At 40.5% G+C, this 269,548-nt stretch overlaps 5 protein-coding genes, 3 long non-coding RNA genes and 1 pseudogene across 23 annotated transcripts; 4 read left to right on the top strand and 5 right to left on the bottom strand.

Moving 5' to 3' along the window:
- Positions 1-21,323: 21,323 nt before the first annotated feature.
- LOC129032857 (eukaryotic translation initiation factor 4B-like) lies at positions 21,324-23,223 on the bottom strand (annotated as a pseudogene).
- A 21,570-nt stretch (positions 23,224-44,793) lies between these two features.
- Positions 44,794-102,618, bottom strand: PARP15 (poly(ADP-ribose) polymerase family member 15). Its single transcript, XM_054483839.2, is given in 13 exon segments — positions 44,794-48,013; positions 48,634-48,808; positions 51,611-51,744; positions 56,792-56,998; positions 62,224-62,391; positions 63,989-64,051; positions 66,654-66,803; positions 67,963-68,041; positions 70,498-70,725; positions 73,043-73,279; positions 77,709-77,828; positions 102,138-102,260; positions 102,262-102,618. Coding segments are annotated over 13 exon segments (2,097 nt in total). The 5' UTR covers positions 102,385-102,618; the 3' UTR covers positions 44,794-47,723.
- Positions 102,619-104,818: 2,200 nt separating this feature from the next.
- DTX3L (deltex E3 ubiquitin ligase 3L) lies at positions 104,819-115,593 on the bottom strand. The gene is made up of 5 exons (XM_054483834.2): positions 115,305-115,593; positions 113,896-114,107; positions 109,969-111,504; positions 109,321-109,538; positions 104,819-108,310 (listed from the first exon to the last, which is right to left on the bottom strand). Exons 1-5 carry the CDS (start codon positions 115,489-115,491, stop codon positions 108,241-108,243), a joined length of 2,223 nt encoding a protein of 740 aa, XP_054339809.1. The 5' UTR covers positions 115,492-115,593; the 3' UTR covers positions 104,819-108,240.
- Positions 115,348-156,317, top strand: PARP9 (poly(ADP-ribose) polymerase family member 9). Of its 14 annotated transcripts, none has more exons than XM_054483827.2 (11): positions 115,348-115,673; positions 120,185-120,288; positions 121,427-121,460; positions 123,767-124,602; positions 127,247-127,468; positions 129,079-129,297; positions 134,340-134,397; positions 139,002-139,382; positions 142,724-142,863; positions 143,448-143,622; positions 151,065-151,884. In XM_054483827.2, exons 2-11 carry the CDS (start codon positions 120,274-120,276, stop codon positions 151,442-151,444), a joined length of 2,460 nt encoding a protein of 819 aa, XP_054339802.1. In that variant the 5' UTR covers positions 115,348-115,673; positions 120,185-120,273; the 3' UTR covers positions 151,445-151,884. The 14 variants fall into 14 exon arrangements, 13 of the variants coding, with proteins under 13 accessions (XP_054339802.1, XP_054339805.1, XP_063517735.1 ...); XM_054483830.2 differs by lacking the exon at positions 151,065-151,884 and adding an exon at positions 156,002-156,317 and having other exon boundaries at positions 115,545-115,673; positions 121,427-121,568; XM_063661665.1 differs by lacking the exon at positions 151,065-151,884 and adding an exon at positions 156,002-156,313 and having other exon boundaries at positions 115,545-115,673.
- LOC129034242 (uncharacterized) lies at positions 143,520-155,943 on the bottom strand. The gene is made up of 6 exons (XR_008501788.2): positions 153,835-155,943; positions 153,415-153,463; positions 153,208-153,295; positions 152,017-152,110; positions 148,592-148,687; positions 143,520-144,457 (listed from the first exon to the last, which is right to left on the bottom strand). It is a non-coding gene; the product is annotated as an uncharacterized LOC129034242 (long non-coding RNA).
- A 5,444-nt stretch (positions 156,318-161,761) lies between the features above and the next one.
- LOC129034241 (uncharacterized) lies at positions 161,762-164,999 on the bottom strand. The gene is made up of 2 exons (XR_008501787.2): positions 164,814-164,999; positions 161,762-162,906 (listed from the first exon to the last, which is right to left on the bottom strand). It is a non-coding gene; the product is annotated as an uncharacterized LOC129034241 (long non-coding RNA).
- Positions 162,039-163,689, top strand: LOC134739158 (uncharacterized). The gene is made up of 2 exons (XR_010125686.1): positions 162,039-162,986; positions 163,363-163,689. It is a non-coding gene; the product is annotated as an uncharacterized LOC134739158 (long non-coding RNA).
- Positions 165,000-165,023: 24 nt separating the features above from the next.
- On the top strand, positions 165,024-255,998 carry KPNA1 (karyopherin subunit alpha 1). Of its 3 annotated transcripts, none has more exons than XM_054483837.2 (14): positions 165,024-165,064; positions 183,364-183,497; positions 212,522-212,629; positions 215,962-216,061; positions 218,703-218,797; positions 226,030-226,161; positions 228,030-228,118; positions 228,457-228,556; positions 230,362-230,525; positions 238,348-238,426; positions 243,171-243,296; positions 246,712-246,839; positions 252,746-252,924; positions 253,290-255,998. In XM_054483837.2, the coding sequence occupies exons 2-14, from the start codon at positions 183,369-183,371 to the stop codon at positions 253,475-253,477; spliced, it is 1,617 nt and encodes a 538-aa protein (XP_054339812.1). In that variant the 5' UTR covers positions 165,024-165,064; positions 183,364-183,368; the 3' UTR covers positions 253,478-255,998. The 3 variants fall into 3 exon arrangements, with proteins under 3 accessions (XP_054339812.1, XP_054339813.1, XP_063517737.1); XM_054483838.2 differs by lacking the exon at positions 165,024-165,064 and adding an exon at positions 165,145-165,186; XM_063661667.1 differs by lacking the exon at positions 165,024-165,064 and adding an exon at positions 176,458-176,479.
- A 6,882-nt stretch (positions 255,999-262,880) lies between these two features.
- On the top strand, positions 262,881-267,373 carry WDR5B (WD repeat domain 5B). Its single transcript, XM_054481089.2, has one exon. It carries the CDS (start codon positions 264,279-264,281, stop codon positions 265,269-265,271), a length of 993 nt encoding a protein of 330 aa, XP_054337064.1. The 5' UTR covers positions 262,881-264,278; the 3' UTR covers positions 265,272-267,373.
- Positions 267,374-269,548: the final 2,175 nt, after the last annotated feature.

Here is a 269,548-nt window from a genome sequence, read left to right as displayed (position 1 = left end):
CCAAGGATATCAGGGGATAGCCTTGGAGGGTTAGGAAGTGGGGTTCCACGGTGTGATTCACATGTACAGGATCACTCCGGCTGCTGCGTGGTGGCTAGAGTGGAGGCAGAGAGGTCAGCCAAGTGGCTACCATAGTGTCCTAAGTGAGAGACAAGGGTGGCTGAGACTGGGGTGCTGGCAGAGAAGAACTGAGAAAACGAGGATTCTCAATAGTGAAAGCAGGACTCGCTGAAGGATGTGAGCCTTGAGGGAAGGGGAAGCTCAAGGATGGCTCCATGGTCAGCCATGGATGGCCCGTGCAAGTGGCGGGATAATAGTGGCATCTGCAAGACGGGAGGCCAAGTGATGGGAGAGAAGCTGGGGCTGTGTGTTTCCTTGACCCCAAATAAAGCAGTGTTGCAAGTTGAGGGGGGCGGGGGGATTATCATTCCAGTGCTACCGATACCTCAAGTCAGAGAAGTGTCTGCTGGACTGCTGGGGAGCGGCAAGCACCGTCTCCTGGTGAGGAGGGAGGAGAGGGAGATGGCAGCTACTGAAGACTCAAAGGGAGGGAAGGAAGTGGAAGCAGCGAGCGTAACACGCTTTTTGCAGAAATGTGACCGTGAAGAGGAAGAAGGAGCCAGGCAGTAGGTTGTGGGGTTACAGGATCGGGCTGAATTTCAGAATGAAGAGAACCAGGGATGGGCCAGATGGTTTACCTGGCTTTTATTTCGGCTCTGTAATAATCCTGAACAACACAGAGATATTTTCTCCTGCCTCCAGCTTGCTACCTGCAGATGGCGCTCATCATCTGATCCAAAACTGCTCTGGACCCCCGCATGCGGAAGACGGGAGGACAAGCGCCCTCAGCCAGACTTGGTGACTTTCTTCCCAGGGCCTTTACATCTCATCCCAAACCACAACTAAAATCAGCACTCCTCCTCTCCCACTCTCCCCTCAGTTTGGGGTTCCAGAACTCAGCAAAAAGTTTCCCTTTTTCGTCACATAATTATTGTATAAGAAATAAAGTCAGAGGCATTTCTGGATTACTTTCGAGGGTTTATTTCATTATCAACAACGTGTCTTACCACCCGAGGTCTGCTTATCATGCCTGGGTGGACTGGGAAGGAGCTATCAGAGGATCAGGATGGCAGGTCTTGAAAGCCAAGGAAGGAAAGTTCTAGAAGGGGCAAATTGTTGAACAGCATTAGCTCCTGTAGTACTTTGTTTTCTGTAAGTTATTTTCACCTTGTTCACTTGAAGAATGCTTATCCTCTCACAATTCTCTGTTTCCTGTGGGTATCTGCCTTCTGATCCTTTCTTCCTGGGAAGCACGTGTCTTCTCAGGGCCTGGGGTGGGGGTGGCCTTCTGCTGTAGAAGTGGCGGTGTTCATATCACTGTTCCTTGGTTCTCCTTCTACTTCACAGCTACAGCTCATCTTAATGTAACAGCCCATGTCTGCATTTCTGGGCTGAACTTCCCTTTCCCTACTTCATCTAAATTCCCCCTTTTGGTTTCTCTGTAAACTGCTGTAGCCTAGCATCGTGCTCCTTTGAACTTCTCTACCAAGTAGCATCAGCCTCCTCATTTCCACCATTGAGGTATAAAGGAGGGAAAGGGCTGCTTTCCCTTCTGTCCAGAATCAGTGAGTTGTAGGTACCTCATGCCCACCACTCCACCTCATTTTGCTTCTGAAACTCCTGGCCCAGTCACCCCAAAATAAGACATGGCCATAAATCAAGGGAAAAGTACTCCAACAAGTTCTGCCCTCAGAGGGAGCCCCCTGATGGACACATCACAGTCTTTGGCCTTACTCCCTATGCTCAGGTACCTTTCGAGAGCTTTTATCTTCAAACCTCCATAGGGACAGTCTCCATACCCCTCAACTGGCCAGGACAGTAATTACTAATGGTGCATTTTCCCAAATAGAAGTAATTTCGTTTCACCAATACTATGGTTGAGTGGGAGGTGGAGGTGGCTTCTCCAGAAGAGTCCAGAGTAGACTTGATCTTTCCATGTTTGTGTAAAGACCTTTCCTCATCATGCAATTAGGGAACCATTGAATTGAACACACATGTGTATGTCTCAAGACAGCATTCATTTTCAGTATAATCTAGATCATATTTTTTAATAGAAACACAATATTTTATTACCACACTATATCATGCATGATACCTACCAGTAATGGCTGTTAAATATTGAGCAACCAGATTTTTGAAACAAAGTTTCCATATGTGTTATGTTTATTATAAATTTTACTGATATAATGGTTGCATAACATGATTTACAAATAATAACAAAATATATAATACTCTATTGTAGTTTCTAAATAGCTGATTGATTCTCAAAGAATGTTTCAAAGATTTTTGCCACAATTATATCTATACTAATCATTCTGGATTTTGTTTCTTTGAATTATTGGGCAGGGAAGATACTTAAGTATGGAAGATTATTGCTCTAATTTGGGTGAAATAAAAGTTTATTAGTGCAAGACAAACATAACTCATTTAACGATAAAGTTTGTGTTGGAGATATATATATATATTTTAAGCCATAGCCAAACTATGGTTGCCATTGAGGAATGAGTGTAGTTTTGACATAAATGTAAGTTGACACTTTTGTTTACATTAACAAGTGAAATGAAAGTGAAGCAATGCAGACATGTCAGAACCCTTATTTGTCAATGACATAATTCCTTCTTTACTAAATTGGATAATAATTTTCAAATGCTGGAAGAATATTTCCTCAATTATTTGTGCTTTTTACAATGTAATGGCTATAGATGTGACCCACTTTTAAATAATCCGCCCTGTTAGCATATTCTCCATCACTTTAAGTCAACATAACCAACAAAGCAATGACTCAGGCCCTGATATGTAGTGTTTTTCAATTCCATGATGTAAATATTCTCACTACAGCTGATGAAGTTCCCAGTGTGATTTCAGTGAATGCCGAGTTGGAAAGAGATGAACAGTGGCACACCATTACAAATATCACAGATATTTATTATCTAAAAGCTCCAAGTCCTAGATCCATCAAAGCCTGAGGCAGGACGTTTTTATTGGATTACGGACTGCCTGGAAATGTAGCTACAGAGTCAATGTGGTAATCAAATTTAAAGAAAAACAACAAAAACTGTCAGAATTCAACTTGAAAATTGAAAGAACTCATTGAGTTCTGGGCTCACTTCCAGAACTGTCTGTGTCACAGTCTGTGTCACCCAGACACATCTCCATTAAATTCTTGAATAGTAAAGACAGAAAGATATTTCCAGAAGTTTTATTCAAACATCTAATCTCACCTTTCTTCTTGGTTGCTACAATGACCTCAGATCATGCAACTCAAGGAATACTTTGTTTATGTTACTATTACACTAGAAGACAAAAGTATTTCCTTTGAAGCCTAAAAAAATACTTTAGCAAAGGAAAAATATATAATGAAGACTGTGCAGAAATAAATAGCATAAGCCTAATTCTTCCGTTCAGCCTTGTGGACAGAGTTAGGAAATAGCTCTAATTTCAATCAGTCACCACAGGTTCTTTCTCTCCTACCATTTCATATTTGTATAATTCCTATGATCTTCTTCTCATATGATTCTTTTGTATGAACCTTATCTCAAAGTATGAACTTTGTTTCCCAAGAACATTAATATATTTACTTATTTTCTCAATCCTTCATTACACACAACATAGTTTGGAATTGGAACTCTGTTATAAGCTGAATGATTGTTTCCCCCCAAATTCATATGTTAAATCCTAACTCCTAATGTGATGGGTATTAGGAATTGAGGCCTTTGGGAAGTGATTAGGTCATAAGGGTGGTGCCCTCATAAGTCAGATTAGTGCCCTTATAAGAGAGAACCCAGAGGGCTCCCTCTCTGCCTTCTGCCATAGGAAGACATGGCAAGAATATGGCCATCTGTGAATCAGCAATTTGGGCCCTCTGTAGACATGAAATCTGCTGGCACCTTGATCTTAGACTTCCCAGACTCCAGAACTGTGAGATACATTTCTATTGTTTATTAGCTAGCCAGTCTATGGTACTTTGTTACAGCAAAACTGAATAGACTAAGACAAACACCAATACCCAATACCATTATCAACAACAAATCTACTAAATAAACTGCAAGATTTCCTTGTAGTTCTTTTTATCCACTGAATAGAAACTATTGAGGTTGTATAGTAAGAGTACTAGGCTCAAAAGTTACTTGGAATACTTTTTTCCTGAGTATGGTTTTGTTATAAGACACATAATCAGGGTCATCATTTATGTTTGGATTCAATTTTAGGGCTTTTCCTCATCCTTGTTGACTTTCTTTCTTTTTGGAAATGATAAAATTTTAACACTCAAAAATCAAAACCATATAAAGATATATATTCAGAGAAGTCCTGTAATCCTCTCACTCCATCTCCACTATCTCTGTAAGTAACCAGGTAAGCATATCATCAGTTTCTGGAATATTCTTCCACCGTTTTCTTTTTGCAAAAATATGTTTTTTGTGTATGACCTTTTCTTCTTTTCATACAATAGGTAACATGCTATAAATAAGTAATCTATATCTGTATCTATACACACAGTTATACTTTGACTTTTACATTTAATATATGCTGTAAGTTATTCCATATCAGATCACAGAGATCCTCCTCATTACTTTTTACAGCTGGCCAGTTCACTGAAGTATAGATATATAGAGTTTATTTAACTCATCTCCTAGGCATGGCATTTAGGGCATCTCTAATATTTTGCGATTACAAATAATGTCACATTGAGTAACCTTGCACATGTTTGTTTGGTTATTTGTTTGTTTTGTTGGGAGTATATTTTCAATGTAAATCCCTAGATGTGGGAATGACAGGTTAAAGAGTAAATGCACATACACTTTCCTTATATATTGCAAATTTCTTTCCATAGGTGTTTCAGTTATCTGTGGTTAGATAACAAAGCATCTCAAAATGTAATGGCTTAAAACACAACCATTTTATATTTATCACACTCTGTGAGTTGGCTGGGCAGGGATCAACCAAGATGGTTCCTCTCTGCTATCGGAGGTGCCAGTTAAGCTTGCTCATACAGCTGCTATTTGGTCTAGAAGATCTAAGATGGCCTCACTCATACCTGGCCCCTCAGCTAGGATGGTTAGAATACAGAGCCTTCCTTTGATGTGATCTCTCAGGCAGGATAGCCTAGACTTTATATGGCCCTGGCTTCACAGTGAGCAAAAATTTAAATTGCAAGGCTTCTTAAGGCATGGGCTTTGAGGTCACATAACATTGCCTCCCCCATTTGATTGGTAAAAGCAAGTCACAGGGCTAGTTCATATTCATTCACATGGAAGGAGACTGATATGGTTTGGATTTGTGTCCCTGCCCAAAATCTCATGTCGAATTGTGATCTCCAGTATTGGAGGAGGGGCCTAGTGGGAGGTGACTGGATCATGGGGGCTGATTTCCCCTTTGCTGTTTTTGTGACAGTGAGTGAGTTTTCATGAGATCTGATCGTTTAAAAGTGTGTAGCACCTCCCCCTTCTCTCTCTTCCTCCTGCTCTGGCCATGTGAAGACATGCCTGCTTGCTTCCCCTTTGCCTTCCACCATGATTATAAGTTTCCTGAGGCCTCTGCAGACATGCTTCCTGTACAGCTGGCAGAATTGTAAGCCAATTAAACCACTTTTCTTTGTAAATTACCCAGTCTCAGGTATTTCTTTATAGCAATGGGAGAATGGACTAACACAGGGACTACTCTGGGTATGAATACAGGAAATAGAAGTCATGGGGGCAGCATTTTATAACAGTCTACCACAATAGCAACTGTACCATTTTACACTGCCACCAGCAATGTATGAGAGTACCTGTTTCCCTATAGCTTGCCAATAGAACATCTTATCATAAAAGTATGATTATATTATATTTCATGGAAAAAAACAGACTGAAACTCACAAATTGATTTTACAACCCACTATTACAGTAGGATCTACGGTTCATAAAACAGTATAGTAACTCATTTAATTCTCACAACAAACTTATAAGACAATTAATATTATCTCCACTTTACTATGAGGAAACTGGTTAACAAGAGACGTGCCTAACCTAACTGGTTAACAAGAGACGTACCTAACTAAAGACACAGAAAATATCTTGGTTATCAAGAAAATATCAAGGTTAAATATCTTGCCCAAGGCCACACAGCTAGAGAATGGTCAAGCTAGGATACAAATCCAGGCTGTCTTGCCGTAGAGTTCAATATTATGCTATACTTTCATAGTGCATACTGCAATGCTCTGCTTGGATCCCTTCTTCAGAGTTACAAGCCCATTCCCCAGCTGCTGGAAATATTGGCTGCTGACAACTCATAGCAGCATCTCTCATTGACCTTGCCTTTGCCTCACCTCTCCCACCTATAGCAGAGATTACTGTTGACTCTTATGTTTGAATCCAGGTCTACCTCAAGGCCAAGTTAACCATATCATATTTATATGGCCTGAATAACAAAGCTCTGGTAGTGAGTGTATGGGAAAATAGAGACTTTCATACCTGGTAGATGATTTGTTAATTTTTCCTTGTAATATTGCCACTTTCTGCTTATCTTCAGATAAGCAAAATCACAGATTTTGCTTAATTTGAGGCTATACAGTTTCAAGATTTTTATCTTTTCTTTTAAGAGACAGGGTCTCTCTATGTTGCCCAGGCATGTCTTGAACTTCTGGGCTCAAGTGATCCTCCCACCTCAGCCTCCCAAAGTGCTGAGATTACAGGCATGAGCCACTGCACCCAGCCTCCAGTTTCAAAATTTTTATATCTTCCCCGTGAATTTTTCCTTTTTGTCATCAGTGAGTGTCATTCTTTCTGCTGTATTCTCATTGCCCTAATGTCCATTTTGTCTTATATTAACATTTCTATGACCACTTTACTAGTTCTTGCCAAGTGGGGCAGATACTTCGAGTAGATTGATTACTTACTCTAAGATACTCTTTTTTTCCTTGCTAGGAGAATTTCAATTGTTTTTAGATACTAAGTAGCAAAGTGTTTAGCTAAAATAGATGTCCTTTAGACCCACACCTGACTGATGCTTGGGCTAAGCCAGTTTTAGTAATCTAATTCCCTTCTAGTGGGATTGGTTTAGGGATGACCATGTGAGCCAGTTCTAGGCAGAAATATAAAGGGAAGTCCATTGTCTGCTCCTGGAAAACACTTTCTTCGTCCATAAATAGAGACATTTGAGAAGAAATCATTTTTCTCCTTCTTTTTAGGAAAAAAAAATGTTATCAGGTAGGATGTGACCAGCCATTTTGTAACCTTGAAGGCCAATCTCTCAGAAATCTACAAAGTGCCTGGATATTTGATGGCACCACTGAGCTATAGAACCAACCTTAGAACACCTACCTTAAGATTTCTTGTGAAGTGAGTCAATATACATCCTTGTTATTTAAGCCTGTTTTAGTTAGTTATTCCGTTGCCTATTGCCAAAAGCATTCTCTCTGATACACCTGAAAAACTTTTTCATCCCTTTTCTGTCAAATTTTCTATGTCTTTAGTTTAGGTAAGTCTCTTGCTAACAGGATATGGCTGGATTATTTTAAATCCAATCTGTCTTTTAATTGGCAAACATAAATTTCTAGAGATTATAAATGACTGATACAGTTAGACTTATTCCCACCATTTTATTTGTGGGTTTTTAAATAAACTACCTTCTTCCTTGTTTATTTTTCTTCATTTCTTGTCACATATTAGATCGATAGTTTTTCTTTATTCCCTTTTTCCTTCTCTATTTTGATTGAATTTCTGTATCTATTCTTTTGCAGAGTTTAGACTAAACAAAGTATAAAGCTAGTCAATACATCTCAAAAGACACAAAGACCTGAGAAAAACTTGCCCCTTATTTTGCTAACCTTTTGCTATTGTTAACTATTTTTTAACATGCCAAAATTAGTCTTTTCAGAATTAGTCAATATTTATTTAACAATATGTTTAACAATTAACAATTATTTTGTTCTAAAACGCTCTTTTTTCTTTCTCATTCAATCTTCTTTTTCCTAAAGTAGATACTTATTCTTTGCAGTTCTTTCTGTAAGAGCTCATGAATGATGAGCTTTCTCAATTTGTTGGTCTGAAAAAGTCTTTAATTTTAATAATTTTTATTTTGAAATAATTTTGACCTCACAGAAAAGTTGCAAGACTAGTATAGAGAATTTTTTATTTCCTGAGCAATTTGAAAGTAAATAGCTGACATAATACCCCGTCACCCTGAGTATGTTAGAATAGGGCATGGCAAAATATGGCATGCTGCCAGTCAGAATGGCTATTAAGAAGTAAAAAAATAACAGATACTGGAGAGGTTACGGAGAAAAGGGAACACTTACACACTATTGGTGGGAATGTAAATTAGTTCAACCATTATGGAAAGCAGTGAGGTGATTCCTCAAAGAGTTAACAGAACTACCATTTAACCCAGCAATCCCATTATTGGGGTATATCCCCAAAGGAATAGAAATCATTCTACCATAAAGACACATGCACATATATGTTCACTGCAGCACTATTCACAATAGCAAAGATATGGAATTAACCTAAATGTCCATCAATGACAGATTGGATAAGGAAAATGTGGTACATATACACCATGGAATACTATGCAGCCATAAAAGAGAACAAGATCATGTCCTTTGCAGGAACATGGATGGAACTGGAGGCCATTATCCTTAGCAAACTAATGCAGGAACGGAAAACCAAAAGCCGCATGTTCTCACTTAAAAGTGGAAGCTAAATGATGAGAACACATGGACACAAAGAGGGGAACAACAGACACTTGGAGCCTACTTGAGGGTGGAGGGTGGGAGGAGGGAGAGGATCAGAAAAAATATCTACTGGGTACTAGGCTTAGCACCTGGGTGACAAAAATAGTCTGTACAAAAAATGTCTGTGACACGAGTTTGCCTACATAACAAACCTGCACATGTACCCCTGAACCTAAAATAAAAGCAAATATATACATATATGTGTGTGTGTGTGTGTGTGTGTGTGTGTGTGTGTGTGTGTATCATGCTGGCCAAATCCAGCATACTACTTGTTTATGTAAATAAAGTTTCATTACTTCCCTGACTTGAGCCTGGAATCACTCATTATTCCAATGAGTGCTGTGTTAATCGATTTTAAAGTGTTACTGTCTCAGGCTTTCTCAGTGGACAGTGCTATCGAATACATGTGTACACACACAAGTGCATTTTTTATTTCTCTCTCTTTACATCTATATATCTATATACATATAAAATGATGAGTTTATACTGATACCTCCAGTTCCAAGCCAACACTACAAAGTTCATTCTGCTTTTTTTCCTTTGCATATTTGTAACTCCTTTCTCCAATAGTGAGAAATCTGCCTTCCATTATCCTCAATATATTTACTTATTGGGTCAATCTCTTCTATATAACTGTGTCGGATTCTATATAACTGTGCAATATCCTGTGTTGGTTACATACCAATCTCCTGTTGCTACCACCATATCCCCATGCAGCCACCCTCCTCACATTGCTCAGGCATTCCTGGAACTAACCCAACTTGAACATAATGTTATACATAAACAATATATTATTAATATATATTATTATATATTACATATATTAATATATACTATTATATATTAATATATTAATACATAATATATATTATTTATATATATTATATTATTTTATATATTATATAATTATATATTTTATTACATATATTATTTAATTATATATAATATGTTTATATATTATATATAATATTATATTATATATTATATATTATATATTATATATTATATATATTTTATATATTTATATAATATATAATATATTACATATAACATAATATATTATTATATAATATATTACACATATTAATATATAATATAATATAATATTATTATATATAATATAATAGTATAGTATATATTATTATGTTATATGTAATATATTAACATATACTATATAAAAATAATATATATAATAAACATTATGTTTATGAATAAACATAAACAGGGAATAAACATTCCCTGGGAAAGGCTGACATTTTAAAGCATCTTTTAATGCCACTGAACAGAAGGCTAGTCAGTGGCTGGGAATAAGTGCCATCTGCTCAATCCATGTGTTTTTCACAGCCTAACCATGAACACCTTGAAGAAAGCAGTAGCGTCCTTCCTCCTTGCAGCCTCAAATTCAGAGTATTTGGACGTTGCATCTATCATCCACCAAAAAGTGCAATCTTGTGAGCTAATCCACATACAATCAGGTAGTAGATATCTCAAAGCCCTTACATACAAAATAATTTGCTCTGAGGAAGAGATTTGGAAGATCTTTTCTGTTTCTAAAAATCAGTCATAAGCCCGAATTAAAATAAAGTCCTTATCCTACATATCAACTTCTTCCCTAAATACCATAATCTCTTAGTCATTTAAAGGCATGAACATGAAAGAAATTTCAGTATAAATGACTCCCTTTTTATAGTAGGCAATGTAGCTAACTTAAAACAATTTTTTTTATATACAGCAAGAGGTGAGAACATTATTCCAGTTATCTTTTCCTGCTTAACAATCCTCCCCCAAATTTAGTGGTATTATCCCTCAAGATTCTGGGGGTTGACTGGGCTAAACTAGACAATTCTTTCTCAAGAATTGAGAAAATTGTAATCAGACTGTGGCTGAGGCTGGAGGCATCTGGAAGCCTACTTACTCACACATCTCGTACCCAGCCTAGGATAACTCAAAAAACTGGGGGCTGGAACCTCTGGAGCTCCTCTGGTATCTATATCAATACGTGGGCTCACCACATGGTTTCTCCAGCATGATGGCTTCAGAGTAGGTGAACTTTCAACTTGGTGACTCAGCTCCTAAGGCATGTTGAGAGAGAGCAAGAGAGAGGCCAAAGCTCTATTACTTTTTATGACTTAGCCCTTAGAAGTTATCGTTCACTTCTCAAGCATTCTATTGATTAGAAGTGAGTCACAGCCTGAACAACATAGCTAGACCCTGCCTAACAAAAAACATTTTTTAAAAATTAACTGAGCATGGTGGTGTGCACCTGTAGTCCTAGCTACTTAAGAGGCTGAGGCAGGAGGATCATTTGAGGCCAGGAGTTCAAGGCTGCAGTGATCTATGATCGCGCCACTGCACTCAAGAGACAGACCCCATCTCAAAAAAAATGAAGTGAGTCACTAAGTCAAGTTCATAGTCAGGGAGAAGAGAAACAGATTCCACTTCCTCATTGGAGGGTTGTTTAAGAATTTGCAGACATTTGCCTCTCCGTTCCAAGATGGCTGAATAGGAAAAGCTCTGGTCTGCAGCTCCCAGCGTGATCAACGCAGAAGACGGTGATTTCTGCATTTCTAGCTGAAGTACCTAGTTCATCTCATTGGGACTGGTTGGACAGTGGGTGCAGCCCACGGAGGGCAAGCCAAAGCAGGGTGGGGCATCACCTCACCAGGGAAGCACAAGGGGTTGGGGGATTTCCCTTTCCTAGGCAAGGGAAGCCATGACAGACTGTACCTAGATAATCAGGACGCTCGCACCCAAATACTGTGCATTTCCAACGGTCTTAGCAAATGGAACACCAGGAGAGTATATCCCGAACCTGGCTCGACAGGTCCCACGCCCACGGAGCCTTGCTCACTGCTAGTGCAGCAGACTGAGATCAGCCTTCGAGGCAGCAGCCTGGCAGGGGGAGGGACATCCGTCATTGTTGAGGCTTGAGTAGGTAAACAAAATGGCCAGGAAGCTCAAACTGGGCAGGGCCCACCACAGCTCTGCAAGGCCTGCTGCCTCTGTAGACCCTACCTCTGGGGCAGGGCATAGCTGAACAAAAGGCAGCAGAAACTTTTGCAGACTTAGACGTCCCTATCTGACAGCTCTGAAGAGAGCGGTGCTTTTCCCAGCACGTTGTTTGAGCTCTGAGAACGGACAGACTGCCTCTTCAAGTGGGTCCCTGACCCTCGTGTAGCCTAACTGGGAGACATCTCCCAGTAGGGACTGACTGACACCACATACAGGCGGGTGCTGTACGTAGAAAGCTAAAACTGGATCCCTTCCTTACACCTTATACAAAAGTTAATTCAAGATGGATTAAAGACTTAAATGTTAGACCTAAAACCATAAAAACCCTAGAAGAAAAGCTAGGCAATATCATTCAGGACATAGGCATGGGCAAGGACTTCATGTCTAAAACACCAAAAGCAATGGCAACAAAAGCCAAAATGGACAAATGGGATCTAATTAAACTAAAGAGCTTCTGCACAGCAAAAGAAACTACCATCAGAGTGAATAGGCAACCTGCAGAATGGGAGAAAATTTTTGTAATCTACCCATCTGACAAAGGGCTAATAACCAGAATCTACAAAGAACTCAAACAAATTTACAAGAAAAAAAAAAGCCCCATCAAAAAGTGGGCAAAGCTATGAACAGACACCTCTCAAAAGAAGACATTTATGCAGCCAACAGACAAATGAAAAAATGCTCATCATCACTGGTCAACAGAGAAATGCAAATCAAAACCACAATGAGATACCATCTCACACCAGTTAGAATGGTGATCATTAAAAAGGCAAGAAACAACAGTCGCTGGAGAGGATGTGGAGAAATAGGAACGCTTTTACACTGTTGGTGGGAGTGTAAATTAGTTCAACCATTGTGGAAGACAGTGTGGCAATCCCTCAAGGATCTAGAACCAGAAATACCATTTAATGCAGCAATCCCATTACTGGGTATATACCCAAAGGATTATAAATCATGCTACTACAAAGACCCATGCACACGTATGTTTATTGTGGCACTATTCACAATAGCAAAAACTTGGAACCAACCCAAATGTCCATCAATGATAGACTGGATTAAGAAAATGTGGCCCTCTCCCTCTCCCTCTCCCTCTCCCTCTCCCTCTCCCTCTCCCTCTCCCTCTCCTTTCTTCGGCCTCCCCCTCCCTCTCCCCTTTCTTCGGTCTCCCTCTCCTTCTTTTTTCGGTCTCCCTCTGTTGCCGAAGCTGGACTGTACTGCCGTGATCTTGGCTCGCTGAAACCTCCCTGCCTCGGGCTCCTGTGACTCTCCTGCCTCGGCTTGCCGAGTGCCTGGGATTGCAGGCGCGCAACGCCACGCCTGAATGGTTTTTGTATTTTTGGTGGAGACGGGGTTTCGCCGTGTTGACCGGGCTGGTCTCCAGCTCCTGGCCTCGAGTGATCTGCCTGCCTCGGCCTCCCGAGGTGCTGGGATTGCAGACGGAGTCTCGCTAACTCAATGCTCAATGGTGCTCAGGCTGGAGTGCAGTGGTGTGATCTCGGCTCGCTGCAACCTCCACCTACCAGCCTCCTGCCTTGGCCTCTTAAAGTGCTAAGATTACAGCCTCTGCCCTGCCGCCACCCCGTCTAGGAAGTGAGGAGCGTCTCTGCCTGGCCGCCCATCGTCTGGGATGTGAGGAGCCCCTCTGCCCGGCCGCCCTATCTGGGAAGTGAGGAGCGCCTCTGCCCGGCCGCCCATCGTCTGGGATGTGAGGAGCGCCTCTGCCCGGCTGCCACCCTGTGTGGGAGGAAGTGAGGAGCACCTCTGCCCGGCTGCCCCGTCTGGGAGATGAGGAGCACCTCTGCCCGGCTGCCCTGTCTGGGAGGTGAGGAGCGCCTCTGCCTGGCCGCCACCCCGTCTGGGAGGAAGTGAGGAGCCCCTCTGCCCGGCTGCCCCATCTGGGAAGTGAGGAGCGCCTCTGCCCGGCCGCCACCCCGTATGGGAAGTGAGGAGCGCCTCTGCCCGGCCGCCACCCCATATAGGAAGTGAGGAGCGCCTCTGCCCAGCCACCCCTTCTGGGAGGTGAGGAGTGCCTCTGCCCGGCCGCCCCGTCTGGCAAGTGAGGAGTGCCTCTGCCCGGCTGCCCCGTCTGGGAGGTGAGGAGCGCCTCTGCCTGGCCGCCACCCCCTCTGGGAGGAAGTGAGGAGCGCCTCTGCCCGGCCGCCACCCCCTATGGGAAGTGAGGAGCGCCTCTGCCTGGCCACTCCGTCTGGGAAGGGAGGAGCGCCTCTGCCCGGCCGCCACCCCGTCTGGGAGGAAGTGAGGAGCGCCTCTGCCCGGCTGCCCCATCTGGGAAGTGAGGAGCGCCTCTGCCCGGCCGCCCCGTCTGGGAGGTGAGAAGTGCCTCTACCCGGCTGCCACCCCGTCTGGGAGGAAGTGAGGAGCACCTCTGCCCGGCTGCCCCGTCTGGGAGATGAGGAGCACCTCTGCCCGGCCACCCCGTCTGGGAGGTGAGGAGTGCCTCTGCCTGGCCGCCACCCCGTCTGGGAGGAAGTGAGGAGCGCCTCTGCCCAGCTGCCCCATCTGGGAAGTGAGGAGCGCCTCTGCCCGGCCGCCACCCCATGTGGGAAGTGAGGAGCGCCTCTGCCTGGCCACTCCGTCTGGGAAGGGAGGAGCGCCTCTGCCCGGCCGCCACCCCGTCTGGGAGGAAGTGAGGAGCACCTCTGTCCGGCCTCCCCGTCTGGGAAGTGAGGAGCGCCTCTGCCTGGCCGCCACCCCGTCTGGGAGGAAGTGAGGAGCGCCTCTGCCCGGCTGCCCCATCTGGGAAGTGAGGAGCGCCTCTGCCCGGCCGCCACCCCGTATGGGAAGTGAGGAGCGCCTCTGCCTGGCCACCCCGTCTGGGAAGTGAGGAGCACCTCTGCCTGGCCACCCCATCTGGGAAGGGAGGAGCGCCTCTGCCCGGCCGCCACCCCGTCTGGGAGGAAGTGAGGAGCGCCTCTGCCCGGCCGCCCCCCCGTATGGGAAGTGAGGAGCGCCTCTGCCCGGCCGCCCGGTCTGGGAGGTGAGGAGTGCCTCTGCCCGGCCGCCCCGTCTGGGAGGAAGTGAGGAGAACCTCTGCCCGGCTGCCCCGTCTGGGAGATGAGGAGCACCTCTGCCCGGCCACCCCGTCTGGGAGGTGAGGAGTGCCTCTGCCCGGCCGCCCCGTCTGGGAGGAAGTGAGGAGCACCTCTGCCTGGCCGCCCCGTCTGGGAAGTGAGGAGCACCTCTGCCCGGCCACCCCGTCTGGGAGGTGAGGAGCGCCTCTGCCTGGCCGCCACCCCGTCTGGGAGGAAGTGAGGAGCGCCTCTGCCCGGCTGCCCCATCTGGGAAGTGAGGAGCGCCTCTGCCCGGCCGCCACCCCATATGGGAAGTGAGGAGCGCCTCTGCCTGGCCACTCTGTCTGGGAGGTGAGGAGCGCCTCTGCCCGGCCGCCCCGTCTGGGAGGTGAGGAGTGCCTCTGCCCGGCCGTCACCCCGTCTGGGAGGAAGTGAGGAGCACCTCTGCCCGGCCGCCCCGTCTGGGAGGTGAGAAGCGCCTCTGCCTGGCCGCCACCCCGTCTGGGAGGAAGTGAGGAGCGCCTCCGCCCTGCTGCCCCATCTGGGAAGTGAGGAGCGCCTCTGCCCGGGCGGCCCCATCTGGGAAGCGAGGAGCGCCTCTGCCCGGCTGCCCTGTCTGGGAGGAAGTGAGGAGCGCCTCTGCCTGGCTGCCCCATCTGGGAAGTGAGGAGCGCCTCTGCCCGGCTGCCCTGTCTGGGAGGTGAGGAGCGCCTCTGCCTGGCCGCCACCCCGGCTGGGAGGAAGTGAGGAGTGCCTCTGCCCGTCTGCCCCGTATGGGAAGTGAGGAGCGCCTCTGCCCGGCCGCCCTGTCTGGGAGGTGTACCCAACAGCTCCGAAGAGACAGCGACCATCGGGAGCAGGCCATGAGGACGATGGCGGTTTTGTTGAAAAGAAGGGGGGGAAGTGTGGGGAAAGGAAGGAGAGATCAGATTGTTGCTGGGTCTGTGTAGAAAGAGGTGGGCATAGGAGACTCCATTTTGTTCTGACTAGGAGAAATTCTTCTGCCTTGGGATGCTGTTGATCTATGGCCTTTCCCCCAGCCCTGTGCTCTCTGAAACATGTGCTGTGTCAACTCAGGGTTAAATGGATTAAGGGCGGTGCAAGATGTGCTTTGTTAAACAGATGCTTGAAGGCAGCATGCTCTTTAAGAGTCATCACCACTCCCTAATCTCAAGTACCCAGCGACACAAACACTGCAGAAGGCCGCAGGGACCTCCGCCTAGGAAAACCAGAGACCTTTGTTCATGTGTTTATCTCCTGACCTTCTCTCCACTATTATCCTATGACCCTGCCATATCCCCCTCTCCGAGAAACACCCAAGAATCATCAATAAATACTTCATAAATTAAAAAACAAAATAATAAAAATAAATAAATAAATAAATTTTTTAAAAAAGAAAAAATTCAATGTCAGTGAAAAAATAAATGAATAAATTCTACAAAATAAATAAATAAATAAATAAATAAATTTAAAAAAAAAAGAAAATGTGGCACATATATACCATGGAGTACTATGCAGCCATAAAAAAGGATGAGTTTATGTCCTTTGCAGGGACATGGATGAAGCTGGAAACCACCATTCTGAGCAAACTATCATAAGGACAGAAAACCAAACACCGCATGTTCTCACTCATAGGTGGGAATTGAACAATGAGAACACTTGGACACAGGGTGGGGAACATCACACATGGGGGCCTGTCGTGGGGTGGGGGGCAGGGGGAGAGATAGCATTAGGAGGAATATCTAATGTAAATGAGGAGTTGATGGGTGCAGCAAACCAACATGACACATGCATACCTATGTAACAAACCTGCACGTTGTGCACATGTACCCTAGAACTTAAAGTATAATAATAATAATAATAATAATAATAATAATTTGCAGACATTTTTCTTTTCATTTTTTATTTTTTGAGACAAGGTCTCACTTTCTTGCCCAGGCTGTACTGCAGTGACCCAATCATGGCTCACTGCAGCCGCTACCTCCTGTGCTCAAGTAATCCTCCCATCTCAGCCCTGAGTAGCTGAGACTAAAGGCACATGCCAGCACACTTGGTTAATTTTTTAATTTTTTTTTGTAAAGATGGAGTCTTGCTGTGTTGCCCAGGCTGGTCTTGAACTCCTGGGCTCAAGTGACCCTCCTGCTTCTGTGCAGACATTTTTTAAACCACATATACTCCAAGTCTTTTCCTTTGGATTTGAAAAGTGATTGTGCTTCCTTTGTTTCTTGGCAGGTGTTGCATCCTGGCCAAGTGATCTGAGTTTCCATACATATTCTAGAAAACAGTAGTTAATTACAAGAGCTAACATTTATTGAGGGCTTGCTAAATGTCAATCATTATTCTAAGTCCCTAAGTTCTCTATCCTGTTTGAATTGTATTTCACTTGATATCTAAATAAAATGTCCGAAATCCGCATTCAGTGCACTGTGGAAAGGCCCAGAGCTCTCTGCAATATCTGTTTTCAGGGGCCTACATTTTTCCAGAGAAAGTGCGCAACTAAATCTGCTTCGTGGCTCCTGCCTCTGTGGTCCTGTTTTCACACTGCTTCTACTCTAGAAATACCACCCCCATTTCTTACCCCCAAATTATCACTAACATACTTACTGAAAATTAATTACATCTCAATGTAGAAATCAACTCCCAGGTCAAAGTTCATACATAACTATTTCTAGGAATTAATTTATCAGGCAATTCGTGCCCAAACCATGTAACAGTTAACATGGAAAGGTCCTCTCCGACTCCCTCGCTTGAGATCAGAAGTCACAAGTTGGTGGCCACAAAACTGAAGCCTGCCTGAGACCTGCTTTTGAAAAATTCAAATCAGATGCTAACATTTTAAAAGTGAGTCTTCATATAAAACCTCAGATTTACAGCTTATTTGGGGAAAAACAAATAAACAAAAAAAACAGATGGTTTGCCATCAGCTGCAACCAAGGGTACTGGCTCCAGTTCAGTAAAATTTCCATTTGGCTCACTTTGCTCATTGGCATCCCAGACCCTCTAGACATTTGGGTTTGCAACACCTTGCCCTAAGATCCACCTCTTCTGGTCACCCCCTTCCCCATGTTCCCAGGCCCCTACTGCTTCTCTTTAAGCCACCTATACAAAATCAAAATCCCTCACTTTATTATGCTAAATAATTTAACTTTCTTTAAGTATCTTGCATACACATCTAGTTACCTAGCCCAGGTTTGACCGCAAACTTTTCCCTTAAAGAGCGAGAGAGTAAATCGTTTAGGTTATGTAGGCCATATGGTCTCTGTTGCAACTACTCAATTCTGCCATCCTAGACCAGAAGCAGCTGTTAGGGAAATATAATTAAAAACCAAATCTCCTGCTGACCCGGAAAACCTCTACACAAGGCAGAAGAGAAAGAAAATAGTATATTATTGAATAAGCATTAAACCAGAATGTGATGCTTATCACAGGTAATCCACTAAAAAGATTTCAAAGATAGAAAGAAATCATCCTTTTTTATGTAGTCCAGTAGATACACCCCATTACACACAAGTTCTCAGTTGATAACTAGCCCTCAAGTAAGAGGATTTGACAATACCATTTGTCACACATAGGTCATCTTAAACCACCCAGTAATTAGGATGGCCATCTGTATTAGCTAATTGTCTTTATCCAAAGAAATAATAAAATTTCTCATAGTTCTATGAAAGTAGGTAGTTATGATTTGGAGCCAGATGCCAGCTGAAATCAGGCTCCTGCCCTCCCGTGGAAACCGGGAGATGGGGCACCATCTTCCTTGATGATTACATTTCAAAGAGATGGCTCCCAGGTCCTTAAGAAAACGCTCCTGGGTCGTAAAACTGGCAAGAGGCTTTAAAAAAAAAATGCCTTCAAAAGAGATTTTTATACATCTCAAAAGGGCAGAAAGAAAATTAACAATTACAAATTTTCAAAAATAAAAATGGGAGGAGAGTTTCCTTTCCTATTGTGCACCTGAGAGAATTAGATTTTTAATTTTTGATTCATATTCACTCATATGTAGCCATAGAATGTACATAAACAAGTGAGTATGGCTGTATTTCAGTACAACTCTGTTATGGACACAGAAATTAAATTTCCTTGTTTTCTTTTCTTTTTCTTTTTTCTTTCTTTCTTTTTTTTTTTTTTTTTTTTTTTGAGGCAGAGTCTCACTCTGTCACCCAGGCTGGAGTACAGTGGCACCATCTTGGCTCACTGCAACCTCCGCCTCCCGGGTTCAAGAAATTCTCCTGTCTCAGCCTCCCAAGTAGCTGGGACCACAGGCTCATGCTACCACATCCAGCTAATTTTTGTATTTTTAGTAGAGATGGGGTTTTTGCCATGTTGGCCAGGCTGGTCTCATACTCCTGAGCTCAGGTGATATGCCTGCCTCAGCCTCCCAAAGTGCTAGGATTACAGGTGTGAGCCACCACGCCTGGCCTGGCCTTTTATCTTTCTATCAAAATATAGATTGAACAAAGTCCCTATAACTAAATACAAACACAGTCATCTGTCCATCTGTGCAGTTTAGGAAGGCAGCAAAAAACTGTATTTTTGTAAGCCAATTCTATTTCCAGCAAAGACAATCTCATCATAGCAATATTAAAGTTTTTTAAAATCTATTTTTTTTAAGATCAGATTTTTTTGGAGGAAACAAAAAACTCACAACCCAAAGGATGGGATTTTACATCTCAGGACATCTCCCACATAATAAGTCTACAGCTTATAAATCATTTTCAAATTTTACATGTATTTAGGAGAGGGATATTAATCAATCCCCATTTCTATTTTAACAGGGGGGCAAGGTAGGGGAGAGGGAAAAACAGTTTGGTATCTATTTGGAGGGAGAGTAGACATGAAGAGGGCAAACCCTAGCTTCTCATTATCTACAATCAATGTTTTTTTTTTTCTTAAAAAAAAAAACCTTTCAATGTCTCTTTAAAAGCCTACTTCTTAGCTACTAGCCAGTCCACCCTAATTATTTAAATTCATTTGGTACACACTTTTGTTCACGGGCAAATTATATTCATTATGTCCACTGCTGCAGCACGCATAAACCAACACCCCTGCATGGCTGAGCAGGGCCTAATCTAGGACTGACGGGAGAAGTGCTTGCAAACCAAGATCAAGGTGTCATTTCTCTGCTAATACTGTCTATCAAGCTGATCGCTACAAAAACGCACATAAAAGCAGGCAAGTTTAGCTACTGTGTTGCAAGAGAAACCAGGACCTTGTTAAATAGTTCTCTCCATTACCATTTATTCTCTCAAGGGAGACTTAAAAAAGGAAAAGAAAAAGAAAAAACAACCCATTGGTCTGGCCACCTCATAAATCCAACAACCATTGGTGTGGCATTTCAGTGGAGAAGGAAACTTGGGGGGAAGAAAAACATCAAGGTTGTAAGAAAGTCTCCCAATTTAACTGTCCCTGTCCCTATTTATCTACCTTTATTCACCACCCAAGACCATCCATTACCCTAGAGCACCCTGATCTGTAAAACGGGTCAAACCATTAGGAGTAGGCAAGGAGTGAGAACCAAAAGACATCAAGAAACCGATTTGCTTGAGAAAAGCAGCGATTCTGCCTTTCACAGCTCTCCATGGCTGAGAGAAAATGCCCAAGAGATCATCTATGTGACTTAGAGACTGCTTTTTGGGAGGTTAAGAGTAGCATGAAGAGCTTAAGATGACGATGAGTCTAAATTTTTAAAGTTTCAAAGTTTCAACAGAATGTGGATATATTCGAACTTTCAAAAAGGACAGTGTTTAGAAAGGGTGAAACCAGGACACACAAACATTGGGAATTACCATGACCCCCAAGTGCTTCCGGCTCCAGGAAATAACCATTCTTGTGTTTGCTGGAGGCCGCACAATTTTCCCCTATTACCTGACACAAAATGACTCGTTACCTCCCAAAAGCTTCTTTTCAAACCACAATTTTCCCATTTATCTTGGTCCAATGCAGTCCTATACTTTATGGCCTAAAGACTCACTCCCAACTACCCCCTTGGAAGGTTAAAAAAAAAAAAAAAAAAAAAGAAAGAATTCCCCCTAGGCTGGCCCCCAAAACTCAGAATTAAATAACAGGAGGGGCTGGGAGTCTCCTGAAGACTAAAACAACTTGAGGCTAAATCTACCTTTCCAAGAGTGAAAAATTTATTTAGATGTTTGAGAATTCATATATGCCACAATAGGATAAAAACTAAAAGGTAGAAATCTCACACTTTTCTTTATACTTCCTTTCCCTACTGTCCAACCAGATTCCAGACCTTATATTACTGTCATTACCATTTCTGTTAAATGGAGGCTCCTAGGCATTAGTCACTCTGGCAACTGCATGGTGACATAACACAGCACAACTTTTCCACTAAAAAGCTGTAGTCTCTTTCTCTCTGGCTATATTGGCGATTCTCCAGTTACTTCAATATTTTAAAGGCTGCAGCAGCATGCAAAAGAATTTCACTTAAAAAAAAAAAAAAAAAAGAAAGGTAAGAAAAGTCTCCAGGAGATGGTGAGTTTTATTTTGTCTTGTCTGGATAGAGGTTTGATTTGCTCTCGAATGTTCCAGGGTGGAGAGAAACTAGGAGAAAGCACATGATGTCTAGGTCCACCCGGCGTAATCTTCTCCCTTGTTTTCATCTTCACCAGAAAGGGAGACAGCAGCATACTTGCTTGCAGAACTCAACTTGGAAGCTAGATTTTCCTCAGGTTTCTTTGGCTCAGGTGCAGATCTGGAGTCTTGATCCTTTTTGCCATCTTTCCTATCTGACTCCTTTCAGTGGTCTTTGTTCCCTCCATCTCCTGGACCACAGCTAGAGTTCCCAGTTTGACCTTTTGGGACTTTCATCCCATCCACTTTATTTTCATCTTTCTTTGCTGGTCCTTCCTCAGATGATTGAGCTGGAGTAACTTTTCCCCCACCACTTGTAGGGGATTGCTGCTCTGTGTCTGAGCTCTGAGATGGAGCAGGAGGGTTAGAACTTCGCTTCACCGAAGCATTCTCCTTTGGTGGAGGGGCTGGCATTATCTTTGGGTCTGGTAGGATCAGGTTTGGGACGTTTAGAAGTTGGAGAGTGACAATCTTCCTCCTTATTGAGTGTTTCATTTTCTAGAGACTTCTCACTCTCTCTCCTTCGTGCATTTCTGCCGGATGTGGCGGAGGTCTCAGTCTGCCATGACTCACTTCCTGTCCGCGACCACTCCATTCTTGAGTTTCTTCACTTTGCCAGCTTGGGTGTCTCTCCCGAGGCCGTCGTTCTAGTTATGGCTCATCCAGCTGACGCTGCAACTTCTCTTGTTCTGTAGCATTTCTTCTACTTCTCTTTCTCTAGCGGCTGTGTCAACGGGCTTTGCCCCTCCAAAGAAAGACAGAAGCAGCTCGACTGGACTGAGAGGTACTAGCAGAGGAATCATCTTCCTTAGGAGTACTCCAAAGCTTTAGATTCAGTTTGGGTCTTTGCGGGGGACCTCTATCATCACACCTATAATCATCCCAAGTGTAATCATCTCTGGAGCTCCACGACCGATCATCCCGTCTGTTGTATCGGTCTTCAGAGCGGTCCCTGCCTTCTCTGTAGTCATTATCCCTGCGGTACCCACTATCAAATGCTCTTCTGCCATTGCCTATCTGGGAATCATAGCCTCTATCATAGTGTCTGCTGCCTGGGTCATCATAGCGATCCTGGCCGCCATATCGATCCCAGCGTGGGCCATCCTGATACCCCTCCCGATCGATACCCATCGTGATACCGGTCTGAATCATACAGATCTCGATACTTGTCTCCAAAGCAATCATCACCTCTTCTAGGCGAGTAGTCATCCAAGCTGTCTGTGGCAGGATGACCCCTCCAGTCTGTATCTGTTTTGTCAAAATCCCGATTTCTCTCATGGCCAAAAGAACGATCGTCCTTGTCTTTATCCTGTACTTGATCAGTAACGTCCACTCGAATTCTCCTGTGACCTAGAGATTCTTTATTGAGACTCAGGGCACTGAATAGGGAATCCAGGTAGTCAAATTCAGCATAACCAAAACCTTTCAACCTCTCTGGATTGCTGGGTTCACGTGGTAAACGCGATGCACTGATATTTAATCCTCTAAAGAATTCCTTAATTGACTCTTCTGTCACATCATAGGGTAGGTTCCCTAGAAAAGCAGTGTAGGGTGGCGATTTGGGAAGACGGCTCCGGTCGATAATGGGTTCCCGAGCAGCACGTGGAGCAGTGGGAAGGATGGAACGGTCAATTGGGGGCGCCCTATGCACATCGTCATCATCACTGTGCCAAGTTGAAACATCTCCTTCCAGGTCATCCGTTTCATCAGCCCAGCTGACTGGTTTGGAAACATAGCTGCTTCCACCAGTCCCCCATCCTCAGCCAGAAAGTCTGTTAGGGAGATGGTCTTCTCCTTCTTATTCTTCTTTTTTGCTGAGGCAGCCATGTTGGGAGAAGGAAAGAGAACGCAAAGGGAAATCTAATGTTTTAACAACTTGACAGAATAATTCACTGCAAGTCTGTTGATCTTAATCCAGCTAGAAACATTTCCTAGGTGTGTCCTTTTCTCACTTTGCTTATGTATATTCATGGTTCTGTTATAGTCATAATGGGTGTATATGTTCAATTTGGTATTCTTCCTTTTCTGTAACGTGATTTATCCAAATATTTTCTATTTCCTATAGCATCTTTATATTCATCATTTTTAGTATATCACTAAAGTATATCATTTTGATATGCCATAGTTAGCTTCTTTCTATATATCTGTATTGTTGGGCTCTTAGCTTTATTCCAATGTTTTGCCATCATAAAATAAGCATTATATATACATATACTTTTTATTAAACATCATTTCCTCAGGATAAATTCTATTACTTGGTCAGGGGTTAGGCATATTTATGATTCTTTCAATAAAGTACCATTTTGCCCTTCAGGAAGACTGAATCAATTTACACTGCTATCATTAATGCATGAGCATATCTGCTTCCCGAAGCCTTGCAGGCTTTGGCTTTTACAACTTTTTAAAAGTTTTTCTAAATTTTTTTAAGGCACAAAATGAAATTTCACAGTAGGTTTAATTTGCAGTTATTTTACCAACAAGGTTGACTGAATAGTTTTAAAATTATGATTTACTGACAGTGTTTCTTGTTGTATGAACTGTTTTTTAATCATTTGTTTAATAGACAGTTGGTACTTTTACCTATTTATATGCACTCTTTATACTTTTTAGTTATTGAACTTTGTCTTCATGTGCAAACTTTTTCTCCAGCCTTCTGAATTTTAAAATTTCAGCTTTATTGGTATTCATTCCACCAAAGGTAAAGCTATCTAAGTAATGAAACTGTCCATCTTTTTTTCATTTATACAACAGTCAAAAAGTGATTTCTCCTAGTGCTAGTCTTTTGTATATGTGTATTTGTTTTTTTTTAAATGTATTTAACTCCCAATCTACCTGGATTTTTTTTTTTTTTTTTTTTTTTTGCAGAGTGTAGTGGAAAGTGTGGGTCTTTTAAATATTCTCATTATTGATATTCCTGTTTTCCAAGTGTTTCAAATTGGTTACCAGTACATTAAATGTCTGCTAGGACAAATTCTTCTCATCACTCTTTTTGAACATGAAATACTCTTTGATGTTCTTGCTCATTTATTTTCTCCACATACAATAAAAATTATACTAATTTTATAAAGCATCTTGCTTCTAATTGGTGACTTGTATCTAATTCTAATTTAAAATTAATTAAATCTAACCCTGAATCCTCTATGCACTGTGGTGAGTTGAGGCTGGGTTGCATCCTTGGTAAGGCTCAACCTGCATTGATTTTACTCCTGCTTCTTCAGGATTTTCAGCAGAAATCCTGGTGTATTCTCCATGCTCTTCCACCTGGTGGGCCCAGAATTCTAATCTTTGTCTTCACAAGACTGCTGAAGGCTCTGTTCTGCTTCAGAGGTTTTCCGCTTCTCTTTTTAAGACTCCAGCCTCATGCATCCCTGTAATTTAACAGATGTTCTGTGGAGACCTTCCAAATCTCCTCCCATATCCCTCCTGGCCTCTGCCTCCCAGCAGTGGTCTTCCATGGGTGCAAGGCCTGGGGTTATCAGTCTCCTGCCCAAGCACAGAATCAGCAAATGACCCCTGGGCACAGTGGCTGCAGAACTCAGCTCTCTCTAGTTGTGATTCTCCCTCTCTGGAGTTTTGGCTCCTTCAGTTCTTGCTAACTCAGAAGCCCTTTTCTGCCTTAAAATAGATGCCTCCTCTATTTTGTTCTAATTTTCTGCTTATTTTAGGTGGGAACACACTCTGTCACTAGCTAATTCATCCCACTTGGAAACATAGGTTTGTTTCACCTTAAACATTTTTCTTCTACCTTCTTATATTTTAAAACCAAAAAATCTTATTTCTGTTTGACATATTCCTCAGGAAAGCCTATCCTGACTTCTCAGACTCAGTTAAGCAGTACATTTTATATCACTCTCTACTTCTTTTTAAATATTTATTGCAATTTTAATTACTTAATTCTGTAATTTATTTTTTAATTATTTTATTTTATTTTATTTTATTTTATTTATTTGAGACGGAGTCTTACTTTGTCACCCAGGCTGGAGTGCAATGGTGTGATCTTGGCTCATTGCAACCTCCGCCTGCCAGGTTCAAGCGATTCTCCTACCTCAGCCTCCTGAGTAGCTGAGATTACAGGCACCACTACGCCCGGGAATTTTTTGTATTTTTCATAGAGATGGGGTTTCACCATGTTGACCAGGCTGGTCTCGAACTCCTGACCTCAAGTGATCCACCTGCCTTGCCTCCCAAAGTGCTGGGATTACAGGCATAAGCCACTGCACCTGACCTGTAATTTATTTATTTATTTTTAGAGACAGTGTCTCACTCTGTTGCCCAGGTTGGAGTGCAGTGGTGCAATCACAGCTCACTGCAGCCTTGCTCAACCTCCTGAGCTCAAGCAATCCTCCCACCTCAGCCTCCTAAGTAGCTGGGACTGCAGGCATGCACCACCACGCTCAGGTAATTTTTGTATTTTTTGTAGAGACACTGTTCCGCCATGTTGCCCAGGCTGGTCTCAAACTCCTGGGCTCAAGTGATCTACCTGCCCACTCCTCCCAAAATGCTGGGATTACAGGTGTGAACCACTATGCCCAGCCTGTAATTTATTTATATAATCTCAACACGTCCTGTTGGTTCTGTTTCTCTAGAGAACCCTGACCAATACAATTATTTAGTATCAGGCCAAGTTAAAGGTTTTTTTTTGTTTCGTTTTTATTTTTTATTATACTTTAAGTCCTAGGGTACATATGCACAGTGTGCAGGTTTGATACATAGGTATACATGTGCCATGTTGGTTTGCTGCACCCATCAACTCCTCATTTACATTAGATATTTCTCCTAATGCTATCTCTCCCCCAGCCTCCCACCACCTGACAGGCCCCAGTGTGTGATGTTCCCTACCCTCTGTCCAAGTGTTCTCATTGTTCAATTCCCACCTATGAGGGAGAACTTGCGGTGTTTGGTTTTCTGTCCTTGTGACAGTTTGCTCAGAATGATGGTTTCCAGCTTCATCCATGTCCCTGCAAAGGACATGAACTCATCATTTTTTATGGCTGCATAGTACTCCATGGTGTATATGTGCTACATTTTCTTAATCCAGTCTATCATTGATGGACATTTGGGTTGGTTCCAACTCTTTGCTATTGTGAATAGTGCCACAATAAACATACGTGTGCATGATTTACAATCCTTTGGGTATATACCCAGTAATGGGATCACTGGGTCAAATGGTATTTCTAGTTCTAGACCCTTGAGGAATCGCCACACTGTCTTCCACAATGGTTGAATTAGTTTACACTCCCACCAACAGTGTAAAAGCGTTCCTATTTCTCCACATCCTCTCCAGCATCTGTTGTTTCCTGCCCTCTTAATGATCGCCATTCTAACTGGTGTGAGATGGTATCTCATTGTGGTTTTGATTTGCGTTTCTCTGATGACCAGTGATGATGAGCATTTTTTCATTTGTCTGTTAGGTGTCTTCTTTTGAGAAGTGTCTGTTCATATCCTTTGCCCACTTTTTGATGGGGTTTTTTTTCTTGTAAATTTGTTTGAGTGCTTTGTAGATTCTGGATATTAGCCCTTTGTCAGATGGGTAGATTGCAAAATTTTTTTCCCATTCTGTAGGTTGCCTATTCACTCTAATGGTAGTTTCTTTTGCTGTGCAGAAGCCCTTTTGTTTAATTAGATCCCATTTATCTATTTTCGTTTTTGTTGCCATTGCTTTTGGTGTTTTAGTCATAAGTCCTTGCCCATGCCTATGTCCTGAATGGTATTGCCTAGGTTTTCTTCTAGGGTTTTTATGGTTTTAGGTCTAACATTTAAGTCCTTAAACCATTTTGAATTAATTTTTGTATAAGGTGTAAGGAAGGGATCCAGTTTCAGCTTTCTGCATATGGCTAGCCAGTTTTCTCAGCACCATTTATTAAATAGGGAATCCTTTCCCCATTTCTTGTTTTTGTCAGGTTTGTCAAAGATCAGGTGGTTGTAGATGTGTGGTGTTACTTCTGAGGCCTCTGTTCTGTTCCATTGGTCTATATCTCTGTTTTGGTAACAGTACCATGCTATTTTGGTTACTGTAGACTTGTAGTATAGTTTGAAGTCAGGTAGTGTGATGCCTCCAGCTTTGTTCTTTTTGCTTAGGATAGTCTTGGCAATGCGGGCTCTTTTTTGGGTCCATATGAACTTTAAAGTAGTTTTTTCCAATTCTGTGAAGAAAGTCATTTGTAGCTTAATGGGGATGGCATTGAATCTATAAATTACGATATTGATTCTTCCTATCCATGAGCATGGAATATTCGTCCATTTGTATGTGTCCTCTTTTATTTCATTGAGCAGTTGTTTGTAGTTCTCCTTGAAGAGGTCCTTTACATTCTTTGTAAGTTGGATTCCAAGGTATTTTATTCTCTTTGTAGCAATTGTGAATGGGAGTTCACTCATGATTTGGCTCTTTGTTTGTCGGTTATTGGTGTAAAGGAATGCTTATGATTTTTGCACATTGATTTTGTATCCTGAGACTTTGCTGAAGTTGCTTATCAGCTTAAGGAGATTTTGGGCTGAGACAATGGGGTTTTCTAAATATACAATCATGTCATCTGCAAACAGGGACAATTTGACTTCCTCTTTTCCTAACTGAATACCCTTTATTTCTTTATCTTGCCTGATTGCCCTGGCCAGAACTTCCAACACTATGTTGAATAGGAGTGGTGAGAGAGGGCATCCTTTTCTTGTGCCAGTTTTCAAAGGGAATGCTTCTAGTTTTTGCCCATTCAGTATTATATTGGCTGTGGGTTTGTCATAAATAGCTCTTATTATTTTGAGATACGTTCCATCAATACCTAGTTTATTGAGAGGTTTTAGCACGAAGGGCTGTTGAATTTTGTCAAAGGCCTTTTCTGCATCTATTGAGATAATCATGTGGTTTTGTCATTGGTTCTGTTTATGTGATAGATTATGTTTATTGATTTGTGTATGTTGAACCAGCTTCAAATCCCAGGGATGAAGCTGACTTGATCATGGTGGATAAGCTTTTTGATGTGCTGCTAGATTCAGTTTGCCAGTATTTTATTGAGGATTTCCACAGAGATGTTCATCACAAATATTGGCCTAAAATTCTCTTTTTTTGTTGCGTCTCTGCCAGGCTTTGGTATCAGGATGACGCTGGCCTCATAAAATGAATTAGGGAGTATTCCCTCTTTTTCTGTTGATGGGAATAGTTTCAGAAGAAATGGTACCAGCTCCTCTTTGTACCTCTGGTAGAATTCGGCTGTGAATCCATCTGGTCCTGGACTTTTTTTGGTTGGTAGGCCAACCAATTAATTATTGCCTTAATTTCAGAGCCTATTATTGGTCTATTCAGAGATTTAAATTCTTCCTGGTTTAGTCTTGGGAGGGTGTATGTGTCCAGGAATTTATCCATTTCTTCTAGATTTTCTAGTTTATTTGTGTAGAGGTGTTTCGTTTGTTGTTTGTTTTTGAGACAGAGTCTCACTCTGTCTCCCAGGCCGGAGTGCAGCGGCACGATCTTGGCTGACTGCAACCTTCACCTCCCAGGTTCAAGCAATTCTCCTGCCTCAACCTCCTGAGTAGCTGGGACTACAGGCACATGCCACCATGCCCCATCTAATTTTTTTGTATTTTTAATAGAGATGGGGTTTCACTGTGTTAACCAGGATGGTCTCAATCTCCTGACCTCATGATCCACCCACCTCAACCTCCCAAAGTGCTGGGATTACAGGTGTGAGCCACCGCGCCCGGCCTGTGTAGAGGTGTTTATAGTATTCTCTGATGGTAGTTTGTATTTCTGTGGGATCAGTTGTGGATAATCCCCTTTATCTTTTTTTTTTTTTTTTTTTTGGTGTCTATTTGATTCTTCTCTCTTTTCTTCTTTATTAGTCTTGCTAGCGGTCTATCAACTTTGTTGATCATTCCAAAAAACCAGCTCCTGGATTCATTGATTTTTTTGAAGGTTTTTTGGTCTGTCTATCTCTTTCAGTTCTGCTCTGATCTTAGCTATTTCTTGCCATCTGCTAGCTTTTGAATTTGTTTGCTCTTGCTTCTCTAGTTCTTTTAATTGTGATGTTAAGGTGTCAATTTTAGATCTTTCCTGCTTTCTCTTGTGGGCATTTAGTGCTATAAATTTCCCTCTACACATGCTTTAAATGTGTCCCAGAGATTCTGGTACGTTGTGTCTTTGTTCTCACTGGTTTCAAAGAACATCTTTATTTCTGCCTTTATTTCATTATTTACCCAGTAGTCATTCAGGAGCAGATTGTTCAGTTTCCATGTTGTTGTGTGGTTTTGAGTGAGTTTCTTAATCCTTACTTCTAATTTGATTGCACTGTGGTCTGAGAGACAGCTTGTTGTGATTTATTTTTATTTTTTCTTTTTCTTTTTTCTTTTTTGAAACGGAGTCTCGCTCTGTCACCCAGGCTGGAGTGCAGTGGCGTGATCTCGGCTCACTGCAAGCTGCACCTCCTGGGTTCACGCCATTCTCCTGCCTCAGCCTTCCGAGTAGCTGGGACTACAGGCACCTGCCACCACGCCCGACTAATTTTTTGTATTTTTACTAGAGACGGGGTTTCACTGTGTTAGCCAGAGTGGTCTCAATCTCCTGACCTCGTGATCCACCCGCCTTGGCCTCCCAAAGTGCTGGGATTACAGGTGTGAGCCACCGCACCTGGCCTGTGATTTCTATTATTTTACATTTGCTGAGGAGTGTTTTACTTCCAATTATGTGGTCAATTTTGGAATAAGTGCGATGTGGTGCTGAGAAGAATGTATATTCTGTTGATTTGGGTTGGATAGTTCTGTAGATGTCTATTAGGTCTCCTTGGTGCAGAGCTGAATTCAAGTCCTGGATATCCTTGGTAACCTTCTGTCTCGTTGATCTGTCTAATATTGACAATGGGGTGTTATTCTCCCATTATTATTGTGTGGGAGTCTTAAGTCTCTTTGTAGGTCTCCAAGGACTTGCTTTATGAATCTGGGTGCTCCTGTATTGGGTGCATATATATTTAGGATAGTTAGCTCTTCTTGTTGAATTGATCCCTTTACCATTATGTAATGGCCTTCTTTGTCTCTTTTGATCTTTGTTGGTTTAAAGTCTGCTTTCTCAAAAACTAGGATTGCAACCCCTGCCTTTTTTTGCTTTTCCTTTGCTTGGCAAATCTTCCTCCATCCCTTTATTTCGAGCCTATGTGTGTCTCTGCATGTGAAAGGGGTCTCCTGAATATAGCACACTGATGGGTCTTGACTCTTTATCCAATTTGCCAGTCTGTGTCTTTTAATTGGGGTATTTAGCCCATTTACACTTAAGGTTAATATTGTTATGTGTGAATTTGATCCCGTCATTACGATGTTAGTTGGTTATTTTGCCCGTTAATTGATGCAGTTTCTTCATAGCATCAATGGTCTTTACAATTTGGCATGTTCTTGCCATGGCTGGTACTGGTTGTTTCTTTCCATGTTTAGTGCTTCCTTCAGGAGCTCTTGTAAGGCAGGTCTGGTGGTGACAAAATCTCTGCATTTGCTTGTCTGTAAAGTATTTTATTTCTCCTTCACTTATGAAGCTTAGTTTGGCTGGATATGAAATTCTGGGTTAAAAATTCTCTTCTTTAAGAATGTTGAATATTGGCCCCCACTCTCTTCTGACTTGTAGAGTTTCTGCCAAGAGATCCACTGTTAGTCTGATGGGCTTCCCTTTGTGGGTAACCTGACCTTTCTCTCTGGCTGCCCTTAACATTTTTTCCTTCATTTCAACCTTGGCGAATCTGACAATTATGTGTCTTGGGTTACTCTTCTCGAGGAGTATCTTTGTGGTGTTCTCTGTATTTCCTGAACTTGAATGTTGGCCTGTCTTGCTAGGTTGGGGAAGTTCTCCTGGATAATACCCTGCAGAGTGTTTTCCAACTTGGTTCCATTCTCCCCATCACTTTCAGGTACACCAATCAAATGTAGATTTGGTCTTTTCACATAGTCCCGTATTTCTTGGAGGCTTTGTTCGTTTCGTTTTACTCTTTTTTCTCTAACCTTGTCTTCTCACTTTATTTCATTAATTTGATTTTCAATCACTGATACCCTTTCTTCCACTTGATCAAATCAGCTATCAAAGCTTGTGCATGGGTCACGAAGTTCTTGTGCCATAGTTTTCAGCTCCATCAGGTCATTTAAGGTCTTTTCTACACTGTTTATTCTAGTTAGCCATTTGTCTAACCTTTTTTCAAGGTTTTTAGCTTCCTTGCGATGGGTTAGGTACACGCTCCTTTAGTTCAGAGAAGTTTTTTATTACCGACCTTCTGAAGCCTGCTTCTGTCAACTCGTCAAAGTCATTTTCCATCCAGCTTCGTTCCATTGCTGGCAAAGAGCTGTGATCCTTTGGAGGAGAAGAGGCACTCTGGTTTTCAGAATTTTCAACTTTTCTGCTCTGGTTTCGCCCCATCTTTGTGGTTTTATCTACCTTTGGTCTTTGATGTTGGTGATCTACAGATGGGGTTTTGGTGTAGATGTCCTTCCTTTTTGTTGATGTTGATGCTATTCCTTTCTATTTGTTAGTTTTCCCTCTAACAGTCAGGTCCCTCAGCTACAGGTCTGTTGGAGTTTGCTGGAGGTCCACTCCAGACTCTGTTTGCCTGGGTATCACCAGCAGAGGCTACAGAACAGCAAATATTGCAGAACAGCAAATATTGCAGAACAGCAAATACTGCAGAACAGCAAATACTGCAGAACAGCAAATATTGCTGCCTGATCCTTCCTCTGGAAGTTTCATCCCAGAGGGGCATCCACCTATATGAGGTGTCAGTCAGCCCCTACTGGGAGGTGTCTCCCAGTTAGGCTACACAGGTGTCAGGGACCCACTTGAGGAGGCAGTCTGTCCATTCTCAGAGCTCAAACGCCATGCTGGGAGAACCACTGCTCTCTTCAGAGCTGTCAGACAGGGACATTTAAGTCTTCAGAAGTTGTCTGCTGCCTTTTGTTCAGCTATGCCCTGCCCACAGAGGTGGAGTCTATAGAAGCAATAGGCCTTGCTGAGCTGTGGTGGGCTCCACACAGTTTGAGCTTCCTGACCTCTTTGTTTATCTACTCAAGCCTCAGCAATGGCAGATGCCCCTTCCCCATCCAGGCTGCCCCCTCTCAGTTCAATCTCAGGCTGCTGCCCTAGCAGTGAGCAAGGCTCCGTGGGCATGGGACCCACTGAGCCAGGCACAAGAGAGAATCTCCTTGTCTGCCAGTTGCTAAGACCTTTGGAAAAGCATGGTATTTGGGCAGGAGTGTCCCATTTTTCCAGGTACAGTCTGTCATGGCTTCCCTTGGCTGGGAAATGGAAATCCCCCAACCCCTTGTGCTTCCCGGGTGAGGTGATGCCCTGCCCTGCTTTGGCTCGCCCTCTGTGGGCTGCATCCACTGTCCAACCAGTTCCAGTGAGATGAACCAGGTATCTCAGTTGGATATGCAGAAATCACCAGCATCGATCATGCTGGGAGCTGCAGACTGGAGCTGTTCCTATTCAGCCATCTTGGAACAGAGCTCAAGAGTGTAAAGGGTTTTAAAAACATTTTTTGAAAGATAGAAATGGCCCAGAAGGGTTTTTTAAAGCAAAATATGTATTTAAATTATGGTAGATATGAAACCATATATAATGAAAGATTAACATCTGGATTTTAAATTTTTATTGTTCTTTAAAAAATACATCAGAGAAATGAAGGAAGGAAGGGAGGGAGGGAGGGAGGGAGGGAGGAAGGGAGGGAGGGAAGGTATTACCTTCTATAGGACAAAAATACCTTCATGTTCTCTTCCTTTCCTCCATCTCCAAGCATTCAGCTTCCAGGTCTTTCCATCCAGTAGTGTGGAAGGGCTGGGAAGTTAAGGCTATGACTTTCAACTGACACTGTAGGTTACAAAGATTTTGTAGATACTAGAGGAAACATGTGCCTTGCCAAATACTGAGGAAATGGTTAATATGGTTTGGCTTGTGTCCCCACCCAAAATCTCATCTTGAATTGTAATTCCTATAATCCCCATAATCCCCACATGTCAAGGGAGAGACCACGTGGGGGTAATTGAATCATGGGGGCAGTTTCCCTCATATTGTTCTCATGAGATCTGATGGTTTTATAAATGTTTGGTAGTTCCTCCTGCATTCACTCTCCTTCCTGCCACCTGGTGGAGAAGGTGCCTGCTTCTCCTTTGCCTTCTGTCATGATTATAAGTTTCCTGAGGCTTCCCAGCCATGCTGAACTGTGAGTCAATTAAACCTCTTTCCATTATAAATTACCCAGTCTCGGGCAGTTCTTTATAGCAGTGTGAAAATGGACTAATACCAAGGTTGTAGTCTGGAAAAGGAGGGAAGGCTCAAAGTTGGGAGAAGTTAAAAGAACATGGGAGAAAGGAGAACACAGTAGCACAAGGAAGGGAGGAGTGTTCTGTATCCCACTTGCTTCACCTGGTTAAGGCCTGGACAAGGAGACTGCCCATAGGGATGAGTTCCGGTAAAGATATGAGGTCTCCTTTTTCCCCCTTACAGTATGGCTACTTACTTGGGATACTCAGAGTAAAGAGCACACGGGGTGTCTGTTGCAGTTGCATGGTTGTGTGCTCACACCACAGACAGAAGAGAATAAAACGAAGTCTCTCACCCCAGTCAGTGACAGACACCTGAGTCATCTTCAATGTGGATGAAAAACTGGACAGACCCTCTTGGAGATGACTGTCAGATAGAGAGTAAGGTTGAATTACCTAAACAGCTTCCATCTTTCTCCATGGGCTGAATCCCAGTTGAGACTTTCTCTTCTTCTATTTGGGAATTAGTTTGCTTACAGTTATAAAATGTACAATCCATACCATCTTTCCTTTTACTTTCTGTTTGGTGTGTTTTAAATGATGCCTTATCTATAATACACCTAAAGACCCTGACTTGCTTTCCAAAGCGATTATTCTAATTAGTACTTCCACCAGCTATATGAGAGCTCCTGTTCCACAGTCTCAACACTTGATATTGTCGGACGTTTAAATTTTCCTAAGCTGATACATATGAAATAATATCTTATAATTTTAATGAAGTTGAATATTTAAGAAATCTATTTATTGATCATTCAATGTTCCTCTTCTGTGAATTGCATCTTCATGGTCTTGCCATATGTTTGTGAGGAGTCTTGCTTTTTCTCTTGATTCATGGGAGTTCTTTAGTATTATCCAGATACTAGTCCTTTACTGGTTATATGCACTATAAATCTCTTGTTTCAACATGTGACTTGTCTCTTTCATCTTATTTATTGCTTTTTAAAATTTTTTAAAGAATTTGTAAAATTTTAAGGGATAGTATTTGTTTTTTTAAAAAAATAGGTAAGACATTGATATGATTTGGCTGTGTCCCCACCCAAATCTCATCTTGAATTACCACATGCTGTGGGAGGGACCCGGTGGGAGGTAATTGAATTATGGGGGCAAGTCTTTCTCATGCTGTTCTTGTGATAGTGAGTAAGTCTCATGAGATCTGATGACTTTATAAGGAGTAGTTTCCCTGAATATGCTCTTTCTTTGCCTGCTGCCATCCACGTAGATATGACTTGCTCCTCCTTGTCTTCAGCCATGATTGTGAGGCCTCCCCAGCCACGTGGAACTGTAAGTCCATTAAACCTTTTTTCCTGTATAAATTACTCAGTCTCAGGTATACCTGTATCAGCAATGTGAAAATGGACTAATACAGATATTCATGAGGTTCAAAATTCAAAGGCATGAAAGTACCGAGTGAAAAGCTCCCTCAGGCTGGTCATGATGGCTCATGCATGTAATCCCAGCACTTTGGGAGGCTGAGGTGGGTGGATCCCTTGAGGTCAGGAGTTCAAGACCAGCCTGGCCAACATGGTGAAATCCTGTCTCTACTAAAAATACAAAAATTAGCCAGGTGTGGTGGCAGGTGCTTGTAATCCCAGCTACTCAGAAGGCTGAGGCACAAGAATCATTTGAACCTGGGAGGAGGAGGTTGCAGTGAGCTGAGATTGCACCACTGCACTCCAGCCTGGGCAACAGAGTGAGACTCTGTCTCAAAAACAAACAAACAAAAACCTCCCTCCTCCTCCATCTAGCCTTCTAGTTTCCTTTCTTGCAAGGAAAACAATGCAAAAAAAAATGCTATGATGCTACAATAAATAACCTTTTACAAATAATCATTCCTCACTTTTATCTGTATGACAAATTCCTAGGAATGGAATTGCTGGGTCAAGGATATATGCACTTGTAATGTTGATAGTTATTGCCAAATTGCCCTTCATAGAAATTGAGCCAATTTACCCTCCCACCAACAAAGCCCCCACTTCCTGCACCTTCGCTGGCACAGTGTTTTACAGAACTGATCTTTGCAAGTGTAATAGGTTAAAAAGAGGGATATCTCAATATAGCTTTTAAAATAAAATGTATTTTATTTTATTTATTTTTCAAACAGGTGATATATGCACATAGTATAAAATTTAAAGGAAACAAAAAGGTAAAGAGTAACAATTAAGTCTGCCTTACACCTTTTTTCCACAGCACCCAGTTCTGTCTAGAGGGAACACAGTTACTAGCTTCTAGTATATCCTTCTAGAGATATTCTATGCACATCCAAACACATATTTAAATATGGGAGGATTTCTCTTCTTTGGAAAGACTTGTGTTTTCTTTTGCGTTGCAGTCTACAGTGATCAAAAGGCTCTTGCCATCACTGTAGTTAGAAATATCTTCCTGTTGGAATTTTTCTTATTTTTGAGACAGGTTCTTACTCTGTTGCCCAGGCTGAAGTGCCGTGGCACCATCAATGCAGCCTTGACCTCCCAGACTCAAGCGACCCCCAATCCTCCTGCCTCAGCCTTCCCAGTAGCTGGGACTACAGGCATGTACCACCACACCTGGCTAATTTAAAAATTTTTTGTAGACATAAGGTCTCACTCTCTTGCCCAGGCTGGTCTCAAACTCCTGGGCTGGGCTCAAGTGATACTCCTGCCTCAGCTTCCCAAAGTGCTGAGATTACAGCTGTGAGCCACAGTGCCTGGCCTCTGCTGGAGTTTTGAAAGCATTGTTCCATTGTCTTTAAGCTTCGTGTTGGTGCTAAGAAATCTGAAACCATTCTGATTATTGATTCTCTGTAGATAACCTGTTCTCTTTTCTTCCCTCTAGAAGTTTTTCCTTCGTGTTTCTGAAATTTCCCCATGGTATACTTTGGGGTTGGTCTGCATTTTTTTTTCCATTATGCTGAGCACTAGGCACAAACTTCTAATCTGAAAACTTGTGTTCTTTAGTTTGAGGATGTTTTCTTGAATTATTTCTTTGATTTTTGTTTTTCTCTCTGCTTTCTGATCTCTCTTCCTGATGTTGGACAACTTGGCCTGGTCCTCTAGTTTTATATTTGGTTTTCTATTTTCCACTTCATTGCCTTTTTACTCTACTTTCTGAGATTTCCTCAACTTTATCTTCCAATGCTTTTTTTTTTCATTTCTGTTATTATGTTTAAGACCTCTTGCTTGTTTCCTAAATGTTCCCTTTTTATGGCATTTTCTTTCTTATTACAGTTTTTTTAAAAAAGCTTTATATTCTGAGTTAGAGATTTTCCTGCAATGTTTGTTAAACCTTGGTTGTCTGTTTCACAAGAGTTTTAAAAACTAGTGAGAATTCTGAGCTAGTGAGTGGGGCTTATCAACTTTGAGTTTCACTCTACAGGATTTGGTGGCCTGTGTGTTGATGAATCTCTAATGTCAGTCTCTTTAGGTAAAATTTCCACTTGTATAGAAATTTTCAATCTCTTGCTTGGTGAGTAAACTTCTGGCTGCTGCTGTTCTGGGAGCCAAATGGTGGAACGCAGTTTGGGGAGGGCTGTCATTTCAGGATTAAGCATTTAGTGTGCTTTTTTGGCTTCTGATTTGCCTATTTTTGGTACAGTACCAAATGCCTTGTCTGTGCCTGATATCCTGCTCAGAGACCCTTCAATTTACTTTTTATAGGGAATAGCCTCCAGATTTCTCCTGGAGTAGGAGAAAGGCAGTTATTCTGGGGAAAGAAGGGGCAGAGAGATCTAGGAATGTAACTGTTTCTTAAACGGCTCTCATCCTATCTTTCTTATTTTAGCACCTGCCATGCTTTGCTGCTTTACTGTTAGCTCCAGAGACACTCTCATTCTCAGTTCCTGAGACTTTTGAAAGTAAATCAGGTGGTTTCTCAGCTTTCCCTCCACTTGCCAACTTAGGGTTGAGCTGTTGTAAGTCTGCAGTCATTATCACAGATCCATCTGCCTCTAGCTTCTAATATGGTGTAGCTACATCTCCTCTTCTAGCTCCCTGTTCTGGAGGGGATATGTGTCCTTTAAAATCCCATTAATGTGGTTTTCCTAGGTTAGAGAAAGCAAAGTTAGATGCATCTAATTCAATCAGACATCTTAACCCTGAACCTCAATTTTTAAAATGTTAACGTAATCAAATGTGTTTATGGTTGCCTTTATGGTTTGTGCTATTCATGATTTCCCTTCCAAATTTTTGGTTTAAAATAGTAATATGTTTTTTTCATTATCATTTTGGTATTATCTTTAACCCTGGAAGTTATTATTTCTATTCATTTATTTATTTATTTATTTTGAGATGGAGTCTTGCTCTGTTGCCCCGACTGGAATGCAGTGGCGTGATCTTGGCTCACTGCAATCTCTGTCTCCTGGGTTCAAGCAATTCTCCTGCCTTAGCCTCCCGAGTAGCTGGGACTACAGGCATGTGCCACCCCACCTGGCTAATTTTTGTATTTTTAGTAGAGATGGATTTTCACCATGTTGGCCAGGCTGGTCTTGAACTCTTGACCTCAAGTGATCCTCCTGCCTTGACCTCCCAAAGTGCTGGGATTACAGGCATGAGCCAGCTCTCCTGGACTATTATTTCAATTTAAATTTGAGGAATTGAGGCTGAGTGTAAATGACTTGCCCAAGTTTACCCAGTTAGCACATTATATTAGTTCTAAGTTTAGGACTGACCCCTCCAAGTTTGCTAATGCTAGGCCAGGACTACATAGTGCCAACTCTTGATATTCTGAAATGAATTTTCTTTCCTTCTCTTTTTTTAATTTCTAAATTTTTTTTGTACTTAACCTCTTGAATTTTTACTCTGTTAGGGACTGAATTGCGTTACCCCCAAATTCTTATATTTAAGCCCTAACCTTCAATGTAACTGTATGTGGAGATAGAACCTTTGAAAAGGTACTTAAGGTTAAATGTGGGCATAAAGGTGGGACCCTAATTTGGTAGAACATGTATCCTTAGAAGGAAACAAAGAGACACCAGGGATGTGAGCACCGAGGAAAGGCCACGTGAGGACACAGGAAGAAGGGCCATCTGCAAGCCAAGGAGAGAAGTCTCAGGAGAACCAAACCCTGGTGACATTTGGATCTTGCACTTCCAGCCTTCAGAACTATGAGAAAAATAGATTTCTCTTGTTTAAGCCATGCAGTCTGAGGTGTTTCTCTATGGCAGCCCTAGCAGATTAATGCACTGTCTCTCGATCTGCTTTGCACACCAACCTCTTTTGTTAGTGCATTGGATTAATATTTATTACCTATGGAAAGATAATGATGACCCCCAAATCCCTGGATTGTCTGGCAGCAAAGAACAATCTCAGCAAATGGGTTGTCCTCAGTTCTGTTTCTTGGTTGTGTGGCTTCCTGAATCATAGGCCGCTTGCCTGCCTAGTTCATTCTCTAGGTCTTCATACAAGTAGGAAGAGTCAACATGGTGGATAGATGAATCCAAAGAAGAGACGTTTTTTTCCCTGAAGCCAAGAGCCCAAATGGCCAAGTCTCACACCCCAAGCCTCCTTTCCCTTGGATCTCACCCTGACCCCATTAGCCTTTCTTCTTTTCTCTTTTCTTTTCTCTTCCTTCCTTCCTTTCTCTCTCTCTCTCTCTTTTCTTTTTCTTTCTTTCTTTCTTTCTCTCTCTCTCTCTTTCTTTCTTTCTTTTCTTCTTTCTTTCACAGAGTCTTGCTCTGTCATCCTCACTGGAGTGCAGTGGTACTGATCTTGGCTCACTGCAGGATCCACCTCCCAGGTTCAAGCGATTCTCCTGCCTCAGCCTCCCAAGTAGCTGAGAGGCAGGGTTTCACCATGTTGGCCAGGCTGGTCTCAAACTCCTGACCTCAAATGATCCACTGACCTCGGCCTCCCAAAGTGCTGGGATTACAGGTGTGAGCCACCACAGCCGGCCCCCATTAGCCTTTCAAAGTGAGATGGCTTCTCCGGGGAAGAGCCAGCTCCATGCTTTTCCCATTTCCAGTTCCTTCTTACTGCCCCACTTCCCTTGTATGAGAGAGGGAGAAAAAGGAACTGGGAAAAGAGTAAAAAGGGTCAATCCAACAGAAACACATCCCTGAGTATCTTGTCTCAATTATTAAGAGATATCCCTGAGAAAAGCATTCTCCCTTGACTCATCCTGGAGTACTTTTCCTTTGCAGGTAGACACACAAGGAAACCATTTAGTTTGTAGCTAAAGCATACATCACTCAACTTTAGTTAAAAGCTTACTGGCAGTGTGCGGTGGCTCATGCCTGTAATCCCAGCACTTTGGGAGGCTGAAGCAGGCGGATCACTTGAGGTCAGGAGTTCAAGACCAGCCTGGCCAACATGGTGAAACCCCATTTCTACTAAAAATAAAAATAAAAAATTTGCTGGGCGTGGTGGTGGGCCCATGTAATCCCAAGGGAAGGAGAATCCCTTGAACCCAGGAGGCAAGGTTGCAGTGAGCAGAGATTGCACCACTGCACTCCAGCCTGGGCGACAGAGTGAGACTCCGTCTCAAAAAACAAACAAACAAAGAAACAAACAAAACTTAATTTAGGCCAGGCACAGTGGCTCATGCCTGTAATACCAGTATTTTGGGAGGCCGAGGCAGGTGGATCACTTGAGGTCGGGAGTTTGAGACCAGCCTGGTCCCCGTCTCTACTAAAAATACAAAAACTAGCCAGTGCCTGTAATCCCAGCTACTCAGGAGGCTGAAGCAGGAGAATTGCTTGAACCCGAGTCGGAAGTTGCTGTGAGCCGAGATTGAGATCATACCACTGCACACCAGCCTGGACAACAGAGCGAGACTCTGTCTCAAAGAAAAAAGAAATATTTTTAAGTGTATTTTAAAACTTGGGGGCTCCTGGTGGACAATCTAAGGTAACAAAATAAAAGTTATTCTAATGCATGTGATTACTATGCAATCCCCCTTAATTGAATGAAGTGTCCTTTTTCCCCCAAAGCTATATTCTTTTTTCAATTCCAGGAAATTTTCTCTTTCATATTCTTGACTTGTGGTTTTTCAAGCTGCCTGTTGATTGTGTTTACTCAGAAACCCCTTTGGTTAGGACTTTGAATTTGCATACCCTCTTCTCTGAGTTAATTAAGCCTTCTTGACTTCTTGTGATAGGACTATTTAGTGCTCTTTAGTTTTTCAGTTTTTTGGTGTGTGTGTGTGTGTGTGTGTGTGTGTGTGTGTGTGTGTTTGAGACGGAGTCTTGCTCTGTCGCCCAGGCTGGAGTGCAGTGGCACAATCTCAGCTCACTGCAGCCTCTGCCTCCCAGGTTCAAGCAATTCTCCTGCCTCAGACTCCCGAGTAGCTGGGATTACAGGCATGCACCACCACTCTTGGCTAATTTTTGTACTTTTAGGAAATACAGGGTTTTACCATGTTGGCCAAGCTGGTCTCAAACTCCTGACGTCGTGATCCACCCACCTCAGCCTCCCAAAGTGCTGGCATTACAGACGTGAGCCACTGTGCCCAGCCATTTTTCATTTTATTTGTTGATTCACCATTCTGTAAGTCAGTATACTGTTTTCTGTTTCCATTCATGCAGTGTGGAGTCTATCAACAACTCTGGTCTTTCTCAGAGATTTAACACCCACTCCCAGAACTGCCACTTACTAGCTGAATGAGAGAGGCATGTCAGTTGATCCCTTTGAGGATCAGCGTCTTCCATCAAAGGGGCCCTTCCTCAGAGGACTGCTACAGAGAGAAGTGAGATACTGTATATATTAAAATGCTCTGTTGGCTGGGTGCGGTGGCTCATGTCTGTAATCCCAGCACTTTGGGAGGCCAAGTGGAAGGATCACTGGAGCCAAGGCGTTTGACACCACCCTGGGCAACATAGGGAGACATTTTCTCTACTGAAAAAAGAAAAATTATTCCAGTGTGGTGGCACGTGCCTGTGATCCCGGCTACTTGGGAGGCTGAGATGGGAGGATCGCTTGAGGCTAAGATGGGAGGATCACTTGAGCCTGTGAAGTCAAGGCTGCAGTGAGCCATGATTTCACCACTGCACTCTGGCGTGGGTGACAAAGTGAGACCCTGTCTCAAAAGTAAAAGACAAGGCCTGGCACAGTGGCTCAAGCCTGTAATCCCAGCACTTCGGGAGGCCAAGGTGGGCAGATCACCTGAGATCAGGAGTTCAAGACCAGCCTGGACAACATGGCAAAACCCCATCTCTACTAATAATATAAAAATTAGCCAGGCATAGTGGCACATGCCTGTAGTCCCAGCTACTCAGAAGGCTGAGGCACGAAAATCACTTGAACCTGGGAGACAGAGGTTGCAGCGAGCTGAGATCGCACCACTATACTCCAGCCTGGGCAACAGAGACTTCGTCTCAAAAAAAAATAAAAAAAATTAAAAAAAATAACAAACAAACCTCTGTTAACAATAGAAGATTTGGCTAGGTGTGGTGGCTCATACCTGTAATCCCAGCACTTTGGGAGGCTGAGGCGGGCAGATCACCTTAGGTCAGGAGTTCAAGATCAGCCTGGCCACCATGGTGAAAACTCTGACTCTGCTAAAAATACAAAAATTAGCTGGGCGTGGTGGTGAGCACCTGTAATCCCAGCTACTTGGGAGGCTGAGGCAGGAGAATCGCTAGAACTTAGGAGGTGGAGGTTGCAGTGAGCCAAGATGGCACCATTGCACTCCAGGCCTGGGCAACAGAGTGAGACTCCATCTCAAAACAAAAAAACAAAACAAAAAAAAATAGAACATTATAAAAGTGTTATTGCTCTATGATGTTTATCATTATATGTTCTAGATTCGAATACTCCTATTTTTACTTTCTGGGTTCTTGTTTTTATCCCCCCTGTATTTACACTGAAATTTTGTTTTTGTTGTTGACCCCAGATTTGTTAATTTTATGTTGTTCTCTTTGTATTGGTACTTCCCTTATCTCAGGCACTTTAATTGGAATTTTAGTGGAGTTAATATGAAAAAAAGAGTTCCATCTAACACCATAAACTACAAAGACCTAAAGAGAAGCATTTTCATTGTTTTTTTTTTTTTTTCTGTTTAGGTGGAGGGTTGATCTTGCATTGTAGTAATTGAGTAAATTGAATGTGAAAAAGGTGTTGAGAGTTGAGCTGTCTAGGTGTGAAGAGACAAGAACACATTAAGCACATGAAAATAAAAGCTCAGATTGAAGAGGTGGTTGGATTTTGTGGAAGCCAAAATCACTCCTCTGATAGATCTTAGTTATAGAGTGATAATTTTAGGAACAAGAGACTTAAGGGAATTAAACACTGTGTAGAAAATGCCCTTCTCAGTGAAATAAAGAAAAGAAGATTAGAGAATATTTATGTCCTAGTGACCACAAAAATAACATAAACAAAGAGAAATGGGCCAAAGGTCTTTTAAGTTATTCATACTTTGAATTTAGTTGCAAGATTCCCTTCCTATGTTTACTAATGTGGTGAGACCAAAGCTAGGATATGTAATAATTTAATCAATTAAGCTTGTAAAGCATATTTACTATAAAGCTTATTTACTAAAAGAAACTGTATTTGTTCTAGTAAAGTACTCAGAAGAAACTGAATTTGATCATACTAGCTATGAATGATCTCACCAGCCCTGTGATAACCTGCCACACTGTAAATGAATTTGTAAACCTTGTGTTCAATTAATACATTACCATATATACTATGTGGAATTTGAGTGGCTATCTACTATTGGTGCAGAAAAAAATCAAAATATTTCCTCTGATTCATCCAAGCAGAGTGTGTGTCCTTTTTTTCCACAAGTGAGAGAAAGAATTAAAAGAAAAAAAAGAACAAGAAGTAGAAGAATGGTAAGAAAAGCAATAAGAGAAGATATTTGAGATCGTAAAGGCTTCTGTGAAAGAAGGCTGCCAGTCCGGAATTAGAGCTCATGGTCTCTGGTCTTGGATTAATCAGGTACCATTTGCCTGAACTCAGAAGATACAGAGAAAAGAGATGGATTTCTTCAGTAATTAACAGTTTGACAAGACTTCTAATTTTGACACTAAGCTAGCTAACAGTTAGTTCTTGGATAGAAGTAGAGACCATTCTAGTCACATAGACAGAAAACATCAAGCCAAGTGGGAAGGAGATGGACTTAAAGGATGGAAAGATACAATTTAGCTTCAGACTGATGGAAGGTAGAATTTCTAAATAACTGTAATTATTGATTGGTTCATAGTTTGTTCCTCAAGAAAGCATAACAACTTTAATAACATGGGTATACTTTACTCAAAACTTCTTTTTTTTTTTTTTTTGAGACAGAGTCTCGCTCTGTCGCCCAGGCTGGAGCGCGGTGGCGCAATCTCGGCTCACTGTAAGCTCCGCCTCCCGGGTTCACGCCGTTCTCCTGCCTCAGCCTCCCGAGTAGCTGGGACTACAGGCGCCCGCCACCACGCCCGGCTAATTTTTTTTCTATTTTTAGTAGAGACGGGGTTTCACCGTGTTAGCCAGGATGGTCTCAAACTCCTGACCTTGTGATCCGCCCGCCTCGGCCTCCCAAAGTGCTGGGATTACAGGCGTGAGCCACCTCTCCCGGCCCACTGTACTCAAAACTTCTGTGTCTTACTCTTAAAGTAAGGGTACAGCAAAATAAACTGGGGAACAACATCCTTGAATAACAACATTGGAGGAGGCAACAAGTCAGCTGCAGACATTGTAACTAAGAGTCCACTTAACCTAAGTAAAAGGGTCTTTTCTTTTTGAGATAGGGTTTTGCTCTGTGATCCAGGCTGGAATGCAGTGGCAGGATCATAGCTCACTGCAGCCTTGACCCCCTGGTTCCAAGCAACCCTCCCACCTCAGCCTCCCAGGCAGCTGGAACCACAGGCATGCGCCACCATGCTGGGCTAATTTTTTTATTTTTCTAGAGATGGGGTCTGCCTATGTTGCCCAGGCTAGGAGTCCTTTCTTGTTCCAACATGACTCGCTAGAATTCTGCACTGGTATTGAGAACCAAGGCCCAGGCAGGGACTGCATTACTTAACCATACTTTGTTCTCTGGGACTATATTTCCTTCAGGCGTGCTACAAATTGCAGCAATAGAGCATTTTAACTGTTTTGTTGAAGGTAGATTAGGATCTTTGCATCTCATATTCTAACCTCATATTTATCAAAAATATAGGTAACTTATTTTGACATGACATGTAGGTAGAAACAGGCAATGAAATACTATGCAACCATTAAAAACGATATGTAAAATATTTAATGATGAGGAAAATGATACACTGCAAGACGAAACTGATTATTAAACTATAAATAACGATGATTACAGTTTTTAAAACTTTATAATTTTATATACATAAAAATAGGGAAAAGATATAAAGCAGAATAACTCTGCCATTAAAATTATGTTTACAGAAAAAATAAGAACACAAGAGGACAACTTGTAATGTTTAATGAAAAATGGTAGAAATATGGGATCTAATTAAACTAAAGAGCTTCTGCACAGCAAAAGAAACTATCATCAGAGTGAATAGGCAACCTACAGAATGGGAGAAAATTTTTGCAATCTACTCATCTGACAAAGGGCTAATATCCAGAATCTACAATGAACTCAAACAAATATACAAGAAAAAAACAACCCCATCAAAAAGTGGACGAAGGATATGAACAGACACTTCTCAAAAGAAGACATTTATGCAGCCAAAAGACACATGAAAAAATGCTCATCATCACTGACCATCAGAGAAATGCAAATCAAAACCACAATGAGATACCATCTCACACCAGTTAGAATGGCGGTCATTAAAAAGTCAGGAAACAACAGGTGCTGGAGAGGATGTGAAGAAATAGGAACACTTTTACACTGTTGGTGGGACTGTAAACTAGTTCAACCATTGTGGAAGTCAGTGTGGCGATTCCTCAGGGATCTAGAACTAGAAATACAATTTGACCCAGCCATCTCATTACTGGGTATATACTCAAAGGACTATAAATCATGCTGCTATAAAGACACATGCACACGTATGTTTATTGCAGCACTATTCACAATAGCAAAGACTTGGAACCAACCCAAATGTCCAACAACGATAGACTGGATTAAGAAAATGTGGCACATATACACCATGGAATACTATGCAGCACTAAAAAATGATGAGTTCATGTCCTTTGTTGGGACATGGATGAAGCTGGAAACCATCATTCTCAGCAAACTATTGCAAGGACAAAAAAACAAACACCACATGTTCTCACTCATAGGTGGGAACTGAACAATGAGAACACGTGGACACAGGAAGGGGAACATCACACACCGGGGCCTGTTGTGGGGTGGGGAGAGGGGAGAGGGATAGCATTTGGAGATATACCTAATGTTAAATGAGGAGTTACTGGGTGCAGCACACCAACATGGCACATGTTTACATATGTAACTAACCTGCACGTTGTGCACATGTACCCTAAAACTTAAAGTATAATAAAAAAAAGATTAAAAAAAGAAAAATGGTAGAAATAATATTATACGATTTGTGACTGAACAAAATGTGATTTTGACTTTGTTGAATTTGGTCAGAGAAGAAACTGGAAGGGAGACATGAGAAACTGGCAGTGGTTTTCCCTTAGTGCTAGAATTATGAGTGAGTTTGGTGAGTTATTTTTCTTTATATTCTTCTGTTCTCTTTAAATGCGCATGTAATTTATTTATGATAATGTAAATACTTCTTAAATGTCTGTAACTCTTCAAAAGTGATGCTTCAAGATAAATGAGCTGCTAAGCATTTTAAGAATTTACGTAACTCTAATATGCTGGAGGGAAGGGATGGATCTGAAAGGCTACCATCAGTAAGAGGAATAAAACTTGTTCTGTGTCCTCCAGAAGTCTGGACAGTGATCAGCAGGTAACAGACACAGAGCATTCAACTTTCGAAAAAGAGTTTTCCACTAATTAACACTGTCCCACAGCAGAATAGCTTCCCTGAAGATGTTGAGTGCTAAAAGGGATCAAGCAGAGGCTAGAGGGCTTCTTGCCTGGGAGCAGGGGAGGGTTGGGGGAGAAGGACAAGAGGACAGTGGGGTAGGTGACCTCTAGCATCACTTTCACTGCTAACATTCTATCTGTGCATTCATTTGCTCATTCACACAGCTTCCAAGATGGCCCCCAATGATCCTTGCCAGTGGAGTATTCATGCCCTTGTGTAATTCCCTCCCAGACTGAACAAGCTGATCAAAATAATCAACAGAATACTCGTGGAAAAGATGGTGTATGACTTCAATCATAAAGATTTGGTAGCTTCTGCCTTGCTCTCTCTTGAGTTGCTCACTCTGGAGTAAGCCAACTGTTGTGTCATGAGGACACTCAAGCAGCCTGTGGAGAGGCCTGAGAGGAGAGGAACTGCGGACTGCCAATACCTGACAGAAACGTGCCAGGTATGTGAGTGATTCACCTTGGAAATAGACCTCCAGCCCAGACAAGCCTTCAAACGACCACATCCTCTGACATCTTGTCTGTAACTTCAGAGCGACCCTAGCAGAATGATCCCGGTAAGCCATGCCTGAATTCCTGACCCATAAAGACTGTGTGGGATTAAGTCACTAAAATTGGGGGTAATTTTTTACATATTAGACAACAATGCAATACATTTTTACCTGACATGTAAACAGGTAAAATCTGTTATGATTTGTTCCATAACAGAGTTAATATTCTGTGATTCAGTCATTTCAGCTGAACTATTGACAAGTTTTCCTTAATAAGGCAAAATCCCCAACTGTGATAGATGCATAACAGTAGCCGCTCCACTTAAGTAGTACAGTTTAACCCGCCACCGTTCAATGTCTTAACATGTTCCAAGAAGAACAATGTCATCTTGGCTTTAAGGTGATGTATCTTGTTTTTTTCCGATAGAAAAAGAACAATGTGCTTTTTATTCTACTAGAGATTTGGTGTCTGTGAATAGTTGTAGCTCTGTGACATTTACCATACATTTCTCAGCTTCCACCCATCAATTTGCTGAGAAAAAAAGGTATGCTACAAATTGCAGCAATAGAGCATTTTAAAAAGGTAATTTTCAGCATTTTGGCACCTAAAAGGGAAACTTTCATCTTCTTACACAAGCCAAAAGCAAAGACAAAGATTGCATGTTGTTCTTACAGATGACTTAAATCATCTCTTTGATGATAAAAATATTTTTAACCCGTGAAAGTTATGAGATATTCTGGGTAGGCCTGATTATCAAAGAATACCACAAATAGCTTTGGAGACTGTGTATTGTCTGTCACTGAGTCAAAGAGATCTGTGGGATTGTGAGGATTCTTGGGTGGAGGGGTGACTAATCCTGCACATCCCTTTGTGAAGACTCCAGTAAGTACTTGCACAACGTACATGTGCTTTCTTCCATTGCTGTCTGGCTTGGAGTAGGTGTCCTTGGCAGAATAACTGGCATCCACAGCAAAATAGGTTCCTTTTCCATAGGATACAGCTGGAAAGAGAAAGACAAAAACCTTCCTAAGAATATAAAATTACACAATGTGTAGAACCATGCCCAATCTGACAAAATTGTTTTCTAAATGCAGTTTTAGCCAGGTGTGTTGGCTCATGCCTGTAATCCCAACACTTTGGGAGGCTGAGGCAAGAGGATTGCTTAAGGCCAGGAGTTCGAGACCAGCCTAGCTAACATTATGAGACCCCCTTCTCTACAAAAATAAAACAAAATTATTAGCCAGGCATAGTGGTGCATGTCTGTAATCCCAGCTACTCAGGAGACTGAGGTGGTGGCATCATTTGAGCTCAAGAGATCAAGGCTGCAGTGAGCCATGATCTTGCCACTGCACTCCAGTTTGGGTGACAGAATGAGACCGTCTAAAAAAAAAAAAAAGCCCATTAAAAAAAAACTGCACATTAAAGTTACTTTTCATCATTTCTAAAATTCGCTCCATCTTCCCTCAGAAGGTTGCCAGTCTCCTTTACAATGAAACATGGTGAGCTCTATTCTGACAGTGATAATACAGCTGCCAACCATGGTTCCACGCTGCTTGGGTATGAAAAGTCTGAAACTATTGTTTGCCTCATTCTGATCAGCCAAATTACTCGCTTCCTTACCATTCTTCCCAGCATGACTTCGATTAAAGCCATACTGATTGACATGTGGCACTGAGTCTGCATCTGTCCCATGGAAGAGGAGTCTCTCATTGTTCTTATAGACATTCTTGATATCCATTTGCCTTTTCTTTACCTGGTAGCTCTGCCAGAGAAATGCATTCTGTATCCTCTCAATCTGCAGGTGACAAAAGACAAAATATTACAGAAAGGACCTTGGGGCTCAGTATATTGTACTTGTTGTGGATTTAAAATAAGCAATATGAAAAAGAAGGAAGAGGAAGAGAACTTGGTGAAGGAAAAGGAGAAGAAAATACAAATAGCTAATTCAGAGAGTAGGCAGCTTTCTGCCTTTAGAGAAAGATGGGCTAAAAGTATCTATTAGTGTCTATGCTTTGTAATAGTGCTTGTTGGTATATATTTTAAATAACATAATTTGCAGTTTATATCTAAATGATTACCAACATATATTCCCTGGAATTCCTGGAGATTCACTGACATTCAAACACCTACTCAAAAATTTGTAGTCATTCAATAGCCATGTCCTTAACTCCTTCTCATCTTCCGACTCATTCCATGTGGCTTCTCCTCATAACAATTCTTTCTGTTATTGCTCCAATTATGGTCACAGATCACCTCATAATTGCCTAATCTTATGACTATTTTTTTCTAGACCTCTGAATAGCATTTCAAACCATGAGCCGTCCCCTCCTTAAAACTCTGTTCTTCTTTCACTTCTTTTCAAAATATCACTCTCTACTGGTTCTCCTTCCTCCTAGGAAATGGAGTTAACATCCATTCAGTCATCATCTACTGAACATCTCTATGAATCAAGTTTGTGTTGGGTCTCTGTCTTCATGAAACATTCAGTCTAATGGCATGGGGTGGCGGGCAAGACAAGAAAACTAATCACTACCGCGCAGAATTATAAGGGATGGTCAGGAGAACACACACAGAGCTATGAAAGTATAGGAAAGGGCTCCAGATAACCTGTGTCTGGGGAAGGAGGAGGAAATCTGAGAGGATGATGTTCTGGAAACAGAGGAAGAAGAGAGGTTCAAGAAGAATGGAGTGAGTACCTGGGCAGCTCTTGAGGAGAATCCAAGCCATAAAAGCAGGTGGGAAAGTTGTTCTGCTGAAAGTAGTGGAGGCCTATGGGAGAGTAACGAAGGTTTGCAATGGGGAATGTGTGAGGGGGTTGACTGGAGGAAGCAATGAAGGATTCCAGGCAGCCTGGAGGGTCCAGCTGAGGCTGGGGACCATGAATTAGTAAGGATTTCATCTAAGAGCAGCAGGAGAGAAGGTAGGTTACGGGACTAATCCAAAGTTGGGGGTTTTCAAAAGAAGTATGAGCCAAGAAAGTCGCAGATATTGTGTAAACACAAAATGAGGTTCTTGCACTTCTTGTACAGTCATCCGTCAATATCCATGGAGGATTGGTTCCAGGACCTCTGCAGATACCAAAATCTGAGGATGCTCAAGTCCCTGATATAAAATGACATAGTACTGTATTTGTATTAATATATAATCTACACAATCCTCTCATATACTTTCAATCATCTGTAGATTTCTTATATTACTTCATACAATGTATTAACAAATGCTATGTAAATAGTTGTTATATTGTTTAGGGAATAATGACAAGAAGAAAAAGTCTGAAAAAAAAAAAAAAGAAAAGGTCTGTACACATTCAGTACACTCAACCATCATAGGCCTCACCACACTTTCCATCCGAGGTTGGTTGAAATCATGGATGCAGAACCCATGGATTCAGAGGCCCAGGACTGTACTTCCAACAGCTTTTAACACCACAAGGCATCTCCTCCTTTAAATTATGTCCTTCCTGCAGGATGTCTCTATCTCCTGGCTCCCCTTTCTCAGGAATTAAGCTCATTCATTCAATCAAGTTTACTCAATACATATTATGTCATACTGTGTGCTAGACAGCTTCCTAGGTACTGAGAATGAAGAAATGAACAAGATGCGACTCCTACCTTAAGCAGCTCACTGTCTAGTCGGGGAGCCAGCCATGTGAAAAGTTATCAAAGTACCTTATAAGTGCCGTAATGTAAGTACATAGTTACAGAGTACCACTTTATAAGTGCTCCAAGAGGTAAGTACACAGTTCTATGGAAGCGGCAACAAGATTTTAAATTACTAGGATGCCACACCCTGTTCTGATATACATGGTATGATAATGACCTCCTGATAAACCCCTATAGTTTACTGACAAATATTTTTATGCAGCATAGTGGGCATTGTGGTAATCTTCTAAACATGCATTCTACCCCATCAGCAACCTCTGGTTTGAGTGGGATTGGCCCTACTTATAGTTCTAGGATGGAGTCTAATTGAGTTAAACCGATCAGGATTTCAATATGGATCACACATTGATGGGATCTGATAGCTCAGGCCCAAGCCAACCAGAACAAGTTATTCCCTAGACACGGAGATGGCTGCAGTGGTTGGGATTCTCATCCAGTAACTGCGGGACAGGACACAGTTGTCTTCTATGGGTTGTGAATGAGAAAACAGAGACCCCCTAATTGCTGCCAGCAGCCATCCAGCAACCACAAGGAAAGTCCAGCCTTAAAACAAAGCTGACACTGAGGACAGCAAAGCTGGAGCAACTGGATCCAGGACACCATCAAGCCGCCGGATCAGACTTCTCCAAAGCCCATCCTACTTTGGGGCTTTCCATTAATCTCCGACACAGTCCTCCTTGTTTAATCAGTTTGAGTGGGTTGGTTTGTGACTTGCAACTGAAAGTATCCTAACATACACATGTGACTTGGAATCTCCTTCATTACTGCTAATGAATAAACCATGAGATTTGAAGTCTATGGAGCTTGAGTAAGTCTAATTCCAGTTAAAATAAACATAGTAAGGTACAAAGGAAGGAAGGGTGTTATTTAAAAAGAGATAGCTTTTATGTTAATTCATCAACATTTTTAAACAGTAAATTTTAACACAGTATTACCTTCTCTATTGCATAGGAAGAACAAGTTTGGGTGAACTTGTCCTTTATGGTATTATATTCTGATTGTCCTGGGTCTAGCTGGACCATGCAAAACAGCTGATGATTCATGTCAGTCCAGTTTTCAGGAAGATTATCTGGAAAGTCAGCATTTGGTCAAAACACAACATTCATTTCCAAAGACCTCTGAAAATCAGGGCACCTCCTCTGCACTTGTCTCTCGTCATCCAAACCTGGTCTTTAAAGCAGAAGTTACACATTTCACAGTTGCTTCTTCTATTATCCTCAGTTGAGTAAATCCAGATGAAGTGAATGGTCTGACACCAATATGACACAATATATTCATTAATGCTCTAGATAAAATATTTAGATAAACTTAGATCCACTGTAGCTTGAAATTGTAATTTTCCCAGAGAGTTCTATGGAATTAATTTTGTAAGAAACTAATATGTAAACATGAATGCTAATTTATAGATGCTTTTGCTTTTATCAGTATTATTTAATGTAGTTGTCTTCTATTTTTTGAAAATGATTACCTTGCTAAAGATATTTAAAGCACATGGTTCTGTACCCCATCTTATATACCAAGTAGAGAAAGCACCATGTAAAGAAAATAGCAGATGTGCTAAGAGAATGCTTTCCCATAAGGTGATCATGCCTGGGTTTCCTTTGCTTTTCAGTGGCTTCCTGGAACTTCTAAAACAGCAAGGCTAGACATCAACTTGCTAAGATAGCAGGACTAGTGTGAATACGGACACCCTGCATTAGAGATACACCACCACAGGTAAAAACCAAAGGATTTCTTCCTTACAAACAAAGCCAATTTACTCACTTTTAGTGAAAGATATACCTGGCCTGAGAGAGGGATCCAGGGCACTGTCTTCCTGTTGAGCAAGTCCATCTCGTGACACAGGGAGGCATCTAACCCTAATCAGTAAGCTCTTTTCAAACTCCATTTTTAAAGTCATTCTGGCAGTTGCCCACCAATAATGTGCGTGGTTTCTGAAAGCTGCATTCCTTCCTTTCCCCACTGTTCATCTCCTTCAGGATCTTTCTGCCTAATCATTTCTAGTCCAAGGCCTTACAGTCCTTTTGGATCTGCTGCTTCCTTTCCCCTGAATACAGCAGGCAAGCCTGGGAAGTAAGGAGGTGAAGGTTTTTTGGAGGCCTTCTATTCCTTTCATGCCCTGAGGCTGGAGAGCAGGAAGCTATCAGGACTTGGAATCAGAAGACCATATCAGCCTCAACCTGTGACCAGCCATATGACATTGAACACATATAACACCACTTTTGGGTGAGTTTTTATTTTCTCATCTGTGCAATGGGAATTATAAGATAGATCCCATGAGCTCTATCTACCACCTCACGGGATTGTTGCAAAGTTAAAATATAATAAGGAGTCTGAAAGTGCTTTAGGAAATGCCAAGTCGTTTGTAAACATAGGGTTATTATTCTTAAAAACCAATTAAGCTTGATATTTTTTACATCCCAGAGGTATTTGTATATTATTATTAATTATTATTATTATTTTGAGACAGAGTCTCACTCTGTTACCCAGTCTTGAGTGCGGTGACACAATCATGGATCACTGCAGCCTTGAACTCCTGGGCTCAGGCAATCCTCCCACCTCAGCCTCTCCAGTAGCTGCAACTACAGGCACATGCCACTATGCCTCGCTATTTTTTCTGTAGAGATGAGTTTCTGCCATGTTGCCCAGGCTGGTCTCAAACTCCTGGGCTGAAGCAATCCTCCTGCCTTGGCCTTCTGAAGTGCTGGGATTACAGGCATGAGCCACAGCACCCAGCTGGTATTTGTATATTAATAGGGAATAAAGCATAAAGCCAAAGGTATTTTCTGGAGGGGAAAGACATTTAAATCACACCCTTAAGCCACACCAAACTGTGCTATCTACTCCGTCTTCTATGTACAAAAGGTGACTTTGGCTAGACAATTTAGAGGAGAGAAAACAGAGTCCCAGGAATACTCACCCAGCATCACATGGAAGGTCATTATCAAAGTAAGGAGCACTGTTGACTTGCAGCCCAGGGCTTCACAGAAAATAGCACGATAACAACCCTTTTAAAAGTGTTTCCATGTGCTAGGCATTTTCCTGAGCCCTCTTCCCATACAGCTCTTTGAAAAGATTAGTGTTTTTTAAAACAGGGGTCCCCGAATCCCAGGCCACAGACTAGCACTGGTCTATAACCTGTTAGGAAGCAGACTGCCCAGCAGGAGGTGAGCGGCAGGCAAGAGAGCAAAGCTTCATTTGTATTTACAGCTGCTCCCTATCATTCACATTACCACCTGAGCTCTGTCTTCTGTCAGATCAGTGGCAGCATTAGATTCTCACAGGAGCTCAAACCCTATTGTGAACTGTGCATGCGAGGGATCTAGGTTGTGCGCTCCTAATGAGAATCTAATGCCTGATGATCTGTCACTGTCTCCCATCACCCCCAGATGGGACTGTCTAGTTGCAGGAAAACAAGCTCAGGGCTCCCACTGATTCTACATTGTGGTAAGTTGTATAATTATTTCATAATATATTGCAATGTAATAATAATAATAACAAAGTGGACAATAAATGTAATGCACTCGGACCATCCTGAAACCACCCCCTTCATAACCCAGTCCGTGGAAAATTTGTCTTATATGAAACTGGTCCCTGGGGCCAAAAAGTTTGGGGACCACTGTTTTAAAAGATAAGCTCTACTTTCAAATTCCTGGTGGTTCAGGATAAATGCCCTCACCTGTGAGGGTGGGATTAAAAACCAAGATCCCGGCCGAGCACGTAGGCTCATGCCTATAATTCCAGCACTTTGGGAGGCTGGCGGGTGGATCACTTGAGGTCAGTAGTTCGAGACCAGTCTGGCCAACATGTTGAAACCCCATCTCTACTAAAATGCCTGTAATCCCAGCTACTCAGGAGGCTGAGGCAAGAGAACTGCTTGAACCTGGGAGGCAGCGGTTGCAGTGAGCCAAGATTGCACCACTGCACTCCAGCCTGGGCAACATAGCGAGATTCCGTCTCAAAAAAACAAAAACAAAAACAAAAAAACAAACAAGATCCCTGGCTCTGCCCCCAGTCTTCCTCTCCTCACTGTTTATTCTCACACTTAAGCCAATCACACTTAAGGACTTCAATCCCACCTACTCACATGACTTCCCAAATCTATATTTCTAATATCTGATATATACTTGGTGCTCAATAAATAATCTCTGGACTCAATAAATAGCTTTAACATACATTTGAAAAGTAATTGTGTATCATCTGCACAAATGAAACTCAAAGCTATCCTCTTTAAGTTCTTTTTGGAAAAGGGCTATATGATAAATCCTTACTAAAATTCCAGTTTATCTGAGCCAACAAACTTCCTTTTATCTGATATTTCATCTGTATTATTCCTTTTCTCTAACAACAAAGATGATGTAATGCAGTTGTATTGTGGTTTGTTTTTGCCTCGGGTGCCAGAAGTTCAGGTTGAAATCAGTCTTTCACGGCATTGACAACCCTGCTGTCTCAGAGGGTCAGTTGTCTGCTCATTTTAGTCAGTTTTGTGTTTGCTTCTCTCTTCAACTACACTGTTTTGTTTTTTAAATTTGTAAGTCAGTTTAAAATCTCAGTGAAAGCAAAGAGTGATGAACCAGTTAAGCTTTATTTTTTACTTTACTGATAATGACTTATTTACTGTTCTTAAATTTAAATAAAAATTTTCATCTACAAGGACCAAAGGGAAAAAATGTTTATATATCCCTAGATACTATAGCAGGTACATACTATTTTTAACTGCCCAGTATCCTTTTCTCCTCTTCTGGTAAAAGCTTTCTGAATTTCCTCTGGGGAACAGCTATTCCCCATTGCTTCGGATGGTGACCCCTCTAGCTGAAGTGTGGAGCATGTGACTCTGGCTTGGCCAGTGTAATTCCGGTTCCCTGCCTGCAATGATAACCTAAAATGGTCCAATCAGAAAGACTCTCAGTGCTTAAAAGAGCTCTGTTCCCTGGCATCATGTTCCTGATGATGAGTGTATATCTCCACTGGATATACTCTTTCCTCTTGAAACTGAGTATGGAAGGATGTGGGCCTAAAGCTGCTAGCAACCATCTTTCACCATATGAAGCTTAAAGAAAAAGACAATACAGCTGAGAAGAGAATGAGAGATGAAGAAATTCAGGGTCTAGATGATATTATTATATGAGCACCTGGACCAAACTGTACCTGAACCCAGGAATGTGTGGGCTTTATAATAACATGAGTTATTGAATTCTGTTTTTTGCTTAAGCCAGTGTAAGTTGGACTTTCTAGTATTTGCTACTGAAAGAACCTTAACAGATCCAACTATTATATTCATGTTTTTATTGTGCGTGTCCTACACGTATTGTGTGTTGTAGCACACCGAGGAGAATACTTGTCAGGAAATAAATGTAGAGAGAACTGACATTTCTTCTGACAGCAGCAGACAATAATTCTCAGTTTAGGGAGGCTGCCGATGGCATATGTGCCTTATCACTAGCAAAACTCACAGTGCTTTAAGGGTGAGTGCTCCAAATGGCTGAAAATAGTGATTGCAAGAGAAGGCTGCAATCCTAGTTATTTTAATAGCAGTACAAATGCCACAAAATAGGGGAAAACGAAGTCAGAGGAACAGGTTGGTACAAGTACTTAAAGTATAAACACACCTTACAGAGTAGCAGCTGGGGATCTGGGATCTGTGTGGCTGCTTGTGATGTAGTACAACCAGCTGATCCTAGCCACTCCCTTCTTACATCTGATTCTATTCCAGGCTAACATGTCTGTAGGGGGATGATTAGCAGACCAATATTAATCAGCTAGTTCACAGCTCCAAGAGGAAATGAGGGTCAATACCAACCAATCAATAAATATTGGCTAGACTATTGGCTAGAATTTGCAAAGCTTCCTCCCCTCTTTCTGCTTCCTCACTTCCATTCTCTTCCTGTTTATTTGTCATTCCTATTTCCCAGGCATGATTTTGCCTCTCAGGAAAATAATCAGTTGACAGGAGGTTGCGTTCTCTAATTTTTATACTTTTCCCATGGATCATAAGAAGTTGTCTGAAAGTCCTAAAATAAATAGAAAACTATAAACTCAGTGTACATTAACACTTAAACATTTTCTAAGTGATTATCCGAGCCAGCAGGGTGATTTTTAAAAAGTGAACATCTTACATGTAGTCATGGAGAATGTGGACTGAAAGTTCGGTGATGCAGAGAGGTCTCTTTTTTCCATGCTGTCGTAGAATACATTTAGCAGCTCAGGTTGAAAGATGACAACTTTAACTGTTTTTAATGATGGGGTGGAATGTTGCGATGAGAAGTCTACAATAGCATCGATTATGTTATCAGCAACTGTGATTGGGTTTTTTCTGGCATTTCCTGAAAAAAAAATTTAATGACAAAGAAGTTTCCCTGATGTTGCTAATATGATGAAATATGGCAAATCCAGTTCTCAGTGCTGAGAAACAGGAAAGCCCCTCACAGCCAGGAACTGATCTGACACTCACAGCTAGTTGGTGTTCTTTAGCTGAATACAAACAATTTCATAGTACATCATCCATGTAACCACTCTGACCATGATGAATTAACACAAAAACAAGACTACTCCATAATTATGTCTTATCGCAGACAAAAACATAAACCCTGTCCAAATCACAGAGATGGCCCAATATCCCCCTATCTTGACTAATAAGAGTGACAGCTGCTAGGCCAGGCACAGTGGCTCACGCCTGTAATCCCAGCACTTTGAGAGGCTGAGGCGGGTGGATCACGAGGTCAGGAGATTGAAACCATCCTGGCTAACATGGTGAAACCCCGTCTCTACTAAAAATACAAAAAATTAGCCAGGCGTGGTGGCAGGCACCTGTAGTCCCAGCTACTCGGGAGGCTGAGGCAGGAGAATGGCGTGAACCTGGGAGGCAGAGCTTGCAGTGAGCCAAGATCGCGCCACTGCACTCCAGCCTGGGCGACAGAGCAAGACTCCGTCTCAAAAAAAAAAAAAAAAAAAAAAAAAAAAAAGAGTGACAGCTGCTGCATTACCAATCATACATTTAGCCAGAGTGCATCCTCCTTCCTTCTAGATAAGATACCCAATCATAGAATTATGTCTGTTTCCTAAAAGTCTCTGATCCAGAGAAAAGCCCCACTTACTTGAGACTGCCACAAAATCACCTAAAACAAGCCCAAATCCATTAAGTCCTTTCTAACACTCTCCTACTGAGATGCTGCAGAGCTCCCCGTAGTGTGTGTTCCTGGTGATCTTTACCTGATGGGCATTGGCAGTGCAGAAATAAGAACATGTGATCTGGATGCAGAAGAGCTGAGTTTATGTCCTGGCTCCACTACTTACTAGCTGTCTGATCTTGGGTAAGTCATTTGATCCCTCTTGAAGTTAGCTAGGGCTGCAGTACAAAAAGCCATGGACAGGTGGCTTAAGTAAGAGAAACTGATGTTCTCAAAATCTTGGAGGCTAGAAGACTGAGGCCAAGGTATCAGCAAGGTTGATCTGTAGATGGCTGTCTTCTCTCTGTGTCTTCACATGTTCCTCCTTCCATACCTGGCAGTGTCCTAATGTCCTCTTCTTATAAGGACATTAGTCGTATTGGTTTGGGGCCCACCTTAATGGCCTCATTTTAACTTAATTAGCTCTTTAAAGACCCTATCTCCAGGCTAGGTGCTCATGCCTGTAATCCCAGCACTTTGGGAGGCCAAGGCATGCAGATCATTTCAGGTCAGGAGTTCGAGACTGGACTGGCCAATATGGTGAAATCCCGCTGCCACTAAAAATACAAAAATTAGCCAGGCATGGTGGTGGGCACCTGTAATCCCAGCTACTCGGGAAGCTAAGGTAGGAAAATCACTTGAACCAGGGAGGTGGAGGTTGCAGTGAGCCAAGATCGTGCCACTGAACTCCAGCCTGGGTGACAGAGTGAGACACTGTCTCAAAAGACAACAACAAAACAAACAAACAACAACAACAAAAAACAAAACCCTATCTCTAAATCTGAGGTACCAGGGTTAGGACTTCAACATATGAATTTTGGAGAGACACACTCAACCTATAACACCTCTACACTTCAGTTTGCTCAGCTAGAAATTGGGGGTAATAATAAAAGGTAATAGGTAATAGAGATAAGAATATGGTAGGTAAGAATAGAGTAATTAAGAATATAATGGTTAAAAAAACATGTAATAGTAAAAAAAAAAAAAAAAGTAATGGTAAAATTTGTGCAGGATTTGGGACCAGGCTGCATGGCTTTGAACCTAGCTCTGTTGCTAGGTTGAACCTACCTCAAGTTCCTCATCTACAAAATGGGGACACAGAGTATAGGATGGATCCAGGTTTTGAAATTTATATATCTCAGAAAAAGAATAAGTATACAATTATGTATAATGGTGAATATTTAGAATCAGAAAAGAAACCACAACAAAGTATATCTTTTAAAATGCTGAAAATTGTATTCCTAAGGCAACTTTCCTTAGCTGTATCGCATAAATGTTTACAGCCACCCCAACATCACCCAGTGCAAGGGGAAGTATGAGACGTCAAAGTCGGGAGAAACAGTGGTCTTAATTCATGATGGTTAAAATATCCTACTTTTGAAATTTTACTAAGTCATATAACCAGGTGAAGACATTATTAGGGCTCCTCTCAGGATCTTTTAAAAAACCTGTGCAAGTGAAGTCTGATCACTTAAGCTTCATTATCTTCACAATAAACCTGTCTTTGATAATAGTTTCCATGTCATAGGTATGAAGACCAACCCTCCCAGTTTCCCCAGAGCAGAGAGGCTGCCTGCAACATGGGACTTTCAGTGTTAAAACCAGGAAAGTCCTGGTCAAACTTGAAAGAACTGATCACCCTATATAAGGTTACTGTGAGGAATACATGAGCTTTGACATGTAAAACACCTAGAACATACAGTAAGGACTCAATAAATCTTAGCAATTATTAATATTACTACTACAACTAATGTAGCTATTCCAGCTACTTCATAGGAGTTTAGTGGTATTCAAAATAGACTGCGTCTGGTAAGCATTTATTTTTTTTTCTTTCTTTTTTTTTTCCGAGATAGAGTCTCACTTTGTTGCCCATGCTGGAGTGCAGTGGTGCAATCTCAGCTCACTGCAACCTCTGCCTCCCGAATTCAAGCGATTCTCCAGCCTCAGCCTCCTAAGTAGCTGGGACTACAGGTGCCTGCCACCATGCCTGGCTAATTTTTCTATTTTAGTAGAGACAGGGTTTCACCATGTTGGCCAGGCTGGTCTTGAACTCCTGACCTCAAGCAATCAAGCGATCCACCCGCCTCAGCCCCTCAAAGTGCTAGGATTACAGGCGTAAGCCCCCGCGCCAGGTCTGAGAAACATTTCAAAAATGTCCGTTGAAATCAATGGGGAAGAGAACATCCATGAGCATCTCTGGAGGCATCATCAAAATCACCTGTTATTCATTCCTCCATTCAACAAAATTTAATGGGCAATGATTCTTCACTCAACATGGGGCAGAGAAGACACAAAGATCTGGTCCTTCCCTTTTGAGGATCTCACAATGTATTCACAGTCGAAGAGGTGTGGCATAAGCATTTCATGGCCTCCCACTTCCTCCTCTGGGGCTTTGCACTTACTCTCCTCCAACACTTACGATTATTGGTTGGTTCTTTTGCTGACTTTTCTGCCCTTTCCCTGCCACAATCTACCTGTGGGCATTTCTCACTGTTCTGGTCTCAGCCCTCTTCTCTTTCTGTATGCAGTCCCTTGACAGGCTCATTCCACCTATCTGGTTGCAACCCTTCCCACTGTGTGGCTGAACACACCTACACCTGTGACTTCTGCATTGGGTATCATTCTTGGTTACTATGTCTTGCATCTGTTCCAAAATCATGAACTCCTGGAGGGGCCAGAGCTTACTCTACTCTGTTTGCCCAGTGCCAAGTAGCAGAGTGCTTGCCCTGGGTGATGGGAACAAAACAATTTGGGTTTGTGAGAGCTGTAATTTGCCAGATGGTGTGGGAGAGGCTCCAGATGGAGAAATGCATGAACAAAAGAAACAAAAAGTGGTAACAAAATGCCTGCAGCACGTTCCCCCTGGCTTCCCTATTGGCCTCATTACCACCGATAGCAAAAGGTTATAACAAAAGGTTATCAGTGTGTGGAAGCCAGGAAGAATGTACTGCAAACACTGGAGGGTGCCCTGGGGCTCATACGAGAGGGGCCTGGGATACCTGCAGGAGCATTCTGTTTTAATCTGGGAAGAGGAAGGAAGTCTACAGAGTCGAGCTAAAATGATGGTGGTGGCTCTAAAACCAGGAATTTAATTGCTGAAAAACTCTCTCAGATTAATGGTAATCTGTGGCTACATACTATTAATACTTCCCAAGTAAGAAGCCCTCACTTCCATGAGAGTGACAGGGGACATGAATGTGAATGAATCAGGAAGTGAGTGACCAGTAGCACTGTCAACTAAGAAGAGCAGATGACTGGATGATATGATAGAGATGAGGAAAGCGTTCCTAGAAACTGAGCAGGACAAACCTGAGCTTGTTGCTCATGGGGAGTGACTGCATCTTACTCATGATTTTCTCCCCAGTGCCTTGCACAGAGCCTAGGTAACGGCATTTCAATTCAATGAATGCACAAATGAGGAGCCGGCTGGGAGACACTGAAGTAAACCAGATGGGGGAGGTCTGAAGGGTTTGGAAACAAAAAGAAAGGCTGGAATTCAACAACTCTCTGGAAGAAGATTCAGCAGGACTTGCTGACTGTGGGGGTCTGGGGACACAACAAAGCAAGGATGGCAGGCCAGGGCAGCTGGGAGCGTCATGGCACCACCGACGAAGGAAACGAGAAAGCCCGGGAGCTCAGGAGGAGTGTCTGTTTTCAAGGGAGGATCATGAGTTTGGATTCTGATGTAATGAAGTTTCCGGTAATAGAAAACTCCCCCAGAGGAGATCCTGGAGAGAATGAGAAATGCTGATTTGGGAGTCAATGCAGAAATGTTACCAGACGTGAGAGCAAATGAATCCCCCAAGGGGAAAAAAATGAAGAGTGAGAAAACTATGAAGTTAAGGACCAAACTTGGAAAGATACTTAGGGAACATAAAATAAAGAAGAAAGGGGTGGGCACAGTGGCCCATGCCTGTAATCCCAGCACTTAGGGAAGCTGAGGCAGGCGGATTGCTTGAGCCTAGGAGTTTGAGACCAGCGTGGGCAACATGGGGAAACTCTGTCTCTATAAAAAATACAAATATTCGCCAGGCATGGTGGTACACACCTGTGGTCCTAGCTATTTGGGAGGCTGAAGTGGGAGGATTGCATGAGCCTAGGAGGAGGAGGTTGCAGTGAGCTGAGATTACACCACTGCACTCCAGCCTGGGCAACAGAGTGAGACTCTGTCTTGAAAAAATAAAGAAAGAAGAAAGATGGAGGAAAGAGGCTTTGGCCCAGTAGCTGGTGGTGCCCTCCGGATCTAAAAGATGGCCCCCTCTCTGATTTACATCATTGTTGCCACTTTCAGATGGATTCAGCATTGATCTGCTTAAGAGTGAGGCTAATTCTAAAGGAATTTGTATCACTCAAATTTTATTATAGAATGATAAGCTGCAAACCTGTTCCGATGGCTGGAAGGGAAACCGATGTGTACTTCCTCTGTTCACACTCTTCTAGAACACTGGTGACCGTTTTCCTGACATCATTTCTCCCAGGAACATGAATTATTATTTTGCACTTTAAGCATCCACCTTGTGTAATTATAAAATCTCTGTGAGGCTGTGCAGCTGAAAAAAAGGAAAGAAAAACAAACATGCAGCCCATTAGTTACTGGAGGCAACACTTTGATTTTTGAAAAATGAAAATAGCTGACAGTGAAGGCTGTGAAGCCCAGTCTCCCTCGAGCTTGTTGGTTTCATTCACTGGACTGTGACGGCCACATTTTCTTTACAATCAGAATTCTCGAACTCAACAAATACACTGTTGAGTATTTGGGGTGCTGTTCAAAAGTACTTTATCTGCATTAATCTGCTCAATCCTCAAAACAAGCCTATGAGGCAGGTACTGTTTTCCCCATTACACACATGAAACAGCCACAGAGAGAGGTAAGGTCAGTAGCCAAAGATTGCCTAGGACTTGAACCCAAGCAGCCAGTCTCCATAGCTCTTAACCCCCACTCTACTGTCCCAGAAGAGCAATTTCTATGCACATTCAGCCACGTTAATTTTGAAGGAGGTAAAAGCAATGTACTCTGTGGCACAGAGGTGTGAAAGGATGAAAACTTCTCCTTGGCTCAGGACCCTAGAGCTGAGCACATGGAAATTATGAGGGCCATCTTAAGGCACTGCTTCTTTGGTTCAGACTGCTCTGAGTAAGGCTGGGGCCAGCAAAAGGGAGGAGGAGGAGAGTGGATCCCTGCCCATCCCATCCTGCCCTCCTGAGGAGCACCCGTGCCCAGGCACTCCCTAGGGCCCCTCGGATGTCCCTCCCACCCTCCCCTCCCAGGCAGCCTCCTCAGGTTTTTCCAGCTTGTCCAGCTCACCTTCATCCTCTGCTCCTGCCTCCCAGGCACAGCGAGCTCTCCCAGTACTCAAACCCCTGCTAACGTCCTCATGTTAGTAATCAAATATTACCTTCCTCTGCTGTCACTCCAGAACTTTATTCACTCCAGAGAAATTTCTTAATCAGAGGAGAGCTACTAAGATAGGAGTTTCAGGCATTGTAGCAGGTCGGTTGCGGGAATACATTGTCAAACATGGTGCACTATGACTTCTTGAAAGCACACTTATAGCTGACTGTCTACCCTACTCTGCAAGGGATATTTTGAAGGACAAATAGCTTATAATCACTACCTTAGGTTCCCCACTCAAAGTCCACACTCATTCATAAAAGGATTAGAAGTTGGCTATATGCAGTTGTGCTGGAAGAAGTAGAACAAGTTTGGGGAAAGTTTGTACAGCACTTTACAGTTTACAGAACTTTTCACATTAATTGTTCCTTCTGATCCTCAAAACCACCTGTGGCACAGCTTTCCCACACTACTTATTAGTGGAACTTTCCTACTGATGAGAGAAGCAAAGCTCTTAGCAGTTAGATGATGTGCCTAGGATCGCTCAGTAAATGGCAGAGCCTGGATTATTAGGACCCAGGCCTGGGTTCTTTTTACTACTCAGGAAGTAAGAGACAGATGAGATGGTGGGATGAAGAACCTCTCCCCCATAGCCTCCAAGTTCCACCACCTCTGCCTGCTCTTCCAGTGAACCAACCTTCTTGCAAAGTTTTGCTCGCTACTTACTCCACCTCCAGTCCTCCTGTACATCCTCTCACTGTAATCTCAGCCCCCTGATTTTCAAGTTTGTAGTCAAAAGTAACATGTGCCCATACCTAGTACAGCACATTCATTTTCTACAGCTTTTCCAGCACCTTTTAAAATAGCTTTTGACATACCTAAATAAGACATGTTAATGGTAAAAGGCATCAGTTAGAATTCAATAAGTGGTTGTAGCTTTTGTACATTAGACTTCTGCTCGACTCACCCTTTTGTGCATAATCCATTGACCACCCTCACGCCCGACCAACTGCTCTTTCTATAGCAACCTCCACCCAGTGGCTGATGAACAGTCTGATCTCAGTGCCATGGAAGTGCCCAGGAGCTGAAAGGCTGGCGTCTGCAACTTTACCTTCTCTATTTATACAGGACTGTTTTTGCAGTTATTTGAAATTTTTTGCATTCTACTCTTATTATTTTGTAAAAATGAATGAAACTATAAAAATAAAAGTTCTGATACTAATGAGAAGCATGGATCTCAAAACTGTAATAAAATCGAGCACTTTACTAGATTCTTTGATTCCCTGCCCTGCTCAGTTAAACAGCTGGTTTCACTCCAGTGCATCTTCCAGTCAAGGTTGTAGCTTCACCACATTGGTCAAGTCTAATGACAGCTGGGTCGAGTGGTTAAAAACATGGACTTTGCATTTTGACAAATTGGGCTGAAGTTGACTCCAGTATTTACCAGCTAGTATGTGACTAGTAAGTTCCTCATCTGTTACACAGAGGCTAATATGGCACTTCCCTCACAGGGTTATTTGTACATTAAAAGAGATAATGGATGAAAAATGCTTAGCACAGAACCCGGCATGCAGAAAATATTGAATGAATGTTAGTTGTTTTATCATTATGAAGATATCTATATCTCTATATCCTTGATATATGTGTGTTATAAAATGTCTCTTTTTTAAAAAATCTTTTTTCAATTTGTTTGTTCTGGTCTCTGTCTTTGCTGTGAAGACTCTCCTCAAATGTCAAGTGATCTTCACCAGTCCATTCCTATTTAAGAGTGAGCTTAGAAGCTCTATGCAAGAAGGCTTGTTGACCAGCGGGCTTCAGTGTAAGGCGAGCAGGCAGCACCTCCTGTCTGCTGCTCTGGGATCCATGCAGGGAGAGGGGCTGGGCACTCAATGTTTGGTACACAGATGTTCTCTTAAACAGTTTTCAACCTAGCTCCTCATCTCACCTATGCCTGGTGCCCTAAGTCCAAAATCCCTCTGGTTCTGTTTCTCTAGAGAATAAACCTCCCATCTCTGGCCAGGGAAGAGCAAGGAAAGTTACTGCTGTATAGGATGGAGGATCCAATCAAGTAGTCTAACTGCTACTGATCTGGAATTTCATTCAACCTTGTTTTCATCTCTGCACTTGCCCCCTGCCTTCCCAGATACCAGCAGCCTCTAATTCCTGTGTCTCTGGGGCTACTCTTCTCTCCTGCAGGTACTAAATTTTCTCTACTCCATGGCAGTTACCACCCTTGGCTAGCAGCTCCCCATCGTCTAAAAATTTGTTATCTTTTGTTCATAGTTGTTTTCCTTACAACGTTCTTTTTTCTTGTGTGTTTATATCCTTTTCATTCCTTTACAGTTGTATTAATGGAATTCCAAAAGGGGACAGGGATAAATGCATAGATTCAACTTAGCATGTTTCAAATAACCAAATGTTCTTTATGTCTACATTTTAAATGACCGAAAAATGGAACGACCAATGAATTAAATGGATATTCTACAGATTCACTTCTGCATGGTAAGTTCCATAATATTTTTCAACTTAGAAAATATTTAAATTCTAGTTCTGTTTTATTTTACCCTTTTAATTTAAAGGTCAACATTTTATAATATACAAAAGTTTAAGAGGGCTGGGCACGGTGGCTCACACCTGTAATCCCAGCACTTTGGGAGGCCAAGACAGGCAGATCACCTGAGGTCAGGAGTTCCAGACCAGCCTGGCCAACATGGCGAAACCCCGTCTCTACTAAAAAATAAATAAATAAATACATTAGGTGGTGGCACATGCCTGTAGTCCCAGCTACTCAGGAGGCTAAGGCATGAGAATCACTTGAACCCGGGAGGCGGAGGTTGCAGTGAGCCAAGATTGCACCACTGCATTCCAGCCTGGGCGACAGAGTGAGAATCCGCCTCAAAAAACCCAAAAAGGTTAAGAGTGTATGTGTATAAGTTATAAATTAATAGACATATGAGGGGAGGGCATGCCCGAATGTGTTACTATAATGGGAGTCAAACATTTCAGGGAAAATAAAGAAAAAGGGTTGTGTTTCATTTCTCGGTCAGTATAATGTAGAGCAGAGAAGAGCTACAGAAGGTGAGTTGTAAATGCCAAGTAGGTTACCTAAAAAGGAAGATAAAAATAGAAGAACTTAGAGGTACTAAACTATACTTGTGGAATTCGACAGTCGACAGCTGACACTAAGTACAATGCGTCAGTTAAACTCCACCTTTATATCAGTTAACACCCCATCTAATCTTCTCCTGGGAAATAGGTGTTTGACAGGCAAAGAAACTGACACTCAGAGAGGTTAAGGGATTTGTCCACAGCTACACATTGGTAAGTGGCATAGCTGGGATTCAACCCACGTCTTCTTGAGTTCAGGGACCACATATTTTCTACAACACTCTCTGTCCACTCAGGGCAAACATTAGCCACAATTTCCCTTCCAGAAATTAGTCATACTAATAATTACAAGATATTGCTTAAATAAAGTACCTGATTTCGGATTAAATGTCCTTGTTGTTGAGTTTACAATAACATCTACCTGTTCAGTGGCTATATCTCCAGTAGCAACCTGAAAAGTAATTGCACCAATTTTCATTTCATATGCTGTGAAACAAGGCTTAGAGACAGTCCCGACCACACCTGAAAAGAAAGAAAATAGGTAAAGAATGGGCTGACTCAGTTTCTGGAGGAACAGCACTCATCTTGGGGCCCCATTCTCTTCCCAGCCCAGCCCTCTTTCTTTTCCCCCAACATAAACCAAAATATTACCACATCTCCTGGCCTCTTAAACAGCTTGGTTTTCTTTTTAAAGGAAATTAGAAAATAATGCTTTGTGACAGTAAGCATATCTACATTTTCCAAGTTACATAGGATGAGGCAGAAATATCTGATTGTGCCAGTCTGTCTACTGGCAAGAGCTGCTGGGGTGTCAAGAGAGAGGAGTGAGAAAAAAAAAGGGAGTGTGAAAAGCGCACTGTCCTTTCTTCCAGACAACACTGCTAGGAGGGTCTTTTATTACCACAGGTGCAGCAATATAAAGGCTGCTCCAAAATCCCAGCACTTTGGGAGGCTGAGGTGGGAGGATCACTTGAGGTAAGGAGTTCGAGATCAGCCCGGTCAACGTGGTGAAACCGTGTGTCTACTAAAAATACAGAAAAATTAGCTGGGTGTGGTGGTGGGCACCTGTCATCCCAGCTACTCGGGAGACTGAAGGAGGAGGATTGCTTGAACCCAGGAGGCAGGGTTTGTAGTGAGCCAAGATCGCGCCACTGCACTCCATCCTGGGTGAGAGAGCAAGACTCCATCTCAAAAAAAAAAAAAAAAAGAAAGACTGCTCAGAGGAAGCTACCTTTAACCCGTTGGCATATTACTCTCCACTCCACACTCTGAGGCTTACAACTTAGCTGTGCCACTTCAGCTCATCCCTTAAACCCTTTAGATCTACCTTTCAACGTTTATACAGTGGCAACGGAACCACCTGCCATGGGGCCGTTGTACACGTTAAATAATATACTATATATGAAAGCAATCAGTAAAGTATAGTGTGCCAGGCACAGTTTAGTTATTATTTTATTACCATTTCTTAGAAACTCTGGTTTCATTACCATTAATTTGGTTCATGTTAATATGCGATTGCTTCTTTGTGTGCCCAGACAATGGGACATGCTCTAACACCTCCTCCATCACAGATTTGTTCTTCATGTGAATTAGCTTTGCCTCCTTCTATTGGACTTCAACTACCACTGAAGAGTTGCTCAGCAAAAGGAAATATTTCCTTAGCAGAACGACTTTACCAGACCTTGGGTATCTCCTGCCATGGGAATCCTGGCCTTGTTGGGATTTATTCTTGACCAGTTAGTGAATTCATCTAAAAATGCCTGGAAATAGAAACAGTTACTGACTACAACAATGTTGGGTAAAAATATTAATCCAATTCTTTGGAGCTTTGATCATCAGATATCAAAGAGTTGATAACAATAGTTCTCAAAATATTTCCTCTTCCCTCAGAGACTTCTTAAAGGATTGCAGTTCAACCTAGGAATTTTCTCCACAAATAGCAGTGCTGATTTGCTTTACTTTGTGAGTAAACTAACACTGTCCAGGCAAGTATGTCAGCAGGGGTGCTGACTCTGGCTCTGCAGGAAGTCACATGCCTTTTTTGTGACCACTATCAGTTATCCCTCCTCTTTTGAAGCCCCATAATTCTAATCTCCTACATCCAATGTGCTGAGGGGAGTGTAGAGTATTTGTAGGTGAGCAGGGGGCAGGGCAACAACGTTCCTTGGCATCTTTGGCTGTTAGGCACATTCTGGGGTTGATTAACAACAAATACATACAGTATGCTTCATCTCTTACGTCCAGCCAAAGCCTCCTGAATGAAAACACGAAAATCCACATTAGAAAACCTCAGACGTTGAAGTTTTGTTTAGGAATGGAAAAAACAAAAAGGCATTTTGGTCGTGCGAGTGAGAAAATTGAGCAATGGGCGACAGAGTAGAGTTATAAAGTTTCACTTGGGTTGTCTTCATCCATTTTCTTTCTTTTCAGGTATCTTTGGGACTGTTTCTACTTTTTCTTTTTCTCTTTCTTTTTTTTTTTTTTTTTTGCAGACAGGGTCTCATTCTGTTGCCCAGGCTGGAGTGCAGTGGCATGATCTTGACTCACTGCAGCCTCAACCCCCTGGACTCAACTGATCCTCCCACCTCAGCCTCCCAAGTAGCTGGGACTACAGATGTGCACCATCATGCCCGGCTAATTTTTTGTATTTTTTGTAGAGATGAGGTTTTGCCATGTGGCCCAGGCTGGTTTTGAACTCCTGGGCTCAAGCAATCCCCCTGCCTCAGCCTCCCAAAGTGCTGGGATTACAGGCGTGAGCCACTGCACCAGTCCATGTTTCTAATTCTTGGTTAACAATGAAATTTGGGGCAGTTACTTTCCAGATTGCTACTAAAGACGTCACCCCAATAAAGGGCAGATGTTATTGTGAACTCAACAAGGACACAGATATCATGAACATTTTGCTAATAATAATTTCCCCCAGTTTATCTTTGAGCAAAAAAATATGTCTCTGGATATTTTATATTTACCGGGGGAAAAATCTAAGAACCTTTGGGGGTAAATGTTGTTTTTTAAAATATTATTATTATTTCCTATGGATAAATTTACTTACAAACTACATCATGCAATACTTTGGAGTGTTTCTGGGGAACTTTGGGAAACATCTCTGGAAAGACCACACTTCCATCCAGAATGGGTAAGTATAACTAAGAACTTAAAAAACAAAATTATCTTTGATCCAGTTTAAGTGGTGATGTTAGTAAGTTGTAGCAATTGCTTGTCAGTCCTTAAAGTCGGGTAATGACTACTACCAGTTTTGGGGGTTTTCTGTTTGCTAGATATCATGCAAAACACTTCAAATACACCCGTTTTAATAGTTAGAACAATTCCGAAAGGTGTTATTACCACACTTGTCTTACACTTGATAAAACTGAGATTCAGGCTGGGCGCGGTGGCTCACGCCTGTAATCCCAGCACTTTGGGAGGCCGAGGTGGGTGGATCACCTGAGGTCAGGACCAGCCTGACCAACATGGAGAAACCCCGTCTCTACTAATAATACAAAAATTAGCCGAGCGTGGTAGCATATGCCTGTAATCCCAGCTACTAGGGAGGCTAAGATGGGAGGATTGCTTGAGCCCAGGAGGCGGAGGCTGCAGTGAGCCGAGATCACGCCATTGCACTCCAGCCTGGGTGACAGTATGAGACTCTGTCTCAAAAAAAAAAAAAGCTGAGATTCAGAGAGGTATGTCATCCAACTTTTAAATGGCAAAACTGAGATTAAACCTAGGTTTAATACCATTCTTCTAATGTCAGTGGGAACTACTTAGTTAGTGTGCCTTGACTGCTTCTCCACTGGTGAATATGGTGCTGCTATTTCTAGTTTGTAGACACTCACAGACTTGGGTAGACTGGTCTATTCTATCCAAATAACTAAATCCTTGAGGCTTCTCTCATTCTGCCCTTTCCCCATAGATAAAGCCATGACTTAGCTTTCATGTAGTCAGTGTTAAAATGTCTAGGCCATTTTTATGCCAATAACTTTCCACTTCTTTCTAAGAATGTATTTATTATAGATTAGCTTGTCTCTTGATGAACTGTCTAGGAACATGAGTTATCAGTGTTGGCTCATAGTTAAGTCATATGACAACCTCCCATTAGCAACCATCACTTATAGGCACAGGATTAGAAAACACGGTTATTCCTAGATCTATAAAAACATCTGAATGCGCTTGGGTTCACTTGCCAGAATTAACCAGATGGGATATGTAACCATACCTGACGGCCTTCATCGTCATTTGTATATACCAGAAAGTGGACTTCTTGTAAAGGGTTAGTTATTGGCCTTGCGCTGCTACTGTATTCGAACACTTCTGAAAGGATTAGCTTAGCAAAAACAGCTTTGGGAAACTGCAAATTTCCTGTTCCCATCATGGGAAATGTGACTGATGAGAAAGATAGCACTTCTACAGTTGTCAAACATTTCTTGATTATATTTGCCATGATCTGAAATGTGCAAAGTACATTTACATAAGTTAGGGCTTAAGCTGGTGGAAAACAGAAAGAGCTGTGGTCCCAGCAACTCTGACAAGGACCTGTCTGCTATTGTTGGCTTAGTCAGGGCCTGAGAAGTCGGAAAGAGGAAACAAAAACAGGGCAGAGTACTTTCCAGAGAGAGTCACACTCATTCAGGAGAGGCGGGTCCAACAGTGTGGGAATGGCTGCATAAAAATGGTAGCTCAATGCAACTAAAAGTGGTGTTTATGAAGAGTCTTTAACAACATGCAGTATTTATATTAAGTTAAAAAAAAAAAACTGTATTGGTCAGGCGCGGTGGCTCCCAGCACTTTGGGAGGCTGAGGCAGGCAGATCATGAGGTCAGGAGATCGAGACCATCCGGGCTAACACGGTGAAACCCCATCTCTACTAAAAATACAAAAACAAAATTAGCCAGGCGTGGTGGCAGGCGCCTGTAGTCCCAGCTACTTGGGAGGCTGAGGCAGGAGAATGGCATGAACCTGGCAGGCAGAGCTTGCAGTGAGCCAGGATCGCACCACTGTACTCCAACTCCAGCCTGGGTGACAGAGCAAGACTCTGTCTCAAAAGCAAAAACAAAAACAAAAACAAAAACAAAAAAACTGTATTTAAAAATGTTTAAAGAGAATATTGGGCCAAAAAAAAAAAAAAGAGAGAGAGAATATTGGGCCTAACACAGTGGTTCACACCTGTAATCCCAGCACTTTGGGAGGCTGAGGTGGGCAGATCGCTTGAGCCCTTGAGTTCAAGACCAGCCTGGGCAACATGGTGAAACCCCATCTTTACAAAAACACAAAAATTAGCCAGGGATGGTGGTGTGTGCCTGTTGTCCCAGCTACTTGGGAGGCTGAGGTAGGAGGATCACCTGAGCCCAGGAGGTGGAGGTTGCAGTGAGGTAAGATCGTGCCACTGCACTCCAGCCTGGGCAATAGAGCGGGACCCTGTTTCAATTAAAAAAAAAAAGAGAGAGAGAGAGAATCTCAACTAAGACATAAATATGCTGTCCAGTTGTGGTGGCTCATGCCTGTAATCCCAGCACTTTGGGAGGATGAAGCAGGCAGATCACCTGAGGTCGGGAGTTCAAGACCAGCCTGACCAACATGTAGAAACCCCATCTCTACTAAAAATACAAAATTAGCCGGGTGTAGTGGCGCATGCCTATAATCCTAGCTACTCGGGAGGCTGAGGCAAGAGAATTGCTTAAACCCGGGAGGCGGAGGCTGCGGTGAGCCAAGATCGTGCCATTGCACTCCAGCCTGGGCAAGAAGGGCAAAACTCCATCTCAAAAAAATAAATAAATAAATAAATAAATATGCATAAAGTCATAAAGTTGACTTGAAGGAAATATAGTAAAATGTTAACTAAAGTTACCTCTTAAGGCCAGGCACAGTAGCTCATGCCTGTAATCCCGGCACTTTGGGAGGCTGAGGCGGGTGGATCACTTGAGGTCAGGAGTTTGAGACCAGCCTGGCTAACATGGTGAAACCCCATCTCTACTAAAAATACAAAATTAGCCAGGCCCTGTGGTGGGCACCTGTAATCCCAGCTACTCAGGAGGCTGAGGCAGGAGAATCACTTGAACCCGGGAGGCAGAGCGGAGGTTGCAATGAGCTGAGATGGCGCCCCACTGCACTCCAGCCTGGGCAACAGAGTGAAACTCGGTCTCAAAAAGAAGAAGAAGAAAACAGTTATCTCTTGGTGGTTGGATTATTATTTTTATTGTCTTTTTGTACTTTTCTATATTTTCCACAATGTATTTGTATTACTTTTTTATATTCTGAAAAAAAAGTTGGGAAATTAAACTGGGAGTGGAGGTGGGAATGATGTTATCAAAAGAAGGGCACTGACTCTTTTTTTATTCTTCACCACAGTGCTGGGCGCACCTCTTTGCTGTACTGAAAGATTATTACATTACAACTTAGACACCCCTCCTATAGAATCCCAATGAATGTTACTACTTCCAAGGGTCAATTACTCGGAAATAACTGCTAGTTGTGATGAATTCTCCATGGAATGTAATAAAGATTTCAATAGATAGACAGGGTTCAATCAATATGAGGGTTTCACAGCCTAGGGCAGACACTTCTTTGTTGTGGGGGCTGGTGTGTACATCATAGAATATTTAGCAGCATCCCTCGCTTCTACCCACTAGATACCAGTAGCAGTTGTAACAACCCAACTGTCCTCTGTGGGGCAAAATTGCTTCCCTTGAGCACAGATCTATACCACACCAGAAGGAGATTCCCAAAGCTACCAAATACGTTGGAGAACTAAGAGCATTCCCTACCTGCCGAGAAGTCTCTGCTCCATTATTCCAGTATGGAGCCACAGCATGGAGCACAGCTTTGCAGTCCAGATTGCAGCCGCTTGTCATGAATATGTTACCCACTTTTTCCTCTGTTTCCCGCCTTCTGTCATCTAACTCTTTCTGGAGCATGGGACCAGCTTTCTGCAAAAATGCCCGAGATAGTGGTCCTCCTCCAAGCTGAAGATTCATGGGAACGTTGTTGACAATGACATCGGCCTTAACAAAAATAGCAACAGTTAGAGATTGAATCAATAATACATAATGACTGAGAAACTGTAAATTTACTAAGTATTGTGGGGTAATCTATGGATATGTTTTGCCTGTCATACTAACACGTCAGCCCCACCCTCAAGGAGCTTACAGTCTATTGTTAGCACTGAAACACCATGATGAGGTCATTTCCAAAACTTAGACATTAAGGAAATGTATTAACCACTGCTATGAAATCAACACGTAATGAGTCAGTGTAGAGCTGTGAAAATGAATCAGAGACCAGAGGCAGAGAGTCAGAGACGAAGTCTGAGAGAGAAAAATGGAGAAAGAAGAAAAGTGAAAGTGAAAAACAGAGACAGAGACGGACAGAAACAAAAACACAGAAAGATTGAGACAGAGAGACAGGGGAAGGGAGAAAGAATTGCTCTCAGCCTGGCAGGAACTGAGAATACTTGTTTTGAATTTAACAATATACCAAAAGAAAGACTAGGTCGATGTGAAGGAGGGTATGGTCGGCCCTGAAGGCCTTGGCAAAGGAAAGTCACTAAGGTGAGGGTAGGCAGTATCCATTCTCGCCTGTCCAGGGATGTCGAGTTCTCCAATATCAATGCTAAGGCTGTTCCTTTGGTGAAGTGAGGGTCATAACCCAATGCCATGAGACGTTACATATTCAACTCATAACTCCTATTACTCAGATTTTGTGCTCACCAGAAACCTTCTGATTCCCTGGTAATTTGGGAGTAGGAGGAGACAAACTCTGTCATCATGTGGCCTTTTTTTATTTTTATTTTATTTTTTTAAACACGATTTCGATCTGTTCCCCGGGCTGGAGTGCAGTCGCATGATCTCGGCTCACTACAGCCTCTGCCTCCCAGGTTCAAGCAATTCTCATGCCTCAGCCTCCCGAGTAGCGGGGATTACAGGCATGTGCCACCATGCCTAGCTAATATTTGTATTATTAGTAGAGATGGGGTTTTGCCATGTTGGCCAGGCTGGTCTTGAACTCCTGATCTCAAGTGACCTACCCACCTTGGCCTCCCAAAGTGTTGGGATTACTGGCATGAGCCCAGCCTGATCATGTGGATTTTTCATGTCCTGGTTCTTTGGGGAACTCTTCTTCATTGTAAATTAAAAGATGTCTATGTCTCTGGGACATATAAGAGTTTATATTTCCCAACCTAATAATTGGCATTCTTGGGTCCACTTATATAATGTTAGTTAGCATATGAGGTATTATATGAAGTTAGCATAAACTAATCTCAAGATCTGAGAAGCCCCTTGCAGAGACAAGAGTGAGCAAGCCATCCAAGAAACAAAACAAAACAAAACAAAATTAGATCTAGCCCATGTTCTCCTCACTCTCACTTGCAGTTTCACTCTCCATTTACTGATTCTTACACAGTTTAGGGAAGCAATATATTAACATGTAAAAAAAATGGGCCAGGTGTAGTGGTTTACTCCTGTAATCCAGCATTTTGGGAGGATGAGACAGGAGGATCGCTTGAACCCAGGAGTTCAAGACTAGCCTGAGCAACACAGTGAGACCTTGTCTCTACAGTTAAAAAAAAATTAGCTAGTGGCCTGTATTCCCAGCTACTTGGAAAGCTGAGGTGGGAGGATTGCTTGAGCCTAGGAGGTTGAGACTGCAGTGAACCGTGACTGTGCCACTGCACTCCAGCCTAAGTGACAAGGCAAGACGCTATCTCAAAAAAAACAAAAAAAACAAAAAAAAAGTAACCTTGTTGTAATGTTTAAATCAATTCAAAGTAATCAAAAGACACGTTAAATATACAAATATTAGTTGGTATAGAATTTCAAAAAAGATAGGAAATCATTTAGATTGGAATAGTGAGTGAAGGCTTTTTAAAGGGGATAAGAATTTCAGATAGGCCTTGAAGAATGGCTGTAATTGGGTCAGGTAGAAAGAAGGCATCAAGGCATTCAAGGTGCATGGAATATTTAAGAAAGCATAGGATTGTGGCCGGGTGTGGTGGCTCATGCCTGTAATCCCAGCACTTTGGGAGGCCAAGGCAGGCAGATCACCTGAGGTCAGGAGTTCGGGACCAGCCTGGTCAACATGGCAAAACCCGGTCTCTACTAAAAATACAAAAATTAGCTGGGCGTGGTGGTGGGTGCCTGTAATCCCAGCTACTTGGCAGGCTGAGGCAGGAGAATCACTTGAACCCAGGAGGCGGAAGTTGTAGTGAGCCGAGATCACACCACTGTATATAGCCTGGGCGACAGAGCGAGACTCAGTATCAAAAAAGAAAAAGAAAAGAAAAGAGAAAGGAAAAAAGAAAGCATGGGATTGTGAAAGATCAGAAAGTAGTCCAAATTTAGCTAAAGCAGAGGTTCAATAGTGAGAAGAGCGGCTGGGAAGAGATTTAGGGCCAGACGATGGAGTATTTGGAAAGCCACACTTTTTTGGACTTTGCCCTATAGGTAGTAGGAAGACACCAAAGATGTGTGTGCAGAGAAGTACCTTCTAAAATAATGTTTTTGGAATATATATCAAACAGTGATGTAAAGGACAGATTAAAGAGTGACAAGGAGGTAAGGGTAGTACTGAGGCGTGATTGGAGGTTGGGAGTGGTGTGTACCGAAACACGGGTAGACAATGGCAATGAAAAGGAAAGACATGTACATGAGATATTTTGAAAGAGGGCTTATTAGGGCTTGGAAACTAACTGGATAGGAGAAATAATTCAGAGAAGAAAGATAAAGAGGATTCCAAAGTTTATACAGCACCATCCAATGGTAAGAATAGGTAAACCCCAATGAGTTGACACGAAACTTATAATCAACTCAGTGGACTGCATAGTGAAAAGACCTTGGTTTCTTTATCTATAAAATGTGGGTAAGTCATATATTTCTTCAATAGGCTGTAGTACTAATTGAGTAAGGTAAAATATAAAGTGGCCCATCATAAGGGGATAATGATAATAGCTATCATTTTTTGAGTCCTTATTATGTGTAAGGCAGGGGATAAGTGCTTTATATGAATTATTTCATTTAAGCCTCATAACAACCTTCATATCATCATCATCCATATTTATAGATAAGAACTCTGAGACATAAGATGGATATTGACCAAGATCAGTGGCTGTTGAGTGGTGGAGCAGTATTTGAACCCTGCCAGAACTGACTTTAGAGTTGGTCTGCTTACCCACCACACTATGCCTACACCTAGAGTGAAAAATAAATTTATTGTACTTTTATATCATCCAGTTCTTCTGGTCATATTACTCACCAATCACTCTCATAATACTCAGTTGCAGAGCTCACTATTACCAGTAGCCATGGCAATTATCTTTCTCATTGCAAATGAAATAATTACAATTCCAGTGTTATAAGTAAGTCTCTTGAGTTTGATTAGTGTGAGTCAGATCAATTCTGTGTAAAATGATAAGATGCAACTTCTCAACCTGCTGATTTGAGGCCAAGGTCCTGAACCCACGTGACAGAGGACTCTAAAAACTCTAGAGAACATGAAGAAAGCAGCCGGCTGCCTCCTCTCTGCCATCCCATTAACTACGGCAAATGCAAAGAATATTTCCAGTGGCTCATAATCCAGAAGAGTCTCCCAATTTCTCAGCAGAGTTCTCTTTCTGTTAGTCCTGAATGTCTGCCATCTGAAGGTAAACATCAGGTGTCCAAATGGTGGGGCTATAGAATTCTAAGAAGCATCTGAACCAGTGATTCTCAGCCCTAGCTGCATAAGATAATCACTTGGAATGCTTTCAAAAACTATTGTCGCCTACACCACATCCCTGACCAATTAAAGTCAGGATCTCTAGGGGGGAGCCTGGGAGTCCGTATTTTTAAAAGGTCCCCTAGATGATTATGATCTGCAGCCAGGATTGAGCATGATGGATGTCAACTATAGGAGGAATATAGGGCCTGTATCTTCTGTTAATTGGTGATTCCAAGGAAGAGGAAACAGTAGGAGAGGAGGTGTAGGCAGGAGCCAGGCTGAGGATTCAGTACCTCTTCTGGTAACCTTTATCCCTCCTCATTCTTCCTGTGTTTCTGCAAAGTGCTCAGGCAGGAGCAAAGGCGTGTTTGTGAAGAGTGATTCTATAGTGTGGTGTACACATAGCTTCCTCACTAATGCTGACTGGTGCAGGAGAGAAAAATAGAACTGGGTTGAGAGTAAGTCAAGATCAGTTACAGAGAAATAAAAGAGATGGATTTGCAAACTCTTGTTTGTGGTTAAACTTGAACCCCTCCACATGAGTACATGTGGAAGAATATAGGGGATGTTAAGTATATATCTGCATAAACTTTAAGTGGGTTTAACTTCTCAAATTTATCTTTGATATCTTTAATCTTTGATTAAGACAAAGAACAAATTAAATCATGGAACAAGTCACAGAACAAGTTAAATAGATCCCACTGTTCCTTGGTAGATTTATTAAATGGCATCACCTACCCAGATGTACAGAACATCTCCACTTATCAACTTGAGATTCAGACCTTCTTTGGTTTGGATTGAAGCTACAACATTCCTGATTGAAAGACAATCTTTCTTGCTGAACTTGTTGTCTCTGCACTGTGGAGAAAACAGTAAAGCGTTACCAGCAATGCCAATTTCAAGAGTTCCCTTAAGCCAGGTGTGGTGGCTCAGGTCTGTAATCCCAGCACTTTGGAAGACTAGGTGGGAGAATCACTTGAGCCCAGGAGTTCAAGAACAGCCTGGGCAACATATTGAGACCCTGTCTCTACAAAAAAATAAATAAATAAAAAATTAGCCAGGCTCAGTGGCATGTGCCTGTAGTGCCCACTACTTAGGAGGCTGAGATAGGAGGATTGCTTGAGCCCAGGAAATCAAGGTGGCGGTGAGCCATGATGGCACCCAGACACTCCAGCCTCGGTAACAAAGCGAGACCCTGTCTCAAAAAGATGAAAAATAAGTAAATAAGTAAACTTTCCTTATAGGTGTTCGTATAGAAAATAACTATTACATTTCACAGAATTCTCTAACTAAACTCATAACTCAGCTCTGAGATTTAAAAGCAGATAGTTTATTATTACAATGTTTGAATATCAATTGTATTTAATATTCCAAATGCCAGTGAGTTTTTTACTTATTCCCCCCAAGAATCCTAGCATAGCCAACCCTGTCTGTATTCCCCAGCCCTGACCACTTAAATGTACCCTGCATATATTTCCAACTGTATTTCTTGCCTGGAGACTTTCTTTAGTGCCAAATCTCATTTGGCTTGCTGGTGTAGCAGAGAGGAAGTACAGGTATATTGAACCCCCCTCCACAATCCCCCACCATCAGCCCTCATCCAGTGATTGACAGGAGCTGGTATAAAAATACAGCAGCAGCCTTGCCTCCCAGAGAGATTCACTATGAGTTTCCCTAGTGGGATTAAGTGGGAGCTGATTTGATGATGCACCCTACCAGTTTCCTTTACTTACTTTCTTTCTTTTTTTTTTTTTTCTGAGATGGAGTGTTGCTCTGTCACCCAGGCTGCAGTGAAGTGGCGTGATCTCGGCTTACTGCAACCTCTGCCTCCCGGGTTCAAGTGATTCTCCTGCCTCAGCCTCCCAAGTAACTGGGATTACAGGTGCACACCACCACACCCCACTAATTTCTGCATTTTTTTTTCTTTTCTTTTTGAACAGAGTCTTGTCCTGTCACCCAGGCTGGAGTGTAATGGCACGATTTTGGCTCACTGCAACCTCTGCCTCCCGGGTTCAAGCAATTCTCCTGCCTCAGCCTCCTGAGTAGCTGGGATTACAGGCACCCGCCACCACGCCTGTCTAATTTTTTGTATCTTTACAAAGATACAAAAATTATCTTTTTAATTGTTGGCCAGGCTGGTCTCGAATTCCTGACCTCGTGATCTGCCTGCCTCAGCCTCCCAAAGTGCTGGGATTACAGGTGCGAGCCACCACACCCGGCTCTACTTTCTGTATTTTTAGTAGAGACACAGTTTCACCATGTTGACCAGGCTGGTCTCAAACTCCTGACCTCAAGTGATCCACCTGCCTCGGCCTCCCAAAGTGCTGGGATTACAAGCATAAGCCACTGCACCCAGTCTGTTTCCTTTATTTTCTTAGTTAAATAAGTTGCACTTGAATCTTGTCTTAGGGTCCTCTTCAGGAGGCACTCAAACTAAGACATATCCCTGAGTACTCCATAATAATGCATTTGGAGTTTGACTATTAATCGATCATAGAATTTTAGAATTTAAAGGGTGATGACAGACCATCCAGGATAGAAACTTCATTGTCCTGAAAAGGAAACCAGTGTGCAGATGGATGAAATCATTTGATCAAAATCAAACTACTAGCTAATGAAGAATACAGTACTTGAATGTGGTCTCTTGACACCCAGTTCAGTTCTACTCTTCATGGAATCTGAGCTTATCTACCTCATGGTATTTCTCAAACAAATGGTAAAAATATAGTACATGTCACCCCTCTTGCACTTGTGACAGACATTACTAATCCATATCAGCATTCTTTTTCAATCAACCCAGATCCAGTCTCAGAACCTTCCTCAACACAGAGCTCCAGGCAACAATTATCATTTGGTCAGAAGTAATCCATGAAACAAAATCTATTTTCCATGCCTGATCTCACTCAAAAAGGATATCAATTTTTTTTTTTGTTTAAAATTGTCTTTGATCATTTTTCAGTCTGTGCTTTGGCAGTGGGTTTCTGGGCAATACTTTCATTTGCTCAAGAATTTCATGATTTGTTACTCTTCTGCATGCATGCTGGTATGTTTGATGAAAGTTTTATCCGTGATCTCCCACCCTGAGAATTCCTTGGGTGAGAGTCTTAAAGCATTGATGTGAAGACTAGAAAACCTCCCAAAAGAACCAGCTACATTCTCAGTCACATTTTGGTTTTCCTTTTTGTTTTGGTTGGTGCTTTCTCTTATTGTCTTTAATTGTGTTACAACTCTTCACATTCTCCAGACAACCAATTATTATGACCATCTCCTTGAACATATCAAACTCAATCAAAATCCTATCATCCTCTAAACTGTTTTCTATGTCCTCCCGTACTGCTGGCTTCACATTCAATCTGGTGACTTGATATTTAGACACAATGAGGAGAATTTTTTAGAAACATGTTCTCTACATGTCTTGATGACACTGACTTTTTTTCAGTCTTCCTTGAGTAAGCTGGGTGGTTGTAGACCTGCATGTTACCTCCAACCCCTTACGGCTGCCTTGGGGTCATGTTACTTCACAGTGACAACTTCTCATTCTGTGATTTGTCATTCTGATCAGGTGATGCATTTTAGGCAGGAACTTCCATATGTGAGGATCCAGGGCCACCAGGAGTGGTGCTGGCCTGGCAACTTTTTCAGGGACTTTTCCCCTTGATACAAGGCTGTGCCCAAAGACACATAACACTGGGACACAGAAATGGGCCTTTCGTTGAAGACCCAGACTTTTTGGTCAAGTAGGTGTTCACCACCAAAAATAAAAATAAAGGGTAGGCATCATTCAGACAAAACCAAATGGTAATATTTTAAAGAGTAAAAGGTACCTCTGGCACATAAATGCTGACACTCGTGAGACTGAAATAGAGTGTCTTCCTAAAATGGCACCACTGTCAACAGCTCAGTGAAAGACGTGACATCCGTAAATGCAATGGAGGTAATCCTCAACTAATGGAACAAGGCAATTCCATGCATGTTTACTTAGCCATAAAATTTTATCACATTGGTCTGATTTTCCCATTGACATTCATTGTAATATTGAAAAGGTAATTCTCTTCCTGAAAAAGTCTTGCCCTTAGAGATTCAATAAATACAAGCAACAATGCATGAGCAATTCAAAATAACCTCTTTAAAGTAAGGTCATTACTATTTTTGAAAGGAATGGTTATAATAGTCAAAAATATTACAAACAATTGTGTGCTATAATCGAAAGAAGTCATAAAATTAGGTCAGATTCCCTAGCAACAGAGCCTGAGTTTGGGATTCATATGCAAGTGATTTATTAAGGTTGTGCCCTCAGGAGAAACGTGTAGGAAGTGAGAGATGAAGATAGAGAAGGGGAAGAAGCTAAGCTGGAATATGTTTTTCAGTGTACCCTGGTATCTGCCTGATCTCCCAGGGAGCTCTAGAGTATAAGACTTCCATAACAGCATTTGTCCCTCCTAGGGGCAAGGGAGCTCAGTTCCTCTACCTCCATACCAGTCAGTTATTGTCTATGGAACATCTGATCAGGAGATGAATGTCAACTCCCAGGCACCTCCGGGAGAGGCACCCTTCAAGTCTCCCAAAGGCAGTCCCCTGGGGAAGAATCCAAGTGTGAGTCCTTAACAGTAATACAGTCAATAAGCAGTTGGCTTATGAATGCACCTGATAAGTAAAAGAGACCAAGCCCAGGGCATCTGGGAGAGGCACAAAAGAAAAGAAAGACCACTAAGGAAAGTCAAAGAATAACTGCACAAGTTTGAGAGAAAGAGAATGTGGCTCAGCAGCTAAGTCATATAAAAAGTCTAAGGGATCATGATTGGCAGTAAACTCAGTACAAATTAACAGTAATGTAGCTCTGTTTAAGAAAGAAAGAAAAAAAAAGGCCACCAAATGCAAAGATGTGGAGCAGCAGGAACACTCATTCATTGCTGGTGGGAATGCAAAATGCTACAGCCACTTTGGAAGACAGGTAGTTTTTTACAAAACTAAACACACTCTTCCCATATGATTCAGCAGTTGCATTACTTGGTATTTACCCAAATAAATAGAAAACTTTTGTTCACACAAAACCTGCACATGAATGTTTCTGGAAGCAATAAAGCTTTATTCATAACTGCCAAAACTTGGAAGCAGCCAAGATGTCCTTCTGTAAGTGAGTGGATAAATAAACTATTGTACTTCCATACGATAGAATATTATTTAGCACTAAAAAGAAAAAGAACTGAGTTATCAAGCCACAGAAAGACATGGAAGAAACTTAAATGCAGATTCCTAGGTGAAAGAAGTCAGTCTGAAAAGGCTACATACTGTATTATTTAACTATATGACATTCTGGAAAAGGCAAAACTCTAGAGACAGTAAACAGATGAGTGGTTGCCAGAGATTTCGGAGAAGGAGGGAGGGGTGAATAGGTGGAGCACAGGCAATTTTCAGGGCAGTGAAACTATTCTGTATGATATTGTAATGGTGGACACATGACATTATGCATTTGTCAAAAACAATGGAACAGGCCAGGGCAGTGGCTCATGCCTGTAATCCCAGCACTTTGGGAGGCCGAGGCAAGTGGATCACCTGAGGTCAGGCATTTGAGACCAGCCTGGCCAACATGGTGAAACCCCGTCTCTACTAAAAATACAAAAATTAGCTGGGCGTGGTGGCAAGCACCTGTAATCCCAGCTACTTGGGAGGCTTGACCCAGTAGGTGGAGGCTGTAGTGAGCTGAGATCGCACCACTGCACTCCAGCCTGGGTAACAGAGTGAGGCTCCGTCTCAAAAAAAAAAAAAAAAAAAAAAAAAAAACCACAAAAGACAAACAAAAACCAATGCAACTATACAACACAAAAAGTGAACTCTAAAACTATGGACATTAGTTAATAACAGTGCATTGGTTCATCAATTGCAACAAATGTATCACACTAATGCAAGATGTTAATAATAGGGGAAACTAGGGGACAGGGGGTATTTGAGAATTTTCTGCTTTCTGCTAAATTTTTCTGTGTACCTAAAACTACTCTAAAAACAAAGTCCTTTCCTTAAAAAAAAAAAGGTAATAATGAATTTGGGGGCAATACTAATAGAAACATACTAACGAGAACGGGCATGAATAATGGCTTTATTCTACTTTTCACTGTTAAAAACAGGCAACACCTGTGGTATGTGCTTACTTCAAAGTGCCAAATGTTGCAAAGGGATTATGAAAACTAGGTATGTGCAGAATAGAAAAACCGATGCCCTGAAAGGATGCAAAACCATGTCACATGAGGATATGCTGAAGGGAATGAGAATCTTTAACTTGCAGGAGTAGAGTTAATGAGTGGGGTGGAATGCAAGAGCAGTTGTCTTTAGACATTTGAAGGGCTGCCTTACGAAGGAATGATTTCTACTACTCTACGTTGGTATGTACAGCTATAGTAAAACATATTTGGGCTTAACATAAAGCTACGTTTTTAAATAATTAGAACTGCCCTAAGATGGAATGGGTGGGTCAACATGGGAAACAATAACTTCCCAGGCAAGCAGAAGATAGGCCATCACTTAGTGGTCTGGTTTTACATCTAAGTGAACTCTTTTTACCTTTTTTCTCCCAAATTTTTCTTAATTGAAATCCCTAGCCTACTTTAAATACATTTTACTAGTAAAAATAGTTTTATTTCAGTACTCTTATGTCAGAGGTGATAGCAACGAAGGACAGTGAAAATGAAAGAGTGAAATACTTAAATAACATTTAATAATGGCATTTTGTGCTTATATCTGCTAAGAATTATAGCTACCCAAAACACAATTCATACCTGTTATTTCTCACCAAATTAGTAACTTGTGTTTCTCATTTGTTCTTAATTTAATAATTGTAATAGCTTTATTTACTGGGTACCTGTTATGTGTCAGATATTTTATAAATATTATCTCACTTAATTTAATCTTAACAATGAGCCTGTGAGATAGATACTTTCTGAATGAGGAAACAGGCCTGGTGCAATGGTTCATGTCTGTAATCCCAGTACTTTGGGAGGCCAAGGCAGGAGGATCATTTGAGGCCAGGAGTTCAAGACAAGCCTGGCCAACATGGCAAAACCCCATCTCTATGAAAACATTGAAAAATTAGCTGGGCTTGGTGGTGCACACCTGTAATCCCAGCTACTCTGGAGGCTGAAGTGGAAAGACTGCTAGAGCTCAGGATTTTGAGGCTGCAATTAGCTATGATTATGCCACTGCATGCCTGGGCAACACAGTGAAACCCTGTCTCAAATAAGTAAATAAATAAATGAAGAAAATGAAAGAAAGAAAGAAAGGAAAGAAAGAAAGAAAGAAGGAAGGAAGGAAGGAAGGAAGGAAGGAAGGAAAGAAGGAAGGAAGGAAGGAAGGAAAGAAAGAAAGAAACGGAGAGAGGAAAGGAAAGGAAAGAAAAGAAAAAAAAAAGAAAAGAAAAGAAAAAAGAGAAAGGCAAAGAAGAAAGGCAAGGAAAAGGAAGACAGAGAGAAGAGAGAGAGAGAATCAGAAAGTAACTTTGCCATTGTTATCCAGCTAATAAAATCTGGAAGGATTTAGATCTATACATTTGGGATTCTTTTTTTTTTTTTTTTTTTTTGAGACAGTGTCTCGCTCTGTTGCCCAGGCTGGAGTGCAGTGGCACAATATCATGGCTCACTGCAGCCTCAGCCTCCTGGGCTCAAGTGATCATCCTCTCACCTCGGCTTCCCAAATAGATGGGAGCACAGCCATGTGCCACTACCCCTGGCTAATACATTTGGGATTCTAAAGGACAGGCTGGGCGCGGTGGCTCACGCCTGTAATCCCAGCACTTTGGAGGCTGAGGCGGGCGGATCACCTGAGGTCAGGAGTTCAAGACCAGCCTGCCCAACATAGTGAAACCCTGTCTCTACTAAAAATACAAAAAATTAGCTGAGCGTGGTGGCACACGCCTGAAGTCCCAGCTACTCAGGAGGCTGAGGTGGGATAATTGCTTGAACCCAGGAGGCAGAGCTTGCAGTGAGCCAAGATCACGCCACTGCACTCCTGCACTCCAGGGTGACAAGAGCAAAACTCCATCTCAAAAAAATAAAAAATAAAATAAATAAAATAAAAATAAAGGATAGTGTTGCTCTAGTATTTCTATATAGATGGCTTAGGTGTGACAATCTGGCTAGAAGTAGAGGGTGGTGAAGGGAGCCTGTCTTGAAGCTGTACCTTCTTGGATTGTGAAAGTAAGATCACTCTCGATCCCTACTTCCTGGTCATTGAGCCTTTGCGTAGTCTCCTTCCATATCATATCAGAGTTGGCTGTGTGACCAACAAAATATGGCAGAATTGATGCTATGTCACTTCTGAGGCGGGTGTATGAAAGGCTCTGCAGCTTTCTGCGCTCTCATGGCCTCTCTTTCTCTCTCTCTTTCCCCCTTCCTCCCACAGACAACTCAATCTGGGGGAAGTCAGCTGCCATATTATGAACAGCCCTATGGGGAGGCCCTCAAAGTCAAGGAACTGAAGTGTCTGACAGGAGCCACGAGAGTGGGCTCAGAAGCAGACTCTCCAGTCGCAGTCAAGCCTACGATGATGACTGCAGCCCCAACCAAAATCTGAATAACCACGGCATGATAGATACTGAGCCAGAATCACCCAGCTAAGCTGCTCTCAAATTCCTGACCACAGAAAGTGTGTGATAATAAATGTTTGTTACCTAAAACACCCAAGTTTTGTGGTAATTGGTTATGTAGCAATAGAAAAGTAAAAATATAAATTGTATGCTTATATAGGATGGCTTGAGGAGGCAGGCTGGTAGAGACAGTGGGGATAAGGCTGAAACTCCCATCCCCTAATCCTTTTTAGCAAAGTCATTGCTGAGAGCCAAGCTCTAACCACTATACCAGCAATATGAAATTTAAAGGTCTTAACAAAAAACGTGTAAATATATATCCATGGGTTCAACAAACCATTGATTGAAAATATTTTTTAAAAAATACAAAATAACAATACAACAGTGAAAAATACATAAAAATACAGTATAACAACTATTTACATAGCATTTACACTGCATTAGGTATTATAAAGTAATCTAGAGATGACTTAAAGTATATAGAAGGATGCATGTAGGTTACATGCAAATACTAGGCCATTTTATATAAGGAACTTGAGGATCCATGGATTTTGGCATTGCTTGGGGTCCAAGAATCAATCCCCTGTGGATACTGAGGGACAACTGTGTGTATATTATAATATGCATATATATAAAATCTATATCTATAGACTAGAAAAGAAAATGCATCCATTCTTTAGCAACGAATGCACATATTGCAACAAAATTTATTTTTCCAAATTGCAACAAATACTGTTCTTTTAATATAAGGTGTGGACTGGGATATAAAATATATTTTTTAGGATGTATTGTGGAAAAAGAAAAAAAAAAAAAAGCTGGGCGCGGTGGCTCACATCTGTAATCCCAGCACTTTGGGAGGCCGAGGCGGGCAGATCACCTGCAGTTGGGAGTTCAAGATCAGCCTGACCAACATGGAGAAACCCCTTCTCTACTAAAAATACAAAATTAGCCAGGCATGGTGGCGCATGCCTCTAATTCCAGCTACTCAGGAGGTTGAGGTAAGATAATCACTTGAACCCAGGAGGCGGAGGTTGCAGTGAGCCGAGATCGCACCATTGCACTCCAGCCTGGGCAACAAGAGCGAAACTCCATCTCAAACGTCTCAAAAAAAAAAAAAAAAATGTTGGCCAGACGAGGTGGCTCACACCTGTAATCCAAGCACTTTGAGAGGCTGAGGGGGTTGGATCACTTGAGCCCAGAAGTTTGAGACCAGCCAGGGCAACATGGTGAAACCCCCTTTCTACAAGAAAAACCACAAAAATTAGCCAGGCATGGTGTTGGGCGCCTGTAGTCCCAGCTAGTTGGGAGGCTGAGGCAGGAGAATTGCTTGAGCCCAGGAGGTCGAAGCTGCAGGGAGTTATGATCGCACCACTGCAATTCAGCCTGGGTGACAAGAATGAGATCCTGTCTCAAAAACAATAAAAGTTTATGAAATGAAATGCTACTGAACGGTACTCCACTCTGCCTCCCCTATTTATTTCTTTACTTCTCTAATGGCTGGAGTGCAGATTGAGTCTCCTAGACAACCAAGCTTGTACATGTCATCTACAGAAACACTGGATATGCTTAAACATTAACCATTTACCAGAGTATAACCACGATGGAAAAAAAAAAATTTTAAGGACTCTCCAGATGTCAAAAGCAGCATTATGGATTAGGTGATGAGTATGTAAGAAAGATGAGGCCTTCACAGTCTACCAGTTTGGAAAGTTGGTAGTAATCCTAAGATTGCTATAGCAGGAATCAGATATTTTGGCTGGGTGCAATGGCTCATGCCTGTAATCCCAGCACTTTGGGAGGCCAGGGCTGGTGGATCACTTGAGCCCAGGAATTCAAGGCCAGCCTGGGCAACATAGGGAGGCCCCACTTCTAAAAAAAATAAATAAATATAAAAAATTAGCCAGGTGTGGTGGCATGTGCCTGTTGTCCCAGCTATTCAGGAGGCTGTGGCAGGAGGATTGCTTGAATCCAGGAGGTTGAGGCTGCAGTGAGTTGTGATTGTACCACTGCACTCCAGCCTGGGTGACAGGGTGAGACCCTGTCTCAAAAAAAAAAAGAAAAAAAAGAAAAAAAAAGTTCAGATATTTTACTCATCAACTCCAGGATGGAGTTAAGTCTATTAGCTGTTTTTTGTTTGTTTGTTTGTTTTCGAGATAGGGTCTTCTTCTGTCACCTAGGCTGAAATGCAATGGTGCAATCATAACTCACTGTAACCTCAAACTCTTGGGCTCAAGTGATCCTCCCACCTTAGCCTCCCAAGTAGCTGGGACTACAGGTGTGTGCTACCATACCTGGCTAATTTTTTAATTTTTTGTAGAAATGGGGTCTCCCTGTGTTACCCAGGTTGGTCTCTAACTCCTGGACTCAAGTGATCCTCCCACCTCGACCTCTCAAAGTGCTGGGATTACAGGCGTGAGCCACCATGCCTGGCCTCTTTTAGCTTTTTAAACCACTTGCTATGGTCTGAATGTTTGTGTCCCTCCAAAACTGATGTTGAAACCTAATTTCCATTGTGGTATTATTAAGAGATGGGGCCTTTAAGAGGTGATTAGGTCATAAGTGTGGAGCCCTCATGAATGAGATTAGTGCCATTATTTTAAAAAGGCTTTTGGAAGCCTTCTACCTCTCTGCTATGTGAGGACACAGCAAGAATGTGCCATCTTTGGAAGAGAAAATAAGCCCGCATCAGACACCAAATCTGCTAGTGTTTTGATCTTGGACTTTCCAATCGCCAGAACTATGAGCAATACATTTATGTTGCTTATATATTACCCGGTCTAAGGTATTTTGTTGTAGTAGCCTGAACAGACTAAGACACCACTATTGAAAGTTAAGCTCCTTTTCTTCGTAGATAGCCTCTCAACTTTTGGCTCTCCTACCTGACTGGTTTTCATTGAAGCTATGTGAGGAAGATCCTAATATCTGCTTCTATACTCTGACTTTTCCCCCAGTGTTCTCTTTCCACCTATAGTTTCAGGGATACTTTTTGGCTTCACCACTTCTTCCTCATGATCACAGTTGGGAAGGGACATGTAGGTGAGGTACAGCCATTAAAAAATGATGTTTATTTAGTCATATTATCCAAAGTATAATTATAGCTATTTTGTACATGGTAAACCCTTCAAGAAAATGTTACTGTCTTTAAAATGGTTCATTCCATTTTCTAAATGCTTTATGTTTTATTTGACAAGTGATCAGATTCTGAATATATCTTGAAGGTGAACAGGATTTCCCAAAGGAAAATAGAGGATATGAGAGAAACAGAAGAGTCAAGATGACTCCTGGGCTTTGGTCTGAGCAACTAGGAGGATAGAGTTGCTATCCGCTGACATGGGAAAGGCCATGGGTAATGCAAGTTGATGAGGTGGGGTGGAGACGGTAAGGAGTTTTGTTTAGGACATGTTATGTTTATGCTTTTTTTTTTTTTTTTTTTTTGAGAGGCTGGAGTACAGTGGCGAGATCTCAGCTCACTGCAACCTCTGACTCCTTGGTTCAAGGGATTATCCTGCTTCAGCCTCCCTAGTAGCTGGGATTACAGGCACATGCCACTACGCCCAGCTAATTTTTGTATTTCTAGTAGAGACGGGGTTTCACCATGTTGGCTAGGATGGTCTTGATCTCCTGACCTTGTGATCCACCTGCCTCGGCCTCCCAAAGTGCTGGGATTACAGGAGTGAGCCACCGCACCCAGCCATGTTTATGCATATTCTTTTAGACAACCAGGTATGGAAGTCTTCTGGGCAGTGAGCATAGACATTGGAGTTTAGGAGAGAGTCTTGACTGGAGATAAAAACTGAGTCATAGGTACACAGTATTTAATGCCATTAGATCCTAGAGAGTGTAGAGAAAGAGGAAAAAAAGAACCAAGGACTAAGTCCCACATTAAGAACTGGAGGAAAGAAGAGGAATGAGAAAAGAAGAATAAAAATGAACAGCCAAGCCAGCGTGGTGGCTCATGCCTGTAATCCCAACACTTCGGGAGGCCAAGGCAGGCAGATTGCTTGAGCTCAGGAGTTTGGGACCATCCTGGGCACTGTGGCGAAACCCTGTCTCTACAAAAAAAATACAAAAATTAGCTGGGTGTGGTGGTGCATGCCTGTAGTCCCAACTACTAGGGAGGCTGAAAAGGGAGGGAGAAGTGGCAGTGGGCCAAGATTGTGCTACTGCCCTCTAGCCTGGGCAGCAGAGCAAGACTAAAGCCTCAAAACAAACCAACAAAAAGCAGCCACTGAGGTAGGACAAAACTGAAAAGTATGGTGTACTAGCAGCGAGTGACAAACCTGTATTTAGGAGGAAGGAGCCATCAATTGTATGAAATGCTACTAAGAGATTGAGTAAAAGGAGGACTGAAAAGTGGCTATTGAGTCCAGCAAAGTGGAGATCATTTGTGACTTTGGCAAGAACAGCTTTGGTGGAACACTGGAGGTAAAAGCCTGTCTGGAATGGATTTCAGAAAGAATGCGGGGAGAGGAAATGGGGATGAGGCAGACAAATTTCGATCAAGAAACTTTGCTGCAAAGGGAAGCAAAGAAATGAAGTAGTAGCTACATGGAAATTGGGGTCAAGGGAAGCTTTTGTTTTGTTACTGCGAAAAAAAAAAATTCCTTTAGCTAGATTCCCACAGAACCTGTTCAAAGCTTGAGTTAATTCACAGCATATTCCAGTAAGAATGTGGTGGCTTTGATGGGTTTCCTTATCACCTGTGTAGTCTCTAATCTGACTTCATCCGTGCATTAAAAGCTTAATAACCACTTTGAACATCAAGAAGGAAGAGAAATTAATCCTTTGTAGTCAGAAAACTCAACCAGGGCTGAACTCTCCTCTGGGAAATACTGAACATTGGTTACTCTTTCTCTTCCATTTTTGGGATTTTTGAAGAAAATTGTTATGTAATTACTTTCAACATCAAGTGGCATATTTTCAATCTTAATGGTGGTTGTCTGTTCCAAAGGTTCCGGGGAAATCTGAAGTTGCTGAACTCTATGGTGTCCATCACAAACATTAATAAATGTGTTGACATCTAGAAGTAAAAATCAGCTTATTGGTATTGTAATTTCACTTCATATTAGAAGAAAAAAGATTTTTAAAAGTAATTTGATTTAGAGGTGATTACCACAGATTAAAATTAGATGCTAATTTCTATGTAAAGTTAGATTTCACAACGTCAATTTCAACCTCCCCTACCCTACATCAATTTCAACTTACCCTACATTGCCTACCCTGAATACACAGCAATCTTCAACAATGACCTCCAATTTGAGATCATTTGGGGAACAGGATCAACAGTTACCTCTCCAAGTGTAATCAAGGATGTGGAGCTACTTTGTAATACGATAACAGTAATAATTGTTACACAATATTGTTTTCTAAATCTGATTTATCTTTGTCTCCCATACAAACTTACCCATACCTTGATATCTATTTGGACATGTCACGATGATACAGTCTTAAATATCTGATTCTTTGTTGTTGTTGTTGTTGTTTTTCTGTTGCCTAGCTGGAATGCAGTGTTCCATCATAGCTCATTGTAACCTTAAACTCCTTGGCTCAAGTGATCCCTGACAACAGCCATGTCTTATAGCTTCACTATTAAAACTCACTGGCAATTTGAGGAGATGTACATAGCGGTTAAGAAAATACACTCAGAAGTCAGGATGTCTAAACGGAATTCTGAAACAGGTACTAGCTGTGTGACTGTGAACATGTCATTCAATCCTCTCTAACCCCCAATTTCATTCTTAATAATAGTACCTATCTCATATTGCTATATGTTTTAAGATAGGGTAAGTAAAAATCTTAGCACAGTGCCTGGCATAGAGCAAGTGCTTAATAAATGTCAGCTCTTAGTAGTAGCAGAAGTAATTATGCATATTTCCCTCACAATTCTCTCTTACTGAGAGTTAGAAAGAGCACAACTTTTTTTTTTTTCTTACAGGATTCTACCTTTTCAAAACAAACCATAAAATTTCTATAAATGTAAATATATACTTATGACTTTATGGTAAAATTGATTTCCCAGTTTGGGGTAGGTGGGGCTGGGAAAGGCTGAGGGAGTGAACACAGAAGAAAAAGTAAAAGACTAGAGAAAACAAATGTGTTTATAATAAAAATGTATGTATGTATAATGTTCTATACATTAGTATAGTTTTATCTATATATTTGCATATATGTATCAAAAGATGTATAAATGCATGGTTACTGAAATATTAACAGTTATTTACTAGGGATAATAGGATTACTTTTGCATTTTTCCATACACATTTTTGTACTAATTTCTTTTTTTACAGTGAATCCATGTTATCTTAATAACATAGAAAAAAAATCTCTAAAAATGTAAGTTGGCCGGGCACGGTGGCTCACGCCTGTAATCCCAGCACTTCAGGAGGCTGAGGTGGGCGGATCACGAGGTCAGAAGATCGAGACCATCCTGGCTAACATGGTGAAACCCTGTCTCTACTGAAAATGCAAAAAAAATTAGCCAGGCATGGTGACGGGCACCTGTAGTCCCAGCTACTCGGGAGGCTGAGGCAGGAGAATGGCGTGAACCCGAGAGGCGGAGCTTTCAGTGAGCTGAGATCGCGCCACTGCACCCCAGCGACAGAGTGAGACTCTGTCTCAAAAAAAAAAAAAAAGTTATGCTTTACAAATAATACAATGTATTGTGAAAATAAAAAATAATAACATGAATGAGGAAGTGAAAAGACAACTCAAAGAATGGGAGAAAATATTTTCAAATCATATAGCCAATAAGACTTGTACCTAGAATATATAAAGATCTCTTACAAGTCAACAATTTCAAAAAATCCAATTTAAAAACCAACAAAGGATTTGAATAGACATTTCTTAAAGGAAGATATACAAATGGCCAATAAGGACACTAAAAAGATGCACAACATCGTTAGCCATTAAGAAAGTGGAAATCAAAACCACAATGAGATGCCACTTCACCCCACTAGGATGACTAAAATGAAAAAGACACATTGCTGGTGGGAATATAAAATAAGGCAACCATTTAGGAAAATAGTGTATCAGTTCCTTAAAAAGGTAGTTACCACATGACTCAGCAATTTCACTTCAAGGTATATACCCAAGAGGCATGAAAACATACGTCCACACAGTAACCTCTACAAAAATACTATGGACTGAATGTTTGTGTCCCTCTCTAAATTCTTAAGTTGAAGTCCTAATTCCCAATGTGATTGTATTTGGAGCTGGGGCTCTTGGGAGACACATAAATATTTATAGCAGCTTTACTCATAATTGCCAAAGCTTGGAAGCAACCAACATGTCCTGCAGTAGGTGAATGGATACATAATCTACAGTACATTCAGACAAGGGACTATTATTTAGTGCTAAAAAGAAATGAGTTATCAAGACACACACACACACAAAACCATAGAGGAAACTTAAGGCATATTACTAAGTGAAAAAAGTCAATCTGAAAAGGCAAAATACAGTATGATAGTATGATTTCAACTATATGACATTCTGGAAAAGGCAAAATTATGGAGACAGTAGAAAGATCAGCTGTTGCCAAGAGGGAGGATGAATAGCAGAGCACAGAGAGTTTTTAGGGCAGTGAAATTATTCTGTATGATACTATAATGGTATATACATATTATTAAACATTGTCAAAATCCATAGAATGTACAACACCAAGAGTGAACCCAAATATAAACTAGGGGCTTTGGGTGATAATGATGTGTCAATGTAGGTTTATAAGTTGTGACAAATGTACCACTCTGGCGCTGGATGTTGATAGTGGGGGGAATTATGTTGGGGTGGGGTGTGAGGGGTATATACGAACTCTGTACTTTCTGCTAAATTGTGCTGGGAACCTAAAACTACTCTAAAAATTAAAGACTATTTTTTTAAAATGCATCCTTAAATACCAATTATAAAACTAAATAGTTCTAAGTTAAGAATGGATAATATAAGAATCACAATAGCAATTCTAGAAATAAGCCTCAATCTCTCAAAAAGTTTAACATATGGGTTGGGCATGTTGGCTCATGCCTGTAATCCCAGTACTTTGGGAGGCTGAGGTGGGAGGATCACTTCAGGCCAGGAGTTTGAGACCAGCCTAGGCAACACAGCAAGTCTTAATCTATACAAAAACTTTTCAAAAAATTAGCTGGGCATGGTGATGTGTTCCTGTAGTTCTAGCTACTTAGGACGGTGAGGTGGGAGGATTTCTTGAGCACAGGAGTTCCAGGTTAGAGTGAGCCATGATTAGGCCACTGCACTCCAACAGAGGTGATAGGAAAAAAAAATACGTTTAACGCATGAAGTATTAAGAATAGGAGAGTGGAGAGATGAATCATCACTTAATAAATATTGTTGGGAAAGTTGGGTTTTATTATTAAGAAAATTAAATATCAATTCATACCTCACAATCAACACCTAATCACAGTAAAACTAACACTGATGGGTTACAATTTTTAACTTTTAACACCCCAAAAGTAGTAGAATAAAAGTTCTATATTTATTTAATTAACTGTACTAAGGTGAAAATGTGTCAACTACTAAAGCAAATAGAAGATCTACCAATGGAAATTGATATGGATTCGCATAAAATACTAAAACATTAATTTTAAAAAAAGTTATTTGCAAAACAGCAGTTACTCAAGAAATGTAGGTTGATAAATTGACACAATGGAACACAAGGCTGTATCCTCAACCAGGGTGTTAAACTGTCTAAAGTTCCAGAAATGGAATAGGGGATGGCAGTTTATGGAGTCCATGTGATAAATCAAAATAGTCTTCTATCAGATGATTGACGAGAGGGTGAGTTCAGTATGCAAAAATGTAAATGCATCAGACCAATCTGGTTCAGCTTTTATGTAACAAAGTTGTAAGTTGTTTTTCAGTTGCCATAGACCCCCAGGTTGAAGGTCATGTAGCTGAACACCCAAGTGTGCAACCACGGGCAGAACCTAAGTGCTCAGGAGCAAGGAATGGGGACTGTATTAAGTAGTGGACACTACATGGCAGGATCCAGGATCCAATCAGATAAAGCCCTGATGTCACTCCATAACATGATCCAGTCAGATCATGTCTCTTAGCACTACCTCTTTGCAAGATCCAATCAGATCATACCCCATTATTCCATGGCTATAAAATCTGACCCAGTCTCCAGATTGGAGAGACATATTTAAACAAGGTCTCCCTCTGTCACCCAGGCCAGAGTGCAGAAGTACAAACACTACTCTCTGCAGCTTTGACCTCCTGGGCTCAAGCGATCCTCCCACCTCAGCCTCCTGAGTAGCTGGGTAGATTTAAGCACTTCCTCCTGTCTTTGTGTCAGCTGACTCAAAATAAATCTTTCTCACTGCAAAAACCTGGTATTTTAGTATTTGGCTTTCCATTGCACAAGCAAATAGACCCAGTTTAGTTTGGTGACAACAGGGCACTTCAGAGATATCAATGTTTAAAGCACTAGAATATGAGTTACATAAAAGGCAAATCAAGAATGGGTCAATTTTCGAAAATCTATTACTATAATTCACTATATTAATAGGTTTAAGGAAAAAAACCAACATGATTATTTCCAAAAATACTGAAAAAGCTTAGACCAAATTTAACACCGATTCCTAACAAAATCTCTTGAAAAATGGTAATGGGCCTGGCGTGGTAGCTCATGCCTATAATCCCAGCACTTTGGGAGGCCAGGGCAGGTGGATCACCTGAGGTCAGACCAGCCTGACCAACATGGTGAAACGCCGTCTCCACTAAAAATGCAAAAATTAGCCAGGCATGGTCACACATGCCTGTAATCCCAGATACTCGGGAGGCTGAAGCAGGAGAATCGCCTGAACCCGGGATGTGGAGGTTGTAGTGAGCCAAGATCGTGCCATTGTACTTCAGCTTGGGCAACAAGAGTGAAACTCCATCTCGAAAAAAAAAAAAAAAAAAGAAATGGATGAATATTTCCTTAACATAATAAAAACAGATGAACTTCAATCCTAAAGGAGCATCTTACTTAGGAAAACTTTATAGGTATTTTTTCATTAACGTCAGGAACAAGGTAAGTATGGTAACTATGATTTAACATTGTTCTGTAAGAACTAACTAATGCAATTATATTCATCAAAAAATAAGATCATAGAATAGAAAAAGATGAAACAAAACTGTCTTCACTTGAAGGTGACATGATTTATACCTGGAAGACCCTAAATTAAATGGAAAAAAATAATAATAATTTAAAAAACTCAGCTGGCAGCAATATATAAAATGAGCATGCAAACATCAAAAGCTTTAGGACTTCTACTTAGGCAAATATGAGTAACAGACTTCCTATCCCACTTTAAACAATTAGAAATTTGGTTAAAAGATATCTCAAATATTTTTTTGAGATATTTGATAACAGGCAATATGGGACAGTGATTCCTTGGGAGAAGAAACAAATAAGGTGAACGCTACAATTGCTCCTTTTAGGCTTACCACATGGAGAGCGGTGCAAGCCTCAAAGCAGGAAAAAGAAACCCAGGAGAAGCCTGGAAGCCTCACTGAGTTGAGGAGACAGACAGACTTGGGACTTACCGGAGGCGAAAGTGACTAGAAATTACAAGTCAGAGTACTGGAGAGGAGAGAGTTGCGCAAAGAGCTCCAGAAGTCTACAGAGGATCCCCCTTGAGTCTCGAATGACAAAAGGGCTAGGAATAGTGCCTGTTCTCAATAGCCACAGTAGAAAAATCTCATAATTCTTATGGTATAGGGTAAAGCATTCAGACGGGTTTTGCCTCCATGGTGGGAAAACTAACTATAGATTAAAGATCACTCTGCTCCTGCCTAACAAAGCTTAAAAGCAAGCCTCAAAAGGGTGAAACAGTTCTCAAGTAACTTAACTGTAACACAGATACAATCTCAAGAATATTTGTTAAAGTGCAAAAATATTCAAGACTCAACAAGGTAAAATTCATATAATATCTGGCATCCAATCAAAAATTACTAGGCATGGAAAAAGTAGCAATATATAATGCATACTGAAGATAAAAATAAATCAATTGAAATTAATTTAAAAATGATACAGACTGTGCGTGGTGGCTCACACCTGTAACCCCAGCACTTTGGGAGGCCGAGGTGGGTGGATCACCTGAGGTCAGGAGTTTGAGACCAGCCTGACCAACATAGTGAAACCCTATCCCTACTAAAAATACACACACAAAAAAAACCTAGCCAGTCATGGTGGCAGGCACCTGTAATCCCAGCATTTAGGAGGCTGAAGAAGGAGAATTGCTTGAACCCGGGACACAGAGGTTGCAGCGAGCCAAGACCACACCATTGCACTCCAGCTTGGGCAACAAGAGCAATACTCCATCTCACAAAAAAAAAAAAAAAAAAAAAAAGATACAGATGATAGAATTAGTAAACAAAGATATTAAAACAATTATTATAATGATATTTCATACTTCCAAGAAGGTAGAGGAAAACACGGGCATACTTAGCAGACACTTACTATAAAGGAGAACCAAATCAAACTCCTAGAGAGAAAAAATACAATGCCTGAGGTAAAAAAAACAAAAAAACAAAAAAACACTGTAAACATTGTATGGGATTAACAGCATAATTATAACAGCAGAAAGAAAAGACAAGTGAAATTTAAGTCACAGCAATGGAAACTATGCAAAATGAAAGACACAGAAAATAATGAATAAAGTATTAGCAAGCTATGGCAAAACTTTAAGAGGACTAATATGAAAGAGAGAGAGGAAGATACAGAAGAAAATATTTGAAGAAATTATAGCCAAAAAAAATTCAAATTTGATGAAAACTATAAACCAAGAAGCACAATAAACATGAAGAAAAACTACACCTAGACACATCTACTTGATTAAAACCAGTGATAAGGAGAAAATCTGAAAAGCAATCAAAGAAAAAAGAATTACACACAGAAGGGTAAAGATAAGAATGACAGTAGACTTCCAGTTAGAAATAATGCAAGCCAGAAAACAGTAGAGCAATATCTTTAACTGTCAACTTAGAAAATGTCATTCATGCTGGGTGCAGTGGCTCTTACATTTAATCTCAACACTTTGGGAGGCTGAGGTGAGAGAATTGATCGAGTCTGGGGATTCAAGACCAGCCTGGGCAATATAGTGAGACCCCATTTCTACAAAAAATGTTTAAAAACCAGCTGAATGCCAAGATGGTGCATGCTTGTAGTCCCAGCTACTCAGGAGGCTGAGGTGAGAGGATCACTTGAGCCCAGGAAGTCAAGGCTGCAGTGAGCAGTGTTTGCACCACTGCATTCCAGCCTGGATGACAGAGGGAGACCTTGTTTCAAAAAAAAAGGAAATATCATTCACAATAAATGTGAAATAAAAACCTTTCAGACATGCAAAAGCTGAAAGAACTCATCACCAGTAGACCAGTGCTATAAGAAATGTTAAAAGAAGGTTTTCAGAGAGAACAAAAATAATGCTAGATGAAAATGGTAAAATGTGAGTAAATATAAAAGACTGGTTCTCTTATTTTTTAAATCACTTTTAATCTCCAAATAACCAAAACTATCTTAAGAAAGAACAACTAAGCTGGTGGTCTTTCACTTCCTGATTTCAAAACATATTACAAAGCTACAGTAATCAAAACAGTACAGTACTGGCATAAAGAAGACATATAGAACAATGGACCAAAAAAGAAAAGCTTCATGGCATTGAATTTGGCAATGATTTCTTGGATATGACACCAAAAACACAGGCAATAAAAGTAAGAATAAACAAGTGGACTACGTGAAGCAAAAAACTACAAGCAAAGGAAACAATCAACAGAATAAAAAGGTGACCTACAGAACAGGAGAAAATATTTGCAAATCATATATTTGTGAAGAGGTTAATATTCAGAACATAGAAAGAACCCCTACAACTCAACTTCAACAAAAACCTGATTTAAAAATGGGCGAAGGACTTGAATAGACATTTCTCCAAAGAAGATATACAAATGGATGACAAGAATATAAAAAGATGTTCAACAATGCTAATCATTAGGGAAATAAAAATCAAAAGCACGGTGGAATATCACCTCACACCCATTAGGATGGATGCTGTGAAAGAAAAGGAAAGGAAAGGAAGATGGGAAGGAAGGAAGAAAGAAAATAAAAGCAAGTATTGTCAAGGATGTGAAGAAATTGGAATCCTTGTGTACTGCTGGTGGGAATGCAAAAATGATTTGGTTGCTATGGAAAACAGCATGGCAGTCCTAAAAAAAAATTAAAAATAGGATTACCATATGATCCAGCAATCCCAGTTCTGGATATAAATACAAAAGAATTCAAAACAGGATCTTGAAGAGATACAGTAATCTGTCACTTAATGATGGGGATACAGTCTGATAAATGTGTTATTAGGGAATTCTGTCATTGTGTGAACATCATAGAGTGTACTTACACAAACCTAGATGGTATAGCCTACTATACACCTAGGCTATATGGTATATAGTCTATTGCTCCTAGGCTACAAATCTATACAGCATGTTACCATACTGAATACTACAGGCAATAGTAACACAATGGTATTTGTGTATTAAACATACCTAAATATAGAAAAGGTACAGTAAAAACACAGTACTATAATCTTCCAGGACCAGCATTGTTTACATGGTCGGTCACTGTCTGAACTTCATTATGCAGAGCATGGCTGTATTTGTACACCCAAGTTCATTATTATTAGTTACGATAGCCAAAATGTGGCAGCAACCCAAATCCATCAGTTGATGAATGTATAAACAAAATATGTTTATATATACATAATAAAATATTATTCAGCCTTATAAAGGAAGGAAATTCTGACACATGGTATCACATGGATGAACCCTGAAGACATTATGCTAAGTGAAATGTCAGTCCCAAAAAGACAAACACACACCGTTTCAGTTTTGCAAGATGAAAAAGTTCTGAAGATTGCCTATGCAACAATGTAAACACACTTAACACTACTGAACTGTATACTTAAAAATGATTAAGATGGTAAATCTGATGTTATATGTATTTTATCATTATTTTTAAAAATAAAAGAAAAAGAAACTTGGTAGATTTCAGTGCAAATATTATCAAGGGTAAAAATGTCATTTCATAATGACAAATGAATCAATTCATCAAGAAGAAATAATCCTAAATATTTTATTCCTAATAACAGAGCTTCAAAATATACGAAGCAAAATTGATAGACCTCCGAGGAGAAAATAAATAAACAAATCCACAATTATAGTTGGAGATTTCATCATCCTCTCTAAATAACTGATAGAACAAGTAGACATAAAATCAGTAAGGACATGAGGATTTGAACAACAACCAACTCCACCTAATTGACATTTATAGAACACTCTATCCAATGAGAGAATGTACTTTGTTTTCAAGTGTGCTTGGGAATTTACCAAGATAGATCATATTCTGTCCATAAGACAAATGTCTGTCTCTCTCTCTCTCTCTCTCTGTGTGTGTGTGTGTGTGTGTGTGTGTATAGTTGTTGTTGTTGAGACAGTCTTGCTCTGTCACTCAGACTGGTGTGCAGTGGTGCAATCTCAGCTCACTGCAACCTCTGCCTTGCAGGTTCAAGCAATTCTCCTGCCTCAGCCTCTTGAGTAGCTGGGACTACAGGCGTGTGCCACCACGCCTGGCTAATTTTTGTATTTTTAGTAGAGACGAGGTTTCACCATGTTCGCCAGGCTGATCTTGAACTCCTGACCTCAAGTGATCCACCTACCTTGGCATCCCAAAGTGCTGGGATTACAGGCGTGAGCCACCGCGACCGGCCCTCAATGCATAGATTTTAAAGAATTCAAATAATGAAAAATACGTTTTCTGACCACAATGGAATTTAACTATTAATAGAAAGCAGTAGCAAATTGGTGATACCTAAGGTTCCACAGGCTGTCTGCTGGATGATTTCATTTACATGACATTCTGGAACTACAGGGACCAAAATATGACCCTAGTGGTTGCCAGGAGCTCATCTTGAATGAAGAGGTTGAATACAAAGAAACTGGTAGAAAACTCTTTTATATCTTCATTATACTGGTAACCATTTGTCAAAACTCACAGAAGTATACACTAAAAAGTATGAATTTTCTAAATATAGAAAAGCTGTCTGTAAATTACACCTTAATTTTTAAAATGAAAGAAAACATCGAAGCATACACACACGTAAATAGACAATATAGTGAATGAGAAAACCTCATATATAATATTGAGAAAAAAGAAAAATTGAAGAAATGTTTTATGTGAAGACAACTATAAACCGTCTTTAAAGACACAAAAGTAGACTTAAACAATGAAAAGGCATCCTTTGTTTCGCTTCCTTTTCTATGTGCTTCAAAACATTCTTTCATAATGCAGATTTCATTGGTTTTGTCGAGGATCAGTACACAGATATTTCAATTTGTACACAATTCTTAACATACACACAAAAAAAAGTTTAAAAAGTCATGTATTGTAATTCTTTTTAAAAGTTATTCCAGTGACTTTCCAGCTTAAAATTTGGAGGCAAATTTTCCTTAAGAGGATATGAAATACCAGTATCTACAATTGTTGATAAGCTGTTACATATGTCCCACCAATTCACAATTTAATATCACATACATTACACACTCAAATTTTCAATCTTTCACAGCACATTAGGTTAGACCATGTCAACACCACCTAAAGATATCAGCTCTCTGTAATTTATTAATTTAATGCAATCTCAATAAAAATTCCAAAGAGCTTTTCTTCTCTTTTTTTTTAAACTGATCACACATCAGAAAAGTTCATGAGGAAAAATAAACAACAAGAATAGCTAGGAAAATAGTGACAAGGAAGCATTCTCTAGGAAGACTAGCCCTGACATTAAAACATACAGCAAAGCCTCTCTAAAGCAGATGAATAAACGGGTCAATGGACGAAAATAGAAGGTCCAGAAATACCCAAACTACATATGAAAGTCTAGTACATGATAAAGCTGGTATCTCAAGTTACTGGGATAGTGATAACCTTTATAATAAATGGTGTTGGGACACTTGATACCCATTTGAAAAAAAATAATTAGATTCACTCCTCAAACCACACACAATAACACACTCCAAATGTATTATAGATCTAAATGTAAAAAATGCATCAGTTCAAGTACTAGAAGCAAGCATGAGTGAATTCTTCTATAACTTGGGTGTAGGGAAGAGTATGACTAAAAGTCATATATTAAAATATGACTAAAAGTCCAGACGTCATAAAATAAAAGACTGGTAAGTCTTGCCACACAAAATTTAAAATATTTGCATGGCAAAGAAAAACAAAAGCCCCCATAAGCAAACTCAAAAAACAAAAAATAAATTGGGAAGACATATTCATAACACATATCACAAATAAAGGACTCATATCCTTTCAAACTTTATAAAGAACTTTTAAATTTTAAGGGGGGGAAAAAAAAAGACCAGAAATGCTAAGGAAAAAGAAGCAGCACGCTCCCCCCTCTTCCGGAACAGGGAAGTCAGTGTAGTCGGCGCCCCCTGGAAGAGAGGGTTCTGCGTGGCGTGGGGTCTCTGCGCCCGCTCGGGCTGCTGGGTCTTGAGGGCCCCGGGCTCAGCCCTGCTGTCCCCTTCCCGCACCCGTCCCCCGCGCTCCTCACCATACTCCCGGAGGAAGAGCGCCGGGAGGCCTTACGCGCCCTACGGTTCCCGGCCGGCCGCACGCTCCCCGCCTCCCGATCTCGTCGGGCTCTGGAAGTAACACCTGCAACTCCGTGCGTTAAGTTCTTTGGGGGTCGGAGCCCCTGGACTCACAGCAGCGGCGGGAGGAGGGCCTGGCGCAGCCATCCTCAGCTCGCCGGGATTGCAGGTGCGCCCCACCCAACAGGGTTGTGCCTCGAACTTCATTTCTCTGAAAACCGCTTTCTTTTCTCTGAAAACCGCTTCCGTCAAAGACTGAGGCCTCGAGTTTGCAAACAGCTGCCTCAGGATTGTGTCGCCCTTTGGGACAGACGTTGCTGCCAGACAAACCCTGGGTCAAAACCCTGAGGTCTGCAATTTTATTAGTTGTGTAGCCTCAGTCAATAGCATCTGTACAGTGGGCACAGCCATAACTATTTCATGTTATTATCATGAAGATTAAATGAGATAAAGTCTGTAGAATGCCTGGCACATTAAAACACAAGAATCAGTATTCCTCTCCTTTTCTGTTGGGCATCCCACTCCTTTCCCCCCAGTTCTCCCTACACACCCATATTTAGAAAAATACACTGGGTTATTTCCTGTGCTCCCTAAGTCAGGGCTGGAGTCAGGTTCCCCTCTGGCCCAACAAGGCATTATTTAATTCAGTCAACGCGTATTGAAGGCCTTTGATATGCCTGACACTGTGTTAAGATTATAAAGATGAATTAGACACAGATCCCTTCTCTTTGGAGTGAGGAGGGAAGTAGGAGGTGGAGAAATAAAACATAGATTAATACAGTTACCTGGTGTATCACGAAAAGTCCTGACAGTATACAGATGGTATACTCAAAATTAATAATTGAAGATAATTTAATAAAGAAATTATTTACACAGGTGTGGGCAAAGGGTTAAGGAAACCAGTGAGAGATGGTGAAGTAGCCTCCTCCCCTTACCATCTAGGCTGAAGGGGCAAGGGAGGGGGCATCTCCTGAACTTGGTAAGAGCTATACCCATAGGAAAGTGCCAGCAGGTAGAACCCATGACTGCTTTCGGGAGACAGCCAGGGCAGTATAAGCATCCCAAGTACTCTCTCCGTGTGCCTTCCAATCTCGTGCTGGTACCTCCCACTGCAGAACCCAATGAGTAATCAGAGAATGGAGCTGATGTGGTACTTAGAGGTCAGCCCTCAGTACCACCTCCAAGGCAGAGAGCAGGGTAATAGGTTTTGGTATCGTATTTGCAGAGATACATATAAAGTATTAGGATAACAGAAATCAGTGGTTCGTTGTAATTTAGAGACAAGATTGGAGAAAAGTTTCTATAGTAGTGGCATTTCAGTAAGACCTTGGATGATGAGTAGGGGACTTTCTAAGAGGAAAATGAGGTGAAGAATGAGAATGAGGTGTGTCCCTCTCTCCCTCTCTCTCTTCAGAGTTCCCTTTTTCATCATCTGTCATGCAGAGAGCAGGGATGGGGGTGGATTACACAGAACAAAGATCACGTGAATGATAGTATAGACTGTGCTTTGGAAAATCTTGTAGTCTGGTGTGACTGAACCCTAGGGACTTGGTGGTGAGGAAGGAACACAAAGTATGCAAAGTGGCATGAGCAATTGCTAACGGCCATGCTGCTGAGTTTAAACTCTATTTTCTAGGCCAGTGGATCTCTAAATGTAATTCCCAGACCAGCAACATCAGGTTCATTGTGAAGCAGTAACCAGGGTGATAACCCCTAGCACCGCGTTACATTACATCTTACTTTACCTCACTTCTCTTTTTGTTTGTCCTTGGGCTTGGACCTCCAAAATTATTAATATCTTAATCTTTGCATCAAGCTCTGTTTTAGATCTGATCAATAAAAATGACCCAATCGATAAAAAAGGAAATAGCACCTAACTTCTGTATGGAAATTAAACCAAAAACAGTACTAAACTTTTTTTTTTTTTTTTTTTTTTTGAGACAGAGTCTTGCTCTGTTGCCCAGGCTGTAGTGCAGTGGCCTGATCCCAGCCTACTGCAACCTCTGCCTCCTGGGTTCAAGCGATTCTCATGCCTCAGCCTCCAGAATAGCTGGGATTACAGATGTGTACCACCATGCCTGGCTAATTTTTGTAAACACTAAACTATTACAGTAAGTGTAAGGAAGTCCAATAAAGATCTTATTTTTCTCCTAATGATTACTTTGATGCTATTTTCAGGGAAGCATCAAATATGTATTATTCTTTTATTTTATCTTTTCTTTGGAGAGAAGGGTGCCCCTGATCTGATAGTGCTCAATGACCTGTCTGGGTAATTCAGCACCAATGTTGGAGAGGTGAAACAGAACCTCGAGAAGCAAGGAGGGGGCAAATATAGTTTGATAGGGTATTGTATATACTTTCTCCAGGACAGAAGAGATGAAATTTGCAGCCTACTTTTATCTTTATAACCTATGTGTTATAAGGAAAAAATACTGAGAAATGTGATTTTTACAGCCAAAAGTAACAGCAGTGAAGTCAAGAGTAGTTAAGTTGTACTGTGATAATATTTAGGAAGCAGCTACACACAAAATCAACCAAAGACCTCCATGCACATGTTATACAACTGTATGCTGTGTGTGTTGTAGGAAACACCGAGAATCTCAACCTAAAGGAAAAAAAAGAAGCAAGGGAAAGAACACAATTTGTTCCAAATCTTTAACTTTATTTAAAGCAGATACAGATGATAACAGCTTCCAAAGAGTAAAAGCAGTAACCCAAATGCTCTGCAATCTCCCACACCATGAAACTTGCACGTCACACACAGTGCAATCTCCCATCCAGAACTTAGTAGAAACCAAACTTTTGCTTCTTTGGAACAAATTTAGCTAAAAGATGAATAGCTAGAAAATAACTATAATGGTAAAGAATTTAATGAATCACCAAAAACTAAATTTATAATCTCATTTTTTTTAAAAACATGTATCATTTAGCTTAAGCTTCCTCAACTCTCTGGACAAAGAAGAAGATTCTGAGTTTTTAAGTTCTTCAAATAGGATTTCCTCTGGGGAAATTTGCTTTGAGTACTGTGTGGGAATCCATTTCTGAGAGAAGCCCAGAATAAAGGGATCGCCTCAGCCTGCTCCATGGAGAAGTACCCTGATGGGAGACAGTACAGCTCTGGAGGGCAGAGCTATGGGGGCAGACTACCTGGTTCATACCCCAGCATTTCCACTTATTAACTGTGTGACCTTTGGCAAGTTGCTTATCCTCTCTGTGCACCAGTTTTCTCAGTTATAAAATGGGAATATTAATTGTATCAATCACACAGATGTAAAGCTGTTGTAAAGGGGACAAACTAAGGAAAGTACTCATTAAATATTAGCTATTATTATCTGATAAAAAATTTGTACGTGTGTGTGTGTATCTTTGGGAAAAGAAGAAGACATCTTGTTTACTATTTTTTTGGAGAGAGGCTGGGACATGGATAATCACATAATTTGCTATTATTACTTTAATCTGACTTGAAAAACCGTTTAAAAATAAAATTTAGCATGTCATATATTCCTTATAGTAGGCTTATTTCACCTTTTTTCTGTCCAGAGAGAGTATCAGTGAGAAAGATTTTAAGGGTGAAAACATGAATTGGTGGGACTTAGTAAAGAGTTGAAAAACTACTACAATGTGGGCTACGGTTATTATAAAATGATAGAGATGGAAACTAGAGTAAGTTTATTTTGTCTGTTAAACCTGGAAGTGAGCTAGGCATGGTCGCTCACGCCTGTAATCCCAACACTTTGGGAGCCCAAGGCAGGAGGATCCCTTGAGCCCAGGAGTTCAAGACCAGTCTGGGCAACACAGGGACACCCCATCTCGACCAAAAAAAAAAAAAAAAAGCCAGGCATGGTGGTGCACGTCTGTGGCCCCAGCAACTTGAGAGGCTGAGGTGGGAGGATCACTTGGCCCCAGAAGGTTGAGGCTGCAGTGAGTCATGATTGTGCCACTGCACTCCAGCCTGGGGGACACAGTGAGACCCTGTCTCAAAACAACAACAACAAAAACAAAGCAAAACAAAACAAAAAAACACTTGGAAGTGGGGTATACTCAAAAGTACAAAATTATCTAGAGAAAAACAATGCTCAGAAATATGTAGCATTACTGTGGCAGGGCAAGTGCACCCAATATGGCAGTTTACAAGGAACAGAAAGCAAAGGCTCAAGTGAGGGGCCTGGTCAGAGTTCAGGCTCCAAGTGTTCTAGAATAAGAAACTCAAGTCAGGCACCATGGCACGTGCCTATAATCCCATCTACTCGAGAGGCCAAGGTTGGGGGATGGCTTGAGCCCAGGAGTTCAAGTCCAGTCTTGATGTCTTTCCTTAAGAGACAGGGCAATATAGTAAGGACTTGTCTCTTAAGGGAAAAAGCAATGAAAGAAGGAAGCTCAGTTTTCCAAATTAGTAGCGAGGACTCCAGAAATGGCTTCCTTACTCCTGCCTCTGCCAAAGATTTAGGAGGCAAATATCCCTCTGCTGGCTTACTAGCAACTTGAGTCAGGCAACACAATTTTATGAAACACTGCTATAGTTTAGTTTGTTTGACCTCCTCCAAATCTCATGTTGAAATTTGATCCTCAGTGTTGGAGGTGAAGCCTAACGGAGGGGTCTGGGTCATGGGGGCAGATCCCCCATGAATGGCTTGGTGCTATTCTCATGGGAGCAACTCTTAGTTCCTGAAGAACTGCTTGTTAAAAAGAGCCTGGCACCTCCCCCACACCTCTCTCTCACTTCCTGTCTGTCATTTGATTTCTGCACACACTGGCTGCCCTTCGCTATGAATGGAAGCAGCCTGAGGCTTTCACCTGATGCCCAACCTTCTAGCCAGCAAACTTGTGAGCCAAACAAATCTTTTTCTTTATAAATTAGCCAGTCTCAGGTGTTCTTTTATAGCAACACAAACAGACTAAGACAGGCACCAACTATATACTAGGCTCTTGGTCATTAAAAATGATAGTCTTGGGTGGGTGTGGTGGCTCAGGCCTGTAATCCCAGCACTTTGGGAGGCCAAGGCAGGAGGATCATTTGAGCTCAGGAGTTTGAAACCAGCCTGGCCAACATGGCAAAACCCTGTGTCTACTAAAAATACAAAAAATTAGCCAGGTGTGGGGGCACACACCTGTAATCCCAGCTACTCAGGAGGCTGAGGCAGGAGAATCACTTGAACCGGGGAAGTGGAGGTTGCAGTGAGCCAAGATCACACCACTGCACTCCAGCCTGGGTGACAGAGCGAGACTCCATCTCAAATAATAATAATAGTCTGATTCCATTTATTACCAATGCTTGCCCAAACTCTACTCATGGCCACTTTTCTTGCCATGAGTAAGAAAGCAGAATATGGGTCTTTAATTTTTCACAACCAACCCTTTTTCCTCCCATTCACAATAGAATTTCACTTTCACAGGTAGAGATGAAGGGGAAAACACACAAAAAACCAAAGAACCACCCCAGAGATGGCAATGAAAAAGGGATCAATTGGCAGCTGAGAGTCCAATGAAGGACATAGAAGATGATTTCAGACCCACCTCTAACCGCAGTGATGACACTAGAGGCATGACACCTTTGCAGCAGATTTTACACAGATTTGGCTTACACTCCAGGGCTGGGTGCGGTGGCTCACGCCTACAATCCCAACACTTTGGAAGGCCCAGGAGGGCAGATCACGAGGTCAGGAGCTCGAGACCATCCTGGCTAACACAGTGAAACCCTGTCTCTACTAAAAATACAAAAACAAAAATTAGCTGAGCGTGGTAGCAGGCGCCCGTAGTCCCAGCTACTCGGGAGGCTGAGGCGGGAGAATGGCGTGAACCCAGGAGGCGGAGCCTGCAGTGAGCCGAGATCGCTCCGTTGCACTCCAGCCTGGGTAACAGAGCGAGACTCCGTCTCAAAAAAAAAAAAAAAAAGGTATCACTACAGAAATGACAGACTAGCAGATTCTTATTCTTATACAAACCATTTCTTGAGAAGAAAAATTTCAAAGTCCTTCCTACATCAGGATTTAGACTGGCATTAAATCAGCCTCCTAAAATATATTTTTTTGAAAGCTTCATTTAAGACATCTTCCAGCAGTTTTCTTACTCAATTCCTTTGGCTTTCAGCTCCTCTTTGACACGCTTCAGGTAAGAAGGATCAGGGTAGCCATACCTGAAGAAAGAAAAATTCCTTTAGTGTCACCACAAATTGTTCAGATATGTGCAATAGATATCCAGCATTTAAGGATTTAATTAATATCCAGTGTTGCAAACATTCACAAGTAATCCTGAAGGTGGATGACATATCATGACTTTTAAATTCGCAGATGCGAGTCATTTAGCTAGCGAGTGAGCCTAGCTGTCTGGCCAACATCTGCCTTTCAACCTGGCTTCTGCCCTGCCAACTACAAAGTATTAATATGATGTAGTTATTACATTTCGCATCAAAGGGCAGGGGGTTTGAGAATCCAAGATGAATGGTAAATACGTTGATTTAATTTGAGGCTTCATGTCTATGTTAATTCTTAAAATTTTTCAGTTTATGGTAAGTAGTGACTCTCCTAAAAATATAATAATATACTGTGTTTTATGGGGGCATTGTAATCACATGCTAGTAGGATTTTCAAATTTAAGGTTTTGAAAAAGTCTCAGGGTATATATTTTTTCTTTAGTGCCAAGGGTCTGTGGAATCCTATTTGGGTTTCATAAAGAACAATTGGATTTCATATAATACAGTTTCTACCAATAGTCTCCTCGCAACTTAGACTTTTTCTGGAATATTATTGGCCAAGTGATTTCAGGTTCTCTGTGGACTGGTGAGGGAAGAGGGGGGAAAAAAAGGTGACCTTAAAAGAAAGCAAAGTAAGTAACATTCCTAGCATCTAGCTTTCAAATAGACACGAAGCCTCAAATTAAATCAGCTTAGATAGTATTCATCTTGGATTCAAAACACCCCTGCCCTTTGGTGCAAAATTTAAATAACTCCATAGTACTTTATAGCTGGCAGGGTAGAAGTTGATGGGGACCAATCTTTCTGTCTTTGAGATTATCATCCCCGATTAGCATCTCTCAAAATACCAATTCCACTGCTATAGAGTCTACTTATATCCACATCCAGAAATTGCCATATTTCATAATCCCTATACTCTGTTGAGCAGCCATTACATCCCAAAAGGCTCTTACTTTTCTGGTCCTCCAAACTTGGATGTTTTGTGGTGAATATCATTCCAAGTGATGACATCTGAGACTCCTGATACGCGAGAGTACCCCACTGTAAAAATCAGCTTTTGGTCAAAGGCCCTACAAAGCAGTTCCAAAACCTTCCTTCCTTCCTTATTATCAGGCAAGTATGCAGTTCGCTGTATTCCAAGGTATCTCTTTCCTGGGTTTGGGTGTTCTTCCTGTGTGAGAACAAGAAAATGTCATGTGAAAACAGTGCCCTGTCTAATTTTTACTATAGGTATAGATGTGTTCATTTGTAGATAAAGCAAATCAAAAGCAAGAAAGGTATTGAAGTTATGCTCATATTCCCAATAACTCATATTTCTCCTCTTTCCTTGAATTCATGCTGGAAACACTGTCCACCTTCCTGATACCCCCATCTCAAGATATAATCTCCACCCACCCTTTCTCTGTCTTAAGAAATAGACACAAAAGGTATTTGAATTACCAGCAAACATTGTGACCTTTACCACTATTTCAATCCCTTGCACATGACCCTGGAGATAATTCCTTGGGAAATCTATTGTCTAATAGGCAATAGGACAGTCTCTTTTGCCCTGGTAATCGTAGCATAGTGGCAAGAAACCCATGGACTTCAGAAATACTTACTGTTTGTATGCCTCCTTTTATAGAATAATTAATCACAATGGTGCCACAGGACTCATAACCTGGAAGTGAGTCTCTTGAAACAGTGACAACCATGCTTCCCTCTGGCTGATTTCCTTTCTGAACACCATAGGAAGTCTGGCATGTGGGACAGATTGGCTTATATGACATGGCTTTGTTGATACAAGGGGCGCAGAATTCATGCTTGCACTTTGGTAGCACTTTTTTGTTACTAATGGTGTCCATACAGATGACACAGATGCCCTTTTCCTTCTTGTCCAGTTCTGAGGCCTCAGAACTCACAGAGCCCTTGAGTGGCGGAGAAGCTGCTTTGGAATCATCGCTATCAATGTCCATCGGTGTTTCATGACCCTCTTTCAATTTCTTTCCAGCCAATGAAGACATTCCTCCTCCTTTGAGAACATACTGCTTCGCCTTTGCAAGGTGATTTGGCAAACCAGTCAAAGTCATTGACTCTTGATTTAGCACAAAGTGTACATTTGGATGTCTTTTACTAAAGTCATCAGCAAACTTGGTCTGATGTAAGTGCTTTCTCTCCTTGCCCAAAGATTTCAGTAAAAGAACTTCTCTCATCAACTGACATGAGGCATGTTGAAAGGCATCGATGAAACTTGCATAAGCATGCACAGATAGATCTACCTGCTTGTCCTTGGATTCAAACAGAATGCAGGTTTTCTGACCTTTCTCAGAAACCTTGCTGCAAATGTCATACCTTTTTTCGATCTCTGATATCTCCTGTAGTAATTCAGTTTCTAAAAGTTTATAGCGGGCACTATCAACCTCAATTCCATTCATCATGTAATTGGCAGCCAATAGTTTCACAGGTGTCTTGACAAAAGCTTCAGAGATTTTTTGTTTGGCAGCTGAAATGTCATCTTGGGTCCCAAGGAGAGTTAATTCTCCTCCTCTCTCCTTTATAAGGAGCTTTGTAAACTGGTGATTCAATTCCTGTTTGAATTTATTTGCCTGCTTACTGTCTGCTAAAGAGACACATTCTTGCTTCAGAGGTTCTATGTTCTTCTGAAATTCACTAGCAAAAGACTCACGAGCTGCTTCCAGGTCACCTGATTGACTTGAGGTGAAATCTAAACAGACTATATTTGGAGAACTCTCCTGGATTTCAATGTTTACACCAAATCTTTTCTCTATTGAGTTGATTTTATCAGGACAGATATATTTAAAGTATTCAAAGTAAGGCAAGGGAACTTCAAAATAGTTTCTTTTTTGTTCTGCCTTGGTTTCTGGTTCAGAAGGAGAAATGCAGCTGTCCCTCTCCTGCTGACTGAGTGGCTTCCTCTCTGTCATTGAAGGGGAAAATTCTTGTTTCTGCTCACTTTCCAGGAACTGCTCACTCAAAAATTGATGTATTTTTTCAATGTCTTGGAAGTCACCACACACCTTCTCAATTCCATCGTGACCTTCCATTTTTCTGACACTAGGGCACAGTGTGGTTATGTATGCCCTCTGCTCTTTGGAGAACAGGTTACAGTTCAGGTCAGCTGTTACAGTAAGAAAGACCTGAAATTTTAAAAGGAACAGGAACAAATAAAACCTCTCAGCATGCAGGCCTACCATCTTCTCTTCAGGAGAATGCATAGAGACTAGAGAAACAACCACTACATCTTTCCCAAGTGGGGGAAACTTCTTTCAAATCCTATTTATTTATTTATTTATTTCAAGATGGAGTTTCACTCTTGTTACCCAGGCTGGAGTCCAATGGCGCAATCTCAGCTCACTGCAACCTCCGCCTCGCGGGTTCAAGCAATTCTCCTGCCTCAGCCTCCCGAGTAGCTGGGATTACAGGCATGCGCCACCACGCCCGGCTAATTTTGTATTTTTAGTAGAGACCAGGTTTCTCCATGTTGGTCAGGCTAGCCTGGAACTCCCAACCTCAGGTGATCCACCCACCTCGGCCTCCCAAAGTGTTGGGATTACAAACATGTGCCAGCGTGCCCGGCCTCAAATCCTTTTTAGAGGATACAGCACGCTACATCCCAGAGGTTCTCAGCCCTGTCTGCATGTAAGACTCACCTGGTGAATTCAGGGAAAAACAAACCAGCCAAAGCCCAAGCACATCCCCACAGATTCTGATGTTAACTAATCTGCAGTGGAGCCTGGGCATGAGCATTTCTAAAAGCTCCATGGCCAAGAGATCCGTGTTCTACAACTGCCACTAGCTGTTTGATCTTGGGAACAGCAGTCAAGGGAAGGCACTTGTGCTCTCTGGGCAAGTTGTTGTGGCCCTCACAAAAGTTTGTGTACTTGGAAGGGAGCCATAAAACTGAGGGAAATGGCTTTTCCTATTACACTTTTTTCTTTTCTTCACTCTTCCTCCTTTATTCTTGTTTCAACTAAACACTCGACTGCATGCAAGTTGAACCCTTGTTGGACCCTTCTAAACCCTGGCCTTTAGAAGCTCAAATATAAGACACACCAGGTTAAGATAAAAAGGACAGAGGCCAATCGAATGTAATATAAAAGCAAAATTTCTAATGTTTTGTTCCTTCTCAAGGACTTTGCATGTACGATCCTTCCTCTAGATCTTCAAAATGTTTCCTGAATCCAGCCATTTCTCACACCTCCATCAAGGCCACCAAAGTGCATGCCATTATCATCTTTCACCTGGCGCATTGCAACCCCTCCTAACTAGGCTCTAACTCTCCATTCTAGCCCCTTCCTACGTTCAGTTTTCCAACAGCAGCCAGAGTGACCCTTTAGAAATATAAACCAGAGCGCTCTCTCCCCTGGCTCAAAACTATCTGATGAATCCCCTAACATTTTAAGTTAAAAATCCAAAATCCTTACCTTCAGCCCCAAAGGCCTATCTTTTGGGTACCTTCCCGAGTTCCTAGCACCTCTCTCCATTGCTCACTGCCCTCCCCACCACACTGGCTTCCTTAAAGCTTCTAGGCCTCAGAATGTCAGCTCTTGGGGACTTTGTACCTATGCTTCCCTCTAGGACATTTTCCGCCCAGAAATCCACTTGGCTAGAGATGTCACCTCACTTGAGGTTTTTCCAGACATCCTATTTTAAATGGTGGTTCTGTCACTGTCTGTCACTTATTCTTCTTCCTAGCAGGTATGACTGGCAGACATTTTATTATATATCTATTGTTTACTAATATTGTCTGTTTCTCTCACTAGAAGGTGCCGTCCCTGGAAGCAGAGTCTGCCATGTTCCTGGCTGCCTCCCCAGCTCCTATAACAGTGCCTGGAACACAGTAGGCAGTGGATATCTATTGTTGAATGAATCTTGTCATCATTCAAGTTTCAGGCCAAATGTCACCTCCTCAGTCAAGTTGTCTCTGATTTCTGGTTAGAAGTAGCACCAGGCCAGGCGCAGTAATTCATGGCTGTAATCCCAGCACTTTGGGAGGCCAAGGCGGGCAGATCGCTTGAGCCCAGGAATTTGAGAACAGCCTGGGCAACATAGTGAGACCCTGTTTCTACCAAAAAAAAAAAAAAAAAATTGGCTGGGTGTAGTGGCGCCTATAGTCCTAGCTACTCGGGAGACTGAGGTGAGAGGACTGCTTGAGCCCCGGAGGTCAACTCTGCAGTGAGCCATGATTGTGCCACTGTACTCCAGCCTGGGCGATAAAGTGAGACTCTGTCTTGGGGGGAAAAAAAGAAGTAACACCACCTCCATCTTCCCCTTGCTTGCCCTGGCCCTGTTTCTCTCCAAATAAATAAAATGGTTTATTGTGTTTACTTGCCTACTGTCTTTCTGTGCACGCCCTGGCTGCCTGAGAGCAGGGACCTTGTCTGTCTATTCATCTCCATGTCCAGTGCCTAAAACAGTACCTGGCTCCCATGTGCGTGCCCAGCACATGGGTGTTGGATCAATAATACATGAGGCTGGTGACTGGAGGAAAGGTGCAGGCACAGCCAGCTCCTTCTTTCAATACTCACCTTTTGGAGACAGGAATCCACAGCATTAGGAATATGTCCTTCATGTTGATGTGTATCACCAGACGGTGTTTCTGCTTGTGATTGTGTCAGCGAAGAAATTTGAGGTCTCGTGTTCTTCTTTATTGAATTTTCAGTGGGTACCAGGAAAATGGGCATAGGTTTGCCGTCAACAAGCATTTGGTGCTCTCCTTTTTTCAACACTCTCTCCTTAGCTTCAGCGGAGACATTAAACACACACATATACACACATAAAAATGGGAGAGATTTCAAGTAATCTTCTCATTCCTGTGTCTGTACTCTGCCCCAGCACCTCCCAGTAAGGCTGCTCCCTACATCCTGGAATGGTGGGTTGGCAATGGAGAAAGTCGGGGAGCTATTAAGAGCTCTAAAGTGTGCGGATTAAGTTTTACCATAGAAGTGAAAGCTTAATGACAATGGAACATTGTCCACCGATTAAACATCGTGTTTCTGAAACTGTCTCCAGTCTTTCCTCCCTCCCTCCCTTCCTTTTTTTTTTAGACGGAGTCTCACTCTGTCACCCAGGCTGGAGTGCAATGGTGCGACCTCGTCTCACTGCAACCTCTCTGCCTCCCGAGTTCAAGCAATTCTCCTGCCTCAGCTTGGATTACAGGTGCGCACCACCATGCCTGGGTAATTTTTGTATTAGTAGTAGGGACGGAATTTCCCCACGTTGGCCAGGCTGGTCTCGAACTCCTGGCCTCAGGTGATCCGCCAACCTCGGCCTCCAAAATGCTAGGATTACAGGCGTGAGCCACCGCACCCGGCCCAGTCTCCCATTTCAATACTCATTATACAGCTAAGTGACAACAGCAGGAATCAAAAGTGCAGACTCCGAATTTTGTAAATACACATGTGTTTGCTGGCATTCATAAAAAAGGCAGGAAGCAAATACACCAAATGGTCACATTGTTTATCTTCAGGTTGTTTTCTTTTTTACTCTTTTCTCTTATTTCTATAGTGAGCATATATCACTTTTGTAATCCTCAAAAATACAAAATGGAACATCCTTTTGTTCATGGATGGAACAATGGAACCATTATTTAAAACATAAAAGTGGAATCCCTGAATGACAAGGACAGCAGCTGGCAGGCATCTGGGGGAAGGAAGATGACAGCTGAGAAATTAAGTTAGAATGAGGATATGGAAAGCATCCACACCAAGGCGCCGTCAGCCAGACCCGCACCGGGCACATGTGAGGCCCCATCCTCCACTGAGTGTTCACTGTCTCAGTGAGTCTCTTGGCAGCAGGGCCCCGTCCCTGTCCGCCACCGCACAGTGACATACTTTCTCCCGCCCTCTCCCCTAGGTCAGCTGGAACTGTGTCCGTCTGAAAACCCGGGGCCGGGCCCCCAGAGACGGCTTTCGCAGCCCGGCCGCCCGAAGCTCACCTGCCCTTTCACTGAACTCCACCCGGAAGGTGCCAGGGGCTTCGTGTTCCTGGGTCCTGACCGTGCACTCCCCGCCGCCCGAGGACTTAAAGCTCTGGAAGTAGCTCTCCAGCTTCCTTCGTACTCGGGAGCCGGACTCGTACACCCGCACGAGGAGCGGGGACGGCGGGCGCAGGTCGGAGGCCATGGCTCTGCGCGTCGGGAGGGCGCGGGGGCTCTGGGACGCAGCTGGGCCGTAAAGGCGCGGCCCGCCCTGCCGACTGGGCGCAAAGTTTCAGTTTCGCTTCCCTGGAGGTCCCTCCCTGTTCCCGACAGAGCCGCTTCCCCCTCCTCCCTGTGCTGTCCGCACCGAGGCGAGGGGCCTGCCGGGTGAGTAGGTCCGGTGCCTCTGGGCCCTCGGGGTCCCCTCTCCTGCAGGCTCGGGGTGGGCGGGGAGAGCGGGGACGGGCGCGGACCCGGGTCCCAGGGCCAGGCCTCCCTTGTGGGTAGACTATGCAAAGAAAGTAAGTTTCTCCTGTGTTTCTTATTCTTTGTAACTCTTAACTGCTGTTATCACTATTATTTGATGCTAAAAAGTAATTCACATTCTGAATCCATGTTAAACTTACCCATTTTTGAAAATTTGAATGCGTTCATCTGGTAATTGTGACCTGTTACCCCTTACCTCCCTCCAGCTCTACCCTTTAGACGGGCTTCTGCGGGCTTTTCTCCTCCATTGCTTGATTTAACCAACAGCACTGAATTGTTTCTTGCTGCCCAAAGAGCAGAGCAAGGCCCTGATGTCAAGGGCTGGTGAGGGGAGGCGGACCTGTGAACCAAGGAGCAAAACTTCTTCAAGGCCTCCAAGGGGAAGTTTCAAGCAGAATCTTAATAAATTGAGTGTGGCGGCGAGATGGGGAGGACAGGATTGGGGGGAAAAGCACCTGAGGCTTAGGGACCACTGTGGTCTGAAGCACAGAGTGGGCCTGGGGCCTGGGAGGAGAGGAGATGGGTGAGGGGATGAGGGAGGGAGGGCCTACCTAGATAGGCACTGTCCGGCAGAAATACAATGGGAGCCAGTAGGTTCATTCTAAAATTTTTGCAGCCATATTTTTTAAAGGATAAAGAAACAGATGAAATTAATTTTAATGATTTTTAGGATATTTTTGAAGGATAAAGAAACAGATGAAATTAATTGTAATGATGTTATTTAACTTGACATATCCAAAACTTAATCATTTCAGCATCTAATGAGATTTTTACATTCTTTTTTATCATACTACGTCTTTGCAACCCAGTGTTTTTCTTATACTTACATCATATCTCGATTCAGACTGGCCACATGTATCCTCAGTAGCTATGTGAGGCTGATAGTCCACCCTGGACAGGACATATTTAGATGGTGAAAAGCCTTGAAGAGCAGTGAAGATGACCTGAAGGGTTGTAAGCAGGGAAAGCAAGAAAATGACTTGCCAGATTTGCATTTTAGAAATATGGTGCTGACAACGGTGTGGAGGACACATTTACAAGCAGGGATGAGTGGCGGCAGAGAGGCCCAAGATAAGGTTTTTGCACATGGCTGGTAAGACTGGAAATGGGTCAGTCTTTACTGTGAACAATTTGGCAATACTGTCAGAATTACAACTGCGTATACTTTTTGGTTCTGGAGTTCCATTTCTAGGAATTTGTTCCATTGATATATTAGCCCCTGTGTGAAGTGACCTGTGTACAAAGATGTTCTTTACAGCCTTGTTTACAATAGCAAAAGATAGGGAACTCTTTAATGTCCATAAATAGGGGGACTAGCAGTTTAATAATAAAAGTATATCTATACAATGGAATACAATGGGCAGTAGGAAAAATGAAAAAGCTCTCTATGTGCTAACATGAAAAGATCTCTAGGATACATTACGTGGGAAAGATAAGATGCAGAAGTGTGTGTATAAGCTACTACCTTTCGCGTAAAAAATGCCACTGGAAGAATACAGGAGAAGCGCTGATTGACTCTGGACAGGGAATTTAGTAGCGGAGATAGGAGGAAACCTTTTACATTTTCTAAATTTGAACCATGTAAATGTAATACCTATTCAAACAATAAAATGTCAAACTATTCAAACAATAAAATGTCAAACTAAATCTTTGAAAAGAGTATATTGCTGGCTGGGCACGGTGGCTCACGCCTGTAATCCCAGCACTTTGGGAGGCCAAGGCAGGCGGATCATGAGGTCAGGAGATTGAGACCATCCTGGCTAACACGGTGAAACCCCGTCTCTACTAAAAAAATACAAAAAAAAAAAAAAATTAGCCGGGTGTGGTGGTGGGCGCCTATAGTCCCAGCTACTTGGGAGGCTGAGGCAGTAGAATGGCGTGAACCCAGGAGGCAGAGCTTGCAGTGAGCCAAGATCGTGCCACAGCCTGGGTGACAGAGTGAGACTCCGTCTCAAAAAAAAAAAAAAAAAAGAAAAGAAAAGAGTATATTGCCACAGCTCAGGCAAAAGGTGCTGAGACCCTGAAGTGAGGCAGTGTCAGTGGGCGAGGAAGGAAGGGGCATATTTGAAAGTAATTTAGGTTGTCAGGTCCCAGATATGAGACAAAAAAGACTCAGGGAAAGTTCCTAGATTTCTGATTTGAGTGCATAAATGGTATTATCATTTACTGAGCTGTAGAATCCAGGAGATAAAGTATGGATTTGGTGGGGGTGGGATGGAGGATTGGGGACCAGGAGATAAGGGGTCTACTTTTGCAGAGACTTATTTGAGGGGACTGTGAGACCTCCAGGTGGAGTTGAAAAATGGGGCTCAGGAGAGCCATGGCCTAGAACTGCAGATAGAAGAGTCATATTTGCAGTTGGTGAGTTGAAGCCACGGAAGTGGATGAGATCACTCCTGGAGAGTATGTAGAATGAGATGAAAAACGCCTTAGACAGAATCCTGGAGCAAACAATTAAGAGGGGATGGTGGAAGTGAATGCAGGGAAAAAGCCTGTAAAGGCAAAGTGAAGGGTAATAAAAGAACCAAGGGAAGATGGCATAGGAGAAGCCAGGAAAGCAGAATTTCAGGAATGAAAGAGTGAAATGCTATAGAAAGTGGTCCAGTAAAGATGGATAGAAGATAATCCATTGGCATTAACCACATGAGGGATTCTGATGAGCAGTTTCTCTTCTTTTTTTTGAGACAGGGTCTCATTCCTCTTGCCCAGGCTGGAGTGCAGTGGCACGATCACAACTCATTGCAGCCTGAACTTCCCACCAAGTGATCCTCCCATCTCAGCCTCCCAAGTAGCTGGGACTATAGGCATGCGCCAACATGGCCAGCTAACTTTTTGTATTTTTAGTAGAGATGAGGTCTTGCCATGTTGCCCAGGTTGGTCTCGAACTCCTGAGCTCAAGCAATCTGCCTGCCTCTGCCTCCCAAAGTGCTGGGATTACAGGTGTGAGCCGCCATACCTAGCCACTGGCAGTTTCAAAAGGGTGCTGGGAATGAGGCAGGGAGCCAGGTTATAGTAGGCTGAGTGGGCAGGTGGACAGAAGGAGAGTCCACTACTCATTCCAGAAGTTTGACTGCTTATGAAGAGAAGGAAACACAGTAGGAACCAGTGATGGAAAGTTGGGAAGGCTTTTCTGTTTTTAAAATGGAAGAAATGGAATGCTTAGGGCACTACACTCCTTGTTTGGCTATCCATACGCCTGTAAAACCTGGCCTGAAGACAGAAACAGGTGCAACATTTAAAGCAAAAGCCCATGGCCAAAGCAGATGAAGTCATCCTTCTCTTCTGAAAACACCAGTGCCCTCTGGAGGCAAAAAATGCATCTTGTCTTTGCATTTTAGAATGCAAAGGATTGTACTAGACCTGCTGCTTTCCCTTGACGAGTAAGAATAGTGCTCTGATGCTGTAGATGGTTGTACAAAATGTTTCTATTGCAAAGACATTAGAAATCATTTCAACTGGGCGTGGTGGCTTACGCCTGTAATCCCAGCACTTTGGGAGGCCGAGACGAGTGGATCACGAGGTCAGGAGATTGAGACCATTCTGGCTAACACGGTGAAACCTCATCTCTACTAAAAATACAAAAAATTAGCCGGGCATGGTGGCGGGGGCCTGTAGTCCCAGCTACTCGGGAGGCTGAGGCAGGAGAATGGCGTGAACCCGGGAGGCGGAGCTTGCAGTGAGCCAAGATCGCGCCACTGCATTCATAGGGGACAGAGCGAGACTCAGTCTCAAAAAAAAAAAAACACGAAATCATTTCGAGGCCTAAATATAGCAACAAGTGTGGGCAACTGTATCTTTAAGCATTTTCATCATCACTCTTCTAAAAATTCATAATCTTTAATTCCTACCTATTAGATGGAAAATCATTACAAAGTATTTTTTCCCAGATTTTCTGACTTTTAACCAGATATGCCCCTATCATTAGGTCAAGGATATTTATCACAAATTCAATAATACACACCCCTCACAGGCTCTAGTGGCATTTCCTCTTTCTTCAAACACTCTCCAGGGGGCTTCACTCACTCATAAGCTCAGTCTTCCTTACTGTTCTTTGAATGCTGTTCTCAGTCTCACCACTTTGTTATCATCCTCTTCTTCTAAATATCTAAAAACCTCCTGCATCCTTCATGACCAGGCTCTAGTCTCAACTCCTCCATATAGCTTTTCCTGTTCCAGGTCGTAGAGCATTTTCCCTTCTCTGAACTGCCATTATGATTTCCACTGGAACCTCTCTTGGAAAGGGTAGAAGGCAAACAGTAACAACAACAGCAAAACAATGTGTACATCGTTATCAAGGAAATTAAGAACTCATCAAGCTCAGAAATCATGTTCAGTCCTCCTACAGTATATTCTTACCAAATTTCCTAAGATTCTGGCTAATCTTTATTGTATCTTTTCTAATTCATTCCTAGAAGTGGGCCACCATATCTGGAAACTACAGTCTATGCTTTGAAGCGCAAAAGGGAATAAACATTTAAAGACTCCCCCGGGGACCTGGAGGATGGACTTTTCCATGGTAAAAAGCATAAATATGTATACGTCATGAACCTTGATCAGCACATGAATACTTCTTTATATAACAGCAAGAAATCTGGGGTGTTCACTAACACCTGACATCCTCATCTGCTTTTAATAGCTCAATAAAGTTTTCTCCTTTCTCCCTTCTTGAGAAATGGGGAATCAAGAATATGCTAATCTAATAAATAGTGTCAACTTGAAGCTGGATGATTTTTCAGAATCATTTTAATTCTCTTAGCTCATTTAGTGATTCTGCTTTTTCGGGTTGGGGTAAGGAGAGTAATAGAGGATGAATGAAAAGAAGGGAATATAGAGAAAGATCAGATTAGAAGTCACTTTCTAAACTTGAAAATTCCACATTAAGGCTTGCGCCATGACAAAGGCAATTGAAAGTGGATCCTTGCTGGTGGATGAGAGACAGAGTTGATGAGGCTTATGTCCCCAGGTCTTCTGCCTAGAGAAACCCCATGAGCTTTTGGAGATTGGAGTCTATCTGAGAGTTTGGGGTCATTTTGGTCTGTGACTTTTGGGCCTTTTAAAATGTTAATCTCTAATCCTCATCTCATTCTGAATTAGAATGAGATGCACTGAGATGCATTGGTGGTGGCTGGTGCCTATAATCCCAGTTACTACAGAGGCTGAAGCCAGGAGGATCACTTGAAGTCAGTAGTTCAAGACCAGCCTGGTCAACATAGCAAGACTCCACTCATCTCTAAAAAAGTAAAAACAATTAGCTGGGCATGGTGGTGCATGCCTGTAGTCCCAGCTATTCAGGAGACTGAGATGGGAGGATTCCTTCAGCCCAGGAGTTCAAGGCTGCAGTGAACTGTGATTGCACCACTGCACTCCAGCCTGGGTGACAGAGTGAAACCTTGTCTCAAAAAACAATAAAATTAAATTTAAAAAAAGAAATGCATTGGCCCGTAGGGAAATGACATAGGGCCAATGTTTGCACATTTAGTATTTTAAGTGTTTCGGGCATGCAGATTTAAAAAGACACATACTTCCCGCCCTCCCAAACGCAGTGCTTTGAGCAGGATTTCCATTGCATTGTATTTACTAGGGTGTATTTGTTATCAGTAAGCTGTAGTCATTCCACTTCCATTTTTTAAGAAAGCCATTCTCATTTTTCACAGGTTGCCGGAGCAACAGCTTACAATGAAAAATCAGGTAGGATTACCTCGCTCTCACTCTTGTTTCAGAAAGTCTTTGCTCAGATCTTTCCTCAGTGGAGAAAGGGGAATACAAAAGGAGAATGTCTCCCCTACAAGTGCTCAGGTGCGTGACTGCAGACCCTTGTGGGGACCCCCGCACATGCTTCAGAGTTGGTGTGGCACTGACCAGCGGGCATGTTCTCTCAAGGCCTACACCATTCCTCTCCTTTGCCCATAAATGTGAGACTCTTTTAACGACAGCCTACAGCTGAAATTGACCAGATGGGGTGGCAAACTGATTGTCTCCTTGCTCAACGAGTGCTATACAAGCTAAGCAGTTCTTGCCTAATTCCAGGGGTGTCCCATTAAAGATTTTCAACCAAAGCTCAGGCCAATAGGGCCTGACTACCCAATTCTGGCTTCGTTTGGGTAATTGAGGCCACGAGAGGTCTTTCTAGGAGACTCAGATTAGAAATGGGAGTTGAAGCAAAATAAAAGTAATTATCACATTTTATCTATTTTAGGATGCATTTTTTTTTCACATTTTAACATTACTGAAATAAGGTAGTATACCTGTTATCAATTGATGGTATGCCCCAGTTTAGCTGGCATTTTTTTCCCTTTCTCAGAGGCATTGTAACAACAATATCTTAGACACCATGAAATACAGTGTCCCAAGCTGGGTCCTCCAGGAAGCAGAATTGGAGATGGAATTAGGAGTGCAAAAAATTCACTGTGAAAGGTAAAGAGAGGAAGCCGGACTGGGCAGACTAGCCATCAGACTGTAATAAAAACCTGACAGTCTCTGCAAGCCTGAGATTGACTGTTAGAGGTGTCCCACGTTGGGCATGAATGGCCTTGCTCAGCTACTGATGGAGGCTGCCCTGAGAATAGCATGACCTTGGCTGAAAGCTGAGATGAACCCTGAGGGGCTAACAGCTGGAGGCTGACAGCTAACTGTATTTCCCACTTCATAGCCAATTGCAGGGAGATCTGAGTAGCACATCTTCTTGTCTGCCACATACAGTAAATAATTTTTAGTCAATTAGTTTTAATTTCACCAAAATTGTGCCAGACTAGAATATCATAAAGAATTATTTACTGACATTATCAGTGCTCCACTCATTGGCTGTTCCAATGTCTCCCCTACTCCTCCTCACCAGGGAACTGCCTCAATCAATGACCAATAGAAGTTGGGTAGGCCAGGCATGGTGACCTTTTTGAAGCCACCCAGGTGGGCAGATTGCTTGAATCTTTTGGAGCACTCTGAGAAATGCCTCTGAGAAAGGAAAAAAATGCCAACTAAACTGGGGCATATCATCAGTTGATAACAGGTATACTACCTTATTTCAATCGGCCCAGGTGGGCAGATTGCTTGAAATCAGGAGTTTGAGACCAGCCTAGGCAGTATGGTGAAACCCCATCTCTACAGAAAAAAATACGGAAATTAGCTGGACACGATGGTGTGGGTGTAGTGCTGTGAGCCTGTAGTCCCAGCTATTCAGGAGGCTGAGGTGGGAGGATGGCTTGAGCATAGGAGGCAGAGGTTGCAGTGAGCCAAGACTGCATTACTACACTGCAGCCTGAGCAACACAGTGAGACCCTGTCTCAAAAGAAAAAGAAGTTGGATAAATATCCCAGCTCCTGTGGTTACCACCCCTCCAGTGGTATAACCCCGAGGCACAGGATCTACACTGCTTCCCAGTAGAGTTAACTTCCATCTGCCTAGTTACATGTGCTTTGTTCATTTGTCTTACTTTCCCACCCTGCTCTCCCCACCCCAAGGCCCTAGTATTTCCTAGGATCACCTCCCAAATAAACTACTTACATTCAAATCTTTGTCTCAGGGTCTGCTCTTAAGAAAACACAAACTTAGATGCTGACAAAAGCAAAAAAGTTATAAAAACTCCACCTATTTTGGCTCATAATTAAGTCCCTTCCAATACCTGTGCCCTAAGCATGGGTCTTTCTAAGCTCGCCACTTTTATATATATTTTTAAAAATTCACGAGCCCCCATATACATGGTTTTCCTACCATCATCACTGCATCATAGTAGCTACCACTTATGGAGTACTTAATATATGCCAGGCACAAGACTATGCACTTTATGGGTGACCTACTATTGAAAACTCTTAGATGTCCTTGGTCTGATTATATGTGTAGTTGAGAAGAAGAATCACGAAGAGCACCACATGAAGTTCATCTCTCTTTTGCACATAGGAAACACAGTCTCCTGGTATGAAGTGGGATTACAACCTTTCAAACCATGCTTTTTTTTTTTTTTTTTTTTTTTTCTTTTTTAATCTTCTCTTCTTTTCCAGAGACTGGCGCTCTTGGAGAAAACTATAGTTGGCAAATTCCCATTAACCACAGTGACTTCAACATTTTAAAAAATAATGAGCGTCAGCTGTGTGAAGTCCTCCAGAATAAGTTTGGCTGTATCTCTACCCTGGTCTCTCCAGTTCGGGAAGGCAACAGCAAATCTCTGCAAGTGTTCAGAAAAATGCTGACTCCTAGGATAGAGTTATCAGTCTGGAAAGATGACCTCACCACACATGCTGTTGATGCTGTGGTGAATGCAGCCAATGAAGATCTTCTACATGGAGGAGGCCTGGCCCTGGCCCTGGTGAAAGCTGGTGGATTTGAAATCCAAGAAGAGAGCAAACAGTTTGTTGCCAGATATGGTAAAGTATCAGCTGGTGAGATAGCTGTCACGGGAGCAGGGAGGCTTCCCTGCAAACATATCATCCATGCTGTTGGGCCTCGGTGGATGGAATGGGATACACAGGGATGTATTGGAAAGCTGCAGAGGGCCATTGTAAGTATTCTGAATTATGTCATCTATGAAAATACTCACATTAAGACAGTAGCAATTCCAGCCTTGAGCTCTGGGATTTTTCAGTTCCCTCTGAATTTGTGTACAACAACTATTGTAGAGACTATCCGGGTTAATTTGCAAGGGAGGCCAATGATGAGTAATTTGAAAGAAATTCACCTGGTGAGCAATGAGGACCCTACTGTTGCTGCCTTTAAAGCTGCTTCAGAATTCATCCTAGGGAAGAATGAGCTGGGACAAGAAACCACCCCTTCTTTCAATGCAATGGTCGTGAACAACCTGACCCTCCAGATTGTCCAGGGCCACATTGAACGGCAGACAGTAAGTCTTTGTTTCTATTCTCTTGCACTGGCACAGGTGATCCCTGAAAATTAAATAATTTTTGAGTGTACACTATGCAACACTATGTAGAAACCATCTTGTCTGGATTAAGAATATGAGCCAGGTGCAGTGGTACATGCTGTAACCCAGCTACTTTAGAGCCCGAGGTTGGAGGACCATTTGAGCCCAGGAGTTGGAAGCCAGCCTAGGCAACATAGCCAGACCTCATCTCTTTAAAAAAATTTAATTTAAGTTTTTTTAAAATAGGCTGGTCATGGTGGCTCATGCCTGTAATCCCAGCACTTTGGGAGGTCGAGACAGGAGGATCACTTGAGCCCAGGTGTTCAAGACCAGCCTGAGGAACATAGCAAGACCCTGTCTCAAAAAAAAAAAAAAATTATCAGGGTGTGGTGATGCACATCTGTAGTCCCAACTACTTTGGGAGGCTAAGGCAGGAGGCACACTTGAGCCCATGAGTTCAAGGCTGCAGTGATTCCTGCCAGGGCAACAGAGCAAGACTTTGACTTTGACTCTAAAAATAATAATAATAATAATATGTCATTCAGTGCCAGGCCATCTGGATTTGAATACCAGCTTTGCTATTTATTAACTGGGTAACCCAAAGCAAGTTACTTTATCTTTTGTTCTTCAGTTTCCTCATTTGTACAATGAGGATAATAATAGCATTTATATCTTAGAGCTGGGATCAATACACATAAAATGCTTAGAGTAGTGCTTGGCATGTAATAAATATTTATCATTATTATTGCTGTTGATATTATCTTAGGCACCCTGAGGAATTAGAACAATCTTTGATCCCAAGGAACCTAAAATCAATTATATTCTTTATTGTAAAAATATTCTTAATTTGAAAAATCTTTCTGGGGAGAAAAACCGTCTCAACATTTCTGAAGCAACCTATCAATAGTAAACAAAAATAATACTTAAGAGTATGTAAATTTATGACAAGAGTGGAGTATAGTGGACCAAGAAAGATTGCTTCAGAAGGTACGAGTTTTGAATCTGATCTCAAGTTTCGATGGGTATGATTGGCAGGAGGGGAAGCTTTCTGGGTGGTCAGAGTGACTTGATCAGAGAGATGCAGAGGAATTGACAGAAAATAATGGGCTTGACTACAGTCAGGAGACACAGGTGGAGCTCTAAGTCATGGTCTGTGTGTTTATACACAGAATATAACTCTGCCAGGGGCTGTGGAGAATGCAAGGTGCAACTAAGCATTTAGCGGGGGGTCACTGGGCACGAAGGTGAGGTGCTGGCAGGGAAGGGGAAAGAGTCAGGGTAGCGGTGAACCTAGGTATTTCTGAGTCAGTGCAGCTCCCCTGCTAGATGGAGAGCACCTTAAAGACGGAGATCTTGGCTTATTCATCCCTATAGCCTCAAGGCCTGGTCTGGGCATGCATCTAAGGGTTCAGCAAATTAAAGACAAATAAGTGGAAGGGGCAGGAGGGAGAAGGCACCACAACAGAGGGTAAGAATGAATATAAGGCTATATTCTTTTTTTTTCTTCTGGATCAGTGATGTCACACTTAAGACTCTCGTGACCACAATCAAAGTCTTAGACACTGGTAAAACAAACAAACAAACAAACAACACTTATTGCCTATAAGACAATTAGAGAGAAGACTGAGGGGAGTTCACGAAATGAAATATTTGAGAAGTCATTAACACACAAATTTAAAACTAAAATGGAAGCATCCTAGTTTGAGTAACTTATCTCTTTAACTGAATTTTTTAGTGTATATTTATTGCCAGCAACATTAGGAACATTACAATTTTTAAAGGGTGTCGGTGCCCCCAAATTGCAAATTCCAATTGTGCTTTCAAAGTGAATCATTCATTAACATCAGTGAAGAAATACCTGAGTTACCCTGAAAGGGAGCCAAAGTCAATAGAATGATTAGGGGAATCTGGGCATGGGGGAAGAAAGGACACTATCATTTTTAGCACAGCTCTGAGGGTTAACTAGGAGATGATGTTATCAAAAGTACAGCTCATGTATATGTACAGTCTATTTCTGAAGAGAGAGATGAAGAACTTGGTTGCACATAAGATGGGTGGGTGAGTAGGGGGTCTGGGAACGTGACCAGGAAGGGGGCCTACTTTTCATTGAAGACCTTTTTGTCCCATTTGGAGTTTCTTTAACCTTGTTAAGTTTCTTATACCTTAAACCATAAAAACATTAGGAGGTGGAAATTCCCCAAGAAATTTTATTTCCTATTTAAAACGAGACAAAACAAAAACCCACGATGAAATAGCAAAGAGTCATGGTGGTCGGGCAGAGATGAAACCATTTATCGACAGAGCTTAAAAGAAATCACAGGGAATACTCAGAATCTAGCCATCTGGTAAGGTAATCCAGCAAGGGGCAAGCAGATGTTTGCAATGAAAATTATATCATCCGTACATTTACATAATTTCTGAATTATGTAATTCAGCTTCATTCATGGCAATCAAATAATCACTCTTTGGAAATATGAGTTTCTATTCGTTATTAATGAAATTTTTTAGAATTTAGGATCTTCAAAGAGTATTTTTCAAAGCTCTTCAGGAAAGTAAAGATTTAAATTAGTCATTTAAGAAGAAGGAATTTAACAATGAATCCTACCCTTTCTTCCCTTTTCAGGCAGATGTAATTGTTAATTCTGTAAACCCACATGATATTACAGTTGGACCTGTGGCAAAATCAATTCTACAACAAGCAGGAGTTGAAATGAAATCGGAATTTCTTGCCACAAAGGCTAAACAGTTTCAACGGTCCCGGTTGGTACTCGTCACAAAAGGATTTAACTTGTCCTGTAGATATATATACCATGTACTGTGGCATTCAGAATTTCCTAAACCTCAGGTAAGTTTAAAATAAATGTGTCTTTATTTAGCTCCATAGTCTATACAGTCTTTTTTTTTTTTAACAAATTTCCATCATTTCATTACGTTCATGAAATATTTTGTCAAGTGGTATAGTTCTCATTTTTTAGCACACCTGCTAATACCAGAAATACTGAACAGGTACAGTTGCCATAAGTTATCTTAAGAAGTTTGATTTAGGTCTGTCACAGTGGCTCATGCCTGTGAGTCCAGCGCTTTGGGAGGCCAAGGTGGGAGGATCACTTGAGCCCAGGAGTCTGAGACCAGCCTAAGCAACATAGCAAGACCCCCATCTCTACCAAAAAAAAAAAAAAAATTAGCCAGGTGTAGTGGTGCACACCTATAGTCCCAGCTACTCGGGAGGCTGAGGTAGGAGGGTCACTTGAGCCCAGGAGATTGAGGCTGCAGTGAGCTGTGATCACCCTGCTTCACTCTAGCCTGGGTGACAGAGACTGTCTCAAAAAACAAACAAAACAACAAAGAAGTTTAAAATGTTACCTAACCCATGTTTAAATTTTAAGTAGGCATACTGCAGATAGACACTGAAACTAGTATTCCCTCAGTCTGAACACTGGTTCACCCCAACATACCCAGTGACCTCGTCGGCCTTTTCCTAAGTAGGCAAGGGATTCAGCCTCTCATGTCCCTCCATGTGTTATATTCTTGGAGCAGCTGGGGTTCCCCCTCCAGCATCATTCCAATCAAATCTATTACCTGAGGTCTCTTCCCACCCGTGCCTGCAGTGGAGCCTGGCTGTCTAGCCCACTCTCCACTGAGGTACATAAAATACAAGCATTAATGAACTCAGGAGGCAGAGGTTGCAGTGAGCCGAGATCGCGCCACTGCCCTCTAGCCTGGATAACAGAGTGAGACTCTGTCTCAAAAAATAAAAAATAAAATAAAAATAAAAGCATTAAATAATAGGAGGAACCACTCAGATGGTGAAAAGAGGGAAACTTAATCCCCTTCTCTGCCTTTGTCTATCTTTCTTCTTCACCATTTCTGGTCCCTTCTTGAGAGCTCTCTAATCCCAAACTGGTCCTCTAGTCTCCCTCTATCCCTCAGTTTTCCAAAGTCCTTCCATGGGCAACATTCCTGTATTACTTTGATGTTAACAGTTGGTAGAAGTTTAAATCTGCCAAAAATATTAGCATTTCTCCAAGAGAAATTACATGATAGATCTTAATAACGTTGAATAAGTGCTGCTTTCTTATTTTAATCTTGATCTCCTTTATGAAAATTCAAGAGCTCTTGACGTTGACCTGGAAGGGACAGGTGAATGGGGTAAACAGATGGTTGGCTGTCTGACCTGGGGGATGGGTAAGGTTATATAAACTGGGAGAAATTCTAGTGCCCACATGTCCTGAATAGCACAAGATGGCCACTCTATTGCTTCAGTTTCTCACTATCTAACCTTATACCATAACGGGTTCCCTCTGGAGTGGGACCTTTCCTGTCATCTGAGGAGGCAGGGACACGAACCCTGAGGGAGAGTGAAGGGGGACATTGTAAAATATGGGCAGGATCAAGGGGTAAGTGGAGTCTCATTCTTGACTCAAATGCTGATCTTAAATTTGTGTTTTCCTACAGGTATTAAAACATGCAATGAAGGAGTGTTTGGAAAAATGCATTGAGCAAAATATAACTTCCATTTCCTTTCCTGCCCTTGGGACTGGAAACATGGAAATAAAGAAGGAAACAGCAGCAGAGATTTTGTTTGATGAAGTTTTAACATTTGCCAAAGACCATGTAAAACACCAGTTAACTGTAAAGTTTGTGATCTTTCCAACAGATTTGGAGATATATAAGGTAAGTTAATATCTTAGAAATGTCCTACAGTTCATTCATTCATTCATTCAGCAGCATCTGTTTAGTGTCTACAATGTAAGATGCAGGGCTAGGTGCTGTACAGTGTGGTGGTGTTCTAACTTGGTGAAGTTTAATTTTTACAGATTGTCCACCTCTGACCTAGTAAAACATATCATTATAGAAGCCATGTTTGGCAAGACATGGTGGCTCACACCTGTAATCCCAGCACTCTGGGAGGCCGAGGCAGGCGGATCACCTGAGGTCGGGAGTTCTAGACCAACCTGACCAACATGGAGAAACTCTGTCTCTACTAAAAATACAAAATTGGCCGGGCGTGGTGGCACATGCCTGTAATCCCAGCTACTAGGGAGGCTGAGGCAAGAGAATAGCTTGAACCTGGGAGGCGGAGGTTGTGGTGAGCCAAGATCACGCCATTGTACTCCAGCCTGAGCAACAAGAGTGAAACTCCATCTCAAAAACAAAACAAAACAAAACAAAAAACAAAGAAGCCATGTTACCCACTACCTAGCTTCTGTCTTTTCTTTTAATGGCACTTATTCTTCCCTCTGCTCCTTAAAGGTAAGCAACCCTTTAGTTTCAGTGTGGGGTCCTTGCCCCTCTCTCATCTCTCTGCCTTCGAGAACACAACTCTTCTTACAACTTCTGTGAAGTCCTGTCTTCTTAGCCAATCCTCTCTCATTTCCACTTGGATCTCTGATCGTCATCTCAAATCCAGTGTATTTAAGGCAAATTATTTGTCTTCTCTCTCTCTCTCTCTCTTTTTTTTAAACAGATGAGGTCTTTCTCTGTTGCCCAGGCTGGAGTGCAGTGGCACAATCATAGCTCACTGCAGTCTTGAACTCCTGGGCTCAAATGATCCTCCCACTCCAGCCTCTTGAGTAGCAGGCACTACAGGCACATGCTACCATGCCTGGCTAATTTTTAAATTTTTTGTAGAAAGGCAGTTTTACTATGTTGCCCAATCTGGTCTTGAGCTCCTGGGCTCAAGTGATCTTCCCATCTCAGCCTCCCAAAGCTCTGGGATAATAGGTATGAGCCAATATGCCTGGCCTGTCTTCTCCTCCTCAGTCAGTTTTCCCCCTAAAATCCCCATCAGTCTCAGCTTTGCCTCTCACTGACTATATAACCTTGGCAAGTTAGTTAACTTATCTGTGCCTCAGTTCCCTCATCCTTAAAAGAGGGATACTAATTACCATCTTATGGAGCTGTTGTGAAGATGAAATGAGTTAATACAGCCAGGTGAGGTGGCTCACACCTGTAATCCCAGCACTTTGGGAGGCCGAGGCAGGTGGATCATCTGAGGTCAGGAGTTTGAGACCAGCCTAGCTAACATGATGAAACCCCGTTTCTACTAAAAATACAAAAAATTAGCCAGGCGTGGTGGCACACACCTGTAATCCCAGCTACTCTGGAGGCTGAGGCAGGAGAATCGCTTGAACCCAGGAGGCGGAGGTTGGAGTGAGCTGAGATCACACCATTGCACCCGGGCTTGGGCAACAAGAGCAAAACTCCATCTCAAAAAAAAAAAAAAAAAAATGAGTTAATACCTGTAAAACACTTAGAATAGTACCTAGCACAGAGTAGAAAGTTAGCTGTTATTATCAACTGTAATGAGCTGTAGTTCACTGAGTGCTGAATTGTTACTAAATTCAGTGAATTGTTTATCTTTTCTTTCCAATTTCTTTAACAGCCCCGGTATGCCTGGCTAGTTTTGCCATGTCTCCAGTACTGCCCTCAAATTCAACCCATTCTTTTTTAACTTATCTGTAGGTGAACTTAGAAGGAAATCAGCCGTGGTCTAACACATCTGGGGTCCATGTGTTGGAGGGGAGCTTGTCTTATGTGTCTGAGTGCACTTCATCTCAGCTTTTTGTTTGGGTGGACAGATCAAGCTGAGTTCCTAACGTGTGAATAAACTGTGATATATTCAGCATAATTAGTATATATTGCAGTGCTGTTCTACCTTTAAAGTACCGACCATCTCTGCTTTATTCTCACTTAGCTGGCATTTTCGAGAAAGACTTTAATGATGTTAGGGAAGAATAAAAAGGAAAGGAAATAAGATACAGCAACCTAAAATAAGTTTTCAAGATATAGGTTTCTAATTCTGCCAACAGCAACATCCGAGTTTTAGTGAGACTTCTTGGCATGTGTCTGGATTTTGGATATAGAGGGCCTTGCAAGGTTTGCCTTGCAGAGAGTGGCTGCAAACATTAGTTCTCTGACTGCTCATATTCCCTCCTCTTGGCCTGCTCTATGTGCATTGTTGCCATTTTATCTCTGCCTATACGGAAATGAATTTATACTTGTTCCAGCTTGCTCTTTCTTGGAACAAGTATAAAAGTTCTTATTCCTTCTGCTGCCCAATTAAACACGGGGAGATTTGTAGCATTTGCTGATTTCCATGGCTGCTTTCAAGCTGTTGATATGAAATCACTGAAAACAGATTTGGAAGAGATGGTCACAGCAAGCTCTCTTGAGTCATTGTATGCCAGCTCTAGTATCCCACTGCGCCTCACCCACAGCTAACTGGTGAGATGGTGGTGCATGACCCAAGGAAGTAGCTCGCCTTCTGAAAATGAATAATCCTGTCCTTCAGATGAAGTTCATCAGTTTCCCATGCAGAGGATTATCTCTAAGCCCAGATAGGTGCCCTGATCACCTCCCTGAACTATTTCTTTTTTTAATTTCCTTTTTTTTGAGACAGGATGTCGCTCTGTTGCCAGGGCTGGAGTGCAGTGGTGTGATCATAACTCCCTGAAGCCTCAACCTCCCAGGCTCAAGCAATCCTCCCATCTCAGCCTCCTGACTAGCTGGACTACAGGCATGCATCACCATGCCTGGCTAATACTTTTATTTTTTGTGGAAGTGGGGTCTCACTATGTTGCCCAGGCCAATCTCAAACTCCTGGACTCAAGTAATCCTCCCACCTCAGCCTCCCAAAGTTCTGGGATTACAGACGTGACCCACTATGCCCAGCCCCTGAACTGTTTATGAAGCACCATTTTCATACAAGAGGAATTAACCACATCTAGAAAAGAAGGTTCATTCTCTCCAACATACAAACAAAAATGTGCATGGCAGTTTAAGAAAAATGGAAAGATCAACCACGGTCTGAGCGCTCCCCCAGGGACCAATAATAAAAATAGTGCTGTAGAGGGCCGGGCTCGGTGGCTCATGCCTGTAATCCCAGCACTTTGGGAGGCTGAGCTGGGCGGATCACCTGAGGTCAGGAATTCGAGACCAGCCTGGCCAACATGGTGAAACCCCAGCTCTACTAAAAATACAAAACTTAGAAGGGCATGGTGGTATGTGCCTGTAATCCCAGCTCCTCGGGAGGCTGAGGCAGGAAAATCACTTGAACTGGGGAGACAGAGGTTGCAGAGACCCGAGATTGCACCACTGCACTCCAGCCAGGGCTGTCTCAAAAAAAAAAAATATATATATATATATATATGTGTGTGTGTGTGTGTGTGTGTGTGTATATATGTGCGTATATATATGTGTGTATGTATATGTGTGTGTGTATGTGTATATATATATGTAGTGCCATGTATTGTGTCTGTCAGGCACTGTGCTAAGAAGGTGTCTCATTTCCTTCTCCCCTTAATCTTTTGATGAAGCCACTGTTGTCGTCTCCATTTTACAAACCCAAAAACATAACCCAGAGGTTAATATGCACACAGCTAGTTACATGACACCAAGATCAACCTTGGTGTCTGTCTGCCCTCAAAGCCTTGTTCTGAACCATTAAACAGAAACACAGAGAATGATACATCTTTCAGTTTTGTAACTCAAACAAGAGGATTATTTTACACAGTAATTTACATTAAAAGTCAATGTTGACCATTCCTTCAGGCTCTTTTCAGCATTAACATTACATTATATCCACATGGAGGTATGTGTGCAGACATAATGTATACATCTTCTAATAAGCCTTCTAATAAGCATGTATTTTCTTCCTAAAGAAGTTGTAGTGAGATAAATGCATTTAATACACCTAACCTACCAAACATTATAGCTTAGCCTATCCTACCTTAAACATGTTCAGAACACTTACATTTGCCTATGGTTGGGAAAAATCATCTAACACAAGCCTATTTTATAAAGTGTTGCATATCTCATGTAACCTATTGAATACAGTGTTTACTCTTGTGATCACGTGGCTGACTGAGAGCTTGGCTTGCTGCCGCTGCCCAGCATCACGAAAGAGCATCTTACTACATGTCAACAGCCTGGGAAAAGCTCAAGATTAAAAATTCCAAGTACAGTTTCCACTGAATGTGTATCACTTCTGCACCATCAATAAAGCCAAAAAGTCCTAAATCAAACCATTGTAAGTCAGGACCATCTGTATTGCCAATTGTATCTACTTTGAACAAGGAAGACAGTGAATACCATGGCTCCAAAAGCTAAGTGAGATGTGTTATTTCTAATAGACATTATGTTAATGGATCTGTGTTGCAATATGCACAAATCTTTGTCTATAGACTTTCATATAATAACAATTACAATAACTACCATGTACTTAATGTTTACTACAAGCCAGGAACAATTTTAAGCACTCTATAGGAATTAACTTATATAAAACAGATTATTTTATTATTCAATTTACAGACCAAGTTTGGTGTGTATACCATTTTTTAAATGAATTTGTGTTTTATTAGTTACCTATAGTTTTCTTCTTCAGTGACATATCCACAGCTTTAGTTTAGCACAAGCAGGGCATTAAAATCTGTTGAATGAATGCACGGTTATATTTTGTCTTGGAATGTATAGTCTTCTTTATTTATACCAGATTTTGATTTCATCTCCATTTTTCCTATGCTTGTTCTTTCCGTGTTCTAATAGACTGTGGTCCTCTTCTCTGGGACTTTCCTAAAGGCTGCTTTAGATTTGTGGTAGTAGGAATGGGACTGACAGAGTGGATGAGGTCAAGTGCTGTGTGTGCAGAGAGGGAGACTTTGATGACAATGGCTGTCAGCCCTGCTTATGACTCTCTGCTGTTTTGCTTCTTGTAGGCTTTCAGTGCTGAAATGGCAAAGAGGTCCAAGATGCTGAGTTTGAACAATTACAGTGGTGAGTAAGAAATTCACAGGCCAATAAGTAGTGTCGCCCACCATTGGCTCATTCTATTCTTGATCATCTGAACTAACAGAGGGAAGAAGAAGAATAAATAAGCCAAACGTATTGCACTGTGGTCCTGCTTGGATACCTGCCTACTCTATACCCTGATCATGATTCTATTCTTGCTTGGTCCAGTTTCATGATATGAACAGAGGAAGGTTGAGTTGCAGTGGATAATCCAAGATGTGGGTGGTTGATTGATAAATAGATATCTACAATTTTTTCCCAAGGAAAAGTTCTGGCTTCCATAAACTGGCATTCAGTCACTCTTTCTGCTCTGAACATCTAAATAGGGTTACTTATTGTAATTACGGAAAACACATCTCAGTAATGCCAGATAAATGGGTTAACTCAATGTTACTCAAACCCAAGTAATCACTGGGATCATAATGGAAACTTTAAAAAACAAACACATGCAAAACCCCCAAAATATGTATTTGTCCCAACTCTACAGATGCTGATTCAGGGACTCTGGGTCTGGGCCAAGCATATCTATTTTGAATGCTCCCTAGTCAATTTTGATGCCGAGCATATTTTCTTTTCTTTTCTTTTCTTTTTGAGACAAGTTCTGGCTCTGTCACTCTGGCTGGAGTGCAGTGGCGTGATCTCAGCTCACTGCAACCTCTGCTTCACAGGCTCAAGCCATCCTCCCACCTGAGTCTCCCAAGTAGCTTGGACTACAGACACATGCCACCACGCCCAGCTAATTTATTTTATTATTTTATTTTATTTTATTTTTTTGGTAGAGACAGGGTTTCGCCATGTTGCCCAGACTGGTCTTAAACTCCTGGGCTCAAGTGATCTGCCTGCCTCCGCCTCCCAAAATGCTGGGATTACAGGCATATAATGTCATTATTTTAGTGGAGTTTGGGTAGACAGAGATGGAATTTTCAGTGGCCTGGCAGTGCTGTAAGTAAGGAAGGAGAGCATTAACAGTTCTGGCCTGGAACTGTGCCTTTTATGATCCTGTTTATTTATCTGTATAATGATGATAATAACAGACGTTGTGAGGATAATAGATTATGTATGTAAAATGTTCTATAAATTGAAAGCATTAAACAAATGCCAGGCAATAAATAATGACTGGGAAGATAGACAAACTCCCCAGTTAGCTAAGAGGAGAAAGGGATTCCTTTTGACTGGAAAAGATCAAGAATGGCTTCATGAATGAGATGGTTCTAAGCTGGGCTTTGAGCATGGCAAGATTTCCAATGTCCAGAGAGGGTAGGGTGGGGCATCCAAGGTAGAGAAAACCCACAGGAGCAAAGAAATCCAGTGCACGTTTGGGGAACCACAGGGAATCTATAGTGGGTACATAAGAGGAGTTTTAGGTGAGGATAACTTAGAAAAGGAACATAAAAAGGTCTGTATGTCATTAATCTGAATAATGGCAGCAAATGTCACCGTTTAATTCAGTAATTCTTGAGGACATCTGTAAAGGAATTATATAGCACAGGACCATAATTGACATAGAAATGATTAATGAAAGGACATGGCGACTCAAGCCTGTAATCCCAGCACTTTGGGAGGCCAGGGCAGGTGGATCACTTGAGGTCAGGAGTTCGAGACCAGCCTGGGCAACATGTTGAAACCCATCTCTACAAAAAATACAAAAATGAGCCAGGTGTGGCGGTGCATGCCTATGGTCCCAGCTACTTGGGAGGCTGAGGTGGGAGGATCACCTAAGCCCGGGGAGGTCAAGGCTGCAATGAGCCATGATTGTGCCACTGCACTCAAGCCTGGGTGACAAATAAACAAAATGATTAATTATGATGATCTCAGATTATCAAGGAAAGGTTAAACTATTTAGGAAGGGCCGGGCATGGTGGCTTATGCCTGTAATCCCAGCACTTTGGGAGGCTGAGGCGGGCGGATCACCTGAGGTCGGGAGTTCGAGACCAGCCTGACTAAACTTGGAGAAACCCCATCTCTGCTAAAAATACAAAATTAGCCAGGCATGGTGGCACATGTCTGTAATCCCAGCTACTCGGGAGGCTGAGGCAGGAGAATCGCTTAAACGTGGGAGGTGGAGATTGCGGTGAGCCAAGATCGCGCCGTTGCACTCCAGCCTAAGCAACAAGAGGGAAACTGTGTCTCAAAAAAAAAACAACAAAAAACAAAAAAACAAACAAACAAAAAACTATTTAGGAAGGCAGAGAGGTGGTACATTATCATTAGAAATATTTAATTCAGCCGGGCACGGTGGCTCATGCCTGTAATCCCAGCTCTTTGGGAGGCCAAGGCAAGTGGATCACCTGAGGTCAGGAGTTCAAGACCAGTTTGGCCAACATGGTGAAACCTTATCTCTAGTAAAAAATACAAAAAAGAATTAGCCAGGCATGGTGGCGTGTGCCTGTAATCCCAACTACTCAGGAGGCTGAGGCAGGAGAATCGCTTGAACCCAGGAGGTGGAGGTTTTAGTGAGCTGAGATTGTGCCACTGCACTCCAACTTGGGCAACAGAGGGAGACTTGGTCTCAAAAAAATAAATTATTTAAATAGATAACTCAGAGTTAAAATTCAGTGTATTTTGGTGCTAGAAGAATTATCCTTTAGTGATCCGAACAATTTACTTATCTAGAAGAATAGTGCTCACTTTGCCAACACATATACTAAAGTTAGAATAATAATTATTCGCCGGGTGCAGTGGCTCACGCCTGTAATCCCAGCACTTTGGGAGGCCGAGGCGAGCGGATCACGAGGTCAGGAGTTCAAGACCAGCCTGGCCAACATGGTGAAACCCCGTCTCTACTAAAAGTACAAAAATTAGCTGGGTGTGGTGGTAGGCGCCTGTAATCCCAGCTACTCGGGAGGCTGCAGCAGGAGAATCGTCTGAACCCAGGAGGTGGAGGTTGCAGTGAGCCAAGATTGCGCCACTACACTCCAGCCTGGGTGACAACCTGGTGTGAACCCAGGAGGCGGAGCTTGCAGTGAGCCGAGATTGCACCACTGCACTCCAGCCTGGGCAACAGAGCGAGACTCCGTCTCAAAAAAAAAAATTATTATTATGATGATTATGATTATTGTATTGGCCAGGCATGCTGACTCATGCCTGTAGTCCCAGTGCTTTGGGAGGCCAAGGTGGGTGTATTGCTTGAGGCCAGGAGGTCAAGACCAGCATAGTGACACCCCGTCTCTAAAAAAAAAAAAAAAGAAGAAGTAGAAGGAGGAGGAGGAGAAGAAAGGGGGAGGGGGAGGGAGAGGAGAAAGGAAGAAGAGGAAGAAGAAGAAGAAAAATAAATTTCTCTTGATAATAATGGATAAATGCAATATCACTATGCATTGTTTTTATTTTCTCCTAAAAAATAATATAATCTCCTAGACAGAACAAGGGTTTAAAACAAAGTATGCCTCCAATATAAAACCTCGGTTACTTCTTACTGTTGTCTAAAACCTTGGCTTTTGTCTTTTTTATCTTTACTCAGAGGAAGGCCATCCTCCCCATCTTACTTCTAGGTCTGTCCTTATACTTCTTTTGTAGCTCCTGTACCACACAACTGAGATCCCAGGAGAAAGATGCGAATTTCCACTGCTGTTCAGATATTACTCACTGGGAGGCATATGTGGGAGCACTGGAGTCAGATGCCCATACCTACTGGCTTCATGGCCACCACTAACTAGTCCTATAGCCATGGGCAAGTTACTTAATGACTCTGTGAATCGGTTTCCTTGTTGGTGAGTTGGGACAACTACTAGTATCTGTCTCATAAGGTTGTGAGGAATCCTGAGTAGTGGAATTACAGGTATTTCTTCCTTCCATTATATGTCGATAATTTCCCAATTTTTAAATAATAAACATGTATTATTCTTAAAATCAGAGATTCATGTTTGTTTTTTAAAAAATAATTTTGACTCTTCAAGCTCTGTGTCTTTCAGAGATGTTTGATTTTAAAACTAGTAGCAAGAGGTTAAGGAAAATCCTATTCAGCAGGAAATAATACTTAGTTAACATCCAGGGTGAGATCACAAGATGAACTCATCTGTGAACTGACAAATGCAACATAGCAGAGGCAAGAGATGATAAAGCTAATCCATTACAAGCTAAACTCTGTGTTCCCAAGGAGGCTGTAAACGATACAGGTAGATTTCCTTCATACCCAATGCAGCTTTCAGAGATAGGTACTTAATTGAAGCTGCTACTGCTGACGGTGGTGACAATATCATAGGGGTAAAACACTGGCCATGGTGTTTTGTTCTGCACTGTTTTAAAACCTACTAGTCGGCCGGGCATGTTGGCTCACGCCTGTAATCCCGGCACTGTGGGAGGCCAAGGCAGGCAGATCACGAGGTCAGGAGATCAAGACCATCCTGGCTAACATGGTGAAACCCCGTCTCCACTAAAAAGACAAAAAATTAGCCGGGCATGGTGGCGGACGCCTGTAGTTCCAGCTACTCAGGAGGCTGAGGCAGGAGAATGGCGTGAACCCGGGAGGCAGAGCTTGCAGTGAGCCGAGATCGCAGCACTGCACTCCAGCCTGTGAGACAGAGCGAGACTCCGTCTCAAAAAAAAAAAAAAAACTGCTAGTCTTCCATGGTTGCTTATTATAGTCATTTCAGTCCCCCAGTCAACCAGAGAGGAGAAAAGAGAAAATGGGCTTGAAGCTAGATCTCCTGCCATCAATCTGATGGGATTCAACATGGAAGAGGTGTATGAGGCCCACGCATGGATCCAAAGAATCCTGAGTCTCCAGAACCACCACATCATTGAGAATAATCATATTCTGTACCTTGGGAGAAAGGAACATGACATTTTGTCTCAGCTTCAGAAAACTTCAAGTGTCTCCATCACAGAAATTATCAGCCCAGGAAGGACAGAGTTAGAGATTGAAGGAGCCCAGGCTGACCTCATTGAGGTGGTTATGAACATTGAAGATATGCTTTGTAAAGTACAGGAGGAAGTGGCAAGGAAAAAGGAGCGAGGCCTTTGGCGCTTGTTAGGTGAGTAACTTTCTATTAAGTTAGAAAGTAAATTCTCCCCATTGTTTCTTCTTTTGGGTGTGAGCGTGTGTGTATAGATGTGGGTAAGAGACAGAAGGAGAGAAGAGGGATCAAACATTCTGGTTCTCTGTTAGATCATAAACCTTTGTGAGCTATTTTTTTGCTCTCTTTTGACAATCAGGGTTATTTGTGAACACATACACAAACACAATTTTATTTACTTGTAATAACCTTGATTGTCTAAGAGGCAAGTACATGGAATTTTGGCAGTGGTAAAACTCAAGCCCAAGCCATGGGGAAAAGTATACATTTCTAATTCTTCAGAGGCAGCACTCAAGTGTAGACACATTCCATCTGAATAACTTATTTCTTTTATCACGTTTTATTGTATTTATTTGTTACTGACAGCATTAGGAACCCTAAAATTACTTACCTTGAGCCCTCTCGCCAATGAAATTATACATTGGTAAAGTGAGGTACACTCAAGAATCTCCCATTCAGTGGGGCTAAACTCATCAGGATACATGTGGGAATTTGGATCTGGAGAGGTCCTTTTAACAGAGCCCTAGAGCTAACTAGGAAATTATACTATTGAAATGCCATCTTGGGGCTGGGCACGGTGGCTCATGCCTGTAATCCCAGCACTTTGGGAGGCTGAGGTGGGCGCATCACCTGAGGTCGGGAGTTCAAGACCAACCTGACCAACATGGAGAAACCCTGTCTCTACTAAAAATACAAAAAAATTAGCCGGGCATGGTGGCCCATGCTTGTAATCCTCAGGCTGAGGCAGGAGAATCACTTGAACCCAGGAGGTGGAGGTTGCAGTGAACAAAGATCGAGCCATTGCACTCCAGCCTGGGCAACAAAAGCGAAACTCTGTCTCACAAAAAAAAAAAAAAAAAAAAAAAGAAGACGAAGAAAGAAATGCCATCTTGGGAGATAGAGATAGAGATAGATATCATTCAATTAATGCATATTGCAACCATGACGTGCCAAGCATTGTGCTAGGTGCAAGGACTACAGCAATAAACAAGATGGACATTGTTCCTGCTCAAAGTCTAATGGGGGACCTTGACGACCACACAGATTAGTGATGATAGAGGAGAGCGAAAGTGCTCTGGGAGCACTGCGGAGAGGCACCTAACCCAGACTTGGGAAGTCAAGGAAGGGCTTATCACCGGTGTCATAAATGGAGAACTGGATAATAGGTAGAAGTTAGGCAAACAAAGAAAACATCAAGAAATAAGATTGTTGCAAGGCCTGGATTATGCAAGACCTTATAAATCACGTGAAAGAGTTCAGAGAGTTTCTTGAAACAAATAGGGAACCTTAAAGAATTTTAAGCAAAGTTAAGATCAGACTTGTGTTTTTAGAAAGATCATTGGTTACAATGTGGAGAATGGATTTAGTAAGAGGTGCAAAAATTCAGAGGCAAAATTTCAAAGGACACCTTATTTTCACCATGTGTTTGTAAAAATAACGCAAGAATAAATAGTTAGAGTGAGTGAGAGTTCGCCATAAATATTGTATTCACAACCCACAGAAAACACAGTGGCAAAAAAAGATGGATAAAAAGAATACACACGCATAAGAACCAAGATTATGATTTTCACCTAGTTTTTGAAACATAGTGAATGTAGGTATTGAAACTGACACCAGTGTCAGCTTAGAGGAACAGGATACAAAGAAACATGGATCTCCTATAAAATTTGTGGCATTATTTTGTTTGTTTGTGTGTGTGTGTGTGTGTGTGTGTGTGTGTGTGTGTGGCATTGCTTTAAATTAACTGAAATCATAAGGTGGGCCAATTCTTCCAGTTATTGACAATTTTGAGTCATGTAAGTCCCTTGTTCTGCCACAAGATGGCACTTTTGGTAGTTGATGACTAAGCATATTATTCCATAGAAGCCTTAGAGGTTCAAGCAAACGTGCCCTGTCTTAATCAGATTAAGATCTTAATTAACAAAATGGATAATTTTGAGATGAGTTATCATTATAAGGAATATCAAATATCCATCAGAACAATAATTTTATTTTTTAAATCAAAGTTAGGCATGGCCTCTCTTTTATGCCACTCTTTTAATCCTTCCTGGTAGGCATTTCCAACGGCAGAAGTTTGTGATCTTTGGGTCCCCAGTGCCCAGCCCAGTGCCTGACATGTTGGAGGAGCTTGGCAAATGTTTGTTGAACTCAAGTAAACTGAACTCTAATATTACACCTTATAAATATGAGCTATTGCTCCCCAAAGTTAATTTACAGTCTTCTGTTGAAGTTTCTGGGTTTTGCAGCTCCTCTGCTATGAAGTTTTGTCCCTCCTACTTTCTCAGATTTACAACTTGGCTCTCTAGTGAGTTCCCCTCAATTTGTCCCCTGCTTTTTGTGGTTAAATTGAGCCCATTCAATTAGATAATGAACCGGGGATTAGGTCATTTTAGTATACTTGGTCTTAAGTCAAACTGAAAATAAACCAAGAGAAAACAAGTCTTTTTTGGTTTTCATTTGTCCACCTGTATATTTAGTCCAGTAAGGAGCTCCCTTGGACAAAAACAGGTTGAAAAAAAGGATGGGAGGAAAAAAAGGAAGGAAGGAAAGAAGGAAGGAAGGAAGGAAACAAGGAGAGGGAGGGAGGGAAATGGGAGGAGGAGAAAAGGGGAAGGGAGGAAAAACAAGACATCATAGACTGTTAATCTACAAATTTTGCTCTTCTTCATTGGGTGGTATATGATTGATACATGTTCCAAGTATTTTGTCTTGTCACAAAAAACATTGGTGAAAGCCAGGTTTGTAATCTTAGTTCTTTACTTACTAGGTGTGTGATATGGGGCAAGTTACTTATTTGAACTTCAATTTCTTTATTTGTAAAATTGTGTTAATTATTTCGTGGTGGTGCTATAATGATCAAATAAGGAAGGAAACTGAACATTTTGAAGTGTTTTACGAATGTCATGTCATTTCCCATCATTCCTTACTTAATATTTTCAAATGCGTGTCTCTTTTTGCTGATAGGCATTGGGGCTAGAAATAAAAACATTTCCTATGAGCGACACAATTATTTCTCATCATTACAGCATTGATTGTGGAGAAGCAAGTATATATTATGCTCCTTTTACTCACATCCCCTTAGCCTCATGATTCAAATCATCCAAAGACAAATTTATTACCCCTTTATTTTATCCTGACCACTCATAGTATTATAGCTCTCCTCGCATGTCCTAAACACATGAGGCACACAATTTAAACTGGCTAATCCCTTCCTCTAAATTTCTAGAATTTGTTTCATTAAATTTCTTTTTTCCTCTCTCAGAGCATTGAAGTAAAGTTTTTGTGTTACTCATTTTTAGGACGGCGGACTAATCAGCAACAAAAAACCCAAGACGAAATGAAAGAAAATATCATATTTCTGAAATATCCTGCGCCTCCAACTCAAGAGCTTCTAGATCAAAAGAAACAGTTTGAAAAATGTGGTTTGCAGGTTATGAAGGTATATCTAACAAAGGGGAGGATTTGGCTCATTTTGTTATTAATTAACTTGTTTCTGTAGCCAAAGGAAAAGCTCACCTGCTGATGATTCTAAGCTGGCTGCTCATGGACTTGGAATCCTAGGTCAGTAAGACTGAAAAGAGAGCAGGGCAGGGCAGGCACGAGGGATATAGTTGGAATTGGGAGGTAGAAATGACATCAGGACACACAGAAGCAAAGATTCCAGATCGAGGAAGCCCGTCTTTGAGCAAAATAAAAGAAGTGGAATAGCATTTATCACACTATGTTATAATTGTTTACCTATTTTTCTATCTCACTAAACTATGAGCTTAAGAGGGCAGAGACTATGTCTACATCAGTGAATTTTTGTTAAAGGAATTTATTAGAGAAGGGGCAGGGAATTTTGAAGAAGGAATCAAAATAGGAGAGGATTAGAGGGAAGAGAGACTCTTTTGCAACTTTATATGAAAAGCGAATTGCATGCAAAGTAATATTATGCACATAAGCTCCTTTATTTTTGAAGCAGTATAATTTAAAGAGCGGTTCTCTAGCCTCTTTTTCAGTCTTTCTTTTCTATGGTTCTAGGTAGAGAAGATAGACAATGAGGTCCTTATGGCTGCCTTTCAAAGAAAGAAGAAAATGATGGAAGAAAAACTGCACAGGCAACCTGTGAGCCATAGGCTGTTTCAGCAAGTCCCATACCAGTTCTGCAATGTGGTATGCAGAGTTGGCTTTCAAAGAATGTACTCAGTACCTTGCGGTAGGTGTCAATGCCTCATCATTGGGGCTACTCTGTGGGATTTGGTGAGCTGACATCAGTAGATTCTTCCACTAATAGCATTTGTTGTTGTAGGGAAGGGATCATTTGTGACTGTGATTTAGAGGTCACAAATGATAAGCCAGGTCACAAAGTATTTTGGAAAGAGTGGTATTTTTTACTTTTCCTTCGTATCTTTTGTTGCTGATGCATTTTACATTGATGAAAAGTGTGAGCAGTAAGCACTACGGTTCACTGTTTTTCTCCTTTATGTGTTTCTGTGTCCTATCTGCAGAGAACATGTTGAGGCTTTTTTTTTTTTTTTTGCCTTACTTATCTCAACAAAATTATTGCCAACAGCACTGAACCATCCTCATCCCTTAATTAAAAGGGCATTTTCCTAAATTTAAGAAAGTTGGTCTTTTCTCTTTCATCCCTTTATTTCCTATAGCCTGCTAGTGAATGAATTAGGTATCATTTGGCAGGTGAAGTGCATAACATCTTAAGATCCTCTTCAGCCATAGGAGTTCTATGTGTAACTCCCATGTCTCTTTTCAGATGTACAAAAACATTGCATATATAATTCCTATATTGCCCCCTCTACTCCTCAGTCACTAATGAAGATTTCTGGCTTTAGGTGTCTCCAAAAGAGGAAAAGAAATTTAGTAAAAATTATGGAGAGGTACTTAGCGGGGTGGCTTGATTTTGCTTGGTCCATTAAATATGTGGCTCTTGATTTTATCTTTCAAAATATGTAGCATGATCCTTGCTGAGGAGTCAATTCCAATAGACTTGGTTTCTAGGATGCGAAGGCTCTAGAAATCATCTTTTCTTTGTTCTGGAGAGAACACAGGTAAAACTTGGGGTAAATATTGAACATAGGCAATTACTGGGAATAAAAATAGAGAAATGAATCCCCACTAAGAAGCCTTTTGGGGCAACCAGGAAAGTGATGATCAGTATAGTCCCTTCATTAGCAAAGTCTTTAAAAATCTACAGTTTCCATTTGCTCCTAAAGCTGGTTTCTCTGCAATCCCCACCCACTACTTCTACTTAAATTACTTTCATTAAGATCATCGCTGTGCTCTTATATTCCAAATCTAGTGCGTATTCTCTTTTCAGTCCTGTGGCAGAGCTCTGCTACTTGCCTACCCAACATCTATACAATCTTTCTTACTAAAACATCTAAGACACCCACTATCCTCCCAAGGAATATGGTCCCAAGGTCTTAGCCAGACTCATCATCAGCTCAAGTTCAGGCAGTTCTCTCTTTATTTATTTATTTATTTATTTTTCTGAGACGGAGTCTTGCTCTGTCACTCAGGCTGGAGTGCAGTGGCACAATCTCGGCTCACTGCAACCTCCGCCTCTGAGATTCAAACAGTTCTCCTGCCTCAGCCTCCCAGGTAGCTGGGATTACAGGCATGCACCACCACATGCAGTTAATTTTTGTATTTTTTTTAGTAGAGACGAGGTTTCATCATGTTGGCCAGGCTGATCTCTAGCTCCTCGTGATCCGCCCACCTCAGCCTCCCAAAGTGTTGGGCTTACAGGTATGAGCCACTGTGCCCAGCAGACAGTTCTCTCTTAAAGCTTAAAGGCACGATACTGCCCCCAACATACTCATTATATAGTGATATGAAAAGGAGCAGGAAAACTGCAATGAAAACTCTCATGTTGAAAGGGGAGAAGCAAAACACACAATAGCCACCGGCTCACACCACTTACCTACATGCTGCTGAACAGGTATAGGGAGGACTCCCTAATCCATGTTATAAAACCTTTATTTTGCACTCCGGGAAAATTTTCCTTATATATTGTGGCCCTTGGCTATTTCCAGGTTCATTGCCTATCAGGGAGCCATGGATTGTCTCACAGGCTAGAATGTGCTCAAGCTGTTGCAACCAGCCTTGTGGTTTCTTCAGCAATATAGTTCCTTTAAAAATTCAGTGGGCACGAGGCCTAATTTCTTCTGGTTAAGTTTATGTCTTTATAACCTAACCACAGATCTTGTCTCCATATAGTCTTTCAACTCAAGATTTTGGTCTCTTACCTGCTGTCTGTGTGCTCTGCCCTTCTCTCTATCCCTTAACTTAACAGCCACTGCCTTGAGGCAACTCAGACATGACCCATAATGTGACCTGCACCAATTGACTCATCTCTGTAGGCTAGTGAGAACCCTTAACAGAAGGTGCCAGACAAGCCCAGGAGATACCAATCTTGCTACCACTGAAGCTGTTGTTATTTGGAGTACAAAAGCTCTTAGCTTTTTCAGCCCTGCAATGTTCCAAATTATAGGATTCTCAGTCAATTTAGATGGCCACCCACAGGCAAAGGAGAGAGAACTTCTGTTAACAAACCTTTATTTTCTTTTTTATATTTATGTTTGCATTCCAGCCAGTTCTGAATAAATCTCTTGCTTGTAGGACTTGGTTGAGTGCAGCAAGAAGGCATCTACACATGCAGTTTCTTATTGGGTTGATTCATTTGTTCCACAGGTATTTATTAAGCACATTCTATGAATCAGGCCCTGTGCTAGGGGTACTAGAAATAGAGCGTAAATAAAAAACCATAGAGTTCTTGCCCTTACAATTTATAATCTCACGAGTTCATCTGTTGCCCATTCTTTATCTTCTCTCTTTTTTCCTCTACAATGTTCCCCTTGGTGATGGCACCTGTTCCCATGGCCTCAGCTTCTACCTCAATGATGATAACTTAGGAATTTCCAACTCTTAACTCCCTACCTCTCTCCTGACTTGCAGGTTCATATATCTGACTCTCCTTTTGACATCTTTACCCAGATGTCGCATAGGTACCTCAAATTGATCCCTTTTCTTGGCTATGATTTTCCCTAAGAAATATGCCCTTTGTTTGCTGATTATCCCTAACCTGGTTAATATCATCACCATCTACCTACTAGGTTTCCTAAGCCTGAAACATTATCATCCTCCATTCCTCCTTTTCCCTCACCCTTATATCCAGGCATTCACCCAGTCCTAGTGATTCGGTCTCATGAAGATCTCAGCCCAGTTTCACCTCTCTATTCCTACTGCCTTAGTTAATCTTCCTTCAGACCTAGACTATTACTAGGTCCTCTCCTTGCCACAAAACACACCCCTACCTAATCTATCCTTTACCACCAGAATTATCATGCTAAAAATTACATTCTTGCTCAATATCTGTATTCCCAGTTGCCTACGGAATAAAAGCCCAAACTCCTTAGCAGAGAATATAAGGCCATGGCTCCCACATTATTTCAGCAGTCATCACCCACTATGTTCCTCAAGACTGCAGCCATTAACTTTTTAGAGTTCCCTAAACATGCTGTTTACTTTCATGCCTCTATCCCGTTGTCTGTGGAATGACTTCCCTCCTTGCCCTTTTCGGTGCTACAAACCCCTATTCTTTAAGACATAGTACAAATGGCATCTCCTGGTTGGCATCTTTCCTGCAGGCCTGCAGGCCTAGTAAGTATCTTCCTCCTCTGTGCTCCTGCATACCTCCATTCCTTTGTTATGACATCTATAACTTTAACAAGTACTAAAATCTATAGTCCTACGAAACTCAGGCATAGAACTCATTTCCTTTATGGCTCTATAATGGAACTTTACCCAACTCTCATGTTCCCCATGTCCACAGATGTGGAAAATTTGAATCTTGACAGTTCAAGGTGAACTCAGTCATTTTCAGAGTTTTCATAGTCTCTTCAAGATTGAAACTCAGTTCCTCCAATGTTTGTCCCTTTTCTCCTCTTTTCTCTACGCTGGGAGAGGCATTGTGGGGAGGGTTGTCTGGCTTATGGCTCCCATTGTCCTCTGCTTGATAAACCACCCGAGCTTTGGTCATTAGCAGTCTCCTGTGCCTTTCACACTCAGGTAGTGTCTGCACAGGCCACTCTATGTCTTTTCCATGCTGAAGAAATTCCTTTCCAGGCCATGTCTGTGTTCCTCCTGCCACACAGGAAATTTTTGAGCATGTTCATCCTCCAAGCTGAATGCAGGGTCTTGGGTAGTGGTCCTAACCTGCTCCAGAGACTTCTCCAGCCATTGCCACTCTCCACTCAGGTGATGAAGTTGGATGAGGGACTGCACCCACCAGAGTCAGGCCAGGGTCCTGTCTGCTCTATGAGTCCCTCCAATTGTTCTTATTCTGAGATTTCCATTGTTCTGCCCCCTCTTAACTCGAAGGGCTCTCAAGGGAGTGGGGGTAGTAAAGGGAGCCCTTTCCCAAGCTCCCCCAAGAGCTCTAGTCACATCACTTCTGATACTTCTCTTCCCACCAGCTGGAAGTAAGAACTTTCATTTGTCTTGAAATGAGAAAAATGTTCTTAGAATATTTTGTATTACTCTCTGCTCTGTCATTTATGGTAAAAACAAACAAACAAACAAACAAAAAAAACCAACCCATGCTCTGAATCCTTCTGGTTTTTAGCTTTTGGTTCAAAAAGCCCTTTTCCTCTCAGAAAAGCTAACTCTGAAAGCCAGAATTTCAAGACCATACTCTCTTCTGTGAATTAAAAATAATTATATATATATATATATATATATATACATGCACTCATAAACAGAAACGTGTAGATACATACAATTATATACATACAGTTATACGGGGTTTCACCATGTTGGCCAGGCTGGTCTCGAACTCCTGACCTCGTGATCCACCCGCCTCGGCCTCCCGAAGTGCTGGGATTACAGATGTGAGCCACTGCACCCAGCAGGCAGTTCTCAAAAAACTATACGTATATTTATATATAGACTTTGTTCTCATCTTTATCCTTTTCGCCCTTAATAAGAAGTAGCAAGGACTCAATAGGTGGAAGAACAAAGAGCAAGAAGAAACTCCCGGGAAAGAAAATCTTTGATTTTTATCTCAAAATATTACCTTGCCACATAAATTGTACTATATTTTATCTGTTTACATGAAGAGACTTCCCTTTGTGAAATGTTGAGAATAGGGATCGTATCTTACTCACTTTTAAATTTCCAGAGCTGCACTGTTCAATATTGTAGCCGCTAGCTACATGCAGCTATTGAGCACTTGAAATGTGGCTGGTCTAAATTGAAAGATGCTGTAAGTATAAAATACACACCGGATTTCAAAGACCTACTACAAAAGAATGTAAAATATCTAATACTTTTTAAAATATAGATTACATGTTAAAATAACATCTCGAATGGCTTAAATAAAAATGTTAATTTCACCTTTTTTTTAAACGTTTTAAAATGTGGCTACTAGAGTAGCTGGGAATCCAGGTGAGTGTCACAATACCTGACTAATTTTTTTATTTTTGGTAGAGATTGGGTCTCACTGTGTTGCCCAGGCTAGTCTCAAACTCCTGACCTCCACCAATCCTCCTGCCTTGGCCTCCCAAAGTGCTGGGATTACAGACATGAGCCACTCAGCCTGGAAGTTTTAAACGACATGTGTGACTCGTAGTACGTTTCTATTGTTCAGTGCTGCTCTTGAGCCTAAAAGTGTTTGGTTATGTCCCACATAAAGAAAGAGAGGGAGGAAATGAAAGGAAAAAAGGAAAGGAAGGAAGGATAATATGGCATCAAAGAAGGTATAATTTTTTTCCCTCTAAGTGAGGTCAGAAAGGGCATTGAACAGGGATTACTTTGAGATCCAGAATTTGGCCCTCAGCCTCCTGAGTGTTTTTAATACCCCAAAGAAGATAATACAGATCACAAGCAATGTGTCAGAATGGAGAGTACTTATTTCTAGTGGTGGGAATAGGGCATATCTTCCTTAGTATCACAGTCCCCAGAGTGCCTGATGGGTGGAAAGTTGCCTGGTGAGCATGGACCTAGATAACATGCACGTGGAGATTCTTCATGAGGTATTGTGCTAACCCATGGAGAGTACACAATATCCTCCTGGTGACTAGAATGCGTCTGTCCTTCCAAATCCAGGAGTGCTTTTCCTAAACAATGAAGTATGCACGCTGACATTTTATATACTCCACATTCCCCTTGACATATTTTTCTTTTTCTTTCCTTTTTTTTTTTTTGAGACAGGGCCTTACTTTGTCACCCAGGTTGGAGTGCAGTGGCACCATCACAGCTCACTGCAACCTCAACCTCCTGAGTTCAATCAGTCCTCCCACCTCAGCCTCCTGAGTAGCTATGATTACAGGTGTGCACCACCACGCCCGGTTAATTTTTGTATTTTTTGTGGGGATAGGGTTTTGCCATGTTGCCCATACTGGGCTTAAGCGATCCACCCACTTTGGCCTCCCAAAGTGCTGGGATTACAGGTGTGTACCACCGGGCCCAGATGACATATTTTTCTTGTAATGCTGTTCATGAGGTTAGGAGGCACTCTGTCTTCTCTTATTAGATGCTATTTTCAAACCATCTTCTTGAGAGTTCTGGAAATATCCCTATTTGTAGCATGTAGAAGTCAGACAATGTTCTTTTTTTTTTTTTTTTTTTTGAGACGGAGTCTAGCTGTGTCGTCCAGGCTGGAGTGCAGTGGTGCAACCTCGGCTCACTGCAAGCTCCACCTCCTGGGTTCATGCTATTCTCCTGCCTCAGCCTCCGGAGTAGCTGGGACTACAGGCGCCCCTGACTGCGCCTAGCTAATTTTTTTTTATTTTTTTTAGTAGAGACGGGGTTTCACCGTGTTAGCCAGGCTGGTGTCCATCTCCTGACCTCGTGATCCGCCCGCCTCGGCCTCCCAAAGTGCTGGGATTACAGGCGTGAGCCACCGCGCCCGGCCAAAGTCAGACAATGTTCTAAGTGAAACAGAACCTTCCTTTTGTTATGCTCTGTCAGCTACTTAGTTGATAATACTGACTTGAATCTAAGTTCTTTGAATCTCAGATCTTTGTCTTTTACGTGGAGTTACTACCCAAATCACAGATAATGTAATCTAATCAATGTGCAATACTTTGAAAACCATTAACTTCTCTATGAACACTAATGGTTCTTTTTTTTTTTTTTTTTTTTTTTTAAGAGTTTCGCTCTTATTGCCCAGGTTGGAGTGCAGTGGTGTGATCTTGGCTCACTGCAACCTCCGACTCCTGGATTCAAGTGATTCTCCTGCCTCAGCCTCCTGAGTAGATGGGATTGCAGGTGCCTGCCACCACACCTGGCTAAATTTTTGTATTTTTAGTAGAGACGGGGTATCATCATGTTGGCCAGGCTTCTGACCTCAGGTGATCCACCCGCCTCAGCCTCCCAAAGTGCAGGGATTACAGGTGTGAGCCACTGTGCCCAGCCCTAATGGTATATTTGAATGTAAGTTATTATTATGTTGATGGTGTCAGTGGTAATTTGTTTCAAGGAACAATTTTGAGTGTCTTTGCTATAGACACAGGAACTCAGAATCAGGAGGAAGTGATTATTTGGAAGACTAAAGAAAGAATAGATATTAGTACCCAAATTGGCAATATCATTTACCACATTATAATAATCTTTTTATTTTTATTTTTCCTTTGTCAGATCCAAAATACGGAGCTGGCATATACTTCACTAAGAACCTCAAAAACCTGGCAGAGAAGGCCAAGAAAATCTCTGCTGCAGATAAGCTGATCTGTGTGTTTGAGGCTGAAGTACTCACAGGCTCCTTCTGCCAGGGACATCTGTTAAATATTGTTCCCCCACCACTGAGTCCTGGAGCTATAGATGGTCATGACAGTGTGGTTGACAATGTCTCCAGCCCTGAAACCTTTGTTATTTTTAGTGGCATGCAGGCTATACCTCAGTATTTGTGGACATGCACCCAGGAATATGTACAGTCACAAGATTACTCATCAGGACCAATGAGACCCTTTGCACAGCATCCTTGGTGGGGATTCACAAGTGGCAGCCCTGTTGATTAATCTCTACATCATTTTAACAGCTGGTATGGCCTTACCTTGAGTGAACTAACCAAATAATGACCATTGATGGCTCAAAGAGTGGCTTGAATATATCCCATGGGTTATCTGTATGGACTGACTGGGTTATTGAAAGGACTAGCCACATACTAGCATCTTAGTGCCTTTATCTGTCTTTATGTCTTGGGGTTGGGGTAGGTAGATACCAAATGAAACACTTTCAGGACCTTTCTTCCTCTTGCAGTTGTTCTTTAATCTCCTTTACTAGAGGAGATAAATATTTTGCATATAATGAAGAAATTTTTCTAGTATATAACCCAGGCCTTTTATTTTCTAAAATGATGATAGTATAAAAATATTAGGATAACAGAATGATTTTAGATTTTCCAGAGACTATTATAAAGTGCTTTATGTATGAAAATAAATCATCTTTGTCTGATTAACTGGCTCTGAAAAATTATGTGTAAAATGAAACAATTTGAAGTGGAAGGACATAAAAAAGCTGATATTCTGTTTGGATTCAGCTACGTCAAGCAATGCCACTCAAACATCATGAGGACATATTATCAACTCACCAAATATATATTGACCACCAGATGTATTTCAGTCACTTTGTGGGTCCCAGGATATGATGCCAGACAAGACATATATCTTCATAAACCTTTTAGCCTGAATAATCAAAAACGTATGGACAACTTAACAAGTGTGATTAGATATAACAAAAAGAGAACTACAGACTCCATGGAAAAATTGAAGAGGGAGAGGGATAGATTAATCAGGGGCTTGGAGCAAGGCCTCCTAAAGCAAGTGAAATTCAAGCTGAGAACATAAGGGATGTAGCAAATTAGCAGCAGTCAGAAGAGTTGTTTAGGTAGAAAGAATAGCCTTTATAAAGGCTGAATCTGCTGTAACTATGCCCAAAGTTGACTACATAGTTCTACTTGCAATGTAGAGGCCAGCTAATTTCACCATGCATCTCTCCCCTACTTTTAAATCCATATTTCTCTGTACTTCCAAACTTTCCTGACCTCACATCCTCAACCTCTTGCACAGAACACTTCCTCCTCTTCCTTGCCTTACCTTACTAGCATTCTCCCTCTTGAAAGAAGTGTGCTTGTTGTCTCATATGGCACTGCCCTTGGATCTGAGTAAGAGGGGATCTGCCTTGTACCCCTGGATTGAGAGGCCCCCTGCCTTAGGCTCCTTACTTAAGAGGGTCTCATTCTAGCCTTCCTCCAGTTGTGCCCATGCTCACAAGGTGAGGAGTCCACAGGGCCAAAAGATTGGATTCATCTGGACCCCAGACTCTTCATTCCTAAATCACCCACTAGGAATGCAGAGCCCCAAAATTTCCTGCCCTAACAGCTCTGAGTCTACTTCCAGGGCTTGATTGGGTTTCTTTCTTGCATCCCTCCTCCTGAGGGTGGACTGTGCCAAAGTCTGCATCAAGAATAGCCAATAGATGACCATCTGTAGGTATGAGGCTTGGACATGGGTGCTGAAGCATCCACACACGCTTGAGGCCTGTGGTGCAGAGCTGAGCTGAGAGTGAGAGGACAGATTTGAAAGATCTAGCTGGCAAGGCGTAGTGGCTCACTCCTATAATCCCAGCACTTTGGGAGGCCAAAGTGAGAGGATCACTTGAGGCCAGGAGTTTGAGACCAGCCTGGGCAACATAGTGAGACCTCCATCTACACACACACACACAGAGACAGACACACACACACACACACACACACACACACACACACACACACAAAAATTACCTGAAGAATTGCTTGAGTCCAAGCATTTGAGGCTGCAGTGAGTCATGATAGAGCAACTGCACTCCAGCCTGGGTGACAGAGCAAGACCCTGTTAAGAAAGAAAGAGAGAAAGAAAGAGTAAAGAAAGATCTAGTTTGTGCTTAGTAGGAATTTTAAAAGAGAATGGAGGAGAGTCAGTGTTCACAAGGATAAATAAGAAATACATACCAAGAAACAGCCAGATCTTAAAAGCAGCTAGAGAGAACAGCCAAATCATCTACAAAGGAAAGACAATTAGACTGACAGCCAATTTCTTTGTTTGGCAGAATAATGTCCTCCCCACACCCTGCAAAGATGTTTACACCTTAATCCCCTAAATTTATGAATATGTTACCTTACATGGCAAAAGGGACTCTGCAGAAGTAATTAAGGTTACCCTTCAGATGGGAAGATTAGCCAGGACTATCCAGGTGGGCCCAATCTAATCACTAAAGTATTTAAAAGTAGAGAATGCTTACTAGCTGGTGAAAGAGATGGCAGCATGGGAAGAATTTGATCCTGAGATGTAGGAGGCTATGTGCAAGGATCAGAGAGGAGCTCCAAAGAGTAAAGGGTAGCTCCCAGTTGACAACCAGTGAGGAAACATACCTCAGTCCTTTAACTGCATGGAACTGAATTCTTCCAACATCTGCATGAGCAAGGAAACAAACTCAAGAGCCCTCAGAAAGGAATAAAGCCAGCTGACCAACACCTTGATTTTAGCCCAGTGAGAGCCATTCCTGACTTTTGACCTACAGAACTTTGAAACAATAAATTTGTGCTCTTTTAATCCAGTAAAGTCATGATAATTTGTGACAGCCATAAAAAAATGAATACACTTTTCAATAGCAACAATGAAAGTCTGAAGACGTTAGTATATTTCCAAAGGGCTGAGAGAAGTTAACTGTTAGCCTAGAATTCTACAATTAGCTGAACTTATATTCAGTACCACCTACTTGGGAGGCTGAGACAGGAGGAACACTTGAGCCCAGGAGGTGGAGCCTGCAGTGAGCCAAAATCACACCACTGCACTTCAGCCTGGGCGACAAATTGAGGCCCTGTCTCCAAAAGATAAAATAAAATAAAATAAAATCAGACAAAATAGATGTTAAGTTGTAAAGGATTATTAGGGATAAAAATAGCTACCTGATAATAACAAAAGGTTTAATTCATCAGGAATAGAAATAAAGCTAAGCCCATATGCATTTAATAGCATAGACTCAAACTATGTAAAGCAAAACCTGACAGAATTATAGGCAAAGGGGACAAATCCACTATCATAATGATTTAACAGCTCTCTCAGTAACTTGTAGATGACCCAGTAAAAAAAAAAAAATTAGTGAGAATATAGAATTGAGTTATACAATTTTTATTTGATTTATATGTATAGAATTCCCCACCCAACAATGAGAGAATACATAGTCCTCTTAAATAGACACTGAACAGTTATGTATATTGACCATATTCCAAATTTAACAATTTTCTTTTTATTTATTTACTTTTTGCCAAAGACCCTAGATAAGAAATCACTAAATTCAACAGTTTTAAAGATATTCTCAGTTGGTCTATGTTCTCTGGCCATCATCCATTATGCAATTAACATATAATTCAATTTTTAAAATAGCTTAAAATAAATCTGTTTGGAAATTAGATATAATCTTCAAAATAATATCCCATGGGTCATGAAAACATAACAAAATAGAAAATATTTAGAACTGAATGATAATAAAAAGATTACTATCACAGCTTGTGACATAAAGCTAAAATAGTGCTTAAATTCTTTCTAAGCTTAAGGGTTATATTAAGAAAAATAAAGGAATAAATCAATGAGCTAGGCAGACATCTAACTTAAGAAAAGAAAATCAGAACAAACTTGAAGAAAGAAAATATAAACAGAAAATAATGAAATAGAAACAATATCCAATGCAGAGAACAATAAAATGAATAGCTGTTTTTTGGTAAAGATTAAAGAAACCGACAAACCTTTGGTAAGACTGATCAAGAAAATATAAGAAAAGGTACAAATAGAAATTGTTAATAAAAGAAGAATGTAACGAAGACACAATAGAGATCTAAAAGTAGTAACTAGAAACAGTTTTGGCTAATTCAAAATTTGGACAAAATGTAGACTTTCTTAGAAAAATATAATTTACCAAAATTGATTGAAGAACTAGAAATCCTGAATTTTCTAATATCTGTTAAATAAATTGAATTGGTATTTAAAAATTTACCTACCAAGCAAACAGGTAAATACAACAGGCTAAGATGATTTTGACTTTATTAGTGAATTCTACAACATATTCAAAGAACAGAGTATTCCAATCTTAAATAAAATCTTCTAGAGAACAGAAATAGAGGGAACACTCCCCGACAAATTTTTTAGGGCAAGTATAACCTTGATACCAAAAAATAGAAAACAGTATAAGATAAAAAAATTATAGATGAATTAAATTATGTAAGTAGATGTACAAATTCTAAAGAAAATATTAACAATTATAATTTGGCTCTGTGTAAATAAGTAAATCATAGTCAACTTGGGTTTACCTCAGAAATGCAAGGATAATTTAACTTTCAAAAATCAATTAGTGTAACTCACCATATAAATATATTAAAGGTTGTGCTCATCTCAATATTTAGAAAAAAAATCACCTGATAGACAATTCATTAATGGATAGCTACCAAAAACAAGTATTTCATGATTAAACATTAGAATGATTCCCTATGAAATAATGAATGAGACAATAAATGCTTCCTATTACTACTCACCAACAATCAGTTACAGGTCCTGTCCAACATAATAAGAAAGAAAAGACGGCCGGGCGCGGTGGCTCACACCTGTAATCCCAGCACTTCGGGAGGCCGAGGCCGGTGGATCACGAGGTCAGGAGATCGAGACCATCCTGGCTAACACGGTGAAACCTCTTCTCTACTAAAAATACAAAAAAATTAGCCTGATGTTGTGGCGGGCGGCTGTAGTCTGAGTCAGGAGAACGGTGCGAACCCGGGAGGCGGAGCTTGCAGTGAGCCGGATAGGGCCACTGCACTCAAGCCTGGACATCTCCGTCTCAAAAAAAAAAAGAAAGAAAAGAAAAAGAAAGAGAGAGTGAGGAAGGAAGGAGGGAGGGAGGGAGGGAAGGAAAGAAGGAAAAAAGGAAGGAAGGGAGAAAGGAAGGACAACTAAAAATGGAGAAATAAAAATGTCATTGATCATAGAGAAGATGATTGTTTACAGAAAATTCAAGCCAGGCATGGTGGCTCATGCCTTTGGGAGCCAGCACAATCCCAGCACTTTGGGAGGCCGAGGTGGGCGGATCACCGGAAGCCAAAGTTCGAGACCAGCCTTGGCCAACATGGTGAAACCCTATCTCTACTGAAAATACAAAAATTAGCTGGGCATGGTGGTGTGTGCCTGTTAAATCCCAGCTACTTGGGAGGCTGAGACACGAGATTCACTTGACCCCAGGAGGTGGAGGTTGCAGTGAGCCGAGATCACACCACTGCATTCCAGCCTGGGTGACAGAGACTCTTTCGCAAAAAAAAAGAAAGAAAGAAAGAAAATTCAAGAAAATCTAGATACAAATTATTAGAATTAATAAGAGCATGCATCAAGGTTCTAAATACAAGTTATACGTAAATCAATTGCATTCCTATACATGTGAAACAGTAAGTGTAATAACTTACACTTTAAGTTTGGCCTAAAGCTACCTCATACATAGCAAACTGCAGCCTAATTTAACAGTATATTCTTGGTTTTTTTTTTTTTTTTTTTTTTTTAAGACATAGTTTCACTCTTGTTGCCCAGGCTGGAGTGCAATGGTGTGATCTCGGCTCACTGCAACCTCCACCTCCCAGGTTCAAGCACTTCTCCTGCCTCAGCCTCCCGAGTAGCTGGGATTACAGGGATGCACCACCACACCCGGCTAATTTTGTATTTTTAGTACAGATGGGGTTTCACCATGTTGGTCAGGCTGGTCTTAAACTCCTGACCTCAGGTGATCTGCCCACCTCGGCCTCCCAAAGTGCTGGGATTACAGGCATGAGCTACTGCACCTGGCTAAGCATATATTCTTTTAACAAGTAGCTGAGTCTCAGCCAATCATAGGCTGCCAACTGATTAGAACATTCATGTAAGGCAAATGTCCCATCATATCATGCCCAGAAAAGGTAAATGCTGAGCTATAACCAATCAGGTTGTTTCTGTATGTCACTCTTTTTCTTTCTATAAATACTGCCTGCCCACATTGCTGGGTAGAGCTCTTGGAACCTCTCCTGGTTCTGAGTGCTGCCTGATTCATGAATCATTCTTTGCTCAAGCAAACTCTGTTAAATTTGTGTATATATAAGAACATACATATGTGTATATATATTATATATCATATATATCACATATACATATCATATATAGATACTATATATCATATGTGTATATATATCATATAGATGTGTATATATACATACATATATGATGTATATATCTATATTTATGTATATATTCACGATACATGTGTTCCTCAAGTTTACGTATAATGTATCAATTATATAAATATGTATAAATATTCTGCAATATTTATTAAATATATTTTCACACTGCAGGTTGTGTGGTGTCAATATTTTTAGGGTACATTAAAAAATTTCCAGCAAATATTTGCAATTAGAAGCTAAGTACCACTTAAAAGTTAGAATTTATATGACAAAGAATACAACTGAATCCTTATTCACTTTTTCTTTTTCTTTTTTTTTTTTTTTTTTGAGACGGAGTCTTGCTCTGTCACCAGGCTGGAGTGCAGTGGTACGATCTCAGCTCACTGCAACCTCTGACTCACGGGTTCAAGTGATTCTCCTGCCTCAGCCTCCCGAGTAGCTGGGACTACAGCCATGCACTACCACATCCAGCTAATTTCTGTATTTTTAGTAGAGACAAGATTTCACCATGTTGGCCAAGATGGTCTTGATCTCTTGACATTGTGATCTGTTCACCTCGGCCTTCTAAAGTGCTGGGATTACAGACGTGAGCCACCAAGCCCAGCCCACTTTTTCAAACTAAAGTTGAAACTGCTATTTGGTGTTTGTATTTAAAAAGTTGTTTTTTGTTGTTTTTTATTTTTTTATTTTTGTAGAAGATGGGGTCTCACCATGTTGTTGCCCAGGTTGATCTTGAACTCCTGGCCTCAAGTGATCCACCTGCCTCAGCCTCCCATAGTGCTGGGATTACAGGTGTGAATCACCAAGCCTGGCCTGGTACTTGTGTTTTTGCTTACTGGTTCTTTTTTTTTGAGATGGAGTCTTGCTTGCTCTGTTGCCCAGGCTGGAGTGTAGTGGTATGATCTCGGCTCACTGCAACCTCTGCCTCCCAGGTTCAAGGGATTCTCATGCCTCAGCTTCCTGAGTAGCTGGGATTACAGGCACCCACTACCATGCCCAGCTAAATTTTTAATTTTTAGTAGAGATGGGGTTTCACCATGCTGGCCAGGCTGGTCTCAAACTCCTGGCCTCAAGAGATCCATCTGCCTTGGCCTCCCAAAGTGCTGGGATTACAGACGTGAGCCACCGTGCCCGGTTTGCTCACTGGTTCTGTTTATTTTCTGAGTATCATGACTCTATGCATACATTTCTCAATATGGAGCTGTGTGTGTGTGTGTGTGTGTGTGTGTGTGTGTGTGTGTGTGTGTATGAATGACTGAGGTAAAATTGCAGATCACTTGGAATTCAGTGGACCAATCTCAATAAATGGTCTTGGACAACTGGTTAAGGAAATGGAAGAGAATAGGTTTGGATCTTGTCCTGGGTGATGTTTCCCTAGAAGCAGAGCCTGACATGGGAATTCATGTTTAATTATTTTTGGGGGGAGTACTCTCAGGAATATGGGAATAATGGAGACAGCACAGGGCAGGGGAAAAAGTTAGCAAGAATATATTAATAGTCTCAGCTGAAGACTAGCTTTAGTCTAATTCTAAGGGGAAATTCTAGAGCACAAATTCTCTCTTTTTTTTTTTTTTTGAGATAGAGTCTCACTCTGTTGCCCAGGCTGGAGTGCAGTGGCACGATTTCAGCTCACTGCAACCTCTCCCTCCTGGGTTCAAGTGATTCTCCTGCCTCAGCCTCCTGAGTAGATAGGACTACAGGTGTGCTTCACCACGCCTGGCTAATTTTTGTATTTTTAGTAGAGACAGGGTTTTACCACGTTAGCCAGGCTGGTCTCGAACTCCTGACCTCAATGATCTGCCTGTCTCGGCCTCCCAAAGTGCTGGCGTGAGCCACCGCGCGTGGTGGGCCTACAAATTATATAATTAGAAGTAGCCCTCTGCAGCAGGGGCTGGCCTTTTGAACCCTGCTACAGTTTTTGGCCTACGTCTGCCCTCTCTGGGGAGTGGAACCCTTCTAGCAAGGTGGCTCCTGTTACACCTAGGGCAATTCTTCAGAGAAGTGGGGCAGTAGAGTTACAAGCCCCACTCACAGCAGGTAGGGGAATGGGTCACTAGTCTGATGAAGGAGATGTGAGGAAGAGTGACCAGCTGTCCCCATTTGCTTGACTTCCCAGATTTTAGCACTAAAATTCCCATGTCGTGGGAAACCCTCCCAGGACACAAAAAATCCTGTTTTTCTGTGATGGGTGTGGAGGTTGGGATAAAAAGTACAAAACTCATATGACAGCCAAAAAAATAGGGGCTGAAAGCAATACTGCTTTTAGTGTTTAATGGATATAGCATAGATTATTCACCTTATGTAGTCACTGTTATTTTTTTCCTGCCCACTGATGTTGGCAACCACGATGTACAGTTCACAATAATTATAATCCATTGTTGCATCACTCTGTGAAACTGTGTAAAGTTACATTTCCTGATTCAGAAAGTGTTCCCTTTGCTGGGTGTGGTGGCTAATGCCTGTAATCCTAGGACTTTGGTAGTCCAAGGCAAACAAATGGATCACTTGAGGCCAGGAGTTTGAGACCAGCCTGGCCAACATAGCAAAACCCCATCCCTACTAAAAATACAAAAAAATTAGCCAGGTGTGGTGGTGCACACCTGTAGTTCCAGCTACTTGGGCGGCTGAGTCAGGAGAATCACTTGAATCTGGGAGGTGGAGGCTGCAGTAAGCCGAGATTATGCCACTGCACTCCAGCCTGGGTGACAGAGCAAGACTCCATATCAAAAAAAAAAAAAAAAAAAAAAAAGTGTTCCCTCTAGCTCTTAGGTAATTTGACTTGAAAACTGAAGTTTCAAATTGTCACCTTGATGTCTATTAAGATTTTCACAAAATCACAGAAACATAAAACAAAGGGTATCACATCTTGGCCAAATACAAACTAGGCTTGGCTCATTTATCTGGTTTTGATGTAAATGATAATTTTGACGAATTCTATTCAGTCTCTTAACTTCTCACCAAATGAAATGAAAGGATCTTATCTGCTAAACAATGCTAAAAGAGAGCTGTGATTTGCTTACCTGAGATATGGAGGCTTTGATAATGAAAGATTTTGGTCATTTCAATTTCCTCAAAATGTACAGAAGCACTTAATAAAATTTTTGACTTTATAGAAATGGAAGGAGATAGCTTCCTTAAACATGTGTCTATAAGGTGGCTATCACTGAAGCTGGCCACAGAAAAGATGTTAAAATGTTGGCTTGCCATAAAATATCCGAGTGTGGAACAAAACAGCATGGTCTGCTTCAATTTGTAAATACATTGAAGATGAGAATGGAGAGAAGGTTTATAATGAAACAGAAATAAACCTGCTGGTTCTCTGAAACTGTCTGATAATCCTCGAAGAGGCCACAGGGAGCCTACAAGGATAAACTCACTGACTTGAGTTGTTCAATGTTATGTGTAGGTTGTGATAAAAACTCCAACAAAGAAAAATAGGCCAACTTTCTGGAAATAAGATTGTTTCAGAACTTTTAAAAAAGGTCTCCAGAAAAAGGCAAATTAAACAGAACTTTCTGGATTTCTTTACTACAGCTGTAAACTTACTTGAAATCTAACTTCAATTTTATAAGCTCAATTTTTTTTTTGTTGTTTTGCCGAAGAGTTAGAAGTGCATAAACCATTTTCTCTGGGGAAATGAGGTTTAACTGAGGATGACATCCAATGTGCTTCAGAGTGTTTAAAAATGATAGTCATTTCACATATGGAAAGCCTACATGGTTAATTTATAGATGCAAAGGACATGATTGATAGACAAACAGCAGGTTTACCTGAATATACAAAGTGGATGGACCTTTCAGAGAGCTGGAAACAAATTCCTACAAGTTTAAAAATGTGCTGTGATAGTAAATAAAATCCTAAGTATTTTGTGCTCCAACAATTTTGTTTACAGAATATTTAGCTTTACGTCATTACTTTGACAACAGAAGCAGTGTAATGTAGGCAGAGGAGCAAAGCTGCAAGTCAAAATTAGTTTTATGTTTGACTGTGTTCAGTTTTACTATCACACAGAAGAAAAGAAAAATGTCCTAAAGATCCCAAGTAGTTCAGAAAAGTATTAATGGAAAAGGAAACAGAAAGAATAAAAATATCTCGAGCTATCATGGGACAGAAAGAAATATGTCATTATTTTTTATTTAATAGAGGTAATATCTATTTCATTAGTTCTATTGTATATATTCTTTAAAAAATTCTTACACTTATTTATCTCAAGAATATAGGATGATATAGCCTACAAAATTCAAATATGCAATAGAGCTAAATTGCTATACCAGAGGAAAGAAAGAAACCTTATGAAATTGTTGTATTTTTCTCATACATATTATTTGCTTAATTAGTCCCTCTATTTATTACTACTAGTTGCTTTTTTTTTTTTTTTTTTTTTTTTTTTTGAGACAACATCTTGTTCTGCCACCCATGCTGAAGTGCAGTGGTGTGCTCAAACTCCTGGTCTCAAGTGATCCTCCCACCTCAGCCTCCTGAATAGCTGGGACTACAGGTGCAACTCACCATGCCCGACTAATTCTTTTGTGTGTTGAGATGGGGGTCTTGCTATGTTGCCCAGGCTGGTCTGGAATTCCTGGGTTCAAGTGATCCTCCTGCCTCAGCCTCCCAAAGTGCTGGGATTACAGGCATGAGCCACTGTTCCCAGCCTGCTATTTTATTTAATTGCATTTATGCAACAGAAAAGAAATACAACAGAATACATACTTCTAAGTAAATATCTATTTTTCATGTTTTTATGTTCAAGTAATTTATATGTTAGGTTGGCAAAAATTTAAAAAGCCAGACATTTCTAACTGTTAGCAAGTGAAGAGTATCTTATATACTGTTTATAGAGTACAAATTGGTACAATCACTTTATGAAATAATCCAGCAATGTCTAGTGTATTAGTTTTCTATTGTATAATAAATTACCATAAACATAGTATCTTAAGACACATTTATTATCTCAAAGTTTCTGTAGACCAGGAGTCTAGGCACAGTTTATCTGTATTCTTTGCTCAGGGTCTCACAAAACTGCTATCAAGGTGTAAGTCAGGCTGTCTTCTCCTCTGGAGGTGACCTCTCAGCTTGTTGGCAGAATTCATTTCCTTGTGGTTGTATGACTGAGGGCCCTGGCTTCTTAGTGGTTGTCAGCTGGAGGCTGCACTCAAGTTCTAGAAGCCATCTGCAGTTCCCTGCCATTTAGTTTTCTCCATAGGCGGTTCACAACATGACAGCTTGCTTCTTCAAGACCAGCGAATCTCTAGCTCCAGTCTGGAAAGACAGTCTTATATAATGAAACGGAATCATGGGAGTGACATTCTATCAACTTTGCCATATTCTGTTGGCTAGAAGTAAGTCAAAGGTCCCACCTACACTCAAGGGGTGGAGATTATATAGGCAACACCAGGGACCAGAGATTATGGGGGCCATCTTAGATTTCTGCCTAATACATATAGTAAGCTTAAAGATGCAATGTCCTAGGATCTAGCAGTTTCCCTATACACAGTAGAGATGTACAAGAATGTTCACAGCAGCATTGTTTGTGATAGTAAAAAATACTGTTCTATACTTTCAAATTTCTCAAAATATAAAATGATATTGTCAGAGAGACAGTAGCTTATAAAACACCATGTACGGTATGATAACATTTTTGTAAAAGTAACACACATAGGAATTCAACTTCCAGCAATGGCCTACTGTTGTTTTCAATCAACCTTTCCACTACAGAGAACAACTGAACAAAATATAAAAACGTTAATGTACTGAAGAGCTACCAAGGAAGTGAGAATTTGTGAGTGCAAGATCTGGAAGAAAAAGGAAGCCACCAGAGGTGAGCCTGATATTTGCCATCATTTTTCCAAAGCTAAGGTGATTGCTGACTCTGAAAGCAGTGGCTGAAAAAGAGAGCAGAGCTTATGGCTGTCTCATGGGGCTTAGAAGGCCCACCAAAGAGAAGAGGCCCTAGTAAATACCCCAGACTTTTGGATGGGACCATCAAGGACTAGCTAGGAATAAGAAAGAACCGGAAATAAATTAGCTTTCTCAAAGACTGAAGAACGGCTCTGAATAATCAGTCTTAGTTCCTTATTGGAATAAGGTGATCTGTCTTCAGTCCAGCTGTGGTCAGGCAAACTTGCCCTTAAGTCTCTCCTGTTGAACACACCTTCCCTTTCCCCAGCCCCCTTGCTCAAACTCAACTCTGATCTTAGTAAACACAACATCAGCGGGAGAATGCTGATGCAGCAGAGAGAAGTCCAGGACAAATGAACATTGCATAACCTAGGATTCAGGTAGAGTGGTCCTCTCTCCTCTCCTCTTCACTGGGACATTTATAAATGTATTAATCTACCTCATCTCTTTCACCTTGCTTCTTGGCATGTGTTTTAAATCTATCTACTATTCCGTGACCCCTGCTAGGCTGGCTTCAGTTTTTCTTCTTTTGAAGCCACTACTCCATTTGCTCCCCCAAAGAATTCCATCCAATTTAACATTAACAATCATTTGCTCCAAGTTTTCGTTTGAGAGCACTTGAGAGTAAAACGAGTATGTGTTTCATGTAGTTTCATTATTATTATTTATTATTATTATTGTTATCATTATTTTTGAGGCAGGGTCTCACTCCGGTTGCCCAGGCTGGAGTGTAGTGGCGCGATCTCGGCTCACTGCAGTCTCATCGTCAACCCCGGGCTCAGGTGATTCTCCCACCTCAGCCTCCCGAGTAGCTGGGACTTCAGGCGCCCGTCACCACCCCCTGCTAATTTTTGTATTTTTAGTAGAGACGGGGTTTCGTCATGTTGCCCAGGCTAGTCTCAAACTCCTGGCCTCAAGTGATCTACCCGCCTCGGCCTCCCAAGGTGCTGGGAATACAGGTGTGAGCCACCGCGCCCGGCCCTTAATTATTTTTGATACTACTCATACATTATCAAGCAAAGGGGATGGGAGATAACTAAAAAAGGAATATCCAGAAGCTTCCTGCATTCATGCTGCATGTGAGCCCTTTAGACACGAGGCGCTGACCTACTAATTTTGTAGTACTCCCTCAGCCTTCAATCATTCCGTCATTCATTCCATCAACGCGTATTAGGTACCTACTATGTTAGAAGCTATACAGAGGTAAGCATCGATCCGCTCTGGAAGAGCTTAGCAAAGACAGGTTTGTACATATAACGTTCTCCAACCTTTGCCATGGTCTGCAAACCTCCTTAGCGAGACCCCCTCGTCGACCCCCGACTCTTCACAGGCTGGGCGCTAACCGTTAGGAATGTCCGGCGAGAGAGCGTTACAAGACTACGTCTCCCGGCAGCCTCTGCGGCAAGCGCCGGAGGGGCGCGCGTAGGCGCTCGGGCCGGCCCCCGCACGCAGCCGCACTGCGAACGCCGGCTAAGCTGAGTCTTGGTGCTCCGTGCGAGGCGGCGGAGAGCGAGGCCTGGTGAGCACCGCCGAGGCGCGGGCCAGCTCTTCGAGGTTGTGCGCAGGAGCGGCACGGCGGGCGGGCGGGCGAGCGAAAGGCTCACTTCAGCGGTGGCACCGGGATCGGTTGCCTTGAGCCTGGTGAGTGCTGGGGCCTTGGGGCCCCGGCCCCTCCCCCTCCCGCCGGTAGATCCGGGCAGTCCCGGAGGGACTCAGGAGAGGCCCTGGGGCGAGGGCGGGCGCCGGCAGGGCCTAGAGCCGGGGTTCCTGGGCCCGGACGCTCGCTCCGTGTTCGTGCGTCACGGGCCTGGCTGTCCTAACGGCCGCGCGCCGGCGGAGGAGAGGGTGGGGGTGGGGAGCCCTGGTGTGATCGCCATCGGGAACGCCGGTCGAGGCGAGGCGGGGCGAGGCGGCGTGGCGCGGCGGCGGGGCTGTAAGCGGCGCCGGGGACTGCGGGGCGCCGAGGCAGCGGGCGGAGAGGAGGCGAGCGCGGAGCCTGCGCCGCGGCCGGGCGGCTGGCGGGAGGCGGGGGTGGGCCGCGCAGAGCGCTATGACAGAGGCAGGAAGGAGCAGGGGTGGCGTGTAAAAATTCTAACCCTGGCAAGAAGGGACCGTCTTGGGAATTCACAAGTTACAGACTGGGTCGGAGCCGGCGGCCCGGAGGGAGGCGGAGGAAGCGGGGGCTGGAGACGGCCGGCTGCAGTTTACCGATGTCATAACAACATGGGCCTGGAGCGGCTGATCGGGGGTGTGGTAATTATAGGAATGACAGAACTTGGTCTGCACACCGCGTGTGCGATGCGAGGGAAACAGCGAGGTATCAGATTAAGCTCAAAACGGGAGGAGAAAACTGAAGGATGACTGGAGTCAAGGCAGTCGTCATGAAGTGATGTTTTAGGATTGGGTCGTGTTCCACTTTTAAATGAAAGCGTTCAAAATATTTGATTTTTAAGATTTCAACTCAGAACAAACGATTGCCGAGTTTTGGTTTGTATTTTAAAGAGATGGGGTCTCGCTATATTGCCCAGGCTGTATTCCAACTCCTGAGCTCAAACTGTTCTCCTGCCTCAGCCTTCCAAGTAGCTGGGACTAGTCTTGGGCAACCACACCCAGCTCTGCAGAGTATTTTTTTTTTTTTTCTGAAACATACTGTCAAGTAATATTAACTTGAATTTCACCCTTTTTTTCTTAAATAAACGGTTGCTTAAAAATCTCTATTAGTAGATGAAGTGATTTCCCCCCTCCTGTTTTGTTTTTTTTTTTCTTAAGAGATGGAGTCTTACTTTGTTTCCCGAGCTGATCTGGAACTCCTGGCCTCAAGGCATCCTCCCCACTAGCTGGAACTACAGGCGGATGCCACCAGCAAGGCTCATTCTCGACATTGTTTTTTTCTTAACTAGCTTTTGCATTTGTAATATTTTGAAAGCAGTACACAAGTTATTTTTCCCTCCTTTTTAAAGATCAAAGAGATGAAAATTTAATTTTTCAAAGTAAAGTAAGAGTTCTGTTGTATTTTTACTGAAATAATATATTCTTGGAAGACACTTTTATGGATAGATGAGACGTAAGAGAAAGTAAAGGAATTAACATTTATTGAGTTATTTTTCAGGTATTGTGTTAAATGCTTTACATATATTAAAAACATTTGAATCTGAAATATCTGTTAATTTTTCTATTTTACAGATGAAAGCATTGACAATCAAATGTTAAGTAACTTACCTAAGGTCTTCCAGTTCTTGTTGAGAACAACCTTAGAACCCAAAGTTACTGCCATTTAAATTATTTCTCTCCTTTCATACTTTTTTCGTTGTTTTCTTTATTTAATCCGTTCAATCAGTGAATACTTATAGAGTGATCTTCTAGACTTGGGGGGATGTAGTCGCGATCAAAACTCACTGTCCCTGTTCTCATGGAATTTATAGTGTAGCAGGGAAAGCTAATACTACAAATATTGACTGCATAACATTTTATCAGTTATTATAGTTGAGTAGCAACTGTAAAACACTTTACTAAATAGTAAAGGCAGTTCAAATGGAAGCAGACAACATAAGTCTTGAGGAGTTTACAGTCCTGTAGGGCAACAAAACATACATTTATGAAACCTAGAATAAACTAAATTAGAAAGGTATCACCTGAAATCACTATACTTGCATTATGGCATTTTTTATTTTATTTATTTGTTTATTTTTGGATACTTGCTCTGTTGCCCAGGCTGGAGTGCAGTGACGCGATCTCGACTTACTGCAAACTCCGCCTCCCTGGTTCAAGCAGTTCTCCTGCCTGAGACTGCCTGAGTAGCTGGGACTAACAGGGGCATGCGGCCACACTCGGCTAATTTTTTGTATTTTAGTAGAGACGGGGTTTCACCGTCTTGCCCAGGCTCGAACTCCTGAGCTCACGCAATCTGCCCTCCTCGGCCTCCCGAAGTTCTAGGATTACAGGCATGAGCCACCGCGCCCAGCCGCATTATGTTACTTTATAAGGTGGTTCTCTTAGAAGTTTCTTCACAGAACTATGATTTAATATACATCTTCTCTAGAGCTGATACTTACCAAAAGGGGCCATTAAAAACATCTTTTCTTCATTAATATCTAATGAAGAAATTTCTAATTTGTTTATTGGTTCCTATAAAATACAGACCTTAGAGATAAATTCTTCCTAAGACCCCAGTATTAAGCTTTTTTTTTTAAACTAATGACTGGTTTTATTAGATTATTTCTGTTTTGTAAGCCATCCTGTTTCTCTGTACTTTGACTGTCAAGAGGCTCAGAGTTGTGTTCAATTTTTATAATTTTCTTTAGTCTCAACTATGTGAAGAATTATTTTATACGTAACCTGGAATTGCTGTCAGTTGTTTCCTGCATTATTTTCTTTATTCTCTGTTGCTCTCGATGGTCCTTTTCCCTTTTCCCTTTACATTTGAGAATAGGATTATATCTTATTCTTTCCATCTTCAGTGTTTTAGCACAGTGTTTGTTGAATTAATGATAAAATAGAGTTTTAATGATTTATGATGTCTGTGCTTTTAAGTCTGCCAGATTGTTTTTAGATGTATGAATACTGTGTGTAAAATCAATTAAGACCTTTGATTGGTCTTGCAAGTAAAGATGACTGACCTAGTGATAAAGATAACTCCTTGTTTTGTTTTAAGGTGTCTTTGTACTTTGCGTGGTGTTATGAATTTAGCCATAATAGGGAAGAAAACATTGGAAATGGTAAACAGTTAAATTAGCTGATTTGGGCTGATTTCTCTCTTTTGCTGCAGTAAGCAGGAGATGGCCTGAGGCCAACTGAGGGCCAGATAGGGCCTGCATTAGAAAATTTTGAGGTTGTACATTGGAAGAGTAGGGATGAAGACTGTGGGAATGTACGTTTCTTTCTTTCTTTCTTTTTTTAAAGATGTTACAAACCTACGAAACAACATGAAACAATGGTTCTGTCCAAGTGCTGTAGACTAATTGGGACAGTTCTTGAAAGCAGGCAGTAATCCAGAATGTGGATAATGGGATAATCTCCTTCATATAACAAGAATAATGCTGCCCTTCATATACAAAGATAAGTCTGCTTACTCATCATGATTGTTTTTCCAGCGTGAGGAGGGATATGTGCTGAGTTGTCCATGAGTGCCTATATACTCCGTGAGCAACAAGGCAGCTTGGGGTCAGAATAGGCAGCTTGGGGTCAGCTAGGGAACAGAAGGATTCGCGGAAAGTACTAACATCTATTGATGGGTCAGGTTCTGCATCAGGTACTTTCACTTACTTGTTCTTGCAAAACCATTTTGAGGAGGTGATTACGTGTGCAAGGTGATTGGGTAACTTGCCTTACTTAAAGTAGTGGAGTTGGGATTCAAATAGGGCTGTTTGTACTGTGTTCACATTGATTGTTAAAGATTGGTTTTAGCCGTTGAGTCTCTTTGGCAGAACAAACTAGATGTAGTTTAACACCATGAAACAATACTGAAGATCTAATATAACCGTTGTGAGATTGTTCAAGTTCCTTGTTTTATCAACATTAAAAAAATAAAATTTTAAAATTAGAATACCTGAAAAGCAGCTGTTCTCTGTCCCAGCCTCTGCACTTGAAAAGCTACCATTTTCTTTCTTCTAGCTGTTTCCTCTTGTGTTTGCTTTCATATATATAAATACAGTGACTTGCTTTTATTGCTGTTTCATGATATAGCAATTATAGATATTATTGGCTTTCTTCTAAGCAAGATGTTCCTTAGTGTTTCACGTATATATTCACGTCACCTGCCATAGGCACACACTGTCTCTACCATCCTCCAAATATAGTTATCACAGGTGTCTACAATATTTAGTGTTTACAATATTGTAACTCTATAAATGTATGTAGAGTACTGTGATATCATTTCTTCTCTTAATACATTTTTGTTTTTCTACAAGTTAGTATTTTTTGTTGTTTGCTTCATTTCCTGAGACAGCTAACCTGGAACCTCTTAATGCAATAAGGACTGGTTACTTTCTAGGCCTATTTCATAGTTGTTATCCAGGGACTTCTCTTTTCATCATCCTTAAACTTCTTTGCCCTCTCTTGTACTGGTTCCCCTGTTTACTGTTTCCTGTATTTTCTTTCTTGGTTTACTTATTTCCTTGGAGTACATTTTTTAGTAGCTTTCTGAGAAAGGATACATGGAAAACAAAAACTTCCTGACATCTTACATGACTGAAAAAAATCTTTATTCTGCCTTTGCATTTGATCAATAATTTGTCTGGGTTTAAAATTCTGAGTTGAAAGTAACTTTTACTTCAAGTTTGCAACTCATAGTTCTATTGTTTTCTTTCTTCCAGGGTTACTGTTGAAATCCAAAGCCAATCTGATTTTTCATTTGTATGTGATCTTTCCTTACCCCCAATCTCTAGAAGCTTTTAGGATATTTTTAACCCTCGAAATTCCATGATGATGTGTCTAGGTATGGGAATTTTTTTGTTTAAGGCCATTCCATCTACCTTTATAAGCTGGGAGTTCATGTCCTTTAGTTCTCGAAAGTTTTTGTTATTATTTGGATGTTAGGTAAAAAGAATTTTAGAATGAATTATGCTTCGCAGTTCTTGTCACACATCAGATCATACAAGGTCCTTTAAATTTTTATCTTAAATATCTGAGCCCTACTTCTGTTACCTCTTCGTATAACATTGTTTTTGGTACATTCCTTGATTATATATGAAACATTGTAAAATATGTAGTGGAGCTGTGTATGTTTAGGTATTGTGTTATAGACCTTGCAAAGGTCTTCTTTTTTATTCAACATTGATTTGGGGATCTTTCTGTTTTGTTGTATGTACATATAGTTGTATCTAATGTAGAATTCTGTAGTGCAGATCTACCACATTTTACTTTTCATTCCCTAGGAATTGACCCGTGAGTTGCCTTACTGCTGTTTCAAATACCCTGTGTTTTATATACTTTTACTTGTACATCATTATGGACCTGTGTAGAAGTTCTCTAGGATATATACCCAATATTGTGATTCCTTGGGCATAGAATGGGAGAATTAGTTTATGTGCCTACCTGAGTGCTTGAGAGTTCTTTTTTGCCCACATCTTTGCCTTTACTTGGTTTTATGCAACTTTTCTTTTTTTTTTTTGGATAGAGAGTCTTGCTTAGTCGCCCAAGTGAGTGCAGTGGCGTGATCTTGGCTCACCGCAACCTCCGCCTCCTGGGCTCAAGTCATTGTCCTGACTCAGCCTCATGAGTAGCTGGGATTACAGGGGCCCGCCACCACGCCTGGCTAATTTTTGTATTTTTAGTAGAGATGGGGTTTCACCATGTTGGCCAGGCTGGTCTTGAACTCCTGACCTCAAGTGATCCGCCCTCCTAGGCTTCCCAAAGTCCTGGGATTACAGGCGTGAGCTACCGCGTCTGGCCTCTCATTCTTACTTTATAGTATATTTGTGGTGTTTCATAGATGCTGTACTCTTTCTGGGGATATTAATGGTAGTTTTAAAAATTTTATTACCATTGTTGTCTTTTCTTTGTTGAGGCTTTCCCCCGATGTCTGGCAGTCTTGTGGCTGTCCATTCATATTTAAGAATGAAGTGCCAAAAACTGAATTGGAAGCTCTATAAGTGTGGCTTGTTGAAGGGTGGAGAGAGTAGCTGGTGGCCATTTTTTTTTTGTGGTAGGTGGAGGGCATATACTCATAGGTTTGTTTCTCTTGGGCTAGTCAGTTTCCCTGAGAGTCTCCAGTCTCTTGCCAGGAGAATCTATATCTGGCTGCCATGTTTTGATAACTCATTTTAGAAAAGGAGCTGGAGTTTTTACTGTTGTGCTCATGTAATTCTGTTTTCAATAAGGCACCTCACCCCCACCCTCACCTGCATTGGAGCACCCATTTGAAGGGATTACTGAAGGATGGTTGTCTGGTTGTGAAGAGTGGAGGAGGAAATCTGGGCATGTGATGGCTGTTTTGTAGACTTTTAACAAACCTTCTGATTTTGAGCCTAACTCCTCACTACCTTAAGGAGGGATAGTACCTGGATGATCTGTCTGAAGCCTCCTGTTTGTGAGTAGGTAGTATGAATCAGCTTGTTTCTTATTGACTTCTTCGTTTGCAGGTTAGGCTTCAGAGTTTTCCACTTTGCTAGTGACATATAATTTGTCTATTTTATGGCTTCTTTTAGGTTTTGACACCATCTCTGATTCTCTTCCTTACCTATTTATACCGTGGTTCTGGTTCATTTATTTGAAAAAAATGTTTCTTTATAATTTTAGTGTTCTACCATGTCCACCATTTTATTTCTTTACATAAACTCTTTGCTTTCTGATCTGTTCATTTTTTCACAGCATTTGAATGACCACTGTGTGCCTATTGAAGATTAAAATTGAATTTCTGGCTTTGAGTTAATATGGTTTGGGAAGAAAAGTGCATTCTATATGTGCTAATTCCTAATTTGAAATTTGAAAACCCTCGTAAGTGTTCTTAAAACAGATATATTAAATGGTTATTAAATTCATTAATGGATATGACTTGAATGAAGGCAAGTTTTTGCAATTAAAACATTTTTTACTACTGAGGGAACAAACCCTTTATGTCATCTTCTGGAAAGATTTGTCTTTTTTTTTTTTAACCCCCCAAAAAAATCATTCAACTTTTAGATAAGAGATAATTTTTCTCCTTCATAAAGACCATAAAGATCAGAACTTCTGATGAAATAACAGCATACTCAGTTGAAAAAATACTAGTGAAAAGTATAGAAATTCAATGTTTTAGGTAGGTTGATAAGCTTTATCATAGTAAACATATGCTTTCAGCTCTACTTTTTTGAAAGTTTTTTCTTCTATAATTAGTATATTGCTTATCATAGAAAATTTGGAAGATAAAATAATATATTTCCTTATTCAAATTTTATATGCAGATATGTTTTCTTTTTTTTTTTTTTTTTTTTTTTTTTTTTTTTTGAGATGGAGTCTTGCTATGTTGCCCAGGCTGGAGTGCAATGGTGCAGTCTCAGCTCACTGCAACCTTTGCCTCCTGGGTTCAAGTGATTCTCCTGCCTCAACCTCCCGAGTAGCTGGGATTGCAAGCGCCCGCCACCACGCCCAGCTAATTTTTGTAGTTTTAATAGAAATGGGGTATCCCCATGTTGGCCAGGCTGGTCTCGAACTCCTGACCTCAGGTGATACGCCCGTCTTGGCCTCCCAAAGTGCTGGGATTACAGGTGTGAACCACTGCGCCCAGCTATATTCTGATTTCTTAAGTTACGAAATATTTTTCGAAAGTATAGAGAATAGTGTAGGTTGGGTTTTTGTTCCCAGCATTCAGATTTTTCATGTTAGTGTTCTGTTTTTTCAGTGTATTGTGAACATTTCTTTTAACCAAGCCCTCATATTGGAACTTTTAGGTTTTTTACAATTTTTCACTAGAATAATACACTGCAGTGAACAGTCTTACACATACTACTAGTTTTATTTCCTTTATGTACATTCCAAAAGTGGAATTGTTGAATTCAGGGTTTGAGTTCTCCAGATCCTTGACAGATATTTTCCTTTAAGTGTTTTGATATTGAGAATGTCTTTGGAGAACTTCCCAGCTTGGGAACCTATAGATACTGGGAGTTGGGGGTCAGAATTTGGGGCAAAGGTTATGATAAACCTCTCAAAGGAAAACATTTGAAACTGGGCTATGAAAGAAAATATGTATTGCCATTGGATTATTGGTTAGAGCTATAAGATGAGGCCAGAGATGAACACCTATGAATCATATGTCTGCCACATTGACTTCTCACAGGAAAGGCTTTATTGAAGGGTTTTTCAAACTTTGCTTTCATTGAACACTGAAATGCTGTTAATAAAAATAAAGCTACTCCTTAATTATCTTATAGGAAAAGAATGGGTAGGATATTTCAAATTTTAATTTTCTTCTCTAATTTCTATTAAAATACTTTAAATGGACCTACTATCGTTTGACTAGAAGCAGTTAATGTGAATAATTTATATTTTCAAATGAACTGAACACTTTATACTTATACTCCACTTGTATAAATTCGTAACTTTTTTGTAGTCATACTTCCTTGTAGTTTTAGTTTTTAATAGTAAATGCATATCATATACTTTCTAATAAAATTATGTCTGATTTATATGGTGGAATTAAGTATATTAGCATTTCAAGTTGTTCCACAAGAGTATTATGGATTTTAAATATTCAGAACATTTAGAATGTGTTTGAGATTTACTGATTAGGTGGGCTGACCCAGTGCACTGAATATATAACATCTTGAATATAATAAAAATATAAAAAGATCTACACTCATTGTTTTGGGTTTAGATTGGTGGAGAATGGTATTGAATGAATCCAGACAAAAGGATCTTGCAGGACCAAGAAGTTTAGACTTGATCTAAGAAGTCGTTAAAAACACTGTAGTTCCTTATCCATTGAAGTGATACAGTGAAAAGGGTATTGAGATTAATCTGAGGGCTGTGTAGGATGAATTGAGGAGCAAAGAGTCTGAGGTTAAGAATGCTGGTTTAGAGCTATTGTAGTTATCTAGGTGTCGGTTGACACAGACTTGAGCCAGGCTGGTGGCAGTGGGAATAGATAGGATCAGATAAAATCAAAGCCTTTGGATTGAATAAGCAAAATTTGATAATTGAGTAAGTGGACATGAAGGAGAAAGTGGGGGGATCTCTCTTTGAATGAGTGTGTTTCTATTTCACCACCAGTATTGCATCTTGTTTTTAAGTTTATTGCTTATTTGGCTTTATTTATCTAGAAAACAAGAGGAAGTTTAGGTATAATGGCTTTCATTTTGAAGGCTTCTGATTCCTGAGAGGGTACTTTGAAAAGTAACTTACAATTTTTAATTAGTAGCTTAAGTGATAACACCTAAAAATATTTGCTTAGGATAAACTAATTTTTTTGTACAATTACTTTGTTATTCCTCTTATTACAGACATAGAGATTTATTTCCTTTCTTTCCTATCAAAGCTATCTTCAGTCCAACTTCAGCCTTCATTTTCAACTGTATTTTACATTGTTTTAAAATAAAACTTTTGCTCTACTATAGTGATTTTCAACTGCAGATGCATATCAGAATTCGCTTGGTTTTTTTTTTTTTGAGGCATGCAGTGGTACAATCCTGGCTCACTGCAACTTCTGCCTCCCGGGTTCAAGCCATACTTGTGCCTCATCCTCCCAAGTAGCTGGAATCACAGGTGCATGCCACCACGCTGGCTAATTTTTGTATTTTTGGTAGAGGCGGGGTTTCACCGTGTTGGCCAGGCTGGTCTCGAACTCCTGACCTCAAGTGATCCACCCGCCCCTTGGCCTCCCAAAGTGATGGAATTACTGGTGTGAGCCACTGTGCCTGGCCCACTTGGGGATCTTAAAAGGAAGAAAAACCCAGAGGTGTCTGTCTGCTTCAGACACATTAATTAGACTCTTTAGAGGGACATTTGAGGCTTGTGTTTAAAAAAAAAAGATCTCTCCCAACAGAACAAATGTAATCCCCTCTCCATCCTAAGAGGGGACAACCAATCTCATTTATGGATACTGATGAGGAGATATTTATGTTTTAAAAATTCTCTCTCTCTCTCTCACCCAAAGTCTAAATAAATACATTCATTGAAGTAATAGAGTGAAAGGAGTGAAACTTAAAAATCTCCTCACCATTATCCATAAATGAGGTTGGTTGTCCCCTCTTGGGGTGGGGAGTCTAAATACACACATACATGTGTGCACGCAAACACACACACACACACATACACACAGAGACAGACTGTTTCTTAGAGCAGTTTTGGGTTCATAGCAAAATTGAATGGAAAGTACAGGGTTTCCGTCAACCCCTTGCCCCCACGTGAATATAGACTCCCCCACCATCAGCATTGCACAAGCTCCAGAATGGCTCGTTTGTTACAAGTAATGCTGTAGACTGAATGTTTATGTCCCCTTACAATTCATGTGTTGAACCCAATCTCCAGTATGATGGTGTTTGAAGATGAGGCCTTTGGGTGATGAAAATGGAGCCCTCATGAATGGAATTAGTGCCCTTACACGAGGTCACAGAGAGCTCCTTAGCCCCTTTCTGCTGTGTGAATACACAGTGAAAAAAATGGTCATCTGTGAACCAAGAGGTGGGTCCTCACCAGATGATGAATCAGCCAGGGTCTTGATTTGGACTTTCCAGCCTCCAGAACTGTGAGAAATAAATTTCCATTGTTTATAAGACACCCAGTTGATGGTGTTTTGTTACAGCAGCCTGAACAAGCTAAAACAATTGATGAACCAACATTGGCACATCATCCTCACCCTAAGTCCATGGTTTACATTATGGTTCATTCTTAGTGTTGTACATTCTTTGGGTTTTGACAAATGTGTAATAGTATGCATTAACTACTATTGTATCATACAGAATAGTTTTCCTGCCCTAGAATTCTTCTGTGTTCCACCTATTCATCCTGCCTTCCCCCAAAACACCCAGCAGTCACTGGGTTTTTTGTTTGTTTGTTTGTTTCTGGTTTTACCTCTTCCAGAATGTCATATAATTGGAATCATACCCGTGTTTTTTTCAAACAGCTCTCAGTGTGACAAATATAACAAATAGAATTGGAAAGGGGTAATATACACCATCACCAAGTGTGTTTCTCCAAAGAAACAGGATCATTTGTTATTAGGAAGTCTATTAATATAATTCACCATATTTAATAGTTCAAAAGAGAAAAAATAATGACCATTGCAGTAACTCCCAAGTATAAACTATACAAGGGCCAGACAGTGGGAAGTAGGCTTTTACATGTTGTTCTTCACCTTATGAGGTATCATTATCTCCATTGTACAGATGACGAAACAGGCTCACAGAAGTCTTCTGTCTTCTGTATGTCATTGGTCTGCAAAGCAAATTTGAACATGGGACTTGTGGAAGACTAGGCTTCCTTTATTCAACTTGCTGCCTGTGACACTTTAATAAAAAAGCAGGTGAATATTTACTTTTTGCGTAACATTTCTTTCCTTTTAGATTTTTTAAAAAGTTTGGAATCATTTCAAACTATAAAAACATTTTAAGAAGTGCACGAGACTTCCTGTACGTCTTCATTGAGATTTCTCAATTGTTTATCTTTTGCCTTATGTATCATTTATTCTTTATATACACATATATATATGCATGCTTCCAACACTGGCTTTAATTGCTTACCCTTACAACTCCACATTGAATACAGACCTCTGAGTTACTTCCTTAAGTCTAATTTTAGGTTTTAGATTTTTGGTTTTGTTGGAGTTTACTGTTGGCTTTTTCCTTTTTTTGACCTGAAACTGAAACTTAACTAATCTTTTTTTTTGTTTTGAGATGGGATTTTGCTTAGTGGTGCGATCTTGGCTCACTGCAGCCTTGACCTCCCAGGCTCAAGTGATGCTCCCACCTCAGCCTCCCAAGTAGCTGGGACCACAGGTGCCTGCCACCATGTCTGTCTAATTTTTTTGTATTTTTTTGTGGAGACAGGGTCGCTACAAAACTCCTCAGCTCAAGTGATCCTCCCACCTTGGCCTCCCAAAGTGCTGGGAATACAGGCATGAGCTACCGCATCCCACTCAGATTTTGAATTTGGGACATCATTGCAACACTGCTATTATTGTGCCATATTGTGATATTTCATAGCTAAAATGCTGCCTGCTTCAGGAAAACAGCACTCTTCTTTATATCATTTTTCAGCACCTTTAAATATGATTCCCTTGGAATTATTCACAAGTTCTCATCCATATTACACCCAACTTTTAGTCTGTTAAAGTTTCTGCCAGATTTCCACTGAGTAGATATATTAATCTGCTCAGACTACCATAACAAAATACTGCAGACTGGGTGGCTTAAGCAGAAATTTATTTTCTCACAGTTCTGAAGGCTGGAATTCAAGATCAAGGTGCCAGCAGAGTTGATTTCTGGGGACTCTTGCTTGCAGACAGCTGCATTCTTGTCTTCTTATGCAGCCTTTCTCTATGTCTCTCAGAGAAGTCTGTAGTGTCTCATTCTCTTATAACGACACCAGTCTTATCAGGTTGGGACCCTCATGACCTCATTTAACTCTGCCTCCTAAAAAGCACTATAATGAAATACAAGTCACACTGGTGGTTAGGGTGTCAACATAAGAGTTTTGAGGGGACGGCACAATTTAGTCTATATCAGTAAATCACTGGGTGTATAATGAGACCTGCATTCATATCCTAGCTCTCTCTTGTATTTAGTGTGTAACCCCGGCCAAGTCACTCTGTGAGTCTTCTGATTCCTTACCTGTAAAAGGTGAGAATTATAATTTTTGCCATAAAGGTTTGTTAAGAGATCCAAGTAAAATAGAAGATGTGGTAGCATGTTATAAATTAGTGATTCTCAACCCAGGTTTGCATCAAAATCATGTTCATATAAGTAATTATTTATGCAGCTTTTAGCATAGTAAGGAGTTCTGCTGACCCACTACCCAGTAAACTTAGGGTAAAGTATTTCAAAAACAACCATGGAAAGCCTCTGGAAATGGTCCTAGGGTATATGCAGTAAATGAATGAGAGAAGCAAAAACTGACAGAAACAGAATTCAATAATAAGAGTTGGAGACTTCAGTACCCCACTTTCAGTAGAGGACAGAACAACTTGGTGGAAGGTCAAGAAGGAATCAGTACAATAAATCCACTAGACCTAACAGACATGTATAGACCACACTACCATGCAGCAACAGTCAAAAATATGTATTTTCAAATAGAAATAGTATATCCTGGAAATATGTATTTTCCAGGATAACAAGTGTTATGTGTGCATTTTGCTGGGCTACAAAACAAGCTAGATACATTTAAAAGGATTAAATTAATACAAATCCTGTTCTTTGATCACAATGGAAAGAAATTAGATCAGTAACAGGAGGAAATTTGAGAAACTCACAAATATGTGTAAGTTAAAAAACATACTCCTAAATAACTGATGGGTCCATGAAGAAATCAAAAAGGAAGTCAGAAAACACTTTGGGATAAATGAAAATGAAGACATCATGTAGGAATACTTAGGGATACAGCTAAAGCAGTGCTTAAAGGGAAACTTAGTTGTGAATGCCTTTGTTAAAGAAGAAAGGATGCTGGGCGCGGTGGCTCACACCTGTAATCCCAGCACTTCGGGAGGCCGAGGCGGGAGGATCACTTGAGTCAGGAATTGGAGACCAGCCTGGCCAACATGGTGAAAGCTCGTCTCTATTAAAAATACAAAAATTAGCTGGGTGTGGTGGCAGGCGCCTGTAATCCTAGCTACTTGGAAGGCTGAGCAGGAGAATCGCTTGAACCTGGGAGGCAGAGATTGCAGTGAGCCGAGATCATGCCACTGCCCTTCAGCCTGGGCAATAGAGTGAGAGTCTGTCTCAAAAAAAAAAAAAAAAAAAAGAAAAGAAGAAAGATCTCAAATCAGTAACCTAACTTTCTACTTTAAGTGACTGAGGTAAGAAGAACAGAGTAAACCTGAAGCAAGCAGAAGGAAGCAAATAAAGAGTAGAGTGAAAATTAATGACATAGAGAATAGGAAAACAATAGAGAGCATTAAAGATGAATACAATTGACAAACTTTTAGCTAGATTGAGAAAAACTCAACATTTTTCAAATTTCCTGGGCACAGTGGCATATGCTTGTAATCCCAGCACTTTGGGAGGCCAAAACAGGAGGATCACTTGAGCCCAGGAGTTCGAGACCAGTTGCCCACATGGTGAGACCCTATCTCTATCCCCCTAGCCCCCCCACCCAATACATAATAATAATCTGGGCATGTACCTCTAGTCCCAGATACTTGGGAGGCTGAGGTGGGAGGATTGCTTGAGCCGGGAGGTTGACGCTACAGTGAGCCATGATTGTGCCACTGTGCTCTCCAGCCCGGGCAACAGAGTGAGAGAGTGTCTGGGGAAAAAAAAAATTAGAAATGAAAGAGGGGACATTACTAGTGACCTTATAAAAATTAGTAAGATTATAAAGAAATACTATTAACAGTTGTGGCTGGGCATGGTAGCTTATGCCTATAATCCCAGCACTTTGGGAGGCTGAGGCGGGTGGATCTTTTGAGGTCAGGAGTTTGAGTCCAGCCTGGCCAACATGGTGAAACCCTGTCTCTAATAAAAATACAAAAAGTAGCCAGGCGTGGTGGTGCATGCCTGTAATCCCAGCTACTCAGGAGGCTGAGGCAGGAGAATGGCTTGAACCTGAGAGGCAGAAGTTGCAGTGAGCTGAGATTACGCCACTGCACACCAGCCTGGGCAACAGAGTGAGACTCCATCTCAAAACAACAACAACAACAAAAAAACAGTTGTATCCCAGTAAATTGAATGGTTTAGATGAAGTGCACAAATTTTTGGAAAGACAAAAACTACCAAAACTGACTCAATAAGAGGAACAGACAATCTGAATAGACCTGTAACATGTGAAGACATTGAATTAGTAGTCACAGAACTGCCCGCAAAGAAACAGCCTAGGCCCATATGGCTTTACTGCTGAATTTTACCAAACATTTAAAGAAATAATATAATTCTTCACAAAATCTTCCTGGGGATTGCTTTCCAACTCATTTTATGAAGCCGGTATCACTCTGATACCAAAGCCAAAGACGTCAGAAGAAAATATAAACCCATCTCTTTTTTTTTTTTTTTTTTTTTTTTTAAAAGAGACAGGGTTTCACTGTCACCCAGGCTGGAGTACAGTGGTGTGATCATGGCTTACTGCAGCCTGGAACTGCTGGGCTCAAGCCATCCTGCTGCTTCAGCCTCTTGAGTACCTGGGACTACAGGTGCACACCACCAGCCTGTCTGATTTTTATTTTTTAAATTTTTTGTAGAGATGGAGTCTCACCATGTTGCCCAGTCTGATCTTGAACTCCTGGCTTCAAGTGATACTCCCGCCTTGACCTCCCAAAATGCTAGAATTACAGACATGAGCCACTCTACCCGTCCCTTGTCTGTTAAAAAAAAAAAAAAAAGAAAAATCACATTGTGATAACAATAGACACAGAAAAAGCATTTGACAAAATCCGACACTCTTTAATTATAACACAGTCAACTAGGAATAAGAGGGAACTTCTCAGTCCGATAAAAGTGCCTTTACAGAAAATCCAAAGGTAACATCATGCTTAATGTAAAAGACTGCTTTCATTCTAAGGTCTAGCATAAGACAGGGATGTCTGCTCTATTTCTATTCAACATTGTATTGGAGGCTCTAGCCAGGGAAGTTAGACAAGAAAAAGAAGTAAAAGACATCAAAATTGGAAAGGGAGAAGTAAAGCTATCTGTTTGTAGATTACATGATGTGTATCAAATAAAGCATTAGCATCAATTAAACAAGTTCAGCAGGATTGTAGAATACAAGATCAGTATACAAAAATCAATTATATTTTTCTAGATTTGTGAACAATCTGAGAATGAAAACAATTTCATTTCCAATGGCATGAAAATTAAATACTTAGGAATGAATTTAACAAAAGTATAAAACGTATTCTGAAAGCTACATTACATTATAGACAGAAATTAAGATCTAAATAGAGCTCCTATCTTAAATAAGTGGAAAATTTAACATTAAGGTGCCGGTATTTCCCAAACTGATCTACAGATTCAGTGCAGTCTCTTATCAGAATCATAGCTGACTTCTTCATAGAAATTGACAAACTGATTCTAAAGTTCATATGGAATTGCAAGGGATCAATTACAGCCAAAACAATCTTGAAAAAAGAACCAAAAAAGTAAGAAGACTCACATTTTCTGAGTTCAAAACTTATTTTGAAGCAATGGTAACCAAGACAGTGTGGGGCTGACACAGGGATACACATATAGATCAGTGGAATAGAACTGAATGTCAAGAAATTGTACCATATATATGTATATAGTCAGCTGGTTGTCAACAAGGTGCTGTCATGGTCTGTTTGGGTTGCTGTAATGAAATACCAGAGACTAGATGGCTAACAGACAATAGAAATTTATTTCTCACAGTTCTGGATGCTGGGAAGTCCAAGATCAAGGCACTGGCAGATTCAGTGTCTGGTGAGAGCCTGCTTCCTGGTTTACAGATGTCTTATCTTTTCCCTGTGTCCTCACATGGCTGAAGGAGCAAGCGAACTCTTTGAGGGTCTCTTTTTAAGGGCTTTAATCCTATTCATATGGACTCTACCACTAAGGGCTAATCATCTCCCAAAGGCCTCACCTTCAAACACTATCACATTGGGAGTTAGGATTTAACATATGAATTTTGGGTGAGACACACATTCAGTCAATAGCAGGTGCCAAGACCATTCTGTGGAGAAAGAGGAGTCTTTTCAACAAGTATTGTTGGGACAACTGGATAGACAACATGCAAAAAAATGAGGTTGGACTCTCATACCATGATACAAAGAAAAATTAACTCTAAATGGATCACAGACTTAAATGTAACAGGTAAAAGTCTTGGAAAGAAACACAAGGTTAAGGATTCTTGGATATGACACCAAAAGCATGAACAACAACAACAGCAGCAAAAAACAGATTAATTTGGACTTCATCAAAATTAAAACTTCTGTGTTTCAAAGGACACCAAGAAAGTGAAAAGACAATCTATAGAATATATTTGAAAAGCATATCTGATAAGGGACCTTTATCTAGAATGTAAAAAGAACTCTTACAACTCAATAATAAAAGGACAACCTAATTTAAAAATGGGTGAAGGCACTGAATAGACTTTAATGGGAGATACACAGTTACCAAATACATAAGTGAAAAGATGCTCTATCTCATTTGTCATCAGGGGATTGCAAACCAAAACCACAATGAGCTGCCACTCACACCCACTAGGATGGTTTCAATGAAAGTTGTAATAGCAAAGTGCTGGCAAGGATGTGGAGATACTGCAAGCCTCATATGCTGCTGATGGGAATATAAAATGGCACAGCCACTTTGGAAAAACAGTTGAGCAGTTTCTTAAGCAATTAAACATAGTTACCATATGACCTAGCAATTCTAGGTATATAACCCAGAGAAATTAAAACATATCTGTGTAAAACTTGACCACAAATGTTGTAGAAGTGTTATTCATAATAGCTGAAAGATGGAAACATTCCAAATGTCCATTAGCTGACGAATGGATAAATAGAATTGGGTATATACATAGAATGGAATATTATTCAGCCATAAAAAGAAATGAAGTACTGATATATGCTACAACATGGATGAACCTTGAAAACATGCTAAATAAAAGAAGCCAGTTACAAAATATTGCATATTATATGATTCTGTTCTGTTCATGTGAAATGTCCAGAATAGGGACGATAGCTTAAACAATACAGGATTTCTTTTTGAGGTGATTAAAATGTCCCAAAATTCACTGTGATGAAGGTTGTACAAGCTGTAAATACACTAAAAACTGTTGAATAGCACATTTTAATAAAACTGTTAAAGTAACCTGGCCAGGTGCAGTGGCTCACGCCTGAAATCCCAGCTCTTTGGGAGGCCAAGGTGGGGGGATCACTTGAAGCTAGAAGTTCAAGACCAGCCTGGGCAACATGATCAGACCCTGTCTCTACAAAAAATAAAAAAATTAGCTGGGCGTGGTGGCATGCACCTGTGGTCCCAGCTACTCAGGAAACTGAAGTGGGAGGATTGCTTGAACCCAGGAGTTTGAGGCTACAGTGAGCTATGATTGCACCACTGTACTCCAGTCTGGGTGGACAGAGCAAGACCTTGTCTCAAAAAAGGCAGGAGTGGGGGAGGGGAAGTAGCCATTTCTGATGTCCCTTTGGGATATGTCTGGGCATGTATATGTTTAAAAGACTGAGCTCTTAAAATAACAGAGCTCTTCACAGTAAACTCATTTGTTCTCTCCCCACTTTTATTGTAGAAATCATGACCACCCCAGGAAAAGAGAACTTTCGCCTGAAGAGTTACAAGAACAAATCTCTGAATCCCGATGAGATGCGCAGGAGGAGGGAGGAAGAAGGACTGCAGTTACGAAAGCAGAAAAGAGAAGAGCAGGTAAATCCTTTACCTTTATTCATTTCTTTTAAATAATTTAATGTTCCATTTTAAGCCTGAAACTACCTTCCTTTATTTTAGCAAAGTGTGTGTGTGTGTGTGTGTGTGTGTGTGTGTGTTCCCCTTCTCTCCTGTAAAATCAACACTTTTTTGGAGTGGGGATGAGGAGGTACTGAAAAGTGGTATACAAGAATGGGGAAATCTCTCAGGTTCTCATTTTCTCAGCATAACTACACTGTTCAATATTTTTGCCTATTTATTTTTAGTGTATTTTACTTTTCTAAGGGTGCAACTTTCTTCTTTAAGATTTTTTTGATGTATGTTTGTTAATGAATTCACAAGTGACCAATAAAGTGTTGCTGTTCATTGTAAACTTAAAATGGGAAATGTAAAAATATATACAAAAAGAAAGAATAAACCTCATAAACCAGTCCTTTGGATTCAGTAATTGTCGACAGTTTGCTATACTTGCTTCATGTTTGTCTTTACATTTCTTTGTTATCTAACATTTTAAAGTAAAATTTCATTCACAGAATATGTCTTTTTATTCCAGATTAATTCTGTATTATTCATAAAGACATTTAGAAGATTGATTTTTTTCTTTTTTTTTTAAGCCTGCCTTTGAAAATGCCGGTGACAAATGGTCTGTTACCTTCGCAAAGAAATGAAAAGACATAAGGCTTAAGTGCCTTTTTTTTTTTTTTTTTTTTTTTTTGCTAAGGAGAGACTTTGGAGCCTGAAGGACCATTTGACCCTCACTATAGAAATTCCATAAAGGCAGATGAATTAGAACCCTCATGCTTGAGAAATAAGATATTCTATTATAAATATTTTGCAGTTATAGTGAAATATTCTCAAAACACATTTTACGAAACTCTGCATTAGATAATCCAGTTAGGTGAAGTCCAACAGTACATTACAACCTCAGTATTTTATTTGTTAGAGTTGTAGATGTATGACTCAAGCACTTTATTATTGGCAAAGGTACTTTGTAATATTGTAATAGACTTTATATTGAGTGCAGCAAATTTAAGTTATGAGTTCTTGAGCTTCTGCTTTATCATCTTTGAATGTATCCACTTAATTTTCTCTTATTTATTTATTTATTTTTTGAACTGAAAATGGATCCTTTCTTTCACAGAGCTTTTAAATTAGTTCTATTTTTTGGGTGAATTTCGTTTTCTTTTTTTTTTTTTTGGTTTGTTTGAGACAGAGTCTCGCTCTGTGGCCAGGCTGGAGTATGGTGGTGTGATCTTGGCTTGCTGCAACCTCCACCTCCCAGGTTCAAGCGATTCTTCTGTCTCAGCCTCCTGAGTAGCTGGGACTACAGGCGTGTGCCACCACACCCAGCTAATTTTTGTATTTTTAGTAGAGACAGGGTTTCACCATCTTGGCCAGAATGGTCTCGATCTCTTGTCCTCGTGATCCGCCTGCCTCAGCCTCCCAAAGTGCTGGGATTACAGGAATTTCCTTTCCTTTTATTCTCAGAAATCTTAACAGCATGATTATATATTTATATTCATATATTTAAATGGAATACATGTATGATACATGTGAACCCAGGTATAGGTCTGAATATAACCACCAGTCTAGGGATCGTATTTAGCATAACGCCATTTGAAGGTGTAGCAGTAGCACTCTTTGATTAACACAATGTTCATTTTATTCTATTTCTTCTTGGTGACTACTAATTTCATGTAATTAAACTTCATTATAAAATTTATATACTACTGAAAGCAATCTACAGATTCAGTGCAATTTCTGTCCAGTTACCAGTGTCATTCTTCACAGAATAAGGAAAAACAATCCTAGGATTCATATGGAACCAAAAAAGAGCCCCAATTGCCAAAGCCATCTTAAGCAAAATATAAAGCTGGAGGTGTATCACATTACCTGATGTCAAATTATACTACAAGGCTATAGTAATTGAAAACAGCACAGTACTGGTATAAAAGTAGACATATAAGTCAATGGAATGGAATAGAGAGTCCAGAGGTAAAGCCCCATACTGTCAACCAACTGATCTTTGACAAAGTTGGCAAAAGTATATACTGGGGAAAGGATACCCTATTCAATGAATAGTGCTGGGAAAATTGGAGAGCTGTATGCAGAAGAATGAAACTGTACCCCTACCATATACAAAAATTAAAATGGATTCAATAATTAAATGTATAACCTGAAACTATAAAAATCCTAGAAGAAAACCTGGGAAAAACTCTTCTGGACATTGGTCTAAACAAAGAATTTATGATTAAGTCCTCAAAAGGAAACAAAACCAAAAATAGATAAATGGGACTTAAACTAAAAAGCTTCTGCATAGCAAGAGCAATAATGTATTTAACAGGCAATGTACAGAATGGGAGAAAATATTTGTTAACACTATCTGACAATGTTCTAATGTTCAGAATCTACAAGGAACTCAAACAAAAAAACAACTCCATTAAAACGTGGGCACAGGACATGAAAAGATACTTCTCAAAAGAAGACATACAAGTGGCCATGAAAAAAGGGTCAACATCACTAATTATCAAATAAATAAAAGTTAAAACTATAATGAGGCCGGGCGGGGTGGCTCACGCATGTAATCCCAGCACTTTGGGAGGCTGGGGTGGGCAGATCACCTGAGATCAGGAGTTCGAGACCAGCCTGGCCAAGATGGTGAAATCCCGTCTCTACTAAAAATATAAAATTTAGCCAGTGTGGTGATAGGGTAAAGGAAGGCACTTTCAGTATAAGACTATGTTCTTGGGAATTTTCCTGTGTGAATTCATTGAGAAGCTCCTTCCTTCCTCATATCCTGTAAGTCAAATGTTGGATTTACTAGGCTGGTTTTCTTAATTTTCTCTTTTTCAAACCGTGCCTTTGTTTCAGTCTGCTACCTCACCACAGCTTTCCGTTATACCTCAATTAAGAAAAATTCCTGAGGCTTTCTGAGGCTCTGTGTGGTTTGTGGGCTTGCTTCTCAACAGTATATCCCTGCATAGGCTCCTAGGTTTGATCTTCCTCCACTCTAACTCGTATGTCGTTTCTCAATCTGTTTTTCCATTGTCGTAGATATGGCTGGGAGCTACACATACTGTTTTTTTTTTCTTGTCCCTTTTATCATTGTGGGGTACTATTTCTGAGACTAAAAGGATGGGAAGGCCTGATTCTACTATTTTTAATCTGTATGTCTCATTGTATAAGGTAGATTATTATGTTGATTAGTTTACAACTGGCATGAAAATTTTATTGACCTTGGGAAGAAAAACTATAATATGTTTTAATCCTGTTGTGAATAGAGCTGGACAGTTCTAGAATAGTGTAGTGGATTAATGATGAAGTATTGATGATAACAGTTAGCTGTTGAGTGTTTGTTATGTCAGGTACTATTTTAAGCACTTAATGAATTAACCTCTCTCATCATCTCAACCAAACTCTGAGGTAGGTTATTATTTTCTGGTATGTTATAGTTACACAATAATTGTGAATGTCTGTTAGTATCTGATTATGGACAAGATAAAGCATATGTATATAAAAACACTGAAATGGATAGAAAATAAATTCATAGCATTACTGGTCCTTTATCTGAAGCTCAGCTAAGTGGTTACAGCAGTTCAGTGTAAATGACCATTGCCATAAAGAATAATAGCCTTTTTCACTGGAAAGATCCTTTGCAATAATCTAGACCAGCAATGTTAAAATTATGTTCTGTGGAGCTTTGAGGCTCTGAGTTGAGTCTCCTGCTGCTTCTGTTCCCCCATGAAACGTTTGAAAATGGTTGAGCTATGCTGTCCAATATGAGATAGTCACTAGCTACAGTTAGCTATTGAGCATTTAATATGTGGCTAATTCAAATTGAGACATATAAGTGTAAAATTTACATTGGATGTTGAAGATTCCATATGAAAAAATAATGAAGTTTCTCAATTTTTATACTGAAATATTCTAGACATGGGTTAAATAAAATATTAAAATTAATTTTATCTTTTCCTTTTTTAAATGGCTACTAGAAATTTTTAAAATTTCATTTGTGGCTTTCATTATATTTCTGTAGAACAGTGCAGATACAAACCATGTTTCTATTTTATACCAAAATTTTGAGTTTGAATGATTTGGCCAAGATTACATAGCAGATAAGTAGAACCAAGATCTTTTCACATCTGAATTAGTGTTCTTTCTACAGGATCGTGCAGCATTAGGTTCACCTGATAAAAGTTGTACTGGCACGCTGTGACACAGATCTTGTGTTTGTTTTGCAGAGCAGGATTGGAAAGAAAGCATGGTTAAAATGTGATGGTCAAAGCATTGCTTTGCATGCTTAGCCCACCTCTTGTAACTACTAACGATTAAATGATATTGATTATAGCTATTTGGATACCGTGGTCCATCTCTTATTCTGTATGACCTCTCTTACCTTTTTGGGATTATTTCATTTAATGTCATTTTAAAGATTTTCACAGTTGTCCATCATGCTGAGACGTTTTTGCTTGAGTAGTTGCATAACTTGCATGTTTTCCAACCTTTTACTGCATTATAAATTGTCTTTGACAAATTTAATATGTTAATCAATCTCATTCTTCCACTTTTATCAAACCAGTGTTTGTGCTTCTTTTGGCTAGTAGTATTAGTTGCATGTTCATCAGTTTCCCTTTGATTTCACCTGTTTAACCAACAGCCGCTACAGTTTTTATCACTGCATTAATAACATTTAACATATCTTGAAAGTGGTTGTATTTAAAATATTTTCTGTTGCTAATTTTTTTCTAGCAGTTTTGAATACTGTTGACATAGCTTTGCTGTTCTAAGTCAAATATTGAATGAGCAGTTGTGTTTTTCATGACCTATAGTACTTAAAGATCACTAACAGCATCCCGCTGTACCAAACTGCCTGTGCATATAAACTGCAATACCAATAGATGTAATGTTAGTGACTGGGTATGATTTTGGAATCATGTCAATGTTTTAAATAACTGTAAAACAAAATTAAAATGAGAGAAGAAATCCTCAAATTAAAAAGAAGGAAACAAGTGATCTGGTTTGTCATGCTTGTGGCTAAGCCACACAGAGAAGAATTATTTTAGTATACCTTTAAACTATGGTAATTTGACTAATTTCCTCTGCTAGTTTATATCTTAAGGACAAAAGAGAAGTATAAATGTATCTTCACTTGATTTGATAATCATATAAAATTGGTAGTTATGAAACTATATATACATTTGTATATGAATAAAGGAAATTCATATTTATCTTAATATTAGAAACCTGATACTTTTAGTTTAAGAAAATAAGTAAATAAGAAAATTAAAGAAGTTAAGTAAGTTTGAATTGGTAATATCACTGGGAATTTATGATATATTTTCTTTAACAAAGCAAAACACCAGCTCTGTCCTGAGAAGGCGTAGAAATAGCAAATTACCTTTTTGTAGTGAGCACTGGCATTCTGAGGTATTTAGAATTTTTTCTCAAAGGAACCAGGTTCCTTGCAAAAATAACTGGTTCTTGGTTAAAGATAGGGAATATTTTATAAAGCAAAGAAGTTATCTGAGACCACTGGAGTTTTGTTGAAAAGACTCAGAGCTAACTTGAACTAGCTCCTAGCTGCCATTGGGTAAAAATAGGGTATTTTGAGTATCAGAAAAGGTTATAAAGACTTCTGCTTCTGGCCAAAATGGAGTATGAGGACCAGGATTTACCTTCCTACCTGAAGGAACCAGGAATAAACAGATAAAATACATGAAAACAGCAGTTCAAGGCACTAGGCATTAGGCAGTGGAAGATAGTGATCTCTAAAGATGGAAAACAAATGAGATAAATCCTGTGATTATCTCAGCTTTCTAGTTGTAAACATAGAAAGAGGCGCTAAGGCAGAGCCCACAGCCTCGCTGCGTTGAGGCAGAGCTGAGAGTCTGTGAAGACCAGGCAAATAGAGTTCATAGGATGGAATATAAAAGAGGAGAGACCTGTATATTGAGTGAAGCCTGCAAATCTTCAAAGGCTTTCCTCAAATATTCAGCAGAATGCTGATTAGCACATGTGTTTGAGGAAACTACCCAAGGTTAGAGAAAATATCATTTTAAAGGATTAGATGGAACAGTGCCTGGTACTTACACAGGGCTGGAAACAGTGCCTATCCCACTAGCTGGACTGGAGAAACTCGTAATTCATGAGGGATTAGGTAGAGTATTCAGGAGAGCCTTGCCTCAGTAGTGGAGATTAATGAGCTGTATACTTAGTACTGCTCCAGACTTAACCTGACAAATGAAAGCAAGGTCCAGAAGGATCAAACAGTTTCCATTATAACTTAGCTGTATACCGAAATGGAGCTCAAGAATGTTTATAGGAATACAAAAATATCCAGTACACAAGGTAAAATTGACATTGTCTGGCATCCAAAGATTGTGACATATACAAAAAGGCAGGAAAACACAACTGTAAGGGGAGAATGATCAGTTGAAACTGACTCAACTGATAAAGATGTTAGAGTTATCAGGTAATAAAATAAAAATGGTTATTATAACCATACCATATTCCATATGTTAAAAAAGTTAGAGACATGGAAGATAAAAAAAGACTCTGCTTGCCATGGTGGTTCACACCTATAATCCCAGTGCTTTGGGAGGCTGAGGTGGGAGGATCGCTTGAGCCCAGGGGCAACATAACGAGTCTACCAAAAGATAAATAAATAAAAAACTTAGCCGGGCATAGTGGCGCACGCTATAGTCCTAAGTCCCAAGGTTGAGTGAGGTGGGAGGATGGCTTGAGCCCAGGAGTTTGAGGCTTCATTGAGCTATGACTGTGCCACTGTGCTCCAGCCTGAGTGACAGTGTGAGACCCTCTTAAAAAAAAAAAAACAAAAAACCTAATAAAGTAAAAAGGTATAAAAAGACTCAATTTGAACTCCTGGAGATAAAAACTGTGATGTCCAAGATGAGAAATTCACAAATGGGATTAATTGCAAATTAAAAATTGCAGAAGAAAAGATTAGTGAACTTCTTGGCATAGGAATAGAAACTATCAAGAATGAAAAAGAGGTAAAAGAACCCACCCCCGCCCCGCACCGACACACACACACACACACACAAGAGGGCAAAAAAACCCACAAGTGAGTTATGGGACAACTTCAAGAAAACTAAATACAGACAATTGGAGTCCCTAAAGGAAAAGAGAGTGTGGAAGAGAAAAAATAGTTAAAGAAGTGATGGCCGAAAACCTTTTATAATGAAGAACTGTAAATCCACTGATTGAAGGAACTAAGTGAATCCCCATCACAAGAAAGATGAAGAAAACTACACCATGGCACATCATAGCCAAACTGCTCAAACCCAAACTTAAAAGGAAACTCTTAAAAACACACCCAGAGTAAAGACATGTTACATGCAGAGGAACAGAGAGAAGGATGACATCAGAGTTCTCATTGTAAACAATACAAGCCAGAAGACAGTGGAGAAGCGTTGAAGGAAACTGTCAACCAAAGAATTCTTCACCACCAGATGTTGCACTGAGACAGAAGTAAAATAATGTCCTGGATTACTTGAGCAAATCCCAGCTATCAAATTATTTTATCTGTAAATACTTCAATATGTATCTCTACAGATTAAAGATTCTTATTTTCTTTTTTGGAGACAGGGTCTCATTCTGTTGCTCATGCAGGCTGGAGTGTAGTGGTGTGATTACAACTCACTATAGCCTCAACCTCCCAGGCTCAAAGTGATTCACCTCAGCCTCCCTAGTAGCTGGGGCTGCAGGCACGCACCACTACACCTGGCTGATTAAAAAATTTTCTTGTAGAGATGGGGTCTCACTATGTTGCCCAGGCTGGTCTCAAACTCCTGGCCTCAAGCAGTCCTCCCGCCTTGGCTTCCCAAAGTGCTGGCATTACAGGAGTGAGCCACTGTGCCCAGTCCCGGATAAAGATTTTTAAGAACACATGGACACAGGAAGGGGAACATCACACTTCGGGGACTGTTGTGGGGTGGGGGGAGGGGGGAGGGATAGCATTGGGAGATATACCTAATGCTAGATGACGAGTTAGTGGGTGCAGCGCACCAGCATGGCACATGTATACATATGTAACTTACCTGCCCATTGCGCACATGTACCATAAAACCAAAAGTATAATAATAATAAAATAAAAAATATAAAAATAAAATAAAATATCAGAAAAAAAAAATCATCAAAGAGCGCCATCAGCTTTTCACCTCAAATTTTAGCAGTCTTTGATGGTCCCTTCCTAGATCCATTACTTTTATAGGAGTTACAGTGATCATTTCTTCTGCTTTTATTAGCTGGGAAGGTCATTCAGAATAGTGTTATCATACTTTAAAAAGTTAGTTTTTTAATATTAAGCATCTAGTCAACATTCAGATTTTCTACATTGTCACAAAATCTTATGTTTGTTTCTTAGAGTCAGAAACTAAGTTATACATTGTATTTGGTGCTGTCTCTTAACTGTTTTAAAAAAATTTTATTAATAATTGGTGAAAACAAAATTTTTCCTCTTACCCATTTTTAAGTGTACAGTTCAGTAGTGTTAACAATATTCACATTGTTGTGTAACATATATCTAGAACTTTTTCATCTTGCAGAATTGAAATTCTGTGCCACATTAAACAAGTATTCCTCATTTCTCTTTTCCCAGCTTCTGATAACTGGCATTCTACTTTCTGTTTCCATGATTTTGATTTCTCTAGATATCTCGTATAAGTAGACTCATACAATATTTGTCCTCTTGTAACTGACTTATTTCACTCAGCATAATGACTTCAAGGTTCATCTGTGTTGTAGCTTGTGACAGGATCCCTTTTTCTTTAAGGCTGAATAATATTCCAATGTATGTATTACCACATTTTCCTTATTCATCTGTTGATGGACATTTGGGCTGCTTCCACCTCCTGGCCCATGTGAATAATGCTGCAATGAGCATGAGTGTGCAAATGTCTCTTTTGATATTCTGTTTTGAATTCTTTTGGACATATACACATAAGTGGGATGTCTAGATCATAATGATAATTTCATTTTTAATATTTTCAAGAGCCTCCCTACTATTTTTCATAGTGGGTACACGTTTTATTTTATGGTAGTTTTGATTTCCATTTGTCTAATGATAAGTGATGTTGAGCATCTTTTCATATGCTTGTTGGCATTTGTATGTCTTTGGAGAAATGTCTGGTTGTTTTGCCTATTTTTTAATTCGGTTACTTGACTAATCCTTACATTCTGGTTTTGTCAGCCTGATCTGTCATTATAAAGAGCCCCAAGAGCTTTTTACCTCAAGTTTTAGCAGTCTTTGATGGTCCCTGCCTAGATCCATTACTTTTATAGAGGTTACAGTGATGATCCTTCTGCTTTTATTAGCTGGAAGATCACTCAAAAGAAGACCTTTCCCTTAGCTACAGTTCACATAGGACAGAGAAATGCTTGATTCTCTTCCTGTATTTGTTTTCAGAATAGTGAGTTGGTTTCTTAGCATCCTCCAAAGGGATGAAATAGTGTGTGCTTTAATATCATTAAGAATGCACAGAATTGTAATCCCAGCACTTTGGGAGGCTGAGGCGGGCGGATCACGAGGTCAGGAGATCGAGACCATCCTGGCTAACACGGTGAAACCCCGACTCTACTAAAAATATAAAAAATTAGCCAGGCGAGGTGGTGGTGCCTGTAGTCCCAGCTACTTGGGAGGCTGAGGCAGGAGAATGGCGTGAACCCGGGAGGCGGAGCTTGCAGTGAGCTGAGATTGCGCCACTACATTCCAGCCTGGGCGACAGAGCGAGAGTCTGTCTCAAAAAAAAAAAAAAAAAATAGAATGCACAGAATTTAACATAGATACTTTCAAAAATAGGTTTATGACAGTCTGGTTGACAGTCTGTGAAAACCATCACCATAATTAAGTTGTGAACATATTCATCTCACCCAGAGGTTTCCTAGTACACTTTTTTAGTACATTTTTCTCTACCCGTTTCCTCTGATCTATTTTCTGTTACCACTGATTAGTTACCATAAATGGAATTATGCAACGTGTATTCTTTTTCTTTCTAGTTTCACACAGTTTAATCATTTTGGCATTCACTTATTGTTTTATGTGTGAATTGTTCATTCCTTTTATGATTGAGTAGTAGTATTCTTTTGTGTGGATAAACGACAACTGGTTTATCCATTCACTTGTTGATGGAAATTTGGATTATTTCCAGTTTTTGGTGATTACACATAAAATTGTTAGGAACACTCATGGACAGCTTTTTGTGTGGATATAACTTTTCTATTCCCTCAGGTAAGTATCTAGAAGTGATATGGCTGGGTTGTATAGCTGATGTATACTTAGGAGCTGTCAACTGTTTGCCAAAATGGGTTGTACTATTTTACCTTCCCATGAGCAGTGTATAAGAGTTTGAGTTGCTACACATCATTATTAACATTTGGTATGGTCAGTCTTTTCTATTTTAGCTATTCTGAGGGGTATGTAGAAGTACTCCATGATGGTTTCAGTTTTCATTCACCTAATAAAGTTGTAAGCATCTTTTCTTTTTTAAAAAAGTTTATTTTTAATTGGCAAATAATAATTGTGTATATTTATCATCTTATATACTTCTTTGTGGTGCGAACATTTAATATTCACTCTTTCAGCAATTTTGACTTATGTAATACATTATTATTAACTGTAGTCACTATGCTATACAATAGATCAGCAGTGAGCATCTTTTCATGGGCTTATTTGCTGTGTATCTACTTTAGTGAAGTCTGTTAAAAAAAAATTCCTTTCCAGTTAAAATTTTTAACTGAGTTGATTGTCTTCTAGGTATGTCTTTTGCTAGATACATGTTTTACACATATTTTCTCCCAGTCAGTGGCTTGCCTTTTCATTTACAAAAGTATAATTTAAAGAACAAGCATTTATATCTGATGTGAGGTACATGTTAAGGGTTTTTTTTTTTTTTTTTTTGCATATGGCTATCCAGTTATTCAGGTGCCATTTATTGTAAAGATTATTTCCCCCATTGAATTTCCTTGGAAACACTGTTGACCATATCTGTATAGATCTATTTCTGGACCTCTACTTTGTTCTATTGGTCTATTTATCTAGCTTAAATACCACGCTGGCTGGTAACTGTAGCCTTAAGATTAGTTTCAAATCAGGTAGTGTTAGAGCTCCAACTTTTTCTTTTTCAAAATTATCTGGGTACAGTGACTCATGCCTGTAATCTCAGCACTTTGGGAGGTCGAGGCGGGAAGATTGCTTAAGCACAGGAGTTTGAGACCAGCCTGGGTAAGATGGCGAGACACCATCTCTACAAAAAGAACAAAACAACAACAACAGCAACAACAACAAAACTAATTAGCATGCACCTATAGTCCCAGATACTCAAGAGGCCGAGGTGGGAGGATTGCTTGAGCCCAGAAATTCGAGGCAGCAATGAGGTATGATTGTGCCCCTGCACTCCAGCCTGGGCGTCAAAGCGAGATCTCATCCCTTAAAAAAAGTAAAACGTTGTTTTGGTTATTGTAGGTCCTTCACATTTATATGAACTTTAGAATCAGCTATTCAGTTTGTACATGAAAGCCTGCTGGGAATTTGATTGGGATTACGTTGAATCTATAAATCAGTTTGGAGAATTGATACTGTTAACAATCTTGAGTCCTCTGACCCATGAGCACAGTATCTTCATTTATTTATGTCATCTTTCTTTCTTCCTTTCCTTTCCTTTCCTTTTATTTTATTTTTTTATTATTTTTTTTGAGACGGAGTCTCACTCTGTCACCCAGGCTGGAGTGCAGTGATGCGATCTCAGCTCACTGTAACTTCTGCCTCCCTTGTTCAAACAATTCTCCTGCCTCAGCCTACCAAGCAGCTGGGATTATAGGTGCCCACCACCATGACAGCTAATTTTTGTATTTTTAGTAGAGATGAGGTTTCACTATATTGGCCAGGCTGGTCTTAGGTGATCTGCCTGCCTTGGCCTCCCAAAGTGCTGGAATTAGCCATGAGCCACTGTGCCCGGCCACGTTTATTTTTTATAATTGAGATTTTATTGGTTGTGTTGAGGATCAGTATACAGACATTTCAATTTGTACACAATTCTTAGCTTATGCACTAAAAATCTAAAAAGCTGTGTATTGTAATTCTTTTTTAAACAGTTATTCCAGTGAGTTTCCAGCTTAAAATCTGGAGGCAAATTTTTAAGAGGCTGTCAAGTACCAGTATCTTAAAATGTTAAGTTACTACATACATCCCACCAATTCACAGTTTAATAGCATATATACTACATATTCAAATTTTCAATCTTTTGCAATACATTAACAAAGTTATTAGGAAAACAGCACTACCATGACTGAAGATTTTACAGAGTATACACAATTCTGATAGGGAGAGCCATGATCAAGGAGTGGTTTTCTTTAGGAAACAATTCTGCTAAAAAACAACATAGGAATAGAAGTAATTTAAAATATTCAAGACATTAAATGCAGGACTGTGATTCCATATTGCCATTTTGTATGCTTTGTATTGTAGGATATAAAAACTAACCCCTCATCTATGGAATGTCAGAGCCTCCCATAATTCAGTATCCCACACTATTTTCTGGTTGTACCAAAAAATAAACAACCAGCAAATGATTTCACCTCTTAAAAAAAGCATTTACACTTAAAAAATGGGATGAGTTAGGATTCCCTCCTTCTAAAAATGTTTCTAGAGCTACTAGAAAACTTATATTTACAAAATAGTTTATGAAAATATTCCTCTGGGCTGGGCACGGTGACTCACACCTGTAATCCCAGCACTGTGGGAGGCTGAGGTGGGTGGATTAGCTGAGGTCAGGAGTTCAAGACCAGCCTGGCCAATATGTTGAAGCCCTGTTTCTACTAAAAATAGAAAAATTAGCCAGGTGTGGTGGTGGGCGCCTGTAATCCCAGCTACTTGGGAGGCTGAAGCAGAAGGATTGCTTGAACCTGGGAGGTGGAGGTTGTAGTGAGCCTAGACCATACCGTTGTACTCCAGCCTCGGCAACAAGAGTGAAACTCCAATTTAAAAAACAAAAAAAACCAAAAACAGAAAATTCTTGTGGGTAGTACAAGAAGGGAGACAGGACTGACTCATAAGACAAGGTATATGATATTAATCACACTTGGCTGTTTTTTTCCTCTGGCTTTCTCAGTTTAGTTTCTCTGTTTTCTGTAGGTAAATCTTTAGTTTCTTGGTTAGCCACTTCGGTGTATTTTCTCTTTGCTTTCCTTTTCACTTTTGTTTTGTCTGAAGATGTATCCTTTCCTGCTGCCTTTTTGGTTTCCTGTCCGCTTTTGTAGGAGCAGAGTTAGCTGAGAACTGTGCCGGGTCTCCGCCTGGGCTCTTCCTTCACTGTCCCTTCAGTTGAGCTGACCTTCCTTCCTGTTGGATATTTTGGTAGTGGGGAGGCGCGAGAGCCTTGGTGAAGCTAGGCTGCCTGGCTATTGCTGTCCTGTCCCGTCCCATCCCATCCCGTCCTCCCAGTCTCTACCAGCTACTGAGACCTGCTGCGAGGGTTAGGTCATCTTTACATTCTCTCAGCAATTTGTAGTTTTTGGTGTATAGGTCTTACAGATTTTTATCTTTTGTCAGATTTTTCCCTAAGTATTTCATTTTTATTGATGCTATTGTAATTGTTATTTTTTAGATTTCAGTTGTTCATTGTTCACATGTAGAAATGCAATTTAATTTTGTACATTGATCTCCTAAAGCTTGCTGAACTCACTTGTTAGTTCTAGTCCCTTTGTTATAGAGTCCATTGGGTTTTTTACATAGGCAATCATGTCATCTACAGATGAAAGTTTCCTTATTTTCCATTCTTATCTGGATGACTTTTATTTCTTTAACTTGTTTGATTGTACTGACTAGAACTTAACGGTGCAGTGTTGAATGAAAATAATAAAAACAGACCTATCTGCTTTATTCCTGACCTTAGATGAAAAGTAGTGGTTCTTTCATTACCTGTGATGTTAATGACAGGTTTTTCATATATACTCATGTACTATATGACTATGTTTGCATCAGCTATGGACCACATATATGATGTGGTCCTATAAGATTATAATTACCATATTTTTACTGTACCTTTTCTATGTTTCGATATGCAAATTTTTACCTTTGGGTTAAAATCGCCTCCAGTGTTCAGTACAGTAACATGCTGTACAAGTTTGTAGCCTAGGAGCAATAGGGCATTTCATATTGCCTAGGAGTGTAGTAGCTATTCCATCTAGGTTTGTGTAACTACAATCTGATGTTCACACAATGATGAAGTCGTCTGATGTATTTCTCAGACTCTTGTTAAGTGATGCATGTGTGTATTTTATGAGATTAGGGAAGTTCTCTCTCTTTTTAAGAAGTTTTTATTTCTATGTATGTACTTATACAGTATACTAAAGAAAAACTTTTTTAGAAGAGTTTCTTTAAAACCTTAAAAAAAAATTTCATTGAGCCCAAAATGTCACATGACGTTAAGGAAGTTCTCTTCTGTTCCTAGTTGAATAGATGTATAAATGTTTAGGGTTCTTACATCTTCTTGATGAATTGACTCCTTGATCATTATGAAATTACCTACTTTCTGATATATTATTTATCTTGAACCAACTTGTCTGACATTACAATACAGTCACTCCAGCTTTCTGTTAGCTAGCATTGGCTTTAAAACAGTTTCATTGAGATATAATTCATATACTGTACAATTCACCCACTTGAAGTGTGTAATTCAGTGGTTTTTAGTATACTCATAGAGTTCCAGTACTTCACCACAACCAATTTTAGAACATTTTAGTCACCTGCTAAAAAACCCCTTATGCCCATTGGCAGTCACTCTCCGTTCCCTCTGCTCCCTGCTTAGCACCCCTCCACCCTTATCTACTTTCTGTCTCTATAGATTTGCCTATTGTGGACATTTCATATAAGTGGAATCATACAGTATATGTGGTCTTTTGTGATTGGTTTCTTTAACTTAGTAGAGTGTGTTAAAGATTGATCCATGTTGTAACATGTATTGGTACTTCATTCCCTTTTCTCACTAAATATTCCATTGTGCAGATATACCACTTTTTGTTTATTGATTCAGTTGTTGGACATTTGGATTAACTTTTTTACTATTGTGAATAATGCTTCTGTGAACACATACAAGTTTTTGTGTGGATGTATTTTTTATTTCTATGTATGTACGTATACAGTATGCTAAGTACAGCGCTTAGTATAGTATACTGAGAGTGGAATTGCTGGCTTATGTGGTAAATCTACATTTAATATTTTGTGGAACTGCCAACCTGTTTTCTACAAAAGCTGTACCATTTTATATTTTTATTAGCAATGTTTGAAGGCTTCAGTTTCTCCACATTCTTGGAACACTTGTTATCTTTTTTGAGGCAGGGTCTCCCTCTATTGCCTAGGCTGGAGTGCAGTGGTGCCATCATGGTTCACTGCAGCTTTGAGCTCCCAGGGTCAAGTGATCCTTCCACCTCATCCTCCCAAGTAGCTAGGACTACAGGCACACACCACCATGCCTAGCTAATTTTTTATTATTTTTTGTAGACACAGAGTCTCACTGTATTGTCCAGGCTGGTCTCGAACTCCTGGCCTCAAGTGATCCTCCTGCTTCAGCCTCCCAAAGCACTAGGATTGCAGGTGTGAGGCACTGTGCCTGGCCTCAATGGTTTTTTTAAATACTTTTTTTTTAATGAGAAAAGTTTAAAAAAAATTGTACCACATTATTACTGTTTCTGATGGTCTTTATTCCTTTTTGTAGATCTGTATTTCATCTGGTGTTAGTTTCCTTCTATCTAAGGAACATCCTTTAACATTTTCTTACAGGACTGGTCTGTTGGTGATGAATTCATTCAGTTTGTATGTGTCTGAGAAAAGTTTATTTCACTATTTTTATAAAGACCTTATTTAATTTTTTTTTTTTTTTAGTACTTTTTGGTTCCCCTCAAAACTGAACAAATAGTTCAGAGATTTCTTATATACTCTCTGCCCCCACACATGCATAGCCTCCGGCATTGTCAGCATCCCCCATGGAGTGGTACATTTGCTGTAATTAATGAACCTACGTTGACACATCATTGTCACCCAAAGTCTATAGTTTATATTAAGATTCATTCCTGGTGTTGTACATTCTGTGGGTTTGATATCACACAGAGTAGATTCCCTGCGCTAAAATTCTGTGCTCCACCTATTTGTCCCTCTTTTCCCCAACCTCCTACAACAACTACTGATCTTTTTACTGTCTCCATAGTTTTGCCTTTTCCAGAATGTCATCTAGTTGGAATCATACAATGTGTATGCCTTTTCAGATTGGCCTCTTTCACTTAATAATATGTATTTAATGTTCTTCCATGTCTTTCCATGGCTTCATAGCTCATTTCTTTTTAATGCTGAATAATATTCCATTTTCTGGATGCACCATAGTTTATCCATTTATCTGCTGAAAGACAGCTGGATTGCTTCTGAGTTTTGACAGTTATGGATAAAACTCCTATATACATTTGTGGGCAGGATTTTGTATAGATAGAAGCTTTCAGTTTTTTTTTTTTTTTTTTTTTTGATGAATACAAAGGAGTGTTATTGCTGATCTTATGGAAGAGTTAATTTTTTTTGTTGTTGAGACGGAGTCTTGTTCTGTCGCCTAGGCTGGAGTGCAGTGGCATGATTTCGGTCACTGCAACCTCTGCCTCCTGGGTTCAAGTGATTCTCCTGCCTCAGCCTCCCGAGTAGCTGGAATTACAGGCGCCTACCACCACTCCTGGCTAATTTTTGTATTTTTAGTAGAGACAGCGTTTCACCATGTTGCTCAGGCTGGTCTCGAACTCCTGACCTCAGGTGATCCACCTGCCTCGGCCTCCCAAAGTGCTGGGATTACAGTCATGAGCCACCGTGCCTGTCCGAGTATGTTCAATTTGTTAACAGACTGCTAAACAGTCTTCCAAAGTGGCTGTACCATTTTGCCTTTTCTACCGGCAATGAATATGAGTTCCTGTTCCACAGCCTTGCCAGCATTTAGCAGTGTTAGCAGTGGTTTTGGATTTTGGCCATTCTGATAGGTAGGTAGTGCTATCTCATTTAGTTTGCATTTCCCTGATAACATATAATATGGATTACCTCTTTATATGCTTGTTTGCCATCTGTATATCTTCTTTAGTGAAGTGTCTATAAAGGTCTTTGGCCCATTTTTAAGTGGGTTGTTTGTTTTCTTGTTAAGTTTTTTATATATTTTGGATACCAGTCTTTCGTTAGATATTTTGCAGATATTTCTTCCCAGTCTGTGGCTTGTCTTTTCATTCTCTTGGTAGTGTCTTTCACGGAGCAGAATGTTTTAATTTTAACGAAGTTGTGCTTATCAATTATTTCATGGATCATGCTTTTGGTGTTGTGTCTAAAATATCATTACCAATGCTAGGAACTCTAGTGTTTCCCCTGTATTACATTTTAGGAGTTTTTTAGTTCTTTTTTTTTTTTTTTTTTTGAGACGAGGTTTTGCTCTTGTTGCCCAGGCTGGAGAGCAATGGCACAGTCTTGGCTCATTGCAATCTCCGCCTCCTGGATTCAAGTGATCCTCCTGCCTCAGCTCCAGAGTAGCTGGGATTACAAGTGCCTTCCATCACGCCTGGCTAATTTTTGTTTTTGTTTTTTGTTTTTTGTTTTTTGTTTTTTTTTTGAGACGAAGCCTTGCTCTGTAGCTGAGGCTGGAGTGTAGCGACGTGATCTTGGCTCACTGCAACCTCCACCTCCCGGGTCCCGGTTCAAGCAATTCTCCTGCCTCAGCCTCCTGAGTAGCTGGAATTACAGACATGCGCCAACATGTCCAGCTAATTTTTGTATTTTTAGTAGAGATAGGGTTTCCCCATGTTGGCCAGGCTGGTGATCTTGAACTCCTGACCTTGTGATCTGCCCGCCTCAGTCTCCCCAAGTGCTGGGATTAAATTTTTGTATTAATAGAGATGGGGTTTCACCATGTTGGTCAGGCTGGTCTTGAACTCCTGACCTCAGGTGATCCACCCACCTCAGCCTCCCCAAGTGCTGGGATTAAATGTTTGTATTAATAGAGATGGGGTTTCCCCATGTTGGCCAGGCTGGTCTTGAACTTCTGACCTCAGGTGATCCACCCACCTCAGCCTCCCAAAGTGCTGGGATTACAGGTGTGAGCCAATGAGTCTGGCCTAGTTTTTTATTACATTTAGGTCTGTGTTTCGTTTTAGGTTAATTTTTGTGAACGAAGGGTGTAAGACCTGTGGTTTAGATTTGTTTTTTTGCCTGTGTTTGCCCAGTTGTTCCAGCACGATTTCCCCTCTTTGGACCTTTTTTTCTTTTTCTTTTTCCTTTTTTTTTTTTTGAGACAAGAGTCTCGCTCTGTCGCCAGGCTGGAGTGCAGTGGTGCCATCTTGGCTTACTGCAACCTCTGACTCCCTGGTTCAAGTAATTCTCCTGCCTCAACCTCCCAAGTAGCTGGGATTACAGGCACGTGCCACCATGCCCAGCTAATTTTAGTATTTTTATTAGAGACAGGGTTTCACCATGTTGGCCAGGATGGTCTCAATCTCCTGACATCATGATCCCCCTGCCTTGACCAACCAAAGTGCTGGGATTTCAGGCGTGAGCCATCGCACCCAGCCTGGACTTTTTTTTTTTTTTTCTTTTTTTTTGATACAGATATTTCAAATGGCAAATAACATTTTATATGTTTATGGTGTACAACATGATGTTTTGAAATATGTATATATTGTGGAATGGCCAAATCAAGCAAATTAATATACAGATCATCTCATATACCTATCATTTTGTGTTAAGCACACTTAAAATCTACAGTCTCAGCAGGATTTGTTTTTTTGAGACAAGGTCTTACTCTGTCGCCCAGGCTGGAGTGCAGTGCTGTGATCGTGGCTCACTGTAGCCTGGAGCTCCCACCTTAGCCTTTTGAGTAGCTGCGACTACAGGCCAGTGCCACCCTGCCCAGCTAATTTTTTGCTTTTTTGTAGAGGTGGGGTCTTGCTATGTTGCCCAGGTGAGTCTTGAACTCCTGGTCTCAAATGATCCTCCGTCCTCAGCCTTCCAAATTACTGGGATTTCAGGTGTGAGCCATCATGCCTGGCTAATCTGTTGTCTTAACAGTTTTCAAATGTACAATATACTGTTATGAACTATAGTCACCATGTTGTACAATAGATCTCTTGAACTTACTCTTTCTAACTGAAATTTTGTATCCCTTCACCAACATCTCTCCAGCCTTTCCTGTCCCCAACCCTCCACACTTATTAACAACCATTATACTCTCTAGTTCTATGAGTTTGACTTTTTTAGATTCCACATAAAAGTGAGATGCTTATGTGGTCTTTCTGTGTCTGTCTTATTTCCTTAACATAATATCCTCCAGGTTCATCCATGTTGTTGCAAATGATAGGATTTCTTTCATTTTTAAGAACATTGGTCTGTTGTGTATATATACCACACTTTTTTGCTCCATTCATCTGAGATGGACACTTAGGTTGATTCCATATCTTGGCTATTGTGAATAATGTTACAGTGAACCTGGAAGTGCAGATATCTCTTTGACATACTGACTTCCTTTACTTTGGATATATGCCCAGTAGTGGGATTGCTGGATCATATGGTAATTCTTTTTTTAGTTTTTTTTTTTTTTTTTTGTGGAGCCTCCATACTATTTTTCATACTGGCTATAATAAATTACATTCCCACCAGCGATGTGCAAGGGTTTCCTTTCCTCAGCATCCTCACCAGTGTGTCATCTTTCTTCTTTTTGATGATTGTCATTCTAACAGATATGAGGTAATACCTCATTGTGGCTTCAATTTGTATTTCCCTGGTAATGAGTGATGGTGAGCATTTTTTTTCATATACCTATTGGCCATTTTATGTCTTCTTTTGAGAAATGACTAAGTTCTTTCCCTATTTTAAAATCAGGTTGTTTTCGTACTATTATTTTTGAGTTCCTTGTATATTTTGGATATCCCTTATCTGATGTACGGTTTGCAAATATTTTCTTCTATTGCGTAAATTATCTCTTCATTCTTTGGATTCCTCTGCTGTGCTTTTTAAAAAGTTTGTTGTAACCCCATTTGTCGCCCTGCTTTTGTTGCCTGTGCTTTTGGGGTCCCATCCGAAAAATCATTGCCTAGACCAGTGTCAAGAAGCTTTTTCTCTATGTTTTACAGTTTCAGGTCTTACATTTCAGTCTTTAATGCATATTGAATTAATTTTTGTTTATGGTGTGGGATAAAGGTTCAGTTTCTTTCTTGTGCACGTGGATATCTAATTTTTTGAGCCCCATTTATTGAAGAGACTGTTCTTCCCCTATTGTGTGTTCTTGGCACCTTTGTAGAAAAATCAATTAATCATAAATGCGTGTATTTATTTCTGGGCTGTTTATTCTGTTCCATTGCTCTGTGTGTTTGTTTTCATGCCAAGACCTTGCTGTTTTGATTACTATAGTGTGTAGCATACAGTTGACCCTTGAATAAGGTCTTGAACTGCTTGGGTCCACTTATATGCAGATTTTCCCCTGCCTTTGCCACTTCTGAGACAGCAAGACCAACCCTTCCTCTTCCCTCCTCCTCAGCTTACTCAACTTGAAGATGAGAAGATGAAGGCCCTTATGATGATCCACTTCCACTTTATGAATTGTAACTATATTTTCTCTTCCTTATGATTTTCTAAATAACATTTTCTTTTCTGTAGCTTACTTTATTGTAAAAAATACAGCATATAATACATATATCATGCAAAATGTGTTAATTTAGTGTTTAAGTCATTGATAAGGCTTCCAGTCAATGGTAGCCTATTTGTAGTTAGGCTGTGGGGGAGTTAAACGTTATATGTAGGTTTTTGACTGCATAGGGGATTGGCTTTCCTAACGCCTGTGTCATTTAAGGGTCAATTGTATTTTGAAATCAGTCAGTGTGAAGCCTCCTCCTCTGTTCATTTTTGCTCAAGATTGCTTTGGCTATTTGGGGTCTTTTGTGGGTCCATATGAATTTTAGGATTTTAAAAAATTTCTGTGAGAAATGTCATTGGAATTTTGATAGAGGTTACATTGAATCTGTAGATAGCTTTGGTTAGTATGAACATTTTAATACTGTTCTTCTAATTCATGAACATAAGAATATCTTTCCATTCATTTATTTCAATTTGTTTCATCTGTGTTTTATGTAGTTTTTAATGTACAGGTCTTTGACCTCTTTGGCTAAATTTATTCCTAAGTATTTTATTTTATTTTTGTAGCCATTGTAAATGGGATTGTTTTCTTAATTTCTTTTTCAGATAGTTTGTTGTTAGTGTATGGAAAAGCTACACATTTTTGTTTATTGATTTTATATCCTACAACTTTCCTGAATCCATGTATTATTTCTAACAGTTTATTGGCAGAGTCTTCAGAGTTCTTTCCATGTAAGATCATGTCTTCAGCAGTCAGGGACAATTTCATTTCTTCCTTTTTAATTTAGATGCCTTTTATTTCTTTCTCTTACCTAATTGCCCTGGCTAGGACTTCCAACACCGTGTTGAGTGAAGATGGCAAGAGTGGGTATCCCTGTTTTGTTTCTGATCTTAGAGGAAAAGCTTTCAACTTTTCACTGTTTAGTATGATGCTAACTGTTGGTTTGTCATATATGGCCTTTATTGTGTGGAGGTAAATTCTTTCTATACCTAATTTGTTGAGAGTTTTTATGAAAGGATGTTGAAATTTGTCTCATGCTTTTTCTGCATCTATTGAGACGATCATAGGTTTTTGTCCTTCATTCTGTTAATGTGATTCACATTCATAGATTTGTGTATGTTGAACCATCCTTGTATCCCTGAGGTAAATCCTACATGTTCATATTGAATGATCTGTTTAATGTGCTGTTGAATTTTGTTAGTGTTTCATTGAACTCCAGCACTGTTTATTGAAAAGACTACCTTTGCACCATTGTATTTTATCCGTTTCTTTGTCGAAGATCATTGTACTAGATTTATGAGGTCTATTTCTGGGCTCTCTATTCTGTTTCATTGATCTGTTTGTCTAGTCTTTTGCCAATACCACGCTGTCTTGCTTACAATAAACCTTGAAGTTGGGTAGAGTCATTCCTTTAACTTTGTCGTTTTCCTTCAATATTTTGTTGGCTGTTTTGGATCTTTTTCCTTTCCATATACATTTTAGAATCATCTTGGTGATAGAAAATAACTTTCTGGGATTGTAATTGCATTGAATCTATAGGTCTAGTTGGGAAGCACTGACATCTTGCCAATGTTGAGTCTTCCTATATAGATAGGAATAATACCTCTCCAGTTATTTAGGTCTTTGATTTGTTTCATCAGAGTTTTGTAGTTTTCCTTGTAGAAATCTTGTATATGTTTTGTTGGATTCATACCCAAGTATTCTGTTTTTTTGGGAGTGTAATGTAAATGACACTTTTTAATTTCAAATTCCCCTTATTCATTGCTGGTGTATAGGAAAGCCGTTGAATTTTGTATATTAACCTTCTATCATGCAACCTTGCTATAATTGCTTATTAGTTCCAGAGATTTTTTCATTGATTCTTTTGAATTCTCCATGTGGATGACTATGTCATCAGAGAAAAAAAGATGGTTTTATTTCTTGTGTTCCCATCAGCATGCCTTTTTCCCTTTTCTTTTCTTACTGCATTCATTAGGACTTGCAATACAGTGTTGAAAAGGAGTGGTGAGAGGAAATCTCCTTGACTTGCTCCTGATCTTAGCAGAGAAGCTTCTAATTTCATACCATTTAAGTATGATGTTAACTGTAGGTTTTTTCTGGATATTCCTTGTCAAGTTGAGGAATGAGAATTTTTAAAATCACGAATGGGTGTTGGATTTTTTTTCATATGGTTCTTCTGCATCTATTGATATGGTTGTGTGATTTTTCTTCCTTAGTCTGTTGCTGTGATGGATTTTATTAATGATTTTCAAGTGTTGGACCAGTAATTTACACCTGGGATAAATCCCACTTGCTCATGGTATTTGATTCGTTTTATACATTGTTGGGTTTTGCTAATGTTTTGTTGAGGATTTTGCACCTGTGTTCATAAAAAATGTTAGTCTGTAGTTTTCTTATAAGGCCTCTGTCAAGTTTTGGAATACTCTGATGTTCGCCTCTACCGAATGAGTTAGGAAGTATTCCTTCTGTTTCTATCTTGTGTAGGAGATGATACAGAATGGGTATAATTTCTTTCCTAAATGTTTTATAAAATTCACCAGCGAACCCATCTGGTCCTGGTGTTTTCTGTTTTGGAAGGTTGATTGGTTCAGTTTCTTTAATACAGGCCTATTCAGATTGTTTCTTGTGTGAGTTTTGGTAGTTTGTGGCTTTCAGGGAAGTGGTTCATTTTATCTAGGTGATCAAATTTGTGGCAATAGAATTGTTCATAGTATTCTTTTTTTATTTTTATTTTTTTGAGACAGTCTCGCTGTTACCCAGACTGAAGTGTAGCGGTGCATTCTTGGCTCACTGCAACCTCTTGTCTCCCAGGTCCAGGTGATTCTGGTGCCTCAGCCTCCTGAGTTGCTGGGATTACAGGCGCCTGCCACCACACCTGGCTAATTTTCATATTTTTAGTGGAAACAGTGTTTCGCCATGTTGGCCAGGCTGGTCTTGAACTCCTGACCTCAAGTGAGCTGCCTGCCTCAGCCTCCCAAAGTGCTGGGATTACAGGTGTGAGCCAGTATACTGTGCCTGGCCAGTATTATTTTATTGTCCTTTTAATGTTCATGAGATTTGTAGTGATTTTCTTTCTTTGATTTCTGATATTAGGAGTTTGTGTCCTCTGTCTTTTTGTTAGTCTACTTGGCTAGAGGTTTATGATTTAATTGGTCTTTTCAAAGAACAAGCTTTTGGTTTTTTCATTGATTTTTCTCTGTTGATTTCCTGTTTTCAGTTACATTGATATCTGCTCTTATTTTTTTCTTCTGCTAACTTTGGATTTAATTCGCAGCTTCTTTTTCTGTTTTTTTAAGGTGATTGATTAGGTGATTTCAGATCTTTTGTCTTTTCTGGTAAATGCATTCAATGCTATGAATTTCCCTCTAAGCACTGCTTGCACGTCATCCCGTAGATTTTGATAAGTTGTGTCTTTATTTTCATTTAGCTCAAAATATTTTAAAATTTCTCTTGAGATCTCTTTTTTGACCTATGTGTTATTAGAAGTGTGTTGTTTAATCTCCAAGTACTTGGGTTTTTTTTTAAATTATATTTCTGTTATTGATTTGTAATTTAATTTTGTTGTGGCCTGAGAGGAGACATTTTATAACTTGTTCTTTTGAATGTGTTAAGGTTTGTTTTATGGCCCAGAATGTGGTCTATCTTGATGAATATCCAATGAGTGTAAAAATGTGTATTCTGTTATTTCTTCTGTGACATAATCTGTAGATGTTCATTATATCCAGTTGATTAATGTTGAATTCAATTATGTCCTTACTGGTTTTCTCCCTGCTTGATCTGTCCATTTCTGATAGAGAGGTGTTGAAGTGTCCAACTATAATAGCGAATTCATTTATTTCTCCTTGCAATTCTGTCAGTTTTTGCCTACACAGACACTTTGTTGTTAGGCTTATAGACGCTAAGCATTGTTATGTCTTTTTATCCTTATTTTTATCGTTGATAACTTAACTTGCCTTATCTGCTGTGTCTGAAATTACTACAGATAACTCCGCTTTCTTTTTTTGAGACAGAGTCTTGCTCTGTGGCCCAGGCTGGAGTTCAGGGGCGCGATCTCGGCTCACTGCAATCTCTGTCTCCCAAGATCTGTCTCCCAAGACATGTACCACCACGCCTGGCTAATTTTTGTATTTTTAGTAGAGATGGGGTTTTGCTATGTTGGCCAGGCTCGTCTTGAACTCTTGGCCTCGTGTGATCTGCCTGCCTTGGCCTCCCAAAGTGCTGGGATTACAGGCATGAGCCACCATGCCTGGCCAACTCCGCTTTCTTTTCATTGGTGTTAATATGATATCTATTTCTCCATCTATTTACTTTTAATCTGTGTTTTTATTTAAAGTGGGTTTCTTGTAAACCGCATCCAGTTGGTTCTTGTTTTTGTGATCCACTTTGACAGTCTCTTTTAGTCTTTATTTTTTGCCAAAATGCTGATTTATTTAGAATATTGAACTGAATATTTCAGTCAATTAAATTAAAATCAGTGAAGGAAAACGTTGTATAAGCAAAACGGTGTGCATTTTGGGACATACTGCGTACTTTCAAGGAATTGCAGGACTAAATGTAAAGGTGTAGAGTGATTATGTTGACAGATATAAGGGTATTTTATAGCTGACCTCTTCCGTTTCCTGCCCTTACTCTCACCCCTGCATTGTATGCAGGCCCAGCTTCTACATCAGAACCTGCATTTCTTTACCTGAGGACTTTCTGTGGCCACTGAATTCCAATTTTGCATCTGTGTGACAGGTTGCAGGTACTAGGAAATTAACATTCCCCAACAACCTTGAACCAATGATGGAAGATGATTTATAAATAATACTCCAGTTCCCTCACCCCTGAATAGGATGACTCCAAGATGTATCTGACAATCTCTTTTAATTGGTGCACTTAGACTATTGACAGTCAAAGGGATTGCAAAGATAGTTGGATTGATATTTACCGTATTTGTTGCTGATTTCTATTTGTTAGCCTTGTTTTTTTGTTTCTAGTTTTGTCTTTCACTCTTTTTCTGCCTTTGTGGTTTTAATTGAGCATTTTATATGATTTCCATTTTCTGTTCTTTCTTAGCATATCAATTGTACTTTTTTACTTTGCTTAGTGGTTGTCCTAGAATGTCCTAGATTGTAAATGTATATTTACAACTACCTCAAATCTGCTTTAAAATAACACTATACCTTTTAACAGATAGTGTATCTTACTGTGAGATAATCCTGTTTCTCCCTTCCATTCCTTGTATCATTCATGTTACTTATTTAACTTTTTAAAAAAATTTTTATTTATTTATTTATTTATTTATTTATTTATTTTTGAGACAGAGTCTTGCTCTGTTTCCCATGCTGGAGTGCAGTGGTGTGATACTGGCTCACTGCAAGCTCCACCTCCCGGGTTCACGCCATTCTCCTGTCTCAGCCTCCGGGGTAGCTGGGAGTACAGGCACCCGCCACCATGCCCAGCTAATCTTTTGTATTTTTAGTAGAGATGGGGTTTCACCATGTTAGCCAAGATAGTCTCAATCTCCTGACCTCGTGATCCGCCCACCTCGGCCTCCCAAAGGGCTGGGATTACAGGTGTGAGCCACTGTGTCCGGCCTACTCATTTAACTTATACGGAAATGTATGTAATCTTATGTATATACACATTAGCATACATAATCAAGTGCATTGTTGTTATTTTAAACAAAATTTTACCTGCTAAATCAATTTTTAAGATGTTTTAATTTTACATTCACTTATTCATTCTTTGATGTTCTTCCTTTATGTAGATCCAAGTTTCTGACCTGTATCATTTTCCTTTTTGCTAAAGAATTTCGTTTAACATTTCTTGCAAAGCAGGTCTACTGACAATAAATTTCCTTAGTATTCTGAAAAAAATCTTTATTTTGTCTCTTCACTTTTGAAGGATGATTTTGCAAGGTTCAGAGTTTCTAGGTTGGTGGTTTTCTCTCTCAACACTTCAAATATTTCACTTTCTTCTGGCATGTGTGGTTATCATTCTTATCTTTATTCATGTGTAAGTACAGTGTTTTCCCCCTTGTCTTTTAGGATTGTTTTCCCTTTATTTCTGATTTTCTGTTGTTTGAAAATGATATCCATAGGTGTAGTGGGATTTTTTTGGCCTTTGTCCAGCTTGGTGTTCTCTGGGCTTCCTGTGGTTTTGTTCCCAGACCAAACTGAGGGTTGGGCTGCTATTTCTCGTGGCCCAATAACGAGATGCAGATGAACTGGGGAGGAAGAGAGTTTTTATTTTTGTAACCTGTTACAGGGAGAAGACCTAGAAATTATTGCCAGACCAACTCGAAATTACAAAGTTTTCCAGATGTTATATACCTTTTAAGCTATATGTCTACGTGTAAGTGTGTATTCATCTAAAGACATGAGTGATTAAATTTCTTTTAATCTGTAAGTAAGGTCTGAGTTTTGAAGACCTTCCTCTGGAATCTCAGTAAATTTACTTAATCCAGGTGCTGGGGTGATTACCCTTATCTTGTCTCCTGCTCCTGGAGGTTTGGGGAGTTCTTTCAGACATCCAATAAACTTGTTTGTGGAGGCCTGGGGAATTTCTTTGTTATGCTTTAAGGCCCAGGAAAGGCCTAGGCAAAACTCTTGGCGGGCTTTTGTTACATTCCAGCCTTTGTATAAGGGCACTGGCTTTTTTAGCTTTTAATATTTAACTTAACTAGTCAGTCAGTACTGAAACAGTTGTTATGGAGCCCTGCATTAATGAGACATGGCCTGCCACAGTTTGGTGTCTGATACTAATTTGGGGGAACTTCTCAGTCATTATTGTGTCAAATATTTCTTTTGTTCTTTCCTCTCCTCCTGATAATTCCATTCCATGTTTATTATACCATTTGTAGTTGTTTCAGTTCATAGATACTCTGTTCTATTTTTGTCAGTCCTTTTTGTTTTCTTTTCAGTTTTAAAGATTTCGAATGAGATTTCCTTAAGCTCAGAGATTATTTCCTTAGCTGTGTCTTGTTTACTAAAAAGTCGATCAAAGGCATTCTTCATTTCTGTTGTTGATCTCTTGCATTTCTTCTTAGTTCTTTTTTAGAATTTCCATCTTTCTCCTTACATTGCCTATCTGTTCTTGTATGCTGTCCACTTTATCCATTTAAAGCCCTTGGCATATTAATCGTAGTTTTAAATTCTTGGTCCGATAATCTCAACATCACTGCCGTGGCTGAATCTGGTTCTGATACTTGCTCTGTTGCTTCAAAATGTGTTTTTTATCTTTTAGTATGCCTAGTAATTTTTTCTTGATAGCTGGATATGTACTGGGTAAAAGAAACTACTGTTAAATAGGCCTTTGGTAGGTGGTTTTGGTATTAGAGTAATGCTGATCTCCTAGAATGAGTTGAGAAGCACTATCTCTGCCTCTGTCTTCTGGAAGAATATGATTATGTGCTGATTAGTATTAAGTTAAATCTCAGAGGGAACCTCCTGTAGATCTTGGGTGTTCTTTTTGTGTTGTACTCTGCGTTATGAAATTTAGGTCTCTTGGCCTTCTCAGCTCTGAACTGTGTTTTCTCAAATTCAAGGAGCATCTAAACTCTGGCTGAGTTTACCTTTCCTGCACTGCAGCCTGGAACTGTCTGCATAGTAATCTGAGGCAGTAATGGGGCTTATCTTCGGTTTTTCTTTCTGAGATATCACTACTCTGTGGTTTTTGTCGTCCAATGGCTGAAACATTATTTTATGTATTTTGTCTGTTTTTAGTTGTTTAGGGTGAGAGAGGATAAGTTACTGTTACTCCATCATGGCTTGATGAATAAATGTGCTGCCCAGGACTCGTAAGGATATAATGGTAATCACCCTAGTTGGCTGACTTTGGAGAGAACTAGTCTCCTTTGCCTATACAAATTAACGGAGCTGCTTTAAAGGTAGTGCTTAAGCAGTCATCATTTGTTGCCACTGGTTGCTGGATAGGTTGGGAAGGTCAGAAGCCACAGTCCACCATCTTTGGAGATTAGGAGGGAAGTTTTAAGTCATTTGAACATAGTTTTTATTTTCATTTTCCCTGGTACGTTGTTAGGACTGTCCTGATGTATACTTCACATAAAGGGATGAGGAAAATGGCCAAGCATGACCCAGCTCCTTTTTCCAACCTTTTTTTTTTTTAATGTCATGCAGTGTCAGACCTCTCTTAGTAAGTTTTACCTTATCAAGTGTTGTTTATAGCATGTTGTAATAGTTAATTATATTTGATTATAAGACTATGGAGAAATCTGAAATGGTTACTCATCAGTAAAAGCTGACAGCTTTAGAATTTTAAAAATGATTTTCAAAGACTCCACTTTGAATGGGGTGCCTAGTATTTGAATGTTGAACTCCTTTGTGTTAGAGTTTACATTTACATTGCTACCAATCTTTTATATTTCAGTTATTCAAGCGGAGAAATGTTGCTACAGCAGAAGAAGAAACAGAAGAAGAAGTTATGTCAGATGGAGGCTTTCATGAGGCTCAGATTAATAACATGGAGATGGCACCAGTAAGATAATGAACTCTTTTCAGTGTTTTTGTGATGAAGATATGAGATGTAGATTTCCTTTTGAGTTTTAAAAAAAGGTTAGATGGCTACAAAAAGTACTTGGCATTTCATTTTTAAAAAGAATATGCTTAATCTCATGGCTCATTAAATGTTTATTATATTTTGGATGAAGTGCAGTTAAATTATAAAGATTAATTCTGCTATAAAAACTTATAAAGCTAATTATAAGATAAAATTATTCTTTAAAAGTTGAATAATAATAGACACCTTATTTATTTATTTATTTATTTATGTTTTAGAGACAGGGTCTTGCTGTGTTGCCCAGGTTGGAGTGCAGTGGCGCAATCATAGGTCACTGCAACCTCGAACTCCTGGGCTTAAGTGATCCTCCTGCCTTAGCCTCCCAAATAGCTGGGACTACAGGCATGTGCCACCATCACTGGCAAATTTTTAAATTTTTTGTGGAGACGGGATCTCACTATGTTGCCCAGGTGAGCTCCCGGCCTCAAGTGATCCTTTTGCCTTGGCCTCCCAAAGTGCTAGAATTACAGGCTTGAGCCATCACACCCAGCCATAAGAGATACTTTAAAGAAAATAATTTTGTATTCATTTACAAAATTGACCTGTTTGTATGATTTAAAAACTTGATTCCACATCAGAACTGTTGGATTTTTCTGTTGTAAACCATTTTGTTACTTTTTTGAAGTTAACATGAAGAGATAAAAGTCATGCTTTATTTGTATGGATTAGACCTATCTAGATTTCTAGAGTATTGTAATTATGTAATTTTAAAAATAGGTTATATATGTGTACATGTATATATATATGTGTACATGTGTGTATATATGTGTACACGTGTGTGTATATATATACACATGTACACGTGCGCGCGCACGCGCGCACACACACACACAGTTTTTTTAAAAAGAAAATTATCTCCTAAAAGGTACTGTTGTTTGTAGTAACAAAAAAAGTACAATTTAAAAAAAATGAGGAAAAGTCTTTCTTCCGCTTAGCCACCTAGTATTTTTCTCCATTGGCAACTAGTATTACTAAATTCTTATTTATTCTTTCTGAGAACTTTTGTATATTAAAATGTTCTCCTCTCCCCCACCTTTTTTTTTTTTGGTAAATGGTGGCATACTATTCGTAGTATTTTGTAGTTTTTTTATTTCATTTCATAGATCTCCAGTTTACATGAACCAGCTTTCTTTGAGAGTTGGGAGGGTAGTATTATTTCCTTTGGAATTCATACAGATAAAGCCAATGCCATCATTTTGTGATGAAAGTTTCTAGGCCCTTCAGAAAGCCAGTCTTTCCAGTTTTTTAAAAAAGAGTGTTAAGTGAATATAAAGTGTTTTATGGATTGTATTAGGGTTCTCCAGAGAAGCAGAACCAATGAGAGAAAGAAATTTAGTTTAAGAAAGTGGCTCATGTCTTTGGGAGCTGGCAAGTGTGAAATCTGCAGGGCACACTGGCCCACTATAAATTCAGGTTAAGAGTTGATGTTGTTGAATCCCTTTTTCTTCAGAAAACCTAGTCTTTGCTCTTAAGGGTTTCAACTGATTGGATGAGGCCAACTTGGACTACAGGCGTGTGCCACTACCCCCAGCTAATTTTTTGTATTTTTAGTAGAGACGGGGTTTCACCATATTGGCCAGGTTGGTCTCGAACTCCTGACCTTGTGATCCACCCACCTTGGCTTCCCAAAGTGTTGGGATTACAGGCGTTAGCCACCGCACCCAGCCAGATTACAACTTTCCTTTGTGCAACTAAAAATGTGTGGATGGTTCTTGACTTAGGAGGGTTCAAGTCAGGATTTTTCAACTTTACAGTGGTGTGAAAGCAATGTGCAATCAGTAGGAACTGTATTTTGAATACCCATACAGTCACTCTGTTTCTCATTTTCAGTACAGTATTAAGTAAATTACATGAGATAGTCAACACTTTATTATAAAATAGGCTTTGCGTTAGATCATTTGTTCAGCTGTAGGCTAATGTATGTGTTCTGACCATATTTAAGGTAGGCTAGGCTAGGCAATGAAGTTTGGTAGGTTAGGTGTATTAAGTGTATTTTTTACTTATGATATTTTCAACTTATGATGGGTTTAGTGGGGCATAACCCCATTCATTGTAAGTTGAGGCACATCTGTACTAACTCCTTCTGCAGAAGAGGATGCAAAATCTTTGGGTGATGTTCACTCCTGTCCTTGATAGCCTGTGACGTAAATATTATAATGTAAAGTTAACAGTACTTAAATAGTGTGATGTAAAGTCAGTACAGCTTGCTATAAGACAATAAGAGAGGGAAGAAAAAGATATCTGTTTAATGTGTATACATATATATATATATATATGAATGTGTTTGTGCAAACATATTCATAACAAATCATATAGAAACCTTTATTTAGGAATCAGTCTTGCAATTTTGAAAATAGTTACTTTTCTGATTCTTGAGTAGAATGCGTCATATATTCCCCTATGAGGATTCTTAGGTATTGCTTACCAGCCATCCAGCGTTTACAGCTTAGTGCAGCTTTCTTCACAATTCATCTTGTTGACTGCTGCCCTTCATGAAATAAGAACTTTGTTTCTTTGTGACAAATGACCCTGAGAAGAAAATTAACTGCTAATACTGGCGATGAGTTAGGGTGGGAAATGGAAACATTCTAATAGAGCAAGAAGGTAGTGGGAAACTGGAAAGTTTTAATAAAACAAGAAAGAAATTTTAAATAAGTTTAAAAGTCAGCTGTTGAATTTGGCAGTGGCTAGATTTATACAGGACCACTCTATATACTCACTCAATAAATATTGCAGAGCATTTACAGTACACCAGCCCTTAGTGATAGAGTAAGACAGGGTCTTGGGCTTACAAGGAAGTTACAGTATACTGGAGGAACACAGAAAAATATCTGGGAGTGTAATAAGGGCTGGGCATACAATTGAAATACGGTGCTGTGATAGAGATAGAGTGGCTACTTTAGGCCTGGAGGTCTTGAAAAGCCATCTTTTAAAACTTAACATTTAATTTTGATAACAAAGAATAGCCAGCTATGTGATGAGCAAGAAGGGGAAGAGCAATAAGCTCCTTGTCTTATTATTTACTAGTAAGATTACTTTCTACTGTGAGCTTTTTAATGATAGACAAAGAATTTGGCTTCATTATATTATTAATCATCTTACACATTTCTATATGTAAAGATTGTCCTACCTTTATGTAACTTCTGGGGAAGTATGATTAACTTAATAACTTGGCCATGATATCTGTTATCTTTGTTTCCTTTGAATTAAGGTTGATAATTTATTATATGTTCTTTTGTTTGTGATCGCAGGGTGGTGTCATCACTTCTGACATGATTGAAATGATATTTTCCAAAAGCCCAGAGCAACAGCTTTCAGCAACACAGAAATTCAGGAAACTGCTTTCAAAAGGTGAGCTATGAATATGTTCAGTATATTTTTTCATGTCTCTACAAAATTACTTTCCCATAGTCTGTTTTTCATACCACAGATAATTTGTTTTGGAGTATATTTATCAATAAAAGAATAAAAATACAGACATATATGTAATTGTGAACCATGCCTAAATTTTAAGTTTCCTATTTATTTGTGGGATCTTACCAGGATCAGAAAACAGAATTATTTTCATTTTTGGGTTATTTTATAAAAGACCTTACAGTGAGTAGTAGTCAGTATCTCATGTTAATTCAAATTGAGAGATTGACTTTTTTTTATAGAGTGACTTTAAAAATACTCCTTGAAAGAGCTATGATTGTTGATTTTAATGTTAGCAATTTACCACTGAAAGTTAGGAATGGATTTACTGGTGGGCAGGGTGATTACCTTTTTTTTTTTTTTTTTTAAGACGGCTCTGTCGCCAGTTTGGAGTGCAGGCTGGGTGCGATCTCGGCTCACTGCAACCTCCGACTCCCTGGTTCAAGCGATTTTCCTGCCTCAGCCTCCCGAGTAGCTGGGATTACAGTTACACGCCACCACGCCCAGCTAATTTTTGTATTTTTTTTTTTTTTTTGAGGCGGAGTCTCGCTCTGTGGCCCTGCTCTGTCGCCCAGGCTGGAGTGCAGTGGCGCTATCTTGGCTCACTGCAAGCTCCGCCTTCCGGGTTCACGCCATTCTCCTGCCTCAGCCTCCTGAGTAGCTGGGACTACAGGCGCCCGCCACCGCACCCAGCTAATTTTTTGTATTTTTATTAGAGATGGTGTTTCACTGTGTTAGCCAGGATGGTCTTGATCTCCTGATCTTGTGATCCGCCCGCCTTGGCCTCCCAAAGTGCTGGGATTACAGGCGTGAGCCACGCTCCCGGCCTTTTTTGTATTTTTAGTAGAGATAGGGTTTCACCATGTTGGTCAGGATGATCTCGATCTCCTATCGTGATCCGTCTGCCTCTGCCTCCCAAAATGCTGGGATTACAGGCATGAGCCACTGCGCCCAGCTGGTAATTACTTTTTTTGATATAATTAGTGTAGAATGGAATCTGATATTTGTTATCAACCTGGGCAAGTAAAAAGAATTCTGAAACCAATTATTACGTTGATAGTAAATACTTAAACCCCCCAGTATTAAGTTATGGTTGTTTAGAGTCATTAGTGATTAAAAAAAATTTAATATATCCCTTGAGGTTAAGTGGAATAAAAAACTACCACTATGACAAAAAAAAATTGTCTTTTGCAGACCGCTTATTAATATTTGAAGGAAATGTATACTTCCTCACCCCTTTTAAAAAAGTCTTATCTCTTTCAACATGCTAAGCTTAATGGTTTTCTTCTGTAATGTGCTTTTTTTTTTTTTTTTTTTTAAGGGCTTTCACATTCTGCTACCTTCCTGCATGTATTCTGGTTTGCCAGCATACCTCTTAAAAATGTGATAACTAGAATCCAATATTTCAGATGTGTTGTTATTAATGTAGGGTATGGTGAGAGGTTACCTTCTTTGCCCTAGGAGTGTCTATTTTGATAATGTAGTCCAAGGTAGCTAGTTATTTTGATAGTCATGGCATAGTAATATTTTATTGAATTTTCAGCAAACTAAACTCCCTAGTGCTTTCGTTCACGAACTGTTGTTAGGTTTTGTTTGTGAAGTCATGTAGATTTTAAAAAATTGCCGTTTGAAAAATTTAGATGCTGAACTTTGCTTTATTTCGGTTTTTTGTTGTTGTTGTTGCCTATTCTGACTTATTGTTCTTTTTCTGTGTTATTTCTGTAACTCAGCATATTAACTAGTTTATTGTAATCATCAAATTTGTTTTTTTGTGTTTACCTGAGTGGTTAATAGAAATGTTGAACCAGGTAAATGACATGTCATTAGAGTCCTCTCCAAATGAACATTGAATCATTAGTCACCTCTTTCAGTAAGGCCATTGACTTGGGTAAGAATCTGCCTAGTAGTATTGTGATCTAATTGCCATTTTTCTGGCATTGCCACATGCATATTGTCAGTAACTTTGTCAGTCTCTGGCTGAAGTTATTAATCTGATTGTCTATGACATTTCTTTCCTATTTGCCTTATAAGTTTTTATTGAGTGACATCATTTATAGGATACTGTATTATCGTGAATGAAAGTGAGATTAAGTTGGCAAGTCAATCTTAGCGAATTCTTGCTAGCTCCTACAGGTACAAAATTAAATTCTGCAGGCCTACTGAGAATCTGGTAATGCAATTCCTTAAGACGATTTACAACAGACAAGAGCAGTTAGACTTAAAACCCATGTACAGGAAACAGGCTAGAAGGAAGTATACCAGAACACTTAACAATGGTCTTTTGAGGGATTTTTTGCCCCCTGCTTTTTAGGTTTTCTAAAAAGTGGAGGCAGTAATTTAATTTTTAAGAATTCTTCCCATCCTTTATTCTCATATTGAGACTTGTCTTCATTGTGAAACATTCCAGACTACCCTATCCTCAAAGTGATAAACCCAATTTGACATTTCATTTGTTTTGGGTAGATTTCCAACATGAGAGATGGTAAATGGAGGGAGGGATGTTAAGAAATTTTGAGCTGTCAAGTTCTTGCATTGAAATCAAAGGATTTTTTTTTTCTTTTATTTTATGGGGAAACAGAACCTAACCCTCCTATTGATGAAGTTATCAGCACACCAGGAGTAGTGGCCAGGTTTGTGGAGTTCCTCAAACGAAAAGAGAATTGTACACTGCAGGTGCGAGTAATTTTTATTTATTGCCTCATAACTTAATTCCTTTTGAAAATTTTTGTTTTGTACACAAATTTGTTACTAATTTTTATGTGTATGAAGAATTAAGTTTGTTTATAATGATATTCCTGACAATTACATTGCAAGCTGCTTTCATAGCTTTGTTAACATGTAGGCCTTCCTTATACTCTTCATTATTCTTATCATTTTTAATCATTTAAAATGTTTTATGATTGTAAATAATACTTCTCTAATAGGGAAATGTTTACAGCAGAGGAGCCATTACAACTAGGAACTTACGTGTGGGCTACATAAAATTTGGTTTTGAGGGAGTTTTAGATGATACTTGGTGGCTTTCTCAGGATGGTGTGACATGGGCTTGATCAGAGTCTTATTAATTCCCAAATCTGTTCCTAATTAATTATTCCTCCACCCCACAAAAAGCCGATAAGGAGATAACCTTGTCAGGAATCTGTGTACTTATTGCTGTGTCAATTTAGGCTTTCAGTACTGTACTATATAAGGGATTCCAAGAGGACATTTTGTAATCTCTGGATTCAGAATTTTCTTTTTTTTTTCTTCTTCTTTTTCTTGAGACAGAGTCTTGCTCTGTCGCTCATGCTGGAGTGCAGTGGCAAGATCTCAGTTCACTGCAAATTCCATCTCCCAGATTCAAGTGATTCTCCTGCCTCAGCCTCCCATGAAGCTGGGATTACAGACAGCCGCCACCACGTCCGGCTAATTTTTGTATTTTTAGTAGAGATGAGGTTTTGCCATGTTGGCCAGGCTGGTCTCGAACTCCTGACCTCAAGTGATCCACCTGCTTGGCCTCCCAAAGTGCTGGGATTACAGGTGTGAGCCACTGCTTCCAGCCAAGGATTCAGTAATTTTCATAAGAAAAGAAACCAACAGTCAGCTGACTCTTATCCTGAAAGTTATCTAGAAATTCTAAACTACTATTTTTTTTCCCCCTGGATAAAGTTGGGTTTTTAGTAAACTGATGATTTTTTAGTAAACTTCCCTGGAGTAACCAACTGAGTCAGTGCCTTTATTAGTAACAAATACATGTGATCCCTAAATTCTCACCTGTAGGATCTAATCTCAAAGGCTTGGGCCCCGAGACTATGCAACTTTAAAAATTGGTTAGGTACCAAGTTGATCACAAAATGGGATTATCTTTCTAAGTAAATATTTGCCAAAAACTAGTTAATCATAAAGATATCCCCCGTCCCTTGTGTGCTGTTCTTTACTCTAAGGCTGGAGCCATGTAGACACTGGGGCATTTTTGTTAAGTGATAGCTCCTGTCCCCAGGTTCCTTACTGTCCACACCGTTATAGATTATTCATACAACTTGATGATTTGCCTTGATGTTTTCTCTCCTTTCCTCCTATCCCTTCTTTCTCTTTGTTTTACACTCTTTGTTGCGGTGATGAGTTCCTTCCAGAGGAAAAACAAGAAATCCAGAAAAGGTAGAGTACTTCAATGTCCCATCAGTTTTTCTTCTCCAGTTTGACACTTACCAGTTCCCATGCTCATTTGAATTAAGGTTCTGTTTTGCTAGCTGCCTCCTGGATTGTAATTCTGGTCCCCATCTAAGGCCAGGATCATCAGCCACCTGAAAAATAATAACGTTCACCCTGAGAGCAAGGGAAGAGAGAGACTTTTCTCAGGATAAAAGGAAATCCAGACAACCAACACTGCAGAGAACAGAGCCTGATCCCCTAAGCAACCTGCCGAGAACCAGAGGGACCAAATGAGGAACCTTACTGCAGTTTATCATTTGAAATGCTTTGTAGGAAGAGGGAGGTAGGGAAAATTATTTTGTTCATGCTGAAAAAAGTGTTTCTTTCCTGTCTCTGGGAATGAGAGTAGATGAGAGATACTGAATTTACTCCTTGATTTGGCGGTTTTTATTAGGTGGTAGTTCTTTTATGCATTAAAGATAGATGGTATATAACCTTTCAGTTCTAAAATGAAAAAAGTCGGAGAAATGGATCTTTCCCCACTTGTACTCCTTAAAAAGTACAAGTACATTCTCTGACAGTGCCCTCTTCTGGCTAAGACATTCTACATCTTTTTTTAATTCATTACTCTGTAATCGTGGAACTTGTATTTTAACCCATCTGAAGATGAAAGCCTTCAGAAATCTCTAATTTGCTTCTACGTAAACTCCCAGATTCCACCCTTGTGCAAACTAATAATTAGGCTGAAATATTGCAAAATGATTCCTCTGGAAGTGATAACCTCATGATTTTATGAGGATAGTCTTAGCTGTCCTAACTCTGAGAAATAACCAACTGTTTGTTATCTAAGGGCCATCTCTAGCTTTTTTATGTGCACGTTTAAGGACACCATGGTGTTCTGTCTCCACTGTGACTAGTGGGGACCTTTGACTACCTCAGAAGCAAGGGGGCAAGTATATCGAGAGAGATCTTAAAGCCAGGAGAGTTGATGATCTGCCATGTTTTCAAATAATTAGACTTGCTCTGGGAAGCTTGGAGGTTACTCCTTCCTCTGCCTTCTTGGAGAGCACACAGATGTAAGCTATCCCTGATACTCTTACCTGCTTATTAGAACTTGAGTAGTGCACCTTTGGAATAGGGCTTTTGTCATTTCTCTTCCAGAAGGAGAGTCATGCCATGTGGTGCCAAGAGGAAATTTGATGGCTCAGCTCACTAATAAATCTTGTGGACAAACTTAATTTCTTCATTCCATAGATAAAGAACTGTGAATCCTAGTGAAGGATCTTTTTATCTTCTTTCTGGCTTCCCAAGTCAGTAAGGTACCTCAAACCAGGGAGATAAAAGTGCCTGCTTTGAGCATTGCTACCCAGGTACTGAAGGTGAACATGGGTGGAATCTAGGATTTTGGAAGCAGACAATGGCTTTTAGCTAAGCGCATTCTCAAGCTCAGTGACATCTAGGTCTCAGATAGACCTGAGCCCTTGTCATGAGACTGGTCTGGTTTATGGCATGGTCTGTGAGCCTACTTTTTTGCTTCTTTGAGTCCAGGCCCAGTATCTTTGTACTGTCCTTTGCAATGCTGAGATGTGGCATTCCCAAACTTTCTTATAGAAGTTTATAAAAATAGCTAGAAATAAATATATTGCCTTCTATTTCCAAATATTAGACAGATAATCCTTGGAAAGTTGTAAATTTGAATTACATTGGCTTAGTTTCCCCTTTTCTGCCTTTCTTGTCCCCTCTAAAAGCTTAATGTGATAAACTGCAGTAAGCCTTCATCCTCCTGTGTTTTTTCCCATCTTCATTGATCTCTCTGCCTTTCCTGGAAAGTTGCTCAGATGACTCAGGCACTGTTCTCTGCAGAGTTTGCTATCTGGGTTTATTTTTCTGATGTGAGCCTTTCTTTTCACTTGCTCTCCAGGTGAGCCTGGCATTTGCTAGGAACCAGAGTGGAACCGGCAAAGTGGCCAGCAACAGAGTCCTGATCCAAATGGAGAAAGGGAACCAGGCGTACCTCAACCTGGAGTGGGAAACTTGATAGGAGGTCAGAAGTACTTCAGCTTTGGATTCTCATTTTCCTTATTTAAGGAACTGAGCGCCAGAAGGTAGAGACTAAGAAAGGGAAGAGAGAAAACATCAAACCTCCAGTGTGCAGATTTCAGTTGTAGCCTTATTTAGTGAGTTCAGGACAGTGAAAAATAATGAGTGGAATTACAATTTATAAGTAGTTACAGCTGCATGATAGCTTGTTTCCTTGTATGATGCCATTCTTGGATATTAAGAATATAGTAGTTTAAAACAACAAAAGAAATGAACATTTTATTTGGCCACCATTTGTTACTTCAGGCAATACCATTTCTTAGATTTTTTTTTTTTTCCAGGTTAATGATTTCCTTGTAACAGGGTTGCTTACTTTAATTAATTTTTTTGGCTGTTTCTATCATAACTTTATGCATATGTGTTTGCCATCAATTCTAGGCTTTCCCATTTCACAACTATTTCATGTTAAATTCTAGTCTAGTACCCAAGGCTGAAACATTTAGAAAAAACAGAAAAATAGATGGCAAATCTCAGTGGAATACAGCTTTAAAGTACAGACTATGATGAAAGGGAAGTTACGTAGTTTAAAGTACATCAAATTTTTTAAAAACATATACTTAAATACGTTTAACAGTTACTTCTTCTAACATTAACAGAGGCCTATATTCAGGGAGATTCTGTTTTTTACTCCCCCCCCTCATACATATGTGGATACCTGCATAAACATACATACGTATCACACGCGTATAGATGTGTGTAGAAAATTTCACAAATACAGCTTGATTAGCTTTCACAAAGTGAAAACAGCAAAGTAATCAGCACCCTGTGTGTGTGTTTTATTGCCTTATTAATGCATGAATATGGTTGTATTTTCAGTGGTCCTCTTGTTACAGTTACCCATCTACTTCTATCCCCAATAATAGCAAAACTGTTTTTGATTTTCATTCCTGAATTGCATTGAGAGGTTATCATCATTGTGTACTACTTAGTGATAAGCATAACTGGCATGTTATTCTTTTGCTAAGATGTAATAATTTCTCTTTTTTACCATCTGTATTCAGGCCGTTAATCACTTACTTTTCATTTTCTTAGTCACTGTCACTTGAATTGTTTTGCTTCTCTATTTTATTAACTTGTGTAGCTTCTGGAATTCTCCCTCATTTGCCCTGAGATCTTTGGTGCTAAACTCAAAATAGCAGTTTGAACGCTGGCACCAATTAGAATTCTAAGTAATTTTTTCTCACGAATAACTCTGTACTATATCCCTGTGTACCCAGGTTATTATTATAGTTTCTTTTGTATCCAAATCTCACTGTAATCTTTTTCTTGTATACAGATGGTATGTATTCTGATCTTATTTTTTTTCCAGATTGCTTTTCCTTACAGTTTTCATTTATTTGACTTTATGTTTGCAGTATCTGATGACTGTTTATTGAACTTTGAGCCTGCCTTGTGGTGGGACAGTTTGCTTTTATACTTACATCATATGACTCTGGTTTACAAATTAATTTTCTTAGTAAGCAAAAGAAGCTACATCTTAGGTGAACTTGTTTTTTCTTTTTTAGTATAAATAATCTGGCATACTGTTATTTAAAATTTCTTGAACTAGATATCCAAACTACAAGCAATTGGAATATTTCTGGGTCAGCATTATGTTTCAGGAAACTATGACTGGGCTTCGTAATGTATTAGATTAGGAGGCTGTAACTTAGTCCTTGTCTTTGACTGTGTAACATTACTCGAGTCATTAGTCAAATTGTTGGATTTTTTTCAGGTAGTTTCCTCATTTGTACACAAGAAAAGCCAGATACTTTACATCTCTGGGTTGTTGTAGGGATCATCTGCGAGTATGTGAATAGTACTTTGAAAATATAAAGTGTCCGGGTGCGGTGGCTCATGCCTGTAATCCCAGCACTTTGGGAGGCCTAGATGGGAGGATGACTTGAGATCAGGAGTTCAAGACCAGCCTGACGAACATGATGAAACCTCGTCTCTACTAAAAATACAAAAATTAGCCGGGCGTGGTGGCACACGCCTGTAATCCCAGCTACTTGGGAGGCTGAGGCAGGAGAATCACTTGAATCCGGGAGGCAGAGGTTGCAGTGAGCCGAGAACGCGCCATTGCACTCCAGCCTGGGCAACAAGAGCGAGACTCTGTCTCAAAAAAGAAAAAAAAGAAAATATAAAGTACAGTACAAATGTCAAGTTTTAATTCAGATGTACTGAAAGGGTCTGAGTGTTGCTTTCATTAGTAATTTAATCATAGAGATGAATATGGGAAGAATTTTTATTTCATGATATCTGGGGTTTAATCTGCAAGTCCCCAGAATTTTTGTTGTAACAAAAAGGGACCAGATACGGGCTCTTTAACCGAAGTACTCCTACTCTGGGCCTCCCTGCTGCTACTAAACCACCTTACCTCACTCATGTATGTCACTTTTATAGTTTTCTTTGGAACATCCATTGGTTATGTGTCTTCTGCTATGAATTTTCTATCGTTAACATAGCTTTGAACATGATTTGATTAGATTGCCCATTTTCCTCTGTCTTCCTCTATTCCCAAAGATTAATGAATTTAGTTTTCTACCTGACAGCTACCTTTTAGTTAATCTGGAAGCTTAGAAGAATCACAGGTCATTTGATGATGACTTGTTATTTTCTCTGATTTAAAGGACATGCCGTGGAATTTTTCTTTTTTTCTGTGTATGTGCTTTATTAAATAGAAGACGGAATGGTGGAAGAAACAACCTGAAATGTAATTAAGAACTCTTAACTAAATAGAAAAGAGTTCATTATTGGATTTCTGAATATTAGGCTAAAGAGTCAAGTTAGTGTTAGAGATATATTTTAGTAGTATGCTCTATTTTTTGTTGGCCATAATTTCCTTTATATCTTCTGTTTACCAGTGCTGTAATGCTATATATCAACCTTTAGTCAGTTTACCTTCATTTTTCCCTACCTATTAAGAATGCCCAAAAAGTTCTATCTCTGTATTTTGGTTTGGAGCCCTCTCATTTATTGGAAGCTCTTATGCTTTGAAGTTGTCATTTCTTTTCATTATGTGCTGTTAACTCCTTTCACCTACTTATCACTTGATACCTTTTGCCTTTTTCACTGTGCCTGTATTTTATGTTTCACACTGACATTCTCTCCCCATTTTACTTCGCCCGTTCTACAGAAGTTTTAAAATCTTTTTTATTAGAGAACATACATGGTACAGGCTAAAAGGCACATAAGGCTTTCCAGTGAAAAGTGTCTGTCTCATCCTTATTCCCTAGTTACCATCACCTTTCCATGCAGGCAAACAAGTATTTAGTTTCCTCTAACTCATTCTGGAGATAATCTGTGCAATAAGTAAATTAATGCATATATTCCTTTTTAATGCTTTTAGAAAATATGGTATAATGCCATATTAATGTACACTGTTCACATTTTGTTTTCATTTATATCTTGGGAGATCATTCCATATCAGCATATGTAACACTCTCTCATTCTTTTTATGGTGTCATGTTTACTCTTTCTTGAACTGAAATTTTAGACACCCTGAATATTCTTCTAGGTTGAGGTATTTCTTCTGGATATTCTTCTTTTAAAATTAATATAGTACTCAACTGATAGGTTATGTGCAAATAATGATCTCAGAATCTTTTTTCATGTACAGAAAATGTTACTGTTATAAGTAAACAAACTTTTACTTTCTAAAAAGATAATGAAAATTATTTTTATCTTTATAGTTTGAATCAGCTTGGGTACTGACAAATATTGCTTCAGGAAATTCTCTTCAGACCCGGATTGTGATTCAGGCAGGAGCTGTGCCCATCTTCATAGAGTTGCTCAGCTCAGAGTTTGAAGATGTCCAGGAACAGGTAAAAATGAAACAAAAAGAAGCAGGTGAAAGAAATTTTTTGGCTGGGCACGTCGCTCACGCCTGTAATCCCAACATTTTGGGAGGCCAAGGTGGGTAGATCACGAGAAGTTCGAGACCAGCCTAGCCAACATGGTGAAATCCCACCTCTATTAAAAATACAAAAATTAGCCGGGCATGGTGGTGCGTGTCTGTAATCCCAGTTACTTGGGAGGCTGAGGCAGGAGAATTGCTTGAACCCGAGAGGTGGATGTTGCAGTGAGCCGAGATCGCGTCATTGCACTCCAGCCTGGGTGACAAGAGCAAGACTTTGTCTCAAAAAAAAAAAAACAAAAAAAAAACAAAAAAAGAAAAACAAACAAAAAACACAAAATTTCCCAACATAATAAGGAGCTGAGTTTCACCCAGTTGGCTTTGGTAATCTATGTATTGTCACAAAGGAGTGTTCTAGAAATTTAGTCTTAACCAAATAGAAAATTTCTCAGTGACTGTAGGCAGAATTTCTCTTAGACACATAAAATAATCTTCCCCTTCCAAACATGACATTCTTTAAGCCCTGTATATGTACTTTTTTAGACCATGTAAGCAGTTACTGATAGAGGTTTTTTCTTGTAGAAATTTCAAGTGCTGAAAGTAGGCCAGGTGCTGTGGTTCCTGCCTGTAATTCCAGCACTTGGGAGGCTGAGGTGGGCAGATTGCTTGAGCCTAGGAGCTCGAGACCAGCCAGGGCAACATGGCGAAACCCCATCTCTACAGAAAATAAAGTAGGTGGGCATGGTGGCACACGCCTGTTGTCCCAGCTGCTTGAGAGGCTGAGGTGGGAGGGTTCACTTGAGCTCCAGGAGGCCGAGGCTGCAGTGAGCCGATATCACACCACCACACTCCAGCCTCGGTAACAGAGCGAGACCTGTCTCAAAAAAAAAGAAAGTGGCTAGTCTTTGCCACTTTTGTGCAGAAAAGTACAGAAAACAAGTTTCTTTTTGTTCACTGTTTTCTTATGTAAGCAAGAAAATACTCTCTTTCTGTCTTTCTTTTTTTCTGTCTGTCTTTCTGTCTCTCTCTCTCTTTCTGTCTCTCCGTCTTTCCGTCTTTCTCTCCATCTCTCCTTCTCTCCTTCTCTCCTTCTCTCCGTCTCTCCTTCCCTCCGTCTCTCCTTCCCTCCTTCCCTCTATCTCTGCTTCCCTCCATCTCTCCTTCCCTCCTTCCCTCCATCTCTCCGTCTCTCCCTCCCTCCTTCCCTCCATCTCTCCGTCTCTCCCTCCCTCCTTCCCTCGCTCCCTCCCTCCTTCCCTTCCTCCCTCCCTTCCTCCCTTCCTTCCCTCCTTCCCTCCTTCCCTCCCTCCCTCCCTCCCTCCCTTCCCTCCTTCCCTCCCTTCCTTCCCTCCTTCCCTCCCTTCCTTCCCTCCTTCCCTCCCTCCCTTCCTTCTCTCTTTCCGTCCGTCCTGTCACCCAGGCTGGAGTGCATTGGCTCAATCTCGGCTCACTGCAACCTTGGCCTCTCAGGTTCAAGCAGTTCTCATGCGTCAGCCTCTCGAGCAGCTGGGATTACAGGCGCCTGCCACCACACCCAGCTAATTTTGTATTTTTAGTAGAGATGGAGTTTCACTGTGTTGCACTCCATACTGGGTGACGGAGCGAGACTGTGTCTCAAAAACCAAAAACAAACAAAAATGAATTAGTTCTTTCCTTTAATAACTGAATACCTTCTATTTGTTGTACACTTTAGGATATTATTTATCTTCCTCCCCCAGTCCTACAACTATTTCATTTGACTCTCTGATGAACGTGTTATTGTGATATACTGGCATCTGAAAGAATTATGAGGGAATTAAACTATGTAACCTTTATTAATGAATGATTCTTTCACAGGCAGTCTGGGCTCTTGGCAACATTGCTGGAGATAGTACCATGTGCAGGGACTATGTCTTAGACTGCAATATCCTTCCCCCTCTTTTGCAGTAAGTTTCTTCTTCCTTCTTTTTTTTTCTTTTTGAGAATAAAAATGTAAGAGATTCCTCAGAAAGCATTACATCTTTGGAAATCATTTTGGATTTTCTAGTGTTATTTTTAATTCCAGATATTTTCTTGTTTAGATCATTTCCTCAAGCACCCTATCTTTTTCCGTGCCAAAATTCTGAATTCTGAATTACTTGCATCAGAATTAATGAAGTTTTAATGTTCTGGAGAAAAGCTATCTGAAGACATCTCTTTATCAATAGTATTATTATTTAGTATTTATGTCATCAGATAATCACTGTCTGTTATATAGTTTACCATTGTACCATCATGCTTTTAGGTTATTTTCAAAGCAAAACCGCCTGACCATGACCCGGAATGCAGTATGGGCTTTGTCTAATCTCTGTAGAGGGAAAAGTCCACCTCCAGAATTTGCAAAGGTAAGGACTATGCTTTTGGGACGTTGGCAGAAAAAATACAATTAAAAGAGTATTGCAACCAATGGTAAGGTGAACAGGAAGATAATTTTTGTTAAAATTTAAAATGTTAGAATTTTATCTGTTTTTGGAGAAACAGGGTTGTTGTTGTTTTTGTTGGTTCTCTTTTTTATTTAAAAAGCAAATTTAGAGCATAGCTTGAAGGTGCACATTTACGATGGGACTGCAAATAAAGCATAGCATGAAGGAAGAATTTGTAAAGCTTATTGAAATTAGGCTTCATACAATTAGTATACTGTATTAAGAGACTATCCTTTCAGTTCTCTTAAAACAGTGGTTCTCAAAGTGTGGTCTGTGAGTTCTCTGGGAGTCCATGAGATTCTTTTTTTTTTTTTTCCAATAGGTTTTTGGGGAACAGGTGGTGTTTAGGTACATGAGTTACTTGTTTAGTGGTGATTTCTGAGATTTTGGTGCACCCAACACCTAAGCAGTGTACACTCTACCCAATGTGTAGTCTTTTATGTCTCACCCACCTCTGACCCTTTCTCCCTGAGTCCCCAAAGTCCGTTGTATCATTCTTACGCTTTTGCGTCCTCGTAGCTTAGCTCCCACTTATGAATGAGAACATCTGATGTTTGGTTTTCCAGTCCTGAGTTACTTTATCTACTTGTTGATTGATAGGCATTTGGGCTGGTTCCGTGTGTTTGCAATTGTGAATTGTGCTGCTATAAACCTGCGTATACAAGTATCTTTTTCGTATAATGACTTCTTTTCCTCTGGGTAGATACCCAGGAATGGGACTGGTGCATCAAATGGTAGATATACTTTTAGTTCTTTAAGGAATCTCCACACTGTTTTCCATAGTGGTTATACTGGTTTACATTCCCAGCAACAGTGTAAAAGTGTTCCCTTTTCACCACATTCATGCCAACATCTATTTTTTTGTTTGTTGGTTTTTTGAGACGGAGTTTTGCTCTTGTTGCCCAGGCTGAAGTGCAGTGGCGTGGTCTCGGCACACTGCAACCTCCGCCTCCTGGGTTCAAGTGATTCTCCTGCCTCAGCCTCCCGAGTAGCTGGGATTACAGGCGCATACCACCACGCCCGGCTAATTTTTGTATTTTTAGTAGAGATGGGGTTTCACCATGTTGGCCAGGTTGGTCTTGAACTCCTGACGACCTCAGGTGATCCACCCACCTCAGCCTCCCAAAGTGCTGGGATTACAGGCGTGAGCCACCACGCCCGGCTGCATTTTTTAATATGTTTGTTGGCTATTTGTATATCTTCTTTTGAGAATTGTCTGTTCATGTCCTTAGCCCACTTTTTGATGGGATTTTTTTTTTCTTACTGATCTGAATTTCTTGCAGATTCTGGATATTAAAATAAACGGGTATTTTTGTAGTTGTTTTTAATTTGGAATCATTTTTCACTGAACAAAACCTTAGCATTTTTGGTCTATAACAAAGTATCTAAAATACAGAATTTCCTAGTTTTCGCATTTGTGAAAGTTCCTTTACCTGTTTAGTCCACAAAGAATGTGTTTTGATAGGGAGTCTCACTCCAAGAATTGATGTATATAAAACTTTGCTCTCTGAAATTATTTTCCTTGGGCTTTGACTACAGATTAGTGCAAGATCACCGACAACATTGCCAAAGGTGGAAATGCCACTTAGGTACTTGCTGCTTCATCTTTAGAAGTGTAAATCACTCTAGAAGTCACCAAGTATATGCCTGGTTGCCTTCTTGAGTATCTCACCTCACTTCTGGCTTTGAGTCTATTGAATTTCATAATCATCATTTTCCTTTTACAGGTTTCTCCATGTCTGAATGTGCTTTCCTGGTTGCTGTTTGTCAGTGACACTGACGTACTGGCTGATGCCTGCTGGGCCCTCTCATATCTGTCAGATGGACCCAATGATAAAATTCAAGCAGTCATCGATGCGGGAGTATGTAGGAGACTTGTGGAACTGCTGATGTAAGATATCTTTTAGAAAGTGTGTCCACTTTCTTTCCCTTGGTACTAGTTTTCTAGCTGCTAATACTTAAATATTAATTGATTGTACATGATAATTGATTTATTGTGCTTTGGGCTACTGTTTTTGTTACTTGTTTATTTTGATGTCAGATCTGTTTGTCTTGTTTTATTGAGGCTTATAGAGAACCTCTTACTCCTCTGCTGTTAGCAGGCCTTTAGCAGAAACATTGGGAAAACTCCGATATGTGTAGTTCCAGGCTCATAGTGGATGGCCTGAGATCAACCACCAGACATCAGAAGGCATACTGCCACTAAAATAGTCATTCCTTATCTGTCTGTCTCATTTAGAGCTTATTTTAGACAAGTATCAGAAATTGAATCTTATTTTGCTTTATCATCTCTGTGATGCTTTTGATAATGGAGTGGAAGATTTACTTGTGACATAAATAATTTGAGACTGTATTAATCAAATTTTTAGATACTACAGAAGAAAAAAATGAAAGTGATAACATAATGGAGAAATGGTACAGTTACAAGATATGGGAGATTTAAAGTATAAAGTAGATGCAAAGAGACATTGTCTCAAACATGACATTTGGAATAGATTAGATAGTTATAATGTATTAATACAAAATACAAAACTCTGGGATTGTAGCAGGCTACACACTGGATGCAGATCAGTAATGTAGTGCTAATGTGAATTAATGGCAGTATGATGCTGCAGGAGTCTGAAGTACATCATTCAAAATCTGGGAAGTAATCCTTTGTATTCTTTAGTCACTAGACTACTATATATTTTAGCCATTTCTTTTTTTTTTTTCTTTTTTTAAAATTATACTTTAAGTCCTAGGGTAAATGTACACAACATGCAGGTTTGTTACATAGGTATACATGTGCCATGTTGATTTGCTGCACCAATTAACTCGTCATTTACATTAGGTATTTCTGTTAATGCTATCCCTCCCCCTGCCCCCAACTCCACGACAGGCCCCGGTGTGTGATGTTCCCCACCCTGTGTCCAAGTGTTCTCATTGTTCAGTTCCCACCTGTGAGTGAGAACATGCAGTGTTTGGTTTTCTGTGCTTGTGATAGTTTACTCAGAATGATCGTTTCCAGCTTCATCCACGTCCCTGCAAAGGATATGAACTCATCCTTTTTTATGGCTGCATAGTATTCCATGGTGTATATGTACCACATTTTCTTAATCCAGTCTATCACTGATGGACATTTGGGTTGGTTCCAAGTCTTTGCTATTGTGAATAGTGCCACAATAAACATGGATGTGTCTTTGTAGTAGCATGATTTATAATCCTCTGGGTATATACCCAGTAATGGGATGGCTGGGTCAAATGGTATTTCTAGTTCTAGATCCTTGAGGAATCACCACACTGTCTTCCACAATGGTTGAACTAATTTACACTCTCACCAACAATGTAAAAGCGTTCCTGTTTCTCCACATCCTCTCCAGCGTCTCTTGTTTCCTGACTTTTTAATGATGACGTGAGATAGTATCTCATGTGGTTTTGATTTGCATTTCTCTGATGACCAGTGATGATGAGCATTTTTTCATGTGTCTGTTGGCTTCATAAAAGTCTTCTTTTGAGAAGTGTCTGTTTATATCCTTTGCCCACTTTTTGAGGGGGTTGTTTTTTTCTTGTAAATTAGTTTAAGTTCTTTGTAGATTCTGGATATTAGCCCTTTGTCATAGGAATGCTTGTGATTTTTGCACATTGATTTTGTATCCTGAGACTTTGCTGAAGTTGCTTATCAGCTTAAGGAGATTTGGGGCTGAGACGATGGGGTTTTCTGAATATACAATCATGTCATCTGCGAACAGGGACAGTTTGACTTCCTCTTTTCCTAACTGAATACCCTTTATTTCTTTCTCTTACCTGATTGCCCTGGCCAGAACTTCCAGCGCTGTGTTGAATAGGAGTGGTGAGAGAGGGCATTCTTGTCTTGTGCCGGTTTTCAAAGGGAATGCTTCCAGTTTTTGCCCATTCAGTATGATACTGACTGTGGGTTTGTCATAAATAGCTCTTATTGTTTTGAGATATGGTCCATCAATACCTAGTTTATTGAGAGTTTTTAGCATGAAGGGCTGTTGAATTTTGTCAAAGGCCTTTTCTGCATCTGTTGAGATAATCATGTGGTTTTGTCGTTGGTTCTGTTTATGTGATGGATTACATTTATTGATTTGCATATGTTGAACCAGCCTTGCATCCCAGGGATGAAGCCGACTTGATTGTGGTGGATAAGCTTTTTGACATGCTGCTGGATTCAGTTTGCCAGTATTTCATTGAGGATTTTCGCATCAATGTTCATCAGGGATATTGGTCTAAAATTCTCTTTTTTGTTGTTGTGTCTCTGCCGGGCTTTGGTATCAGGATGTTGCTGGCCTCATAAAATGAGTTAGGGAGGATTCCCTCTTTTTCTATTGATTGGAATAGTTTCAGAAGGAATGCTTCCAGCTCCTCTCTGTACCTCTGGTAGAACTTGGCCGTGAATCCATCTGGTCCTGGGCTTTTTTTGGTTGGTAGGCTATTAATTACTGCCTCAATTTCAGAGCCTGTTATTGGTCTACTCAAGGATTCAACTTCTTCCTGGTTTAGTCTTCTTCCTGGTTTGTCCAGGAATTTATCCATTTCTTCTAGATTTTCTAGTTTATTGGCGTGGAGGTGTTTATAGTATTCTCTGATGGTAGTTTGTATTTCTGTGGGATTGGTGGTGATATCCCCTTTACCATTTTTTATTGCATCTATTTGATTCTTTGCTCTTTTCTTCTTTATTAGTCTTGCTAGCAGTCTATGAATTTTGTTGATCTTTTCAAAAAACCAGCTCCTGGATTCATTTATTTTTTTGAAGGGTTTTTTGTGTCTGTATCTCTTTCAGTTCTGCTCTGATCTTAGTTATTTCTTGCCTTCTGCTGGCTTTTGAATTTGTTTGCTCTTGCTTCTCTAGTTCTTTTAATGGTGATGTTGGGTGTTGATTTTAGATCTTTCCTGCTTTCTCTTGTGGGCATTTAGTGCTATAAATTTCCCTCTACACACTGTTTTAAATGTGTCCCAGAGATTCTGGTATGTTGTGTCTTTGTTCTCATTGGTTTCAGAGAACATCTTTATTTCTGCCTTCATTTCGTTATGTACCCAGTAGTCATTCAGGATCAGGTTGTTCAGTTTCCATGTAGTTGTGCAGTTTTGAGTGAGTGAGTTAATACTGAGTTCTAATTTGATTGCACTCTGGTCTGAAAGACAGTTTGTTGTGATTTCTGTTCTTTTACATTTGCTGAGCAGTGTTTTACTTCCAATTATGTTGTCAGTTTTAGAATAAGTGCAGTGTGGTGCTGAGAAGAGTGAATATTTTATTGATTTGGGGTGGAGAGTTCTGTAGATGTCTATTTGGTCCACTTGGTGCAGAGCTGAGTTCAAGTCCTGGATATTCTTGTTAACCTGTCGTGTTGATCTGTCTAATATTGACAGTGGGGTGTTAAAGTCTCCCATTATTATTGCGTGGGAGTGTAAGTCTCTTTATAGGTCTTTACGGACTTGCTTTATGAATCTGGGTGCTCCTGTATTGGGTGCATATATATTTAGGATAGTTAGCTCTTCTTGTTGAATTGATCCCTTACCATTATGTAATGGCTTTGTCTCTTTTGATCTTTGTTGGTTTAAAGTCTGTTTTATCAGAGACTAGGATTGCAACCCCTGCTTTTTTTTTGCTTTCCATGTGCTTTGCAGATCTTCCTCCATCCCTTTATTTTGAGCGTATGCACGTATGAGCGTCTGCACGTGAGATGGGTCACCTGAATACAGCACACTGATGGGTCTTGACTCTTTATCCAGTTTGCCAGTCTGTGTCTTTTAATTAGGGCATTTAACCCATTTACAATTAAGGTTATTATTGTTATGCGTGAATTTCACCTTATCATTATGATGTTAGCTGGTTAATTTGCCCGTTAATTGATGCAGTTTCTTCCTAGCATCAATAGTCTTTACAATTTGGCATGTTTTTGCAGTGGCTGGTACCAGTTGTTCCTTTCCATGTTTAGTGCTTCCTTCAGGAGCTCTTGTAAGGCAGGCCTGGTGGTGACAAACTGTCAGCATTTGCTTGTCTGTAAAGGATTTTATTTCTCCTTCACTTATGAAGCTTAGTTTGGCTGGATATGACATTCTTGGTTGAAAACTCTTTTCTTTAAGAATGTTGAATATTGGCCCCCACTCTCTTCTGGCTTGCAGAGTTTCTGCCGAGAGATCAGCTGTTAGTCTGATAGGCTTCCCTTTGTGGGTAACCTGACCTTTCTCTCTGGCTGCCCTTAACATTTTTTCCTTCATTTCAACCTTGGTGAATCTGACAATTATGTGTCTTGGGGTTGCTATTCTCCAGGAGTATCTTTGTGGTGTTCTCTGTATTTCCTGAATTTGAATGTTGGCCTGCCTTGCTAGGTTGGGGAAGTTCTCCTGGATAATATCCTGAAGAGTGTTTTCCAACTTGGTTCCATTCTCCCCATCACTTTCAGGTTCACCAGTCAAATGGGTCTTTTCACATAGTCCCATTTTTCTTGGAGGCTTTGTTCATTTCTTTTTACTCTTTTTTCTCTAATCTTGTCTTCACACTTTATTTCATTAATCTGATCTTCAGTCACTGATATCCTTTCTTCCACTTGATTGAATCGGCTATTGAAGCTTGTGCATACGTCACGAAGTTCTTGTGCCATGGTTTTCAGCTCCATCAGGTCTTTTAAGCTCTTCTCTACACTGTTTATTCTAGTTAGCCGTTGGTCTAACCTTTGTTCAAGGTTTTTAGCTTCCTTGCAGTGGGTTAGAACATGCTCCTTTAGCTTGGAGAAGTTTGTTATTACCGACCTTCTGAAGCCTACTTCTGTCAACTCGTCAAAGTTATTCTCCGTCCAACTTTGTTCCATTGCTGGCGAGAAGCTGTGATGCTTTGGAGGAAAACAGGCGCTCTGGTTTTTAGAATTTTCAGCTTTTCTGCTCTGGTTTCTCCCCATCTTTGTAGTTTTATCTACCTTTGGTCTTTGATGTTGGTGACCTACAGATGAGGTTTTGGTGTGGATGTCCTTTTTGTTGATGTTGATGCTATTCCTTTCTGCTTATTCGTTTTCCTTTTAACAGTCAGGTCCCTCAGCTGCAGGTCTGTTGGAGTTTGCTGGAGGTCCACTCTAGACCCTGTTTTCCTGGATTACCAGCAGAGGCCACAGAACAGCAAATATTACAGAACAGCAAATATTGCTGCCTGATATTTTCTCTGGAAGCTTCATCCCAGAGGGACACCCGCCTGTATGAGGTGTCTCTCGGCCTCTATTTGGAGGTATCTCCGAGTTAGGCGGGATGTCAGGGACCCCTAACGGAAGGACCGGCCGAAGCCATGGCAGAACGACATAAATTGTAAAGATTTCGTGGACGTTTATTCATTCCCCAAATTAATACTTTTATAATTTCTTATGCCTGTCTTTACTAGTCTCTGAACATAAATTGTGAAGATTTCATGGACATTTATCACTTCCCCAATCAATACTCTTATAATTTCCTATGCCTGTCTGTAATCTCTTAATCCCGTCATCTTCATAAGCTGAGGATGTATGTTGCCTCAGGGTCCTGTGATGATTGCATTAGGTGTACAAATTGTTTGTGAAACGTGTGTTTGAACAGTATGAAATCTGGGCATTCTAAAAGAACAAGGTAACAGTGATTTTCAGAGAACAAGGGAGATAACCATAAGGTCTGACTGCCTGCGGGGCCGGGCAGAACAGAGTCATATTTCTCTTCTTGCAAAAGCAAATAGGAGAAATAGCGCTCAGTTCTTTTTCTCAGCAAGGAACAGCCCTGGGAAAAGAATGCATTCCCAGGAGGAGGCCTCTAAAATGGCCGCTCTGGGAGTGTCTGTCTTACGCAGTTGAAGATAAGGGATAAAATACACCCTGGTCTCCTGCAGTGCCCTCAGGCTTGCTAGGATTAGGAAATTCCAGCCTGGCGAATTCTAGTCAGACCGATTTTCTGCTCTCAAAAACACTGTTTCCTGTTAAGATGTTTATCAGTGACAATGGGTGCACAGTAGGACATGAAACCTCATCAGCAGTTCTAATCTCGCCCTGACCTTGTGATCTTGCTCTGCCCCCGTTTTCCTTGTGATATTTTATTGCCTTTTGAAGCATGTGATCTCTGTGACCCACACCCTATTCGTACACTCCCTCCCCTTTGAAAATCGCTAATAAAATCTTGCTGGTTTTGTGGCTCAGGGGCATCACGGAACCTGCCAACATGTGATGTCACTCCCTGAGACTCAGGTGTAAAATTTCTCTCTTTTGTACTTTTTCTCTTTATTTCTTAGACTGGCCAACACTTAGAGAAAATAGAAAAGAACTTACATTGAAATATTGGGGGCTGGTTCCCCCAGTAGGCTATACAGGGTTCAGGGACCCACTTGAGGAGGCAGTCTGTCCATCCTCAGAGTTCAAACACCATGCTGGGAGAACCACTGCTCTCTTCAGAACTGTCAGACAGGGACGTTTACGTCTGCAGAAGTTGTCTGCTGCCTTTTGTTCAGCCTATACCCTGCCCCAGAGGTGGAGTGTATAGAAATAGTAGGCCTTGCTGAGATGCAGTGGGCTCCACCCATTTCGAGCTTTCTGGCTGCTTTGTTTACCACTGAAGCCCCAGCAGTGGCAGATGCCCCTCCTGCCGCCAGGCTGCAGCGTTGCAGGTTGATCTCTGACTGCTGCGCTAGCAGTGAGCAAGGCTGCATGGGCATGGGACCCTCTGAGCCAGGCATGGGAGAGCAGTCTCCTTGTTTGCCATTTGCTAGGACTGTGGGAAAAGCACAGTATTTGGGCGAGTGTGTACTGATTTTCCATGTACAGTCTGTCACAGCTTCCCTTGGCTAGGAAAGGAAAATCCCCCAACCCATTGTGCTTCCTGGGTGAGGCGATGCCCTGTCGTGCTTCAGCTCGCCCTCCGTGGGCTGCACCCACTGTCTAACCAGTCCCAGTGAGATGAATCAGGTACCTCAGTTGGAAATGCAGAAATCACCCGTCTTCTGCGTCGATCACTCTGGGAGCTGCAGACCACAGCTGTTCCTATTCAGCTATCTTGCAACAGAACCCAGCCATTTCTTTTTAATCATCACATGTTAAATTTGAAGGAACTGGCTTAGTTTTTAGAAGAGTGATCGGTCTCATTAAAGTGGAGGGAAAAATAGGACCCCTAAGGAAAATCAAAAGATAGTGACTTATTTAGCTAGAAATAAGGACTTAATATTTGTCTTCAAATATATATATATGGCTTTGTGGAGTGGTTTTTGGACCAGTAAGGCAGCTTAGTAGGTTTAGTTGAAAGACCTTTGTATTTGGAGTGTGACTCCTGACTTGCATTTTCAAGTTATTTCAGCTGTTGATGTGTCACTTTTACGTCTGTGAAAATTAAGACAATTTATAAAACTTAAAAATGTTGCATAAATGTTAATTATTGCTCTCAATTATCTCAGCAACCATACAAAAGCAAGTAAAGAGGAAATGAAACCTATATTAAAGAATGAGAGGGAAAAGTTGGAATCCAGGTGATGGAATACCTGGGAAAGATTCCTAGGAAAGATTGGTGGTTTTTTCCAAATGTACTAAAATAAGGGGAAAGACAGTTCTAGGGAACACCAGACATTCCATCATCATGATAAGCGTTCCCTTAATTAGCCCCATGGGTACATTTCTGCTCTAAAATTCTAACGATTTTTTTGTTTTTTAATTTTGGTCTTAAGGAAATGAAACTAAGGATAGAACTGTTTGCTATAACATTACTTTTTGTTTTTGCAGGCATAATGATTATAAAGTGGTTTCTCCTGCTTTGCGAGCTGTGGGAAACATTGTCACAGGGGATGATATTCAGACACAGGTATGAAGAAGTGGTAACTTTCTTTTTTCCTTTAAAAACAGTATATTGAACTTCATGATCATGTTTCTATTATTGTATTTTACTCCATATTATTAGGGAAACTTGATACTCTGTTACACTAATGTTTAAAAATGTTGGGCCGGGGGCAGTCGCTCACGCCTGTAATCCCAGAACTTTGGGAGACTGAGGCGGGTGGATTGCCTGAGCTCAGGAGTTCGACACCTGCCTGGGCAGCATGGTGAAACCTCATCTCTACTAAAAATACAAAAAATTAGCCAGGCGTGGTTGCACGCACTTCCAGCTACTTGGGAGGCTGAGGTAGAAGAATCGCTTGAACCCAGGAGGTAGAGGTTGCAGTGAGCTGAGATCGCACCACTGCACTCCAGCCTGTGCAACAGAGTGAGACTCCAGCTCAAAGAAAAAAAAAAGTTGGTTTAGGCATCTACTCTCAATACCTTCAGTATCTCTGCCTTGACCTGTTGCTTGTAGTAGTTTGGGGTTCTCCTATGATAGTGACTATTTTTTGGTCAGACAGATTTGTTTTTCTTCACTCCTATTTGAAATAGTTCTCATGGGCATCAGAATCCTCTAGTAGCATATTTTCTCTGTCTTTTTCATCTCAATATCACCTTCTCTGATAGCTCTCTCCTTTTGTACATGGTAAGTCCCCTGTGTGAGGAAGATTCTTCCCTCCTGCTTTCTAATGTCACCATCTACTCTATTCAACTTCTGTATCAAGACACACCATTCACAGTGCATTGTTCTAGCCATATTTCCTCCTGAAATCTCAGCTGTGTTGTGATGTTGAAGTCTTTTAGTTCTTCTGCCTCACTGACCATTTATTTCTCCCTGGCAAGCTCCTTTTCCTCTTGTCTCCTTTTGTGGACATCTTCCACGGGGCAATCCTTCTGCCTCATTCATAGATCTTATTTATAATGTCAGTGATTACCCTTGTGTGCATGGATTCAGAATTGGGAATTGGGTTTTAGCCTTAGCGTTTTCTTCACGAGTTCTGACTTTCAGCAATACATTTAATGCCTTTTCTAATCTCTAAAATTAAGATTAGATTTGTTCTCTCAGGTGTCTTCTAACTGTAATGTATTTACTTTAAATATATTCTGTACACAAGGGAACTCATTTCCCCTTGCAGTACCTGAACCTCTGCTTATGTTCCCTGTATCAGTGAATGGCACCCTCAGTTCCCCTGAAACCTGGACATCAGCTTGATTCTTTGCTCTCCTCCAACTCCCTCATCAGTTACTAAGTCCTGTTGTTCTGTCTCTATTCATCCTTTGCAGGGCTTAGTTCAGACACTTCAGAAGAGAATAGGAGAAGAAAAGAATATATGTTTGACTACATTTGCATAAAATTTCTCTGGAAGGATATACAGGGAACTGAAAATGTTGGTTGTCTTTGAGGGGAACTGGTTGGCTGGGATACAAGAAGGGGAAAGAGGCTTTTAACAACTATAGAGTATTTTATACCCTCTGAATTTTGGAACCCTATCAGTATCTTTCTGTCTCTCACCCACCTCCATATGCTGTATGCTTTTGCCATATTTGTTCCTTGAATTGGCTGTGGCCACTCTCAGCTCTGAGTTTTAATGCATGCTTTATTCCCTCTGCCTGGAACATGTGTCTCCACTGCTACCCCTTGCTTTGACTGCCACCTCGCACATATCCACATTCTCTGCTCCTAATGTTTTCTTGTTCTTCAAGTCTTGGTATTAACATTATTTTCTCTGAGAAGCCCTGTTTGACCCTAAACTCTTAAGTTAGATACTTATTTTTTTTCTTTATCCATCAGAATATTAATCACATTGTATTGTAACTAATTACTAGATTTTAAGATTCTAGAGGTGGATTATGTCAGTGTTTATTTCTGTGCCTCTGTAAATCTAATAATTTCTGGCACAATATATAGGGACTTAAAGAATATTTATTGAATGCAATGAAGTTCTGAATCTATACATCTAGTTCTGACCTATCTCAAGTTTCAGCCCTGTATCTGCAATAGTCTCTTACATATTTCTGCTTGCATATCTCACATTTGTCTCACAGTATATCTTCTTTCCCCCACAAAGCAAGTTCCAAGTTTTTATTTTTCCTATTTCAGGTAATGATATAATTATTCTGTTTACCTACACATGAAACTTTGCAGTCACATGTGGTGTCTCCTTCCCTTATACTTTGTATAGCAAGTTGCCGGGTCTTCTTGATTCTTATTGTTACTAGATCCCCATCAAATTAGTTCGTTTGGTCCTTGTCTCACACACACAGGTTGTTGCTGTACCCACCCATCCTCCGACTGTCCTAAGCAGTTACTCGTCTCACTTTATTCCCCCTAATAACAGCTGAATCTTTCCTAAAATAATGTTATTTGCATTATCTTCCTCTAGAAGCAATAAGCTGCTTTAGTGCCTGTAAGATAAAGAACCTTGAAAGATTCAAAGGAGTTTCTCCTTAAGATTTTAGTCTCATTCTTCTTTCTAGCCTATTATTTTTGGGGCATAGAACTCTTTCGTAATAGCCTCATCATGGCCAGGTATGCTGGCTCATGCTTGTATTCCTAGCATTTTGAGAGGCTGAGGCGAGAGAATTGCCTGAGCCCAGGAGTTCCAAACCAGCCCATGCAATATAGCAAGACCCCATCTCTAAAAACATTTTTTTTAAATTAGCTGAGCATGATGGCATGTAATTGTAGTCCTACCTACTCTACTCAGGAGGCTGAGGCGGGAGGATTGCTTGCACCCAGGAGTTTGAGGTTGCAGTGAGCTATGATCATGCCACCACACTCCAGCCTTAGTGATACACGAGACTGTGTTTCTTAAAATAAAATAGCCTCAGTAGTCTGTTCTTACGGTACTTTGTAATAGCTTGTTTCTGCATTTTTTCATTTCTAGCTTATGTGCAGTGTCAGTCCCTCTTTTTGCTAATGAAATCCTATTGCCTATTTAATAGGCATAAAAGACTTGATCTTAATTTGCATTTCTTTCATTACTTAGGAGATAATTTTCTATTAAAATTTTAGTTTCTCTTTTCAGTTTACACAAGGAAGATAGCAACCCTCTCATTTGTTGCAAATATTTTTCACATTGGATGGTGTACATTTAAAATCTGTTACAATTTTTGATGTGAAAACATGTTTCATGAAATTTTTATTTTCCCCTATAATTTCTTTATTTTTATGCTCATGCAGTCTTTTACCATCCCCAAGTCAGCTATTTTCTAATACTCTGCTTTATGATTCCTTTTAAAAATATTTACTCTTAAGTAGTTGCAAATTTATTTTGGTGACTTAGGGTTTATATTAGTTAGTCTGTTATTTCATTGCTATAAAGGAATACCTGGCCGAGCGTGGTGGCTTCTGCCTGTAATCCCAGCACTTTGGGAGGCCGAGGTAGGTGGATCACATGAGGTCGGGAGTTGAAGACCAGGCTGACCAACATGGAAAAACCCTGTCTCTACTAAAAATACAAAATTAGCTGGGCGTGGTGGCGCATGCCTGTAATCCCAGCTACTCAGGAGGCTGAGGCAGGATAATTACTTGAACCCAGGAGGCGGAGGTTGCGGTGAGCAGAGATTGTGCAATTGCGCTCCAGCCTGGGCAACAAGAGCGAAACTCTGTCTCAAAAAAAAAAAAAAAAAAAAAAAACGAAGAAAATATCGAAGACTGAGTAGTTTATAGAGAAAAGAGGTTTAATTGGCTCATGTTTTTGTAGGCCGTACAGGATGCATATAGTAGCTTCTGCTTCTGGGGAGGTCTCAGGAAACTTAAAATCATGGTGGAAGGTGAAGAGAAAAGCAGGCATGTCTTATGTGACGTGAGCAGGAGCAAAGAGTAGGAGAAGGTGCTACATACTGGAACAGAACCATGGGGATGGTGCTAACAATTCTTGAAGGATCCACCCCTATGATCCAGTCACCTCCTACCAGGCCCCACCTCCAACCTTGGGGATTACAATTCGACATGTGATTTGGGTGGGGACACAGATCCAAACCATATCAGGGTTAAGAACTGATTTTGAAAAAATTGTCTTTAATCTGTTTAGCTTTTTATTCCAGTTCTGTCATAGCCACAAGTCATTGGAAGAAAGGATTAACTTATGAATTAAATAGCTCCATTTGTTTCTAGAATAGATCTCTATTCTCTGTGTTTAGTGATTAATTCTTAAATTTGCCATATACTATTTTAATCAAACTTTTATTATTTTAGTTTCTAGTAGAGTAGGTCTCCTTCTTCATGTGTATTTGTGTTATCTCCTTCACTTTTATAAACTGATAGCTGAGGTCATATCTTTTTTATCTTTATATCCTATAAAGCACCTAATATACCTCATTAAGTATGTATTCGTTCATTGACTACCAAGTAGTGTGTTATCAGAGGACCTACAAATCTGAGACTCCTGACTTTTCTGGCCACTTGATATATTTACCCATTCAGAAGACTTAATGCTATTGGGATGGGAAAGTGAATGAGTGATGCTTTTGTAATTACTAATAGTAACATTATTGTATCTTATTAAGTACAGTTCAGCAGTTGTGAATGTGTACAGTGAAACTGTATTGATACTCTTAGAAACTAATTCTTACTAACAGTGAATACTTTTTTTTACCTGTATAAAGTTACTTATTTATAAAATTTCAAGGGGAGATGTTATGTCTTTCATAAAATGTGTTCCTTAAGTTAAACATTTATATTTAGAACAATACAATAAATAAAATTTTCAAACTTTTTCTTTTAGGTAATTCTGAATTGCTCAGCTCTGCAGAGTTTATTGCATTTGCTGAGTAGCCCAAAGGAATCTATCAAAAAGGAAGCATGTTGGACGATATCTAATATTACAGCTGGAAATAGGGCACAGATCCAGGTAACCTCATAGGACCTAACTTTTCTTTCAGTATTTTTATTGAAAAGTAAGGTTTTTTTCTCAGTCACCCTTTAAAACATATTTGTTTTCGGCTGGGCGTGGTGGCTTCTGCCTGTAATCCCAGCACTCTGGGAGGCTGAAGCCCGTGGATCACTTGAGGTCAGGAGTTCAAGACCAACCTGGTCAACATGATGAAACCTTGTCTCTACTAAAAATACAAAAAATTTAGCCAGTTGCAGTGGCAGATGCCTGTAGTCCCAGCTACGCGGGAGGCTGAGGGAGGAGAATTACTTGAACCTGGGAGGTAGAGGTTGTAGTGAACTGAGATTGTGCCACTGTACTCCATCCTGGGTGACAGAGCAAGACTCCATCTCAAAACAAAATAAAACAAAACATATATTGTTTTCATTATTGCTTTGAAGACCACTTTCAATGTTGTTGTCTTATTTCAGTCAGCTTTTTACTTTATCCTCACTTATAGATGTTAAGTCTTTTGAAATTTACACTTAAGCCTTCGTTTTTTCTGTTGCCTTTAATATTTGATGTTTCACCAAGATCCAAGAAATAGTTATCGGGGGAACCACCTCCAGTGTTTCACGTAGGCTCTTTTCTATTTTCCCTGAGTGTTGGCCGGTCTGAGAAATAAAGGGAAAGAGTACAAAAGAGAGAAATTTTAAAGCTGGCTGTTCAGGGGAGACATCACATGTCGGCAGGTTCCGTGATGCCCCCAAGCCACAAAACCAGCAAGTTTTTATTAGTGATTTTCAAAGGGGAGGGAGTGTATGAATAGGTTGTGGGTCACAGAGATCACGTGCTCACAAGGCAATAAAATATCACAAGGCAAATGGCAGAGCACTGGGCGAAATTAAAATTGCTAATGAAGTTTTGGGCATGCATTGTCATTGATAACATCTTATCAGGAGACAAGGTTTGAGAGCAGACAACCGGTCTGACTAAAATTTACTAGGCAGGAATTTCCTCATCCTAATAGGCCTGGGAGCGCTAAGGGAGACCGGGGCTTATTTCATCCCTTATCTGCAACCATATAAGACAGACATTCCCAGAGTGGCCATTTTAGAGACCTCCCCCTAGGAACACATTCTCTTTCTCAGGGCTGTTCCTTGCTGAGAAAAAGAATTCAGTGATATTTCCCCTATTCACTTTTGTAAGAAGAGAAATAATGGCTCTGTTCTGCCTGGCTCTCAGGCAGTCAGACCTGATGGTTATCTCCCTTGTTCCCTGAACATCGCTGTTATCCTGTTCTTTTTTCAAGGTGCCCAGATTTCATATTGTTTAAACACACATGCTTTACGAACAATTTGTGCAGTCAGTGCGATCATCACAGAGTCCTGAGGTGACATACATCCTCAGCTTACGAAGATGACAGGATTAAGAGATTAAAGTAAAGACAGGCATGGGAAATTATAAGAGTATTGATTGGGGAAGTGATAAATGTCCATGAAATCTTCACAGTTTATGTTCAGAGATTGCAGTAAAGACAGGTGTAAGAAATTATAAAAGTATTAATTTGGGGGAACTAATAAATGTCCATGAAATCTTCACAATTTATGTCCTTCTGCCATGGCTTCAGCTGGTCCCTCCATTCGGGGTCCCTGACTTCCTGCAACAAATAATGTCTTGTATTTTCAAAATGTTTTGATGGGCTTTATGCTGAACACGATTGGCTTTAACTCTTTCCAAGTAAGATACTTATTTTTCTAGTGGATCCATGTAGTAGATTGCCTCAAATTTTCATGAATTTTTGGATACCCATTTTTCTTTAAATAGTTACTTGGTTTTTACTTTTGTCTTTGTATTGATGGGAGAGTAACTCAAGTGGACGACAAGCAGTGGGCCAAAGTGTTCAGCCTGGGCAATGTTCAAGGATGGAACAATGGGTAGGAAAAAAGATATAAACAGACATAGAGGGCCTTGGAGATGAATGGAAACAGAGAGGTCATCTAATCCAAAGTTTTCATTTACCACAATTGTGTGTGTGTGTGTGTGTTTGTGTGTGTGTATTGAAGCATCCATTACATTGTATCCCACAAATACATACAATTATTATTTGTCAATAAAAATAAAATTTGAATAAAAAGATGAAACGGCTCATGGAATTAAAATGATTTGCTCAAGAGCACCTCTAGTAAAATGACAGGACCAGGATTAGGTGTCTTTCCACTAATCAACTTTGTCAAACTTTGTTGACGTCCTTCACAGATATAATAAGAGTTTTTGACCAGGAAAGCATTTTGTCCCCAAAATGCTGAATTAGGAACTGAGATTAATAGCTATAACAATCTATAGCATTCATATGAGGTGATTTCATCTGTATTTGATTGCCTGTCACCACCAGGCTTTTTTATGCAGAACTTCTCAGTTTCTTAATATAGGAAATGATATAAACCCATGTTAGGTACTTGAGCCAGGGAGAAACAGGGAGAAAGTAATTTTGGGAAGGCTACTTTAGTGTTAGTACATGAATGGGATTGAGTAAAAGTATTCCATTCAACTATAAGGCTTATTTTGGTAATCTGGGAGGTGGTGGCTTGGAATAGCATGGCAATGCCAAAGGAAAGGAAAAAGATGGACTCAGGATTTTAAAAAGTGAGAATGTAAATTAATAGCCTTTGTGAACTAGAGAGGCTTAAAAGGAAACTTGATATAGCAGGCAGAAGATGTGTTTGAGGTGACTAGCAGACCTAACGTAAACTGCTGGCTACCCTGGGCTGATGCTCCAGTGAGAAGTGAGGACTAGAGAGTTTTCGCACATGGAAGTTTACATGCTGTGAGAGAATGGAATAGCAGAGGAGCAGAAAATTGAGCTCTTACAATTTGTTACTATGGGCAGAACAAAAGAGGAAAGTAAAAGAGAAAAGAGCTCAGAGAAAATAGGAGATTATAAGATCATAAACTCCAGGGAATATGTTTTCGGTGACACCAAGACAGAATAAGGATTAGGGATAGGCCGGGTGTGGTGGCTAACACCTGTAATCCCTGCACTTTGGGAGGCCAAGGTGGGCGGATCACCTGAGGTCAGGAGTTCAAGGCCAGCCTGGCCAACATGGTGAAGCCCCGTCTCTACTAAAAGTACAAAAATTAGCCGGTCTTGGTGGTGTGCGCCTGTAGTCCCAGCTACCCGGGAGGCTGAGGCAGGAGAATCACTTGAACCCAGGAGGTGGAAGCTGCAGTGAGCTGAGATTGCACCACTGCACTCCAACCTGGGCAACAGAGCAAGACTCCATCTCAAAAAAGAAAAAAAAAAGGTTAGAGATAATGACATAACTCTTTTCAATTTATTTCTGACAGGAGAAGGGGTGTTAATAGTCAAACTAGCTTAGAAATTATAATTAGTATCATGAATATTTTTATAAATCTCACAGTTTTTTCCATTTAAGTTTTTCTTTAATTTTAGACTGTGATAGATGCCAACATTTTCCCAGCCCTCATTAGTATTTTACAAACTGCTGAATTTCGGACAAGAAAAGAAGCAGCTTGGGCCATCACAAATGCAACTTCTGGAGGATCAGCTGAACAGATCAAGTGAGTACCAATCAGGCAGCATATTGTAAGTTAAAGAAAAATTATTATTGTGTCTATCACTTTATAACCTCCCACGTATTACCTAGAGTAAAAGATTAGCTGCCTTTGAGGGGAAAGGTAAGTGAGAGACGATCTTACCAAATAAGAATGTTTAGTTCCAGTCCTTAGGAAATTGTCCTTGGTGTCATAATTAGATGTGTATTTAATTCTTTATATTTCTCCCATTTCTTTTTGCTGAAAAATAATCCTGGGATATAAGAAATAAGGCATAGTTGAGGCTTGAGGCAATAGAAATCCTTGCTTCAACCTACTCTGGAGCTACTTGTCAGAAATATCTTGGGTAATATAGGTTACTTGTAGAACTTAGAGCCCAAGTTTAATAACTCACTCTTGCCCTTTTTAGTTTAGATGTCTTAATAGTAGAATTGGATCAGAATTGAAAGAGTGATATGTCTGAGAATAAAGTGCCAAATTTAGTAGAGGCAGGTATCTTCTAAAGTACTATGGTATTCAGTTGTTAAAGGGAGGAGCTGTAGCAGCTCAAGACTTAAATGGCTCCCTTGGTAGCAGCTTAGTGATTGATTGATTGATTGAGATGGAGACTCTCTCTGTTGCCCAGGCTGGAGTGCAGTGGCACCGTCTCGGCTCACTGCAACCTCCACCTCCTGGGTTCAAGAGATTCTCCTGCCTCAGCCTCCCTAGTAGCTAGGATTACAGGTGAGTGCCACCACACCCAGCTAATTTTTGTATTTTTAGTAGAGACGGAGTTTTGCCCTGTTGGCCAGGCTGATCTTGAATTCCGGAGCTCAGGCGATCCATCCGCCTCGGCCTCCCGAAGTGCTGGGATTACAGGTGTGAGCCATCATGTCCGACGAGCAGCTTATAAGCTTAATGAGTGGAAGAAAACATAAATATGGATGGGAATCAGTTCTTCAAAGGAGCATCATATAATTAAATGCAAAATTCAGGGCATCTAGTGTTTCAGATAGGGAAAAAAAGTAATGATGAAGAGAAAAATGGAGCCTAGACTCAGCCTATCTTAACTTTCTTTATGAGGAATCCAAAATTAGGGAAAGATGGTTTCAAATGAGTGCTAAAGCATTAACTGCTTACTCATACGTAATATCAGACAGACATAGCTACTACTTACATTGTTGCTTTGTGGACTGAATGTAGGCATTCATCAGATGCTAGTTTTGAGTGTTCTGTTTGGAATTAAAAAATAAAAATAGTCGTAACAAAGTACAGAAATTTATCAGGTAGAGAAAATAAGAAATATGTACCTGAAAGAATAAAATTACAAACAGATTAACATATGCAGTAGCTATTTTGGTGAAGTTCATCATGGGCAGGTTATTTCAGGGAGACAGAAGCACATTTGTCTTGTAGGTTTTTTCCAACCTCCAAAATTCTGGTTCTAGAGTACTATGATTTTAATTATGCTGTCACCAGATGGCAAAAATAATGAAGTACTATATAGTTACTTGAATAAGCTTTATGTTCAAATTCACATTTATAATTATTAATTGTCTCTATATTTTATAGTAAATATATTTTCTTAATTGAAATAAGCCAGGCCGGGTGCGGCGGCTCACACCTGTAATCCCACCACTTTGGGAGGCCAAGGCAGGCGGATCACAAGGTCAGGAGTTCGAGACCAGCCTGGCCATCAGGGTGAAACCCCGTCTCTACTAAAAGTACAAAAATTAGCCAGGTGTGGTGGCGCGCACCCGTAATCCCAGCTACTTGCAGGGCTGAGACTGGAGAATCGCTTGAACCCAGGAGGCAGAGGTTGCAGTGAGCTGAGATCATGCCACTGCACTCCAGCCTGGGTGACAGAGTGAGACTCCGTTTCAAAAAAAAAAAAAAAAAAAAAAAGACATATTTTATTATGCCATCTTTCATGAGAAAGTATTCAGGAGTATTTTGCTCTGTTAGAGAAGCGTAGAATTGCTACTGTCCCTTTTTAAAATTTAGCATAGCTATTTATAATGAAATTAATTATCAATCTCCTAGCAGTTTCTTCTTCCTCACATGAAGAGTTATCTTGAAAGAACGTCACAAAAATATTACAGTCCAAATTACAAAAAACAAACTGACTTTATCACTTATAAAAGACATCTATCTGGCTTCTGCTTATTCTTGTTGCAGATACCAGATTTGAATGCAAGAAACAATTAGTATATTTTAGGAAATATCTTGGCTGGGCGTGGTGGCTCATGTCTGTAATTCCAGCACTTTGGGAGGACAAGGCAGGCAAATCACTTGAGGTCAGGAGTTCGAGACCAGCCTAGCCAACATGGAGAAACCCTGTCTCTACAAAAATTAGCTGGGCGTGTTGGTGTTCTCTTGTAGTTCCAGCTACTTGGGAGGCTGAGGTGGAAAAATTGCTCGAACCCAGGAGGCAGAGGTTGGTTGTAGTGAGACAAAAGATTGTGCCACTGCACTCCACCCTCGGAGACAGAGTGAGAGACTCTGTCTCAAAAGATAAAAGAGAATGTTTTAGGAAATACCTAGAATTTTAGGTTGAATATAATCAAATGTTATATATAACATTTGTTCTTAATGAGGAATAAGGATTATTAACTGACATTAGAGAAAGATTCGTCAAAGAAGTGAGACTTACCATTTGTATAGAGATTTGGCAATTTTGGAGGGGAGACTAGCATGAGGAAAAGTGAGAGAATGTAGTGTTTTTGGAGGTGGCAGGTCAGTCTTGCTATAGGTCATTCTTTCACAAGGATGGTTAAGTAATCGACTGGTGAATACTGGGATGAAAGCCTCAGTCTTGGGTATTGGGAAGACTTGGCCTGTCTAAGCTCATGAATGACACGAAGTAAGGCCTGTGTCTAGGTTCATTATTTTTCTGTATGGATGTTCAGTTGTTTTAGCACTGTTGAAAATGTGGAATCTCTTCTCCATTTAATTACCTTTGCTCTTCTGTTAAAGATCAGTTGACTGTTTTTGTGTGGGTGTGTTTCTGGGCCTTCTTATTGTGCGGGTGTGTGCATGAATTTGCAGTTTATCTGAGAAACCAAACACACACACACACACGTAGTACAGTATAGGAAGTCCTCACTTAATGTCATTGATAGGTTCCAGGAAACTTTGACTTTAAGAGAAACATTGTATATATCAAAACCAATTTTATCATAGGCTAATTAATATAAATCAGTTTAGTTACTACGTGATATTTCTGGTCAAGGAAACATCACCAACCTTCAAAATATAGACCCAAAAACCTTCTAATATTAAACATTGAAACGTCAGCTATACATAAATGTAAGAAAGATTAATAAAAACAAGTATGATAATTATTATCCAATTTTTGGTGAATCCGTGAATGATGGCAGTAGTAGTGGTGGTGGGTTAAATCAAAGAATACATATTTACAAAACAAAAGTTATGAGCATCTCCTACCATCCTACCACCACACAATTAAAAAAGCAACAATAACATATAAAAAAGGATTCCCAGCACTAAAGAATTTAATGAATGAAATAAAAATACAGTTGAGATCTTCAACAGTGCATTAGCTCAAGCAGAAGAAAGAATTACTAAACTTAAGATAGGTCTTTTGAAATAACCCAGTCAGACATACATGAATGAATGAATGAATGAATGAATGAATGAATTAATTAATTAATAAAAAAAGAATTTAAAAAAGAAAGCCTAAATGGCATCTAGGATACCATCAGGGGAACAAACATTCAAGTATTGTGAATGTCTGGGCCCTCTATTTTGTTCCACTGGTTTTTTGTTTGTTCTTTCACCAATACCACACTGTCTTGATTAGATTATAGTAAGTTGATAATGTCATTCTTCCAACTTTGTTCTTCAGTATTGTATTGACTATTCTGGGCCTTTTGCCTTCCCATATAAACTTTAGAATCAGTTTGTTGGTATCCATTAACTTGCTGGGATTTTGTTTGGGAGTATCACATTGAATCTATAGATCAAGTTGGGAAGAATTGCCATCTAAACAATATTGAGTCTTGTCCGTGAGCATGGAATATTTCTCCATTTTTTTTTTTTTTAGATCATCAGTTTTGTAGTTTTCCTCATATATATCCTGTTGTGCATATTTTATTAGATTTACACTTTTTTGATGCTGATGTAAATGAGATTCTTTTTTTTTTTTTTTTTTTTTTTTTTTTTTTTGAGACAGAGTTTCGTGCTCTTTCGCCCAGGCTGGAGTGCAGTGGCACGGTCTCAGCTCACTGCAACCTCTGCCTCCTGGGTTCAAGCAATTCTGCTTCAGCCTCCCAAGTAGCTGGGAATACAGATGCCCGCCGCTATGTCTCGTTAATTTTTGTATTTTTAGTAGAGGCGTGGTTTCACCATGTGGGCCAGGCTGGTCTTGAACTCCTGACCTCAGGTGATCCACCCGCGTTGGCCTCCCGAAGAGTTGGAATTACAGGCTTGAGCCACCACGCCTGGCCTGTTTGCTGAGTTTTTATCATGAATAGGTATTGGATTTTGTTAAATGCTTTTTTGCATCTGTTGAAATGATCATAAGTTGATTACATTGATTCAATTTTTTAAAATGACGGCTCAGCCTGGCATATTTGGAATAAATCCACTTGGTATATAATTCTTTGTATACATTCTTGGATTTGATTTGATAATGTTTTGTTGAGGATTTTTGTATTCATGTTCATGAGACATATTAGTCTGTAATTTTCCTTTCTTATAATGTCTTTATTTAATTTTGGTATTGGGGAAGTGCTGGCCTCAAAGATTGAGTTAGGAAGTATCCCCGCTGTTTGTTTTCTGGAAGAGATGGTAGAATACTAGTATCGTTTTGTCCTTAAATGTTTGCCAGAATTCACCAGTGTGAAACCCTCATCCTGATGTTTTCTATTCTGGTAAGTTATTAATTAATGATTCAATGTATTTAATACATGTAAGCCTGTTCACATCATTCATTTCTCCATGAGTGAGTTTTGGTGGTTTGTGTCTTTCAAGAAATTGTTCATTTTATCATCTGAATGATCAAATGTGTGAGCATCGAGTTGTTTGTAGTATTCCTTTATTATCCTTTTAATATCCATGAGATCAAGTGATGATTCTCTTTCATGATATTAGTAATTTTATCTTTTCTCCTTTTTTCTTGTTTGGCTAGAGATTTATTTTTGTATATTTTTGAATTCTTCCTCCCCCACACAAAAAAGCAACATGTGAGAAAGAAATAGATTAGCACTAGCAGTAAGTTTCAAAATAACCTTACCAAACATCCACATAATACAACTGGATTCATTATCCCTGCCTCTCTGTACTCAACTTGAGAAACCAGAATGATAAAAAATGACATGACTATTTACTGTGAATGTGATACAGTAATCATGCCTCTGAAGTTCAAGTATGATTAATCTTGATTGCATATGGTTATACATTTTGCTTGAATTAAAGGAAAAATACCAGTTCTAGAATCCTCTGACATTTGTTTATTCTTCCCACAACTTACTTTACTAAAATTCTAATCATCTTTGAAAGATTTGGCCTATCAGGCTTGTGCTGGCTTTTAGCACCAAGAGTGTCATGTTTGAGAGGTGTGGCTATCTATGGAAACAAAGATGAAATTACTCAAACCTGTACTATTTTGATGAGTCGCTCATTTCAAGGTATTAATAAGTGAGTATTCCTGTTTTTGGAATGCATAAATTGTGAAGAGAAAAGAATGGAGAAAGGTACCAGAGAACTGGTTTGGGATAATTTATTTAGAGGGTTTTTTGTTTTTGTTTTGTGAAAAGGTATAGCTTGTATGGTTGAAAGAGTGCCTGTTTTTTTTTTTTTGTTTTTTTTTTTTAAGTCTCTGCAGTGAAGTTGAGGATGACTTGCTCACTAATTTCATAAGTTTAACAAAATAAAAAGTTTTGTTTGACTACATTATTCTTTGTATTTAGGTACCTAGTAGAACTGGGTTGTATCAAGCCCCTCTGTGATCTCCTTACGGTCATGGACTCTAAGATTGTACAGGTTGCCCTAAATGGCTTGGAAAATATCCTGAGGCTTGGAGAACAGGAAGCCAAAAGGAATGGCACTGGCATTAACCCTTACTGTGCTTTGATTGAAGAAGCTTATGGTAAGATGCTTTGGTTGAAGAAGTTTATGGCCAAGAATGAATTGGGTCATAGATAGAGTTCAGTAAAAACAATACTACTACTGCTAGGCACTGGATGAAAAGAGGACTGTTAGGAAATTGCTGCTTCTGCAGACTGGATGTTGCTTGCATATGTATTTAAGATGTCAGTTTATAATACTAGCTTTCAGATGTAATCCCAGCAGTCATTTCTGTGCTATTATAAAATACTTATGAGATACAAACAATCTTTCTTTACATCAAGAACAGAGATATATGACAAAATATAGTTTGGGAATATATAGTTATGGAATTTCCAATATTTATTGAAGTTTTCAATAAAGATTTTCCTTTATTCTTCATTTTAGGTCTGGATAAAATTGAGTTCTTACAGAGTCATGAAAACCAGGAGATCTACCAAAAGGCTTTTGATCTTATTGAGCATTACTTCGGGACTGAAGATGAAGACAGCAGCATTGCACCCCAGGTTGACCTTAACCAGCAGCAGTACATCTTCCAACAGTGTGAGGCTCCTATGGAAGGTTTCCAGCTTTGAAGCAATACTCTGCTTTCACGTTCCTGTGTCAGACCAGGCTACCCAGTTGAGTCCTCTTGTGGAGCCCACAGTCCTCATGGAGCTAACTTCTCAAATGTTTTCCATAATACTGTTTGCGCTCATTTGCTTGCCTCGCGCACCTGCTCTCTTATACACATCTGGAAAACCTCCGGCTCTCTGTGGTGGAATACCCTTCTAATAAAAGGGTAACCAGAACGGCCCACTCTCTTTACGGAAAAATCCCTAGGCTTTGGAGATCCGCACTTACATTAGAGTTATGGGAATATACACATATTAATGTGACTCCCTTTTTCTTGTGGGGGAATAAAAGAGGACTCCTCCTCATTCCCTTTAACATGGGGGAAAAAACTGACATTAAAAGATGAGACTAAATCTTTATCTTGAATTTTACACAACTACTTACGACAAGGGAGATGTTTAGACCTGTTGTGTATACTTCAGAGTACTTTTCATGAGTTCTTCCACAGTGAACCCTTGGATTACCTGGTGGCTTTTTCTAGCCAAATTTGCATTAATCCTTACTGAGATTGGATGGTTTTCTTTCCTCTATTGGCGCCATTCTTCAGATATTAAAGTTAAACCATCCACTCCCTCACCTTCAGCCTTCAGTGAATGTGCTTTCTAGTTGTCAGGAATGCTGAAGAATTAACACTTTGACTCCTAAATGTGATACTGGTTTGTAGATTCCCTTAGAGCAGAAAGGAGAGGGGCACATATTAATTTGTATCGCTTTTGCTTCTCTTTGGTCTTTTGTATCTTAGAATTTGGAAGTGGTTCATTTCTGTTGCTGGTATGAGGATTTCGAATACTTAGTAATCGAAAACCATATCCTGTAATTTAATTTAAAAAACTAAGGAAGAAAAAACCCTCCAATTTTCCCAAATGCAATCAGTGTAACTAGAGGCTGTGTTTCTGCATTAAAACAAATGTTTCAGGCTTTGTGGTCCTGATCAAGGTCCTCATTAAAAAATTGGAGTTCACCCTAGGTGCTTTTCCCCTCTGTGACTGGCAGATAACACATACTTTTGAAAGTAACTTTGGGATTTTTTTCTTAGGTGCAGCTCGATTCTAATCTTTTCGTGCTGCATACAATTCCTTTAATGTAGCATCCTTATCTGAAAGAAATAACCATCTTCTCAACACGACCTGCTTAACCCAAATAAGAACAGTGATCTTATAATCTCATTGTTCCCTAATCATTTTATTTCATCTCCTGCTAGTACTGTGCCGCTTCCCCCTCCCCCCACACAAAATAAAAACAGTATCTGCCTTCTGGCTCATTTAATGATGACTGCAATCTGTACCTGCAAATGGCTCTTCCAGTACTGTGTTCAGTGATCCACATTTGTGCTTGGACTGGAATGAAAAAATACGCTTAATTGCCAAGAGAACTGCAAATGAGTTCAATACGACTTCTCGGTGCTAGTTGGCCATCTTGACTCAATGTTGGGATACACTACCAGAGAAGATTTTTTTGTTGATGTGCTGTTCAAAGTGAATTCTGAAGGAAAAGGTTGCTCACCTCTGTTTCAGAGCATACCCTTTTAAACCTTTTTAGACTTGTCCTCTTCTAGAATTCATTATAACCCCAAAGTGTAAAAACTATTTGGAAGTTGCCCCTGACAAGCTATTATACATCTCTGGTAAATCCTGCTGAATGTAAGGGATATTCAGAGCTTTTCATACCTCATCATGATGTTATTTAAGCAGCCAACTTATGTGACCTGATTTAAACTTTTAAAAAATCCACTTCATTCAAACTAGAAAGAGTCAAAGACAAAGGACATTTATCAGCCAAGAGTGTGACGCATTCTTCGCATCTAGTCTAGTAGTGTCTGTGCTCTGGGATGGATACCGTCTGATGTCTGTCTGTTATTGATGGCGCAGCCACTGCAAAACTAGTCAACTCCCATCTATAACTGTTACTTTTTCTAGTGCTGCTTTGTGCTGAGAGAACATTTTAGTTTACTGCACTTGACCTGTAAAAGACTTTGATTCTTTGTAATTTTAGAGATAAATTAGTTGGTTAATTTAAAGAAATTTCAATGTTGCCTTTACATCACATTAAAATATAACTTCTTTCAGAAGGATAATAGAAGCACTGATTCATAGTAAAAATCTTGTTTTTAGCTTTGACTTTTTTGTGGCTGTTTTTTTAAATTGTAAATTACTAGTAACATGTCATTTCTATAGAATGTTTTAAATTATGTACCTTCCATTGGATAGTTAAAATAATTTCATTTTATAAGCCAATTTGAGTGGGAAAAATACAAAGCACACAGTTGTCTCCCCACATTAGGAAGAGTAGTGTGCATTCGGACATTCGGAATTTTTGCTAGCAGTTGGAGATGTTTCAGTGAGTGAATTAAAACAAAGTCTATTTAACTGATGTGATCTATTTTGTGTCTAAAACAGAGGAATTTATCTTGTCCTAGAAGTTCATGAACTATAAGATCTAAGTTTTTTTTTTTTAACAATAAAATGATTTTTTCTTAAAGTATCAAAGTTGGAATTGGCTAAAAATGAAATAGCATAACTCAGATGTGTTGGAACTTGGTACTGAAGCAGCCTTTTTGGTAACAGAAATGACATTTTAAGGGGTAACTGTAAATCCTGTTTTTAGTTCTTTGCCTGTCAGATTCTGTTAACTTAGTTTAAATTCACTGAATACCCTACCACTAAGGCATTGCTCATTACAAAAGCATGTTAATTTCAATACAGGAAAACTCTTTTGTAGTTTTATATATGGATTGGGGAAAGTGGCTTTGTTTTACTTTTCCTTTTTATTCCCCTCCATCCTCCAAACTTCCAATCTATATTATTTGTAATGAGAACTTTGGTGGGGGAAAAAAAGCATTAAGAGAATTTTGGATGTAAAGGCATCTGGTATCTGATGGACCAGCAGGTAGATGTGGTTGGATTGAGAAATTCTGGGTAAGGCAGATGATAGAAGAAAGAGATTTTAGGAGACAGAGTTCTCTGTGGAACACTTTCTTTCATGTTCCCCTTTTAAACGCTTCTCTTTGTCAGTTCCGCTTTTGAAAACTCTATTGCCCTAGGATTGTTTCTTCCATATGACAGATGAAGGTTATTGGCTCTGAGTCATTTTCGGCATTATCGTCACAGATAAAAATATTGGCAATTAATCTCATAAAAAATCTGAATTATTCCAGATTTCTGCCGATTTTTTGCCTAAGAAACAATATGTAAGTATATTTTATAAACCAAACTTTGTCAACCAAATCTCCTATTGTACGTCTACCCACAGGCAACTTTGAATTTACTTCTCTAGTGCTAAATAAACATTTCAGCGATTTAATCCCCCAACTAGGGGATGCATTATGAAAAGGTTTTCCTGGAGTCAACGGGTTTTTCTTTCTCACTAGTTTTGTGAAAATTTTTATATCAATAGGCAAATCATTATAACTTTTTAGGGGTTGATGGTTTTTAAGTTTATTGGAAATTGTAGTGTCTAAGGATGATGTTCAGTGAAGAAAAGGGATCCACTTTTAGAAACCAGCATTGTTTGCTTTCAACTTTCATACTGTATGCTAACTCCTACATTCCAAAATGTGCTCATTTGCAGACACAGGTATGCCTATATACATGGAAGTCTCAAATCTGAATTTTTATCCATCTCAATATGACCATTTCTCTCTGTTGTGAGCTGAACAGATTAAGTATGTATCTGCCAGGTTGGGAAATATTTTGGTCTATCTTTTCCTGTCATCAGAAGTTAAAGTAATTTAAAAAAATTATCAAAGGTCAGATGTGACTACTACAGTAAGTTGGCTATCATAAAGAATATTCCATAAAATGTTTTATCTGTCGTACAAAATTACTGGGTTTATGGCCAGACGTGGTGGCTCATGCCTGTAATCCCAGCACTTCAGGATTACAGGTTATATACAGGTTATAACAACAGATACCAGGACATCAGAATGTCTGATAAAGCAAATATTTATATGCCAATTTAAAATATCAAATTGCTACTGGACATAAAATACATCTGGAAGCTTGGGGTAAGAAGAAAGAAAAGTAATGTTGCGTTCTGTTTTCAACTAAGGGTAAACGAAGTCCCAGAGTGTTTTCCCTATGGGTCAAATTAAGGTAACATGTCTTTATTTGATCATCTGTTGTACACCAGATACCTGACTAAGGGCTTTCCTTTTTTCTCATGTAATCTTCCAAATGTTCTTTGATAATTATCACTGTATTATAGGTGACAAAGTGAAGACTTAAGAGAAATTACTTTGCCCCAAGGTTACAACACTTAGATGGCTGTCCAGGGGAGGGGAAGAGCGCTGCAAATTCTGTGTCTTGAAGAAAGCAGCGGCCACACAGTAGTTCCATGCCCAGGAACTCCCAGAACTAGACTTGGCAACCACAGCTGGGCCAGCCTTTTTTGTTAGAGCATTCTTCCTGACTCTTGCTCACCATCAGCACCCTTAAAAGGACGAAATCAGGCTTAAGTTGCTTTTAGGTTACACAGACGAGTTAGGCCCTCTCAGGCCAAACATCTTTCCTCTTCTGTGGTGCTAAAATTCTGTGTGACCACACAAGTATGGTAATAGGTTTTGTGTGTGTGTGTGTGTGTGCGCAAATGATTTTGTGTTTAGTAAAATAATGGCTAAACACATGGATCCATTCAAACGCACAAATGTGGAAGGTATTGACACAGAAGGAAAGGCTTTGAAGAATTACTGCCTCAGGAAGCAGTGCCATGGATGTGAATTTAACACAGTCTACTTTTCCTAAAGGAATATCATCCCAAGGAATGTCAAAAATTAAAATAACCTTTTAATGTACTGGTTGTTGAGTATTTCTGCTTTACCTCACGTCATTCTGACCACTCTACATCCTGCTTCAAAGTGTTCTGACACTTAGATTTGGAATGGCTCTAATGATTCTTTGTACTTGAATGTGGTCTGTCAGGCCATGGGTGAGTGCCTTGCACATAGCAGACATTCAATAAATACTAAATGAAGGAATATGCATGCATCTTTGTGATGTTAGTAAAGGGTGCTTGATAACAAAAGAAAATTCAAAGGAATTCCTTTATGCTGTTACTTGAAACCAGGATTAACATCTTAAGCAAATGTCTCAACATGTAAGTGTTTTATATGCAGTTACTTTTCAGAAGACATGATTTGACCTGAAGTTTACAAAATCAAACATTGTCATAGCAGAAGTCTGGTATTTAAAAACAAACAAAGTGTCTTAGAAAAGCTAGTGGCCGGGCGTGGTGGCTCATGCCTGTAATCCCAGCACTTTGGGAGGCCGAGGCAGGTGGATCATGAGGTTAGGAGATCGAGATCATCCTGGCTAATACGGTGAAACCTCGTCTCTACTAAAAGTACAAAAAATTAGCCGGGCGTGGTGGCGGGCGCTTGTAGTCCAGCTACTCGGGAGGCTGAGGCAGGAGAATGGTGTGAACCCAGGAGGCAGAGCTTGCAGTGGGTGGTGATCGCGCCACTGCACTCCAGCCTGGGCGACAGTGCAAGACTCCATCCAAAAAAAAAAAAAAAAAAAGCTGGTGGGTATATTTTACAGTAAAGAAAAAAATTTATTAATATCCAACCAATGTGGAAGCTGCTGGTTGCCTTAGGCTGTTAAACAGGGATTTTTCCTTTTTACATATTGTACGTATCACATAAGTGACAGATGAGTAGAAACAAAGATGATTTATTTCTTCATGACTGCTTCTCTTCTATTTTGTTGAAGAGATTCTACTGACCAAGTATTTTATTCTGAAAACAAAAAACATTTGAGGCAAAACATAGCCTTAGTTCCTGTAGACTACATTGTTTTATAAATTGTACAAAATTACTGGGTTTATGTCCGGACGTGGTGGCTCATGCCTGTAATCCCAGCACTTTGGGAAGCCAAGGCAGGCAAATCACTTGAGGTCAGGAGTTCGAGGCCAGCCTGGCAAGCATGGCGACACCCTGTCTCTACTAGAAATAAAATTAGCCATCGTGCCACACGCTTGCAATCCCAGCTACCCAAGAGGTCGAGGTAGGAGAATCGCTTGAATCCAGGAGGTGGAGGTTGCAGTGAGCCGAGACTGCACCACTGCACTCCAACCTGGCTGACAGAGCAAGACTCCGTCTCAAAAAAAAAAAAAAAAAAAAAATCACTGGGTTTACAAGTTTATTAAAGATAGCTTGAATGATTGTTGCCCCATTTCAGTTGCATTTTTAAGGAGTCATTGTTTTCTCTAATTTTAAATTAATATACAGTCATTTCTGTGATTGATTTTTGCAGAAAGTAAAATTACTCATTTAATTCTTTATTCATATCCACTTAACCTGCAGAAGGCCAATGGAGTCCACTGGGAGTCCTCAGTAAGGATCACTGCTTTACCCACCACTTGGGCCCAGCATTATTAAGATAAAATGATGGGTAAGGAGAAAACAGAAACCCAAAAGACCATAGTGGGTGGTGAGAGAACAGGACCAGGTTTGAGAGAGACCTGCGCAGGCTGAGGTGTAAACTACCAGAGTGTGGAATGTTGCAAGATTAAGTTATGATTATGAGGAGTGTCCTCTTGGGAAGTCAAAAGTAGTGTTTGCTGGGCACAGCCCAAGTTTACATTTGGAGATCAGCTAACACCTGTGAATTATTTTACTGCCCCCTTTCACTTTTAAAAATGTCCCAGTTTAGATAATGTTATGTGGCCACTCCATATTTATAAAGCCCAACTAGATTTTCATACATTGGCTAATGGTCTTAAGCAACTAGGTATATACATCATTCTATTAATGCTTGATATTGAGACTGGATTTGGTAGTCAAGAATTGCTATGAAGGAAGTTGAGACATTTCCTTAATGTGGGAACCACTCCCACGCCACGGTTTGGTCCAGCACACATACAAAAAAATTTTTTTTAATTTAAAAATTGCCCTATTTGTGGCAACACATCTGTTTAGATATTTACAATACTGAGGGGCAAGTTAAACACACCTTTAAACTATATTAAGATAAGAGACTTTCATTTCTAAGATGTCTATGGGAAATTTAAAGAAACCTAGTTGATTTCTATAGGGAGGAAACTTCCAAAGCACTTAGATGGTAAAGATTAAGGGCAGCAGAAATATAAACTGTTAATGAGACCATGTAAGAAATTTTGCTTGGCCAACCCGGGCAATGTAGTGAAACTGTCTCTACAAAGGGTTTTTTGTTGTTGTTGTTGGTTTTTTTTCTGAGATGAAGTCTCGCTCTTGTCCCTCAGGCTAGAGTGTGATGGCGCAATCTCAGCTTACTGCAACCTCTGCCTCCTGGGTTCAAGCGATTCTCCTGCCTCAGCCCCCTGAGTAGCTGGGATTACAGGCGCCTGCCACCACGCCCGGCTAATTTTTGTATTTTTAGTTGAGAAGGGGCTTCACCATGTTGGCCAGGCTGGTCTAGAACTCCTGACCTCAGGTGATCCACCCGCCTCGGCCTCCCAAAGTGCTGGGATTACAGGCGTGAGCCACCGTGCCCAGCCAACAAGGTATTTTAAAAACTAGCCGGGCATGGTGGCGGGTGCCTGTGGGAGGCTGAGGTGGGAGGATCGCCTGAGCCCTGGCAATGCTGCAGTGAGCTGAGATGGCGCCATTGCACTCCAGCCTGGGCGACAAGGGCAAAACTCCGTCTCATAAATAAATTAATAAGTAAATAAGAAACCCAAAATGCGAATCTCTTATTCTGCCACTTTGGATTTACCTACCTGTATCAGTATTCAGCAAAACTCCGTCTCATAAATGAATAAATAAGGAACCCAAAGTGCAAATCTCTATTCTGCCACTTTGGATTTACCTGTATCAGTATTCCGTGCTCCTGCACCAAAATGTCGCTGCTCCTCCCAAGCAAGTAAACTGAAAATCTTAGTTCTAATTTCCTAAGGACTACAATGTTAGGACTACATGTTAATATCAGAACATGAATGAATAAACAATAGAACATAACTAGTTATATTCATAGCCTTGATTTTGTTTGCATAAGTTCCTAATGCTATTTGTAAACAAATCCCAGACATCAAGAAATGGATTTGGTTAATAGGAATTTCTTCAGATTTTGGGAAAATCTGAAGAAAAATATCTTCTGGATCTTCCTATCAACACATCCTTTATTGTGTCCCCCCCTCTCTCTTGCTTGTGATAGCTGTGGTGGGCTAAATATATTCCAGCACTAACACCCTATCCTAGCCTTCATGTCAAGTGTTCATGATTCTTAAATTTTACTCTTCTAGTGCATACAACAGTTACTGGAAAATGCAGATTTAAATTATTTGAAACAATGACTAAACTCTGCTCCTGTGCTCCAAGGGGCTTTTAAGTTACCTTATATTGAGTTAATAAAAATGGAAATAGTTTTCAATTGGTGCAGTTTCTAAACTTCTCAGCAAAAATCACTAATCTAGGCTAACGGGAAGAGAAAAGCAGCAGCAGGGTTTAGTTAGAACTGAACTTTAAGATATGCTGAAGGAAAAAAAAGTTCTAAAAGTGTTAACAAGGGGAGGTCCATGAAGACCTTAATAGCTAAAAACAGTTGTAATTTAATGTATAGAAATAAATACTCTAAACCATTTTAGAGTCCTTCTCATTCTCAGGACTACCTCACTGTGTTTATACAGTTAATATGCACTAGCTAAGACTAAAGTATTTGTCCAATTCTTATTTAAATTTCCCCCTAGACTGGTAGGGTCTTAAAGTAATGATGTTTTAACCACAGTCGGTTTATTACAGGTGACCTAACGGTGCCTGTTGTGCCTTATAAAGGCCAAGACTTTCAATTATCCCTAATAAGTATACAATAGGAGACCCTTTGTTTCCAAGTGCTTTTAAATTCTTGACGCTGATGAGACATTTGCATCGTGACCAGCCACCAGCAAAATCTTTTAAGCCACACTTTTTCTGCTTTTCTTGGGCACTCTTTTTTTTTTTTTAATTGAGACGGAGTCTCACTCTCTTGCCCAGGCTGGAGTGCACTGGTGGAATCTCAGCTTACTGCACCCTCCACCTCCTGGTTCATGCGGTTCTCCCACCTCAGCCTCCTGAGTAGCTGGCACTACAGGCGTGCGCCATCACGCCTAGCTATTTTTGTATTTTTAGCAGTATTGGTTGCGCCATGTTGGCCAGGCTGGTCTCGAACACCTGACCTAAAGTGTCCCGCCCGACTGGGCCTCCCAAAGTGCTGGGATTACAGGCGTGAGTGCTTGGCCTCGGGCACTGTTTATTGAGCAACTACAGGTTGGAGAAACTAGTAGGGCTTCCAGTTTTTTGGTAAACCTATTGTTTAAAAGTCTGCCTGGTCATCAGATTCCAGACGTCTTGTTTCTGCCTCAGATGATAAAACTAAAATTATGGGATGTGAGATCTGGAAAATGTTTGAAAACACTGAAGGGGCACAGTAATTATGTCTTTCATTGTAACTTCAATAGCATGTATATTTTACACACTTTCATGACCATTAATCATCTCCTAAAACTGGGGGAAGCTCTCTAAAGCCTCCTTAAGAGTAACCTTACCCATCTGTTACCCTATTCTACCAACCTCTTTGTCCTTTTCTGTTTCAAGCAACTTTGAGATCCCGACTTCTCTATGGAAGCTTAAGCCGTAGATGCTAAAACAAACGTTTGCTCGTTACTCCCAGCAGAGCACCGGCTTTTAAAGGACCCCAACAGACACGTTTCTTAACCTTTACGAAACTTTTACAGGGGAAACTTAAACCAGGAATTTTACAATATGGCATAAATTCTGTCACCCGCCCCCTGTGACCCCGTCGCCACACATGCCACCAGGCTCCACACTACAACAAACAGGAGGGAGCGGAACCCATGCAAAGCAGGAGCTTCCCCCGTTTCCGGCGTCTGGGTGGATCTACGTTAGCTGCCGTTTAGGCAGCTTACGCGTCAAGTGTGGGCCTAAACCTGCAGCTAAGGTAGGCATCAGCAAATGTAGTCCTTCTCTGTGACAATTTCCAAAAAGAAATGGTTTTTGAAATAACGATCCACTGCTTCCCACACTATCCAATCAGGTCTGGGACAGACCCTGTCCAGCTAATGCACTCAACACAAAAAGGCAGTCGCTTTCACATTTGAAGGGCGGGGCGAAAAAGTCCGGAAATGAACATTGGCGACTTTTTTGCGCAGGCGCAGACGGCCGTCTCCCATTGGTCATCTCGGCTCGGTAGTGTAGGAGGGACTTCCTTTGCACATGCGCCAGGCTGCTTTTCCGGTTTTGTTGGCGATTGAAGCGGCAGTGCACATCTGCTGGTACGTGCAAAAGTAGCCTACAGGCCAGTGTCCAGTTTCGGTGGCTTCGTAGGCTTTTAGCTTCTGAAATCCGCTAAAAGCGGCGGTTCATTCATCTTCAAGTACCTAGCCTGACTGGTAGGGTTTGCTCAGCATTCTGAAACATTTCGACCTGGGGAGGGGGGCGGCGGTGAAAGAATACTTTCTGTAGAGAGTGCCCCTTGCGTCGTCCCTGCTTTGAAGGCTTTACATATTAACGGAATGCCGAACATTTGTGTCCTACTTGCTGACGGCGCGCAGGATCCTTCTAACAGTATTTCTCAAGTACTTAACAAAAAGATGAAAACCTGAAGTCCAAGCCGTACTGCTGATTCCGTCTATTTCACAGTTTAAAGACTGTCCAGAAACTTTAAGCTTTCAAAACTGTACATTTTAAAATCCAGTGCGTTTATCTTCATTTTGCTGGGCAGAAAGCCAAAGTACTGGACTGCCTGGTTCAGGGCTGAACGCCTAGTACACCTGCTAACTTGGAGCTTCAGAACTATGGCAACCAAGGAGTCAGGAGACGCCAAAGCACAGTTGGCCCTCTCCTCATCGGCCAATCAGAGCAAGGAAGTGCCTGAAAACCCAAACTATGCTCTCAAATGTACTCTCGTGGGACACACGGAAGCAGTGTCATCAGTTAAGTTTAGTCCTAATGGCGAATGGCTAGCAAGTTCTTCTGCTGATAGGCTAATCATAATTTGGGGAGCATATGATGGAAAATACGAGAGAACACTCTATGGTCATAATTTGGAAATATCGGATGTTGCTTGGTCATCAGATTCCAGTCGTCTTGTTTCTGCCTCAGATGATAAAACTCTAAAATTATGGGATATGAGATCTGGAAAATGTTTGAAAACACTGAAGGGGCACAGTAATTATGTCTTTTGTTGTAACTTCAATCCGCCATCCAACCTTATAATCTCGGGATCTTTTGATGAGACTGTGAAAATATGGGAGGTGAAAACAGGAAAGTGTCTCAAGACTTTGTCTGCTCATTCTGACCCAGTTTCTGCTGTTCATTTTAATTGTAGTGGGTCCTTGATAGTGTCAGGCAGCTATGATGGCCTCTGTAGAATCTGGGATGCTGCATCAGGTCAGTGTTTAAAAACGCTCGTTGATGATGATAACCCTCCTGTCTCTTTTGTAAAATTTTCTCCAAATGGTAAATACATTCTCACTGCAACTTTGGACAACACTCTTAAACTATGGGATTACAGCAGAGGCAGGTGCCTGAAAACATACACTGGTCATAAGAATGAGAAATATTGCATATTTGCCAATTTTTCAGTTACTGGTGGAAAGTGGATTGTGTCTGGTTCCGAGGATAACCTCGTTTACATTTGGAACCTTCAGACTAAAGAGATTGTACAGAAATTACAAGGCCATACAGATGTCGTGATCTCAGCAGCTTGTCATCCTACAGAAAACCTCATCGCATCAGCAGCATTAGAAAATGACAAAACAATTAAACTATGGATGAGTAACCACTAATCCCTTTGGAAATCAAATAGTAGAGCCAAGTTGGCCAAAAAACTTAGATATTTAAAAAGATGGTTTAATTTTGGCAGTTTGGTATTTTTAAAATTGTCTATTGTTAAATTTTGAGATTCAAACACTACATTTACAAAATGAGATAGGTGAAAAAGCACATCTAGAATTCAGAGCTTCTGACTACCAATCTTTTTTGAGAAACTTTTTATAATTTTTATAGATTTATATCTATGTCACTTTTATTACAGGGATATATTGCATAGTGGTGAAATCTGGGCTTAGTATACCCTCACCCAAATAGTATACATTGTACCTAGTAAATATTTTCCCATCTCTCACCCCACTCCCACGTTGAAGGCTCTAGTGTCTATGATTCTGCTCTCCATGTCCAGGTGTACACATTGTTTTATCTCCCACTTATGAGAACATGTGGTTTTTGACTTTCTGTATCATTACTTCACTTAATGGCCTCCAGGTCCATCCATGTTGTTGCAAAAGACAAGATTGCATTCTTTTTTTATGGCTGAGTAGTATTCCGTGGTGTGTATTGTGTGTGTATGCATATATGTGTATGTATATAAGTATATATGCCACATTTCTTTATGCAGTCATCTGGATATGTATATAAGTATATACACCACATTTTCTTTACCAGTCATCTCTTGATGGACCCTTAGGTTGGTTCCATAACTTTGCTATTACGAATAGTGCTGCGATAAACAGCACTATTATGAATAGTGCTGCGATAAACAGTGCAGGTGATTTTAAAATATAAATTTCCTTTGGGTAGATACCTACTAGTGGGATTGCTGGATCGAATGGTAGTTTTTAGTTGAAAAATCTCCATACTGTTTTCCATAGAGGTTGTACAAATGTACATTCCTCTCAACAGTGTATAAGCTGTGCCTTTACTCTGCATCTTTGCCATGACTCTTTTTGAGACAGTCTCTGTTGCCCAGGCTGGAGTGCAGTGGCACAATCTTGGCTCACTGCAACCTCTGCCTCCCGGGATCAAGCAATTCTCATGTCTCAACATCCCAGGCAGCTAGGATTACAGGCGTGCCACCATGCCTGGCTAATGTTTGTATTTTTAGTAGAGACAGGGTTTCACCATGTTCGAGGCTGGTCTTGAACTCCTGGCCTCAAGTGATCCACCTGCCTCGGCCTTCCAAAGTGCTGGGATTACAGGCATGAGCCACTGTACCCAGCCATTTTTTGACTTTTTAATAATAGCCATTCTAACTGGTTTAAGTGAGTATCTTATTGTGGTTATATTTTGTATTCCTCTGATGATTAGTGATGTTGAGCATTTTTTTGTGTTTGTTGGCCACTTGTATTTCTTTGAAAACTGACTTCTAATCTTGAGACCTATTATTAATTTCATTTGTCGATCACTGGACAATTTTCCATTCCTCTCAGTGACTATCCTAGAGGATCAGTGTATTTGAGACATATTTAGAAGTAAAGTTGACAGGACAGGATGATTGATTAAAAGAGGGGAGCAAGGGAATTTGGAATAATTCCAGGGTTTCTGGTTTGGGAGATAAGATGAACAAGTGCATAAGCCTGGGATGGTGGTGGAGGACTGGAGAGACATGCCAGATGCTACCTACACACTTTTGGTAATATTCTGTGTGATGGGATATGAAATGGTCCATAGAATAAAAACCGGAAAAATACGCCAAGGTTAGGTTCATTCTAAGAGTCTAAAAATTTTAAAAACCAAAACAACATTATAAATGGTGTTTCTCAAGGACCTTTCACTACCTTTTTAGATTGTGCTTGTGATTTTCAGGCAAGCTAAATGTCTGATGAAGACTGCTCTTCTTTGTTCTGTGTCTGACCTACTAATTCCTGCCCATGCTTCAAACTCAGTTCAGAAATCACTGAAGGAACCATCCACTGCCGGCCTGCCTGCAACCACAGCTGACAGCTGAGTTAGGTTTTCCTGTTCCTATTATTTACCAGTTTGTACTGAAATGCTTTCATGGGCTGTGTTTCCAGATTATGAGTTCTGTGGAATCAGGAAGTATGTCTCTGTATTCTTGTATTCTTTGGCTTTTTTGTGTAGTAAAGGGACTCAAGTAATGTTTGACAGTGAAGGATACAATTTCATTCCTTGCCTGCTTTGATAAATTTTAGTAATAAATTCCCAAAACTATCATGTTGATTAAAAATAAAAAGTAACCATAACCTCACACATTAACTTTATTCAAACAGCACTTACAGGAAATGTAAAGTAGAAAAAGATTTCTGCCCACTTTACCTATGGAGACATGATAAACACGCAAAAAAAACTAGAAATTAAGCAAAAAGTAGCACAATAATTTAACTGAAAGCAACAAGGGCAAAACTGTCTTTTGTAGTTTATGGTACCTTAGAGTAGTGCTCATTAAATTTCGTTTGCTTGATAAATTCTGAGGAATATGAGATATCAGAGTTACTAGTAGGGTATGAGTGCTATAAGGGTATTGGGAGAAGTAGGATTAGTTAGGGGCAGGTCTTGAATTCTGGCCAAGAAACTGATATTTAACCCATAAAGAGATAGTCACTATATGTTATCAAATAGGAGAATGACACAAATGAGAAATGACTGTTAATTCCTGATGCATAGTAACAGTTGTGAGCTTTAGTTTAATGTAATATTTGTAATAAAAACGTTTGGCCAGGCACCATGGCTCATGCCTGTAATCCCAGCACTTTGGGAGGCCGAGGGAGGCGGATCACCTGAGGTCAGGAGTTTGAGACCAGCCTGGCCAACATGGTGAAACCCCCGTCTTTATGAAAAATACAAAAATTAGCCAGGTGTGGTGGTGCACACCTATAATGCCAGTTACTGAGGAGGCTGAGGCACGAGAATTGCTTGAACCCGGGAGACGGAGGTTGCAGTGAGCTGAGATCATGCCCTGCCCTCTAGCCTGGGCGACAGAGCAAGACTGTCTCTAAAAAAAAAAAAGGTTTCATTAAACTTAAGCTCATAAATGTTACTACATTTATAATGTAAATCTCCAAGATACAACACATTTTTGTTGTACTGCTCTATGAAGAGGATTACTTATTTTTAAAAGAAGTTCCGCATTAAAATTTATCCATATTTAAAACATTGGTGTAGGTGTCCCAAAAGAAGAAAAACTAATCTTCTAAAATGTACAAGAAACTATGCTTTTTGAAAATAAATTTGCAAGTGGTAACTTGATACCTACAAAGAAGCTAAGGCCAAATTAAAATAAAGTATATAGACAGACATCATAAACATCCTCAGATAGATTAGCAAGCTGTAGTAGTATGTTACATTTTACTGGGTATTTTATTTGGGAAGAAAGTGCCCAAACAGCTGCATGTATTTTTAATCTCTCTTATAACTCTCTGAGAACCAGCATGTTGGCATGGCTGTATATAGTAGTCACCCCTTACCCTCTGGGGATATATTCCAAGACCCCCCAGTAGATGCCTGAAACTGTGGATAGTAACCAACCCTGCATATACTATGTTTTTCGTATACATACACACCTATGATACCGTTTATTTTATAAATTAGGCACAGCACAATGCACTTTGAGGCAATTATTAAATAAGAGTTACCCAAACACTAGCACTGATTCCACGACAGCTGATCTGGTAACAGAGACGGCTAGCACATACGGTGTGAATACACCAGACAGAGGGATGATTCACATCCCAGGTAGATGGAACAGACTGGCAAGAGATTTCATCATGCTACACTGAATGGTATGTAATCTATAACTTATGCATTGTTATAGGAATTTTCTATTTAATATTTTCAGACCTCAGGTAACTGAAACCACAGAAAGCAAAGCCGTGGATACGAGGCGACTACTATGACTTGTCATCCATGAATAATTAAAAAGCATGTGAGAATCAATGTTTAAAATAGAAACCTGTATTCATACCTAAATATGAGACAACTCGATATCCCAAAGTCAAACTGTAAATGAGATATATATGAGGTGCAAATACTTCTCTTTTAACAGTAATAATCCATGAGATTTTTGTAAATGAGAAATTTAGTTTCTCAGGTGGTAGGAAAACCGCCAGTTGAGAATTCTAAGGCATGAAGCTAAGAGGTGACTTGTGTTGACCCCAAGCAACTCCATGATGCTGGGATTTCTAAGTCCTTAGAAATTCCTGGCTGGACCTTGTCAGAATGTTTAAAAAACTGTTCTCTTAAAAGCCTCCATCTGCCAGCATGTTCAAAGATTATAGAATGTGGTCTGGCTGCTCCTCAGGGCTCGCTCTATTAGGGGGCAGCCTCCCCA

The sequence above is a fragment of the Pongo pygmaeus genome, chromosome 2, assembly GCF_028885625.2.
Source record: "Pongo pygmaeus isolate AG05252 chromosome 2, NHGRI_mPonPyg2-v2.0_pri, whole genome shotgun sequence".
Taxonomy (NCBI): Eukaryota; Metazoa; Chordata; class Mammalia; order Primates; family Hominidae; genus Pongo; species Pongo pygmaeus.
This window is presented reverse-complemented; position numbering and strand designations above follow the sequence as displayed.

What these genes read in the sequence shown, in the direction of transcription:
- DTX3L (XM_054483834.2), bottom strand. Translation starts at nt 115,491, where the DNA reads ATGGCCTCCGACCTGCGCCCGCCGTCCCCGCTCCTCGTGCGGGTGTAC. An exon ending in TGGATTCCTGTCTCCAAAAG is followed by an intron (nt 111,505 to 113,895) that starts GTGAGTATTGAA and finishes TTAAAATTTCAG; the next exon opens with GTCTTTCTTACTGTAACAGC. An exon ending in AAGTTTGGAGGACCAGAAAA is followed by an intron (nt 108,311 to 109,320) that starts GTAAGAGCCTTT and finishes TTCTTTCTTCAG; the next exon opens with GTATGGCTACCCTGATCCTT.
- PARP9 (XM_054483820.1), top strand. An exon ending in AGGCCTTTGGCGCTTGTTAG is followed by an intron (nt 139,383 to 142,723) that starts GTGAGTAACTTT and finishes ACTCATTTTTAG; the next exon opens with GACGGCGGACTAATCAGCAA. An exon ending in AATGTACTCAGTACCTTGCG is followed by an intron (nt 143,623 to 151,064) that starts GTAGGTGTCAAT and finishes TTCCTTTGTCAG; the next exon opens with ATCCAAAATACGGAGCTGGC.
- KPNA1 (XM_054483837.2), top strand. Translation starts at nt 183,369, where the DNA reads ATGACCACCCCAGGAAAAGAGAACTTTCGCCTGAAGAGTTACAAGAAC. An exon ending in ATCCTTCCCCCTCTTTTGCA is followed by an intron (nt 228,119 to 228,456) that starts GTAAGTTTCTTC and finishes TCATGCTTTTAG; the next exon opens with GTTATTTTCAAAGCAAAACC. An exon ending in CACCTCCAGAATTTGCAAAG is followed by an intron (nt 228,557 to 230,361) that starts GTAAGGACTATG and finishes TTCCTTTTACAG; the next exon opens with GTTTCTCCATGTCTGAATGT.
- WDR5B (XM_054481089.2), top strand. Translation starts at nt 264,279, where the DNA reads ATGGCAACCAAGGAGTCAGGAGACGCCAAAGCACAGTTGGCCCTCTCC.